This window comes from Myodes glareolus, chromosome 7, assembly GCF_982192425.1.
Source record: "Myodes glareolus chromosome 7, mMyoGla1.1, whole genome shotgun sequence".
Taxonomy (NCBI): domain Eukaryota; kingdom Metazoa; phylum Chordata; class Mammalia; order Rodentia; family Cricetidae; genus Myodes; species Myodes glareolus.
The window spans coordinates 32,484,221-32,758,994 of NC_142032.1; the positions used below are offsets into that span (position 1 = coordinate 32,484,221).

General features: G+C 40.8%; 3 protein-coding genes and 1 pseudogene across 8 annotated transcripts; 1 reads left to right on the top strand and 3 right to left on the bottom strand.

Moving 5' to 3' along the window:
* Positions 1-7,582: 7,582 nt before the first annotated feature.
* Ermp1 (endoplasmic reticulum metallopeptidase 1) lies at positions 7,583-44,494 on the top strand. Of its 2 annotated transcripts, none has more exons than XM_085693772.2 (15): positions 7,583-7,953; positions 9,652-9,953; positions 15,768-15,895; positions 16,708-16,813; positions 20,479-20,625; positions 21,218-21,310; positions 23,562-23,774; positions 25,234-25,454; positions 28,692-28,866; positions 29,561-29,751; positions 34,230-34,382; positions 36,475-36,677; positions 37,440-37,555; positions 41,737-41,900; positions 41,987-44,494. In XM_085693772.2, the coding sequence occupies exons 1-15, from the start codon at positions 7,631-7,633 to the stop codon at positions 42,152-42,154; spliced, it is 2,703 nt and encodes a 900-aa protein (XP_085549898.2). In that variant the 5' UTR covers positions 7,583-7,630; the 3' UTR covers positions 42,155-44,494. The 2 variants fall into 2 exon arrangements, with proteins under 2 accessions (XP_085549898.2, XP_085549899.2); XM_085693773.2 differs by having other exon boundaries at positions 7,584-7,953; positions 41,990-44,494.
* Positions 25,591-28,549, bottom strand: LOC146893626 (small ribosomal subunit protein eS24 pseudogene; annotated as a pseudogene).
* Positions 44,495-47,288: 2,794 nt separating the features above from the next.
* Ric1 (RIC1 partner of RAB6A GEF complex) lies at positions 47,289-152,048 on the bottom strand. 2 transcript variants are annotated; one of them, XM_085693771.2, is made up of 26 exons: positions 151,758-152,048; positions 135,366-135,473; positions 122,547-122,626; positions 90,424-90,531; positions 85,305-85,447; positions 85,049-85,182; positions 83,202-83,293; positions 81,892-81,980; positions 78,950-79,094; positions 77,304-77,352; positions 75,500-75,652; positions 73,352-73,555; positions 68,653-68,691; positions 68,248-68,358; positions 67,300-67,389; positions 66,433-66,593; positions 65,357-65,495; positions 59,860-59,976; positions 58,665-59,393; positions 56,732-56,890; positions 56,507-56,643; positions 54,583-54,869; positions 53,639-53,830; positions 52,092-52,269; positions 51,754-51,942; positions 47,289-50,572 (listed from the first exon to the last, which is right to left on the bottom strand). In XM_085693771.2, exons 1-26 carry the CDS (start codon positions 151,899-151,901, stop codon positions 50,284-50,286), a joined length of 4,266 nt encoding a protein of 1,421 aa, XP_085549897.2. In that variant the 5' UTR covers positions 151,902-152,048; the 3' UTR covers positions 47,289-50,283. The 2 variants fall into 2 exon arrangements, with proteins under 2 accessions (XP_085549897.2, XP_085549896.2); XM_085693770.2 differs by having other exon boundaries at positions 85,049-85,185; positions 151,758-152,047.
* A 64,957-nt stretch (positions 152,049-217,005) lies between these two features.
* Positions 217,006-265,787, bottom strand: Pdcd1lg2 (programmed cell death 1 ligand 2). Of its 4 annotated transcripts, none has more exons than XM_085693767.2 (7): positions 265,566-265,787; positions 259,287-259,354; positions 242,219-242,524; positions 237,351-237,620; positions 231,523-231,658; positions 222,972-223,066; positions 217,006-217,619 (listed from the first exon to the last, which is right to left on the bottom strand). In XM_085693767.2, exons 2-6 carry the CDS (start codon positions 259,339-259,341, stop codon positions 223,018-223,020), a joined length of 816 nt encoding a protein of 271 aa, XP_085549893.2. In that variant the 5' UTR covers positions 259,342-259,354; positions 265,566-265,787; the 3' UTR covers positions 217,006-217,619; positions 222,972-223,017. The 4 variants fall into 4 exon arrangements, with proteins under 4 accessions (XP_085549893.2, XP_085549891.2, XP_048294762.3 ...); XM_085693765.2 differs by lacking the exon at positions 265,566-265,787 and adding an exon at positions 257,200-257,376 and having other exon boundaries at positions 259,287-259,570; XM_048438805.3 differs by lacking the exons at positions 222,972-223,066; positions 265,566-265,787 and adding an exon at positions 257,200-257,376 and having other exon boundaries at positions 259,287-259,566.
* Between the last annotated feature and the right edge of the window lie 8,987 nt (positions 265,788-274,774).

Genomic DNA, 274,774 nt, shown 5'->3' on the forward strand with positions numbered 1-274,774 from the left:
CTCTCTCTCCAGACTCCTTCTGTTTCTTTCCATTCACCTAACCAACTGCAGAGGGACAACTAACTGGGGGGGTCTGAAAGACATCTTCTTTCCATTTCCATAATGCTGCTCACATGACGTCCAACCCCTGCCCCAGGAGAGGAGAAACAGACATAATGAACTTCCACTATGAATGTGGTCAAGGGTCTTAGAAAATCCTATTAGCCTTAATTCTTAGGTGGGGAAAAAACGGCAGCACGGGTAGGCGAGGTAATTAATTCTCAGAAATTCTGCAGCTTAGTGGGATAGCAAGGTGCGAAAGCTGTTTAAGTTGACTGTTTTGCACATGTGTGGCAAGGTGCTCCAAGGTCTACAGGCTTGGAGGGTGAGCAGGGAGGGAGTCAGCACAGTAGGCCTAATGTTCATGAAGCTCAAGGAGGGTCATGTGGCCTGGGTTCCAGCATCGTTGGCCTCTACACACTGCTGGACATGTAGTCCAGGCCTGGAAGACCCTTGGACACCATAGCTGACCATTTTGGTCTAAGTAGGCATCAGTCTGCAGGAGCCCCCTACCCCCTACCTCAGAGTCTGATGCACTAGGTGGGTAAGTCACAGGAAGTTACCAAGTGAGTCTCCTGCTATTGCTTCTGGTGTCTCACTCCGGGTGAGATTGCTGCTGTTTTCACGCGCCATCCACTGTGGTCTCCTTCCTTTGGGGAACATCGTGGAAATGCAGCAGCTGCAGAAGCTATTTTGGGCCAGCAAGGACCCAAAGAAGGTCACCGCTCACAGGCCAAGTGAGAGTATGGGGAGGGCTGGTATTTTGGGCGAGCATGGGTAGATGTGCTGAGCTCTGGCAAGCACACAGTTCATGAATATTTAAGTAGACATGAACACCCCGTTTTCAACATGGAGCAAATTCAGTTAAGTCAGTGTCCCCAGCCTCCGAACTGCTGAGTCACACACTCTTGGTACAAAGTCATCAGTCTCCCCTAAGCCCAGTGGAAAAATACAAACAAGCACTGCCGTGTGACCCAAAAGACATTTAGTCTGTTGGGTTCTTTTCTAATAGGCTACAAAGGATGGAAGAGAAAACCTAGAAGCCAGAGGCATTTAAAAGCACTAATTCTCTCATGCCAGAGGCAGAATTTAAAGAAGTAAAAATTCCCTCTATTATTTGATTGGTTCAGCAATTAAATATTGAAGTTTCAAACTTTTTAGTTTAGAAATGTGCCTGGGCCGCAAGATGTATCTTAGCTGTGGAGCACTTATTTGACATGCGGGATCTTGGGTTTGAATCCTAACACTGCCAGAGAAAACAAGAAAAGGGCAGAAAAAGAGAAAGAAGGTCAGGTGAGGTGTTGCCCATCTGTAATTCCAGCATCAAGAGCCAGCGGCAGGAAGATTGCGGTGAAGTCTGGATTACATGTGAAGACCCTATCTTACTTAAACAACCATAGAAGAAGAAAGCAAAATGAAAAATAAAAGAAAGGAAGGAAGGAAGGGAAGGAAGGGAAGGAGGGAAGGAAGGAAGGGAAGGAAGGGAGGGAGGGAGGGAGGGAGGGAGGAAGGAAGGGAGGGAGGGAAGAAGGAAGGACAGAAGTGTTTGAAGACTACCAGCCAAAGTCAGTTTTTTGATAATTTTCTTCTGGTTAGATCGCATCCATGCTATAATTAATTATAAACCGTCTTTCTTAGAATTGAGATGACCGTGCTCCACACACAAGCTTCTGAGCTCTGAACTGGAGACACAGAAGGTGGAAAGTAGAGAAGGAAAAATCACCAGAGATACGCTGTTTATTGAAGGGTGCGTTTCTGCGAGCCCACGTGGCTGCTCTGATGTCTACTCTTTCTGGGTGTTTGTAATGTAAGCGCTGTCACAACGTGAGATGACTCAGCAATGTTGTTCCAAATCTACGTGTTACAAACTCTGAATGTACTATGATTTATTTGACCTTTCTTCTCTCATATATATATATATATATATTTAGCATATATATACATATATATGTATTTAGCATATATATACATGCTAAAATCACCTATCAGCTGTAAATGTTTTGTGGTATTGGTCTCCCTCCTTCTGTCCCTCCCTCCCTCCCTCCCTTCCTCCCTTCTCCTGCTTCCTCCCTCTCTTTCTGCTTTGGAGACAGGGTTTCACACTGTAACCCAGGCTGGCCTGAAACTCACTATGTAGGATCATAGTAATCCTCTCATCCTGGGATGATAGACATAAACCACCTGCACAATTCATGTCTCTTTAAAGGCACATTTTGACAAATCTCTATGTATGAAATCACTGCATACAACTGTGAGTTCTTTTAAGGCTCCTGGCACACCTTAAATAATTGCTTTCCAGGAGAGTTATTCAAAATATATCCTACCAGCATCATGTGAGTTCTATTTATGAAACTTGTAAGAAATGTCTGCTATTTAAAAGAGAATCTTCTCAATGTAAGTTACTGCCTACATCCATTCCTTTAATACTAAGGGTGAACAGTGTGATACATATTTACGTTAAGGTCTTTCTTACTGATCTGCAAACACACAACGCATACAAATAAGACACATGATCCTTACTTTGGGCTTCATACTTGTAAATTCTGTCCCAGTGTTGGGTCATTTGCCTGTTATTTTCTCTTTTCTTCCTTGTTGGTGTGTGTGTGTGTGTTCATTTGTGTGTGTCCACGAGTATGTACTTCTCTTTTTCAGACAGGGTCACATAATGCACCAAGAGCTCACTGTAAGCTCAGCTAGTGCCAACAAGTCCCAGTGAGTCCCCTTTCTCTGTCTCCCCACCACAGGGGTCAGAGGCCACTCTGTGCCTGCCTTGGGGCGGGTTCTGTGGGGTTAAGCTCAGGTCCTGAGTCATCTGCCCAGACTATTGTTAATTTTGTGTGTGAGCGAGTGTGTGTGTGAGAGACTGTTTTTAATGAATACAAGTTTTTAATTTTGTGAAATCAATATGTAATGTTTCTGTTGTCTAACATTTCTAATTTGATTGGAAACTCTGCCCATTTTAAGCTTCAATTGTTGCACTTTACCTTCATTGATCTTTGTTATCATTTGACCTTTCTTCTTATATCTAAAGGCATTTCCACATACTTCTGTCTCATTTATAAAGCTGCTGGACTGGAGCTGTGACTCAGTTGGCAGAGTGCCTAGTTACAGGCACAAAGCCTTAGAGTTTAATCCCTCATGTTGCGTGAAACAGGCAGGATGGTACCTGCGCAATCCTTTTGGGAGGTAGAGATGGGGGGGGCATTCAGAGTTCAAGGTCATTGCTGGCTAGTTTGAGATCAGCCTGGGATGCGTGAGACAAAGCAGAGAAACAAATCCACGATACGGTAACAGTGTGGGCACCAGAACAGCTTCAGCCTTCCCTCTGCAGTAGACAGCCAGGCTCTTGCTTGCGTTTGAGATTCCTAGCTTGGCTTTTCGGGTCTCTTTCACTCACACCATTTCCTAGCTTTGATGTCAGTTTCTGTCTTTTGCAACTGGTTTGGACTGTTTTCGTGCCTCTTATCAGGCTTGATACCTCACTTGACCGTCATATGATGTAACGTTAAGGCAACAAGTGTTCCTTTGCCCCCTCTCAGCTCAGGGAACCATGGCGAATGAGCAGGTCTTCCTTATGGGAAGGAGGTCCATAGGCTTGTTAGCTGTGCATGTGTGGGAGGCCGTGTGCTGGCAGTGAACAGGTCAGCCCTCCTCCGTGTGGCCAAGTTACTGGGAAACAAGAGAGAGAACAAGAAAGGAGGGCTTTGGACCATAGCTCTGCTTGTTGCTCAGCTCTGCTTGTTGTCTCATAAGGACACAGAAAGAAAACTTATTTATTTGCCAAGAAAGATGAACTGACTCAGCCCCAGGGATCAGGAGCCTGTCAGACAGAGGCAGCAAAGCCTTCGCCTCCATCCTATCCTCTTCATCAATTTAGTGTGGGGGAACTAGAGTTCGCATTTTAAGTCACTGCCATCTTCTTTCCAAACAAATACATTTACAGGTCAAAGTAGCCTCTGGAACTCGGAAGGGCGGAGCTTACTAAAGCCCAAGCTGTTGACTGCAAGCTAACTCAGTGTGTTCAGCAAAGCTGTATAAGGTTGAATAAGGTTTATACTGTATCAGCTGTATAATGGTGTATAGGGTGCATACTGTATAAGGTGTATAATGGTGTATAAGGTGTATACTGTATAATTGTGTTTAAGGTTTATACTGTATCAGGTATATAATGGTGTATAATGTGCATACTGTATAAGCTGTATACGGTGTATAAGGTGCATACTGTATACGCTGTATAATGGTGTATAAGGTTATAGTATAAGCTGTATAAGACTTTGTATAAAGGATCAAGTCTGGGGAGTCCAAATCAAGGTTCAGAGTTCGTTTTCGGTTGAATCATCTTAAGGCTAAGGCGGGGGCCTTGGGGTATGAACGGACAGCTGTTCCAGGTGTGGTTTTCTGCTTCTCCTCTCAGAACACTCCTGAGCCCTTGCTAAAGCTGGGAGGCCCTCCGTGCACTGGCCCCTGACTGTGGTCTCCCCTAACCTCTTCAGAGGTCTGTCCCTGTCCTAATTCCTTTGGCTTCACCCACAGCCTTTATCAGTGTTGCATCTAAAGCTTGCTCACTTCCTGCTGCCTGGAACATTCTCTCCGTAGGTGTTTTAGTTAGGGTTTCTACTGCTGTGATTGAACACCATGACCAATGGCGGCTTGCGGAAGAAAGGGTTTATTTCAATTTATAGTTTCATGGTATACTCTGTCACTGAGAGAACTCAGAGCAGGAGCTCAGGGCAGGAACCTAAAAGGAGGAGCTGATGCAGAGGTCATGGAGGAGTGCTGCTTTCTGGCTTGTTCCTTATGGCTTGCTCAGCAGGACCACCTACCCAGGGGTGGCACCAAACACAACGGGCTGGGCCTTCCCACACCATTAATCAAGAAAAGGAACCGCAGGCTTTCCCAGAGATTGATCTTGTGGGGGCATTTTCTCAATTGGGGCTCCCTCTTCTAAGTGGACTCTGACTTGTTTCAAGTTGACATAAAACCAGCCAGCACACCAAGCTCTATGGCCCCTAGTCATAACAAGATAGCAAAAATTGAAATATATTGATATATCTTCATATATTGTAGCAGATACGGCTGTTGACTTAGAGAACTCTTCTTCTAAAGGTGATAGAGGGTCTAGACTTCGGGGGGAGTAAATAGCAAAAGAACAATCTGATTCATAGATATATTCATTCTCCCATTCAGTGAATACATAGCGATGACCAGAAACTGGGCAGACGCTAAGCACTATGGGTAAGGTGATGGATAAATAGCATAGACATTGTCTTTGGTCTCATAGCGCTTACAGACTAGACAGGCTCTTACAGAACTAAAGTTCTGTGCTTCTGCTGTCTTCCCATCCACTCAAGACGTGTAGCACATGCCACGCTGTGTCTGAGGAGGGTAATGTGCTCACTAAAGCTAGACAAGGCCCTTGCCTTTGTGAAGCCTGCAGTCTCGGGAGGGAAACACGGACTAACCACAGCACTAATGGTGCTCGAAGAGCACACACGACGGGAAGTGGGGTCTGCTTAGCTGGATTGAGTGAGTCTTGTTTGAGCAAGAGCCACATCAGTTGAGATTTGAAGGGCATCAGCTTGGTAATGAGGGGAAGGAACAAGCGTTTTGGATAATCCAAATAGTATAGGAGGAGATACTGTAAAGGAAAGGGGGCGACCTGGAAGTGTTTGAGAGGCCAGTGTGGCTGGAGGAGCATCCTGCCTCTGATGGTCTTAGAGGTAGGCAGGTGTTGGATGATACCTGACACAGAAGTTCAGTCAAGATCCTGCATTGTGCTTTCTCAGTGGGTCTCTAGGTTAGTGCCTTAGGGCACTTAAGCCATTCCCAATTCCGGTCACAGAACCTTGAATCCAAGAGGCTCATTGCACCAGCAAGCAGAAACAAGACTGATCAGTGGCTAGCATGGCCACTAAAACCAATGACCAGCTTCTTGCCCCTCGACGATGACATTGAAGGAAGACTAATTTTTCATTTATTACTTAGTCATTTTTAAGGCATTTAAACATTTTTATTTTGTTACTGTGTGTCTTAGTTAGGGTTACTATGGTTATGATGAGACAGCATGACCAAAGCAGCTTGGGGAAGAAAAGGTTTATTTTATTATTCCATATCACGGTTTTTCATCAAGGATGTCAGGACAGGAACTCATGCAGGGCGGGAACCTGGATGCAGGAGCTGATGCAGAGACCGTGGAGCCGTGCTGCTTAATGGCTTCCTTGCTCCTCATGGCTTGCTCAGCAAGTTTTCTTAGAACCCAGGACCACCAGCCCAGGGGTAGCACCCCCACAAAGGGCTATGCCCTCCCCCATCAATAGCTAATAAAGAAAATGCCCTAAGTCAGGTATTTTCTCAATTGTGGTTCCCTCCTTTTAGATAACTAGTTTGTATGTCAAGTTGATATAAGATTAGTCAGCATAATTGTGTTTATATGATGTGTTTGCATGTGTGTTTGTATGATATGTATGTTTGCAAGTACATATGTGTTTGTGTGTGTGTGTGTGTGTGTGTGTGTGTGTGTGCATGCGTGTTTAGGCCAGTAGACACCTAGTGGAAACTGGTTCTCTCCTACCACAGCATCCAGTTTGGAATTCTGGTCGTCAGGCTTTGGGGGGAGGTGGTGACAAAGACATTTACCTTCTGCTCCATCTTGATGACCCAAGAATATTTTTTCAGAACCTCTGTTTCCAGAGTGTCCTGTGTAGCAGAGGAACCTAAGGCTGTCTTGGGAGCCCATTCATCTTTCATTTGTCGCCTTTATGTTCTTCAGCTATTAAATAGGAATGGAAATATTTTCTTTTTAAAGTCTGTACTTAGCACACTGCTTGACTCAGCAGCTATTCATTAAACCATAGCCATCGTTTTCATCTGTTAAATAGAGATGACACTAGCTCCGGTTATCTGCTTCTGTGCCTCCTCTTCCCCCTCCCTCATCTCACCTTCTGTAGCCCTGGCTAGCCTGGAATTCACTGTGTAGACCAGGCAGGCTCCTAGTTTGAGTAACTCCTCCCTTTTGTGCCTCCTGAGCGCTGGGTTTAGACATGCAACCTTTTTTTCTTTCCTAATATCTCTTTTGTAAGGCAGAATCTTCGTTTTATATCCCACTCTGTAATCGAAATAGGGATCCTCCAATGGACATCCTCTCTAGTGTCCGGATTACAGGCCTGTTAGTCTACTGCCGGTTGTGGAGTCTTACTTTTTGTTTTTGTAGCCAGAATCTTACTTTTTCAAAGGTAAACCGAGTCATTGTCTTCATTTGCCCAGTGCAGGATTAATGCCTCGTGCAATCTGTTTAAAGCGGCCTTGCACTTTTCTCCTGCTTGGGACTGCTCATTTTCAGTTTCACGGGTGTTTTTCCGTTTGGCTATCAGCTTGCCCCAGGGTGGGGAGCAAGCACCGCCACCATGCCCCGCCCCGGCCACCAAAGATCACTCAGGCTCCAGCGCTCGGGCGCAGCAGAGCGGACCAGCCAATCAGAATAAGTTTGGCCCTCTGCAGTTTCCGTCCGCTCACTAGGAGGCGCTGCGGTGGCCGCGGCGGCCCGGGCTGTCGCGGGCCGGGGCGGTTGGGGCTGGTGGCTGCGGCTGCGGCCATGGAATGGAGTTCCGAGTCGGCGGCCGTGAGGCGGCACCGCGGCGCTGCGGAGCGTCGGGAGGGAGAGGCGGCCGAGCCGCACCGGGAGCGAGAGGCCTCGGCTCCGGAGGACGCGAGCGGCGGCGGGAGGACGCGGAAGAGGAGCACGGAGAGCGGAGGCGCGAGCCGGGGCGCGGGGACCGCGCTGTGCGAGGCGCGCACGGTGCTGGCGCTCGCGCTCTACCTGCTCGCACTGCGGGCGCTCGTGCAGCTCTCGCTGCAGCGGCTGGTGCTCAGCCGGCCCGCCGGGCTCCAGGGCGAGTTCGACGCGCGCCAAGCCAGGTACGGCCGACCGAGCCGGCTGCTCGTCCGCTGCTGCCCCAGGCGGGGGAGCCCGGCGTGGGGGACCCCCGAGTCGGCGTGTCTCGCGCCGGTGAGCCCCGGGTCAGTGAGCCCCAGGCGGGTGAGTCTGGCGCCGCGGCGCTGAGACCTAGGGCCCTGGGCGCACGTGGGTGGGAAGTGGGATGGTCCTGTGCTTCCCTCTCGAGTCTGAATTGCGGGTATCCGGGGCTTGCAGGCTCCCCCTTTTCGCTTTCTCGGGGTGTCCGAGTGGATCGGGTCTGCTTTACCATCCACTGCCCCGCCTGCAAATGATTGGTGGTTAGCACTCCCCTGTCATTCGTCCTCCCTTTCTGGAGCAACTTCCACTTTTTACTTTAGTTAGTTCTCTTGAATTTAAAATGAGACGGGAGTGGGGTGTTCGTGCCAAGACTGCATTCATTATAAAGCCTTTTTGGGGATGGTGTTGGGAAGGGGTAATGCAGTGTGCTGCCTTCCCAAGCACCACAACCCCCAATTCCGGAAGCTGTGGATACTCCTCAGAAGCCACCCGTTCAGAACTTTGCCCACAATTCCTGAAGTTCGCGGGCGGTCTGTGGCTCTTCTTTGTTACGTACTGTATAGGGTTCAACCTTTTTAAACGACCTCAGATGTACTTTGGAAGGTGAATTCTTTGATGTTGTAACTTGCGTCATAAACCACATGAATCCTGAGCTAGTAGAGAGTTTTTTTTAACTGCGATCGTGTTTTAAAAACTGCTTCTTTGGATGTAGCGTGTTGAAAACTTAATTTGTTAAGGGCTTTCTTTGGTTTTCCTCATCATCGGTTTCGGCCACTTCGACCCAGTAAGGAACAATCCATAACTAGCCTGTGATGTTGTGTTTTCCTGCCTAGCCTTCAGCAGTCTCACATATTGAATATAAATCCTAGACTTGGCACTGATTTGATGTGGGGGGCGGGTCAGTGGAAGAAAATTCGAAAGCATTAGCTGCTGGGATGCAGTATAAAGTGATGAAACTTCCAGGTAATTTTCTTGGGATGTCTGAATTAATTAATTAATTAATTAATTTTAAAGCGCCCTTAGCCCTAGCACTTGAGAGGTAGAGGCAGGCGGATCTCTGTGAGTTCGAGGCCAACCTGGTCTATATAGTGAGTTCCAGGATAGCCAGATACTGTGTCTTAGAAATGGGGAATGGCAGTGTATTTTTTTTTCCTTTATGTGAGAAGTCAAAAGAACTAAACTCTCTGAGATAGAAGGGAAGTGATATGGGATATCCCTCTGTATGCTGTGATTACCATTGGTTAAGAAAGGAATTGCTTTGGGCCTATAGCAGAACTATAGGGGAACAGAGCTAGGTGGGGAAACCTAAACTGAATACTGGGAAAAAGAAAGGCAGAGTCAGAGAGAAGCCATGTAGCCCACCAGAGACAGAGCTGACCGTTAAGCCGCTGCCTTGTGTCAGGTTAATTAATGGAGATGGGTTAAATTAATATGTAAGAGTTAGCCAATAAGAAGCTAGAGCTAATGGGCCAAGCAATGATTTAATTAATACAGTTTCTGTGTGATTATTTCGGGGCTGAGCAGTTGGGAACCAACAAGCAGCCCTCCTCCCACAGGGAAGCACAGTGGGACGTTGCTCCGAGATGTGTTCCTTTCCAGTTTGCAGGAGTTCCTCATCATTGTCCTTTTGATTCTCCCAGGGATTATCTGGAACACATAACAGCCATTGGCCCCAGAACTACGGGAAGTGTAGAAAATGAAATTCTGACAGTTCAGTACCTTTTGAAGCAGATCAGACTGATTGAAGCACAAAGCCAGAGCCTTCACAGAATCTCCGTGGACATACAGAGGCCTACAGGCTCCTTTAGCATTGACTTCTTGGGCGGCTTTACAAGCTACTACGACAACATCACTAATATTGTGGTGAAGCTGGAGCCCCGGGGCGGAGCCCAGCACGCTGTACTGGCTAACTGTCACTTTGACTCGGTGGCAAACTCACCAGGTATGTACTTGATTTTTAGTCATTTAAAGTCACTGCAGTCCAGAAAGTTTACTAACGTAGCCCCAACCTGATGAGCAGTTGTCGGGACCATTTTTCCTAGACAGCATTTTCTCATTGTGATGGAAGGCAAGCTAGTTAATACCAGTTTAGAGTCTAACAATTTAATATTCCCTTAAGTTCTTATTGTTATTACTACTGTTATTGTAATTACTAAACAGTGGCCCACAAACCCCAGGACAATACATGAGCTGTTTTTGGTAGACTGAAGTAGTCTTATAGGTTTACCAATGTGTCTGTCCACTTATGAGTGCTACACAGCCAGGGGTTGCAGTAAGGGTTGCTTTGTGTGTACGGGGTAAAGCATCCCTGCATTAAGGGATACGTGGTTTGGAGGACTTTACTTTTGCAGCTTCCGTTCACTTAGAAAGTTAGAGTTACTGCCCTCCTGTCCCTGAGGGCATGGCATATTGGTAGAATACTTAGCACTGTGCTCGTAAAAGACTTGATGTTTAAGACAATGACTGACATGATACATATTTGTCAAATCAGCGTAAATCCCCTACATTGCACCTTTTTTCAAATTTAACTTTTTCACATCATACATTCCAATCCCACTCATCCCATCCTGCCACTTCCACCCTCGGCCCTTGTAGCCCCCCCAAACAAAATTTATAATAAACCAAAAGTGAAAAATAAAAATAAAACAAAAAACACATTAAAAAAAAATCTCAGCGTGGAGGCTGTAGCGTGGCTTGGTGAGTCACACAGTATGTACACCCTTTAGTCCATACCGTTTACCTGTAAATGGTCATTGCAATGAGTCATGGGGAACTTGGGTGTTTTTTAATATAAGATTTCTCAGAAACATGTTTTCAATAGTTTGAATAGTATTTCATGTGTCCTGAGGCCAGACTCTGGGTGTCTTTCTCCTTGCAGTAGCACCAAAGAGTGCAATCTGCATTGGTAAGAGTAATGGTAAGAAAAGTATTTAAAACTTCCTTGAGCTGTTTGATAGTGTATTGGTTGAAGTGCATGTAGCAAAACTTAAAAGAGGCATTAGGCTTCCCCGAAAGTTTCACAGAAAAGTATTGCAATCAACAGTAGTAGCTTGGAGGTGGAGAGATTCAACTAGCTTGAAAGTTGGAGATAAAGTTTTCTTAGAATGTGGAGATAGTGATGTAGTTGTGGGCCACAAGGATTATTTCTTGCTTTTTAAAAAAATACGTATTTCTGAAATGTTTATTTTATTTATGTGTGTGTCTGTGTATTTGTATGCCCACATGTGTGTGGGTAGACTTGAGTCCAGAAGAGTCTGGCAGGCTCCTTGGAGCGGGAGTTTAGGCATCTATGAGCAGTTGTGGCTGGTGTGCCTTCTGGCATCTGAACTTGGCCTCATGGTGAAGTGGCATGCTCTCTTAACTGCTGAGCTCCAAAGATTTGGTTTTTGTCTTGTTTTGTTTTGTTTTTTGAGACAGGGGTTCTCTGTGTAGCCTTGGCTGTCCTAGAACTCAGAGATCCGCCTGCTTCTGCCTCCAGAGTGCTGGAATTAAAGGTGTGTACTGCCACCACCTGGCTTCAAGGGTTATTTTATTTTATTTTTTTTATTTAGAGATGGTGATGTTTTTGAAATATATAGAGTGGAACAGAAATCACTATTGAAATGCTATTGTATGAAGTTCGCTCATTGTTTTTAAGTCCTGAAATCTTTTATCATGTAAGTAATGGCTTCTTACAATGGCCTCGTGTCTAAACCAATGGCATGCATTATCTCTAAAATTTCTTCTCTATATACTCAAGTAAACATTCACAAATAAAACATGCAGAAAGAAAAAAAAAACAGCTAATGTAGGCAGGCAAGAATAGAAAGTAGCATTTACCATGGCATCCTGAGTCTTTTCTACATAAGAAGACCCCTTTTCTGACTTGTCACCTCTGATCACATGGAGCTGGGGGAGATGCTGGGCCTTCTGGCCAGGAGGGGAACATCTGAGGCTCATTAGGCTTTCTTGGGCTTATTGCCTAATTTATTCTTTAACTTCTTAGCTGTTGAATGGGAAAATAGTAGTTAATTTGCTAATAGTGTTGCTGAAAGGATTAAGTGTGAGCAAAATATTAGGATAACGTCTTTGAAGGAAAATCTTCCCTTGTTGGTACTATTGATAGCAATACTCCTGGATTGCTTGAATATACAGCAGGCCCAATATAACCATCTAGAATTACACAGGACATAAACTAGCTTTAACTTGCAACTGGACATTCCTTTGCATTTAGAATATACTTTGCTTATTCAGAACCAGTTTCCACACATTCATTTTTAAAAGGGCAGAAGTTCCTTAACTTATGCTAGGGACACTAGGCAAAGCCACCCACCCTGTGCTCATTATTAAGATGCTTAAATTGGAAAGGGACACATCATACTGTGGTTATTTAAGAGCATTATATTAGAAAGACTGGATGTATAGGTATCAAGCAAATGTAGAAACCCCTTGATTTTTTTCTTTTCTTTCTTTTTTTTTTTAAAGATTTATTTATTGTATACAGTGTCTGCGTGCATGCCTGCCTGCATGACAGAAGAGGGCACCAGATCTCATTACAGATGGTTGTCCACCACCATGTGGTTGCTGGGAATTTAACTCAGGGTCTCTGATTTTTTCTTTACATTTCATAGTTCTTATGTGGGATGGATCCTTGTAAGAAAAGATAAATAAGAGAAAAAGCAGACAAGGCTGTTTCCACATGCAGATGTATCTGGGCAATACCAAGGGAAAATGAACCATTTCTAAGAGGTGCTTCAGCTCTCTGGCTTAGATGGTGGTCATCAAAGAACAAAACTTTTTTGAAAAGTGACAAAGACAAGAACCAGATGGGGTGTAGCTTAGTGGAAGAGTGATCGCCAGTATGTGCAGCCCCAAATTCTAGCCACAATTCTATCCACAATGCTGCTGAAAAACCTAAGCCAAACTAAGGCAGGAAAGGAGAGAGGACCTGGTGTCTGTGGCAGCAAGAGGTGGAGGTGACAGGTATGGGAAGTAAAGTCCAGTGGTGAGGTGTGCTGTCCTAGGCTCTTCAGGGCCTAAGATTGTCTTTGAAGATTAACCTTTGTCCTTCCCGATGGAGGGGAGGCGGACACCTGCAGAGGTTTATGCTCTGCTTTTAGGCAAATGGGAGGACGGTAGAGAATTTTGTTTTTCTATCCCCTGGATTTCTTAGAGTACCAAAACGCCTGTGTTCAAGTACCATATTTTGAATGGCATTTTCTGCTCTCCTCACACAGTGCCATGTGGAGTCCACCAGTGAGAAGACTCTTTGGAGAGCTATTAGAACACACCCCCCTTTTACACGGGGTCTCATGTAGCCCAGGCTAGCCTTGAACTGGTCTCAAACTTGCTATGTAGCTGAGGATGGCCTTGCTGAGTGCCACCATGCAAGCTTTAAATGACTAAAGAGATTTTTGTTTTTTTCAGATTGAACCTATGGCTTCCTGCATGTTAAGTGATGTTCTATTTCTAGTTTAGAAATCATTTTTACCTGAGATTTTATGATACCCATACTGATAGTGTGAAGAAAATATCTGCCAATAATAAGCTTAAGGGTAGCTTTTTACACACTCATCAAATAGTTGTTACCTGTGTGTGTTTGTGCGTGCGTGCGTGCACTCACCTGCTGGGGATGGAACCCAACACCTGTGCTTGCTGGGCAAATGCTCTTTCACTAAGCTGTCCTCCAACTTCAGAAGCGGTATCGAGACATCCTGGGCAGTGTAGTCTAGGCTGGCCTGAGTCTTACCAGCAACTCTGCTTTAGCTGCCCAAGGGCTGGGACTGCGACTTGCACAACCGTGGTTGTTTTAAAGTTCTCAGCAGCATATCTGGATCCGGGAATTGATACCAATTAGAAGTAATGTTATCTAGAGAACCTCACTTAGCACCTCAGGTCTGCTGTGTGGTGCCAGGTCATCGGTAAAAGAGACACTTGAGTTATTTTGGGGTGGCTTCAATTTCAGGGTTTGTTCTAAATGGAAAGGGATGTCAGTTAATCACTCAGCCTTTTTACTGTCCTCGGACTTTAACTTTCTTAAAGGGATTTTGACCCTTTTCTGGGTCTCTTCTAAGACTACAACCATTAAAGTAGGGGAATATGAATGGGAAATTGGTCAGTCAGTCCTGTAAAGGTAAATGTTTTTGAATTTCACTTTTACTTTGAATAAAGAAAAGTCTTACTGCTTGCTTTTTTTTTAAAGGACAGTGTCAAATTGAAAAGAATGTTTATTTCATCTGTTTTCACAAAAGTGGTGCAATTAGCTCTACAGCGTATACCCCTGCTCTAACTGTGACCAGGTAGCGGTTATGTTGTTCTCTCTGACTACTGACTGAATACAGTCCAATCATCACCAAGAGAGCTGTCATTAATATTGTTTCTTTCTGAGCAGAAGTGGGGTTTGGAATTTAACAGAGCCCCAAAGCAAGCATTTTATTTTACCTTGTTACACAGCCTTTCCTAAGTTTTCAAAGAGAAAGGGGGAAACTAAGGTAGCTGTTTCCCAGGGCCAGACAGTGGGGTTGTCTTGTATAATCTGTGAGGTGGAGCCATTGTCTGCTTTCTGACCAGGAAACAGTGAATGACTTCCTGCTCTCAAGTCCCCACTGAATGCTGTAGCACCCTGCCTCGCCTCCCATGTGCACACCCAGAAGCGCTGCCTGCGCTAGGGTGATGTTTATTCACTCTGAATGCCCTTTAAACTGCTATTATGAGAAAAGTCAGATCTCTAGAAAACAGAATTGGTTACTGGACTCCAGTGGCCTCCCACTCTCGTTCAGTGCAGTCTTCTTTTCCACTGCAGCCCTCCTCCTTGGTTACTTTGAGGTGGCTCTTTGCTGCACTGGCTCCCCATATTTCATTCTGTGCTGGTGAAGGATGAGGACCCCTTTGAGCATGCTCACAATATCATGAGTACCTTCTGGCCGTACCTTCTCAGTGTCCTCAGATAGCCGGTGGCTACTTTAACTAGTTTTCACAGTGCTTTTGAAACGCAGCAAGATGGCTCAGTGCTTAAAGGTGCCTGCCGCCAAGCCCCGCTGCCTGAGTTTGGACCCACATCATGGAAGGAAAGGGTGACCTCCTTAAGATTGTCCTCTGACTTGTATCTGTGCGCTGTGGCAAGTGTGCCACCCCTCTCCCCACCACGCACACCAAGTAAGTACATACAAATGTTAAAATAATGGATTTTATTATTTTAAAAATCAGAGCACTAGAGTTCTTTTGATAATCTTTAATTAGTATGATGATTTTCTGACATAGAGGCTGCAGATTGGACTGAGTGTTGTACTTTTCAGTGCTGAATAAGGGCACGGTCTTAGTTCCCTTCTGTGTCTTACCGTTTGCTGCCTTTGTACCGTTCCCTTACTTTATCCCTTCAGAAAAGCCCTGAAGAGTGCTTCTCCATCCAGTGTAAACACCCATCACAGAGAGCTGCCCCCTCTGTAAATGTGAGGTGATAGCGGGGAGGAAGCCATGAGTACAGGAGTAAGATTATTCCAGAGGATGGCGGAAGAGGATAAACGCCAGCTGGCCTTTGGCCTTAGCTGGTTAATTCATTAACACAGATGCTGAGTGCGTACTGTAATCGTGGTCCTGGGTACCATTATGCCATTGAGTAGACCACTTCTTGTCTTTATTGGGCACAGTTGTCACCCTATGACAGTTATGCTTCTGGATGCAGCTGTCAGGATGCTTCTCTGAGGGGAGCGCTGCATTCCACACCAGCACTGAAAGCCACTGATACTCCCAGAAGTGACTGTGTTTCTCTGACTCCAAGGTGCCAGCGATGATGCAGTTAGCTGTGCAGTGATGCTCGAGGTTCTCCGAGGCATGTCCCTGTCGTCAGAACCCTTGCAGCATGCTGTGGTGTTTCTCTTCAATGGTGCTGAGGAAAATGTCTTGCAAGTAAGATTCATTGTTTTAAATATTTGATTTGAATAATGAGAGTAATAATGATTGGTAACACTGTGTTTTATTAGTAATATGAGTAATACTATAAAATAATTAGCAAAACAAATATTGTACTTTAAAAATTCCAATGATTGCAGACATGCTCAGTAGTTAGAAACACAACTGAGAACAGCTCATCTTGCTAGGATGCGATTCTTTTGTCTGTTTTCATTTGTTTTTCCCTGAGGACAGTGTTTCTTTGATAGCCTGGACTGTCCCAGAACTAACTCTGTAGACCAGGCTGGCCTCAAGTCACAGAGATCTGCCTGCCTCTGCCTCCTGACTGCTGGGTTTAAAGGTGTGTGCCACCACTGCCTGGCTGTTTTCACTTTTAGTTTTTGAACAGGGTCTTGCCGTGTCTCCCATGATGGCCTGGTACTTGCCATCTTCTTGCCTCAGCTTTCTGAGTGCTAGGATTACAGGCATGTGCCACTGTGCCCAGAAAAGTTATCATTACTCTCTTCTGAGAGTCTTTCACCTCCGAGTTTCAGAGAAATGATCCGAGGAAGGTACTGACAACAGGAATGGCCAACCATATGGATTTCACTCCTGTATTTTCTTTCTTTTAACACCGGTGTATTCTCACAGTGGCTTTCCGCTTGGCCAGCTGAACACCATTATATACAGAAAGATGCCTTTGGAGTCTGCCTTTGAGAAGTGTTTACTTTGCTCTCATAGTCCCCACCTCTTCAAGATAGCCATTCTGTCGTGCAAATAAACAATATAAAACCATATTTTAACCTACATTTGTTTCTCTCCTCATTAAGGCCAGTCATGGTTTTATTACTCAGCATCCCTGGGCCAGTTTGATCCGTGCATTTATTAACCTGGAGGCAGCAGGTGTAGGAGGGAAAGAACTTGTGTTCCAAACAGGTAAGTGAGGCTGTACACGGAGCGTTTTGGCTCAGTTCTAATCTTAGGACGGTGGAGCGTTTTTCAGTGTCAGCTCTTTTCAGAAGCAGTCTCTTGAGTGAGATTAATTTTTAAGGTGGAAGATAATTTTAACTTGTCTTTGTGAATTTTTTTTGGTGTGTACATGTGTGATATATGCACGTGTTCGTATGGGTGTGTGTGTGTATGTATGTGTGCACATGCTTGTGGTAGCTGGATGTGTTAACATCCAGTGTCTTCTTCAGTTGCATTCTACCTTATTGAGAAGCTGAGACAGGGTCTCTTGCTGAACCTGGAGCTCACCATTTCAGCAAGGCTGGCTGGTCATTGCTCCAGCAGTCTTCCTGCCTGTCCTTGTTAGTTTTTTCAAACAAAATTATGTGATCAACATGTGGCTCCTGTATAGTACTTATTATATGGAATATTGTTTAAAACATCTTATGTACATTAAGTTATTTAGTTCTCAAAGCAACTTGAGGGATACATGCTGCTATGCTTCTACTTTACAGATGAAGAATAGAGGCGGGAGGGTCTAATTTGTGAGGTTTTATAGTTGGTATAGCATGGTTTGAACCTGAGCGATTCAGGCTCAGACTTGGTTCAGAGCCAGTAACTGGATTGTAATATGTGCTGGTTGTTTCCTTTTTTTTGGCAACATGACACCGACTGAACTGGAAAGAGAGTCTCAGCTGAGGAACCATGTCCATCAGATTGGCCTGTGGGCATGTCTGTGTTTGTTTTCTCGTTAATGATTGCTATCGAAGGGCCCAGCTCACTCTAGGTGGTAGCACTCCTATGCAGGTAGTCCTGAGTTTTATAAGAAGCAAGCCGAGCAAACCGTGGAGAGCAAGCCAATAAGCAGCCATTCCTCCGTGGCCTCTGCTTTTGATTTTGCCTCTGGATTTCTGACTTGAGTTCCTGCCTTAGCTGCTGTTGGGATGGACTCTACCCTGTAAACTAAATGAACCTTCTCCCCGCAAATTCCTTTGTCAGTGTTGCATCCCAGCAGCAGAGAAGCGAGTGAGGACATTATATAAAATGTATTAAAGTGTGGTGCTTGCATTATGTTATTACAAAAAGTGTAATAAAAGTAATATTCAGCTGGGTAGTGGTGGCACACGCCTTTAATCCCAGCACTTTGGAGGGCAGGGGGATCTCTTGAGTTCGAGGTCAGCCTGGTCTACAGAGTGAGTTCCATGGCAGCTGGGGCAACACAGAGAAACCCTGTCTCAAAAAACTATTAAAAAAAATCACCATCATATAATGGTGAATATTATTTTTATTAATTATGGATGATTATAAGGATTTAAAATGACAATTATGAATTAAAATGAGAAAATTTACTCAAAGTTTAAGGGATCTAACTCTATCACTGAATTAATTTTAAAATATCAGAAAAGGAAAGCAACCATTTGTTTCTATTTAGAAGCTCTCTGGCTGTTAAATACAATTATATTATATTATATATAATTATATGTATTTTTTATAATTAATTAAATTAAACATTATGCTCAATAGGCAGAGAGAGTTTAAATCTTAGGCTAAAACTTTCCTGAAGATAACAGGGTATAATCGATAAGTACCCTGTCTTTGTCATTTTAGCAGAACCTACAGCTCGGTTTGCTCAGCCAAGGCTTGTGAAGACCTGACGCTGGAAAGTCCCTCCCTTGTCCTGCCTCTGCTAGAAATGTGGGCAAAGCATCAATGCGTTTTAGCCACACACAAAGCTTCTGCCAAAAGCTGCTCTTGTTGTTAAAGTCAAAGCGATCTTACTGGTATCCCTGGCTGCCCTTGAACTCCTGATCCTTCTGCCTCTACCTTCAGAGAGCTGGGATCCTAGGCACGTCTTACCATGCCTGACTGTCTTAATGGCGAGTAGTGTTCTGGGTCAGATGGACGGAGGAGATGACTAAGGTGGTAGAGGCTTTCTCTAGCATCTTCAAGAAACATGGTGTTGTTTAAGTTTTGAAATTATGCTAAGTGCTTTGTAACCTAAACAGTACCATAATTCACTACTCTCTCAAAGTTACTTTACACTCTTACCTCTCAAGATGGATCTGTATTGTTCTTCAGTTACACCTTTAGGAAATTCAGGGTTGCCAAGTTGGTCGTGTAGGCCTTTAACCCCAGCCTGTGGTGAGCGGAGTTGGGCGATCTGCAAGTTCCAGGTCTACATAGGGAGTTCAGGTCAGCCAAGGCTACGCAGCCTTGACTCAAACACACACACACACACACACACACACACACACACACAGAGTGAGAGAGAGAGAGAGAGAGAGATGAGAGAAATGAGAGAAATTCAAGGGCACGAGATGAGATACAGCAAGATTTTTTTTTAACTGTCAAATTTTACTATTTTCTCTTTAATCAGCAAGGAGCAGCTGAACTCTAATATCTGAGAGAGAGGTAGCTGCTTTGCACCCCCTCCACCCCATTTCTTGGATATCATCCAGGATAGGAGGAACACATTCAGCAGCTCCCAAGTGAAAAAGGAGCCGCAGAGCTCTAAGCAAGGAGCACAGTGAGTCCCACCTGCTGTGAAAACCCCAGGCTGTTCTAGACAGCCGTGTGTCTTCTGTATTTCCTCTGCCAGACGCGTACTGTAGACTAAGTGCCTTCCTCTTCATGTCTGTGCTATCCTGCCCAGAGAGAATGCCACTCACTGCCTGTAGACGGCCAGCTTTCCTGTGGTGCTCTCTCTAGAAAGCTCATTAGTGGTTGTGCTTGACCAAGAGGGCAGCGCCCTCAGGCCAGCAGTGGAGATTGTGTTTGAGAATGTGTGCCAGATGGCCATTCTCAGCCTTTTTGTGCGTGTGAAACTTGTCCTGTCCTGGCTTTTCAGACAAAGCAGTTGTACTCTCCAGCGCTCCACTGTCAGCTCAGAGGGAGATGGTCATTTGGGGAGCTTTCGGTGGCTGGAATAGTCATTCTTACTTCATGTCAGAAACAGTGGCCCACCAGACCAGCACTGTAGTGAGTCAGAATACAATCTTACAAAATTTAAACAGATTAAACCATTAATATATGTTCCATTTTGAAAAATTCAGGCTCCACCAACTGAGTATAAGAAATTGTGGCATTTGCAGCACTCTGAGAAAACCAGTGTTATAATTTGCTCTATATCCTTCTAGGATTTTTTTAATAGTGTGTATTTATGCACATGAACACATACACACATGATTTCCTTATGTGATATTTTACAACAGCAGCCTTCTTTAGAATTAATATATATATACATATATTTAAATCATGGCTTATATCAAGTTCACTTACTTAGTGGTAAAATTCAGTGGTTTTTTTTTTAAGGTATTTCCACATAGTAGTGTACACTATCATAATTCTAGAGTATTTAAGAAAATGTTTATTTATGTGTATATACTCATTTCTGTGTGAATGTGTGTGCGCATGTCTGTGCAGGTACCCAGAAAGGTTCGAAGAGGTCATACACCCTTGGAGCTGGAGTTAGAGGTGTCTTGTCCTTGTGACCACGGAGCAGCCCCCAGCTCCGAGGACATTTCCGTCACCCCTGAGAGCCCCCGTGCTCAGTGCTTGCTGCTGCTCACATTTCCTCGGTCAGCTGGCCGCCTGTGGCTGTGCTGAAGGAGCTTTCTGTTAACCTTGTGTTATGTTGTCTTGTTTCGTTTCAGGCCCTGAAAATCCTTGGTTGGTCCAGGCTTATGTTTCGGCAGCCAAACACCCCTTTGCTTCTGTGGTGGCTCAGGAGGTTTTTCAGAGTGGCATCATTCCTTCTGATACCGACTTCCGAATCTACAGGGATTTCGGAAACATTCCAGGTATTCTGTCAGTGGTCACAGGCTATTGTGTCCAAAGGAAACTTTACTTCTGGAAGATTCTAATAGCTTCTGAGAGGACACTGTATGTGAGGGCTTTATCTTCTGACTCACCATGTAGTGTTCTCGATGCTATTCTTTAAAAACCCTCTCATAATCTAAGTGCCGCCTCCTGTAGGGAACCGTGTACCACAGTGGGTGACGGAGAGAACTGGTTAGTACTCCATCCCCAAAGATGCCAAGGAGCCTCAGGGTCTTTGACTCCCATACTGTTATCTTACTTTTCCAACTCCTTTGGCGATTTGAACAGTTTACTCGAAATTTAAATTTTGCTCTTAACTGTCCAAATTCCATCCCCCAAACTTTCTTCCCTAATGTGTGGCTTATACTGCTTATTTAATTATTATGTTTTAAATTATGGACTGCAGTTATAGATTTTTGTAAGAACAGAAAAGGGTTTATGACATTCATGAATATGACAGGCTCAGTCTCATACTTTGCCGTTTTGTCTTTTAGAATTTAGTATGTTAAACAAACAGGCTTAACACAAGTCCAATCTTTAAAGTAAGATGACCTTTTCCATTGTCTGTCTTAGGAATAGACTTAGCTTTTATTGAAAATGGATACATATATCACACCAAGTATGACACAGCGGACAGAATTCTCATAGATTCCATTCAGAGAGCAGGTTGGTATTAACAGGTTTGGCTTTTGACATAAGATGATGAAATATCTAGAAAGTTCATTCTATTGCCTGTGTGGTTGAGTTAGGTTTGGCGTTGGAAAGATGAGGGCTTGAATGTTAGTCTTTACTGTCTGATTTAGCAATTAAAGTCACTGCGATTACTTAGAAAGGAGTGGCTCAGGGCTGTGGTGGTAATTTACTGTGAGATTTGGAAGGGCTGGTCCCGGGCTTGTAGGATTGTCAGAGGTAGCATCAGGGTTTGTGGCACAGCGGAGAGTAGAGAATGATACCATGGCCGATAGGGTGGTGAGGACGAATGAGGCCCTTACCCAGCACAGAGCATTGCAGTGCTTCCCGGAGAGCTAGAGGCAGTAGGGAGACAAACTTGAGCCTTAAAAAGTTGATAGGGTTTTGGGCTCTGGAGAGAAGATGACTTTTTGTTTTGTTTTGTTTTTCGAGACAAGGTTTCTCTGTAGCTTTGGAGTGTGTACTGGAACTTGCTCTGTATACCAGGCTGGCCTAGTCTGGTCTACAGACCAGAAATCCATCTGCCTCTGCCTCCCAAGTGCTGAGATTAAAGGTGTGTGCCACCACTGCCTGGCCCAAGAAGATGACATTTTAAGTAAGAGCACAGCATGGGGAAGGAGGAAACAGGGTGGGGCATGGGGGTGGTGGCTCTCAGATAGAATGAAAGTCTTTTCAGAAATAGAAGATAAGGTTGAAGCATATGTGGGATGGAAATTGTAGATGGCTTCAAAAACCATCAAGGATTTGGTGGTAGGGTGCTACCTAACATGTGTAAGGCCCTGGACTCCAATCCTAGCATTGAAAAACAGTGCTTGATGCGATGGCTCAGCAGATAAAGGCACCTGCTGCTAAACCTAACAGCCTGAGTTGGATCCCTGGGACTCACATGGTGGAAGGAGAGAGCCAACTCTGGGAAGTTGTCCTGTGACCTCTAGATTGGAGGTGTGCAGCACCTCCAATAAATAAAATGTGATTTAAATTTTTTTTTTAATTCAGAAATAAGCTAAAGGAATAAGGCATCATTGCAGGACTGAGTCTCTAAGTGAACTCATTAAGGAGATTTTAAGTGTTACATGTCTGACAGTGCAGTGTGGGGTGGAGGGTGTGGAGTTAGCATTCTGACAGCCATATTCATGGAGTAGGAAGAGCCTTGACTGATGCTGACAAAAGGAGGGTGCTGGGAAGGTTGGTATGCGCATTTTATTAGGACAGTGTGTGTGTGTATGTGCGCGCACACACACATAGAACCCTCCCCACTTCATGCACAGAGTTGTGTCAGTCTGGCAGGCTCTGTTTAGCTAGGTCCCACCATTCCTACTTGCTGTGTAGGCTCCAGTGCCTAGTGCGTGTCAGCACCTGCCCTCTGCTCCGAGACGCTAGGATTATAGGCTTACATTGCCACACCTGACTCACCTTGTAAGATTTTAAGTTTTTTAAAAATATTTTTTTGTTTTGTTTTTTGAGGTAGTATTTCTCGATGTAGCCAGCTTTTGAGGTAGTATTTCTCGATGTAGCCTACGCTGGCCTTGAATTTGTCACCCTTCTGCCCTCTAAGTGTGCTTTTTACTGTTATTTGTCTGGTTTGTCACCTTGAAGTACTGGGGAGCAGACCCAGGCCTTGTGTGTGCATTTTAGGAAAGCATTATATCACTGGTCCCTCAGCCACCTCTCCAGCCCATTTGAGAAATATTTTTGTCTTATTTTTGTTTAAGAGAAGGTCTTGCTGTATAGCTCAGGCTAGCTTTGAATGTGCTGTGTAACCTAGGCTGGCCTTGTATTCACAATCCTCCTGCCTTTGCCTCCACTTCCTGATATCTCTTAACATGATTTAACAACTTGTTCTGTGCTGACCGACTTCATGGGAGGCTTTTGTCTGTTTCTAAAAACACTGAATTTCTAGTCTTGAGAACAAGGTCTTGTGTGGCTATAATGTATTCCACAAGTAAGGCCTGAAGTGGAGCTTTGGGGTTGTATAGCTGATCTTAGGGAATAGCTGTAATAGAGGGCCAAGGTTGAGCTTCTCATTGGAGAGGAAGAGGAGCAGGAGCAGGGCCTCACCTAGGAAATTTGCTAAGAAGGGAGAGCAGTGGATGATAAGAAGGGTGCCTACTCACATTCTCTCAAGGCGCTTCTGTTTCGGCTAGTGCCTGACCTAATTCTGCTGTGCGTGTATGCGTAAGTCATGATCTAGTGGTTTACTAGCCCTTCTTATCTTTCTTACTAAAAGGTGACAACATTTTAGCAGTTCTTAAATACCTAGCTACATCTGACATGCTGGCTTCTTCGTCTGAGTATCGACATGGAAACATGGTCTTTTTTGACGTGTTTGGCCTCCTTGTCATTGCATATCCTTCTCGTGTTGGCTCAATAATAAACTACATGGTGGTCATGGCGGTCGTTGTGTACTTGGGGAAAAAACTGCTGCAGCCCAGACACAGGAGTAAGTATTCCCTCTAAGGTGTGGGTACTGGAACGGGGATGGGATTTGCTGGAGAGATTTGAGCTATTGCTTTTGCTTCTTCCCAGGAAGTACAGCATCTTAGGAGAATATTACTTGATTTATATTTTTTAGAAATTCCTAGATAAGTATTGAACTCGTATGCTCATTATACTTCCAGGGGTGGTGAAGTCAGCCGTTTTTATGCCCTCACCTTGACGCTGGGAAAATTAGCTGATTTGTCTGCCTTGGCAAATTAATAGAAGGCAGGGATCTGTGGGCAGCTGCTCCATGCGCTCCTTGAGCTGTCGGCCGTCCAGTAAAGTTACTGGTGTACCAAACACAACTTCAGAGAGTGCTGCTGCCATATGAAGAAACTGTTAGAATGTTTTCCCTACTTATTAATTACAAAGTTTAATATTTCTTGAAATACAGTAATATTTCATACTGTTTTCAATCTTTAGCTTGTGTTAAAAGTAAAATTTACATACAACCAAAAAGAAAAAAAAGGTTTGTAGAAGTTGACTTTTTATTTTTTGAAAAAAAAATATGTTTTTTTTATGTGTGGGTGTGGGCACATGCACAGGTGTGTAAGTCAGAGGGCAGCTTGTGGGATTTGGCTCTCTCCTCCCACCGTGTGGGTCATGGAGTCATACTGAGGTCATCAGCTTGACCTGCTGAGCTGTCCTGCTGGCCCTGTAGATTGACTGTTAGTGAAAGGTTCTGTTAAGTCTTCTACCCTACACACAGGCCATCAGTACAGTTCAGAAGATGGATACAGCGCTTCTGGTTAAACTGTTCCCTTTTACCTGAATGAACTGTTTCAGAGTCTAAATTGTTATATGTTATTCAATATAAGTATTTAGCGGCAATTTAAATAGTTTTTTATCACCAGGTATTTTCCCTGTCATTGTTTTCCAGTGTTAGCATGTTTTAAAACACTTTTACATTTATTTATTCATCTATTAGTGTGTGTGTGTGTGTGTGTGTGTGTGTGTGTGTGCATGTATGGGGGTGGTAGTGTGCCATGGTGTGTTTGTGTGAACTCAGTAGGCCAGTTGTGGGCTTCAGTGCGGTGGGGTCTGGGATTGACCTCAGGTTTTTGGGCTTGTATGGCAAGGGTACTTGCTGCTCAACCATCTTACCAGCCCTAGTCTACTGTCTTTTAGCAAGTGTTTATATGGAACTTTGCCTTTTGAATATCCTTGCTAATATTTTGATACAGCATCACAAAAATGATGATGATTCCCTTCTCTTTCCCCAGTCAGGAGTGATTGTCCCTGTGTGACCTCAAGAGTTTTAATGCCCTAGGATCTGGTGTGCTCCTTGAATACCACCCTTTATTTTACCTCCTTCTTGTGCTTTACAGTTGGTTTTAATATTTGTCCCTTTAGCACTGCTAACTGGTTTTGTAATGATTTGATCAAGATGGTGATATTACCTTTTGTTTTCTGTTCATCAGATGCTGACTACCCGAGAGACTTCTTCTGTGGACTTGCCATCACGTTCATTGGCTGGTTCACTAGCCTCGTCACCGTTCTCATTATAGCAGTGTTCATCTCTCTCATTGGACAGTCTCTCTCCTGGTACAACCACTTTTATATTGCTGTTTGCCTGTATGGAGCTGCGACAGTGGCCAAAATAATACTCATACATACCCTTGCAAAAAGATTTTATTATGTGGTAAGTGGTTGATGTGTGATGTGGTGTTTTGTGTTTTACTTTTTACTTCTTTTTTTCTTTTCCTTCCTTCCTTCCTTCCTTCCTTCCTTCCTTCCTTCCTTCCTTCCTTCTTTTTCTTTCTTTCTTTCTTTCTTTCTTTCTTTCTTTCTTTCTTTCTTTCTTTCTTTCTTTCTTTCTTTCTTTCTTTTCCTCCTTTCAAGAACTGAAGAGGAACAAGTGAAATTTATTGTGTTTGGTCTCTCAGAGCTATTAGAAATTGTTTAGCTTGGCTATAGCAAATGCTGTCATGGTGTTAATTTCCTGGAGTTTTCTTATTCTGAGAATTGGGATGCAGAATTCAAGGTGAATTACAAGCTGTGCTTTCCACAGCATTTAGAATGCTGTGGCTGCGATCATACTTTTCTCAGAGTGGCTTCAGTATCCCAAAGAATCACACTGAGGCTTAGGATCACACGCCTGTTCTCAGCATGGGTCTCTGTGTAAATCCGAGTGCGGTTGAATATTGTTGGTGGGAAGAGATGCTGAGTGGAACCCCACTCGCTCTCACTGATGGCAGCGGTCTGACCATAGCACGCAGTGCTGAAGGCACAGTGGAAGAGTAATATGCTCAGCTTTCACGTCACAGGGATGCATTTACTTTGACAGTGCTGGAGATCAAACCCAGGGCTCTGCACATGCTTGAGCAAGTGCTCTGCACTGATCTGTGTTCTTGGGCCTCTCGTTACTTTTTTTTTGGTGTATATTTATATTCATGTACATGGGTGTTCATGTATATGTGTGGTGTGCACACACACACGTGAAGGTCAGGACAACCTCAAGTGTTCCTCTTTAGCTATCTACTTTTTTACCCCTTCACAAAGAAGTTTTTAGTTCATTTGTCCTCTCCTCAGAAATGCAGAGAACTTCTTCTCCGTTTGCGTTCTGTCAGCACCAGCCGGGCCCTGCACTCCCCTCACTATTCTTGTGTTCATTTCGCTGTTCTCTAGAGGTCTTTTCTTCTCAAAGGGGCCATGTCCTGCAAGTCTGTGTTTACGCTCATTCTTCTTTGCATATTCCAAAGACTCATCAATCATAACAAAGCCAGTTAGTCTTGCACCACCAATATATATGTTCTGTATCCAAATCCAGAATGTCATCTGGTGTGGTTTTGTACATTTTGCCTCGAGTTCCCCAAATTTCTGCCTTTTGCTCCTGTCTTCCCAGGGCAAAGGGCATCAGTGACCATTTGTTTCCTCTGAGGCAGCTGAGTCACGAACTTCCCTGTCTGGATGGTTACCGTGTCATTCTTGGTGGCTGCAGGCCCGGAATAGTCGAGGAGGAAAGGAGCACCTTGCTGTTTAACACCAGGTCTCTCACTGGCCTGGCCTTGCTTATTAGGGCTAGGTTGGCTGGCAGATTCTCAGGGATCTTCCCCTGTTTCTCTGCCTACTCAAGCTGGGATTACCAGCAAGGGCTATTTTACCCAGCTCATTTACGTGGACTCTAGGGTTGAAATACAAGGTTCCCATCCTTGTGTATTAAGCACTGTACTCTCTCCTAAGCCCCACTTTTTTGCTTTTACTTTTGAGACAGGGTCTCACTAAATTTCCTCAGGCTGGCCCTGAGCTCACACTGTATCCCAGGTGGGTCTTGAATATGTGCTCCTTCTACCTCCGCTTCCTGGATTGCTGGGATTGCAGGCCTGTACCGCCAATATGCCGGTGGTTTCAGGCTCTTAGCTGAGTGCTCCATGAGAATGGGATACCTTCTTTGCGCTCAGCTTCATTTGGTGTTGTATTTTGTGCATGTGGACTAGAGTGCTTTCAGAATGCAGAGGCAAGAGACATGGGTTTTGAATTAAGAGATGTTATCACGTCATCACAAAGATGGTAACATTTGAATGGGGCTTTAGACGCATTAATGCCTGATAGAGATCAGGCTGCTGATCAGTCAAAACTGGGAACATGCAAGACATATTCTAGTGCGGTAAAGACGGGATACTAACCATAACACACAAAAAGTGGGCCAGGGTGAAACTGGAACTTGGCCTAAAAATCAGTTAGACCACCATTAACCTGTTCTTAGCAGGATAGAGTTGAGTGGTTTTGTGATTTAGTAGGAAAACTCTGACAACTATATTGGAAAAGGACGGGGGAGGGAGGGACCAACAGAGATGTGGATGAACGCAGTTTTGAAGACTAGTATTTTATTTGTTCTGCTTTGGCATGTACTGTAAAACATGCTCAGTAACTGCAGTGTTCCTTACTAAGCTCTCTGAGTGCATTACTACTGTTACTAATGTTCTGAATATTTTGAGGCAGAGTCTCATTGCATTCCCAGATTGGGTAATAATCTTGCTCTGTAGCCCAGTCTGGCTTCAGACTTGAGGAGTCTGACTCAGCCTCCCAAGTGCTGGGTCCATAGGTGTGCATTGCCCATCTAGCCTTCAGGTTGAGTTCTGGGAATTATTTCTTTTAAGATCACACCTGTTAACACAGGGTTGGGACCTAAGTATTCAACAACTCAAACCTGTTTGCCAGTGAACTTTAAAGTGGGGTCTCTAGAGTCAGAAATGATAATGGAGAGAAAAAAGCTTTGAGGCGAGCCGTTCCCTCTTTGGTGTCTGCACTGTAGTTATAATTCGAGGTTTGCATTTATGGGGTCACTTTGGCATATGCTAAAATGTTTGAAGTTCCATAGGTACCTTTCTTTCTCAAGTAGTATAAGGTGCCCCTGGACTCCATGTCTTTTAAAAGGAACTTCAAATGTGTAAGAAGGTATCAAGAGTAGAAAAAAGTGACAAAGAAGATGAAATAGCAATAGGAAAGAGGAAAATCGAGCCACACGCCCACCATGGCCCTTGCTGTGAAGGGTGGGCGGTTTGATGAGTGCCCTCCGATGCCGCAGCAGCTGGCAGTGGCCTTCATGGATTACTAGATTGCTTGAAACAGTGTTTGGAAGTTGCAGAAGCAGAAAAAGGATATGGAATGGATGCCTTTAGGAATCTTTTTACTGTGGGACATTTCCAAGCCTCAGATAGAAAGAGCAGTGTAGCTCCTGCCTTGTTTGTCTTGCTGGATTACCTTGTCCTGTGCAGCAGTCACAACCACGCCCATCTGGCGGGAGCAGCAGTGTGTTTCCTTCATCAGTTTGAAGGGCTGACTCTGATGAAAATAAGATGCATTTGGCCTTGAAGAAATTGTAATAAAAGATCTTTATGAATGACTGTGAACAAGATTGCATTTCTCTTTCTTTCAGAATGTCAGCAACCAGTATCTGGGAGAAGTGTTTTTTGACACCTCGTTGTTTGTGCATTGTGCTTTTCTTGTTGCTCTCACTTACCAAGGGTTTTGCTCTGCATTCATGAGTGCTATCTGGGTAGCATTTCCGTTGCTCACAAAGCTTTGTGTGTACAAGGACTTCAAGAAGCACGGTAGGATAATTTTGGTTTTTTATAAAAATGAGAACTGTGTTAAAAATGCAAGGCTCCTAGAGATTATTTGCTTATTTAATTAGTTGGCTTTTCAAAATATTTAATTTTTTTTTTTTGATTTTTCGAGACAGGGTTTCTCTGTAGTTTTTGGTGCCTGTCCTGGAACTAGCTCTTGTAGACCAGGCTGGCCTCGAACTCACAGGGATTCGCCTGCCTCTGCCTCCCGAGTGCTGGGATTAAAGGCGTGCGCCACCACCGCCCGGCTAAAATATTTAATTTTTTATGTCATGTAAATATTTATCTTGGCTAGGTGGTGGTGGTGCACGCCTTTAATCCCAGCACTCAGGAGGCAGAAACAGGCAGATTTATGTGAGTTGAGGCCAGTCTGGTCTACAGGAACTAGTTCCAGGACAGGCTCCAATGCTACAGAGAAACCCTGTGTCAAAAAGCCAAAACAAAACAACTTATGCTATATACCCCATTCCAAGCTCATGGTTTTGAACATATACTACTATATTACTTTAATCCTCCCTGATGAAAATGTCGGATTGCACTAGATCAGATCACATGTCAAAGGGACTAGAGTCACACCTGATTCAGTTTCTGTCAGGTGCCAGAGTGGGTGAACACTGTGGAAATGAGCCCTGCTTCTTATCATAGACTTTCATAGGTTTGTATTCTTTCTTTTTTCTAGGTGCCCAAGGAAGATTTATTCCTCTTTACCTTTTGGGGCTGTTTATCCCATATATTTATGGACTGTATCTCATCTGGGCTGTATTTGAGATGTTCACTCCTATCCTTGGAAGAAGCGGTTCGGAAATCCCTCCAGATATTGTGCTAGCCGCCATTTTGGCTGTCTGTGTGATGATTCTTTCCTCATATTTTGTAAGGAAAACTGGATTTTTTTCGTTTTTATTTTTTATATACGTTATGACTTTAGCTGTACTGGATTCTGTGAACTTTAGTTGCTTGTACTTTATTAAGAAAAAAATTAAAAGATAGGGTCAATGTCTGTGGGTTTAGTATACCAAGAAGATGAAAAGGACGTGGTGATGCCCTTCAACCCCAGCACTAGGGAGGTATAAACCAGGGTCTGTGAGTTCCAGACCAGCCGGGGCTGCATGATGAGGTCCTGTTTTACTGTCACTGTTTTCATGTTTAAAATATATATAAAATACACACACACACACACACACACACACACACACACACACATATTGCCTTCTAGCTACCCAGTTTCCCCTCTTTTGTGTTCTCTTCCCCCTGCTTCCTCCCCGTTTGGAGACAGGTTCTCACTCTTGTCTGGAACTATGTAACCCAAGCTGGCCTTGACTTTGGTATTCCTTCTGCTTCAGCCTCCCAAGTGCTGGAAGCCATCATACCTCGCTTCCAAATCCTCTTTTCAAGTGGTCTTCTATTCTAGCAGATATGGGTGTGTGGACTGTGAGGTGCTCTGTACCTGAACTTCTAGAATAGTCCCTGTGAACATGGTTTGAAGACAGTAGTTAAGAGGCCAGTGTTCATACAGAGTATGTTCAGAAATGTTGGTGTGTGTCATTGAGGGATTTTCATTCTCATTTTACTACTTCATTGCTGTTATGTTAAATCGTGCTTCTTGCGGGGCTACCCAAGCATGCTTTTGTCTGTCAGTCTCTCAGGTGTACTGCCAGGGATGGAGTCTTACCTTTGCTTGTCTGGGCTTCTTTCCTCATGGGACTCCTAAAGGAAAGAAAAGATAGTTGATTAGTGTGAACCAGAACCCTCAGGCAAAGGTTCTGAGCTGAGCCTCTCTAGAGAAAGCAGCTCTTTTGTGCTTTTTCTTACTGAGCACCTAGAGGGATGCCTTGAGGTCTGAGGCTGGGGAATAAGAGGAGGCAGGATGGAGTCCCTGCCCGCTTAGCTGCTCATGGACAGGATAGTGAGCTTTTTCATACCCTGCAGTAAAAGGAGTTTCTTGTGGAAATTAGGTTCTGAAGACCCAGGGAGGTAAAGGAGATGCCATAGTCAGAGTCTCCATCATCCACAGAAGCCTCTTCAGCTGCCAGGAGAGCTCTGCACAGCACACAGTGGTTCCTGTGCATACTGCTTGCTGCTGGCCACACTAGTGCTGAAAGAGACGCCTATCCCAACTGTCTGCTTTATGGTACAGATTAATGACCGGGCTGTAAGCTTATTAAGCACCTTACTGATAGGTGCTTGCCTCACATGCATGAGGCCCTAGGTGCTGTTCCCCAATACTGAAATGACCCCTCCTCCCGACAAACAGCAAAACCTACAAGGTAGTGATTACAGAGGTGGATGGAATCCTAATGTTTGTTGTTACTTCTAGGTTTTCCCCTATTTTTATTTTATTTAAAAAAACAAAACAAGCTATCTTTTTTTTTTCATCTTACATACCAATCCCAGTTCCCACTCCCTCCCCTCCTCCCTTTCCCTCCACCTTTCTCCCCAAACCCCCATCCACTCCTCAGAGAGGGTGAGGCACATTGCTTTGGGGAAGGTCCAAGGCCCTCCCCACTCTATCTAGGTGAGCACTAGTAGTACCGCTTCAACCCTGTATTCTGTATTTGCTAAATGTTCTTGCTTTTCTTATCACTGTGGCAAAATGTCTGGCAAAATAAGAAAGGAAAAAATTATTTTGATGGTTCCTGAGGGTGCTGTTCATCATGGTGGGAAAGGCATAGTGGTGCTTCTGGTGCTGGGAACCTGTGGCAGGTCTAGATGAGATCATGACAAGAAGCCAGGGATGACAGACTTAAGACCTACTTTCTCCACTTAGACCCTGTCTCCTTAATTGCTACAGTTTCCCCAAGTAGTACCTATCAGCAAGGGGCTAAGTGTTCAGACACATAAACTTGAAGGACACATTTCACATTCAAACCCTAATCATAGAGAGATAGGTTTGCTTCTGTGAGGATGACAGTAGGTAGAAGCCTGGACATGGAGACACATAACTGCAATCCCAGCACTTGGGAGACTAAGGCTGGAAGATCATGAGTTTGAAGCCAGGCTCTACTACATAGTTAGACCCTGTCCTAAAAAACAAACAATACAACCGTAAAGGGAGAGTAGAGTTCTGTCCTCTGTGAATGGGAGCCTGGTTTAAGGTAGTTATGAATTATGAGTCAGGTTTTCATTGGATTTATTCTTCTAGAGCAGCGGTTCCCAACCTTCCTAATGCTGTGACCCTTGTAATACAGTTGGTACTTCATAACTATAATTTTGCTACTGTTATGAATCATAATGTGAAACCCTGTGTTTTCTGATGGTCTCAGGTGACCCCTTTGAACTGGTAGTTTGACCCCCAGGGTGAGAACCACTGTCCTAGATGATTGGAACTTTTGGTGCCTACAAAGGTGATTCAGTTATAGGCTATTTGAATTCTAGTCCATGGTCATGTAGAAGCAAGAATAATGAACCTGTGAAACTGGAGATGAGGAAAGTCTCCAGAGCATGACTCTTAGAAGCCAGAAGGATGAGATTAAAATGTAGTATATAAAGTATATCTTATTAGGGATTTTTTTTTTGAGAGAATGACTCTTGGAATATTAAAAACAATTTACAACTGGACATGCTGGTATGTACCTGTAGTCCCAGCACTTGGGAGGCAGAGGCAGGAGGATTGGCCAGGCTGCTCTACACAGTGAGTTATAGGTTAGATTAGGACAAGGCTATGCAGTAAGAACCTGTGTCAAAACAACCATTCTTCCCCTAAAACAAGCAACTTTATTTCCTTTTTGTTACTGTGTGAAATGGTGCTCTTAGGGTTTTCTCTCTCTGTTTTCTTACTTATGTGTCCTAGTGTTGAAGACACTGGCTTCTAACTGTGAGGTTTCTCCTTGGGTAGACACTGAATCATAATGTTTACTGCAGAGAAGGTGCCTAGTCATTGAGGCTTTATTACATAGATAGTTTAGAAAACAATTACTTCTTGTTAAGTGCTAAGTCATTATGTTTCCTAGAGTTATGCTTTGTTGGGCAAATGGTTCTATCACTTGGCTGAGAGCTGGAATAGGCCTGATGGTAGGTCTAGGGTCAGGAGATACACAGGCAGCCCTGTCATAGTTCACACAGGCTACACCAGGCTCCTTTATCCGTGCCCCCCTTTCCCTTTTAATGTGTGTTTTACACGTGTTAGTGAATGGCATTCTGAGGGACAGGATGACACCAGGCCCAGCCTCATTTCCTTGAGAGAATAACTCACTGAACCAGAAACTTGCTTTTCAGATAGGCTGGCCAAGCTATGAGATCTTAGGATGGCCCTGTCTCTACCCCCCACCCCGTGCTGACTTTTAAATGCATGCAGGGGATTAAAATTCAAGTCCTCGTGTACCTAGTGAGTGCTCTTACCCGCTGAGCCATCTTCCCAGCTCTACTACCCATTTTTGTGTTTTGAGACAAGGTCTCACTTGGCCCAGGCTAGCCTAACTTTCTGGAGATGACCTCCTGCCTCCACTTACCAAGTGCTGGGATTACAGGGCTGTTCTACCACACTTAGCTTCTTCATTTGGTTCTTTAACTTTGCATAGCTTTGATACATTTTTTATGTTCCTCTCTATGAAAATATCTTTGTATTCATGTTCTTTATAAGCTTAGGTTGTAGGCAGGAAGATGAAACAAAAGCAGGAGCTAGTTTTAGATAGTTTTTCAGACCTGAGAAATGCATTTTGTGTTCACTTTTCTTTCAATTTGCTATTTTGATTACAAAAAAAAAAAAAGCTAAGTATATTTTTGGATGCCAACGTTGCAACTGAGAGAATCATGTTTACTGTCCAGGTTCAGATTCCTTGTTTAGTGTTCACAATGGTTAACTTAAAGGACACTACTGTTTCATAGTGTAGTTTTCCCTCAAATGCAACTTCTAAAAGCTAGGACATGACTCCAGCTGTCATTAGCATGTTGTAAGCACTGGAGGTGGGATCTGAATTTTGCTGAAGCACGTGCTCGGTCACAAAAGCTTACCTTTGACAGTTTGGCAGCTTTGATGCCATGCTTGGGTTCAGTTCAGTGGTGTCTGCTGTGCAGGGTGAGTCTTAGAAGGTGGTGTCTTGACTGCTAATGGATTCTGGTCCTTTTTCCTTTGATGTTCGAGCACAGCATCATAGTGTTTTGTTTCCATTCTCCCCGTTGCTTTCAGGTCCACTGTCACAAAGTACCGTCCTGGCCAGTTGAAGGCATCTGTCATTTCCTAGGCTCTAACTTAGTATGGAAATACCTGAGGGATTACTGCTTTTTTTTTTTTTCCTGCGTGTCATAGTACATTACCCAGGCTCCTTGCCATGGTACCCACTAAAAAAGGTGATTTAAACACTTCTCTACCAGTGGTGTGAATTTATAATTTCTGTCTCTGTGCTTGTGTTCAGATTAAATTCATCTACCTTGTGAACAGCACAAAGACAACCATGCTGACTCTGACTCTAGTGTGTGCCATCTCGTTCCTCCTCGTCTGCAGTGGAGCCTTTTTCCCATACAGCTCCAATCCTGCGAATCCAAAGCCAAAGAGAGTGTTCCTTCAGGTAAGGGCACTGAGAGTCAGGAGGTGAAACTTGCTGCATGTGTTTTGAGCTTCACTAGTGAATGGGAAAATTGGCTTTCCTGCTGCTGACATAATTTAGTTGGTTTAGATTTCTTTGTGTATAAGGCAACAAAGAACACTGACCATCAGTGGGCATTCTTATTAGCTAGACTCTCTTTCCATGTTGTATGTGTACACACACACATGCGTTTGTATGTATATATAACATGCATTATATAAGCTGCAAATCATGAGCATTTAAAAATACAAATTGCACAAATATCTTTTGGCTGACTAAAAGTCTTAAACTATTACTAACAAAAATAGACATTAAAAATTGCTAGTAAAATTGAGGCTTAGGAACATTTAAAGTAGTATGTGATGAAAACAACCTAAAAGGGGTTATTAAAATGAAGTTTAGGGCTTTCTTTGGATTTCAGGTCTTTTTCTAAAACCTCTTAAGTGCTACTATATAGCCAGAGCTTCATCCCCCTTTTGTTAGATAGAGGTTGTAGAGTGGTCACACTGAGTCATAATTTAGGTAATTAATTATTCAAGGCCTGAAAAATTAAAATATTGCAACTTGAGAGATTTTGAAAGGAATCCTAACAGCTCTTGGCTGTAGTCTTAAAGGACAGTGATGTTTTGTATAACAGCTTTTAAGGCGGTCCAGTGTGGTCTTCAGTGGTGTGCCAATTGTTCCAACTATGGCAGTAGTATTTAGGAAAAACTACATTTTTATTTTTTTAAATGACTGATTTGTTTTGGGTTCTTTTTCCCATGAAGGGCAAAATAATAGCTATTTTAGGCCCTACCAGCTATGCCAGTTTCTATCACTGATAACCTTTTATAGAGGAAAAGCAGTGATATTCTACCCAAAGCTGGTAGCCCTGAGTTCCAACATGTGCTTCAGTTTGCCAGCCCATGTCACGAAAGCCCTTCCTATGCTGTTCCCTGACTTCAGGCTGTTGTTTTCTTCTGCTGAGTAGCTATTTTAAATGAATTGTAAGCCTTTGGGACAGTAAGACTGACATGTGGTACGTGCTGTACCTGTCTTTCTCTGCATATGGATTAGTTTCATGTAATGCACTGAGAAGGAAATGTGTGGATATACACATGTGCTTCCCATGTCTGAGGAGGAAATGTGTGGATATACACATGTGCTTCTCATGTCTGAGGAGGAAATGTGTGGATATACACATGTGCTTCTCATGTCTGAGGAGGAAATGTGTGGATATAGACATGTGCTTCCCATGTCTGAGGAGGAAATGTGTGGATATAGACATGTGCTTCCCATGATTTGTTTTTAGTCTTTTTCTGAAAGGAATTATAACTTAAATTTGAATAGAATTTCAATTTTTTGTCATCGAGTTTTTGAGATATTTATTTTTAAGTAAGTGTATACACGTGTCTGTGTGGGTCTGTGTATCTGAATGAAGGTGTCAATTCCCTGGAGCTGGAGTTACAGGTTGTTTTGAGTCACCTGATGTGGATGGGTTCTTGGAATTGAACCAGGGTCCTCTGGAAGAGCAGTATATGCTCTAACCACTACTAAGCCATCTCACCAGACTACTTTGTCTTTTGAGACACTCTTGCAGAATTGTCTAGACTTCCTTCAACTCCTAGGCTAAAATGATTCTCCACTTCTGCCTTCTGATTAAGTGAGACCACAAGCACACACACTGTCCCTGATCAGTTTTATATGTAATCCCTCCTACCACTCCCAAAACAGGGTTTCTCTGTGTAACAGCTCTGGTATTCCTGGAACTTGCTCCGTAGACCAGGCTGGCCTTGAACTCAGAGATCTACCTGCTTCTGCCTCTCCTGGGATTAAAGGTTTGTGCAATCAGTGCCCAGCCAAGTTTTATATATAATTTAAATATACATTCAACTATATTTGTGATTTACAATAAAACATTCATTTACATATCTGTCATCTAGTTTAAAAGAAAAAAAGCTCACCAAGAGTGACTTAGTAATTACCGAGTTTCCTTTTTTTTTTTTTTTTTCCTGTTTCTAATCAATTCTGAACTGGGGTAGGAATGTGGTTGAAGTAGCTAAAACAGTTTCCTTACTAGTCTTGTTCTTTTCAGCACATGAGTAGAACTTTTCATAACTTGGAAGGAAACGTAGTAAAAAGAGACTCTGGAATATGGATCAATGGGTTTGACTATACTGGAATGTCTCACATAACACCTCACATTCCTGAGATCAATGATACAATCCGAGCTCACTGTGAGGAGGATGCCCCACTTTGTGGCTTCCCTTGGTATCTTCCAGTGCACTTTCTGGTCAGGTTGGTCATTACTTTTTGCTTAAGTTGGGGATTAGTTCCCAAATTTGATCAATGTTTCAGGGCCCTTATTAATTGAACCTTATCTTTAATTCAGTCAAGTGTTGTTTACAAAGAACCAAAAAAACGCATTTACAAAAAATGCTTGTTTGTAATAAAACTACAAAATTTTCATTTCTTTAGTCAGATAATGGACTCAGGAGAATAGTTTTAAGAAGTCTTTCTTCAGGAAACCTGAGTAGTAGTTAAAAGGGGTGACCCTCCCAATATGATACAAACAACGGTTACAGCTTCATCCTAACTTGAGATGCTCTTAGAGTTGGCCTCTCAAGATTGCATCAGAGGAAATAGGATGGGTAGGAGAAATGCATAGGAAATTTCTGTTCTTTGAAAAAGATACACTTTATGTGTATGTATGTTTCCTCTGCATTTATGCGCAGTGTGTATGCCTTGTGCCTTTGGAGGCCAGAAGAGAGCGCTGAATCTCTGGTTCTAGAGTTGCAGGTGGCTGTAAGGTGCCATGTTGATGCTGGGAACTGAACCTGGGTCCTCTGCAAGAGCAGCCTGGGCTTTTTAACTGTTTAGCCATCTCTTCAGCCCTTAACTTCCTTAGTCTTAAAATTCGGAAGACTTGATTACACAGCACAGGCATCAGTGGAGCTGGCCTTATTTACACATTCATTAGGTGTGTTCCCTTTGTGTATTCATTCTGAACTCCTGTCAGTTACGAAGGCCTCCTAAATATTAATGCTATCTTTCCAATAGGAAAAATTGGTATCTTCCGGCTCCAGAAATTTCTCCAAGAAATCCTGCTCATTTCAGACTTCTATCCAAAGAGAAGACACCATGGGATTCTATAAAGTTGACCTTTGAAGCCACAGGTGAGCCGGTTCTCTTCTCACTCACTTCCTAAGCTTTCTAGTTACTTTTTCTGTCCTGCTTGTTTTTATTTACTGTTCTTCTTCTTCTCTTGTAAAGTGGAAGCTTACCTTACCTCCCTTAAATTTTTATTCCTAATACATACATTCAGTGCTATAAATTTCCTTTTGAATACTATTTATGCTCTTGGTTAAGGTTTCTTAAATTTTTATACCTGTAACTTTTTACACCTGAGAAATTTTTATTTGGCTCTGGGGCTATAAAATAGGTATACAAATCAGCAAATTACTGATAATAAATCAGAGAACTTTATTTTAAAAGTTCTTTGCTGTGCATATAATTTTACCAGTTACTAACAACAAAAGCAAGTTTGCACACTGGGGAGATGGATATCCTCATTTATTTTTTACATGAAGAATTACGTCTTGAGTACTTGATGTTGTAGAATTTAGAGCATCTTCTGTAATTCGAAAAGTTGACTTTATAGTCATCAGTGCTGGGAGTGCCACTCCAAATAAATATGTAGTACAATGGCAGAAGTATGGTTAGGGCCATTGCAGAAATAGTAATATTTTGTCCTAATCCCAAGACAAAATTCATTTAACAAGTCTTTATGAAACTTGTCAGGAACTCAAATAGCAAGTTTAAAAATTAAAGTCTTAACAAATTCCAGTCTAAAGACAGTCAGATTTGATATTTATATGCTGATAAATGAAGGTAAAAATATGTGTATGACGATATGACTATGAATGCTTCTGCAAGAGAAGAAAATTTTGTACAGACAATATAAATACTAATTCACAACCTAATGAATATCAAATCTGAGCCAATATGTTTCAGCCAGCATTTGGTGGCACTGCATACACAGCACAAAGTATTCAACTGTGTATTTAAGTCATGGAGTGCCTCATAGCTGAAGGCTTCTATAAATACCTTGGGTTCATTACATGTTTGTCTAATTAATTTTCTGTTGCTCTGCTAAGACACTATGACCAAGACAACCTGTAAAATAAAGCATTTAGTTTGGGGCTCACAGTTCCAGAGGGTCAGAGTCCATGACCGCTATGATGTAGAACAAGGTGATGGGCATGGTGCTGGAGCAGTAGCTGAGAACTTATTCTTTGGTCTACGAGGATAAAGCAGAGATGCTAGGAAGTAGGAATGGTGGGCTTTTGAGACCTCAGTGCCTGCCTCCAGTGACACACTTCCTAGTCCTTGCCAAATAATTCTACCAACTGGGGACCAAGCATTCAACTATACAAGCCTATGGGGCCATTCTCATTCAGACTATCACAGTGTTTGGTTTTTTTTCTGGTTGTTGCATATTCAGAAACCTTTTGCTGTTGCTAATTTTCCCTTGATTCCCTCCCCCCACACACACATACATTGAGTCATACAACCTGTAAGGTGCTGTGGACCAGTTTATGAAGCTGGTGCTAGAGCCCACAGATTTTAAGTTGTGTTTTAGGGTTTAGTTCAAAATACTAAATCAAAACCCTTTCTTTTGACACTTGGTACCAGAACTTCACCCTGCAAAGCAAGGTTCTACCACTGAACTATATCCCAGCCCTTGAGATTTCTGTATTGACCTATTTGTTATCAGAAGTGTGTTAATTTCCAAATAAATCAGGATTTTCCAGTTTCTTTTATGACATCAGTTTCTTGTTTAATCTCATTTTGAGCCAAGAAATCATTGTTTGCATGGTTTCTATTCTAAGCACGCTAAGGTCTGCTGATGCTGAAGATGCGGTGCTTGGGTAACGCTCCCTGTGAGCCACTACTGGTGGATGGACATTCAGTTCAGGCTTTGCTGTTAGGTGCATATACTTTAAGAATTTCTGTATCTCCTTACTGACTACTTTATACAATTGCCTTTTCACCGGTGAAAAACTTCCTTGCTTGAGTCAACAGTAGGTCTCCAAAGCTTTCTTTTGATTAATGCTAATTAAAAGTCATGTATTTTTCTATCAGCATATTTTTTTGTCTACATATTAGGTAAATGCTCTATCACTGAGCTACATCTCCAGCACCTTCTATTTACTCTTAATCTATGTGTTTTCATATTTAAAGAGGATTTCTTACAGGTAGTACTTAGTTGGGTTTTATGACCCAGTTTAAATGGATTAATATTTTTGTCTTTGTTCATTTTGTCTTCCACTCTTTATGTCTTAGTGTAGTTTTCACTGAGCTATTAACTACTCCATTTTATAGGTTCCTTTAAAAAAAAAGATTTGTTCTGGGCAGTGGTGTTGCACGCCTTTAATCCCAGTACGTGGGAAGCAGGTAGATCTCTGTGAATTCAAGGCCAGCCTGGTCTACATAATGAGTTCCAGAACAGCGAGGGTTACACAGAGAAACCCTGTTTTCAAAAACCAAAACAAAATTTTGTATTTGCATATGTGTGTGTGAATGTATGTCATACGTTTGCAGGTATTCAAAGAGGCCCAAAGGAGAGTGTTGGATCCCCAGGAATTGATGTTAAAGGCTGTTGTGAACTAAAGTCTGTTCCTCAGAAAGGGGCAGCAAGTGTTCTTAACTGCTAAGACATTTCTCTTAGCCCTGCTGTCATTTTTAGTAATTGTCCTAGAGTTTGAAATGTGTATCTATGACTAATTCAGTTTCACCTTCAAGCAGTACTGTACTGCTTGGTGGGTATGTCTTTAGTTTGTTTGAGACAGGGTCTTATCTATAGCTCTGTCTTGCCTCAGCTTAGGATTCTCCTGCCTCTGATTTACTGCTGCTGGGGTTACAGGTGTGCCACCATACTTGGCCAACTCTTTTATAAAACGTTATAACCCTTTCTCTCCCATTGTCATTATTCCAGGCATAAGCAATTTAGTCAGATACAAAGGCTAATTAAAAACAGGCTGGGCATGGTTGTGCACACTTAATTCCAGTGGTTCAAGGCCAACCTGTCCTATATATGGAACTTTAGGCTAGCTAGGTAAAATAGTGAGCAGCAGATGCTCTTAACAGCTGAACATTTTCTCCAACCCCAAATTAAACTTATCTTAATGGTTGCTGTGAACTTGCAATAAATCTATGGTTAACCCCTTGGGAGTACATGAAGTTGGTCTCAAAAGCAACAGGCAAATCTTGTAACACTTCTTTGCTTCTTCACTTAAGATGATTAGAGCTTCTTTCCTTTAGGTTTATTTTGCATTTTATTTACTTTTTGGACAAGCTAGTTCATGGTCTTCCTGCCTCAGCCTCCTGAGGGATTACTAGAGTGTGCCACTTGGCGGTTGTGACTTTTTATTTGCCCCCGCCCCCCCTTTCTGAGACAGGGTTTCTGTGTGTAGTCTTGGCTGTTCTGCGCTCACTCTGTAGACCAGGCTGGCCCCAAACTCAAGAGATCTGCCTGTCTCTGCCTCCCTAGTGCTAGAGTAAAGGCATGTGCCACCACTGCCCATCCTGGTTATGACTTTTAAGAAGCCTTACTGAAAAATCTTTGTATTAGATATAGTTCATTGTCAGATACCCATTGACCTGAAGACTTGACTTTTCCCTTTCCCATGTTCAGTCTTCCAGGATTTCCCTCACAGTGATGCCAGCTGATCTACGACATTTGATTGCCAATTCTACTTGAAGAAAACTTAATGAAGTTCTGCTGCTTGCAGAATGACTTCAGACTTCTTGGCAGAGCATTTTGGGTCTTTGGAAGCCTCATAGGCATCTCAAGCTATTCTTCAATAAGCAGATCGGGCTTATTTCCCTTTCTGCTGAATTGTCCTTTGTGGAAATGTAATGACTAACTTTGTGTCAGTCTGGCAGTATTAAATAGTTCCTTGATATTTGGCCAAATTATCCTAGACTTTTCTGATAACATGTAAGTAGTGGATTTGAGTCAGATTGATTAGTTACCACAATCTAAACACTGAGAGCCTTAAGGAACTAGCCACAGGCCAATTAGCTTTCAGGTCTTCTTCAACTGCAGACTTTTCTGGGGGTGGACTGGGGATTAGGTACATTTCCTTAGCAGTTATTTTTCTCATTTAGATTCTTTTTTTCTGTTTTCTCATTACTTAACCTTGTTGCTAGATACCGGACGTCCAAGCTGGTAAACCTCCTGCCTTGTGGAGAGTCCACCTAAAGTCACAGCACAGAGTAACCATGACAGTATGGTTTGGGTGTTAACTATATTGCTTGTCACTGCTGACTGATGGGAATGTTCCTCTTGCAGGACCAAGCCATATGTCTTTCTATGTTCGAACCCACAAAGGAACAACACTCTCTCAGTGGTCTCTTGGCAATGGCACTCCAGTCACAAGCAGAGGAGGGGACTACTTTGTGTTTTACTCCCATGGACTCCAGGCCTCTGCCTGGCAGTTCTGGATAGAAGTACAGGTGAGAATTTCCCAGGCTGCCAGGTAGCACGTAGCCACCTTGGAGTTCAGTGTTTTGGCTTTATTGAACTAAGTGATTTTCTCTAGCAGGTGTCAGAAGAACAGCCTGAAGGAATGGTCACGGTGGCCATTGCAGCCCACTATCTATCAGGGGAAGACAAGAGATCATCTCAGCTTGATGCTCTGAAGGAGAAGTTCCCGGATTGGGCGTTTCCCTCTGCGTGGGTTTGCACCTACAGTCTCTTTGTGTTTTAATGGTGCGATGGGCTTTGAATACGTGCCCCTTGGACATTCCATGGGACACTCTCTCCCATGTCACATGGATGTTTGTCACTGAATTTTATGAGCGTATGTTCAAAGAGCTTTTGGGTTAACACTCTTCCTGGCCATGTACCATACGGGTTAAACTTTGGGATAGTGATGCCTGGCCTTTTGCCACTTGAAATTCCAGTTTTCTGGCATTTAAGCACACGTGGATACTGCCATTCATACATGCCATTTATATGACTGTAAGGACTCAACATACCACCTGAGTAGCTTTCCTCTGAGGAACAGGAAAGATGTACACTGGTAGACTACTGTTAATGAGATAGGTGAGTCCATTGTTATCAGGATGGTGGGCAAACTACCACTCACTGGGACAGTGGCTCTCCTTGCCTAAACTGCAGGTCACAGGAAATTGACTGTCACAAAGAAGGAAGCCCCACAAGCTACATTTCTTCAGGCAGCCATTAGGGTGATTTCATGTCTGAAGTTTGAGCCCTGAGCCTGACTCCCAGTCCTGGAAGCCACTTCTGGATCATTTTGCTGCAGTAGCATTCACTGTCTACTTTCTCCTCAGACATACTCCTTTCGTTTAGGAAAGGAACATTTCTCAGCTACATTTCCTTCTCACAGCTCCTCGGTTCATCTATTTGCAAGAAAGACCCAAACTTCCTCCCCAGAGCACTGAGTTGCTAGCATGGCTATTCTGAGATCAAAGAGGAAGAGGTGGGGTATTCTATGTAGTATTTATTCTCTTTGTTTTATAGGCATCCTGTTATACAAAGTTAATCTTTTAGAACATAATTTTATTGCTACATTGGGTTTTCTGTTTTCTAGCAAGTGACTAAGTTCTTTTAACTTGCTGTTAGTGAGACTGGCTGTCTGATGCTGAGGTTGTGGTTTACACAGGAATGAGACAACTATACCTGTATCTGTTAGTGTTGAGACCCCGCAGAAAAGCAGCAGTAAGGTTTAAGGTACTTTTTATTTTGAAGACAGGTATGTAGCTTGTAAGGCATGTCATAGCAGTGCCTCTTGTGGCTACTCTAGGTTTCAGCGGTGACAGAGATATGAGATGAACACTACAATTTGCTAGTTTCTTTTTTACATTAACAAGTGTAAAAAGACAAATTTGAATTAGTCAACAAACATGGCCCAAAATATGATTGAAAGAAAAGCCATAGTAAAGCAAAAACAAAACAAAATAAACTTGTTTAGGAACAGAAGGGTGTCCCTTAGAACCATCTGAATTCCAGCAAGAGCATAGTTAGGTGTGCACTGCAGGAGCGAACTTTCTTACATGTGTGACACGTCAGTTTCTAATCATGTTCCTTGTATGCCTGCTTAATCTCCAAGTCCTTAAAAACTATCTGGGCCCATGCAGTTATGAGGGCTGCAGCTAGAGCTGAATGGTAACGTGCTGACTGTCACATGTATTCACACTGGACTGTGGGAGCCATTGTTTTTGCTGAACTTACAGAAATCATATCTATCAGTGCTGCTTCAAGTGTCTTGCTCCTGCTATGTATGTATTATCTGTCAGGTAGTTCTTAAGATTTGCAGAACCACAGCTGATGGAAATAAGTAATACTAATAGCTTAATGGGTTTCAAAATAGCTTCTGTTCTGTTCCTGGTTTAACTGAAACTTATTACTAGAAATTACAGGGAGGGGCGGAAAACATGCTGAGGAAGCATATAAAAACAAGGTGTTCTCAGACTTCTTTCCTGTTGGCAGGGTGCCATTGTCCTTTTTGGCATAATCATGGTTTTCCTTTTGCCTTTGGGTTATATCTCTATGCAAACAGTTTTGATTTTCTTTAACATTATGAAACTTGGTATTATACCCAGTAACAAGATGCTCAGTTTCAGGGCATGCTTAAAGGCCAGAGATGGTCAAGTATTTACATACACTATCCATGGCTTTTAATAAGCACACTCTGTAGTTACCAGTAACTTCCCCTTTTAAAGATTATTTGATCATTTGAATAATTCACTTCTAAAAAGATATTTTCAAAGTCTAAGTAATGTGTTTTCCTCCTAATGAATGTAAATATAAGCCACACAAGAGGGAGGAGTATAAAGAATTGTGACTTCACAATTGTCAGTATTTAACAATGATTGTCCTAAGAAGTGTTTTCCAGTTTAGCAGCTGCATTAAATGTCTAAGGTTCCCCAAGGTTTTACCATGAAGGAGGCTGGACCACAAGAGTCTATGTAACTCAGGAAGCTACTGGAAGAATGCGTCTGGTCCATCTCTTTTCACTTCTTTGCTGAATTGTTGAGGGTTAATTGTTGCCTTACAATGTTATTGAAATAAACTTTTTAACATACTGGTTGGAAAAAATGTATCTTTTAAAACTGCTTTTACTCTATCTCCACATTTAAGGCTATTTTATTTTCCTAGTCTTTATATAAAAAATATTTAAAAAGATGTACATGGCTTGAGCATAACCGTTGTTTTAATAAGTGGTGTAAGGAAAGAATTCAAGATGGGAATGTTCACTTCACACGGAGTCCTTTTTACCCGGAATGAAACGATACACCTGAATTTCATAGAAATAAAAATAACCTCCTTAGCAAATGGTAGCATCCTGAGCATATTTAGGCTTACATCCTCTCCACTGGGATAGAAAATCACAAAAGGATTATCAAAAAAAATTTTGAACTGGGGGCTAGGGGTAAGAGCAGGGAAAGAAGTCCCCTTGCAGCTGTGGCCCGTTCTCCCTACCCAAGGGAAGGCTGGTGCCAGGACAGGCATTTCTCCAAGCTTAGTTTTCTGACAATACAAAGTGAAACTATGATTTTTATTCTTCTACCTTAAGGGCCAATAAAGATACAACACACGTATGTATGCTTCATTATGTTGAACTTTCAAAAACATACTTGATTGCAAAAATTGATAATTTAATCCAATTATCCTTACCAGGTAGGATTAGTGAAATGGACCACACTAACAGAATAAATGATGTTCTTCTCTGGCCATCCCAGAAGAGGATTTCTTTTCTTTTCTTATTTTTTTCTTTCTCTTTCTTTTTTTTTTTTCCGGTTTCTCTGTAGCTTTGGTGCCTGTCCTGGAACTAACTCTTGTAGACCAGGCTGGCCTCGAACTCAACAGAGATCCGCCTGCCTCTACCTCCCGAGTGCTGGGATTAAAGGTGTGTGCCACCACCACCTGGCTAAGATTTCTTCTACCTGGTAAAGGTTATCATGAGAACCCAGAGCATCACACTTAATGATAAAAGATTGAAGAAGACAAGATGTTCATTATTGCCCCTCCTACTTTAAACATCATTCTGGTGGTTCCGACCAGGACAATCTGGCAGGAAAGATAAAAACATTTAGATCCTAAATGGAGAGTTAAAATTATATCTGGTTGCAAATGACATGACTGTCTATATAGAAAATAACATCCAAAGATGAAATTAAGCATTCCATTTATGGGAGTACCAAAAATGAAACAAAACAGAAAACTGTAAGATACTTCTGAAAGAAATCAAAGGCCTAAAAAGAAAGATACATTCATGGATTGGGGAGCATTGTTCTAGAAAGGACTGCATTCTTGAGATTTGTTTTACACATTGCATACACTTCCTATGCAATTCCCACTTTGGGTGTACACACACTAAAAAGATGGTCTTAAATTCATACGGAACCACAAGATTCCTGGAATAGCTAAAATAGTATATTTAAATGTAGTGCCTGTTCTTCTTGTCCAGTGTCCTGCTACCATAAACACAGATCATTGTAACAGTTGCTGATCATCACAACCAAGTCCAGAAACAAGCCCATACATTTACCGTTCACTGGGGGAAACGTCTTTTCCATAAATTGTACTCAGAACAACTGAGTATCCATATGCAAATGGTAAAGTTAAGAGTTCTTCATATATACAAAAATTAACTCAAAATAGGTCTAAATGTTTGAGCCACAACTACAAAGCATAGGCATAACTATGTATAACCTCGGGTTAAATTGTAGTTTCCCAGCTTTGACACAAAAGCACACCCAACAAGAAAAGAAGAAATTGTGGACTCCTATCAATAAGAAAAGGTGTTTCAAAAGACAGTGACAAGAAAGGGAAATCATAGCTGGTGGTGGCGCACGCCTTTAATGCCAGCACCCAGGAGGCAGAGACAGGCGGATCTCTGAGGCATGCCTGGTCTACAGAGTGAGTTCCAGGATACCTAGGGCTGTTATGGCTGTTATACAGAGAAACCGTCTTGAAAAACAAAACAAAAGGGGGAGATCATAAAGAATGAGAAAATATTAATCATAAACTTGGGTAGTCTTGTATCTGAAAATATTTAAAATCACTGGCAAGCCAAAGATAAAAATGACCTTTCCATTTGGTTTCAAAGGTAGCCAAATATCTAATAACCATACACATAACCATTTTCATGCAGATCTTGAAAAACTTGACTAAGATGAGAAATTTAGTTAGCAGAAGCTGGAGCCTTTATTTGCTCAAGGACATAGTGACTACATTATCCAGAAATTCCACTTCTACAGACAACTCAGAACACATCCATACAGAAGAGCCTGGTTCCCCCAATCCTCTTCCTTATCTATGGGGATATGGTCCAAGAACCTTAGAGGGTTCCTGAAACCATAGACACATGAGACATCGTTCTTTTTTCCTATATATACATCCATGATTGTTGGAAGTTGAGGCCTACCGGCCAAGAGGAGCCAACCTGGAGTCTGCCTGGGACTTTCAGAGGTCCTGATTGTGCCTAGCCAATGAGGGACAACCAAACAGTGCCAACAGGTTGGAAGGTCTGGGTACTTGGAGGGCGTACAAGGTTTTCTCCATTGCTAAATAAACAAGTCTGCTGTATCCCTTTGACCAGACTCCCTGTGATGCTGTGCCTTCTAACCCCATCCTCCCTGAGGAAGATGTTAAGCCCCAGCTACACATGATAAAAGTTATGAGTTCGGTACAACAAGAAATAGGTATTAACAGTGTGATGTTAGAAACTGTTTAGGTCTGTATTTTAGGTTTAGTACTTTTTGGACCTCAGTTGAAGGCAAAGCAGGGTAAGGGAGAATTACTATCAACGTTTATAGTGTTACAATCTAAAGTTGAAAACCCAAACTGTAACCTTTGAATGGATAGTAAACATATCCACACAACAGCTTTATTCAGCTTTAAAAAAAGTAAACAGATACAAAGAATTTTGAAAACATAACGCCAAGGTGATAAATACCCACATACTAAATAATTCTGCTTATGAAATGTCTGAAATAAGGAAATTCACAAAGCATATTTAAGGGACATGGGAAACCATGATAATCATTTTCAATTTACCTATCAGAGATGATACCTAGTTTCCTGTACACTTCTGTTGGTTTAGTGATCACGCGGTGTTCACTCTATTTGAATGTGTACACCAATGTTATAAATAGTTCAATATTCTGTCATCAGGTATTTGGATATTCCCACTGTGTATCTACATATAAATATTTTAAATACATTTGTCTTTATTTCATTCAGGAGAGAGAAGTGGTGGCACTGTAAAGTGAAACTTATTTTTGTGGCATTTAATACCCTTTTTGCTGTTAACCTGAGAGAAGTAAACAAAAGCTCGTATAATAGCTTTATTACCCTTTACTAGGGGGACTGGGGGAATACACATTACAGAAGCAGCAGCAACTTTAATTACAAGCAAAGGTTGTTTTTATCCCCAAATGATTTGTTTTGGTATCAGCAAGAAATTTAACCATATATATTAACTTTCAAATACTTATGCTGAATATTTAAGTTCATTAAAGATATGGCTTATACAGTTGATATATTTTGAACCAAACAATACAGCAAAACAAAAATTTAAAAATATTTTTAAAGTATATAACGAAAGAATAATTTTCTCAAGCTAGTCAAATTTCTTGCCTCGGTGTTTCCTAGTTCTACGAGTTAGACACTCTATTTTCCTGTAGAGTCACCCCCGTTTGGGCCACAGGAGGAACATTAACTAACCCAGCCCTGCTTTTCAGACTGTGAGGTGGTTGAGATGAGTGGGCACAGCAGCACACAACTATAGAATCCCAGTAGCTGGCGCAGCTGAGACGTTTCAAATTGGTGTGCAGCTTGGGCAAGGCTCTGCCTCAAAAAGGGGGCGGGGGAGGGCTGGGATGTGACTTACTAGCGGAGCGTTTGGTTAGGAGCCTAGGCTCATCTTTAACACTGCTCCACCACCACCAAAAAAGGTGAGTTTAACTCAGCAGCAGCCATTTAAGACATATGAAGAGACCATGGCTACTTATGATAGTAAATTGTCTTTATTAACTAAATAAAATTTCTGGTCACACTAGAAATACAAAAGAAATGCTAGCTCTTCTCCCTGGTGGAGCAGGACAGAAGACATTTCAGCTGAGGGTTTTTTTTGTTTGTTTGTTTTGTTTTTTGTTGCACCGCATGTACGCACATAGGAAACTTTATCTGTATTTTAAAATTCAGAACAAGGTGGTGGTTTGAGACGACTTAAATAAAGTAGCACCAGAAGGACCAGGTAATAAGAGTCACATATTTCACCCATTCAGGAGTTTTATTATGTGAAATTATTGCACTTCTAAAGTAGAAAGGAAATAACAGTAAATCCCCAAATTCAATAATTTTAAATAGTTGGTGAAATTTGAAGTAATTTCAAAATAATTTTGAGATTCCCTCTAAAGGACGTTGCCTAAGAGAACTAAATCTGTCTCTTTAAAAAGTAGAACACAGGGCTGATTTTATTTCTAAGCTATATCTGCACTATAAGAGAGGCTGTTTTACATAGTGGTACGAATTTGGTCCACATCAAATACATTGTGTTATAAAAATAAACAATATTTCATAAAAAATAACATGGCATTCCTTGTTCAAATTGCACAGTACAAATAAGCTATCTAAATTAATACTGTTATTAATAATTAGAATTACATATGGTGGGTATGTATTTAGTCTGAAGCAACTGAATATGTAGTTCTGCTTCCATAATGTATGAAAACTAAAATTTAAGTCATGTCTAGAAATACATAAAATATTTTTCAACTTTTACAATGAAGAATTTACAAACCAATTTTTAGTAGCTGATAATACAGGATCCCACAGTCTATTTACATAAAAGCCCATTTTTATTCAATTTACAAAAGCAATAAATAAGAAACTACATTAATTTGCACAAAACCTCTTCCACTTCATGATCAGTGGGATTACCACTACTTTACAGCTGAGCCAAGAACCCTGTCTCTATGAAGACCTCTCATTTTGGAAAGAAGAACAAATCTTGTCTTTATTCCAAGAGTGAGAACAGTTATGCAGAATCCAGCATAAAACCTTACAGATTATAATACATGCCTTAAAAATATGAACAATGCCTTTGCATCTATTTACATGAGAATATTCACAAAAAGATACAGTTCTTTAATAAAAAAATTTAGTGGTGTCAGCATAATTGACAAGAACCCCTTACCCTCTGTTCACACTGATCTAGTAGGAATTAGGCTTGCTCAACCAGGCACATTAACTCACAGGTATAGCTTCCATCAGTTCGGGACTGCTACAGAACAGAGTACTAGATCCAAAGGATCCCTGTCCACTGAATCATACTGTGCAAGGGTAGTGTCTACTCAGAGGACCAGCTGGAGTCCATTACTCTATTCAAGGAAGCAAACAAGTAGCTCAGGTACCTGATGAGCTACAGCAAGCACCTTAGCATTTATTTAAAAGAAAGTTAAAAAACAACCCACCCCACAAAAACAAAATCAGCCTAGACATACACTGAACCAGAAAATATATAAGCTACAAGTAGTGAAAAAGCTCACCTGGGGCAAAATACTCCCTATTCATTAACAACTACCAATCTGTTCTGAATAAACCAAAATATTCTACGTGTACATCTATAGTATGCTCAATACTTTCTAGTGCAGCTTATATTTTTCTTATGAAAGATGTTTTGATGCCACATATTTTATGGAGTCCAAAAGATTTAGAGGAAGAGTTCATTAAGATATAATAATACTTTATGAAAGAGTTTTTGACCCTTGTTCTTTTACCTATGAAATAATTCAGCCAGGTCACTGTGTGCTCAGTTGCACTCTGCTTGATTAATACTGCCTCTTGTGATGTTACTTGCTGTTGTCAGGACACAGAACAGTCATAAGCTCCGTCCTGAAATGGCTCCTCCTCATCTGCTTGTGTTGTGTCCTCTTCTTTCCGGCTAACCACACTGTTACTCCCAGTCTCACTCTGAGAAATGCTTGCACGGCTGGAAGAGCCCCTGTTCTCCTCTGCTCTGGGACTGGTCTGTTCAGGAGTCTTACCCATTGTTACTGGCTGGAAGGTGTCAGGCTGGACTTGCTCTTCTGTTATTTCACTGAGCTTCTGCAGTTGTGGCTTAATGATGTTTAAAAATGGCTTATATCCAGGGCTGAGTAAAGGGAGGAAAATTAGTTGTCATCTGCTGTAATTCAAAAGACTTGCTAGAGGGGCTGGGGAGATAGTCAGACACTAAAGTGCTTGTGCAGGTGTGAGGTCTTGAGTTCAATCCCTAGGGACTTATATAAAAAGCTGGTGTGCTGGTGCTGTGCAGGCACAGAGAGGGGTTCTGGAGGCATGCTGGCCAAATCAGCAAGCCCCAGACCCCAGGGAAGAGACCCTATCTCAAAAAACAAGGTGAATAGCTCCTGTGGAATGGCACCTGCAGCTGACCTCTGTCTTCTACACGTGTAAACAAGTACAGTAGCATACACACATGCACAACTTGGTTAAATGCTTAGATAAACTCCTACTAGACATTAGTACAGTAAAACAAGTGATGGAGAGAAGACTCTTGAGCATCCTCTGAACAGAGGTACCTGGCTCAAGGGTGAGTCTTAAATTTCTTAGCAGTGAGGGCAAGGACCGTTATTTCAAAACAGTATTGCAATAAGAAACAAGGAATAATAGATTTTAGATTCAAAGGGATCATCTGGAAAGTATCTGACTTAAATACATTTGGTATGTAGGGAAAAAGTAAGTAAGGGAAGTAATAGCTTCGAATCTATACATGACTGCTGACAAGGACAGTCCTCTCAACTACCATCCACTACTGATTTGGAAATGCTAGTAGCTACCATGAAGTGGTGAAATTTATATAGACTACATAACCTGTCTTCGTGTATATGTTTCGTGTATATTCTAACCACAGAACTACAATCTAAGTTTGTCTCATTATTAGATTACGTGTATGACATCAATCTTAAGTCAGCATATGCTTCCACATTATGACTAACCAAAACTATAAACTATTCAGTAAACAGTACCCATTCAAGTGGCTGAGTACACAATGGTTAGAGAAAATTACTTTAAAATATAAAATGAAAGCATTTTTTTAGTTCTACACTTAAAAACCTCCAAAATGAATGAGTTATAAGTTTATTTTGGGGGAGGGGAGCAGAATACGGTATCATGTACCTGAAAGTTGCTATTTAGACCAGGTTTACCTCAAGCCTCTGCCTCCCAAATGCTGGGATTTACAGCATGTGCTACCAACACCTTACCACTGTAACAATCGTAGTGCGAAGTCACTATTCACCAAGCATTACCTAGTGTATGGAAGCCAGCACTTACCAGTCAGTAGCGGCCCATCGCTCCACAGCATGCAGCCCTGTTTTTATGTTCTGTAGCATCTCTCCATCCATCTCTGAAGATTGGGCAATACTCAGAATCTGACTGACGACTGAGGATTCTCTGAGAATCAGGCCAATGACAACACACCAATCCAGACATCCTGCCTCCATGAAAATGTGGAGCAAATAACTACATATAAAAGCAACAAGAGAATGGTCTGTATGAGAGACCTGCTGATACTCAAAGGGCGGTAAGTACTTAGAAAGTAGCTCCAGTCTCTACCTGCACACAGAAACCTGGCTAGGCTTTTTGTGTTTTCAACAATCTGAGAAACTCACCGAAGCTGAACTTGAGATTTATGAGGGCCTTTACTCGCTAACTCCATGGAGATGTGTTCCAACTCGGACTGAGTCAAACTGAGCGTGGAGAAATTTTCATCCACCACTGTCCAGTCTCCATCCACCATGGAGCTGCTTTCGGTCAAGTCTGTGGCTGAACCAATGCTGCATTCATCACCTGATGAGGAAATTTCAGAAGTTATAAATGACCTTTTTATTTCATAAATGAGTATTTTCCTTTCATTATATTAGTTATTTCCAAAAATACTGATCTCAAGATTTCAAAATGAAAACGTTCACTCTATTACTAAAACAGCCATTAGATGAACAACATATATATTTTAAGAACTAGCAAGGCAATAAAAAGAAATTACATGTCTTAAAATGGGAAAACATTCTAATTTTATAATTAAAAGTAATAGCAGTTAGAAGCCTTCATCTACAACATAGGCTTCACTAATAGTGATGACAAATGGTAGCCCAATACTAGGTAAATCCCTGCCATGAAGAAAACAGGAAAAAATTGATCTGGGCTTGGAGAGTAGATCTGTAGTTTCAACTACTCGGGTGACTGAAGTAGGAAAACTTAGTGAGACCCTGCCTCAAGTTTAAAAATATAATAAAAAACAAAAAACAAAAATAGAGGGGCAGGCTTGAGGTATAGTTCAGTGATACATGTTTGCTTAGCATTCAGGAGGTCCTAATTAGATGCCAAATACTGGCTATCCCCTCCTCTGCCAAAAAAAAAAAAAAAAAAAGTAAAAAAAAAAAAACCCAATTGCTATTGAAGCTTTTATATTTTATAACCCCATATCACAAATTGCTTCAAAATCTCTTCTGCTTGTATTTAACCATTACTATAGAGCAGAAATTGGTATAATGTTTAATATTTTTATAAAATGGTCACATAATATTTCAGACTTTGAAAGCCAAGAGGTAAAATGAAAATTATATATAAAAAATGAAAAAGAATTTTTCATAAATGTTATTAATGAAATAAAAACTAGTGATGGAAAGTACATTTTTAATAGAAAATTCCCTATATGATGATGATACTTTAATACCTGGAATTCAAAAAAATATTTTCTAATTTAATTAATTTAATTAATTCTCAAAATTAATAGCAAAGGGTCAGCAAGATGGCTCAGAGAGTAAAGTCACTTGCCACCAGATAACCAGAATTTGGCCTCAGAAACTCACAAAAAGATGGAAGGACAGAACTAATTACACAAAGTTGTCCTGACTTCTACATGTGCATTCTCCCACACACGTGACAGATACACATACACAATAAATATAAATTAAAAAACTTGATGGCAAAGATTTATTTAGTGCCGACCTACATTCCATGCATCTATAATAAATATGGTAAAGCACTGCTGAAGTCGATTTGTCATTATCCATCTACACAGGCAGATGTTTAATGGCTAGTTCTTCAGGACACTGACAGAAGTATGCTGCTCTATCTTTGAAATGCTATGGCACACGATCTTTTCCCAAACAAAACTCAAGAAGAGCTACAGCTTGTTCCTTTATTAGATAAATACCTTTATTAGATAATGGTGACAGGAAAGCATCTTGCATTTGTGGTCCAGGGGATGAGGCTATGTCTGTGTCCCGATGGGTGGGGCCGATGTTGCTGAGCCAGCTCTGACTTCGTTGGATGTTAGAGATGCCAGCATCCATCTCAGGGGTTATGAAAGGGTCAGCTGACTGAGACTTTAACAGCTGCTCTCCCACTGCATGGTAAGTCCAGAAGCAAAAAAAAAAAAAAAAAAAAGAAAAAGAAAAAAAGAAAGAAAGAAAAAAAAAGGTGTATTGCCATTGTCCAAACGATCAGTTCAAAGCCAATTACCGTCATATATGGTATCATTTATTCAAAACTAGGGATGTGAAATTATGGAAGAGACTATCTCTGAGCCATTGTATGTTTCTTATTGTACCTAGGCCGTTCTTTACTGTCTTGATCTAAGTGACTTGCCTTGGTTCTTAAGATAACTCAAAGTTTCCAAATACCATGATAAAAAGGTATTATTTAAATAACTGGAAAAATATCTGGATTTATAAACTTTTTTCTTTTACTCAAACAGGGATTTTCCTCTCTGAGTTCAGTGTCAAAGACAATTTACCATCACCTGGGATGAGCTCTGTTAGGTCATTAGAGCTGAGCTTATTTGACTGACTCATTCTAGATTCTTTGCTACAATAAGGTAAATACAAGAACTTCTACATTCAATTCTCAATCTGCTTATAATTTAGTAATGGTTAGATTTGAGTTAAACTTCAAGCCCAAAAGACTTAAGAGATAATAGTTTCTACCTGATATATATCTTTGGCCAGATGGTGGATGTTCCAATTAATGTACAAAAAAAAATTGGCTTTTATTTGATTTTAAATTTGGAATGAAAAGAGCTCCTTGAACACCTACCAATGGGTCTAAGTATCTAAAATAAAATACAGCTTTTGTAAAACTGTCAGCAGTCCACATTACCTGTTCGGCACCTTCCATTTTTGAAAGGGGAACTGAGAGAAGAGGCTGGGATAATGGGAAGTGGCCACAGGAAATCCTTGTGAAGTCTCTTCAGGGCTACTACAAAGTTGTCTACACGGGCAGCTCGAGTACGTTCTTTGCAAAGCCAACTGATTAGTTCAAAGCCTAGCTGGGCTGCAAAGCAGCCAAGGTCCTTTAAGCGCACATCTTCTAAGAGTCGCCGAGCATGTCTCCACAGCATCATGTCAATATACATGTTCTCAGCACAGTCACTGTCTCTGCTCCATCTGGAAGACACAGAAGGAAGCTGAAGAACAACTTACTGAAGAACTCCACACACTTTCATGTAGCATTAGATAAAGTTGAAAAGGAAGCAAGAGATTCAATATCTAATTGTGACTGAACAGGAAGAAAAAGCTTCAGGGCTTCTCCATATCACAACACACCACAACCTGTTAAACACACGGCACAAAGTCACCTTTTTTGTTTGTTTTTTAATTTTGAGTCAGGCTCTTTCTATATAGTCCCAGAATTCACTATACAGACCAGGCTAGCCTTGAACTCATGGATATCATCCTGTCTCTGCCTCCCAAGTATTGGGACTAAAGGTGTACACCACCATGCCAGGCACAAAGTTACTTCTTGAGACCAATCTGTGGAATTGAATATATGAAATAGAATAAATAGGAGACAAACAAAAGCCAAACCAGGAAGAGGTGGTGTATAATTGGAGGGGGGAGAAGAGCAAACAAGTAATGTATTTGTTTAAAAAAAAAAACGTAAAAGAAAACCTCTCTAGTTGAGTTGTATAGATAAGAAAACAAAACTTATAAAGTTACTGATGATATAGTTTCTCATCTCTCATAGCTATGAGTGAGTGTGTAGCTAGTTTGGTAACTGAGTAGTGAGCTAGAAGTGAAAAGCAGGGCATGGAGCAGTGCAGAGCCTGGCACTGGGAGCAGAACTCCTCACATTTAGAGTTCACGTGGCTCCTTCAGTCATGTAAACATTATCAAGTATTTTTTTGAGCCTCTATTTTTTCACCGGCACAATGAATACTAGAATAGTGCCTGGCATTTGAGCTCTTGGTAAGGTATTAACCAAAATTTTTTAAAAAATATTTATTTATTTATTATGTATACAATATTCTGTCTGCATGTATGCCTGAAGGCCAGAAGAGGGCACCAGACCTCATTACAGATGGTTGTGAGCCACCATGTGGTTGCTGGGAATTGAACTCAGGACCTTTGGAAGAGCAGGCAGGTGTTCTTAACCTCTGAGCGATCTCTCCAGCCCCTTAATCAAAATTTTGAAGTTGAATGTGTGTCTGGCAACTGTTGATACTCCTCTCCATGGCTGTGTTTTACAGTATGTTTGTATTGGGGGAGAAGTGTTAAAGACTAGTGACAGAATAAAAAGTAAAATACCATAAAATATGCAAACTCTTGATATGTGCCCAGAATTGCAGTTAAAATATAAATAACATGAAAGAAACAACTAGGGAAGAAAAGTCGTAGGGGCCAAGAACAGGGAACACAGAAGCAATGCAAGGACTTTCACGAGCCAGAGGAAATCCCAGTCACCTATCACCATCACTGTGAGTCCACAGCCCTAGAGACCTAATGCACCAAGGCCTTCAGTTCTCCCAATACCTAATGTTTTGTTCTAGTCATCTGTCATCAGAAGTAATTTATGTTAATAACATTTAGAACAAGTGCATCTAGATCTACCTTAGTACAATGGCATAAAATTTACACAGAACACAGGAATGAACTTAACAGGAAAGAGAAAGAAAAAAAGAAGCAGTCTCTAAGTCTTTTGCAAATGAAAAAGATTTGCAACTTTTAAGACTTAATTATACAAATGCCTTGAAATGCAATGTGACAGATGCTCTGGAAACAGCAATTGCTCTTTATTCCTTTACCTTTTCCCAGAAGGACCAGATGGCATACTTAGTGTTTTCTGTAAGCTGAATTTACCAGGAGGAACATTTTCAGCGGACTGGGATAAACTGATGCTTCGATTCCTGAAGAACTCAAATCCACCACTTGAACTGGGCTCCTGTAGTCACAAACAGCAGGCAGTGGTTTTAGCCAAAGATGCCATGCAGTTGGATGTCCTAGAGAAACTGTACAATTCTACAACTAACCTGAGCTGTAGGTGTGGATGGAGGTGTCTCAGATTCTCCAGAACCAATGGCTTTAAGAAATCGAATCATGTGTCGACACAAGTCCCATTTGCCTTGCTCCAGTGCTGTGTTGAACAGAAGGGTGGCATGCTGCCTACTTACTGCAGGGACTTCCATGTTCTATAAAAAACCACCAAGGAAGACAACAATCAATTTATATGATACAATTTGGAAGATAGAGCAATTCTTTTCTTGACACTTCCCTCAGCCCAAGGAATTAGCTGGCTGGAGGCAATTTAATTGTAAGATTAAGGGGAGCATTTAAAAGTATATGGGGAAAGTGAAGCAGGGGTTCTGCCAGAATAGTTCATACTAGGACTCACAGCACTGTTACATGTTAGAGAACAACACATACCTCACACCCATCATGCCTTTCTCTTTGTAAAAAGTTACATCCTTCTCATTTTACAGGATAAGGAGACAAAGTTATCCAAATTGTTTAAGGTCAATAGAAAAGCAAGATAAATTTAGTATTGTCTGACTCCAAAACACTTGGCCTTTCTCTTATAGTGTTTTGTCACCAAACCTGCTTGCCTCAAGCACGACCAGGCAGCACTACTACAAAGTGAACATTCCCAGCACTTCGGTCACAACCTAGCACCCTGCCTGCGCTCACTGAAAGCTGCCTGGCACACTGATCATAGTTAGAGCCTCTTTCCCAGCAACCCAGGCAGTCTGTGGGAGGGCTGGGAAGAACAAGGGTCAGCAAAAGGAAAACACAGCTACACTGACTTTCTTTACGATGCTACTGTTTTCTTCCATTAGGGCTAACTAGCCAAATGAATCCCAGAAGCTGGGGCCACTAGCCTCTCCTTGAGCATCTCCTCCGGTTTCAGTTAGTTGTCACGAAGGAATGATATGGTAAGAAATTTGCTTCAGTCTGAGATTCAAACTGCCTTTATGGTTAACTTTTTGTACAAATGAAAGAACTTTAATGTATCCTTTGAAAACCATCAGATTTACAGTAGTAACAAAGTTTCTAGGCTTTTTATCAAATATATAATAAAACATTTTCGGGGGTCTCATTACTTTGAGAAAAATGTGTTACAAAGGTTATTAGTGTGGCAATTCAGAGCCTTCTCAGCTGTCCACAGGCAGGCTAAGACCGGATGCTGTGTTAGTTATTCAGAATCCTTCCAGCAATTTCACATTGTTAGGAAAAAAAATCTATTATTGTGGGTAACGAATGCACTAATGTCCAAAGTACCATTTTTTTCCTACTGTTAATGTTTCTTACATTAAAGTAGTACTTCTAATGGAACATGCACATCATATATATTATATAGAAAAAAATTTCAGCTGAGAAGACGGTTCAGTGGGTAAATTTCTTACTATGCAAACCGACAACATGAATTCAGAATCCATGTTAAAAAAAAAAAGCCTGACACAGCAGTACATACCTCTGTAGTCTCATGGAGCCCCTACAAATATATGGGAGGAGGAGAGAGGAGAATCTGCAGAAGCATAGAACCCAGATCTCCTGGCTTATGTAGTAGTGAAAAGATGAACAGACACTGTCTCAAATAAGGCTGAAGGCAAGGGTCAATACTAGAGATTCCTTTGACTTTCACATGCACGCCAAGGCACGTATATACCTGGGTGTAAGTGTATACACATACACACACCCCTTTATACTTTTAGTCTTATTTAAAATTATATTTTGAAATCAATATGTTTTAGGCCTATTTAGGGAAAAACAGCTATAATACTTTTGTAATGCCACTTTTATAACATTCAAGGAAATGTGGTCATTTGGCAAGCTTCAGCTCTTCAAAATGAATATATACACAATAGAGAAAATATGACCATTAATTCATAAACACTATCATAAGACATACCTTTCTCTCTAAAATTAAGATCACTATTTTTTCTCCTTTATAAGGAGAACTATTACCTGTAAGATAATAAGGTAAGAAGCAGCTGTATCCAAATCCTGTGCCATCAAACATTCCTCGAATAAGTCCTTGGGATTTCCAACTGCTGCAAAAAGGTAATTCCACAGAGCATATTCAGTCTTCCTGGCACAGTGCACGACTGTCTGAAGGAAAAGGGGGAACTCGGTGATAAACTTCGCCACGGTGGGAAGCAGGGGGTCGGGAATGGGCTCCCGTGAGGTAGCTTCTTCTTCCAGCACTTCATGTAGCATGAGCTCCAGCACGTGCGGGAAGTAAGGTAATGCAGCACAGGACTGAGCCAGGAGCAGCGCTTGTTCTCCAAGGTTCCTGACCAGAAGCTGACGGAGGATATGATGGAGGTAGATCTGAGAGGTTCTCTCCACAACACAGAAAGGGAAGAGCACCTCCAGCTGCTCCCTAGCGCTGCTCCGTGTATACAAAGAATCATAGAGTAAAGTGTCATTGACAGCACCAAGGACCAATGCATCTTCAAACAGCACGGCCAGGGGGTAAATGTTGATATGGAAAGGCAGCATGATCCGCTGGGACAGGAAAGAGTGGGGCTTGCGGTGATCCCTTGGGAAGAGGGGGAGCCAAACTTTCATCCCTGCACCACCACAGCTCAGCCAGAGGGCCTCCAGAAGGTGACGTTTTTGCTTATTTGCTCGACAGGTAGTCCAGACATTTTCCACCGACTGGGCTAGTACAACCGGAGGACAAAACGGCAGCTGAAGGAGGAGACACAAGAATTGCTGGGTTTGGTTTTCCAATTAAACTTGTAGGTTCTAAGTTCATAGGTACTAGCTTTGTAGACATTAAGAATTAGGTTTTTTTTAATTTTTTTTAAGTAAGTACATTTATTTAGAATTAGAGATAATAACAGCAGTAATCTTTCAAAGGATATGCATTGAAATCTAAAAACAAAACCCTATGAATATCAATCTCTATCTTTATTTTCCAACACATAAATGAAATTTACAAATATGCCTAAGCAGTGAATCTGGAAAATGAGACACTTTCTTATTTTAGGACTTGCCCTTCACTGATCTCTTTTCTTAGCGCAGCTGTAAGGTGAATTTTACATATTTTCTTAGCTTCTAATCACAACACACTGCTCTGCCCTTACATTCCTCTACTCCTAAAGCGTAAGTTCCTAACTTCACAGGGCTTGAAATGCCTTACACTTTTACTTACGAATTTCCTTTGGTTAGGGTTACTGTCCTTTTCCCGGATTTGAGGGCCTGACCTATCCCTCTGCATCATGATGAGCTGTCCTGCAAGGTTCAGCATTATGCTCTCTGCATCACGAGCCTGAAATTTCAGAAGAGGAACTCATCAGTACTAATGTGTAGACATGCTCTTTGCATTTACTCGCCCTCTAGTAAAATGTAAAGGTTGAACAAGCAAACAGCAGTTACTGGGCTGCACTCTGTACAGCCGCTCTGCTAGACTCTGTAGGAATATGAGCTCTTGGCTAAAGATCAATGAGCACAGAACTGATTTATTCTGGAAAAACTAGGAGAACTTCAGAGTCTCACAAAAAAATTAGAGGTTATTTCAGTAATCTAGCAGGTATCACTAGGGAAGGTTTAAAAGGATATAGAAAGACTTGGAAGGTCAGGAGGACACATGACAGGAAAAGGGCTGGTATTCTAACTCAAGCATGAAATATAAATGAATATGGAGCTAAGGCAGACCCACTGAGAAAACTGAGAAGGGTCTCCTGGCTGAATGGCAACAGATCTTCAAGGAAAACTTGGAAAGTCAAGCAAAAGGGCAGCAGAGCATAAACCACCACACATGCCTCTAAAATGAAAGTAGCATTAAAAAAATTCTATTAGTCAGGATGAATTGGTATACTGACTTAAGGAATAAGGAACTAGTCTGCCATTTTTTATTGCCATCAAAAAAAATCAAAAAAATTTTCAATCAAATGCCAGAGTAAAGAGCCTACAATTATTACTGTAAACTGCACCACCTTGCTTAAACAAGGACACAGCAGAGTGCGAAGCACTGCTGTAAACCAACTATCAGATAAATCAAGAATTTTTACCTGTAAAGGAGAAGATTATTTTACCTGAAATAGTGATCAGAGTTTACTGTTGACTTAGGCATGAAGAAAACAATAGAAAAAGAATGTTTGAACCAAAGATGGCTTCAAGGCACAAAATCTAAGTGAATTATTGGAAAAACTGAGGTTGGTGCTGGAGTGACGGCTCCAGTGCCTAGGAGTATTTCCTGCTTACAGGGGACCTGAGTTCCATTCCCAGCACCACGTTGGCTGCTCGCAATGGCTTGTAAGTTCAGCTCCAGGAGAGTAGTTCCCTCTTCTGAATTCCTCCAGCACCTGCACTCACATGCACACACCCACAGGCAGACACACACATGAAACACATAATAACAAATAATAAATCTCTTTTGGAAAGTTGAGGACATTGACAAGGAAGAAAATCAGGGAAGGGCAAATGAGTTTCTTTTCCCCCACTCGCCCACACTAAGCTAGAAAGAACATAAGATTTCCAAATAGAAAAGCGTACAACAGCTGAGCAGAGATGAAGACGCTAAGGCTAGAAAGCTGAAGTAGATGAATTTTCATAGCACACAGAAGCAAGAGGCGGGGGCCATCACCTGAGCTTTTCCAGACCAGAAGTAGGGAAGCCTAAGAGGACTTGGGAAGGAAGAGAGGGGCTAATCTGCTGCTATGTACTGTCTCAGATGCTGATCCCTGCTGGCTTGATCAGTTACAATCATTTAGGACTCAAAGGAAAAAAGTCAGCTGCACTATATAATCTAGTTATAATACTTCGTTTTTATAATACTTAAAGTTCATGGTTGTATATAAACGGGCAAGCTGCAGATGTAGCCCAATAGTACAACATTTGCCTAGAATGTGCAAGAAGAGGAGGGGGCAACATTAAACTTTGGATGCCCATCATAAAAACTGAGACTCTTCTAATAACATGCAGGAATGAGACTGAAAACAGAATTCAAAAGTTATCTGGGAACCATAAAAGCCACACCCTCATAAAATAGATAAATATAGTTAAGTGACAGGGAAAAGAACAACAAATATGCACACATGAACTAAGACACTGTGGCTGACTGGGCATTCACATGTGGACAAGCTCCACAAACATTTCTGAAGATCTTGAAAGGGCTTACTAGAATTTACTATAATATGACTAATTTTCACAATGGGCTTTGTGCACACTAGGTAGATGCTCTACCACCGAGCCATATATCTAGCTCCTCATTTTTTTTCCCCCCAAGACAGGGTTTTTCTGTAGCTTTGGAGCCTGTCCTGAAACTCGCTCTGTAGACCAGGCTGACCAGGCTGGTTTCAAATTCAGAGAGCTCCATCTGTCTCTGCCTTCGAAGTGCTGGGATTAAAGGCATGTGCCCACCACTGCTTGGCACTCCTCATTTTATTTTAAGATAGTAGATTTCACCACTATCTTTTACATACTTCTTCATTTTTTTAAAAAGATTTATTTATTATGTATTGAGTGTTCTGCCTGCATGTATGTCTGCATGCCAGAAGAGGGCACCAGATCTCATTATAGATGGTTGTGAGCCACCACGTGGATGATGGGAATTGAACTCAGGACCTCTGGAATAACAACCAGTACTCTTAACCTCTGAGCCATCTCTCCAGCCCTACATACTTCTTTAGAAGAATATATGTGTCCTTTCTTCAAAAAGTGGCTATTACCACTAAACAGTTTTTAATATATTTATTGACATTATTATTACAAGTGATTATATTAATACTTTCAGGCAACTTCATGAGTTCTCAGAAAAACACAAGCTAACTGCTCAAAATTCTAAGTGTGGAAAGGTCAAAACACCTTCTTGCCCTAGAAGCTTCCTGGCAGACAATCCTGCATGGGAGTCTATGGAGTTTTTTGGTTGTGAGCCTAGCTGAGCCATCTCTCCAGCCTGGGAGTTTGTGGTGTTTTAACAGGGAGCTTACACTCTCCTGAGAGGCACCTGACTACTAATCAGTATGATCATTTGTTTTTAAAGATGGGGATTATTAAAGCAAGACTTGTTTTTAGTGCCGTGACCTCAGGCTAACTCTTATATTTCAACTTTTTAATTTGCTCTTCACGAAAATAAACATCTCTTTATGAAGTCCTCTTAAACTGTTGTACCCTTTACTAATGACACTATTGATCACCACTATATCTGGCTTATACAATGTCTTTCCTCTCTAAATTTTGTTAAGGTATTTTAAAGCAAAAAGTATGCTATCTATTCTGATAGCTAATATCCAATCTTAACATATATAGGATTTACCTTAAAACTACAATGGTGTGGGAGAATTGTCTTTAATCTGTCAATTATATTTTAAATAAATGCTGATTGGCAAGGCAGGAAGTATAGGCGGGAAAACCAGACAGGAAGTAGAGGTGATGCAATGAGAACAGGAGAATTCTGGGAAGCAGGAAGCTCCCTCCACCATTCCTGCCCAGACCAATGAAGAAGCAACATGTGAGCTGACAGCTGAAAAAGGCACCAAGCCATATGGCTAACATAGATCAGAATAATGGGTTAATATAAACTATAAGAGTTAACAAGAAGCCTGAGCTAATGGGACAATCAGTTTTATAATCTTATGGAGTCCTGTGTGTGATTTTCTTTGGGGTTTGCCAGCTGTGGGGTACTGGGCAGGACAGAAACCCCAACAAACAGGCCCCCTCATGTTACACTACAATGTTAATGAAACAACATTATTTTTCTCTTTCAATACATATTTATCCTTGATTATTACAATAATGCTTTTTAACAGCTGGTCTCAATGAGGGTATAAATAAGCTGAAAGGCTTGCTTCTGTAGCATAGCAATAGGGTAGTTTGCATGAGAATGGCCCCCATAAACTCCTATATTTGAATGCCCAATCACTTTGGTAACACTGTTTGGAAAGGATTAAGAGGTATGGCCTTATTGGATGAGTCGTGTCACTGGGATCAGGCTTTAAAGTTTCAAAAGGCCCAAACCATTTCCAGTATTCATTCTCATTCTCTCATTGTCATTCTCTCTCTCTCTCTCTCTCTCTTTCCCTCTCTCTATTGTTTGTAGATCAAGATGTGAGCTCTCAGCTGCTGTTCAGTGGCTTTTTGACTTCACTTCTCCACCACAGACTCAAATCTGCTAGACCTATAAGACCAATTAAACTCTTGTAAGTTGCTTTGGTATACTTTCTTCATAAATGCAGCTTACTGACACTGCATTGGGTGGCTCATTTACAGCTAATATGGACTGATAGTCTTCTTCCATGTGGTATAACTTCGCTAATTCTTTATCTCTATCATTTCTAAGAATGGAAAATAATTCTAGACAATTTAATTAGGTTCAATGTTTTTGGTGAAAAGTTTTCATATGAACTTCCTATAGTACTGCCTTAGGAAGCATACAACATGTTTCTTCCCTACTTTTAATGACACATTGGTATCCTAGGCTTGGGTACGAGGTAAAGTTTCATCTAATAATGATCACTGCTGAATCAGGTAGTTTCTGGAGACATAAAATGGTGTCTCTTTAATTCTCACATTTCCTGAAAATCTTAGTGGGAATTGTGTGAAACAGGACTAACTGGTTACTATGATAGAGCTTACAGAAGGAATGGCAGCTGTGTTGTAGGGAAGAAAGCAATTTATTAAGTTCAAGAGGGAGACCAAACAGTTAATAAAGAACAAGTATGCCATAGCTAGTGATGTGGATGTGGGACTAATTGGCATGCAGATGTAATGTTTCAAAGAAAAGTATAAGGAGAGAAGAGAATGACAATGATTTGCAAATATTTTAGAGGTTCTCATGTAGACAGTTGTTTTTATTATTTGTTATTCCACATAAAAGAGAAATAAGTAGGTTATTCCCAAGGAGACTTCTTATAATGGCTGATAACAATTTTAACTACAGTGGAAAGAGGCTCTCTAATAAAGCAGCTAAACTCTTCATAATTTTATGAGAATGCTGAAGTTTAATGTAAGTACCCAAATGAGAAGAAAAATATGGATTGAGTAGATAAGAGATGACAAATCTACATATTAAGAATTCCCCGGAGCTGGAGAGATGGTTCAGGGGTTAGGAGTACTGGCTGGTCATCCAGAGGACCTGGATTCAATTCGCAGCACCCATATGGCAGTTCACAACTGTCTATAACTCCAGGGGATCTGACACCTTCACACCAATGCACATAAAGTTAAATAAATCATTGAAAAAAATAAAAAGAATTTCCCGTTGGTAACAGGTGAAACTGCTGGGGTGGCAGAAGTGGTCCTGGAATAGGAAATGACTGCACCCCAGGTGTTGGCAGCACCACTGTGTACCTGGTTCCTACACCCAAAACTATGGATCTATTTTTCTCTCCCTCCTAAATGCAATGAGTCCTCCACATCCAAAATTCATTTTACTTCTTCCCATCTCCCTTTCCTTCCTGTGTCCAGGCCACTAACACTGTAAAACTCCTCCATTTGCTCATAACAGATTTCTAGTATATGCCCTCAGAGTAGTTCATATATGTGTAATTACTTGCTTAATGTTGACCAGAAACTGGCTTGTGTGGCTTGCCACTAAGACTGAGCATCTTCATGCAAGGTACATTGTAGACACCTACCATGAATTTGCTGAACAAATAAACAGACCCTAATACTGACCTAAGACACTAAAGACTGAAATGCACTGGTACCTGCTGTGGCATTTTCAAGGTGATTCCATTCTCTGTACTCACTGACGTCAGTGTGACAGACACTACCAGGAAAGGGTGAGGAATGTACCGTGACATTGAAACCTCCTGAAGAACCTGAACACTAGCCGAGGTATTTGAGCTGGAAAAAAAGAAAGTTCATAGTTCAACAATATTCATATATTTTTTCCTCCTTTCAGCTGCTACACACACACACACACACACACTTCATGTCTACAGCAGACCCAAATGTCTTCTTCCTATTGTCCTTTCCTCCCTAAATATTCTTCCATCAGGATTATTAAAGTTGAGAGAGCCAAGGAACATATACAGGAATAAGACAAAAAAAAGCAGTAAAGCACTGGAAAGCAGGAAAAACAACAACACAAACAGAGCCCTGAAAACGAACAGCAGGGAAGAGGTTATATGAATAGAAATACCTTGGGAGTTGCAGTTGGGGGGAACAGAAACAACTATTTGGTTGTGAAATGACAGAAGTTTAACTACTGAAAGAGTAATGTCTAAGTTTTTTATCTTTGCATTATTAATCCATCATAGTACTCAAGCAAATACATAACTCATATTCTTATTAAACAAGTATACTTCTAAGAACAAAAAACAACAAAACAAAAAAAAAAACCCAAAACCCCCAAGAGGTATGGCCTTCATGATGTATGCTGACTTAATATCAGACTACAGGTAATACAGCAGGATTTCAGCTTTGGTGCTGCAGACAACAATATCTACTATTTTCTAAGGATGTTTCCTAACTTTTTCCAATTGTCTGAAAAGAAGAATAGTTATTACTATACTAATTACTAATAAATTGTGAAAAAAGTATCTAAGATTTATCTAGGCTAAAAGTATATGCCCACCCCAACCCTGGCCACCAATAGCATAGGAAGTCAAGCTCAAGCATTTGGTACAGGCACTTTTCTCTTTTCTTCACACTCTCTACATAAATACCACCAAAACTCCTTATAATGAACAACATAGGAGGATGGAGAAAGGTTTTTAGAAAACATAATAGAGGAAACATAAACAGGAACAAAAGTGACTCATGCCATGATAAAACTTACCCATCGAATTTTCTTTCAATACTGTAAAGGCATATTGAACAGTCTGCTCTAAACACTACCACCATGTCTCGGAAGACACTAAGCAGTAATGTTTCCACTGGTGCTTTGGTGACATGAGCAAAGGCATTGTCCAGATTTGATGTTCGTAGGTAGATTCTGAGCTGAAGGGGGGGGGGGAGTTATATACAGACATATACATGTAACAATGGTTACCAAGAATGTGTGGAATCAGTCATATTTTCATCTACAGATCACCCCCCAACGCCAACTCACTTTAAAGTAATAGGAGTTAAAAGAATTACTAATGACTTGGCAAAAAATGAATAATGTTTTATTTTGGCTAGCTAATTCTTTATAAATAACCAAAGATAATGTGATCAAGAGTAAATGAAATATTATGAAATCATGTTTCAGATCTATGTACTCAAACCTGACTAATGAGACTACCATTTCCTCAAAATCATATAAATTAATAAATTAATAAAGTTCTTCTTAAGAACAGTCACCCATATATTTTTTTGCTTTTATAATGTTTTATTACCAATCTTTATAGATTACCTAATTGCTAAAAGGTTATCCTTTCTAGGTTTATTTATTTTTTGAGATAGGATCAATATTTATTTCAGAATAGACTTGAACTCATAATCCTTGGATGCTATGATATAAAAGGCTATCTTACAAATTCAAATTGTTACCTTAAAAAAAGAACATAAATAACTTAAAACAGTAATTCCACTATTAAAATATGATAAATTATTGGAATAAAATGATGTCCAGGTTTTAATAGATTATTGTCTACCTGAAATTAAATCCTGCTTAGCTCCAAAATTAAAAACCTATTAATTCTGAGGAAAAAAAATAAGTTACCTCTTCTTGACGGTCACTTAAGTTATAACATGCAAGGACCATAAAATCATTCCACCAGGCTAAGCCACCAGTCACAATCATATTTTGCTCCTTAAAAGAAAATTTTAAGATATATTTACTTTAATTATGTTACCCAAAATTTCAATAAAGTAACAAAATACTCTTAGAAAGCTCAGATTATTTTTGAATCATTCTCTCTTGCCTAAATTATTTCTCCATTATTAATAATGCACCATATTCTATCTTTAAAAAAACAAACAAACATTCCTATAAAGAAATACCTGTGTCATTCACAATACCTCAATACTAGATAGCATCACTAACCCTACATCTAAAACAACTTGATTTAACTTCTGACTTTATTCTTCATCAGATGAGTGCCTGAATCCTAATCTTTTAGCAAATGGTAATATTAGTGTCTTAACTGGATTGATAATATGGAACAGGGTTTGATGTCTGAAATACTCTTTGATGGCTCTTCTACCTTATTCTTTAAGGTAGCATCTCTCAACCAAAGCCAGAGCTGGCTGGTAGGGCTGGTTTTTCCAGGCTATTTGTTTCAGGGATCCCTTATGTCTCGCTCCCAAGGATGGCATTGCAGGTGACTTGCCATTTCTGCTCTGGATCTAAAAGACCTGTGGGGATTTGAACTGAGATTTCCTTGCTCATATAGAAATCACAAATGGCTAAGTCATCTCCCAGCATTTGTCAATAATCTTGACAAATAAAAAGCCATCAATCTCAACTCAACTCAATTTCAAATTATCATGTATTTTATCAAAACTGACTTATTGGCAATTATCGAACATCCTGTCTCTCTCCCCACTTCTCACTTTACACTTGAGCTGCATCTTCAGCCTCACTACCAGTTATTCTTTTTTATGCGTTGTATCTTGAAATGTATTTTTAGTTTTTGTTTTTGTTTTTTTTTTTTTAAAAAAGACTAACCTGAGTAATGTTTCCAAAAAGTTTCCATTTTTTGGTGAGTAAAGAGTAATGTGCAAACCCAAACTTGCCAGCCACAGCGATGTTCTGTCCAAGTTTATCAATAGCTGAAAACTTTTTAAAAAAAAAAAATTAAAACCTCTTTCCTACAAATATATATACTTTACTAGGTACAAAAAGTACTTAATAAAATGTAAGGCGACGAAACTACTAATAAATGTTTGCTAAGTGATTTAAATATAAAATGCTAAATTAAAAACTCAAGTATTGATACCTATATTTGACAAAGTGTAGAGGCAATCCACTAGCAATACACAGCAGATCAAGCACTAAAATTTTCCTCTTAGAAATCCACAAGGGCTCAACTCCCAGAATGGCTACTACAACACCAACAAAATAACAACTCACCCGTATAGGCCAATTGCTTTCTAGATAGGTGCTGGAAATCTAGAGAAAATAACAATCAGTCTGGTGAGACTTAGGAAACATACTTCAACTGACAGCATTAACTTAGCACAGCATGAGATTCAGCTTCTTGCATAATATTTAAGGTGCCAAGTAGTGGCTCTAGTAGCAGAGCCCTTGGAATTGAGCATTAGTTTATGAACCGATATTTCACATGTTCTATCTTAATCATTTCAAGGTTTTAGACACCACACTTCCTCCCTCCACCACAGCACTGGCTTGTTTCTGATACAAACTCAATACAAACTGACAACAAGTGTGTGATGGCAGTCAGACTGCAGTCAACAGTTTCTGTCTGCTCATGCAGAGCACCCGTAGACCAGCGACAGCTTGAGCCAAGAGTTCGGTTTTTACTGGAAATCTTTATTACTTTTATACGTGGTGATTAAAAAAGCAATGCATATAAAACCAATCAATGTAAGAACAAACAAAAATCTGCTGCTTGAGAATGGCAACTGGCTTATTTTTATCCTACTTTTTTTTTTTTAATCCTGCTTCTTAAGATGCATCTACAAACCTGGATATGGTTAAGTTACTATTTATTTTTCTCTTAGGCTGTTCAACTTTATTGATCCACAAGAACCCGTATATAATACAGATATTAAGTCTTCTTCTGAAGTGGTAAATACAATTTCCCATGATATCTAGCTTTACCTTCATTTATGGTATCATTTTATCAGTGCTATGAAACTTTCAAACTTAGAGAAAATTTTGTGGGTTATTAAGGTGGAGTAAGTTTTAACTCTACGGACTCTTATGTCTCTCCTAACAGACTAATTAGCTTTCATGAGCAGCTGGAGGAAGTGGAGTGTGAATTAATGAAAAACTGAACAACGGAAGAGTCTTCTGTTCCTGGAATAAGAAAAGCTTCAATTTATTGAAATTTATTTTAATGTGACTCAAGAAACTGGATACATATTGAAAAACAAATCCAAATCAGAAAATCACAAATAACCAAATCCTTAAGACTGAGTAAAGATGAAGAGAATCGAGTAACAGCCACCTCCCCAAAGCACTTGCATCACTCCAGATTGTTAACTCGTAAAGCGCTAGAATGCAGCGACCCAGTACATCAACTTAAAAATACAACTAAATTAATAGCTATCAAACTCACACAAGAAAGTAAAAGGTGTACCAGAGAAAGCAGCTCATTACCAATGACACTGGGAAAAATAACTAAAATTCAAAGAAACCTACACTCCCCAAACTTCAATTTTTCACTAATTCCTATGAAATGTGGTATGTCAGCTAGCACGCCAATGCAAAAGTGATTCCAGCATAAAGGCTCAGTAAAAACTTATCAGATTACCATGTTCTAATGCATATCCCTACAAAAAATCTATTCTTTTAAATTTTAAAAGTCTATGACATACTACAAATTACAAATGACGTACTTTCAAAACTCAAATATAAGTTGAAATTAATAGGCTTTTTAATTTTGTCTGAATATTTTATGACTAGAACAAAGTATACATTTTTTTCCTAGTGTCACCTTGTTTGATCTATGTGCCATGTGAACTTTGTCCTGTACACTTAGTGCTGTGTATAGAAACAGTGGACAGAAGAGGCAGCTAATAATATTAAAGACACTTGAATCATAAAGATAGGGCACAGGAGTCATGCCACATCACTGGGAGATGGTGCTAAGGTACAGATCGGAGTATCTCATTATTCTTACCAAAGGGTTTTCCAGTCTCTCTAAATGGAAACTAACTGCTTTCCTTTTTTCCTGCTGAACTGTGTCTTCAGCCTAGACTAGTTTTGTCTAATTAGTGAAACTAAAAGATTCAATTAGATCTTTGCCCAAACCCACATCTTCCACACCTGATAAAACTTATACATTAAATAGCCTTTATAATTCACTACCGACCTCTCCAATGAAGTGTCTGATATTTTCCACATTTTGTGACAGATAATCTTTCAGAATAGTTACAGTCAGGATAAGTATAAAATCAACATCCTTAGAACACTAATAAAGACCTTTTAGAAACCAAAGTTTACATTATACAAAACACTGAACATTAGAAGGAACACAGCCACAAACTAAAAGGCTTTTGTTTTTTAATTTCACATTGTGTTCCAGTACTTTATAAATTTGTAACTCAGAAAACTAAATTAAAAAAAAAATACATCGAAAAAGGCACTGTCTATTCTGCCAGCTACTAACTTTGCTTCTAACCTGTGGATGCATTTGGTTTGGTTAGAGACATATAACAAAACCTTCTCATCTGGAAGTTAAGTTGTACAAAACAGAAGGCTTGAACAAAACAAAAAAATAGTTTAATATTCCAGACAATAAACAGAAAGCACAGAATTAGCTGGAGCTTATTTGATGAACTCTAAATTATATAGTAAACACACAAAATAGAAATCATACAAACAAATCAACTTTAATGAAGTATGTGTTCTTATCCTACAAGAGAGGATAAGTGGGAAGGGGAAGGAAACCATGCCCCTAGTTTCTCCAAGGAGTCCACATTGGTGGCTAAGAAGCTTAGAAGGCAAAGCATTAGCACTATATAAACACTACCCAGAAAGATCACTGTCACTCTGCATTCAATTGCCAGGCTCCAGTGTTAGCAGGCAAACAGCAAGGCAACTCTAACTAAAAACAAAAAACAAAACAAAACAAAAAAAAGCCCAAATTATAAGTTTCAGTACAAGGTCAACAGTAATTACATGATTCAACATTCAGTACCTAGCTTTTAAAAGCACATTAGATTTCTTTTATATACTTTAATGTAGGCTGTTTCAAGGCTAGGTTGACCAGTACTCCTTTGTGTGATGCTGGGTGAGTCATGTTAACTTCCTGAGCTTTGGTTTCCTTATGTACAATCTAGTCGGGCTATATGACCTCTAAAATTCCTCCAGCTCTAAAAATTCTATGAAATTTAAAATTGAAATTCTATTACAATTAAAATGTCTTGGGAGCACAACTGTGACATTTTTATTTATATTAGTTTTTAAAAGGTTTTTGTTGTTGTTGTTTTCTCCTCATTTCCTCATCAGGGTTTATGAGGAATAAAGTTTTGGCATTTTTACCTTTTTCTTTTTGTGAACTACTTTTTTACCCTTATGGTAAATAAATTAATCATTTAACAAATATTTTACCAAAACTATTTTACCTTTATTCAAAACTAAAAGAACAGAGATGAATGAGGAAATGAAAAGGCCTATGTAAATTCCGACTTAGAAAGCTCCTCTGCAGACATGAGTACAGCTGGCAATCAGAGGACAAGGAGTCCTGCTGCTGCCTGCAGCTCTGGAGTCAGCGCTATGTGCTTATTCAGTGGAATGTTTCATGGATGCTAAGAATCACTGAATTTTTGAGCTGGAAGGAAATTCAATTTTGTTATTGCCTGATGGATTTTTTAGTTCCAGACCTACCTTCTTTGATCCTCTGCTCTACTTGGCTCTCTGGTAACACAGACCTGGCTAGGCAGAACTGGCATTGATGCTAGGTCAGTGTAGAATGAATAGTTCAAAGTATGGGGAAATGAAAATAGCAGAGAAATGGCTATAGGAGAGAAGGGAGCAGTGGAAAAATTTAGTCAAGGAAGTAGTTGATGCAGTTTTATATTTAAAAATTGTTACTAATTATAAAATGTATGTACATTGTTTGATTCCATGAGTTTATTGATGTATGTTAAATACATTTTCCTTTTAGTGCACACTATAAGTCAACTGTAGGAACTATTCCTCCTTTAACCCTTCATAGAGTGATCATTTTTCTGACTTTTAATTATCTTCATTCAAAATCAACTGAAAATAACATGAGAGCTGAACTAGTAAGATATAAGCAGAGAAAAGACAAGGAATTATGGGAATAGAAACTGATGAAAAGAAGCTAGAGTGATGGTGTACGTGGACAGTCCCAGCATTTGGGAGGATGAGAGAAGAGAATCGTGAATTCCAGACCAACTACACAGCAAGATCCTATTGCAAAAGGAAAGAAAAGGAAAAATAAAAAATAAACTGACTAAAAGAAACGAATCCAAGAATAGGCTCTGATATATTTTAGTATGAAAGAAAGAAAATGTTTAGAACTTTGAAAGTATGCATACAAATTTCTTTCAAGAAATTTCAATTTACTCACTGTACCAAATTAATCTTAATTGGTATCAAAATCAGAATTAATCCATAACAAATATCAACTTGTCAGAAGCTAAAAGAACCTGCTAGTTTAAATGTGGTGTCAGGATAAAGCCATAATTTGGAAAAACATCAAATAATAATAAAATTATGAACATTAAGTTTCTCAAATGTTCAAAAGTTTGCAATCTGGGTCTACTCTTAAGTGATTAACCACTTATAAACTATAAAGTCAGCTCTACTGGGTACTAGTCAAATCATTACTTTCTATGCAATGGATATTCTTTAGGCTATGCAAATTCGTAGAGCTAGATTAAGCAACACAGAGGCTCAAAGTAAAATAAAATTATCTTCACTGAGGGGAAAAGAAATAAACTTCTAGTTCTTGACACTCTTAATGATGAGGATATACTCTGTATCAAATGGAAGGGGAAAAAAGGCAAGGAAAAACATTAAACAAGCATTGAGAGAGATACAGTAATAAAAATAATTAAAAACTGGTCCCAAGTGATAATATTACCAATGAATGAGTCAATAAACAAACACTGACCTGGACAACATGCCAATGTCGATGTCCAAGTAAAGTGCTTAACCCCTGAGATTCCAGACCTCCATCTGCAAATGGGTTCTTTCCCCGACTGGGCATATGATCAGCACGTGCTGAAGAACTCTTGGAATTCTGGGTTTGTGAGGCTTCTCCACAGTTCAAGTACAAGCGATCTTCTCCCTGAAGCAACACCTGTTCTTGGTTACTCTAGACAGAGAAAGAAGGGCAAAAGGGAAAACAAATAAAAATACCAGCATTAGGTAGGGACAATTAAGTAAAATGCTGTTTTAATTTTATTGTTGAACATGTACCATATCACAATATTGATTTTCTTCAGATGACAGAATTTACATAATGATCTCATATATTACATTTAGAAAACAGTCAATATTTTAATGATTTTTAGTGTTAGTGAGATTTTCGTACAGTGTGTTTTGTTAATGCCCAGGCTTACAAATGTTTGAACAGTACCTTTTATCAGTAACCCTAAATGCTGATACTCTGAGAACTACACCTGAAAAACTACATGTAAGTACACATTGTTTACAATTGACTGTGTTAGTTTCTATGGATATTCAGACAAATGCAACAGCTCCTGGTTTTAAGTAATTATGCCCTGGTTTTCAACTAGAGGGCCAGAGTTCTTAAGGTGGGAAGATTTCTTATATTCATACCAGACAGTGGTATTCTAACCCTTCCCATTTAGTCCAAAATATAATCAAGGGTACTTTATTTGTTTTGTGTAAGAATGTGTATGGTGTATGTATGTATATGTGTTTCCATGTATGTACATGCATGTGGTGATCCAAGGTTGATTCAGGTCTTTTCCTCAAGAGCTTTTCTCCACCTTATAGGCTGAAGCAAGGTCTCTTGGTGAACCCAATTTTACTCTGACTAGGCAGACTAGCCTGCTTGCTCTGGAATCCCCATCCCTATCTCCTCCCTGAGGGGATTACAGACAGGCTGACATGCCCACCTGGCTTTTATGTGGGTTCTGGGGATTCAAAATCTACTCCTCATTTACCCACTCACTGAGCCATCTCCCCAGCCTGTGGAGGGGCAGGAAATAATACTTTATCCTTATTTTTTTTGGGGGGGGGGGATCCTTAATTTTCAACTACAGTATAGAGTTCTGAGATCTGGGTTATTTTCACATTAATTTTTAATGTGTTATAAATTTTAAGTAATTGGTTACACCAAACATTTTTAAAAAACTATTAATAATAGTTACTGAGATATGTACTCATAGCATATAACTATAGAATATTAAAATATATAATCACATAATATATATTAATTCAGAGAAATAAACATAGGAAGTTTATGTTGCATTTTGAAATATTTATTACAAGTATTGCAAGATATTTATATTGTTATTTGGGGCAATGTTTTCCAAAGCAGACTTTTAGACATATTCTTCAAAGAGTTTCTTAAAATTTACAGCTGAATAAGGAACATTGCTTTGTAAATTAAAACTGCATTTTTGTGCCAGATGTGATGACAACCTAAGTCCTGGCGTCCTAATCTACTCTTTGTTTTAAAGCTTTTATTTCATGCATGAAAACAGATTTTTTTTGTGGTGTGTGTGTGTGTGATTGCGTGCTCACAATTGTGTGCTTACGTTTTGACACAAGGTCCATCACTGAACCTTCCTAGAGCTGAAATTACAGGCGCACACTGCCATGCTCGGCTCAGGTCCTCGCGCATGTGAGTGAAGCAAACACTTTACCAACTAAGCCATCCCCCAGCCAACTAGAATGTTTTATGGGTTTTTTGTTTGCTTGTTTTTTATAAATCCTGTGGAGCCTCTAGTAACATTTCCAAGTAGTATCTAAATGGAACACACTTTGGATAATCTTACTCAGATAAAGACTAAATTATTCAAGTTATCTTACATATAAATACTGCTTCTTTTGGACTGCTTGTGGCATTATTTTTTTTTAAAAAAAAAATGAAAAAATTCAAAGCATGTTCAGAAAATGTTCAAATTATGGCATAAATTTTATAGAAATACATGAAACACAGAAAGTATACAAGGAAGGTACAATTAATTTAGGAATATATTCAAATCATTAAAAAGTGTCTAAAATTCTGTTAAAAGGCACTAAAAAAAGAAAACAAACAAACAACCCCCCAGTTTTAATTACTTACCATACAAGGGTTTACAGTGAGTACACTCTTGATGAACTGAAATAGCAAAATGCTGGGCTGTTTAACTATACTCCTTAGGTCTGATTCAATTTCAGTGTGCTGAGAACCAAATTCACTGATTACCCATAAGTGATAGCCTTCTGCACCCCAGCTCTTGAAGAAATAAGAGAAAAAAAGTCAAAGGAACAAAAAGTTATTTTTTATCTTATTTATAACTTCAGTTAAATAATGCAACCATGAAAAATACCCAGAGACAAGAATCACACCCAGGGCTAGAAAGATCAAAGCACTAGGTGTGGAATTATAAGAAGCTGCATTTGATCCCCAGAACCTGCATAATGGTGGAAAGAACTAACTATAAAATTGTCCTCTGGTATTCACATGGTAGCATGCCCACATATATATACATCCTGCACACAGACACACAAAATAAATTATAAAAAAAATCAAAACCAATGATTCTTAGCTGTCAAGTCACCTTATCTATGTCTAGAAGAAACCACCACCATTGCCCTCTACTTAGAATGGTAAGACACTACTAACTCATGTTCTCAGCTTCATTTTCAGGGTTCCAATTCTAAAAATCCTTCTATAACATTTCAACTTAATTTACCTGCTTCTTACGTACAAAGAAATTCTTACAGAAGACAGCTGTGTATGACCAGAAGCTCAGTGAAGAAGCATCTACCACAGATGCAGCTCTGGAAACAGCAGAGTGCACTGGATTAGAAGCTCTGACAGTAGTGTTGTCATTCCAGCTTGACCTTTTGTTACAACCTATCTGGTTCCTCTAGATAAAGGTTTCTTTGGTTGTGAAGTGTACAGTGAAAAGATTTAAATGTATTTCTCCAAGCCCAATAAGAATTAATATTCTATAACTAGATTCCATTATAGTATTTTTCAAGATAGTAATTTCTAATCTGTAATCCAAAAAATAGTGAGTGAGGTTCAGACTACTGCAAATTCTTAAAAGCTTAATAATTGTTTATTTCCTATGTATACCTGTATATGTAGAGTATATGCACAGGTACACATGGAGACAAGAGGTGATCTTTGATATCCTATTCTATTTCTTTCTCTTTATTCCTTTGAGTCAAGGTTTCTCTGAACCTGGAGCTAACTAAATGCTTGGACCTTCAGTTTGTGGATAAAATATCAACTTAGTGAACCTCTGATTATAATACTTGATGCATGATATTCAAAGGCGCTGGCTAGTAGGTTCAGAAATATTATACTGAAAACTTACAACTGTGTGCCTATATATTAGGTATGCGAAGGTGTGTACATGCGCACATGCATATGTGTGAGTCAGAGATGTCATTCATCAGAAGCCATCTACCTTATTTTTTGAGACAAAATCACTCCAGTGGCAAGGGGATTATAAGGTCAAGGTTAGTCCTGGCCTATATAGTTTGAGGCCAAATGTTGGTTATATAGCAAGAAGCCCCATCGTTTTTCTTTCTTTTTTCTTTTCTTTCTTTTTTTTTTCTTCCTGAGACAGGGTTTCTCTGTATAGCTTTGGAGCCTATGCTAGAACCAGCTCTTGTAGATCAGGCTGGCCTTGAACTCATAGAGATCTGCCTGCTTCTGCTTCCCAAGTGCTGGGATTAAAGATGTATAACACCAACACCTAGTAAACTCCATCTAAAAACACACAAATTAATAACTGTCACCAAAAATGAACTATAGGAAAAAAATCCGCAGAGATAAAAATGCTTTCTGATTTTATGAACTCACTGTGGGGAAAATGGAAAAAGCAATGAGTTTTATAGGCTACGCCTGATTGTAAGTAGAAAGTACTTACCATAGAATGGATCTTAAGGGGTTCTTTTTTGGTACCATCAGACCTGTAACTGAAAAAGAACAGAAACTTCTCTTGATCATCTTCCAATTACACACAACACAGATACCACTTAGCTTCAGCTTAAAAACAAACAAACTGAATTTGCTCCTTTAAAACAGAAATACATAATAGTGGATAAAAGTGAAACGCTCATGCATTATTACATATTTTTATTTTAAGGAGCTCCTGATTCTGCATCCTGAATGCTGGGATTAAAGATTCAGTTGTCATATACACAACTGAGCTCAAAAAAAGAAGTGTATTTCCCCTAGTGTTTGGTATCAGTAAGTAATTTTATTGAATCAACTGTCAGTTTTAGAAGAGTAAATGTTTGAAGAATTAACATATACTCAACAAATTAAATCTGAATTTCACAAAATGTTTTGGTACAAGAATAAAATAAGAATGGATGGACTAGAGATCATATTAAGTGAAATATAAACAGACTCAGAGAGATTATTCCATTTTCTCTCACATGCAGAATCTATATATAGGACATAACAGTAAGAGGAGACTATGCTGGTGTAATGGTGGTCCTGGAAGAAAGAAGAGAAGGGGAAATGAGAGAAGGCAATGGGTGTTAATGCATCTAAAACTTGTATCTTTCCGTAAACTCAAGAATTCTTTAAGTTCCATGAAGCTAAGATTCACCTCAAGCAGGTCAGATGCATCCCTACCTTTCTAAGCAGCCTAAGCCTCCCCTGTTTCCCTTATCTTGACACCCAATTTCCTTAATTACCAGGACCTAAAAAAATAAATTTTTTCCCCCTAAACTTAATCTTGTCCTCTGCTCTCTGCCAATATCTTGCCGGGTTCAAGAGGCGCCAGATGGTTCCACATAACCTGGACAGCAGTGAGACAATCAGCTACCCTAGGATGTGACTAAAACCCCAGCTTTCTCAGTCCCACCCCCCAAAGATGGTCAATGCCCATAATCAGCAGGAAGCAGTTTTGAGAACCTGGTGGCCCCATCCCTGTCCTACTTGCTATCCCCTTTAATTTCCTCACCTTTTTATAATAAAAATATGGGGAATGTTAGGATGCAGGCATTATGCGGGCCCCTGTCACCTGGCAGGATGCATTCAGGCAGAATGTTGGCCAGGCAAGGGTCCTTTCCAAGTCTGTATGCAAGTGCAAAAAGTCTCTTTAAGAGACAAGCCCCGCCCATTCTTGCTCCCTTCCCACTGTTCTTCTGAAGAGGCAAGCTGATCTCTGCTTCTCTCTTTCTCTCCTCTTTTTTTAAGTTCCCTTTCCCTTAATAATAATAATTAAAAAAAACCCTCCATGTGAATTCCATCACATGGCATCAAATACTGCATGTTTCTATCATGTGTTCAGTCTAGATTTAAATAAAAATACACATATAACATGGCGTGAAGGAAGAGGGAGTTATTTGGTGAAAAGAAGGGAAAATACAGGCAAAGTGCACTGACGCCTGCCCTGCATGTGAAAATGTACACACTGAGCTCTGCTGTTTTGTATGCTACTAAAAAAATGTCTTAAGGGTGAATTTTTTTTAAGGTAGCTCCATGCATTGCATTTCTGAATATATGAGCTACTTGGAAAACAATGGGTTATTTATCTAAAGTTTCTCTTTGTTCACTCACGCAAAGTCTCCTCCAAGTGTACAAATCAGCTGGGCTCCAAACACACTCCATAGAGAAAGACCTCCATATTCCCAGGTTACTATTACAGCACTATTGTCAGGAGACCATCTAATCAATTTAACAGCTCCTGTTTTGTTCCAAATGTCTGTGAAAAGATAGTAAAAAGGGTTAAAACAATTGCTCAGAAATACTTAGTACTTTTTACAAGCTGTATGTTCAAATCTGAACAAGCCTAACGGCATGGACTACATGGACTCTAAGATGAGTCCTGTTCATGGAGGGTACTGAAAATGAAGGCACCAGCCTTTGCCTGATCTAATGTGAACAACCTCAGAATGCAGGTGAACTGTAGGGAGTGAAGGCTGGTTTTGCCATGATTATCTTGAATAACTACCACTGTGTAATAATCTTCAAAGCTGTCAGACCAGCTTCTGTAAATGGGGATAAGGTTGCAGAAATATTCTCCTTAGAGAAAAATACACATAAGTCTTTTGCATAGTGTGTGTGATAAAAATGAATGCTGGAAGCGAATATCTGTTTTTACAGTACATCAAATAACATCCATTATGAATCTTCACACGGAAACAAGTATGATGTTGAACATCCCAAAATACTGGGACAAAGTAGTTTCCCTCTGAATTCATCTGTCAAACTCTGAGAATCTATCATTACTGGTGACTCACACAGCATGAGAGGGTCAGGAGATAAAGTGCAGAGCATGCCCACACGAGGAAAACTAGTAAAGACACAAGATAATGCTAAGACTATACAGGCTGTATCCATGGTACAAAGAAGAAAAAGAGATAAGATGTCATGTAGATGAGCCAGGAAAATTTCCCATGGTTTATCCATTACATAGAACAGTAAACCAAAGTCTCATGACAGTCCTTAGTCACATGTCAACTCAGTCCTCACTCTTATAATTTGTGTAATTAATGTGGTTGAAAGAAACAAAACCCTTATGTATACTATCATATCATCTGTAAATAGCGAAAGTTTGACTTCTTCCTTTTCAATTTGTATTCCCTTGATCTCCTTTTCTTGTCTTATTGCTCTGGCTAGACTTCAAAAACTATGTTGAATAGATAAGGAGAGAGTGGACAGTCTTGTCTTGTTCCTGATTTTAGTGGAATCGCTTTGAGTTTCTCTCCATTTAATTTGATGGTGGCTGTTGGCTTGCTGTATATTTTTTTATTATGTTTAGAAATGTTCCTCGTATCCCTAATCTTTCCAAGACCTTTATTACAAAAGGGTGTTGGATTTTATTGAATGCTTTTTTAGCATCTAATGAGATGATCATATGACTTCTTCCTTTCAGTTTATTTATATGGTAGATTACATTGGTAGATTTTTGTATGATAAACCACCTCTGCATCTCTGGGATGAAGCCAACTTCATCATGGTGGATGATTTCTGATGTATTCTTGGATTTGGTTAGCCAGCATTTTATTTGATTATTTTTGCATCAATGTTCATAAGGCAGATTAGCTTGTAATTCTCTTTCTTGAACCTGATGAAAAACAACTTGTCCTGGTTTTGCCGTCACACCTCAGATTGTAAGAATTTTACTCTAGTATGTAACAAATGCACTACTAACACAGAAGAGGCGTTAGCCTGTGCTTTAAGACACAAGCAGAGAACACATACTGACATGGCACAGCAGGAAACACCAGGCCCACATGCAGACCCTAAGCAAGGGCCCTAGAACAAATGAGTCATTTCTTAGATACTGCATGATGAATTGAATTGAAAATAGGTTTATACTAAAAAAACTAATGTGTGTGCGTGTGTGTGTATAAATGATAAAGAGAGTGAGTTGCTACATTTGCCAATGGAGAAGAGGCTGCCAAGATTTTTAGAGTTGAAGAACCTAAGCTAAGAGAAAGGAATATCAGCTAGTAAAAGTCTTCCATTTGAGTCTACCAGAATAAGATATGAAATAAAATTATAGATTAATTCATACTATGATACTTGGGGACTTACTGCTAAAATCAGGTGAAGACCTAGCCAAGAACCTACATATCCCAAAAATTAAGAAAAAAAGTTTGGAAAAAAAAAAACCTTTAGTTTTAGTTGTAACTAAAGTCATTTAGTTACAACTGTTCTATTTTATTATCACTTATTTTTAAGGTTTTGGTTATTTTAACTGTGTTATTTATAGAATACACTGTGACAATTCAATACATTCATACACTGTGTGACGATCAAACAAAAGGGGATTCATTTTCACTGTCAGTTTGACTACATCACTGTGGGAACACACCCTTGGGCATATGTGAGGGTGTTTCCAGAAAGGACTCCTTGAGGAGAATGGGTCGTAAGTACCATTCTATCAGCTGGAGGTCTGAATCGAAGAAAAATGAGACAGCAAGTTAAACATCAGAACTTATGTCTTTCTACTTCTTGACAACAGACACACTGTAGCCAGTGCTGCCTCTCATGTTCCTGCCACCATGCTCTTGTCATCATGATAGGCTGTACCCCTTAAACTGTAAGCCAAAATAAACACTTTTTTTTAATCAAAATTATTTTATGTATATGGGTGTTTTGCCTACACACAATAGACCACTTTCATTTCTGATGCCTGAAGAAACCAGCTGCTGAAATTACAGATTGAGCTGCTATTAGGGTGCTGAGAATCAAACCAAGTCCTTGCCAAGAGCAGTTGGTGTTCTTAACTGCTGAGGCATCTTTCCAGCCCCCAAATCGTACTTTCTTAAGTTGCTTTTGTAAGGCATTTTGTCACAGCAATGAGACAAGTAACTAACATACACGGTATCTCTTCTTAAGCCTAATTTATAAGCAAAACTTTACTGCATGTGTAAGGGAGAAACAGTATACAGAGTTCAGTATTCCCCATGGTGTTAGCCATCCACTGCTTGCAGGTGTGGCAGTGTTGGAACAGAACCTCGCAGATCAAGAGAGACATTATAGATACTCACCAGGATACTGTTTTGCTGTAAGCTCTAATTTATGAGACAGCAGCATGGCTCCAGTGGTGTTATCTATTGTATAAACTTGCACAGAACCACTGTAAAAACAATAATTTTAGTGAAAAATGACAAAAATAAACAGAAACGGCATTATCATGGGAATCTATGTTCTAGTGAAAGGTGTACAAAGTAGAAAACCATTTTGTAAATAATTAGTAGTCACCTCATGTAAATAAATGCTAAGGTTGCAGTCTAGTCATCCCTTTCTACATCCTCTTGAAATTCCTGACATTTTCCAGGAAGCACATAGACTGTTCACTATACTACTGTATATAACTGGAAATAGTAAAAACAACCTCAACACGTAGCAACATGACGAAGGAAAAATAAACTGGTATATTCATACAGTACCACATCTATAACATTGAAAGAATGAACTTTAACAATATGCATTAACATGGGCAGCAAATACATGTGTGTGTTCCACACAGACACCTTCCTCTTCAACTTGCTTTAGGAGACAACCATAATTTTGCATACCATGAACATAATTTTTTTCCCTTCTTTTTTCCCCCATGCACCCATTTTAAAGGAATTTACTAAGACTGGTCTATATGTATGTTTGTAGGCCAGGCTATAACCAATATCCTCAAATCCTTGATCCTCTCAGCCTCCTGAATGCTAGGATCATAAACATGTGTCAAGTGTTCAAGTTTCAATGTTGTTTTAAAACTCTCCATTATATGAATTACAACAAAAAACTGATTTTATATGTGATTTTAAAAATATTCTCTAAATAAAACTACATATTCATATAAGAGAATATAAACACTGATATCTTAAAGAATTAACAATTAAGGGCTGGAGAGATGGCTCAGAGGTTAAGAGCACTGATTGTTCTTCCAGAGGTCCTGAGTTCGGTTCCCAGCAACCACATGATGGCTCACAGCCATCTATAATGAGATCTGGTGCCCTCTTCTGGCCTGCAGGCACACATGCAGACAGAACACTGTAAACAAAATAAATAAATAAATAAATCTTAAAAAAATAAAAAAAAGAATTAACAATTAAAACTCTAAATTTAAACTTATTTATTCTTTTTTATTTGTATCTCAGTTTTCTACAGTTTGAAACACCTCACTTTTACAAACTAAAATGTTTAGCCTTTGAAATCTGTTCTTTACCTTTGTTTCAAAATAGTAAAACATCTTTATATTTTATACTAAGATGACTGATAATTATGGCAGGCATAACCAAGTCCCTAAGTATGTTAACATATCTTAAGTTTAACTTAGAGTCACAGTCTCTGTCTATCTTACCTTGCACAACCAAATGCCATAAGTCGGTACTTGTTATTTACTGCTACACATGTCCCATCAATAACATCTTGTGGCCAAACTCCATGAAGTTGCTACAACAAGAAAAACTTAAAAGTTTAAAAAGTGTTCCCCTAACCTCATTGTAGTTGAGATATTTCTCATTCAATAAAGATTCAGTTTAACAAAGTATCATTTGGTTTCACCTGCATAAGAAATCGCTCACAAAGACTATCATCTAAGTGTTTTCTCCCAAGAAGCACAAGGTAGTGAATACAAAGAAAACATGGAAGGCATTAGCAAATTTTAGAAGTTGAGAAGCACACAAATAGTAAAGAATGCTTAAAAATCGCTTACTTTACACTATTGGGTACACAAAAGTCCTGGGAATTTGGGTGTCTCTAAAAGAATGGCAGAGGTGGTTCAAAGTCTAGGTAAGAAGATTTGGGTCCTTTCTCAGCACATTCCCATTGTGAATAGCCAACAAAGACCCAACTTATTACCCAATACAAAGCTGAACATTTTTTCTTTGAGAAAAAACTGAACATCAAAGAAAAGTCCAAGTTTACACCTTGAACCTGATAGTTTTTAACACTTCCAAAACTCAAATATCAGAGTATCAGGGAAGTCAGGTATACATATCCACTGGAAGGGACTTTAGAACTCTTTTATAAGGAACCCTGGAGACACAAAGTGGAGAGAGAGAGAAAGGCGTAGAACAAAAGAGAAGGAAGGGGGGGGGGAACTTAAAGATGGGGAGGATCCCCATAAAAATATAACCTAGTTAACAAACCCCACAGTGAAGATCATATAACAAAATCTACCAAAACAGAATGATTCATTTTTATTTGGGGTCTTGAACAGCAACAAAATCTACACATTTACTATCTAAAAGTCAAAAAATCAATAGCTATTAAAGACTATATAATTAAGAAAGAGACTACTTGGGATGATGATGATGAAAAACCAGAAAATACATCTTTGCTAAAGGTGTATAGTAAGGAACCAGTCTGGAATAGAACTCTAGTCTGGAGTAGTCCAGAAAGCTCTAACAGAAATATCTTAATGAAGATTAAACAAACACTAATGATCTAAAGAATGGAGACGATACTATCACACTGACAGTCAGTTTGGGATTAAGCGGTAAGTGGACAAAGAATAAGTTAATGGGGGGTGAGGTGACAACTCAGTGAAGTGCCTGTTGTGCAAGCGTGAGAACCCCAGTTTGACCCCTAGGACCTGTGTAAAAAGCCAGGTTGGGTTGTTATGTACTGGTAACCCCAGTGCTGGAGGTGAAGACTGGTGGGTCTCGAAGACTTGTTGGCCAGGTCTAGACCAATGAGAGACTCTGTTTTAAAAAGCAAGATTGGAGTGACTAGAATGTCAGCCTAGGTTGTCCTCTGGTCTCTATAAGAACACACACCCTGCCTATATACAAACATGCATGTGTACGTAAATAAGCAAAGGCACACACATACACACAGAAGTAAACATAAAGAACAAAAGAATTATTAACTCCTAGTGGAACTAAAAATCTGCAGAAAAGGAAAACCTAATCATTAACATATTTTACAGTTTGGTATCAACACAACTTACATACTGTCTAACATATAAACAATGGCTAGTAACTTCATTAAAACAATTACTTTATTGGAAAGATGAAAAGATTATGACTGTGTTGGGATTGGAGAAGACTGAAGCAAATAGTGATTTTCTGCAGGATAAAGTCAATAGCCCCATAACTATCTTATAGCTTAAATAAACATTATACAAACTAAGAGAACATAGGATTTGCTAACAAAGCAAAATTAATAAGCAAAATAAAATAATACAAAACACACAATCCATACCTCTGCAGTAAATCTACTGGACACTGGTGTAATAAATCCAACTTTACCATCATTAAACACAACAGCAAATCCATCAAGTGTGGCACAATATTCCATATCTTTAATGTGCACGTCTGCAAAGCCGAGGAATGAGCCTACTGAAGAAAAATATGGAAATAGAGTAGGGTTATAATAAACTATTATTTTATATATTTGGGTAGTACTTCCATATGTTGTATATTAAGTTGGTTCTACCTCATATAGAAAGTATAACTACCTCTAGATGACTGAAGATCTACTGAAAATGGTACTGTAGAAAGATTGATGGCTTTTCTTCCATTTGTCATTCCTTCCCAATGAATAAGATGAAGAAGTCCATCAGAAGTTGCCACAAGGAGATCTTCCAGCACAGACTGCAAACTGGGGAGAAGCAAGCAACTTAAGTCAATTAACTTTTAAGACAGCATATTGGGAAAGCAATGAGTATAAATGTAACTGCTTTCAAATAATGCTTTCTGCAAGCCAGGTATGGTGGCACACACCTTTAATTCCAGCATTCAAGAGGCAGAGGGCAGGTGGATCTCTATGGGTTCAAGACCAGTCCAGCCAGAGTTACACAGTAAGACCCTGTTTCAGAAAGAAAGGAAGAAATAGAGAAAAAGGGGATGGGTAGGAGGGAGGGAGAGAAAGCAGGCAGGCAGGCAGGCAGGAAGGAGAAAGACAGAAACAGATAGATAAACAGACACACAGACAGAGTGAGCTTCTGCAAGCAAGGCTGAACTTCTGTAAGGTAATAAAACTCAAACTCTTAAGTTTGAAGCCTGCCTGGTCTACACTGTGTAAGTTCCAGGATAATCAGGAACTACACAGTGAGACTGCCACCTAAAACAAAGTAGAGAAACCAAACAAAAATGACAACATTTTTAACTTTAGCAAAGCAGATCATTTATAGCAGATCATTATAGACAGAGCACTACCTGTCTATAATTTTAATATAGATTAAAAACTTGAAATATAGAGGCAACAAATTAAAGAAGAATAACGAGTTGGTGTGGTGTGACTGAGGACACTGAAGAGGAAAAATAGATGTAACTAACCAAAGGATGACAAACTAAAACCACAAACAATTCTCTAGCACTGTCTAATAAAAATTTTCAAAAATAGGAATTTTTTATGTGTACAATCTGATAACAGTAGCCGCATGTAGTGACAATATACCTGAAAATTAATAGAGCACATAATCTGTACATTGTAATAAACAAAGCTGCAACAACTGACCAGATATACAGATAGGAAAATGGGAACCAGAGGAAGAAGAAAAGTTCATCAGTATACAATCCCAATGTTGGATTAACACACAGTGACTTAAAACAACTGTGATAAAAATGACAAACAATCTATATGAGGGCTGAGAAGATAGTCCAGTTGGTAATGCTTGCCTCCTAGATAAGGGAGAGCAACCTGGGTAAAGTAAGGGTCCTGCGGTTGTCTGCCTGCCCCTCACCCTCTGCAACGCTCTCCTGGGAAGGTCAGATTTTGTTCTGTGACAAAAGTGTAAGGATCCGAGCTGAGATTCCTAGTACCCATTATAACGTACAGGCGTGGCAGCATACATCTGCTATCCTAGTGTTGGGAGTGTAGAGATGTAGACATAGGTGGATTTCTGAAGTCTGCTGACCTGTTGAACTCCAGGCTCAGTGAGTGACCCCATCACAAAATAATATGATGGAGAACAACTGGGGAAGCACCAGATGCCAATCTCTCCTTCTCTTTCTCCATCCCGCCACACATCACAAATCTACATGAAAATGTAAACAGACTCTGTCCCTCCCGGTCCCATAGTCGTTCAGTCCCAACGAAACACATAAGGCTTATATTAATCATAAACTGTTTGGCCTATTAGCTCAGGCTTATTACTAACTAGCTCTTATAGCTTAAATTAATCCATAATTATTATCTATGGTTAGCCATGTGGCTTGGTAACTTTTTTCAGTGAGGCATTTTCATCTTGCTTTCTCTGCGTCTGACTGGTGACTCATACCAGAAAAGCAAAGCAGCCAAGCCACTGGAGAAGTTTTACCTGTACCAAGGCTGGGTGACCACAGACTAAGTAGACTAAGTATAGAGAGCCTCTCTCTTCTCCCATTTTATATTCCCTTTAGTGCTGGGATTAAAAGTGTATGACTCCCTAGTACTAGGATTAAAGGTGTGAGGCACCACCACCTGGATTTATTTCTTCATTGATCTTGGTTAACCCAGGGTGGACTTGAACTCATAGAGATCCATCTGCCTCTTAATCCTGGGATTAAAGGTGTGTACCACCACTGCTTGACCTCTAGTGGTTTAGCTTTGACCTTCTGACTTTTAGGCAAACTTTATTTATTAAAACATAAATAAAATGTCACTATATGAAAAGATAAGAAATACCATTCACCTCATTCAATTAAAAGCAAACAAACTTCTTAAACAATGGCTAATGTCAGTTGATAAAGTAATGAACACTTCTCCAAAAATTTGAAAACGGGTCTTGTCCCAAACCACCCAATTGCCACTATCAATTAATTTTTAGAACAAATGTCAAACCCAACAAATCTGGTCTTTTCATGCTGTACTGGTTCTTAAGATATTCTGTGTATTATTCTTTGTTGTAAGTGCATACTGAAGGCACATAAATACACTATGTTCTGAGTTAGACTACTGCACCATTGGCTCCACAGATTATTCAGATTTCAAGCATAGATATTTTTCAATTTAGGATACTGAGTTCCAAATGATTTTCTTAATATGATTAGTAAGGAATATGATGCATGTAATCACATGTTGTCACATGTAACAAAGTAAAATAGTGTTTCTGATTAACCAATTATTACAACTCATAATTACAACTTTTTTCTTTTAAACATTCTCTGTATTCAAGTAATAACAAAAGATGGCTATTTAGTATTAATCTTTATTTAATCAAAAATAAAAGGTAATAGTACTTTTACTTCTATAAGCATCATTATAACCACTATCTCCAGCTTTAATTGATTATACTGGTTGTGATAGTAGAAAATAACTGATTATATAGTCTTTCAGTGTCTTCTCTTTCATTTTACAAATGTACAGATAATTTCCAAGAAGTATATATTAAACCGGCCAATAGTTTTGCTTGAAATGTAATTCTTTCTTTGGAAGTTTGAGAGAAATCTGAGACAAACTCCCAACCACCCAAATTTGCAGAACCTACATTTACACACGTGAAAGTCATTGTCTTGGTTAGGGTTTCTATTGCTGTGAAAAAACATAACCAAAAGGCAAGTTGGGGGAGGACACGGTTTATTTGGCTTATACTTCTTTATTACAGTTCATCATCGAAGGAAGCCATGACAGAAACTCAAACAGGGTAGGAACCTGAAGGCAAGGAGTAGTGCAGAGGTCATGGAGGGGTGCTACTTACTGGCTTGCTCCCCATGGCTTGCTCATCCTGCTTTCTTATAGAACCCAGGACCACCAGCCCAGAAATGGCACCATCCACAATGGGCTATGTTCACTAATTAAGAAAATATCTTTTAAGCTTGCCTACAATTCAATCTTATGGAGCATTTTCTTAATTAAGGCTCTCTTCTCTCAGATGACTTTAATTTGTGTCAAGTTGACATAAAACTATTCAGTACAGTCACACAGTTGGAAGCAATTCCCCCCTCTTTCCTTTGGTGGTACTAGAAATTGAATACTGGGCCTTGAGCATGGTGAGAACAGGCTCTACTAACTGAGCTACACTTCCAGTCCCAGAAATTCTTTTTGCAAAGGCTCTTTTTCTAGCCTATTTCCAGATGTTACATGACTTTACCACAAGGTGGAGGCATAAAACCAAGTTGGATTGTTATACCTTTTTGGTATACATTCAAAATTTTTTCTGCATCAAGTAACAGTCTATTAAAATTTACCTTAATAGAGTGTGTGTGTGCTTGCACATCCACATATACACATGTGAGGACCAAGCTGTGCACTGCTCTATCACACTCCACCTTACTTCTTTGAGAAAGCATCTTTCACTGAACTGGAGTAAGGCTAGCAGCAGGCAATCCCTAGCAATTCTGTCTGCCCACCAGAGCACTAGAGTTATAGGCTTGTGTGTGACTACACCTAATTTTATGTGGGTGTTGAATATTTGAACTTAGGTCTCATGTTTATGCAGCAAACATTCTTACCCACTGAGCTATCTCAAATCATATTTTTGAAAGGGCTTTCATCCTGAGCAAATAAAATCTGAAGTGATCAGTAATCTTTGATTAACATAGTGAATATGCTAAATTTTTTCAGTTTAATCACATTTAGGCAAATAACAAAGACATTCTTTTCCATGAGGGGATTAAAAATAAGAAGACAGACTAAATAGGGCAATGACAACAGCCCGCTGCTTGCATGCCAATCTTGCACAATTTGTTCCAGTGCTATTTTAACAAAAAAAAAACAATGCACGAAGCCCTTTGTTAGAACTACAAATCAGAGAGGTCTTTTTAAGAAGAGAAATTACATATATATAGTCCAACAGATTCATTTTAGTTATCCAGTCTTTTTCTTTTTCAAATTGTTTCACATTTATTATTTATTTATCTGGGGGGATGGGGAAATGCTTGGGTATGCCACGGTACATGATTGGAGGCCAGAGGACAACCTTGGGAATCAATTCTCTACTTCCATCATGTTACTAGGGAGGTAACTCAGGTCGTTAAGTAGGGAAGCAAACAACTTTACCTATGGAACCATCTTGCTGGCCCCATGGTTCAGTATCTTTGAAAGCTATTTATTAAAAAAATCTCTTCCCCAAATCTGTTCATTAGCTTCTTATGTATTCTTCCAGAACAACAAATTTGTAATACCTTTTAAAACCAGGTATTCTTAGTACTAGACTCCTTGTTTATCACTCAGTGTATCTGGAGGAATGAGCCTCATTATTTTTATAGCTGTATACTGTTTGTATAAATCATATATATGCAGAAGAAACGATATGAAGTTGTCTTAAGTAACAACTAAAAGATCAATCATGAACAATTAAGAAAACAAAGTTAAACTGTAAAAATCACTTGAAAAAAAAACCACTGTGCACTAATAGATTTTCAGTATTTCTCCCCACTTGCCAACAACCTTTATTCACACTGGACCCAGAAGGCTGAACGTTTTTTCAAGTGTGCATGTACTTCCAAGACATGTGTGGAGGATGTAAAAGGAACAGCCGCTCTTTCCCTCAACATATATGATTCTATCACAGTCTTTTTTAGTATATTACATACCATACAACCAAACAAGATATAAATTTTGACACAAAACAATTTTCTTGGTGGTCATGTGATTAACCAACTACATGGTCTCTTGTGGCCAAAAAAATGTCAAATTTAGACGGCATACTATACCTCATGATGGGTGCTTGCAAATCCAATATTTTCTTCATTTCTAAATTTAGTGCTGGGGCACAATGTTCTTCCTTGAAATGAGGTATCCCCTTCATCTGTGGACTTCCTCTAAGAGAAAAAGCACAAGGTTAAGATAAAATATTAAATTTGCCCCCACTTTGCACCTAATATACACCGAATTAAACAAACATAACCAAACTTAGAAAGCAGGTGTTCATCCTATAGATTCACAAATGAAAATCAAACTTGAATTCTATCACAGTAGATACATTTATATATCAACTAGATGTAAGTAAGTTTGACTTGTGTTGAGGGACTGAGGGAGAAAAGCAGAGGAAGAGAGGGATGGATGGGTGGTGGGGTGAAGGAATGGAAGAACAGAGGGATAGAGAGAGAGATGGAGAGATGGAGGGAGGAGAGATAGAGGGATGGAGGAAAGAGGAAGGGAAAATTAAGATGAACTCTCAAGAGAATCAACAAACATTTTGTTTAAAATGACTACGAGAGTTTTCCTAGCTAGGAAACTAACAGATGCAGTATATAATTTCACATGTAATAGTGTATAGTCTAGACTGTGCATTCATTTCATCTTATTCCACACCCTGTCACTGATTCCTATTCTCTGGGTATTTATCAGAATTAATGTCAAATTCAGGGATGTAATTAGAACTTTTATAACTTGGCAATAAATAACAAAATGGTGTGTGTGTGTGTGTGTATGTGTGTGTGTATATACACATATATGTATATATACATATATATTTAAATCACGGTGATTAAGGGCTGCCTAAGAATATTGCTAGATCAATGCCAAGAAACTGAGCACATAACTCTTCAAGACTACAGAACCATCTTGAATTTATCTCCACATGGCATGGTTGTATGTTACCACCAGTCTATTCTTCCTCACTGCCTGTGTTGGATTTAATAGTTATGTATCTGTGTTTGGGTTTGTATCGCTGTGATAAACACTATGATCAAAGGCAACTTGAAGAAGAGGTTTATTTTGCTTGCATTTCTATATTACAGTCCATCACTGAAGAAAGTGAGGGAAAGAACTCAAGGGAGGAACTTGGAAGCCGGAACTGAAGCAGAGGCCATAGAGGAGCACTGCTTACTGGCTTGCTCTTGTCTTGCTCAGCCTATTTTCTTTTATATTGCCCACAATAGGCTATATATTAGAAACTCTTCCACATCAATCATTAAGCAAGAAATATGCTCCATTATAGGCTTGCCTATAGTTTAGTCTTCTAATGGTGGAGGCATTTTCTCAACTGAGTCTCTCTTGTGAAATGATTAGCTATGTCATTGACATAGGACTAATCAACACAGTATCTTTTGTGGCAGTTATAAATTTTTTCAGCAATTGGCCTGCTAACATCACTTAATTTTTCAATCATCTATAATCCTGCAACTCAATTTGTTAATACTAGTATAGTTATATGCAAAGAGTTTAACAAGACCAACAGGCTTTGAGGTTTCTGGTTTTTGTGAAAATTGCTTTGCTGCTCAGAAACCCATTTTGCCTCCTTTATGATTGTGGATATTTTCTTTTTTTCCACATATAAGCTTGATGAAGGCTTACTGTCATCTTGCTATTGCAAGGACCAGGAATATTTGATTCTATGTCTGACAGGCTAAGTCAGTTGATATTTAACAAGTTAACCATTCAGGTTTTTATACAGCTAATATGCTTGGTTAATATGACAGTCTCTAAAAAAAAAAATGAGTAATTAATTTACCAGACTCACATTTAAGGTGGTAATCATGCATTCTGTGGTCACTTTCCGAGGACATTCTCCACTTTTAAGTAGTTTTAAAACTAATTTTATTTTCTTAAAGTAATGCTTGAAATTCAGTAGTGTTGGAGACTTATGAAAAAGGAAAAAAGAAAAACGAAAGCAGTCTCTGAAGACTCTGCTAAGAGCAAGCCAACCTTGAAGAAAGCCCCAAGTTAAAATGAAGGCATCTGAAAGAATGATTGGCGTTTGTGAAAAGGGCGATGCTGATAATCTGAGTGCAGAGGCTGAGTAGACAGGTTTTTCAGTATATTTTTCTCTTGTATGCAAGAAAAATTCTGTTACACATGCTCAAAGCAAAAGATTTCCCTTTGTATCTTAAAGGCTTTGTGCTTCCCCCTACAGTGTGTATGTTGGGTGTCTCATTATGTAACCCAGGCCAGCTTCAAATCTGTGATTTTTCTGCCTCCAACCTCAAAATAGTATTACAATCATACGCTACTGTGTTGGGTAGTATTTGTTTTTGACAATGTGTGGAAATACTAAAATCTGATCATTTTCATTCATTACCCTTTTTATGTTCCTTCTTATAGAGCTGCAATATTGTGAAAATATCTCTTATATATTCTTAAGAGACTGGAATGGAACTTTTGTTGAACCTCACAGCCAAAGTTAATAACGTATCTTGAAGTCATGTAAGACTTAAGACTTCTAGAATATTGTGTAATCAGCCTGTTTGTTTAACCTACTTTTAAGAGAACAACCGAACAATCAACCTTACTTGTCTTAGATTTCCCATGTAGTCAACTCTTCTAACCTAAGCTATTGCACAACTACAGTCTTATGTATTTTCCCATGCCCTTGACCCAGATAATGCAGGTACATCTTTGCGGAAAGCTGCAGATACATACTGGGGAATATTATTTTAAGGTGTGTGTGACTTTTGTTTATGCTGCATTTATTTAACGCTGTGAAGCTATGATTCTTTGCCTCTCTAAAACACCTGATGGTCCTAATAAAGAGCTGAATGGCCAATAGTGAGGAAGGAGTAAGGATAAGCAGCGCTGGCAGGTAAAGAGTATAAATAGAAGGAGAAACAAGGAAGAGGGGGATCAATGAAAAAACAAAGAAATGAGGACATCAGGGGCCAGGCACCCAGTCAGCCACAGAGTAAGAGCAAAAATAAGTTATACAGAAGTAGGAAAAGGAAAATGTGCCGAGAAAAAAGGTGGCTGGGATAATTTAAGTTAGAAAAGCTGGAAAGAAACAAGCTAAGCTAAGGCTGGGCATTAAAAAAGTAAGAATAAGCCTCTGGGGTGGGGGGTCCCACAAAAAAGTCAAAAGAGTAATGATGTGAGATTCTCCTCTGTGTGCTGTGAATATCACTGGTTAATAAAGAAGCTGCTTTGGGCCTATTGCAGCACAGAATAGGGCAAGGCAGGAACTCCAAGCAGATAGAGGAGGAGAGAGTAGGCAGAGTCAGAGAGAAGCCATGTAGCCACCACAGGACACATATGCTGGCGGGAACCTTTCCAGTAACACAGATGAATATAAATGGGTTAATTTAAGATGTAAGAGCTAGCTAGATATATGCTTAAGCTATAGGTCAAACACTATGGTAATTAATATAGCTTTTGTGTGATTATTTCAGGTCTGGGAAGCTGGGAAATGAACGAGTGGCATTTGCCAACAGACTAAAGAGCCAAAATAAATATAAGGCTCCTTTAAGAGTTTCTGCCTGCTGTTGATCCCTTAAGCAACCAGTACTTAAAGTAGGAACAAAACACGAAGTAAAAACGCCTGCCACAGCACAAGCATCAGCATTCTAGAGCACTAGGAAAGCTGAATGCAGTTCCTGGTCAGCACCTCTGCCATGGCTGCAAGCTCTGGGCTTAGCTTTCGGACCTGACCCAAGAGTGGGCAGGGCCAGCCTACAGACCATGCAGAGGATCCAGGTGCAGCTTACAGTCTAAAGTTTGCTAGTGTGGTCAAAAAAGGCTAAAAGATATGCAGTAAAAAAGGTCCAGATGGAAAAACCTCTTAACAGGCTCCGGTGTGTTTTACAATGTGTGTAGGCTTTAATAAAGTGGGTATAGGCAGTTATAAAAAGAATGAAGAGCTTTAAAAAAAAGACTTTAAAGAGACAGTAAAAGTAAAAGAAAAACGCTACATAAAGATGGGAAATACACAGGGAGTCTGGGTCCTGTCTGCTATTGTGTTGATTTTGCATTTTTTGATTGCCAAAAAGCAAAGGACAGCTGCTAAGAGACCTGGAATTGAAAGAGGGACTGTTCAAATAAAACTAGCCTAGATATTTGAAGAATGCCGTAACTTTAAAAAAGTAAAAAAATGTATTTGTTAAATGGAAATCAAAATACTTTGGAGAAGCGGGTTTGCTTTTGTTTCCACAGGACACAGAGGCTGTGAATTTGTTCTAAGTTGATATGGCTCTGGTTTGATTAAGGGAGACCACCTGAATCTTAACAGGTGATAGCTCTCAACAAAGGTTACTGTTGGCCTTCCCAGGACTTAGTCATTATCTCAAAAATTTTCTTGGGGACCCCTGGAGATGTCTTTGCCCACAGCTAGCAGTAAGTGGTATGAAGAAGACTGTGCCCACATTCCTAAGAAAAAGGGGGTGTGCATGGTATTGGTTGTTTTGTGGGTCGTGGTTGCTTGTTATAATTTAGGGGCATATAGGAATACAAGATAAAAAGACAACCATTAATCTTAGATATTTTGCACTGGCATGGATTTTAGTATATAAATACAAATTCAAAGTCAATTTTGGTACACTGTATATATATGTTTTTGCTCTTGTTTAAAGGACTTTTGTATAATGATACAAATTTAAGGTAATTTTTGTCACAATACACTGTATATGTTTTCACTCTTAAAGAATTTTTGTTTATTTATTTATTTAGTTAGTTATTTATTCTGCTCTTGTTTAAAGATTTTTGTATGTTTGTTTATTTATTTATTTAGTCTGCTCTTGTTTAAGGTATTGTACCTAGGCAGTTCATTTAAAAATGTAAGGTAAAATTTTAGTTTTTGAGAGCTATTATTATGAACTATTTAGGATAATCAAGAAACACAGGCCAGTAATTATTTGTAATTATCAAATTTGTAGATATGTTAGGTATGTTTTCTAGATTAAATAGATATTTTTAGATATATGATCTTCAAATACTTCAAAGACCTATAGAATATGACATTTAAAATGTTTTCTTGATTTAAAGTTTTTTGTGACAATGAGACACATTGGTCCTGACAGCACCAATTTATTTCAGAGATGACAGGCACTGAAGAAACTCCTTATGGAGTTTGCTTTCACTGTGACAAGGTTGGCCACTGGGAAAGAAACTGTTCTTGCCTTTTGATTGCTTGACAATGTGTTGTGCAGACTGCACATGCAGGATACACAGAAAGAAAAAAAACAAACTGTTGAACTTTGCCAGAAGAAGGCAGGAAAGTTTTTCAAAATTCCTGCTTCACAAAAGTATCTATCAGAGATTCTTCAAGACACAGAAAAAAGCAACTGATGAACTTTGCCAAAACAAGGCAGTCCTTCAACTTTCCTGCTTCACGGAAGAGTCTGTAAGATATTCTTCAGGACACAAAGAAAAGCAATTGATAAACTTTGTCAAAACAAGGCAGGACAGTCTTTCAAATTCCTGCTTCACAGAAAAGTCTGTCAGATATTCTGTAGGACATGGAGAAAAATGAGTGATGAACTTTGCCAATACAAGGTAGAACAGTCCTTCAAATTTCATGCTTCTGAGAAGTTTGCCTGATATTCTAGGCCTGTAGGCTGAAGATGGATGCCCCAAGGATACAGATGGAACTTTGGGTGACTGTCCAGGCAGTCAGATGTCTCTGTAGTTCCTATAGTTTTTGAAAGTCATTTGCAGTATACTTTTTGTTTATTTAAATAATATTATTTAATATTATTAACTATTAATAATGTTATTATTTTGATGCCTTTGATAGAGTTGAAGACTAGACTGTCATAGCTGCAGTTTTCCTTAAATATTATAGAAAATAAGTTAGGTATAAAATTTTGGACTTACTAAGATAGGATAGATTATAGAGTATTTTCTTTAAATTTGCCAGACACAAATGAATTGGAATTCAGTACATTCTGAAAGTAATCTTTACTTGATAATTGTTCTTACTGATTACAGTATTATTATGTTAAAGTTAAAACTTTGCATTTTTGTTTATAAATAAAAAGGGAAATGTTGGGGATATTATTTAAAGGCGTGACTTTTGTTTATGCTGCATTTGTTTAACTCTGTGAAGCTGTGATTCTTTGCTTATCTAAAACACTTGTTAGTCTAATAAAGAGCTGAATGGCCAAAAGTGAGGCAGGAGCAATGATAGGTGGGGCTGGCAGGCAGAGAGGATAAATAGAAGGAAAGTGAGGAAGAAGGGGAGCAATGAGAAAATTAGAGGAGAGCATCAGGGGCCAGCAGGCCAGCCATCCAGCCACCAGCCAGCCATGGAGTAAGAGTGAAAGTAACGTGTACAGAAGTAAGAAAAGGAAACGGCCTGGAGGCAAAAGGTGGCTGGGATAACTTAAGTTAGGAAAGCTGGGGTGGGGGGGAGCCAAGCTAAGGCTGGACATTAATAAGTAAGAATAAGTCTCCGCAAGTGATTTATTTGGGAGGTGAGTGGCAGGACCCCCCAAAAGGCAAAAGACTGAAGAGCCAAAAGAGCAAAACATTACAAAACAAATACAGACATAGAAAGTAACTTCCTATAACTTACCAAAAAAGTTGAAAGCAACCATTTATGGTTACTGGTTGATAAACAATGATATTTGTTATCTGGTTTGTAGGAACCAGATGGAGTCAGTGACTTAATGCTTTGTAAAACTCTGCTAAAGATTTCTGTAAAGTATCCCATTCTTTCTCCATGTAATGTTTTCTATACTGTTCAATAAATACAGACCAAAGTCCCTTATGGACAGTCACACCACTCACAGACAGCCACCACACATTCATACAGCTCATACAACAGACAGACAGTGTGACAGATACACACAGACAGTGATAAAGAGGTTCAAAATTCATAAGACAGTCCTCAGGCAGGCACAGATTCAGAATCGAATAACAGACAGAGGGAATATGAAGAAGAGGATTCAAGTCTGGACTTGCTCTTAGTTAAAACTCCAAAGGGGAGTGCTTTTTATTTCTTTCTTTAATGCAACACTGATGTACTACTGGTAACTCGATTTTAATCACTAGTGCATTATAGTCGGCACACCTTCCCTTCTACTGAAAACCTTCACTCACTTAACAAGTCCCTTCCTACTCTGATCCATACTCTACTCTAAGTTTAGTCATGGTTTTCTTGAATGAGCATTAGTTGGGGTTATGTATTGGAACACATAAATTTATCACTGGCTACACCACTGAAGAAAATGACAACTCCTCTTCGAGGATGAAATGATTTTTAAACATGCATACTTAATTGTCTTTGTTCGTGTGTGTTTGAAATAGAATGTGGGGCCTTGTGCATGCCAAGTAAGTGTTCTAACACTAAGCAAAATACCTCTCACTCTCAGTAGCACTTTTATTTGCATAATTTTGCATATGTCCCTCCCTCATCAATATCAAAGTCCTTACTTTTCTTCTTCTTTTTCTTCATTTTTAGGTCCTAAGCTTTCAAAATAATAGACTTTCCATTAAGATGTAAACCTACATCACTGTACTGAGCAGTTGATTTGTTCAATCTTTGTGTAGGTCTGGGATGGTAACACTTTGTTTCCATAATATGTTAATGTGGTTTATAATATCCTGTATTCTTTTTCTTGAACTCCTGTAAAGTTAGATAATGAATCTCATACTAATCTATTTTCTTTTTTCCCTCTTATTCGTGCCTTTTGTTTTATAACCATACAGTCCCTCAACTATTTCAATTTAAAAGTTTTAGTGTAATTTCTTTCTTTCTCTTTCTTCTTCTCCTTTCTCCTCCTCCTCCTCCCTTACCCTTCTCCATCTTCTTCAAGACAGAATCTCTAAGTAGTCCTGGCTGTCCTAAAACCCACTCTGTAGACCAGGATGGCCTCAAACTCAAAGATCGACCTGCCTCTGCCTCCTGAGTCCTGGGATTAAAGGGCCACCATTGCCCAACTGGAATTTCTTTTTCTTCTGAACCTTTCTCCCTCAAACTTTCTCTAGGTAATTATCTATCTGAAGTGGTCAACTATCATTTATTTAAAATGCTTTTGTTTCCTGCATGTCTTCTTCTTTTAAGTCACAGACACTTTTCTATAGTCAAGTCTCCTTGACTGGAAACTTTCCTAAAATAACTAATAACAAGTTATTAGCTGTATTTAACAAGTTAGCACTAAAAAGTCAACAAGAAATCCCTGTGTGTTGTTGGGCTTGCCAACTGGTGCTTCAACATCATGGCCAGCTGCCATTTTATTTTATCTTATTTTATTTTATTGCTGTGGTTCCCAAATACAACTATCTCTTAAATAACTATCTAGCATGATGAAGCTGAAGAACAGAGTGAGCCTTGCTGAACTGTCTATCACTGTCTCTGCTTTAGCATTTCACCCCTATGTTCCTCTTTTCCTACAATGGCTGTGAAAACCCCTTCAGCCAATAGCCTTTAAGATATTGGCCCACTTTGGGCGTGGTCTCATGTACTATAAATAAAGAAGAAAAGTATGAGTGGCCTCTTGGCTGCTGGATTCGGTTCCAGTTCCCAGAGCTCACAGAGGACTGCAGATTGCTACCCTTACTGTGAGTTTATCCCCAGATAAATAAACCTCTGTTGTACTCCAGTCCAGACTATTGTGGAGCTCTTCTGTAAGCCAACATACAATCCCTCAGCTTCAATCACACAATGTAGTTCCTGCATCTGGTCAAATAAAAAGAAAGGGATCCTTACACTTTATTTAAATGTTTTTAAGGAATCAATGCCCTTATTTCACTGTGTGTAGATAGTATTCTGTGGTTAGTACTGTGTCTAATTTCTTGGCCTTTTGGGTTTGCTATAAAATGTCAGTGTATTCAGGCAGTCGTCAGGTTAGTCTTCCCAGGTCACTTACTTTTCTTTTCAAATTTTTAGCTCAAAGGTTGGTTAGAGACACCTCTTGCTTTCATTAAAGGTAGAAATATTTCAAATTGTTGTAGGTTTGATTGTCAAGGGACTTTCAAGAGTACCTACCTTAAAGTGGAAACTGTTTTTCTTTATATAAATTCTTTTTCCTTATTAGAGATGAAGTATTATAACATTTTAAAAAGCAAATTTACATTAACCTTAGTTTCTCAATGACTTCCAAATTACAAAAACTTCATAGAAACATTTCTACTCTACCTTTCAAGCACATGAAAATAAAGTAAAAAAAAAATTTTTAGATAACAGTGACAAAAATTAACTTTCTAATGAAAACTTTATTATTTATAGCTATAATAATTTGATAAATTATGATAACAGATAGTTGGAAGAGAGTCATGGAAGTTGAGGCTGGAAGAATAAACTGAAGCCAGCTTATGAAGGGCAACTCGACAGTATAAAAATAATAACACTAATCATTTATACGTATGAAAAACTGTTCAGAAATGTTCTATATGAAGTATCTCAACCACATGTAATCTTTTGAGGGCAAACTTTTTATCTCCACTTTTCTCAAGAAAAGATTAACTCAAGAAATACTGAGAACATTGTTAATGATCACAGAACCACTAAGAGCTGACATTTGAACTTGTGGTTTCAATCCTAGGCTCTAAGCAACTAAACAAACATTAAGATGAATACTGAAGAACTGATGGGAAACAGAGGTAGTAGAGACTAGAGGTTAATTATGAGATCATTTTTCACATCTGAGTATTCTGAAAATGTATTTTTTTCCTATTTAGAGGGCTAATATGATTTGCAAAATACAAAGGCAATGGATTTGTGCTACTTTTGGGTAAAGAATTTAACAGTCAGCAATAAACATACCATGTGGTTTTTATTTAAATTGTATCATGAGGACTTAAGTTGAATAGTATACTTTAATAAATAATTGACAATTGTTAAATCTTTATACAACAAAAACCAGCAAAGTTTGTAACTATTCTGAGTGGCTTTATAAACTATGCAATCTGAGAGAAGCAGAAAAAAATAAAAGAAAAATGAATATGCTTAAGAGACCTATAGATGTGTTCTTGTTAGTTAACTAGAACTATATTGTACTGAAGCGTGAATCCTAGTCTTATCAATAAAAACCAGGAGTCAGATCATCAGGTAAAAACCTGGAAGATGAACGAATGAACCAGGAGTGCTGCCGGTTGTTCCCTTCCTCTCTTGTTCCTCAGTCTGAAAGGGGCAAAGCCTGTCTACACCCCACCTTATCACTTTCTGACTCCACCCCCCAAGTGCTGGGATTAAAGGTGTCAGCCACCACTACCCAGCTTCTATGGCTAACTAGTGGCTTAGCTATGACCTCTGGTCTCCAGGCAAGCTTTACTGGTCAGAACACAAATAAAATATCATAAAAAAGACTGATGCAAAGTCATATAAAAATTTTTTGAAAAAGATCACTATAAAAGTAAATATTAAAGCTGGTAATATGCTCTTCCTTCAGAAAAACTATGATTTGAAAGACAGGTACATAAAATAATACTTACAAATCTATGTCAATAATAATACACTATGTAAAAATAAAATCTGCGACAACAGCACCATAAAAAGGAGAGGCACAGAGCCAATAATAGAGTCCAGTCTGAGAATATCACAGAAATTCAATTGTTATTAATTAAGACTCGACAGTTAAATGTGCAAGATATTAATTATCCAAGATAACCACCAAGAAAGTAACTACAATGTACAAAGAACACTAGAAGTGGACAGAGAGCTGCACTGATCAGTTCAAGAGAAGCTCCCTGAGACACAGACACCTACTGCAACTATTGGACCAAGAGGCATAGACATGCCTGTACCAACTGAAGAAAGAGATGGGTAGACACCAATGCAAGAATATAATCAACAACCTAAAGAGTAATATGGTATTACCAGAACCTAGTGGTTCTACAATAGCAAGACCTGAACATCCCAATGCAGGAGAAGCAGAAGAAAACGGTCTTAAAAATAACTTTATGAAGATGACTGTGAAGACTTTTAAAGAGGAAATATAATTTCACCTAAAGAAATTGAGGAAAAAACAAACAAAAATTTGAAATAAATCGATTAAAGAAAGCTAAGAAAACCAAGAAAAAGCAATCAAATTAGGTGAAGGGGACAGTTCAAGACTTGAAAATTGAAATAGAGGCAATAAACAAAACACAAACCAAGGGAATTCTGGAGATGGAAAATCTGGGTAAACAAACAGGAACAAGCATATCCAACAGAATGCAAGAGATGGGAGAGAGAATCGCAGGCATTAAAGACACAATAGAGGAAATAGATTCACTGGTTAAAGAGGACATTGAAATCAACAAAGTCATAACACAAAATGTCCAGGAAATATGGGACATCATGAAATAGATTTAATTTTAAGGATCGGTACTACATACCAAAATTAAATCAAGACGAGATGAACAATTTAGATAGACACACAACCTCCAAGGAAATAGAAGCAGTCATTCAAAGTCTCCCAACCAAAAATAGCCCAGGACCAGGTGGCTTTAGTGCAGAATTCTACCAGAATTTCAAAGATGAGCTAATACCAATACTTCTCAATTGTACCACAGAACATAAAGAAACATTGCCAAACTCCTTTTATGAGACCACAGTTATCCTGACACCCAAACCACACAAAGATGCAACAAAGAAAGAGAACTACAGATCAATCTCCCTCTTAAACACTGGTACAAAAATACTCAATAAAATACTGGAAAACTAAAGCTAAGAATACATTGGCACAGGACACCACTTCCCAAATATAACAACATTAGAAAAGACACTGAGAGCAATGATCAATGAATGGGACCTCCCGAAACTGAAAAGCTTGTGTAAGGCAAAGGGCACAGTAAATAAGACAAAATGACAGTCTACAGAATGGGAAAAGATCTTCACCAACCCCATATCTGACAGTGGGCTGATCTCCAAAATATATAAAGAACTCAAGAAAATAGACAACAAAATAAAAAATAATCCAATTTAAAAATGGGAGTACAGATCTAAACAGAGAATATTTAACAGAAGAATCTCAAATGGCCAAAAGACATTTACAGAATTGCTCAATAGTCTTAGGCATCTGGGACATGCAAATCAAAATGCCTCTGAGATAGCATCTTACACCTGTCAGAAGGGCTATGATAAAAAATACTGAGGACAGCTTATGTTGGAGAGGATGTACTAAGGGGAACACTTCTCCACTGCTGGTGGGAGTGCAAACTTGTACAGTCACTTTGGAAATCAGTGTGGTGGTTTCTCAGAAAACTGGGAAACAATATCTTCAGTCCCAGTGATACCACTCTTGAGCATATACCCAAAGGATCCTTAAACCATAACACAAAGACACCTGCTCAACTATGTTCATAGTAGTATTATTCACAATAGCCATAATCTGCAAGCAACCTAGATGCCCTTCAACTAAAGAATGGATAAAGAAAATGTGGTATATTTACACAATGAAGTATTACTCAACTATAAAAAACAATGGCATCATAAAATTTGCAGGCAAACGGAAGGAACAAGAAAAAAAAATCATCCTGAGTGAGGTAACCCAGACTCAGAAAGACAAACACGGTATGTAGATACTAGATACAAAGCAAAGGATAACCAGACTACAACCCACAGCTCCAGAGAAGTTAGGTAACAAGGAGAACCCTAAGCTGGATTCATAGATCACCTTGGGAAGGAGAATTAGATGAGATCTCTTGACTAAACTGAGGGGGGGTGTAAAGGGAAGGTGATGGGTGTGAGAACATGAGGGAAGAGGATGGTGGAGCTGGGGGAGGAATGGAAGGAGAGAGTAATGAAAGAGATGTCCTTGATAATGGAGGGGGCCATTATGGGGTTAGGGAGAAACCTTGTTAGGGAAATTCCCAGGAATCCAGAAGAATGATCCCAGCTAAAACTCCTAGCAATAGTGGAGAGGGTGCCTGAACTGACTGACCTTCCTCTGTAATCAGATTGGTGAATACCCTAACGACCATCATAGAGCTTTCATCCAGTAACAGATGGAACCAGATGCAGAGATCCACAACCAAACCCAAGGCCAAGCTCTGGGAATCCAGTCAAGGAGAGGGAGGAGGGAATATATGAGCAAGGGAGGTCAAGATCATGAAGGGGAAATCTACAGAGACAGCTGAACCAAGCTCATGGAAACTCATGAACTCTAGACCAACAGCTGTGGAGCCTCTATGGGACTGAACTAGATCCTCTGCATGTGGGAGACAATGGTGAAGCTTGGTCTATCTGAGAGGTCCCTGGCAGTGAGACCTGGAACTATCTCTGGTGCATGAACTAGCTTGTTAGAGGAGGAGCTTGGTCCTGCCTCCACTTAATGTGCCAGGTTTTGTTGGCAGCCCCATGGGAGGCCTTATCCTTTGGGCAAAGTGGACAAGGGTCGGGTCTGCCAGAGGGGAGGTGAAGAGGGGTGTGGGAGAAGGGATAGGAGGGAGAACCATGGTTGGAATGTAAAATAAAATTAAAATAATAATACAAAATAATAAAAAAAGGAAAACCAGAAGTGATTCAAAATGAATAATGAAAGGAAAAGTAAACAACAGCAGTAATTAAAAAGAAAATACAAGAAAAAACAATTTGAATCACCAAGTTCTACCCACAGAAATCACAGGAGTTACAGGTACAGGCTGCCATTCCCAGCATTTTGATGTGGTCTCTAAGGACGGAACTCAGGTATTAGGCTTACAAGAGCATGGGAGGCAGACAGGGAGATTTCTGACCAGCAAGTGGCACTGATCCTGTAGCAGAAGATACAACGGAGGGGTAAGTGTGCTCCTGACCCGCCACACAAGCCCGGTAAGGGAACACACAATTTTCCCGCCATCCTTACCTCCCTGGGTATTCCGAAGGGTCGGCTTCCCCCAGCTAAACCCTCTCTCCTCCTACCCCATCCCTGCTTTCAGCCAGGAACCCCTTCCCTTCCTCTCTCCCTTCTTCGGGGCATAAAATCCTCCAACCCAGCCTGTGTGGGCGCCGCTGGGACAGGGTGGTGAGTGCAAACGGGCAGGAGAAAGTTCCTTTGTTTTAATAGCCTGCCTGCAGCAAAATAGGACTGCAGGCAAGGAGATTCCTGGCCAGCAAGGGGCACCGATCCTGTAGCAGAAGACCCAGTGGAGGGAAGAGACATTGGAGAGCATCTGAAGGAAGAGATGGGCAAGTGCCAAGGCAAGAATTCCTCCAACAATCTGAAAAACAACATGAAAACACCAGATCCCAGTGATTTTACTACAGAAGGATTTGAACACCCTATTCCGGAAGAAGTGGAAAACAGTGTCATTATGAAAGCAATAGAGTCTCTTAAACAGGGTATGAATAACTCACTTAAAGAAATAGAAGAGAAATATAACAAAAAGATTGAAGAAATGAGTAAAGAAATTGAAGAGAAATATAACAAAAAAGTTTGAAGAAATGAGTAAATTCGTAAACGATACCATGGGAAACCAAGAAAAAACAATCAAACAGGTAATGGAATCAGTTCAAGAATTGAAAACTGAAATGGAGGCAGTGAAGAAAACACAAACCTAGGGCCGGCTGGATATGGAAAATCTAGGTAAACAAACAGAGACTTCAGGAACAAGCATAACCAATAGAATACAAGAGATGGAAGAACGAATCTCAGATTATGAAGACACCATAGAGAAAATAAACGCTCTGACCAAAGAAACCAGCAAATCCAACAAATTCTCATCACAAAACATTCAGGAAATCTGGGACATGATAAAAAAACCAAATCTAAGAATAATAGGGGTAGAAGAAGGAGAAGAATTGCAGATCAAAGGTCCAGAAAATATATTCAACAAAATTATAGAAGAAAACTTTCCCAACCTAAAGAACGATATTCCTATGAAGGTTCAAGAAGCATACAGAACACCGAATAGACTGGATCAGAAAAAAACATCCCCTCGCCATATAATAATCAAAACACAAAGCATTCAGATTAAAGAAAGGATATTAAGAGCTGCAAAGGAAAAAGGTCAAGTAACTTATAAAGGTAAACCTATCAGACTTACACCAGACTTCTCTATGGAAACCATGAAAGCCAGAAGGTCCTGGATAGAGGTACTACAGAAACTAAGAGACCATGGATGCAAGCCCAGACTACTATACCCAGCCAAGCTATGGTTCACTATCAATGGAGAAAACAAAATATTCCAGGATAAAAACAAATTTAAACAATACGTAACTACAAATCCAGCCTTACAGAGAATATTAGAAGGAAAATCACAACCCAAGGAATCCAACATTCCCAACACTCCCTACAATAACTTAGACATCTAGCGACCCTTCACAAGCACAACTCAAAGAAGGAAAGCACATACGCTCTACTACCCCCCCCCCAAAAAAAAGACCGAAGTCAACCACTGGTCATTAATATCACTTAATATCACTGGACTCAATTCACCTATAAAAAGGCACAGACTGAGAGATTGGATACGAAAACAGGATCCAACATTTGCTGTTTACAAGAAACACACCTCAACCACAAAGACAGACACCTACTCAGAGTAAAGGGTTGGGAAAAGGTTTTCCAAGCAAATGGACCTAAGAAACAAGCGGGTGTGGCCATTCTAATATCTAACAAAATCGACTTCAAACTAAAATCAATCAGAAGAGATGGAGATGGACATTTCATACACATAACAGGAACAATTCATCAGGAGGAAGTCTCAATCCTGAATATCTATGCCCCTAATATAAAGACACCCACATTATGTAAAAGAAACACTTCTAGAACTCAAGGCAGTCATCAAACCACACACACTAATAGTAGGAGACTTCAACACACCTCTCTCACCAATGGACAGGTCAATCAGACAGAAACCTAACAGAGAAATAAGAGAATTATTGGAGGTATTGAATCAAATGGACTTAAGAGACATCTATAGAACACTCCACCCAAATAGGAAAGAATATACCTTCTTCTCTGCACCTCATGGAACCTTCTCGAAAATTGACCACATACTCGGTAACAAAGCAAACTTCCACTGATACAAAAAAAAATATTAGTAAGCACCTGTGTCTTGTCAGATGACCATGGATTAAAGTTAGAATTCAACAACAATGCTACCCCCAGGAAGCCAATAAACTCATAGAAGTTGAACAGTCAACTACTAAATCACCCCTGGGTCAAGGAAGAAATAAAGAAAGAAATTAAAGTCTTCCTTGAATTTAATGAAAATAAAGACACAACATACTCAAACCTATGGGACACTATGAAAGCAGTGCTAAGAGGAAAGTTCATAGCACTAAGTGCCCAATTAAAGAAAACGGAGAAAACACACATTGGAAACTTAACAGCACACTTGAAAGTTCTAGAAAAAAGGAAGCTGATTCACCCAGGAGGAGTAGAAGACTGGAAATAATCAAACTGAGGGCTGAAATCAACAAAATAGAAACACAGAAAACAATCCAAAGAATCAATGAAACTAAAAGCTGGTTCTTGGAGAAAATCAACAAGATCGACAAACCCCTAGCCAAACTAATCAAATGGCAGAGAGAGAACATGCAAATTAATAAGATCAGAAATGAAAAGGGGGATATAACCACAGACACAGAGGAAATTCAGAGAGTCATTAGATCTTACTACAAAAGCCTATATGCCACAAAATTGGAAAATGTAAAAAAAACGGACATTTTTTAAGAAAAGTACCATATACCAAAGTTGAACCAAGAACAGGTGAACAATCTAAATAAACCTGTTAGTCGCAAAGAATTAGAAGCTGTTATCAAAAATCTCCCTACCAAAAAAAGCCCAGGACCAGATGATTTCAATGCAGAATTCTACCAGAACTTCCAAGAAGAGCTAATAGCTACACTCCTTAATGTATTCCACAATATAGAAACAGAAGAGTCATTGCCAAACTCCTTTTATGAAGCTTCAGTTACTCTGATACCAAAACCACACAAAGACACAACCAAGAAAGAGAATTATAGGCCAATCTTGTGAGATGCACCCCTTGACCAGCAAGCAGAAGCGACCACGAAATCGAGAATCCTTCCCAAATCACAACTTTATTGGAGCACTTGGTTGAAGGGGGAATGGGGGGGGGAGAGAGAGAGAGAGAGAGAGAGAGAGAGAGAGAGAGAGAGAGAGAGAGAAGTCGAGCGGCAGCTGCTTTTCTAGGGTGGAGAGGCTCGGATACTGATTGGTTAATACCATCTGCTGCAGCCCGGGGGTTTTGGGATAGGCTAGGGAACCAAGGCTCAGTTATGCAAAATACAATCCCAAGGCACTCTGGCCTGTGTGGCAACATCAAAAGGATCAGTTTACCTCCAAGCTGTAGGACCGCTGGCACCATTTCGCCATGGCGATGTGTAAGGGGCCGCCAGGACACAAAGGATAAAGAAGCAGAGAGGGAAATCAGAGAAACATCACCTTTCATGATAGCCACAAATAGCATAAAATATCTTGGGGTAACTCTAACCAAGGAAGTGAAAGACCTATTTGACAAGAACTTTAAGTCTTTGAAGAAAGAAATTGAGGAGGATACCAGAAAATGGAAAGACCTCCCCTGCTCTTGGATTGGGAGAATCAACATAGTAAAAATAGCAATTCTACCAAAAGCAATCTATAGATTCAATGCAATCCCCATCAAAATCCCATCAAACTTCTTCACAGACCTTGAGAGAACAATAATCAAGTTTATATGGCAAAACAAAACACCCAGGATAGCCAAAACAATCTTATACAATAAAGGAACTTCTGGAGGCATTACCATCCCTGACTTCAAACTCTATTACACAGCTACAATATTGAAAACAGCTTGGTATTGGCATAACAACAGAGAAGTCGACCTATGGAATCGAATAGAAGACCCGGATATTAACCCAAAAACCTATGAACACCTAATTTTCAACAAGGGAGCTAAAGGTATACAATGGAAGAAGGATAGCATCTTTAACAAATGGTGCTGGCATAACTGGATGTCAACCTGTAGAAGAATGAAAGTAGATCCATATCTATCACCATGCACAAAACTCAAGTTCAAATGGATTAAAGACATCAACATTAATCTGTCCACTTTGGACCTGATAGAAGAGAAAGTGGGAAGTAGTCTACAAGATATAGGCACAGGAGACCACTTCCTAAGTAGAACCCCACTAGCACAGACAATAAGAGAATCAATGAATAAATGGGACCTCCTGAAACTGAGAAGCTTCTGTAAAGCAAAGGACACCGTCAGTAAGACAAAAAGGCTACCTTCTGACTGGGAGAAGATCTTCACCAACCCCTCATCAGACAAAGGTCTGATCTCCAAAATATACAAAGAACTCAGGAAACTAGACACCAAAACTCTAATTAACCCAATTTAAAAATGGGGTACTGAGCTGAACAGAGAATTCACAACAGATGAACTTCGAATGGCCAAAAGACACTTAAAGTCATGCTCAACCTCCTTAGCGATCAGGGAAATGCAAAACAAAACAACTTTGAGATACCATCTTACACCTGTCAGAATAGCTAAACTCAAAAACACCAATGATAGCCTATGCTGGAGAGGATGTGGAGTGAGGGGAACACTCATCCATTGTTGGTGGGAATGCAAACTTGTGCAGCCACTGTGGAAATCAGTGTGGCGCTTTCTCAGGAAACTAGGAGTCAACCTCCCTCAGGACCCAGCAATTCCACTCTTGGGAATATATCCAAGAGATGCCCTATCATACTACAAAAGTATTTGTTCAACTATGTTCATAGCTGCACTATTTGTAATAGTCAGAACATGGAAACAACCTAGGTGCCCCTCAATAGAAGAATGGTTAAAAAAGGTGTGGACATATACACATTAGAGTTTTACTCAGCGGTAAAAAACAATGACATCTTGAATTTTGCATGCAAATGTATGGAAATAGAAAACGCTTTACTGAATGAGGTAGCCCAGACTCAAAAAGAGGAATATGGTATGTACTCATTCATAAGTGGATTCTAGCCATAGTTAAAGGTCTTTGAGTCAATAATTCGTGATCCTAGAGAAGCTAAATCAGAAGGTGAACCTGAAGAAAATCATGTAGTTATCCTCCTGGATATTAGAAGTAGACAAGATTGCCCGGCAATCTTGGGTGCACGGGGGGTGGGAAGGTGAAAGTAAGGGGAGATGGTTAGGGAGAGGATTGGGGATGGCTTGGGGGAATGGGGGGGGGGAGGGAGGAAGGATGGTTATGGGAGCAGGGAAGTTTATATCTCAACTAAGGGAGCCATTATAGGGTTTGCAAGAGACTTGATTCTGGAGGGGTTCCCAGGCTCAAGGAGAGGTCCCCAGATTGTTCCCTGGGCAGCACAGGAGAGGGTGCCTGAACTGGCCTTGGCCCACAACCATACTGATGAATATTTTGCATGTCACCACAGAACCTACATCTGGCGAAGGATGGAGATAGAGACAGAAACACATATTGGAACAGTGGACTTAACCCCCTAGGTCCAAATGAGAAGCAGAGGGAGGGAGAACGTGAGCAAGGAAGGCAGGATCAGAGGGAACCTTCATCCGACGATGGATGGAGATAGAGACGAAGACCCACACTGGAGTACTGGACTGAGCCCCCAAGGTCCAAATGAAGAGCAGAAGGAGGGAGAACATGAAAAAGGAAGTCAGGGCCGTGAAGGGTGCCGTTCACCCACTGATACAAGGGGACTGATTGAATGAGAGCTCACCAAGGCCAACTGGACTGGGCTGAATGAGCATGTGATCAAACCGGATTCTCTGAATGTGGCTGACATGGGGGCTGACTGAGAAGCCATTGACAATGGCACTGGGTCTTGTTTCATCTGCATGTACTGGCTTTTTGGGATCCTGGTCTGTTTGGATGCTCACCTTCCTGGACCTGGAGGGAGTGGGGAGGAACTTGGATTTCCCACAGGGCAGAAAACCCTGAATGCTCTTGGGGCTGGAGAGGGAGGAGGAGAGGGAGTGGGGGGAGCGGGAGGGTATTGAGAGGAGGGGAGGAAGTGGAAATTCTTATAAATAAATAAATAAGGAAAAAAAAAGAAAATACAAAAAGGGCTAGGATAGGATGACTCAGCAGTAAAGGCATGTTTCTCAAAGCTTAAGGACCTAAGTTCCTTTCATCCAGGATACACATGGAAGAATTCTCACAAGTTTTCCTCCAACCTCTACACACAAGACTCAATAGAAAAGAAAACCTATGCCAAGTGAGGAAATTGAAGAGTGCGAGAACCACCCATGAGCAAGCTATGGTGGCACACACCGGTAATCCTAGCAAGTGGAAGTAAAGGCCAGAAGACTCACACAACCCAGGAGAAAAAAAAAAATTCAATTAAAGTTAAGAAGAAAACTTGGGCAGAAATTTATCTAGAGAAGATATATAAATGCCCAGTTAAATGAAATGTGATCAGTGATGTCAATAGAAAAATATAAATCAAAGTCATATGATATAACTGGAATGGCCATAATAAAAACAAGCATACAAACAAACAAAATAGCTAGCTTTCTAAGGTCTGTTAAAAATCTGTCTTGAGGCCAGGTGGTGGTAGCGCACACCTTTAATCCCAGCATATGGGTGGCAGAGACAGGCTATGAGTTCAAAGCCAGCCTAGTCTACAAGAGCTAGTTCCAGAACAGCCAAGGCAGTTAGACAAAGTAACCCTGTCTGGCCAGGAGGGGGGGGGATATCTTTCTTGAGAGCTTCCCTCCTCACCAGTCTTGCTTCTCTCTCGGGACTCATTTCTGATGTTGCTTTTGACAAAATATTTCCTCAGTAACACTCTGATAATACTCTTCTAGACCCCACCCAAAGCACTTTATCAGCAGCTCATCTGTAGTAATCACCTGGCGAACAGTGCACTTGATATTATTTCAATTAAATTTTCCCCCCTTAAACTGTGAGCTTCATATTGATAAAATTTAAATTTATTTCTTACTATTTATCTTACATATACTTATCACTCAATAAATGTCTTAAATGAGCATATATAAAAAGTACCTAGTCAATAGTACTGTAAGATTCCTTTAGCTACTCAGCATCCCCTTTGCAGTCTTATTTCTCAAATCTTGCCTATTCCAGGTGATTAAGACAGGACATTGGATAAACATGTGATCTTTCTACAAGTAAGATAGATATGTATATTGACAGTTTTAGTTTATTAATGTTAATATGAGTTTTGTATTTTATTAGTCATATACTTTAGAAATAAAACATCTTTGGTTAAGGAACCTTAGCTTTGCCACTCAAAGTACATTGTACATGTGATAGCTACCACATCCATAAATAACATTAGTGCAAATTCTACAGAACCAAGATTTAGTGAAACTCTAGAAGAGAATGGCTGATACTAAGTAAAAACTAACCTTTCAAATGGAAGCTATTGCCAAGCTACATGCAAAGTGTAGCTTGGCAATACAAAAGGATTAAATGTAGATATGCATGCAAAAGATAATATTCTGCCAGGAGTGCTGTGTACACATCTGAAAACAGAGGGAAATTGTTCAAAATCTTCCTACAGGTCTCCAAAAAAGAAAAGAGAAGAAAGCAAAACAAAACCACACACACACACAAACAGAATAAATCACTGCACTCAGGAGACAAAAGTAAAAGAATCACCATGAGTTCAAAGCTGTTACCATTTGAATGTGGATGTTTCCCTATGAAATATCTTAGAAAATGTTACATTTAATAGTTATATTTTCTATATAAACAAACTTTAATGCTATGATATTAACCGTATTAAAATCATCAATATAATAAATAAGCTATGATAATATAAACACATAGCTGACTTTAGAAATATTTTGCATTTTTGGGTATCATATATATTAAATAGTTTCATTAAAGTTCTCAAAAACAAGATTGCCACTACTTATATTTGATAAGTGACTCAATTTGAGACATGTTTTAGAAGGACATCTGTATTTTTAGATAACTTTATTAAGATTTATTATTCTTTAAAATGAAGTTCACTATAATTCTCATGTTTAATTAACAAGAATTCCCTTCTATTCTGACCACATATGAATAATCTTAAGTAGCCAGTGGAGACAATTTAACAATTTTAAAGGCAACCTAAAGACAATAATGTCAGATGCAATTTAGTAAGAGTTTAATTGCTTTTTTCCCTCGTCTTATACACATAAAATAACTGAAGGAAGACAAAAAGCAACTTTGAAAAGTGCCTTTTCCATGTCAGAGAAGAACTGAAATCCAGTTGATTTGAAACCCAATAGCCTCCCCCTTCCACATTTTCAAAAGGTTGTTTGAGTCAAGCTCAAGACACACTTAAGGAAGGCAAAGAATGGAAGTAACTCAATTTGAGAATTCTTTTCTAAATACGTACTTAATATAAATGAAAATATCTATGTTTCTATTATAATGAGCTACTACATACTACTGTCAATAAAGAGCAATGAAAAAATTAAATGTTTCAGTGGGGGAGGGTAGCTCAATTACTGCTCAAATTTGTAGTGGCCTTCAAGAGTGACTAAGCTCCCAATGAACATATAGAAACCAAGACTCAAAATTACAGTATTCTCAAATGTACCACAAAATTATGCAGAAATTTTAAATGAAAAAATTAAGATCACTTTAAAGTCAATCAAATATACTCTGGAGGGCTACGCCAATGATACAGTTAACTGCTAGGACACAAATCCAACACCTTTTGTTTGCACAAATTCTCAGGTGCAGAGATCTCAAATACTACTAAGTGCACTTAAAGAAAACATTAATAGGGCAGATAACATAACGGATATGGGGTAGGGGACAGAAACTTAAAGTGTTCAGTTAATTAGAGTCAGATGTGGTGGTTCAGGTCTATGACTACAGCACTAAGGTGACCATAGACGGAGTGCAGAGACAGCCTAGGCACAGTGAGATTCTGTCACAAAGCAAAGCAAACTAAAACAAAGCAGCCCAGTGTAGTGCAGCTACTTACACAGTGTTTCCTTTCTACAGAGCTTACTTCAGGCCTGTCTCTTTCCAAGCAGACTACTCAAATACTTGTATCTAAAAAACTCTCCTCTTTCTCATAAATGTTTTCCCTGAAATACTAGTATGATTTTTCAGAACATTTGTTCACTTTTATTCATTCATTTATTTTTAACTTTCTTTTCTGTGGTGCTGAGGAATCCCAAGGCTTTGTGCATGTGTGCAGGTGTTCTGCCACTGCACTACCACTGATCTTCAGCCCCCGACAATAACGTGACTTATTTATTACTATCTTAGATCTCTAATATACCAGTTTATAAAAAATGTCTTACAAATTTAGTGGACATATGAAAAATAGTCAATTATGGTAATAAACATGAATTTCCAAATACAAGATGAGCCTGAAATGTGCTGGTCTTGATCTACAGAGTTATGGCTGTCCTAGCCAAGCTTGAGTCTAAGAGCTAGTCTCAAGTTTCAGGGACCTTGGCTTTGGTTCTCCAGGCCCAGTTCTGAAGTTCAGAATGGTGCTTTCTCTATATCACACATTTCATTGGTTGTAGATAATCTGATCTGGTGTCCTTTCTATGGGGAATGACTTGTTGGGCGTTGAATGCAGGGCCTCACACATGCTAAATCATTCTTCATCACTGAGTTATACTTACTATAATTATTTACCAGTATACCCATAATTAATGAAAAGTATTTCTAGATGAAATCATCTTAAATGTGCTTAAATATTCTCCAGTAGAAAATAACTGAAAACAGTTCAAACTGACAGATGAGTCTGTAGGTAGTCATTTTTAATTATTATAACGGAGTAAATGATCTCAAACTATCCAGCCAGAAAGCAAACAAACAAACAAAAAACTGAATAAAATACACACACAAAAAAACTACAGTCATCCGAAGAGCAGGCAGAAGGATGATGATTGCAAGGCCTGCTAGGGCTACAAAGTGAGAACATGTCACAAACAGAAAAAATCAGTTCTCTAGAAAAAGTCAATTTCCAAACTACCATATACAGTGGGAAGACCCAAGTCTAAGTTAAAGAAAGAAGAAAGATTAACATTCAGGGAAACAAATTTGTGAAGCAGAACAACAGAAAGGTTACTGTTACACTGAAAAAGAGCTCTAGAAATCTCTGTTCCCCTTACAATATCGGATATTGAGCTATTCTCAAGAAACACCACACCGAATCAAACAAAGGATAAACTAGTAAGGTTTGGGGTTCCCTAGAGGAGACTTCTAGTTCTGATGAGCTAGAGTAGAGAGATCGTGGAAGACAGTCTAAAGTACAGGCACAATCCATCCTCGTGAAGCATGCCAATAGACTCAAACTAGTCAGCATGTTTTCCAAGTAACCTGTCACCCACGACAAACCTCACCATTCTTTAAAAGAAAACCACAAAACTCTTCAAATGGAAAACACAAAGATCAGATAATCAACAATGTAGTTATCCAAACTAAAATCACTAGATATGTGATATGACCCAGTAACTCTATACATGGGCATTTATATACCCAAGAAATAAAGGACAAATGGAGAGTAGGATGGGATTATAATCTAAAAAAGCAAAATTTACATTTTAAAATCTTTATATGCTTTTTTTAAAAACAAAAAAACTGCTAGTATAAAATTTTAAAGAGTGCTATGGGAATGTATATAGAGGACCAGTGACTTCATGAGTACAAAACAGGACAAGAAAGTTGGGAAGAAACTTTGAAGAATAAAGCAGATGGTTGCTCTTAGTTCAAAAGGAAGGCCAGATAGCTTGCTCACATAAAATGATAGTGGGGGAGCAGGCTACCCGGCGCAAATAACAAACACAGACATTGTGACTTCTACCACAGTCTACATATGAAAAATGAAGGCTTCAAATTCCAGGGAGCTTAAACTTTATTTTGTGGCAACTAGAGAGCAAAAAAAGCTTTTAAGAATCACATTTTTGGGTTTTTGTTTTTGATAAACAATTTAAAGGGTAGATCTCACTATACAGGGAAGACTAGAAGACAAACTAGTTAACAAATGATTCTAGAAGCACTAGAGAAGTATAATTAGTCAAAGAAATTTGATTACTGAACGAATACAGGAGGTGAAGAGAAACAAAGAATCTGTGATTTTCCACTTCATAGGTCTACGTATAGGATTACAGTAACTGCAGTCAAGTTTGGTATAGCATACGAGTTTGGTTCGTCAGGAGACAACAGGTACAGCTTAAACATCATGGATTTGAGGCTGCTACTTAAACACTTAAATTGATTTAATCATAGATGTAAACTTGGCACTCAAGAAATGATCAGATATAGACCTCACCTACTTACAGTGCAGTTAAAGGCAAAGAAAACACAGGGGAAAAAAAAACACCTCTTGAAAACACTAAAGCACTGCGCAACTATTATAATTGACAGTGCTGATTTAAATCCACTGACAAATTTATGGACTAGATGGTAGTAGTCCCACTTATCAGATAAGTAAAATGGAGCTGAAAAAATGTACACACACAGACACACACACAAAACTCACAGCAACACAACTAATCCTAAAACCTAAGGAAAATCATGAGAAAATATATAGGGAGAGGACAAGCAAATTGTATGTTTAAATCATTTAAAGGTAAATTATAAAAGATAATAACAATCTAGGAAAAAGTTAAAAGTACCAAACTAAAGAAGTCTTAGGAGGCAAATTAGGAGGCAATGAAAGATATAAAGGAAATACACACTGGAGACTAAAATGGACTTTTAGACTGTCAGCGGTATGAATGATAAGAGAGTGAGCTGATTCAAGTACATGGTGGTTCTCTAAATAGAAGAGAACTGGATCTATACTTTTTAAATTTAAATTTCTTTTAAAAAGTCATAATGTAGTATTTCATTTTTATAGTTAGCTACACAAAAACATCCCCTCTTACTAATGATAATTTTTTTGTTAGAACCTAAAACTTACATTATTTTCTTACCCCAAAATACCATTCCCCTAAGTGTATGTTGTGTTCCCCTCAAACTCTTTAAGTTCCTTTTACGTGATGCCTTCTCAATGAAGATCCTAAGGATTCAGTTTCAAGCTGTAGTTTCAGTTCTCATTCCCTAACCCTGCTTTATTTGTGTGCATAACATACAATGTATTATAATTATGCAAGCTATAAGTAAAACTGTTTTGCTAACCCCTTCCCTGCCTCTCTCTGTGTGTCTGTCTCTGTCTCTGTCTCTGTCTCTCTCTCTCTCACACACACACACACACACACCCCACTGCTACATCTCTAGCAGCTAGCAGCTTTCAAAGTTCCTGGAGACTTTAAAAAAAAAAACTACAAGTGACCTTTAATTTGGTAATAATAACAATAATTAATAATAACAACAATGTGCAAGGACCTATAAGCTAGGTAGGCATTTAATAATTCTATCAATATTTCGATTTAGATGGCACCTTTGGGATGTGGCTGTGACAAGAGGAGTTTCAGAACTCAGGATTATGTAATAATATTCTATCTCATCCTATTAATAAATGCTAGTACAATCACAATGTACACATTAATGAATGCATGAGATATGCAAAGTTCAAAAGCTAAAAATTATATATGTAAATCTACAGAACAGACATATGCTAAAATCAAACTAAATAGAGATGTTTTGAGACTCTCAAAGATAAACATTTTTAAGACCACTACCACCTAGTCTCTCAAAAACAAGATATCTACTAGAAGGCAGGAAGAAAAATTAGTTGAAATTTTCTCTCTAAAAGCCTAACACCACTGGGCAGTGCTGACACACACTGGGGAGGTAGAGGCGGGCAGATATCTGATTTTGATGCCAGCATGGTCTAGAATGAGTTCTAGGACAGCCAGAGCTACATAGAGAAACCCTGTCTCAAAAAAACAAAAACAAAAACAAAAAAAAAAAAACAAAACCAACCCCAACCAAATAAACAAACAAAAAACAACAACAACAAAAACTAACAGCAATGACTCATTAGCAATAATAAAAAGGTATATTCACATGTCATCAAACTGTTTCAATCAAACGTGGATTTATATGTAATGGTAGTCCTATAAAATTAAATTAGAGTGGAAAAATTCTCATTGCTCAGTGATGCTGTAGCCATTGTCAACAGGAAGCACAACACATTCACTGCACGTTTGTTTGTGACGGTGCTGAAGTTAATATAGACAAGCCTGCCGAGGTGCCAGTTGTATGGAAGTGTAGTCAGAGTTCCTGGTGTTGGCTATCTAAAGATGTCAAAACTGTGCTTATAAAAAATGTAAAGCCGAAGGGTATCTTTTCTATTTTTAGGTATATTCAGATACACAAACATCACTGTACAACGGCACAAATATCACTGCTCAGTTTCGCACAGTAATGTGCTGTACAAATTGGTAACTGAGACTGTGGCAGTTGTAGACCCGCATGCTGTAACACCTACATTCCTGGAGTGTACTCTGTAACACTGAGACAAATGAAGTGCCTTAAGGGTGCACTTCTCAGACACATCCTTGTCTCATGGTGATACAGGACTGTAAATGTATCTTGAGCAAACTTTAGTGTGAATATAACTAATTCTGACCTCTCTTGTCTTCTACATGAGGAATGAGTTAGTGGACATTTCTAGCCCACAACATAGGCGTCTTCTGCCAAAAACAGTGAATTTTTGGAGATAAACTGTTGAAATTAACAATAACAGCTAACCTCAATTTCTTTTCTTTCCAACTAGGACTGCTCACTGACAGCAAACGGGTAAGAAGTTTCACATATCTGATAAAATGTGTTAGAAAGAAAGAGGTAAAGGAGGATAAGTGATTGTTTTAAAAAACATTTTTTTTTACAGAACTATACCTATTTCTGTAATATCAGTTAATTAAACATTCCAAATTTTAGTAATTATTAAATTTTTGCAGAGCTGGTTATCAATTCCAAGGCCTTGTACATGGTAAGCAAGCAGGTTAAAGCACTAAACCCTATCTCTAACTCCAGTGAAGGCTGGACTCAATAAAACGTTTATTAAAAAAAAAGGCTAAATCAGGCATAGTGGGAGGATCATCTGAGTCCACAAGCTCAAGGGCAAGCCTGGGCAATACAACGAAGCCCTACCTCAAAACAAACAACAAACAAACAGAAGTTAACAGTGGTAGAAAGATGATCACAGGAGAATGCTGCTCTCAAGAGTACACTTAAGAGTACATGAGAGTGGTGGCACTGCCTTTAATCCCAGCACTCACTCGGGAGGCAGAGATACAGTGGCATTATATTTCTGTTTTAATAAATAAAGCTTGCCTGAAGATCAGAGGGCAAAGTAGTCATGCTAGTAAGGCATAGGTGGGCATACAAGGAGTGGTGCTACACACCATCAATCCCAAGACTTGGGAAACTGAGGCACCTGGATCTCTGTGAGTTCAAGGCCACCCTGGGCTACCCAAGACAGAATCTGTCTAAAAGAGAATCAGAGCTCACATGAAGGTGATTCCAGCACTTGGGGTCACACGCCTTTAATCCTAAACACTAGGGAGGTGGAGGCATGAGCGGTATGGCTAGGTAGAGAGAGGAATATAAAGGGAAAAAGACAGGAACTCAGTGGAGGGTAGAGATAGAGGTTGATGGATGACCCGTTTGTCTGAGCCTTGGTAAAGGTAGGATCTCTCTAGTGGCTTGTCTGTTTTGCTTTTCTGATTGTCAGGTTTTATTATTTGTGCTACACAGAAGACAGGTGGATCTCTGAGTTCAAGGCCAGCCTGGTCTACAGAGTGAGTTCCAGGACAGCCTGGGCTCTGTTACACAGAGAAACCCTGTCTTGAAAAACCAATAAATGAATGAATGAATGAATGAATGAATAAATAAATAAATAAATAAATATCGATAGCTAGTTCCATACAGTGGGTTCGAGACAGACAGGACTACATAGAGATCCTGGCTCAAACAAAAGAAGCCAAAAACCAAAGAAATTTATAACTACAAAAGAACCCAAAAAAGAGTACATGAGAGCTAATTTGTTGAAATTATTTTCATTATGAAGAAATAAGGAAACCTATTTTAAAATTTCCTAAACTCATATTAAATACAGTTAAGTAAACAAAATTCAAAGTTAGACATTATTTCTAATTTATCCTCAGCAATGTTTCCATCACAGATTTCACTATGAATCTTAAAATGAAAAAGAAAATTAAAGCTTTCACCCTGTCTACATATTGACATATTGGCAAAGATAAAGAGATATTTTAATACAGGGTGGAATTCACAAAGATACAAAAGATAAACAGAATTTTACAGAATAATTGACATTTGAAATGAAAGGAGTTATTTTAAAAAACTGACTTCCTTCATCTACCAGAATGCTAGAAATTTTAGGTGGAAACTACAAAAGATCATGGAGGCATCTGGCCTGTGGGCTCAGGTGGAGTGTAATGGAAAATGACGTGTAGTCTGGGGTTAAGATGCTGTCATGTAATACAGGAAAGCTGAGATGCTCTAGAAATAAGGCTTATTTGATGAACTCCGAAGATGTAGAGAGAAGAAACAAGAGACAGTGCTGCTTCTGTAATTGCAGAAGAGACAATTAACTGCTGGCCTTTATCATGCTGCCTATCTTTGGGACTATTACAAACCTTTCTCATTCGTCCTTGTTTTCTATTCCTTATTCCCCAAGTCTTAAGCAGTAGGAGAATGTAGGATGAGGCACACACAGGGCTGAAGAATGTAGCATCAGAGGCTAAGGAACATGGACTTTGGAACTGTAACACTATGCCTGAACCCTGGCTCTTGTCTGTGACTGCATCGGTGTGTGATAATGGGTGGCTTTTCTGTGCAGCAGTTTGCACAAGTATCTCAAATACATAAGTGTTTCCAATGATACATGTGGTAACACGGCCAAAACCACTTTCCTCACTCTCTTTGAACCATTATATGATCACACCTTCTCAGGTCTTAAAATCATAAACTCCTAACCAAAAGAAAGGGTACTTTAGCTACTATTTGTTTTTTGTTTTACAAATGGTTTCTTCAGAAAACTTACTGAAGTAAGTAATTCTAGAAAGACTGAAGTACACAAATACATAGCAGGCTTACTATAGTCAACAGAACTGTAGTCCAACAATTCATAGACTAGTTAGTTACTACAGGTAACAGTCTAGAAAAGTAAAAAGGTTTTCTGTGTATTTTATTTTAATTTTTTTTTTTTACTTTTAAAACACTTTTGGAGATACTCATACATGAGAACTATGTCAGCATCACTCCTGCTACTCCCTTCCCCCTACCAACTCCTCCCATGGCCCACCCCTTACCAAATTTACAGCCTCTTAACTATTATTGTTACTTATATAAACACACACATGGTATATATACAATGTCCAAAACTGACCACTTAGGGATGGACATTTTCCCCTTTCCAGCAGTCACTGACCACTTGTAGTTACTCATGTAGGGGTAGATCTTATGGAAATTTCCCCATCTACTTTGGCATATCAACTGGTATTGTCATTACTGTTGAGAATTCATGGATGTATTTTCCCTGTCATGTCTAGGGACACTAGCAGCAGACATCCTGGCTGTCCATGATGGTTGTTTGCATTTTCATGTTGATGACTGATGTGGGACGATGCAACCTGTAGGAAGGTGGTCCTGAATGATATAAAAAAACCAACCAACCAACCAACCAACCAACCAACCAACCAACCAGGTTGGCAGGCCATGAGAAGCAAGCCAGTAGAGCAAGCAGCATTCTGAAGCTCTGCCTCAGCTCCTGCCCTGACTCACCTTCATGACGGACTGTAACTGGAACATAAAATGGAAATAAACCTTTTTCTCCCCAAGTTGCTTTTGAGTATGGTGTTTTATCATAACAATAGAAACTCTAAAGATCATATTTCCCTAATTCTATTATATAAAACTTTTCTTAAGCTATTTTAGTTAGAATGAGAACTTTGAAAAGTTCAGTGAAGCTAAATGGGAAATAAGCTAGGCAGAAATTGCTTTATAGAAATGATGAAAAGCCCAAAATGTTACCACCTTCTGTGTGTCAAAGTGTGTAGGTCAGAGGAGCCAATAGCTTAGGCTGGCTAGCCAGCAAGCGCTAGCAAGCTCTGCTTGTTTCAGCTTTCCCAGTCCTGGGATGACAAACACATGCTACCATGCCTAGCACTCTTATGTGGATTCTGGGGGCTGATATTGGGTCTTCACCAACTGAGTCATCTTTCCAGCCTAAAAATGCAGTATCTGATCACACCAGAAGAAACTTATCTATAGGGGTGAAATAATGTGCAAACTAAATGTGAAATCGGGACAACATTATGCTAATACAACTGGTTTACTGTGGCATTTGTCTAATACAAACAATTATAAACAGATCAGTGCAACTAGTAATTGGGACAATCCTGATAGCATTACACTACTTTTCTTTGCATAATTGGGTTTAGTCTTCTTCAGTAAGGTCTTTCAAGTATGAGTATGTGTGGGTATGTGTATGTATGTATGTATGTATGTATGTATGTATATAATTTTAATATATGTTCTATCCATGATTAATATATCTAAGATATAGAATATTTTATACAAACTATATATTTATCATTACCATTTTTACTAATTCTATTATTTTTATTATATTATAAAATATCATTATCAAATATTAAAATTATGCTTATAATTTTAAATTACAAATGCTATGTCCATATTTTAAAGATATATCTTCTAATATACTGGTTTAATATATTATATCATTTATATAATTATGATATATAATTAATGTGTTATTTACATTTAATAATAATGTACAAATAATGTATTTTTATGGCTTTAAAAAATCCTCTTAATTGGCAAGTCTTTCATGTAACATCAAGCAAACTTTTGACACAGGAGTGGTTTGCCCCGAGAAAAAAAGATGTACTTTAAAAGTATATCTATTTATTAAAAAAATAAAGCATGCCATAGAGGAAATGTGCAAAACATAATGGCACAACTTAATGATTTAAAGAGCAAAAGTCCATGTCCCCCAAAGTTTAACCAGGAGGTAATTGTTATCTGTGTGGATTTTTCTCATGTGCATATATACAAACACAGGCAAAAGAACCTCTAAGTGACTAAGAGTTCACCTCTTATCTCTCAGCTCTCTAGTTTTAACAAAATCTAGAGAATATCTGACTTAGAGTATATTAGTAGTAATTCTGAGTGTCTGAGAAAGGATATAACACAACCCTCAGTATTGACTTATTTATTTCCATAGTTTTTAAATTTAAAAAAAAAAGACAGTTTAAAGACTGGTAATTTCTGGAGCATCACTTTAGAAATGCAACTTCTTACTGACTTTAGACAACTCCAAATGACATTCTTTAAAAATAAATATTAAGTTCAGAAAACATGCCTTGGAAGAATGGAAGCCAAGAAACTTACTTGGGATACACTGGTTCATAAAGGTATTTGTCCCCTCTTGAAGATGTAATATGAAAAAACAAGATGTAGCCATTTGCTGTCTGAAAGAGAAATTGTATTAACCATGCATTAGAATGTTATAACTGTCACTCTAGGCTATTATTGTACATACCACAACTATAAAAAGAAATCTTTATCTTTGCAGAATTATAGTCGCTTTATATATGCAAAATGACTTTTAATATAATCTACAATAAAATATGTTTAGTAAATTTTAAGAATATTTTATGAACTATGCAACTGAAATCAATAGTTTGTGGAATATTAAGGACATGGACATTCTAATACAATTTATTACTCAGCAGATGAGTACTGTGAAAAATGCACAGCACTTTCTGAACTCTACAAAAGTGGGGCAAATAATTCAAAGTTTAAAAAGCAAGACTACCAAATAATAAAAGTATAAAATTCCTGATTGTATCCAAGTAAACTTTATCATTTACTTCAAAACAGCATAATTTATATAATTAAATTTCTTCCTATAAAATATATTGTGAGACACCAGGAAAAAGAGCAAATCTTAAAATTTCAAAATCTAAACATCAGCTAAGTAAAGTCAATCCCTAATTATCAAAATATAAACATATGAAGTTCAAATCTGAACATCTAAATATCCAAAGTAACTAAATATTATGTAACCCTACCAGAAACAGATGCTGGGCAAAACTTTACCTGATAAGCCACAGTCATGTGGCGATAAAGGATTAATATAGATGGATTAACCTAAGATACAAGAGTTACCCAGAAATATGCTTAAGCTATTGGCCAAACAGTATTGCAAATAATATGATTTCTGGGTGATTATTTTGGGGCTGAGTTGTCAGGAATTGTGGGAGTTCCCTCTGTGTATTGTGATTAATATTAATGATTAAAGAAACTGCAGTGGCCTGTTGATAGGGCAGAACATAGGTAGGCAGAGAAAACTGGACTGAATGCTGGGAGAAGAAAGGCAGAGAGAGGGACACCATGGAGCCACCAGAGACAGACACTGTAAATTTTGCCCAGTAAGCCACAGCCTCGTGGCAATACATAGATTAATAGAGATGGGTTAAATTAATATGTAAGAATTAGCCAATAAGAAGCTAGAGCTAATGGGCCAAGCAGTGATTTAATTAATAGAGTTTCTGTTTGATTATTTTGAGTGTAAGCTAGCTGAGTGGCTGGGAAGAACAAGTAGCCCCTCCCTCCAACAGATTGGCGCCACATGGTGAACTAAATCCACTTAAAAACCTGAGAGAGCTTAATTCTAGACACAAAAATACAGTTTAACACAGCTTCTTGCTGTTTGCTGGCAGTGTGCACAGTTCCTTTAAGACAGGTTTTCCTGACTCAGCCATGGGTTGGGGGGGGGGGGAGAAAAGAAAGAAAAGAAAAGAAAAAAAAGCCATACCATTTTAAAATGTCTGCTTGCTGGGCTGTCCTGCCAGTGCAAACTCTAGTTCTTTCAGGCAGGAGTTCTAGCTACAGAGCATTTGAGTGGGGTTTGTGAGCAGACTGCTGCAGCTTGCTTAATGACAACATGGACCGACTGTGTGCCTAGAGATGGGGCACTGTGCACGTTCTCAGAGGCAGTGAGCAGTTCCACCATGTAGGACTGTACTGAGCAACTGTGCTGAGTGAGCAGGCAGTACCATATATATCATAGTAATAGCACCATTTAGTTTTAGACTGGGCAGACAAGTAGAAAGCACCATATATATTATTATAAAAGCACAGCTTAAGTTTTAAGAAGTGCTAAGCATTTTAAAAGGCACTCTTAGTACAGATGTGCAATAAGGACAAATCCAGATGTGTCATAGTGTTGGATAAATGTACATAGGCTTAAAAGAAAAAAGAAAAAAGAGTAGAGAGAGTTGAAAAATATGTAAATGGTTTAAAAAGAAAGGAGTAAAGTCTTTAAAGAGACAGTACAGTCATAAATTAAAAAGAGTAAAAACACGAGCCACATAAACATGAAAAATTCACAGAGAATCTGGATTATGTATATTATTATGTTATCTTTAAATTTTTTGACTGTAAATGAGCTAACTACAGAGAGACATTTTATTGTATGGGCTGCTAAACTAAACCAGCATGTATATTATAAAGGTATCACCTACGACAGTGGACTACTTAGGAAGGTCATCCTCAGATCTTTGTACAAGAATCCTAGAAAGGATTCATGCCTTGATAAATTAAGAATCCTCAAAAGTAAGCACAAAGCAAGGCAATCCAAATAACTGCATCCCAGAAAGACTTCCAGGACTGCAAAAGTTCCACACTTAACAAAGTTAAATCACACCACCTAGCATCATCTACACCCAATAAAATGATTACTACATAAAGAGAGAAGTAGGACACTAGCAAACAGAACTCAGAAGAAAACTAACCTAACAAAACAATCCAGAACACAAGTAGCTGAAATGAACACAAAAAGGCATTCATAGTTACAGTATTCTTTTAATTTTTTTTTTAGAATTTTATTTTATGAGCGTTTTGCCTATCTGTACATGTGTGTATTACATGTGTGCCTGGTGCTCACAGAGGTCAGAAGACATAAGATCCCCTGGAACTAGAGCTATTTACAGAAGGCTGTAAGCCACCAAGCAGGTGCTGGGAACCGAACCCAGGTCCTCTATAAGAACAACAGATGCTATTAACCACCAAGCCATCTCCCCAGGCCCCAATTACTTTGTTTATCTTCTAAAGGTTAGAAAAATAAAAAAATATATATATCAAAATATAACTCTGGGGATAAAAACCAAAACATGTGATATTACAAGTACACAACACAGAATCAACAGGCTAGACAGTGAAGAAATAAAATTTGATCATAAAAATCATGGCAAACAATTCACAATGAAATAGGAGTAAAAGGACAGAACAGGAATAATTCAATTTTGAAATTTTATTTGGCCTAATACAAATATACCAAGTCCTCAAATGATGCTAACATTTCTATTAAATTTAATTGAATCTTTATTTCCTTTACTTGATTAAAAAATTACTTTATTTTGCTCAGGTGTTTTTGTTTGGATTGGTGTATATGTGTGCATATACAAGTACCACAACCTATATGTAGAGACCAGAAGACAACCTACGGAAGCTGGTCCTCTCCGTCCACCTAATCCCATGTGGGTACTACGGGTAAAACTCAGGTCATCTTGTTTGGCAGTGATTCTAAGATGTGGTTCTTCACTGACTGTGATTCTAACGGAGTTCTCAAAACCACTCGATGAATCAGAAAGATTGATGAAGTGGATAAAGAAGCTTGCTGTCAACTTTCACAACCACAGTCCACCCCCAAGGCCTACAAATTGTCCTCAGACCTTGGTGTGATAGCAAGTATGAACCCACATTTAAAAACAAAAACAGGCTCTATTTTTCTTAAAGTAGCAAACAAAGTAATGGGCCTCCTAAAACCCCTTCATGTATATATGCATGGTTCTTACTTGTCCCACTTTCCCCATGTCCCTTTCGACTTTCACTGGCCCCTCCTGCAGGATCCCTTCCGACCCAACTGCTCCTCTTCTACTCTGAAGTCACACTTGTCCCATTATTCCTTCTTCTGTCCTTCCCTACTTCCTTAAGATCTTTCCTTCATAGTTCCTTTCACACAGAGACATGTTTAAATCGAGGTTCCACAAATGAGAAGAAACATTTGATTTTATCTTTCTGAGTCTGTATCACGATAACTACTGTAACTTTCTATAGTTCATTTGCAGTGTTCGCAATAAAATACAAACTCTTAGACATTAAAATGCAAGATCACAGACTTACAAATAAAAGCAAAGGGAAAGCAAAGGATCAGGATACTAGAATTAGACAAGAACTTCAAGGTAACATGCTCAAGAAAGGAAAAAAAAAAGACAAGAGAAAAAAATTTTCACTGGAAATTTAAATGTTATATAAAATAGTGTAAATAGATAAAAATTTTAAAGTTAAGTTGAGCAGTGGTGGTGTATGCCTTTAATCTCAGCACTAAGGAGGCAGAGGCAGGTGGATCTATGTTGAGTTTGAGGTCAGCCTGGTCTACAAAGTGATTTTCAGGACAGCCACAGTCAGAGTTATTACAGAGAAACTGTCTCGAAATCCATCTTCCCACCACTGCCAAAATATGAAGTTAAAATAAACACAACTACAACTTAATATCCCAATGGAGATCATATTGAATTTTGCAGACAGGGCAGGTTTGGTAATTTGAGCAATCAATCTGATGAAAATAGCCACTTTAAAGCATAGAAAAAATGAGGGGGAAAGTAGATCAACAGAAAACATGATATGTACGTACACACACACACAGACACACACACACACACACACACACACATACACACACGGTGAACTGCTATCATAAAATTTATTTCTATATTTATAGAGATACACATAAACAATAATAATTAAAGGTAAAAAAAAAGCCAAGAATTTTTGTGTGTGTAATGGAAGGGTTAGAGGGAGAAAAGGGGGAAAATTATGTAATTAAATACTAATTAAAACAAACAAACTAATCAAAAAGCAGAGAAAGAACAAACAAATTAACAAACTCAGAAATGAAAAGGGGGACATAACAATAGGCACTGAGAAAATTCAGAGAATCACTAGGTCTTACTACAAAAACCAGAACTCCACAAAATTGGAAAATGTAAAAGAAATGAACAATTTTTTTTAGATAGATACCATATACCAAAATTAAATCAAGATCAGGTGAGTAATTTAAATAGACATATAAACTGAAAGGAAATAGAAGCTGCCATCAAAAACCTCCCAACCAAAAAAAGCCCAGGGCCAGATGGTTTTAGTGCAGAATTTAACAGAACATCCAAGAAGAGCTAATACCTATATTCCTCAGTTTTCCACATAATAGAAACAGAAGGAACATTGCTAAACTCTTTTTATGAGGCTACAGTTACCCTGATACCAAAACCACACAAAGACTCAACCAAGAAAGAGAATTATAGACCAATCTCACTCATGAACATGCATGCAAAAATTCTCAACAAAATACTGGCAAGCCTAATCGAAGAACACATTTAAAAAAAAAAAATCACCCATCATGATCAAGTAGGCTTTATCCCAGAGATGTAGGGCTGGTTCAACATACGAAAACCTATAGGGTTTTTATAGAAAATTTACCCAGTGTTTAGTTGGATTTCATTTATTTTTCCTTTTTTACTTTTTTGAATAACCAGTAGACTTATTTTGATATAAAAATTCAAATTCCTAAGTTCAGTCGCAGGGCTGGTTCAACATATGAAAATCTATCAGTGTAATCCATCATATAAATAAACAGAAATTTAAAAACCATATGATCATTTCATTAGATGCTGAAAAAGCATTTGACAAAATCCAACAGACCTTCATGAGAAAGGCCTTGAAGAGATCAGGGATACAAGGATTATATCTAAATATAATAAAAGCAATATACAGTAAGCAGACAGTTAACATCAAATTAAATAGAGAAACCCAAAGAGATTCCACTAAAATCAGGAACAAGACAAGGCTGTCTACTCTCTCCACATCTCTTCAACCTAGTTCTTGAAGTTTTAGCAATAGCAATAAGACAACAAAAGGAGATCAAGGGATAAATACTTTCAGCGATGTGACAGAATTAAAAAAAAAACAAAAAACAAAAAAAAACTTAAAAAAAATCAGTAGCCCTCCTTTACAGAAATGATAAAGAAGCTGAGAGGAAAATCAGAGAAACATCACCTTTCACAATAGCCACAAATAACATAAAACATCTTGGGGTAACACTAACAAAGGAAGTTAAAGACCTCTTTGACAAGAACTTTAAATCTTTGAAGAAAGAAACTGAAGAAGATACCAGAAAATGGAAAGATCTCCTATGCTCTTGGATAGGAAGGATCAACATAGTAAAAATGGCAATCCTACCAAAAGCAATCTATAGATTCAATACAATCCCCATCAAAATCCCAACACAATTCTTCACAGACCTTGAAAGAACAATAATCAACTTCAAATGGGAAAAAAAAAACCAGAACAGCCAAAACAATCTTGTACAATAAAGGAACTTCCAGAGGCATTACCATCCCTGACACCAAGCTCTATTACAGAGTTACAGTAATAAAATCATCTTGGTATTGGCATAAAAACAGAGACGTTGACCAATGGAATCAAACTGAAGACCCGGATATTAATCCCCACACCTATGAACACCTAATTTTTGACAAAGAAATTAAAATCATTCAATGGAAAAAAAGAAAGCATCTTCAACAAATGGTGCTGGCATAACTGGAAGTCAACATGTAGAAGAATGAAAATAGATCCATATCTTTCACCATGCATGAAACTCAAGTCCAAATGGATTGAAGGCCTCAATATAAATCTGACCACAGTGAACCTGATAGAAGAGAAAGTGGGAAGTAGCCTTCAACGAACAGGCACAGTAGACCACTTCCTAAATAGCACAGATACTGAGATCAACAATAAATAAATGGGACCTCCTGAAACTGAAAAGCTTCTGTAAAGCAAAGGACAGTCAATAAAACAAAAAGGCAGCCTGCTGAATGGAAAAAGATCTTCACAACCACACATCAGACAAAGGACTGATCTCCAAAATATATAAAGAACTCAAGAAATTAGACAGTAAAATTCTAAATAACCCAATTAAAAAAAATGGGGTACTGAACTAAACAGAGAATTCTCAACAGAAGAATTTCAAATAGCCAAAAGGTACTTAAGGAAATGTTCAACTTCCTTGTTATCAGGGAAATGCAAAACAAAATAACTCTGAGACACCATTTATACCTGTCAGAATGGCTAAGATCAAAAACACTAAAGATAGCTTATGCTGGAGAGGATGTGAAGTAAGGGGAACACTCATCCATTGCTAGTGGGAATGTAAACTTGTACAACCACTTTGGAAATCAGTATGGCATTTTCTCAGAAAATTGGGAATCAACCTACCTCAGGATCCAGTAGTATCACTCTTGGGAATACACCAAAAAGATGCTCAGTCATACTACAAAAACATTTGCTCAACTATGTTCATAGCAGCATTATTTGTAGTAGCCAGAACCTGGAAACAACCTAGATGACCCTCAATCAAAGAATGAATAAAGAAAGTGTGGCACATTTACACATTAGAGTACAACTCAGCAGAAAAAAAATGCAAATGGACAGAATTAGAAAACACTATCCTGAGTGAGGTAACCCAAGTCCAAATATGGTATGTACTCACTCATAAGTGGATACTAGCTATAAACAAAGGACACTGAGCCTATAGTTCAGGCTCCTAGAGAAGTTAAGTAAAAAGGTGAACCCAAAGAAAAACATAATGGACTCACCTGGAGGTTGGAGATAGACAGGGTTGCCTGACAGGATTGGGAGCATGGGAGTGAGGGGGCAGAGAGGCAGAAGATGAGGGGAGAAAGGAAAGGTTGAGGAGAACTCGAGGGAATGGGACGGTCGAGATGGAGGGGGTACAGATATGAGAGTAAAGAGAAAGATATCTTGATTGGGGGAGCAATTATGGGGTTGTCAAGAAGCGTGGCTCTAGAGAAATTCCCAGGAATCCACAAGGATGACCCCAGCTAAGACCCTAGGCAATAGTAGGGAGAGTGCCCAAACTGACATTGCCCTGTCTTAATGGTTATCTTAAATATCACCACAGAACCTTTGTCCAGCAACAAATGGGAACAGAGGCAGAGTCCCACATTGGAGCACTGGACTGAGCTCCCAAGGTCCAGTTGAAGAGTAGAAGGAATGAGAATATGAGCAAAGAGATCAATATCATGAGGGGTTTATCCACTGAAGCAGTCTACTTGAGCTAATGGGAGCTCACCAACTCCAGCTGGGCTGGAAAGAAACAAGCATAGGACCAAGCTAGTCCCTCTGAATGTGGTTGACAGTTGGGGCAAACTGAGGGGTCACTGGTCAAGGCACTGGGATTTGTCTCTACTGCATGTACTGGCTTTTTGAGATCCTATCCTCTTTGGATGTATACCTTGCTCAGCCTAGATGTAGTGCGGAGGGCCTTCGACCTTCCATAGGGCAAGGTGCCTTGACCCCTCTTAGGATAGGGAAAACATTTTCATGTATTTATAAAACTGACTCTACCATTTCTTTGGCAGAAACTGTACATAATTTACCTTTTATATACTCTAAAGAGCATTCTACTCCTGGAACTTCCTCATAAATTTCAACTATGATTAGTAGCAGAAATATCAAAACTTCATTAGACTAGTGGAGAGCCACTGTTCCAGTGTTGCCACCCCTCTGGGGGTCGCATATCAGATATTTACATTGTGATTTATAATAGTAGCAAAATTACAGTTATGAAGTAGCAATGAAATAATTTTATGATTGAAAGTCACCACAATATGAGGAACTGTATCAAAGAGTCACAGTATTAGGAAGGTTGAGAACCACTGCACTCAAGGGTTACATCATGAGAATGCACAGGAAATTCTAAAAATCCATTCACCTTAATAGGTGAACTTGGCAATGCTATGGGGTCTGCTGGGAGCCAACACAACTCACACGGTAAATTAATGCTGTTGGCGGAGACTGCTTGTTCATTTCCCAGGCATCTAGACCTGAAATAATCACACAGAAACTGTATTATTACAACAGTGCTTGGCCTATTAGCTCATGTTTCTTATTGGTTAGCTCTTATATCTTAAATTAACCCATTTTTATTAATCTGTGTATCACCATGTGGTTGTGGCCTACTAGTAAGGTTCCATTCCGGCATCTGTCTCCTGTGGAGGCTACATGGCTTATTCTTGGACGCCACCTGTTCTTTCCTCCTCTATCTGCTTGGAATTCCCACCTTGCCCTATTCTGTACTTCAATAGGCCCAAAGCAGCTTCTTTATTAACCAGTGGTATTCACAGCATACAGAGGGGAATCCCACATCACAATGCAGATGACAAAAATCTATTGTAATCAAGCTGCTGCTGATCAATCAGGGCCAAAGAAGACTCAGGAGCTGAACTGTGACTCAAGAAGAATGTTATATTGTTTTTAGGCTAAAAACTACAAACATCTATGCCAAGTTAGCTACACTTTTCAACAATCAGGATTCAGGGATTGAGGACTTTCCTAGAAATATTTTTCTATGTATTACTCTTACCATGTTTTTATTGGCTAATTGACTCAAGTTTGACGGGAAGCTTACCTGCCATTCATATTTCATCTTGTTGACGGATTGTCAGTATTGTCAGTTACCAGGCAGGTCTGCAGAGGTCTTGGGCACTTAAACTTTATTTGACCCTTATTCAAAATGGAACTTTTATTCAAAATGGCTTGTTTGGTTTCTTCTTACAAATCTGAGCTCAAACAATGATATCAAATTCTCAATCTAAGTGGAACACTTGCAACACTCAGGAAAGAACTTGATGGAACTGGTCAATTTTATCAATTTACCTATCAATATTTGGCCACCTCTATCAAGTGTGTCTGACTGGAGTAAGGTATCAATATTTGTACCCCACCACTGGATTGCAGGTGTTGACTGTTGCTTCTGCTCACCACGGAGAAGAAGGGGTGTATTCTCAGGTACTGAGGTGGTTTCTCAGCCAAGAGGGCTATTTTTTAGAGACTAAACCTATTCCCTCATACCTCTCCTTGTAAGACTTAAAGAAAGTTTAGGTAGCAGGCTGCCAAGAGAAGAGAAACTACAGTAAATGCAGACACATAAATACTTCACATACATATATGAGGAAAAATTTAGCAAATAAGAAGCAAAACCCAACCTCTGAAAACGGGAAGAAATTGTGTTTTAGAGTTACCACAATATACCAGGCAGTAGTGGCACATGCCCTTAATCCCAGCAGTTGGAAGGCAGAGGCAGGCAGATCTCTCTGTGAGTTCAAGGCTACCCTGGCCTACAGAGCAAGTTCCAGGACAGCCAGAGCTAAACAGTGAAACCCTTCTCAAAACAAACAAACAAATAAACAAAAAACAAAATGAAAAAACCAGAGTTACCACAATACAATAGCCACTAAAATTTAAAACTCTGATGCACAACTACAAGAAATAAAGGATATGTCAAAAATTATCACTGAGCAAGTTCAAATATTGACATTCTTAACCAAAACCATTAAATTAACAGGCTTAAATATGCAAAGTAATCAAAAAGAAACCATGGGCCTGCTGCTGTTGTTATTCTGGTGTGGTAAGGTAAATAGGTCAGGAGACAACTGCCATAGTACAGAGAATTTGCCATTTACAGTTTGGAGAGAAAGGTATAAGCATGCCACACCAAAGTCTGTCAGAAGGCTCAGAAGCAAGGGGAAACAGGTAAAAGCCATTACCTTGGTTTACATGGTATCTTGGCTAGTTTTACATCAACTTGACACAAGCTTAGTCATCTGGGAAGGAGGACTGTCAACTAAAAAATGTCTCCCTGAAACTAGACTACAAGCAAAGTCCGCAGCACATTGTCTTAATTAGCGATTGACTGGGAAGGCCGACTACAGGCCAGGACAACCCTGGGCTGGTGATCCTGGGCGCTATAAAAAAGTAGACTGAGCAAGACATAAGGAGCAAGCAGTAAGCAGCACTCTGCCCTGACTTCTGGTTCAGTTTCTGCCTCAGGTTCCTGCCCTCACTTCCCTCAGTGATGAAGTGTGACCTGAGAGTATTTAGCTGAAACAAACCCTTTCCTCTCCAATATACCTTTGGTCCTAGTGTTTTATCAAAGCAACAGAAACCCTCTGTCACATGGGACGAAATGCATGAAGCTTGTGTGTTTCCCTGGGTTTGATCCCAGCACACACAAACATAGCCGTTCATCGCCTAGTAAAAAGCAGAAAGTAATTCTTTAAATTCAGAAAATGTTCATTTCAACCTAAAGTTAAAAAAGTTACCAGCAAATCCACCACACTAAGCCACAAACACTTTTCGGGCAACGAAGTCAAGACATTCTGCTTTAATCTCGAATAAAAACTTAAAACAATCATAGACTTTAAAAGTCTGATATTTTCGAAAGCTTTGGAATTTGTCCAACTACATCTTTTTCTGTTTTGTATGTTATTTCTGCTTTCGATTTATACTCATCTTAGTGGAATCTACTTCAGTTTGTACAGAATTAGTTTTCTAATTTCTTTGAGTATTTTATGAATCTAGAGTTACTCTCCACGGGCTATGCATACAGAGTATCAGCTTTCTCATACTCAGCACTGGCCCTGCAAATAAACTACAACAGAGCAGTACAGAACCACGTGATAACTCATCAATAACTGAGCAATTAGGGCTGGAGAGATGGCTCAGTGATTAAGGGCACTTGCTGCTCTTGTAGGGCCCCAAGTTCCATTCCCAGTACTATATCATGGATTACAACCATTTATAACTCCAGTTTCAGAGGATCCAGTGTCTACTTCTGACCTCCAATAGGCACCAGGAATACACATGGCATACAGACAAAATACCATATAGATAGATAGATAGACAGACAGACAGACAGATAGGTAAAACTAAAAAAAATGGTTAAAGAATTGATCAATTTTCTTCAAATATACTTTCAAATTCTAATATAATAAATAGTATTTTAAACTTTCTATTTTTCTATTCCTACCAATGAATTAGAACTAAAATAATGAGTATTTAGCTTTGTAGTGACACTTATACTCTTTTGGAGTTTACTATATAATACACATTTGCCACCTAATTCAACAATAAAAAAAATCTAGACTTGAATGCTTTAAAAGCATGACAATTTTCTCTTCTGTTTGTTTTTCGAGACAAGGTTTCTGTGTGTAACAGCTTTGGCTGTCCTGGAACTCACTCTGTAGACCATGTTGGCTTTGAACTTACAGAGATCTGCCTGCTTCTGCCTCACAAGTAGTGGGATAAAAGGCATGGGTCACCACCACATGGCACTTCTGTTCTTTTGATGAAAGTATGTACTAGTAATAAACATAATATAAAATGTCACAGTATGTGCAGCACTTGCTATGCAATGTAGTTATAACTGTGTTACAATAGTTGATAGTGTTCTGAACCAAAGAGGAAAGCACCGAGAACATCATATATGGTTGCTGTCAGAACTACTCAACTCAAATCTGCTGTTGATGCTTCAAGAAGCCCAGACAATACATAAATATATGAGCATTTTTTATTTGCATTGATCATTTAAATCAGTAAAACCTAAATGTAGTTTATGAACTATATATAACAGGCAGGATTTTTTTATGTGGTTGTGAAGCCTACCAGCTCTGCTACAAGAAATACAAAACTACTTGGTACTACAATTTTGGTCACCTGGAGTATTTTCAGATGAGCAGCCCAGTCAAAAAAATACCAGACTAGAAAGAGAGTGGAAACAGGCAGGCAGGTGAGCTAATGTAATAGTTAGAGAACAGTAAGAGGATAGTGGTGTAATTCAGTGGGTGAACACTTGCCTAGCACACACAAGGCTCTAGTTTGATCTCTATGATGGAGAAGAGGGTACAGTAAATAAAACCCAAGTTCCTTAAATTTATTTTCTTATTTCTCTAACGTAAGTACATTATCTATAGGCTGGGGGAGGGGTGGTTCAGAAGATTACAAAGAAAGGGACAAAGTACTGTTCAGGGAAGGCAGAATGTAGTGAAGTTAACAATGACGACACAGCCAATGTAAGAAGAGAGAGTAGGCTAGCACAGGCCCAAATAGAAATCAGTACAGCTTTTTTCTCTCTCTCCCTCCCTCCCTCACACACACACAAACACACACACACACACACACAGTGTTAAAGACTAAATGAAATACTAGAAAATCTCATTTAAATGCAACTTTGCATTCATTTAAATGACTTCTTAAGCAAATAATATTAAGTCTGAAAGATGTACTTACTGACACTGCCATCATGGTGCTATCTGGCCTCCATTCAGCTTGTTTGTAAGATCCAAACTGAGCAGATGACTTAGCTGGTTCCTTGTATGTTACGATTAACACACTAGGCTGGAAGAGAACAGTTGTATTTTATTTTACATGCATATCATAGAAAGAGATACAAACAAAATTTAAACATTACTTATAGAATACACTGGAAATATTTTTACAGTGTTTTACACAAATTATGAAAAAATGTTAGTCACACATACATTTATTGAATAAGCTAAACAGAATCAATAATTAGTAACTTTCCAAAATTGAAACATGCCCACATATATTCACAGATGAATTAAGTCAAATATTTAAATAAATTGTATCAGGTCTCTACATCCTTCCCTAACACAGAAGTGACACAGTAGATAAGAGGTCTTTTAAATTCATTTTGTGAGACCAACATTATCCTACTAAAAGCAAACAAAACTACCATATGAAAACCAAAACCAACAAACCAAAATTGCTCATGAACTTGGATGCAAAAATTCAACAAAATATCAGCAAATTAAATACAACAAAGAATTATACACCAGGACCAAATGGACTATATCTAGGCATGTAAGGCTGGTTCAACATTCAAAAGTCAACTAAATAGATTAAGAAGGAAAAAAATATGATATCAATAAAGGCTAAAATAAAGCATTTTAACACATATAACATCTCTTCATTGAACTCCAACTTGCTAATGAACAGCAACAAAAATTCTACACCTATTATTACACTTAGTAACGAGAAACTCCAAGCTTTCTCACCTGAGGAACATGGCAATGAGGCACTATTACTATCCAACAAAGTAGCACAATTCCTAACAAATGTTGTTTTGGTCTAATCTTTCTGTACACTGTGAAGATGAGTCTCTGCCAAGGCACCTTCTGATTGGTTTAATAAAGAGCTGAATATCCAATAACTAGCTAGGAGAGGTTAAGCAGGACGTCTGGGTAGAGAGATAGGAACTTTGGGAAGAACAGAGGTGGGATTTACCAGTGATTCAAACATACAATATGGAGGAGAGGTAGCAACCACATGACAAAACATAGATTAATATAAACAGGCCAATTTAAGTTTTAAGAGCTAGTTGGGAACAAGCCTAAGCTAAGACTAAAATGTCCTGTGGAGATGAGGAGAGAGCACGAGAGACAAACAAACCCACGTGTATAAGTTTATTAAGAAGATCTGTGCAGACCAAGCTCGGGAGCCGTGAACAGAAGGGGGTAGAAGAAGAGGAGTGGGAATGGCGCCTTAAGCTTTTAAAGGTTTCCCAGCACAAGCGCACGAGGCGGGGAGAGGGGGACTTCTATGTCAGACGCTGGTGATGCATTTGGCGAGCGACCCATGCATGTGCACCTGGGATACATGGGCTGGACTGAGAACCCGGAAGTGCAGCCTTCCGGATGGCTAAGGAATTGCAAAGACAAAGCCTTCAAACTTAATCATCATGACATTATTTGAGAACTGGCAGTACAAAGAAAGTTTGACTACAGAACGTCACAAAATAAAGAAAGAAAATAAAAGGCATACATATTGGGAAAGAAGATATTAAAACTGTATTCACAGACAAGAGTGACATATTCAAAACTGAATCAACAGGATATTCTTACATAAATAAACAAGACCATAAGATACAAAATACATAAGAGTTGATCATTTTCAGATTCCAGTACTGAAAAGAATGATGTATAATAAAAAAGCAGGTTTCCATTTTTATATTGCATTACCCAAAATGAAACATTTAATGTCATAAATCTAAAAGAATTATGTATATAAGGAATACTATACAAAATACTAATGAAAGAGGTCAAAGAATAGACAAAAACATTCTATACTAATTAATAGGAAGGATCAATACTGTCGAGATAGCAATTCTCCCAGGTTTGATCTAGAGATTCAAAGCAATCCTACCAAAATCTCAGTAGTTATTTGGGGATGTTGTCTTAGTTACAGTTTTTATAGCTGTGAAGAGATACTATGACCATGGCAACTCATAAAGAAAATATTTCATTGGGGTGGCTCGCTTACAATTTCAGAGGTTCAGCTTATCATCATCATGACAGGGAGCATAGCATCAGGCAGATGTGGTAGTGACTGAGATTCCTACATCTTGCAGGTAACATGAAGTCGACCGAGACACTTGGCAGTATTCTGAGCATAAAAAAATCTCAAAACCCGACCCCTCAGTGACACACTTCCTCCAACAAGGCCATACCCATCCCAACAAAGTCACATCTCCTAACAGTGCCGCTCTCTATGAGATTATGGGGGCCAATTACATTCAAACTACAACAGATGTCAATAAATCAATTCAACTTCAGATGAGTTTCAAGACGAAGGGTGATGAAGGGTGCTAGAGTGCTAACACAAATTGTAGCATGAATAATAAACGTCCAGAGATGGGTACTAGGGTTCAAGCTGAAGATCAGAAAAGTAAAACAACCAACCACTAGAGAGGCCTTTTACCTCTACCAAATATTCAGACCAAAAGGGTGAGATGTTGTCTCAACAAATCCTCAGACTTCACTCTCCAGGGAGCTCTTGTCTCTTCCCCTTTATATTTCTTTCTCTGCCCAGCCATATCGCCCCTGTCTCTACCTCCCTAGTGCTGGGATTAAAAGTGTGTGTCTCCCAAACACTGGTATTAAAGGTGTGAACCACCACCTGGATCTGTTTCTGGATTGATTTTGTGTAGCCCAGTATAGCCTTAAATTCACAAAGATCTATCAGCCTCTGTCTCCTGAGTCCTGGGATTAAAAAAAGGTGTGTGCCACCACTCCCTGGCCTGCATGGCTGACTAGTGTGGCTGCTTTGCCCTCTGATCTTCAGGCAAGCTTTATTTATTAAAACACAAATAATACATCAGTTTAACAAATTTCAAGACTTATCATTATAAAGCTACAGTAAATATGAAAAAATTAACAAAACTGATCAAAGAAACAGAGGAGAACTTAGAAAGACTCACACAGTCAACTGATATTTGACAAAGGAGTAAAGAGAATGAATGGAAATTGAGTCACAAAATTTCTTCATGATGCACATCTTATATAACTCTCAAGAATTCAAAATAAATAAAAATCCTATGTATAAAGTGTAAAAGTTCTAGATATAACAGTGAAAAACCTAAATGACCTCCTCCAAAGGTGCAATATCTAAAACAAACAATTCATAAGATGATCTTCATTAAAATTAGAAACTGATCTATGAGAAACATTACCAAGAGAATGAGGATTATTGAGGGTAGAGACTGAGGAAAGTGTTTGCAAATACCTGATAAAGAACTGATATTAAAAATATACACAAACTTAGAATTCAGTAAGAGACAAAATAATACAATGGGCAAAAGACCTTGAAAGCACAAAACAAATACATGTGGAAAACAATCTTTCTACAAGATATTCAACATCCTCTTTCTTTAGAGAAAAAATATAAACAATAAGATACCATTAAATACCTAACAGAACAGTCAAAATTTAGAAGACTGATACCAAATGCTAGCAAAGATATAAAACAACGGGAATTCACATTCTTTGTTGTTAAAATACAAAATGATACATCTACTTTACACAACCGGCTCTTTCTTACAAAACCAAACACACTACCTGTAGGTAGTATTTACTCATTACTTATCCAAGTGAGCTGAAAACATGCCCACACAAAAAAGTTTAAAAAGCTGAGTGTGGTGGTTCCCAGCACTTAGGAGGCTAAGGCGGGAGGATCATGAATTTAAGGTCAGTCTGGGTTAGTGAGTTTGACACTCCACAGTAGACAGACCCTGTTTAAAATGACAACAAACGTAGAACACAAACATTTAGTAGTTTCATAAAAATTGCCAAACTTGGAAGTAACCATGATATCCCTTGGATAGCTGACATCCCCTGGATAACTGACGAACTATAGCAGATCCAGACACCAAGACATGAAAGACACAGAAAAGCCTTCCATGAATTATTACTGAAAAAGATACAGAACATATAGGTCCAATTACAAGATACTTGGAAAAGGACAAGCAGGGTTTTTTATGTTTCTGTTTGTGTTTTTTTTTTCCCCTTCTTACATAGGGGCTGTCAGGGCTGGAAAGAAGGAAATGAGTAGGTAGACCACTGCGAATTACTGCAGCAAATATTCTGTATGCTATAGTATGAGTCATCAACATCCCCCAAGGTCCTGTGTATTTTAGGATAGTTCCCAGAGTTTGGTGCTATTAGTAGCTGGGGAACCTTTAGAAAGTAGGGCCCCACAAAATGAAATTAGGCACTGGGGGAAGACCCCTGAAAAAGATACTGAGACACTGGTTTCTTCTCTCTGCCCCTTCCTTTGCTTGCAGGCAGCCATCAGGTGAGGGGCTTCCTCTGCCATATATTCTCAAGATCATACAGCATTTCTCTATAGACCCAAAAGTAACAAGCCTTTGAATCATGGCCTGAAACCTCTAAAACCATGACTCAAAACAAGCCTTTCCCTCTTTTAAGCTCATTATCTCAGATATTTTAGAATGGTAACAAAAGTTGGCCAACACATACTGTAATAGTATACATTTCTCAAAACCCATAAAATGTAGGATTGCCAAGAGAGAACACTAGGTAAACATGAACATTTCGTAATAGTCACTGGTCAGTGTGGGGCCACTGACTGTAACAAATGTACGACCCAAGTAAGAGATGCTGATATGAGGGGTAGTTATTGAGGGAGGAGCAGACAATATGTGGGGATTCTCTGTTCTTGCTGCTCAGTTCTGTTGAGAACACAAATCTCCTTTTAAAAAGTAAGTTTATTTAAAAAATAAGGATCACAAAGATTTCAGTCAATGCCTATTAAAGGTTAAATAAGATACAATATTAGATCAAAATTCTAATTTTATAAAGTTTATAGCGTACTCTGGAAAAGCAATGTATGTAAGTAGAAACCCAAGGAGACAGAGCAGCACATAACCAAATTCCAAGCAATGTGATAATGTATCTGGGCAGCTCTTCAGTTTCTCTAACATTTTCATATTCATGACATTGTTTGGTAGTATGAAGGCTTTAAGTAATAAAATAATGGAAGACACAGTCAAGACATCAACAGAACATTTTAATCAATTTGGGTAAGTAGTACAGTTCAAGCCAAAGAAGCAACATCAACAAACGCTCAAGTGGCGCCCAAGACTATACAGAAATGGCCTGACAGATGCATTGGCTGTAGGGAACTTTTTTAAAGGTAATGTTTAAGCAAAAGAGATATATGACAAAGGATTAAAAATCTCAAATGTGACAATTTTTCAGTCTTAACACTTTAAGTATCAAAGTGTAGTTTCCATGTACTTTCCAGTCATATAAGATTCATAGAACTTTTACCAAATAATAAGTTTTAATGATAGCCTAAAAATAGAGTATTGGTTAAATAAAAGTGGGGTTTAGGTAACAACCTACACTATTAAAAACTAAGACTATACAAAAATTCTTTTCGATGAAATGACTTCAAGTAATGGCAAAGTAACACAATTAGCCTAACTCTCCTGTACACAACAAGAAAAATCTAAGAAATAATATTTCAAAGCACTAAAAAGGAACTTAATGTCTCAAAAATGAGAAAGGGTCTGGAGAGATGGCTCAGCAGTTAAGAGCACTGGCTGCTTGAGTTCAACTCCCAGGAGCCAAATGGTAGCTTACAACATCTCATTCTCTCCCATGGCATGCAGTGTACATGCAGATACAGCACACATACATAAAATAAATAAATCTAAAGTCATTTTTTTTAAAGTGAGAAAGTAGCTTTCCTTGAAAAGTAGGGCCTTGAACTTCTGACTGTCCATCCTCAACCTCTTAAGCAGCCAGTATTACAGGTCTGTGATGTAGGATTCCACCCTGTATGCTGTGAATATGTTTTATTGTCATTGGTTAATAAAGAAGCAGCTTTGGGCCTATGGCAGCACAGACTAGAGCAAGGTAGGAATTCCAAGCAGAGATAGAGGAAAAAGAAGGTGAAACCAGGGAGATGCCATGTAGCTGCCAAAGGAGTAACATGTTGGCACTAGTAAGCCAGTGCCTAGTAGTGATACATAGACTGATAGAAATCAGTTCATTTAAGATGTAAGAGTTAGTTAATAAGAAGCCTAAACTATTGGATGAGCACTGTTTAAGAGGAAAAAGGAGTATAGACAGTTATATTATAAAAGAATATAGCCAGTCATAGATTAAAGGAGTAAAGATAAAAAACAAATATTAAACTTGTAGAAAAAGTAATAGATTAAGAAAAAATCCACGTGAAAACAAAATATACACAGGGAATCTGAATTATGTATGTTATTGTGTTTTCTTTAAATTTTTTGATTGTAAATGAGTTAAGTACTGAGAGACATTCGATTCTGGGGTCTACTAAGCTAAACTGACATATATACTTTAAAAGTATCTTGACTTAGAAATTTGGGTCTAAGGATATGTTGCTTTAGAAAAAAGGTTCTGTTTCCACAAAGAATGAAAACCCATGGATTCCTTTCAGACTTACGTGGTTTGATGGACCAAAACCCCCTGAAAGGTCTCTATGAACCCCAAAATTACTTTGCCCAACAAAAAGCAGGAAGCAGTTTGGAGAGAACTACGTACAAATTTCCAAATATTGTTTATAAATGTTTGTTTACATTTAAAGGGGGATATGCTATAGAGGTGAATACTTTGCATTGATATGGATCTTGGTCTACTGATACAAATTTAAGGTCAATTTTGTTATATGTATGTTTCTGCTCTTAATTAAGGTATTGTGTTTGTGTAGCTCATTTAAAATGTAATGTACAATTTAAAAAAGTTAATAGATTATCATCTATAATAGTAAAGTTTGTAGTCATGTTAGTTAGGTTTTCTAGCTATATAGAGAAATATTTCAGATGGATAGGTCTTCTTCAAATCTTTCAAAGATATACAGAATATGGCATTTAAAATGTTTTTAAAACTTAGGATTTTTCATGACAGTGAGACATGTCTGCTTCTGGCAGCACCAATTACTTCAGAGATGTTAATGGGCATGAAGAAACTCATTATGGAATTTGCCTTCAATGTGACAAGGTTAGCCATTTGGGCAAGAAACTGCTCTTGCCTGGACTGTTTGGTGGTATGCTGTATAAACTAGACATGCAGGACCCGCAAAAAAAAAAAATGTTGCCTAAAGGTGAGACAGTCCTTCAGGATTCCTGCTACATGAAAGAGTTTGCCAGACATTCTGCAGGAAACAGAAAAATGTGACTGACAAACTGCCAATATTGGTGGAACTGTCTTTAAAATTTTCTGCTTCGTGGAAAAGTCTGCTAGATACTATGGGCCTGTAGGCTAATATGGATGCCCCAATGTTACAGAAGAACTTTGGATGACTGTCCAGACAATGAGAAGTCTCTGCCAATTCTAGAGAGCTTTGGAAGTTGCTTACAATGTACTTCCTGTTTACTTAGGTAATATTATATCCTTCTGGAGTCTTTGATGGAGTTAAAGAAAGATAGTTATAAGAGACAGATTAAATATTTAGACTCACAAAGATAGGATAGATGATAAAGTATTTTCCTTAATTTGCCAAATATAAATAGACTAACTATTGTAATTATAATTTTTGCTTGATAACTGTCTTTTTGTAAGTAATTTTACTATGTTAAATTTAAAACCTTCCTTTTCATTTAGACAGAAAAGGGGAGGTGATGTGAAATTTCCTTCTGTGAAATTCATTACTGTGAATGTGTTTTGTTACCATTAGGTAATAAAGAAGCTACTTTGGGACTATGGCAAGGCAGAATAGAGTAAGGTGGGAATTCCAAGAAGAGACAGAAGAGAAAACTACAAGGAGTCAGGGAGACACCATGTAGCTGCCTAAGGAAAAAGACAACTACCCTCCAGAACCTTACCAGTAAACCACAAGCCTTATAGTAAAATACAAAATAATAGGAATGGGTTAATTTAAGATGTAAGAGTTAGTTAATTAGTTAACATGAAGCCTAAGCTAATAGGCCAAGCAGTGTTTTAAATAATATAGTTTCTGTGTGATTATTTCAGGTCTGGGTGGCCAGGAACGAATGAGGAGTCTCCACCAACAGGCCTATACTGTGTGCAATGCACCAAGGCTAATAAAAAATTAGCTTTGCTGCCTAAAATGCTGCAAATTTAGTTTTAAAAATAAAGCATAAGTACAAAACTTACAATACAAAGCAGAAGGTCAAGGAAGACGTGCAACTTTCTCCACAATACAGAAAACTCTAGAGATCCCACAAGTACAAAGAAAGGTTAAAAAAAGTAAACAAATTCAGTAATGTTATAAGATACAAAACCTATGCATAAAGCCAATTATGTTTCTATACACTAAAACCAAATTGAAAAAGAACTTAAGAAAGCAATCCTATGCATAAACAGTATTTATAAATAAAATAGTACATAAATTTAACCATATGACCCTGAGAACTATAAGATACTGACTGAACATGACACAAATGGAAAGATATCCCATGTTCAAGAGCTTAAATATATATACTAACAATACAATCCCTATCAAAATTCCAATAGCATTTTCTATAGAAATTTATAAAACAATCTTAAAATTCATATACAACTCCAAAGACCAAATAGTCATAGCAATCAAAAGAAAACAAAACTTCATTCATACTACCTGGTTTCAAAGTATAGAAGCTAGCTACAGTAATCAAGATAGCAAGGTACTTGGATAAAAACAAAGCGTAGAGACCAATGGAACAGAAGAGAAGCCCTAGAGAAAAACCATGCACCTCACCCCACTCCACCTCCACACATGGTCACCTAATCTTTTGACAAAGACTCTACTCAATATTGCTAATTAACAGGGAAATGCATAACAAAGTCATGAGATAGTGCTCTGTACCTATTAGGATGGTTTTCATCAAGAAATCAAGTGACAGAACATGGGTCCTCCTCCCCCAAAATGGTATTACTCCAAATATGTACAAAAAAGGATTTGAAATCAATATTTTAAAAGTTATCTGCATGTCCATATTCACTATAGCATTACTCAAAATCACCATAATGTGGAAACAACCTAAACGATTGTGAACAGATGAACTGATAAAGGGATGTGGTATATATACAGAGTATTATTCAGTCTTTTTTTTTAAGAAAAAAAAAAGAAAGGAAATCCTGACATTCAGTACAACATGGATGAACTTTTAATGAAATCATGTTAAATAAGCCAGATACAGAATCCCATATACTGCAAAAAGCTACAATGTATATACGTAGAATCTCAGGAAGAAAAAACTCATGGAAACCAAGAGTAGAACTGTAGTGATACTTTGTTATTTAACATATAAGGCTTGCCTGAAGATCTGGTGTGGGAGAATTGTCTGTATTCTGTCAATCATGTATTTTAATAAAACGCTGATTGGCCAGGCAGGAAGTATAGGCGGGAATACCAGACAGGAAGTAGAGGTGATACAATGAGAACAGGAGAATTCTGGGAAGCAGGAAGCTTCCTCTGCCATTCCTGCCCAGACCACCAGAGAGGCAACATGTGAGCTGCCACGCTGAGAAAGGTACTGAGCCGTGTGGCTAACATAGATAATGATAATGGATTAATATAAGTTACAAGGACTAATAAGAAGCCTGACCTAATGGGCCAATCAGTTTATAATCTTATGGAGTCCTGTGTGTAATTTTCTTTGGGGCTTGCGGGCTGTGGGGTACTGGGTGGGATAGAAACTCCAACAAGCCGGCCCTCATGTTACAAAGATCAGAGTGCAGAGATAAGCCAACAGCCATAGAGGCCAGGCAGTGGAGGCACACACCTTTAATCCCAGCACTCAGAGATAAAGGTAGATGATCTCTGTGAGTTCAAAGCCACCCTGGGTTACATGAGATTGAATCTGTCTAAAAGAGAAACAGAACTCACACAAAGGTGATCCCAGCCCTTAGGATCACAGGTCTTTAATTCCAGCACTAGGGAGGTAGAAACAGGAGTGGTATGGATGGGTGGAAAGAGGAATATAAAGCAGGAGGAAACAGGAGCTCATGGCAGTCTGATGATTCGTGGAGATGGATGCAGTCTGAGGATTCGTGGAGATGGGTACAGTTTGAGGATTCAGTCTGAAATTCAGCCTGAGGATCTGTAGGGACAGGATCGTCCCTTTGGTCTGAGCATTTGCAGAACTCTAGTGGCTGGTCACACTGCTTCTCTGATCCTTCAGCTTTCACCGATAGTTGGCTCTGAGTTTCTATTATTAAAAGCAATTAGAATTCGTGCTACGTAGAACAGACATTGCCAGAAGCTGGGAGTGGAGGAGATGCAGTAATTTCGGTCAAATACAAATACACAGTTTTAAGACTAGTCAATTTTTGTGATTTCGGATAATATTGTATACTTGAAATTTGCTCAGAACAGATTTTTAAATTTACACAATCGCAATGTGTATGTGTTGTGGTGCTGGGGCATGTATGTGCCACAATATTTGTGTAGAGTGAAGCGCATATCTAATTATTCTTTATCAATAGTTAGATATTGGGATAAGAACCTGAATGATCATAGAAGCAACAATAGAAAAGCCATCAGTGACATCCTCTCTCTTCCTCAATCCAAAAGGGCTGAGAGCATCTGGCCTTACTACTTCCTGTCTCCTATCTGTTCTCAGTCCTTCAAGATCTCTATGGTTAATTTTGGTCAGTTAGTGGCTAGCTGTGTCCTCTGACTCAAAGCAAATTTTACTGTAAGTACGTGATCAAAAATCACACAATAGTAGAGGTCAGAGGACAACTGACCAAGAGATATTTTTTTTTATATGTATGAGGGTTTGTCTGCATGGATGTAATACACCAAATGGGTACCCTATGCCCATGGAGATCAGAAGAGGGCATCAGATTCTCCAAAATCAAAGTTACACCAAGTTGTCAGCCAGCATGTGAACTAAACCTGGGATCCTCTCCACTGAGCTATCTCTACAGCCTGAAAGAAGATCTTTAGTGCTTTCATCACTCATAAGGGAACTATGTGAGGTGGTAAGCATTCTTATTAGTTGAATTATAAATATCATTATACATGTATATAAAAACATTTTACCATATCATAAGTATTACATATATAGTTTTTGTCATATATAGTTCAATAAAGCTAGAAGGTAACAAATCCAAAACAGTAGTTCATCAACAAATAAACGCTTCCAGTTATGGTAGGTAAATAATGACTCATGAAGAAAGGATTGCAACAGAAGCTAAGGGATAGGTAATATTCTAATAAGCAGAGATGAGGCAAGAGAGCATTCTAGGACAGGAGAATCTCTGATACCAAACTAAGGACACCAAACTTTACTCCTTAACAAAAAGAGAACCCTAGAAGACTTTCAGACATGTGAATTTAAAAGGAAGGTGTCTGGAGGCAGTAATAGAGCTGTAACAGTGAAATGGGAATGTTAGGAAAGGAGCTAGAAATTAAACAGCTTTCCTGAGGATGAGTAGCTAATCATATCCTTACATCTTGGTTCCTGAGACATCTACCTCACTGTGTTTTGCATGTGCACATTAACAGGAACTTTTCACTATTAGCAGACATCAACAGGAACAAGTTTCTGCTCGGAGTTCCTCAACTACATTATTTATATGACAGTGGTGATTTGCCAATTTCAGCTTTTTATTTGCAACCCAGAGTGATAACTCAAAAGACTTCATTCTCTGGGTGTGATAGTGAGTTCCAGGTCAGCCAGGAATACCTAGTGAGACCCTGTGTCAAACAAACAAACAAAACAAAACAATCATCGCATCATTCGGCAGAATGTTTTCTATATAATAAGCCTCTTCGTCACTTCCATGGTCTGCCTATGCTATCCTTTACACTTAGTATTCAAAAACACGTTTGAAAGCAATTTAAATATTTGAAATTAGTAATCTGAAAATTGAGATGAGTATGTCTTTAATTCAGAATGGAAGCATCCTAACAACTTCAAGGTTAACATCTGTAGCCTGTCACAGTTACAGCTAAGGAGTTTATTACAGGAATATTCATGGTCCCTGTTATATTACAAAAGCAGTTCATCTCACACAATACTCCTCAACCATGAATCATCTCCTTCTACAGAGCAGCTCCATCCTCCAAGCAGAATTCTTTCACAATACTGAATATATCATCTCATTGATACTACCTCTACCACCTCATCCTAACACACATACTAAATCTTTCTTTTCTTCTTCTCTTTCTCCTTCCTTCCAGCCCTTCCCTCCCTCCTTTTCCTTGACAAGGTATTACTCTAGCCCAGGTTGATCTAGAACTCATTAGGTAACACAGGTTGGCCTCAAATTCATAGCAATATTCCTGCCTTGTCCTCTCAAATCTGAAGTGCTGGGATTACTGGGGTGAGCCACAAAGCCATGTTCTACATTTTTTTAAAACTTCCATTCACTCCCAGCACTCAGGAGGCAGAGGCAGGCAGATCTCTGTAAGCTCAAGGCCAGCCTGGTCTACAGAGCTAGTTCCAGGACAGCTAAGACTGTTACACAGAGAAACCCTGTCTCAAAAACAAAGAGAAAAAAAAAATTAATGCTTAAAAGAACATGGATAATACTATTACAGACTTCAGTAGGTATTTATTTTTTAGTGGCTGTATGTATAGATGCGGAAAGGCATGTGCACGCAAGAACAAATGCAAGAACGACCTGCAGGAGCCAGTTCTCTCCTTTTGCTGTATTGGTCATCAGGGCTGGCAGCACTTCCCCCTCTGAGCCATGTATTTAAACTTTATTGGCCTCCAGTCTAGTTTTTAGAATTCTGAACTGGAATCACAATATCAAAAAAGCAAACCTCTACTAACATGTCACAATGAAAACCAAACAATAAGCCCAATTTATTGATGAAATGTGCTATTTTAAAATCTTTATCAAAAAGTAAAATGAGTGCCTACAGAAATGTTTGCTCATAAACAACACTAACATGTATCTTTCAAAACTAGCTAGAAAATTAGTCTGGACAGATATGACTCTAAAACACTGGAATTCCAAATAGTAACTTAGTACATAATAATGGGAAATATAAGAGGTCTATAAAAGTTTACTAGAAGACCCATAAAATATACTTAGGTTTAAAGATTTTAGTTTAATGTTCCTATAATTTACGGGTAAATAACAGTTCACATACATTAACTTTTGTGGACATTCAAACAACCAGTTGAGACTAAACACACATTTCTTCTACAAAGCTAGTTTTCTCTTTTAAAACTACATTTTTCTTATGCGCGCTTACTTTATTGAGTCCTGACAAAATTTCAAAAAGCAAAATCTATATAGTCACTCTTCTGAGTCCCTCTCACTGCCTTCAAACATACTTCAAATCTGCAGAACCCTTTGGACCTTCAAAATGTACTACAACCTTTCAAAAATAAATAAATAAATAAATAAATAAAATCAATACCCTCATTCATGGGCTCAGTGAAGACATTTTAAACCAATTCATTCCAAATTATGAATGTAACTGATAGTCTCTTATTAACTTAGAGATATTTTTGCTTTTAACATTTTGTAACCTAAGCTTATTTTAACACACACTGCTTTTTTGTTTTGTTTTGTTTTTCGAGATAGGGTTTTTCTGTTGGACCCTGTCCTGGAACTAGCTCTTGTAGACCAGGCTGGTCTCGAACTCACAGAGATCCTCCGCCTGCCTCTGCCTCCCGAGTGCTGGGATTAAAGGCGAGCGCCATCACCGCCCGGCCACACACTGCTTTGTAAAGTTTAGGAATGAGAAAATTAAAACAAACATTTCCTAGGATAAGAAGAGCTACACACATATATTCCAAAAGGAGAAGACTTGGCAGGTGGAGCCTGGCTCTTGTTTCCACTCACATGGCCATAAAAATCACAAATTTCAGAATCATCACATTTTAACCTGATTTTCTAAGTAACAAAGCTTACACTCACAATACCATATACACCTAAGGTGCTAGGTAGACACCCTAAGGTATTTCAGAAATTTATTTCACTCCATGCCTCTGAACGCAAATATTGCCCCAAATCTAACTTTTGAATTTTTTTTTATTTCTTTGTGTGTGATGTACTGTTTTCTATGTATGTAAAATTCTAAGTTTTACACCCAAGATATCATTAGTAACCAATGTGCTACTGTGAAACACAGCTGTGTGTAGAACAGGGGGTTGGATGAAAGGAGTAGGAGACGTTTCAATTCCATAATACTGCATCTAAACCTAATTCCAAACAACAGACTTTATTAATATTCATAATGTCCCTAAGACAACTAGGATACAGTGTAATGTTCTTTTTGTGTTGGGGAATAAGGTGATTTACAGGTTTCTGGTCTATCATGATAAACTTACATAAATCAGATTTTTATCTTTAGAGGTTAAAAAAAATAAATGTTAGGTTTTACAATGTGTTACATTCAAATAAAACTACTAAATTTACAAAACAATGTACAATTCAAGTTCTAATTATACTTTTCCACACAAACTATTAACTTTAGTTACATCTAAATAAAAGTTGTTGAAGAGTCATATATATTGAAAACGAATCTCATTTAGATACCAACCACAACGCATATGTTTAAAAAATTAATTAAACACAGAACGGAGTATCATATTGCTGATATGTTTAGTAGTCCTCTGTGTTTTGATACCTTTCTGAAAAGTAGGTCAGCCAAAACAGTGACAAATAGTCTAATTTACAGCCTAACTATGCAATAGTAATATAGAAGAGGAACCAAAATTACCTAAATTCTAGCACCGGTTTTACTACAGCTGCTAGTAAAGACAATCAAGGGCATTATCAGCATTCCAATGGTAACAAGCAGAAAGCCAAGGATTTAACCAAACCAAAACCGGTGTTTCATGTATTAAAGCAAGAGCAAGGTCAATCAGCCTTCAATTTCTTTCAACGAGAACACCACTCTGAAATCGATTAGTACTGTCTCTTTGAATGGGGAGGGGCAATTTTAAACTTAGAATTCTGTAATTTTTACAGACAGACCTCCAGCAAGCGGCAACGTCCGAACATGGGCTAATCCCACTCACCACTTAACTTTCTCTTACCAACTCGGAACTCAAGACACAAGAAGGAAAAAGCTAGGACTCAAAGAATTCTGCCCCACGCTCTCTCTAAGCCTTATTAATTCCAGGTGCCGTGCAGAGAGATACGAATTCCTGGTCTTTTTACCCCACTTCCCTCCCCCAAACAGTTCTCCGGAGTCCAAGAGCAGCAGAGAGAGGGAGATACGGGGGGGGGGGGGGGGGGGGGGGGGGGAGAGACAGTGGGAGAGAGAGGGGGGGGGGAGAGAGACAGAGAGAGAGAGAGAGAGAGAGAGAGACAGAGAGAGAGAGAGAGAGAGAGAGAGAGAGAGAGAGAATGAATAAACTGAGCCGCGATGTTTGGAGGAGACCGGGAGCCAAGTTAAGTTACCAGGCCTCTACAAACGAACAACTCTTAAGTTTTAGAAATCAGTGACAACGGTCCGACACTGGGTAGAGACCAACAGGCTTTCTGGAACTCCAAAACAACGACCTTTAAAGAAGGGGGAGCTGGGATGCCACAGCTGCCAGAGCGCTAAGGGACGTTCCAACAGATTGGCTCCCGGCAATGGGGGCAGAGAGGCAGGCAAGTCCGGACTCAGCCAGGGAGCTCCCGGGACGCCGCGCGGCGGGGCCTGGGGGCCGTGGAGACTGCCCGCGCGTGGCGCCAACCCGAGGGCAAGAGGGACTGAGGGCGCGCGGGGAGTCGCTCAGGGATAGTAGGGACGGGGCCTGGGTCGTTCGGGGGTAGTCGGGACTGAGCCGGGGTCGCTCGGGGGTAGTCGGGACTGAGCCAGGGTCGCTCGGGGGTAATCGGGACGGGGCCGGGGTCGCTCGGGGGTAGTCGGGACGGAGCCGGGGTCGCTCGGGGGTAATCGGGACGGAGCCGGGGTCGCTCGGGGGTAGTCGGGACTGAGCCAGGGTCGCTCGGGGGTAATCGGGACGGGGCCGGGGTCGCTCGGGGGTAGTCGGGACGGAGCCGGGGTCGCTCGGGGGTAATCGGTCCGGGGCCGGGGTCGCTCGGAAGGGGTCGGGACAGGGCCGGGGTCGCTCGGGGGTAGTCGGGACGGGGCCGGGGTCGCTCGAGGGTAGTCGGGACGGGGCCGGGGTCGCTCGAGGGTAGTCGGGACGAGGACGAGAAGTAGTTCGGGGGGAGTCGGGACGGAACTGGGGTCGTCGTTCGAGAGTCAGGACCGGGCCAGGATGGTTCGGAGGAGGTCCGGTCGGAACCAGTGTCGTTCGCGGAGAGGTCGGGACGGGGCCGGGGTCGTTCGGAGGAGGTCCGATCGGGACCAGGGTCGTTCGGGGAGAGTCGGGATTAGATCCAGGCCTCTCGGGGGAAGTGGGGACGGGACAGGGGCCGCTCGGGGGAAGTCAGGACGGCGGCGCCTACTTACTCGGCTGTACCAGATGCTGAGGCGGGCCGGGGCCAGCACGGCAAAGAACGCTCTCCGAGGATCGGACTGGACGTGGAGCGGCGCCTCGGCCGGGCTCCGCGGCGCGCAGAGCAGCCTCTTGGGCCAGCCGCTCAGGAAATACATGGTCCGCGCGCGGCCCCGACAGCCCCCGGCGGCCCCGGCCGCGTCTGTCACGCTCGGCGACCCCGGGCCAGGTGCCCACCTTCCACACCGCCACCGGCCGAGTCGGCGGCGGCGACAGCGGCAACTCGGGGCATCTGCCCGGGGGCCGGGCCGGGCCGGGCCGACGCGGTGCTGCGCGACGCAGTCCCGGGCGCTGACGGGCTGAGGGTGGGGGAGGCGGGAGGCCAGTGGGCCCGCGGCGGGAGGAGCCGAGGCCGGCCCGCCCCGCTCGCCGCTCGCGTCAGCACGCCGCACGGCGCGGGGAGGCTCCTCAGGCTCCGCCCGGTCCTCTCAGGCCGCCGAGCGTCAGCACGCAGGTCCCTGGGCAGGACGCCGCTTGTTCGAGGCGTCTTGCTGACGACCGGGAGCGTGGGCCTGGGGACCGGGGAGAGGCGACCGAGTCCAGTCAGTGACAGTCCGGGCGGCGCGGCCCACTAGGACTTCTCGATTAGCGCGCGCTCCGGGGCTAGGGGGTGGGCGGGGCGAGCGTCACGTGACCCTCAGACTGAGCTTGGCCCTAGGTCTCTGCGACTCCAAGACTGGGGCGGTATGTACCGAGAGATCTTTTGTGTGCTGCGGTTTCAAGTGAGAGCTGATGATGTCCCTGCCCTTACGGAGTTCGTATTCAGTCACTAAATTGTGTAGCCGAAGAGTGCTTCAGTCCTGTTTTCGGGTCTTGAAGCGTTCTAAATCTAATACAGTATATATTTCTAATTCAGTTTGCATCCTCCTGCCCCTCTACCAGCTAGAGTGCTAGACGAAGCCCAGATGGTGTCTTTTGCACCCCCAGTAAAAGATGTTCTGGAAAAGAAATGGGCTTCTTTTTCTGAGTAGGACCAGACTAAACATAACTGTATCCGGGTAGTGAACTTTTGGGGATGTTTAATTTGGGAACCTGGAGTCTTAAAAATAACTACAGCTCTTAGCAGACCGACCTGATAGCCACTTGATCGCATGAAGGAAGTGGAGCTGGGAAAGAATCTGAATGCTTCACTTTTCGTGCTCGCCTTTCATCTTTCCGAGTTACTTTTCTCAAAGGTGTTAACCAGGTTTAAAAGTAGCAGCAAAGAGGAAAACAAAGTAACAATCCGGATTTTATAACAATGTAACTTTCCCTAATTGTTCTAACACTTGCTGCTTTTCAAACAAGTTGACCAAAGGAATGCCTCGCTGCTTACCAGCATTTTGGGCATTTGGAGTATCCTAAAGTTCCTTCCTGCTGAGTTCCACCCCCAACACAGCATGCCTGGAATTTCTTAAGCATAGCAAACCGGGAAAATATTTTTCAGATGAAAGTGTAGGTAAAATCTTGATCTTCTGAAGTTACGCCGTTGAACAAATAGGTCCTCGTCAATATAAAATTGTAGAACTTTGTTCTCTAGTACTTTTTCGACAGTTGAACACGTGGCAGACAGAGAGGAAATCAAAATGTGCGGCAATTCCACTGAGAATATTTGCTCCACCTCAACTTCAGTGTGCTCGTGTGTCTCACCAGTGTCCCTGTCTTCCTGCTATAACGGGTAAATCTAGACACTTCGAAGTAATATTTAATTGCTTAGTTTTGACCTTACTTGCCAGCTTCAGAAGTGGAGTCCCGTGCTGTGATCTTTTGCAGCGACTAAGGTTTACAGATCATTTTAAGGAAATGGTCTGATTAAATCCCACAGAACAACTTCAAAGTAGATCATGTTGCTGCAACATTGATGTTCTTTTTGGAAGGGGACACAGCACCAACGTGGTGGATGTGCCGGAAGTCACATGGATTGGGAGCTGCTCTTCCTTCAAGGACTCAGTGGTCTTTAGAACAGATTGAGGTGAATTGTGATAGTGACCTGAACGTGGACGAAAGGAGACTCTCAGGGCCTCTCTCCCTTGAGAGTGATAGAGTGAAATATTTCACCCTGAAACTCCTTAAGTGTTACTCATTGTGATAGAAACCTTATCGGCTGAACTAACTTTCAAATTTCCTATTTTAACAATGTAAAATATACTAGCAATTACAATGCTCAAGTCTTCTGTTCCTGTTTCTTTCTCCTACCATCTCCACTCTAGTTAACTATTTGGACTTTCTTAAACCGTGAATAAACTGATAAAAGTTAATGGATACATATCTGATTCTATAAAATTTAACAAATTTTGTATCACAAGGAATACTTATGATAAGGGTGCATGGAAACAAGTTCCTTTATAAACCATTGGAGGATAATCTGAACAGTGTCTATAAAGACCAGTAGCATTGTATGGTGTGTGTATGGAGAAAGAGACAGACCCTATTGTTTCTTCCCTATAGTTATTTTCTAGGGAAACATACAGAGATTTAGCCTTAAAATATACCCTGTAAAGCTGGCATGATGGGTGCCTGTAGTGTTGCTGTTCTTGTTGTGAGCTTAACTACATCTGGAATTAACTTCAAAAACCTTAGTGACTGAGTACACATGTGAAGGATTTTTTTTATTATTATTAAATCATTTGAAGTGGAAAGATCTACTTCTAATCTGTGTCTTCTGAGATAGGGAGAGCTGCCTTTAACGTAGGCCACACCTGCTGGCAGCCTAGGTAAAGGACATGGAAGAAGGAAGCTCTTGTGCTTTGCCTGCTTGTTACTGCTCTATCTGGCAAGTCTATTCCTTCACTGGCATTAGAGCCGTCTTCTTCGGGACTCTGGTACATACTGAAGACCAACTGGGACATCTAGCCTTGTGTACTGAACAACTACTGGATTTCTACACCTTCCATTGGTAGACAGCCATTGTTGGACTAGCCGAATCACAGCCTGTAAGCCATTCTAATAAATCCCCTATAGATAGATAGGTAGATAAAGCTTCATTCTATAAATTCTGTTCCTCTATAGAACCCTGACTAATACGACTGTAATCCCAGCACTTGAGTCATAGAGACAAGAACTGTGAGTTCCAAGCCAGCCTGACCTACATAAAGCCCTACCTGAAATAAATCACACACATACACACATACATGCACACGCATACTTACACACATTTGAATAGAATTGTCTATCCTTATGATGGAATATTTTGTAAAAATAAATATGTTGGAAAATATCTGTTATAGAAGTATATTAACCATATATTATGAAGTAATGAAAATTGTTTTCACACATTTTAAAAAACAATTCATGTTTATGAAGAAACACATGTTTAACAAAAAGAAAAGAAAAAAGGTCCCAAAGTTGATATTTAAAAAGCCCTTTAAGTGTGGGTAATTAATGTATTTTCTTTGGACCTTTTTTGTACTTTCTAAATTATGTTTAAGGAATTCATCTTTTGTAACAAGACAATAAAGCAGTAACCTTGTTAATGGTTAAAACGTTCCAGTTGTCTGCTTCAAGCAGGGCTTTGATTTGTACCACTTGCAAATCAAAGACAGTAATATGGCAATGTAGAGTTTTAGGCGTGGTCCAAAGAATAGTGAGAGAAAGATTAGGAAAAAATAGTCACCAGGCTAAAAGTAGGCTCTGTGTATTTGCATACAGTCACCAGCTGCTGAGACAAAGCCACAGCTGGCTTTTGGTTCTGAGCATACCTCCTCTAACATCTGGGGACCCCGATACGAGCTGTGGTGATAACCACTGATGAGGGTGTTTCAGTTTGTGACTCCTCATTACGCTCTCAGCATCTGCTTTATCACACTTGTCTTGTGTGCGTTTGCTTCTGGGGTGGACTCCCGACTATTTGTACTTTCTGCAAACTGATTAAAAAAAATAACTGAGCTGTGTTTTACTTTAAAATAACACAGAAACAATCAGGGTACATGAAAAGATGTATAACATATACACATGAAATAGGATTGACCCTAGGTTGATAAACTTTCAAGCTGGATGATGAATTCTTGGGAATCCATTATGTTATTCCCTCCACTTTAGCTTTCAAAATTTGCCAGAGATTTAATTGAAAATATTACATCATAGCAGAAAGATTCAGACTTAGCCTGGAGCTTTGAAATCAATTCCAGTTGCAGGCTGAGTGACTTGCGGTCTGGACAGATGCCAAAGGCCCAAAGCTTCCCTGTTTACTGCTCTAGTTGGCAGTGTGGACCTGGAAGAGCAAGGCCTAAAAATGAGGCAAACTGAAGTGTCATGCAATAGCCAACTTCATTCAGAGTATCAGGGTTAGGAAGACTCGCATGAGTAAAGCACTCAGTCTCACAAACCACACATGGCAAAAACAAGTTTTTCCAGAGAGACACATGAATAACAGCTGAAGTAAAATCACTCTTATCTGCTGCACCGGGGAGAGCACCAAAACTTTTTAAGATCAATTCTGTATTGAAGAAACTGAGGTCACAAGACTCTTGTTTTCTTGGAGTTTTCTCACAAGCCCTCAGGATTCTCATACGACTCAATTTTTTTAAGTTTTAGTTATTTTTATTGAGCTCTACCTTTTTCTCTGCTACCCTCCCTGCCTCTCCCCTCCCCTTCAACCCTCTTCCAAGGTCCCCATGCTCCCAATTTACTTAGGAGATCTTGTCTTTTTCTACTTCCCATGTAGATTAGATCTATGTATGTCTCTCTTAGAGTCCTCATTGTTGTCTAGGTTCTCTGGGATTGTGATTTGTAGGCTGGTTTTCTTTGCTTTATGTTTAAAAACCACTTATACATGAGTACATGTGATAATTGTCTTTCTAGGTCTGGGTTACCTCCCTCAAAATGATGTTTCCTAGCTCCATCTGTTTGCCTACAAAATTCAAAATGACACGACTCAATTCCTGAACTGTGTTCCAACATCTCCACCTTTTTTATTTTTTAATAGCATCTTGAGAGTTGTTTTGATTTGAGATGTAGATTAATCTACTTATCACTTGATGTATAGGTATCCTGTAAGCAAGCAAATTATAATATTAGAACAGTGAAAGCATTGTGTGTAAACTCTGCCACCAAGAACTGAGATACAAACTTTGTCCAGTACTGTTAATTACTATTATTATAGTGATCAGAAAAATCTAGAGAATAACTTGAAAATGAGACCCCTATGATTAGTACTTCTAGTATCTTGTAGAACATAAGCCTACACTTGCCTTTAATAGGAACACAAATGTTATGATGTCCTATGCAAATGAAAAGTTATTTAAATCCCAAGAAAAATTAAATGCAATCCCTTCATCAGAATGAGTCTATTGTTGTCTCAAGGTCCATTCATAAACACCGAGTTAATTAAATTTTCCCTTGGTGCACAGAGCCTTAACTTGGCCCCAGGCATGCGACTTGACTTCTGTTGATATGATCGATGTCTCCTTTTACCCTTTGGATGGTGGTTTGCTCTCTTTCTGGTGACTCCCATTGTTTCTTCACCATCTGCTATTGTCCCTGATGGCCTGGGCCCAGAAGAATCAAAGAGGAATCTGTATTATTTCAGTAGAATCCGTCTGCAATGATAGACACATACTTCTTCCCAATTTTCTTTTGGAAAAGTAAAAATGGGACAGGTAAATGCATTAGCTTGCTTATTTTCTCCTGCAGTAAAACCAGGACGGTTAGGGTGTGCACAAGTCTGAGTATAATTCTATTTCTGGAAATAGTTTTACAACATAAGCAGAACCTGAAATAATATTTAAGGGTTCATGAATGAACCATAAGAGATGAACCAAACAACCATTCCACCTGTTTAACTGAGGAAAAAGAAGTATTAATAGATTCATGAATATCTGGACCTTGAATCCTTCCTATACCATTAGATGAGCAATAAATGAAATAAATATCTGCCTGTGGAGTGGGAGACGGTCGGACAACTTGTGATCACAAATCTGCTAAGAGGAAATCCCATAGTTTGCCAGATGGATAATGATTATGTATCCTTCATAGTAATTTGCAAATGAAATTTGAAAGTCCATGGAGTTCTTTAATGCTCTTAAAAATTTACTATTAAGGATAATATAACACAACAAGGATCAAACCCCTGATTTACTAATTGAGCAAGAAGAGTAAGGTAAGCCTTAGTATATTGTAGCCCTTGCAGTGTAAATAGATCATTCTAAAGGTTTATTCTCTTGTACTATAATACCTGTGGGAGACAATTTAGTGGGGAAAATAAGAAGGTTTAAAGGCAGTGAAGGAGACACTCGATACACAAATGCTTCTTTTAGTCTGAATTCAAATAGCTGTAGTTCTTTCCTCTCAAGATAAATATACAAGGACTAATATCGTCTTTCCTTCTGGAGTTTTAAGGCTAGTGCATATAAACATTTCAAACTTTGCTGAAATTGCACTGGAAATACCAATCGTACCTCATGAGGCCAGGGAGGATTTGCTGAAACAAATTTCATTTCCCTGTTGTGCTCTAACCTGCCTAGGTTGTAAGGTTGGCTTTTCCATAGGCTCTCCTAAGTCCTCATAAAAAGTGAATGGAATTCAGTATGAGATTGATCATCAAATTCCTCATCCCATGCTTCAGGGTCATTTTCAGGCAATAGAGGATACATATTTAAAGGAGACTCCAGTAAGGGAGCTGAAGAATCATCCCTTGCATAGTTGTCACCATTATTACCTTTGATTTTTGCCTGCATAGGGAAAACCTCCTTTGCGTCTTTTTATTTTTAATCAGTTTTAAGGTTTGATCATCCAGTTTATATGCATTCAAAGAATTAGCCATCTTTCCTCATGATTACTATCCTCCTTAGGTATCTTATAACAATTCGAATCAATGCCCAGGTGATACAAAATTAAACAGCCATCATTCCCCTTGTTACAGCTGCCTCTTCAATAGCCTTTCAGATCCTGTCCATGCTTGTTCATCTAAAGTTCCTTCTGGAAAGCAGGGCTTCTGCTTGTACTCCTCCTTTCTCTAAAAACAATGCACAAGGTTGACATAAGGTGAAGCCTTCCCTGGGTTCTGCCCCATTGTCCTCACCTCCTTCGGTGAAGATCCCTACTCTCTTACCTCAGCTGACTTCAGGTCCTTGACTCACGGAGTCATTGGTTTACCTCTAGAGAAGGCGGGGCGTGGGAGGCACCAGGAGCATAGCTGCCTTCCTCCTCCTCGAGTTCAGCAGGACTAGTGACAGCCCTCACCTGGTCTACCTCAATCTGCTCCATTAGGTGCAGAGTACAATCTTGCCGACTCATAAAGCTTTTTGCTGGGCGCAATGGTGATCTCCTCATATGCACGCTGTTCAGGAGGAAGTCATGCCCAGGGGCATGTCATATTGCCCAGTGATCACCTGGGCTCCTTCTCCAGGATGCAAGTGTAGGTAGCATTGGCAGATTTCTGGTGAAAGTGAAAATATCGGCATGAAACATCTATGGAACTGGTGTGCTACTAATGTATCTTATCCACATTCCTCACAAATCAGAGATAAATATTACTTGGAACCACTTGTATACCATAAAGGCAGGAAAGCTTATTATTAATAAGCTTTAATGGGTGCAAATGAGATTTCTGGGATGGGATATCAGAACAAAGTTAGAAAATAAAGTGAAGAAGCTATTGTTTACTCTAGCCAAATGAAAGGGAGAGTTACCCCCCACACCAACACACACACTTTTGGCCATTTGTTTATTTGTGACAGGTCTTGCTATGTAGCCTAGGCTATCCTCAGACTCACTGTATTCCTATCCCCAGCTCCTAAGGACTACAGGATTCAGCCACCACACCCTGCTTGTTTTTTTTTTAGAAAAGAAAACCTAGCTGGTAACATTTTTAAGTTACTCAACAACAGTTATTCTGTTTGCCCATGTCTCAACCAGTTGTCCATTCTAGCGAAATGCTGGACTTGAATATTATATGTATTCTTTATAAAAAGAGGAAGGGTACATTGTTAACCCTTCTCCTAGTCACTGTACTATAGCTGTGCAGAGACACCATGACTAAGGCATTTAATTGGGGGCTTGCTTACAGTTTCAGAGGATGAGTCCATAACCATCCTTGTGGGGAGCACGGCAGTAGGCAAACATGGCACTGGTTGATGAGTACTTACATGTTGAGACCACAACCACAATCATAAGACAGAGAGAGAGCAAGCTGAAGTCATGGGAGCTTTTGAAACTTCAAAGCCTACCCACAGTGGCACACCTCCTCCAACAAAGCCACACCTCCTAATCCTTCCCAAATCACCTGACCAACTGGGGACCAAGCATTCAAACATATGAGCTTGTGGGGTCCATTCTTATTCAAACCACCACATCCCTGTAACAATCAAGGTCACCATAATTCTGTCAGACACCCCTCTTAGTCTTCGTGTTTCCTCTTTACTCAGCCAAAATTTTGTGTCCATTGTGTTATCCCTTAGGATAAATATAGTATCTCCTTGTATATGTTATGGGTCTGGCACTTAGCAGTTATTTTTATATTCTCTAGGAATGAAAGGGGAGGAAACGGGTCTTTGAGAATTACAGAGTCATTCTTGTCTCAGGTGTGCTTAATTCGGGGACTAGGGTACTAAGCCTCCATGAGTCGGTGGCTTGCCATTTCATCTTGAGACCTCAAAGATTGAATTTCACAGAGTAAATTTTGAAAGTGGGAAGTTACTGTAGAGAGATAGCCTAAAGAAGAGGGTTATTGCAGAGAGGAAGTGAGCAGAGCTCCTGGGCAGTGGAAGGGGTCCCAAGAGAAGGTTGGCTGCTGAGAGGCTTTGCCTAGAGGTTAATATGACTGCTCAGGGAGGAAGTAAATTGGCTTTCAAAATGACTGGGCTGAGATAGGGGGCAGTGAGTTCGTTAGCTCAGATTATCTAATCGTAGATCCCCACGAGGTGTCTATGTGCCTCTCTATCCCAGTAACTGGACTGGATTCTTGTGAGCACCTCCAAGGACCAATGAAGTATCTGATTGTACAGAGCTTCCAGGCAACTCATTAGGCTGTTGTTCTAAAGAAAGACAAACAAAAATCCAAGGACACAAACCAGGGTATATGGCCAGCATACACCTGACTTTGGGCCAGGACAGAACTGTCAACAGAATGAAGGATGCTTCTGACTGCAGCAGAACAGCTTGTTTGCAAGATCTCTTTCCCTTAACTACCTAGCAAGTTTCTTTCTCTTATTCTCATCACTAGGTTTAATATGATTAGTCAGGAATTATAAATCTCAAGAAGAAATTCTAGAAATATATAGTTCTCATGAAAAATCATAATATTAATTGTATGCCATGTTTTATAACATCCAATATAAGTGGCCCCAATGTTCTTCTTATCATTACCACTTTTAGTTACAGTTTTATTGTAAATAAGCTAAAAAGTACTTAAGAGGGTAGACATAGTGCTACATACCTGCAATTCAGCACTTTAGAGGCTGAGGCAAGAGGATCAGAAACGCCAGGCCAGGCTCTGGTATGTGGCAAGATCCTGTTTCCAAAATAGTAATGATAGTAATCAATAACTTACAACCTTACATTTTAAGTGTACAACTCAGTAGTGCAAATATGTTTATACTATGAAACATCTCCAGAACCTTTTGATCTTACAAAAACAAAACCTGTACTCACTAAACAAAAATCTCATTTTCTCCTTCCCAAGACCTTGACAAGCACTATTCTGTTTTCTTTGTACATGAATTTGTCTACTTAGATATTTTATATAAATAAAATCCTACAATGTTTGCTCTTTTGTAACGAGCTTATTTCACTTAACATAATGTCCCAGCCATGTAGCCTGTGACAAGTTGTCATGTGCTTTTGAAGACTTCATAATGTTCCATTCTGTGTTCAAGCCACATTTTATTAACATATCCATCCATCCCTCAATGTTTACATTCCTTCCACCTCTGTTTACTGTGAGGAATGCCTTAAACAAGTATGCAAATATCTCTGAGATTCTGATGCTGTGTCCTTTGGACAGATACCCAGACCATGTAGCTAACTCTACCTTTATTTTCCAAGGAACCACCATTCTGTTTTTCATAACATCGCATTGTTTTACAATCCCATCCACAGTGCTGGGGGGAGGGTGTTGAGACTTCCACATTCTCATCAGCAGGTTTCGCTTTTAGCTTTTGCTCTCTCTCTCTCTCTCTCTCTCTCTCTCTCTCTCTCTCTCTCTCTCTCGTCCCCTCCCTCTCTCCCACTCTGTGTGTGTGTGTGTGTGTGTGTGTGTTCTGGGTGCTTATGTGTGCACATGCAGAAAGGACAGAGTCAGAGTCATGCTCTATAGCTCCTATTTTCTGAGACAGGCTCTCTCACTGAACTTGGGGCTCACCAAACACAGCCTTTACATTGGTGGTGGGGATCAGAGGCAGGTCCTCACGCTGCTCAGCAGACACTTTGCCATCTTCCTAGCTCCCAGATCTATTTTTAATAGCAGCTATCCTACTAGTATAAAATAATATCCTTGTGGGTTTTATTTGTGACTCTCTGATGGTTACTGACGTTGGACATCAATTCGTGCATTTATTGGACACTTTGGAGAAATGTTATTAGAATTACAGCATAAAGAATGGTTTATTAAGAAATGAGCCATAACAACAATAGCCCTACAGGACTTTGGTAGAGCTAAGGAGGTCCTATCACACAGTGCCTTGGTAATCATTGTGTACATGGTGTTTATTCATGTGTTTGTGATGTTTGTGTTCACAGTTGCTTATGAAAGCATAGCACATATACTATGTAACAAGTATGATCTTGGTAATTATAGCAACAATGGTTCTTGTTTATTTATTACTTACTGTCTTAGTTAGGTTTTCTGTTGCTGTGAAGAGACACCATGACCACTGCATACTTTCCTTATAAAGGAAAATATATAATTGAGGTGGCGACTTACAGCTCAGAGGTTCAGTCCATTACCATCATGGCAGAGAGCATGGTGTTGTGCAGGTAGACGTGGCACTGGCTACATCTTGCTCAGAAGGCAATAAAAAGTGGACTGAGTGGCACACTCCCTCCAACAAGGCCACGCCTACTTCAACAAGGTCACACCTCCTAATAGTGCTACTTCCTTTGGGAGCCATTTCCTTTCAAACCACCACACTTACTACACTTTCCTCTTATTTGACTAGAGTATATGTATTAAAAGGAGTCTGTAAAACATTCTGCTCCATCTGCCAGCCGCAGTCTCTTATGTCTTCTGTTTACCATGTATTTTGATTTTATCAAAGGCCACATGAACAGAATGACCTGTACCACCTAGATTTATGTAAGTACACTCCACAGTGTTCCCACAACAATGTGAGCCATGATTATTGTCTCTGATAACCTGTGACATCAGAAAACCTGCACAAAATGTCACAGGCCATGAGATAACCTCTGAGTTTACATTCTAGAGGATATAATTTTATATTCTTCATCAAGTTTGAAGGTATTATAAGTTATTTGATATCTTTTAATAATATTAATCTTACAGTTACCACCCTCTTTCCACCTTATTTTCTGAGACAGGATCTCACTATGTAGCTCTGGCTAGTTCAGAACTTGCTATGTAGACTAGGCTGGCTCCAACTCTCAGAGATCTACGTGTTTGCCTGTAGAGCACTAGGATTAAAAGTATATGCCAAATATAGTTAGTCTTTGTAATTGAAAAGTTGAACAACCATTATAAATGTGACTTCTTAGTCATTTATAAAAACCCAAAGAATAGACACAAGTGGAATATATCTCTAAAACTGAATTCTTAGTATATTTAATTGTAAGTACTTAAAAGTAAATGTGACCAAATAGTTGACAGTGTACCCCAAAGATATAGTTATTGTCTTCATTGGCATTTATTTTAAAAGATTAAAGATACAACTCTCAAAATATTTACAATCATATTTCTAGAAGATATTAACTATGATTTTTAGTTTTATATTTGAAGTATCTCCGGTGAGTTTTTAAGTCAGAAGGGTAATAAATATTTTTCAAAGATGCCTTCTGTTTCCTGTCAAGAATATGACTTTCAAGGGGCGGTCATACAGTCATCTGCATCTGCCTTGCCTGCAGATGCCTTAAGTGTTCAGGTTCCCTGGCTAAAGCCCAGGCTTCTCAAATTAGAATGCCTTGGTAGTCTAACCAGAGAATTGGGATTTTAAACAAATGCCTTAGATGATTCTAAGGCAAAGAAAAAAATTAGGAAGGATGGCAAGACTCCTTTCACGGTTTTATCTTGATCAGGGAGGGGGAAACGCTGGGTTTAGACCAGCCATGTGTGAACTAGAAAAGGAAATGGGCTGTTGCTGATATAAACTTTAAGTCTATGTCCCCTAGTGATCAAGCAGATAAACCAGTTCACCTTTGAATGATTGTTTAACAACAGTAGGTGGTGATCCAGTTTTCTCTCAAGTGAAACCATTGATTGCATAAAATGCAGCAAGCATACCAGGACTTTCTAGACTCCAGGAATGGGGTTAGGTGATGAGATACTCAGAGGACTAGCTCAGAGTAGCCTATTACTGCTCACACAGTTCCCTCTTGTGGCTAATAGCTGTAGTAAAAAAAAAAAAATGATACTACTGTGGCTAACTGAGGCTGTCACTCTGGGTACCAGTGTAGAACTCATTCTTACTAGAATATCGATGCACCAACAGATGGGAGTTGGTTAGAGGGTGCTTGGGGAGGCTTTCCATCTCCACACACACCTGTTTACAGCTGGAGCTCCAGTTAACACCTAAAGCCAATAGGAAAGTGATGCAGCCACTGGCAGCTGGGAAGGCCCAAGGAGGCCTGGGAAGGCACCGGCGATGTCTAGTTCACTGCTATCTGACATCAAGTATGCTAAGACCCGTTATCAAAAGTCAGGGTTCATGAACTCGGGAATATCAAAGGCTTTCGGGACAGATCAATTTGTTCTATAGCCTAGCTTCTTGGACCTATTGCTCAGTGGTAGAGCAGTTGCCTGGCCTGTGGAAGGCCCTGAGTTTGATCCCAGCCTAATAAACAAAAACAAAAGCAACAACAGCAACAAAAATCTAGATTCTTGCTCTAAGATTCAAAGTTTCATAAAGAATTTTTATAGGGAGTAAATGGTGTAATTCATGTAAAAGTACTTGGAATTGTGAATGGCACCACTACAGATCCGTCCAAATGCTAGTATTTGTATTATTTTAACATGTTACTTCACAAAATATAAAGCTGAAGAGGACCTACCATGTTTGTGCTTGGCCACACTGCCCCCCAGGGGATCAGAAGATGGAATCCTGCTGCTGGCACAGTACTTACAGTGGCATCAGTGAGCAGAGCTTATGGACTCCCTGGGTCTTGGTATAAGGAAGTCATCTTGAGTAAGGGGCTAGAAGCCCTTGAATTACCTTTAGCAGAGCAGACAGTGGCCCCAAGCTTCATGAGGTCCTACAGATGCCCAAGGGTGGCTCCAATTGCTGAGCCTCCAATCGCTGAGCCAGCTCACCTCTCCACTCAGAGTTTTTAATTTTGTTTTATGTTTCTGAGAGAAAGAAAAGGGAAGAAAGAGATTGTACTTCATCTTCTGTAATACAGTCTACCACAAACATGACCACCCTTTCAGTAAGTAAGAATTTAGAATTCCTTAGTTGAAATGAAATTACACAGTTCACATATTCAAGGCATTTTTTTCTAACCGTTCAGTCAGCAAAGATCAGACTTTTGGGGAAACCCAAGCCACAGTATGAAGGCGGGTAGGTTTGTTAGGTTTTGGTCTGCTGTTAAACATCTCCACTTATCTGACCTTTAGAGTAGATTTGGAAGGAGATCAGAAAATGCATGAAAAGCCCTCATGATGCCACGTAAAAACTACAGCAAAACTTGGTGAGGGAAAGTCATTTTCCAAACAAAGAAAAGACTAACTTTTCAATTTTCTAAGACTGAATGGACCCAAGTACTTCTGGGTACTCTACTCTGGACCCCGATTAGGCATGAATCACACCCAAACACCAGTTTCCCAGCACAAACCTAACACAAAGAGATCCTTTATTAAGCAAGACAAAGAGACAAAGTGACTGGATCTGAATCGAGCAGAAACAGCAGCAAATAGCTTTGCAAGTGTTGATTTTAAGAGAGAAAAAGGAGAGGTCTGTGTTAGGATGGGCAAGGACATGTTGGTAAGCTCTGATTGGGTATTTTAATTAGGTTAGTCAAAATAAGGAATTTTGAATGCTGGATCTTGATGGTTTGATAGTTGAACCTTGGTGATCAGTCTCAAGATTGAGTCAGTGGCCACATAGGGAACAGACCTTGGAGTTTAGGAATGTAATCTGACAGTTTAGCAAGGGGAGAAGGGGAAAAGGCAAAACCCTTTGGGGCCATGTTTGCCATGCTCCGGCCTTCTAGAGCCCTTCAAAGGCAATGTCTGAAGTAAACATTTACATAATACATGGAGTGTTATATGTCAGTGCAGTGTGGTGTTTTATATCCCCAGTCACTATCATGAGGATTCTAATTGCAGTTTTTCTTTGTTTTGTTGTGGGTCTCTTGTAGCCGAGGTAACCTTGAACATGGTCCTCTTCCTTCTGCCTCTTAAGTTTTGGGATTACAAATTTACAGGACCACCCCTGGAAAAATGCTGCCTTTCTTAATAAAAATAAACTCTTCCAAAGTAGGCACTAGGAAGAAATTGCTATGTAGGAAGGAACTGGATCTTGCATGTCCCTGAATTTGTCTTCCCCTAGCGTAGAATGAAGGGCATGGCTTCCGAAGCGCAGGCAATAGACTGATCTGATCCCTGAGCGCTCCCCCGCCTTAAACGGCAGTTTCTGAGAGCCAGTCTGTGGGTGCTGGTGCTCAGAGCCAAAGTACACAGATCTCGAGGAAGTCCACAGGTCTCGACTCCAAAGGCTAACCGCAAGAAGTGAAAGCAGTCCTGCGGCACGCTGCCGATGGCGGCACTGATGTCCCTTTGCAGGGGAGGTTTGGGTCTCTGTTGAGGTCTGTGCTAAATGGTATGAGAGCAAACCCACTTAGTACAGTATTCATACCGTAGGACTGTGCAGTCATTTTATTGTAAGTCATCTTTAAAAGGGAGTCAAAAATCAATAAAATAGTGACAAAATTCTTAGAAATGAAAAAATAATGAATCATTTCTGTAAACACACACACAGAGAGAGAGAGAGAGAGAGAGAGAGAGAGAGGGGGGGTGGGGACGCAAGCAACCACAGGCCTTCGCAACTGGGCTGCTTTACAGAGGTCCGGGCTTGGGTCCCCGAAGCCTTGTGGAGCAGCTCTCAAGGGCCTAGAGCTCCAGCTTCACACTCTGTAGCTTCTGCAGGCTGCTGCCCTCGGGACACACATCCCCTGCAGAGTCACAGAAGTAAAGTGCATCTTAAAAAGAAACCATGTTCTTAAAAAACCGACCATGACTGACCATGGAACTATTAAAGCTGTGGCAGGCAGAGTTAATCATTTAATGATTTTTGTGGCAAATCATTTTTGCTGTCTAACAATTGCAAATCTAAACAATAGCTTTCTATTTTATTAAACTAGATTTTTTCACTGACATGATTTAACATAAGGCATTTATTACCAAATATTTTAGCACCACAGAAATTTCATTCGATTCTTATACTTTTAGTTAGTGAAGTCACCTCAAGCTACATATTATAATATTCTTTTTAAAACACTATTGTTTATTCTTTGAAATTTCATGGATATATATACAATGTATTTTGATTCTCCTTCCCTCCAGTTCTTTCCATGAACCCCTACCATAATCATCTCCCAACTTCATGTCTTTCTTTCCTATGTAATTTAATGACCCATTGAGTACAGTTAGGGCTGCCCATATGCTCATGGGTGTTGGGTCATCTACTGGGGCGTGGGAAACCTACCAGTGAGCACATTCCTGTAGGAAAGTAACTCCCTTCCTCATCATCCATCAACTGCCAACTATGCTTCCAACTGGGTTGTGGTCTCAGGGTTCTCCTCATGCTGGAATTTTGACTGGCTTGATCTCACGTGGGTCTTGTGCATGTCATCACTTCCTAGTTCTCCTCCTCATCCTTCAGCGCTCACAATCTTTCTGCTTCCCCTTCCTCAGTGTCCCCTAAGCCTTGGAGGCAGGAGGCTGATGTCAATGTCCTATCTGTGGCTGGCCACTCAGAGTCACTTATTCTCAACTCCTTGGCCAGTCTTGGTTCTCTTCATTGACCACTACTGCAAAAGGAAGCTTCTCTGGCCAAGGTTGAGAGCTGCACAGATCTATGAGTATAAACGTAAATATTTAGAAGGCAGTTTGACAACATGATCATTTAGAAGACACGTAGGTTCGCTTCTAGGGCCTGTGACCTCCCCAGGTCAACTTTTGGTCAGGCTCACGGAACCAGGCATGAAATCCCTCTTGCAAAACAGGCCTCCAATCCATTTAGAAGGTCGTTGGTTATCCCCATCTTAGTTACTGTTCTTTGCTATGATGGAACACAGGACCAAGGCAACTTATAGAAGAGTTATTGGGCTTCCAGTTCCAGAGGCATAAGAGTCCATCATAGAGGGGAGGTGCGGCAGCAGTCAGGCATGGCAGCCTAAGCGGGAAGCTGAGAGGTGGAGGTAGAAGGCGGGGCTGGAAGTGGGCTGAAGTTATAAACTCTCCAAGTCTGCCCCTATTGACATACCTCCCCCAGCAAGGCCAAACCTCCTAAACCTCCCAACTGCACCACCAGACTGGGGGCCAAGTATTCAAATGCCAAGCCTATATAGGGTATTTCTCAATCAAACCACCACACTCCCATAAAAATCAGGTCACGGTTGCACCAGTGGGCTTGTCTTATCTGGAAGGTTGATATTGCAGCATGCAGGATCCAGTGTTGGGTAAGACTGCTGCTATCTTTTCTCCTCCAGCAGCCTACATAGCCTGTTCCAGCACTGTGAAAGCTAGCCAGTGGGGAGCGAGTCTCCTAGTCAATGCAAGATTCATTTCTCTGTGTCCTGCAAACAACACGTGGGTGTCTTTAGCAATATGGTCTTCCCATCTGATTCTGGAGGGTAACCAAGAGCAATGGCAATAGCTTGTGTCGCTTTGGGGCCTCCCTCACCATTAGCTTATAGGGTAATAATCTATGCTCAGCACTGAAGTTTTTATTTAATAACCCGTGATTTTGGGGTCCAGCTTCATCACTGATCCAGACTGTTTCTTTAAAAAAGGAGAAGTTTAAATTAGCATGCACATTTGCAGTGATTCACATATCTTTATCAAATATGTCCTCAGTTTTGGTTAACTCATATCTTATCCATCCCCTCTTTCCCACCCTCTCCACCTACACGTAATACCCCCAGTATTCCCTCCTTTTTTATTATGCCACGTGTGTTCTACTAGCCCCTTTGATTATATATATATATATATATATATATATATATATATATATATATATATATACACATACTGGCACTTCAAGATCATAGGTTTCCATACAGCCTTGCTTAACCATAAGCCTTGGTTAACCCTTCCCTGGCATCCTCATTTCCCCATAGCCCCACCCCTTCATGCTTAACCTTTCACCTTTCACTATTCTCCCTCTCTACTTTTATTTTATCCATGTTTTATTACCTCCTCCCTTGAGGTCCGCCCTCAGGGGCCCATCTCTAGTTCCTAGAGCTGCTCGTTCTCCAAGTGAGACACAGACAAAGATTTGAAGCTGGGATTCTCATGTGAGAAGGAACAGGCAATATTTGTCTCTCTGGGTCTAGTATAATTTTTTTTCTGCTTCCATCTTTTTAGCTGAAAAATTTATGATTCCATTTTTTCTTTACAGCTGAATATTTCCTAGTATAAATGTGTCATAACTCTCTCTATCCATTCACCCGCTGGTGGACATCCTGGTTGGTCCCATTCCTTTACTATCGTGGACGGTGCACCAGTGAGCACAGATGCCAAGAAGGGGTACAACGGGGCGTTAGGTTCCACTTGTAGCCTTTAGAGTGACCCCCGCACTGAAGTGGCTGCACCAGTTTACACTTCCACCACCAGCACGCAAGGCTCCCCTTTCTCCACACCCACGCCAGCACTGCTGCCATTAGTTCTCCTGACCTCAGTCACAACTGGGGTAAGATGGAATTTGAAAGTGGTTTAAATCTGCATTTTCCTGACAGCCAAAGATGTCAAATACGTTTTCTAATGGTTAATAGCCACTTGTATTTCTTTTGAGAGCTTTTTGTTCAGCTCCATAGCCCATTTTAAAATTAAGTTATTTTTTGAGGTTGAGTTTTTTGAGTTCTTTATATATTCTGGACACTTACCTTCTTTCGGATGTACAGCTGGCAACACTTGTTTCCCCTTCCATGGGCGTTATTTTTTCTTGGTTGAGTATTTCCTTTGAACTACTTTTAAGTCTTTTCGTTTTTTGAGGTGCTGTTTGTCAATCACTGGCCTTAAATTCTGAGCAAAGAGTTGAATTCAGAAAGCTATCTCCCCATCTATAGCCTGCAGCACACTATCTGTGTGCTCTTTGAGCCATTTTGGCATTTCAGATTTCACGTTATGATCTTCGATCCATTTAGTTGATTTCTGTGCAGGTTTGTAAATATGGGTCTAACTTCATTCTTCTGCATGTGGACATCCAGTGTTCCTGCACCGTTTGTTGACGGTGCTGTCTTTTCTCGAGTGTGCATTTTTGGCACCACTGTCAAATGTGAGATGGCTGTAACTATGTGCACTTGTATTTGGATCTTCTGTTGTTTCCCATTGGTCTACAGGTCTGTTTTTGTGCCAGTACCATATTGCTTTTATTTCTATATCCCTTATATAGCTTGATATAATAAAATACGAAATATTTTATATTATATTCAAAACATTTATTGGCATTTTTCTCTTTTTTCCATAAACTGCCTGTTCAGTTCATTGGCCCATTTATTGATCGGCAGTTAGTTTTATGGGGTGTTTCATTTTTGCTGTTCTTTGTGTAATCTGGATAATAACCCTCTATCACATGCATAGCTGGTAATGATTTTCCCCCATTTTGCGGGATGTCTCCTCACTTTGACCACACTCCCAGTTATGAAGTGGTTTAATTTATCCATCACAGAACTATCATACTTTTTGACGGCTAAAAACTGGTAAGTTAAAAGGAATAGCCTATGCTGAGCGTGATGGTCTGTAATCCCAGAACTTGAGGCAAGAAGATGGAGAGAAACGGGTAGACTTGTGTCAGCAGAAGGGGAGGCAGAGCCAAGGGTGCCGCAGGAACGAGAGCATGGGGGCTAGAATACCATTTTACAGGGGCCTCGGGGGGGGGGCGGGAGGGGGGGAGCAGGCTCCGCCTAGCCTAGCTGCAGGGTGCAGACCTAACTGGATGCACCTTAGCACAAGCAAGGCTCCAGGCCCCTTAAAGCTACTGTGGCGTTTTAGCTTTAAACAGCACCTCTGCAAACCAGTGGAAATGAAATCCCCGGCAGGAGCTCATCCACGTGAGTATTTTGCAGCCAGGATTGGGGATCGCTGTATTAAGAACAAGCAAATGGGGGAGGGGCAAACTGAGTCGCGGCTCACGGAATGGCTAGTGGTGGGTCACAGGTGCTGAAGAAGCAGTTTGAAACATGTCCTCCCAGAGAAACCATAATGAAGCAGTCCAAAACTGAATGTAGGTAATTTTCCACTATTGTTTTAAAGAAAAAAAAAAGACTCCAAGTATTTTAAGTTTCAAAATATTTCCCCGTTTAGGGGAGATTATTCCCAACTGGGTCAAACTGGCAGTGAAAACTGCTTGCCTGCCAAGAGACTTGGAGGCAGGCAGAATGGAACGGAGCATGTGAAGCCTCTCCTGGACACTAGGTGGCGCCGTGGACTGAGACTTGGTGAAAGGTGCTTCAAAGAAATATTAGACTGGGGGAAAGGTCTTGGAAACTCCAATTCTTCTCTTGCGGGTTTTAAAATATATCTTTGTTAGGTATTAATTTTTATTATTATTAATTATTTTAACTATTTTGTGTGTGGATAAAAGTTGACTACTTTTCATGTCTCGTATTCGTGAGCTGTTCCCAGTGTGCGCTCTGTACTGCAGCTGCCAGATTCAGCTTCAGGAGCTCAGGAGGAAGGAGGCTGAGATCACCGGGCCCGCCCCGCGACATCAGTGGTTTCTTGCTAGGAGGCACTAGTAAGAGATCCCTGAGCAAATGTTTTGTTTGGACTTGGCTTCAGTAATTCCCCTTGTCTCTTGAGCTGTCGGGCAGCAGTTATGATTTTCTGAAATTTGCCCACCATGTTCCTATCTTTACTCGTTAGCTCTGACCACACCTTTGAAAAGGTTGTGCCTCTGTGGCTCCTGAAGGATGCTCTGGTTCCGTCTCCTTCCTCACTTCCCTGTTCCACACCCCCCAGGTCTCTTTAAGAAAAAAACAAAAAAACGTTCTCTTTGTTTCCTGTACTTATCACCATCCAACAATATAAATATACATGCATTCCTTTTAGCTATTTACTCAAATTATAGCATCCTTGAGGGCCGCATCATGATTTTATTTCCACTTAAGATATCCTGAAGATCTCTCTTCAACAGCCCGCAGAGAGCTTTCCTGTACCAATTTATGGCTGAATTATATTCGATTTTGTAAGAATACAAATTTTTTTTATCCAGCAGTAGAGATTTAGGCAGTTGTTACCATAAGGAGTAACACTGATGAGAGGCCCCTGTCCTCTGACATTGCTATGTCTGAGGAAATATATGAGATTGAGAAAATCGCCTCAGGTTAATTCTTGGCCAAGACGGTGTCACAATGATCAGAGCAGGAGGTTAACGTCTGCGATCTAAATGTTGCAGGCTATCCCCCCACAGCGTGTGCTGTCCATCTGTGCCTCCCCCTCTCTCATTATCCCTCTCTCCTTTTAAAAATAGGATTTGGCTGTGTTGTCCAGGTTGAACTTGTACCCGTGATCCTCCCTCCTCAGCCTTTTGGGCAGCTGTGTTGGGAATTAGCTCGATACGGGAAATGCAGGTGTGTGCCGCTGTCTCCAGCTCCAAATTCCATTCTTATGAAATATCAACCCTTTCTCATTTATTCCCATCTTAGTGGCTGTGAACAGAGCCATAGATACTTTCTGTTCCATTGCTCATTATCTGTGTGACCCTGGGCAAGTCATAGCTTCTTGGTTCCTCTCCACATAGAAGGTGAATCCTCTCTCGTAGTTTGCTGAGAATGCTTGGAATGGTGTCTGGTGGCAGTAAGAGTCATAGGCACTGCCACATTCCTGCAGCCTGAGCCAGCGATGCCCCATGTGGGCATTCACCCAGAGAACCAGAGGTGTTCACTGCTATCTCATTAGTAGCTTGCCTTTTACAGAAATGATAGTATTACATCAATTCTCGAAAGCAAAGTATGGCCAAATATTAGGGAACTGGGTACTTGAAATGGGTCCTGAGATGTGGGGGAAGAGACTCTTCAGAGATAACTTTTTTGTGTTATAATTTGTTTTGTTTTCCTGTTCACGTACACTTTAAACAATGGGACCCATACATTCAGCCACCTGCTTAGCTAACTGGGCCTCCTTTCAAGATGTATCCTTCTTACCATTTTCAAGCTTGACTTGTGGTCCATAAGACTCCAGCACCCCATAGCATCAGGAAACCAGGAGCATCTTGCTTCAGAAGTCCACACACACCCAGCTGAGTTGCTCAAACCATCTCAGCACGTTCTTTTACTGATTTCTTTCACGGACTTCATTTTGTGCTTGTTCTTAAATCCTAGGGATTATTGCTTTTTAGTAGCCGTCAGCCTCAACCTTACCCTTTCGGCCTCGTCTAAGATTACTATTGCGGAGTCACCTGGGGAGTAGGAACCAAAGTTGAAGAATGTCTCCTTCAGAAAGTCTGTGGTAGCTGTCTTGATTGATGGTTGATGTAGGAGGGCCCAGCCCACTGTTGGGCAGGTGGGACTGGGCTGGATAAGCGATCGTGAGGATCGAGTAAGCCAGTAAGCAGTGTTCCTTCATGCTCTCTCTTTCAGTTCCTGCCTCGATTTTCTGCCCCAACTTCGCTCAGTGATGGACTGTGAGCTTGAGGTAGAAGTCAAACAAGCCCTTTCCTCCCCCAATTGCTTTGGTTAGATTGTTTTTCCACAGCAACAGAGAATCAGACTTGGACATAAGCGTTGAGAGCTGGATTTTTGGAGAAGAGAGAAGGAACAATGTAGCCTGACCCTACTGGGGACTGGGGAGAATGGGTGATAGTTGTGTGGATAGTGAGTCAGGGTAGGGAAGGCAGCTTTGAAATGGATTCTGTGAATGTTGGGAACTGGACTCACTTTTCACAGTTCCACAAACAGGTTGAGACTGCAAGCAGGAAGAGCCCAGATGGGATCCGCAAGGTTACACAGTAGATCAGCTGACATTAAATGGCCAATGTAGCACGGATAATAAAAACCCAGAGATAGATATTGGGGTTCAATTTGAAGATCAGAAAAGTAAAGCAGCCAAGCCATTAGAGAGTGCTTACCTCTATGAAATCTTAGGACTGAAAGAGAATACCTGTCTCATTCTGCCTTATATTCCTCTCTAGTGCTGGAATTAAAGATGTGCACCACCACCCCCCAGCTTCCATGACTAACTAGCGTGGCTGCTGGAATTAAAGGTGTGTACTACTACTGCCCGGCCTGTATAGCTGGCTAGTGTTGCTGTCTTGTGTCCTGATCTCCAGGTAAGCTTTATTTATTAAAATGCAAATGAAATATCACTATATTTCCCCTTTTTGTCTAAAATAAAAAAGAAGGCTATAACTAATATGAGAAGAACTATATACAATAAGTACAATAACTGTATATAATATATAGGCAATAAAAACATCAATAATGTCTAGTCCATTTGCAATTAAAAAATTCCGAGAAAATACTCCTTATCTATCCTGTCTTGGTGAGTCCAAAGTCTTATACCTAATATATTTTCTATCATAACTTGCTTTCTGCATCTGGTAAACAAAGAGAACTATAACTATGTAGTCTTCAACTCCCTCAGAGACCCAAGAAGGAAATAATATTAACTGAGTAAGAAAGAAGTGCAAGCAAGCGATTTTCAAAAAAATATGAGTAGTGACAGAAACTGTTGGCTGACTGGATAACCACCCAAAGTTCCTCTGCAACATTTGAGCATCCATCTTCGGCTTACAGGCATATCCAACAGACTTTTCTGTGAAGCTGGATATTCCAAAGAGCTGTCCGTCCTTGTCTTGACAATGTTTGGCAGTCACTTTCTTTTGTGTCCTGCTTGTCCAATTAGGACAGCACACTGTCAGCAGTCAGGGTATTTTCTTGCCTAGTAACTCACTTTTGCCACAAAGAAAGTAAATTCCATGTGGAGTTCCCTCGATACTCATTATCTTCTCTGCAGTAGATTGGTGCTGCCAGGAACAAACATATCTCGTTGTCATATTAAAACATCTTAAATGCCATATTCTGTAGATCTCTGAAGTGTTTGAAGATGACCTATCTATCTAAAAAATATCTTTGTTTGTCCTTGAAAACATACCTAATGTGACCACAAGTTCTATTTTAATGAGTGATTAATTACTCACATGCATTTCCTTATTATCCTGAACAGTTCATAATAATTTACAAGCACTAGAAATTTGCATAACATTGTTAAATGAGTTGTATAAGTACAATGCCTTGAACAAGAGTAGAAATGTATGTACAGTATGTTCAACAAAATTAATTTCAAATTTGAATAAATATACAAAATTTACATAAAATATACAAAAATTCAATCCCATGTAAAACATTTAAAACTAGTGTTGTTTTTTAAAAGTAGATTTAATATTCTACTCTTTTATTTTATCATATCTATATCCTCCCTTTTTACTTTTCAGAGCAGATTCAATAATTTACCCTTTTATCCTATCATACCTATATCCCCTTTTTCTTTTCAAAATAAGAACTGTGAATCTAATCTTCTTTCTTCAACTTTCCTCCTGATTGTAACCAATAGCAACTGGTAGCCAACCCCCCTACACAATGACAAATATCCACCCCCCTCCTATGATGAATTAGGGAAGTATTCCAGGTGTCTGTCCTTGTTATATTTCAGACCTTCAAGAGGTCAATAATACCTAACTGATTAGCCATGTCCAGATATTATTAATCATGCTTCAGAAATATAAAATAGTACATATATTCTTTGCCTTTTCTTTAGATCTCTCATTGGTTTAGTTTCTTCCCTTTGGAACCCTTGCAGCTGCCCCTTTAAGAGATGGAGGTCCTCCTCACAGCTGCAGCTGTGATTGACTATAAACTAGTTGATAAGTTTTGCTAGGTATCTTCGAAGAATGCCTGTGTTCCTGAGAATTTTCCTTGTGCTGTTGTTGTTGTTTTTACTAACAAGTTGTTAATGGATGAATTTATATATGCTTGGGAATCTGTAACAATGGAAGAGAAAAGATTGGAAGAGTAAAGAATGTAGAAGGATAAAGAACATACAAAAATGAAGAAGAAGAAGAAGAAGAAGAAGAAGAAGGAGGAGGAGGAGGAGGAGGAGGAGGAGGAGGAGGAGGAGGAGGAGGAGGAGGAGGAGGAAGAGGAGGAGGAGGACGAGGACGAGGAGGACGAGGAGGACGAGGAGGATGAGGAGGAGGGGAGGGGGAGGGGGAGGAGGAGAATAAGGGAGAGGAGGAGAAGGAGAAAAAAAATGTAGAGTGATTAGAAGAAGAATGAATTGGAACAGAGATTTGTTACAGAGAATTGGAATTGGAATTGAGACTGAGAATTAAAGATAAGAAATTTAGACAAATAGGACAAGAAAATTGGAATTAATGCAGAACAATAAAGAGACATGACTGGAACTGCAAGCATGTGAGCTCATTCTGTAACCTCTCAGACTAGAAATTTTCTAAGTCCCTTTCGCTACTATGAGGCAACTTAACTAAACCCTGGGAGGAAATCAGCAGAACTGGACTCTGCTGGCTTTCAACACTATGGGGCCATGGCCTGAGTTCTGTGGAGCCAAACACAGTGGCAAGGTTCCTTATGGTGGACCTGTGAGCAAATTCAGAAATTTTATGAGTATCTCAGAAACCTGCCAAGATGAAAGGCCCCATCAGACACTGAAGGACAAGTAATAGCAGCTAAGAGACCAAAGACCAGATCCACCTCCATCTTCAAGGCCCTGTGTGAGTCTAATGCCCTAGAATTCTGGGGTGGGTGAGTAATTAAAGCTTTTTCTGTCTAAGGTAATGAAAATGTTCACAGCCACGAGTCTTATTCTGGGAGCCATTTCTATCAGACAGGCTGCTTAGTTTCTAGTCTTTTTTTTCACACTTCCATCTCCCTCCTCCTCCTCTATTGTATGATGTGTTCCCTTCCTCCTCTATTGTATGGTATCTCTTATTGCCTTTTGAGGGGTTCACACCCAGATCTCAAATAAATTATGCATAAAAGCTTATTTTAGTAATTAATGCCTGGTCTTAGCTTGGCTTGTTTCTTTCCAGATTTTAACTTAAATTATCCTGCACATTTTGCCTCTGCTTTTTCCTTTTCTTACTTCTGTGTATCTTACTTTCACTCTTTCTCTGTGACTGGCTGGGCGGCTGGCCCCTGATGTCCTCCTCTTCTTGTTCTCTTGTTCCTCTTTTCTCTCTCCTCCCAGATTTCTCCTTCTGTTTATACTCTCTGCCTGATAGCCCTGCCTATCCTTGATCCTGCCTCGCTATTGGCCATTCGTTTATTCATTAGGACCATCAGGTGTTTTAGACAGGCACAGTAACACAGCTTCACAGAGTTAAATAAATGCAGTGTAAACAAAAGTCACACACCTGAAAATAATATTCCCCAATATCTCCCTTCTTTCTAAACAAAAATGAAAACTTTTAATGTTAACATAGTAAGACTGTATACAATAAGAACAATTATCCAGTAATGATTATATTCACAATGTACTAAATTCCAATTCATTTGTGTCTGGGAAATTAGAAGAAAATATCACATTATCTATCCTATCTTACTGAATCTAAAGTTTTATACCTATTTACTCTCTATTGTAACTAAGGGAAACTGCAACTATAACTATCTAGTTTTCAATTCTATCAATGACCCCAGAAGGGTAATATTATTTGAGTAAACAAAAAATGCATTACAAACAACTTCCAAAAACTCTAAAAATGACAGAGACATCTGACTGCTTGGATAGTCACCCAAAGTTCCTTTGCAACATTGGGGCATCCATCTTCAGCCTACAGGCAGACTTTTTAATGAAGCAGGAAATTTCAAAGACTGTTCCATCTATTTTGGCAACTTGTGTCAGTCACTTTCCTCTGAGTCCTGCAGAATGACTGGCAGTTTCTTCTGGATAGCAGGAATTTGGAAGGATTATCCTACTTTCTTTAGGCAAACTTCATCATTTACTTTTCTTTGTGTCCGGCAGATCATTTGGCAGACTCTTCTGTGAAGCAGGAATTTTGAAAGGCCATTCTGCCTTGTTTTGACAAAATTCAGCAGTCGTTTTTCTCTGTGTTCTGTAGAATATCTGGCAGATTCTTGTAGTCAGAGGCTGCTCCTTCGTTTCCTGGCTGCCCAGACCCAAAATAATCACACAGACACTATATTAACTATAACACTGTTTGCTCTATTTTATCTCGGGCTTCTTATAACTAACTCTTACATCTTAAACTAACCAATTTCTATTATTTTGTGTTTTACCACAAGGTTTGTGGTTTATTGGTAAGGTTCCCCAAAGTCTGTCTCCTCCAGCGGCAGTGTGGTGTCTCATTGACTCTGCCTACTCTCTCTCATCTATCTGCTTGAAATTCGCACCTTGCTCTATTCTGTGCTGCAATAGGCCCAAAATAGCTTGTTCATTACCCCGGGGTAACAAAACACATTCACAGCATACAGAGGAGAATCCCACATCTCCCTTCCCCTTTCTGTCAAATAAAAAGGAAGATTTTAACTTTAACCTAGCAAGATTACATACAACAAAACAATTATCAAGAAAAGAATTATAGTTACAATATTTAGTCCATTTACATTAGGCAAATTAAGGAAAATATTCTATCATTTATCCTATCTTTGTGAGTCTAAAGTTTTATAACTAATCTATCTTTTATCACAACTAACGAAAAGTATAACTACAACTATCTGTCTTCAACTCCATCAAAGACTCCAGAAGGATATAATGTTACCTAAGTAAACAGGAAGTGCATTGTAAGCAACTTCCAAAACTCTAGAATTGAAAGAGACATCTCACTGCCTGGACAGTCACCCAAAGTTCTTCTGTAACATTGGGGTATCCAATTTTCAACCTACAGGCCCATAGTTTCTGGCAGACTTTTTCATGAAGCAAAAAATTTCAAAGATAGTTCTACCTATATTGGCAGTTTATCAGTCACTTTCTTCTGTATTCTGCAGAATTTCTGGCAGACTCTTTCACGAAACAGGAATCCTGAAAGACCGCCTCACCTTTAGGAAAGTTCAGCAGTCATTTTACTATGGGTCCTCCATGTCCAGTTCATACAGCATAACATCAAGCAGTCTAGGCAGGAGCAGTTTCTTGCCCAAATGGCTAACCAATGCCACAAGGAGCCTCTTCAATGCCCATCATCCTCTAGAAGTAATTGGTGCTGCCAGAAGCAGATATGTCTCATCGTCATGAAAAGTCTTACGTTTTAAAAACATTTTAAAAAAAATTTAAATATAATAATATTCTATTAGTCTTTGAAAGGTGTGAAGAATAACTATAAATCTAAAATATATCTCTGTACATCAAGAAAACCTAACTAACATGACTACAAGCTTGACTATTATAGATGACTTCTATTAACCTGTGATGGAGAACCTTGTTAGCCAATCATCTTTGAGAGGTGGGTCTTAGTTAAGACGTGGCTTCGCTGGGACCCAGGGTAAAATGTGTGCCCACCCAGGAGCTCTCTCTCTGTGCCTTTTCCTGTGGGACATTGCTGTGCTTGAATTTCACATTTCCTGTTTCATGAGTTTTTCAATTATAATAAATAAAATATAATTATTTTATCCTTAGCTAGCCTGGTTATTTCAATACTTGGCACCCAATGATTGAATATAGAATTCCTGGCTCTGAGTGCCCACGTGTCTTCTGCTGGGTGCAGCACACATTTGGCCCACACTGCCTCTCTAAGTCCATCTTAGCCACGGCTTGTGTGCACAGCCAGTAGTTCATTTGGGCATAGAATTCTCGTGCAGAGGCTCTGAGGAATGGTGGTTCTTTATATTTCCTCATTAAATGCCTCAGAGTCATATAGTCATCAGGGGCATGAGGACTTGGAGCCCCTCTGGGTTCAGTTTTTCTGTGCTGCAGAAACTCAGGCAAGAAGAGTGCTTTCCCAGTCTGAGCCAGCTGTTCTGTAGCTTCTAACAATTTGTTTGCATTTGCTATTCTACTGCTTGGGCGACTGCTGAACAATCAGGCACCACCGTGGAGCACGCAGTCTGTGGTTTATACTAAATAACTTTTTAATCTGAGCATATTTTTCAGCATTTAACTCTAAAATCAAATTCAGTCCAGTCACAGGGTTTTAACTGCACTGTGACACCTACTGGCAGGTAACAGTTATTGTACCTACCCCAGCTAACTAAATCAAAGGTAAGAAAAATATTAATTACAAATTTATAATTTAAAAGGGCAATATGGTGGCCCACCTAACCATCCAGGGTTTCAATAGCCTTTTCTCTTATACCATGTATGAGGTTATGCAAGACTTATATAAATTCCCTCCATCAATATATTTGATTTCAGGGATTAGTTTTATCCTCCATATTTTCTCCTTAAAAACATGGTTTGATAATAGGGCCAAGAATGAGGCACTTTTAGAAATAATTTAGTCTTTGCAGACTGACACTGCTCAATTAAAAGGAAAATTCAACACTCTGGAGAAGGATACAAAGGATTTGACTTACAAGGCCCAGTCAAATGAGGTACTTTTAGAAATGGTACAATCTGATAGTAATTTATTAAAAGAAAATTTTGATGCTCTGGAGAAGGATACAGCCAATTTGTCAAACAAAACTCAGTCTATGACAGAGAGTGCTGAGACATTGTCTGAGAGAATTCATACTGTTGAATGTATTAATCGGACTCTGTCAAAAGAGGACATCACCCCCATGACAGTAAGCAATTCTAGAGGACGATGCTCTCTCTCCCAAAAAAGTTTGTCCTCAGGGTTAGGAATACCATTTAGGAGTTGTTGACTGTTACTTGTATCAGGTAGAGAGTTGGGATGAAAACTATGTTTATTCAATAAAAAAGGGGATAATAATAGTGGGTAATAGAGTGAATACTTGTGAGCTATTATTTATAGATAATTTATATTGGTATAGTTTTTGTATATTGATTCAAGTTCAAATTATGTTTGTTATTTCTGTTTACAATATTTGTAAACCTATACAAAGTTATTCTGTCAGATTGTATATATGCATGTTTCTACCTCTGTTTAGGACATTTTGTATATTGATACAACTTTTAGGACATATTTTTGTATTGCATAATATATTATTCTTACCTCTGAACAAGATACTTATGCATTATTTACATTTTGAGGTTATTGCCCTCATTTGCTACACATTTATTTATACATTATTTAATATTCTGACATAAAGCCTTAGTCTTTAAGTTATACAGGTACTAAATATTATAGGTCAATAGTTGTTTATGTTTATTATACATACAGTCAGGTTAATTAGGTTCTTTAGATACATAGAGATTGTATTCTGTCTAGACAGGTAATCTTTAGCCACTTCAAGGATCTGTAGAATATGGCATTTAAATAACTTTGGGTTCTGTTAACATGAGACATGATTGCTCCTGACTTCACCGATCTATTCCTGAGAGAATGTTAAGTACCAAAGACATTCCACTTCCTGTCCACTCCAGTAATATTATTTCCCTTCTCAGGCCTTTGATGAAGATTAGATAGTAGTAGTTACCTTCCTCTAATGATTTAGCCAAACTTATTTCCGATGCAAGATTTAGACTCCTTGAAATAAAATGTTTATTAAAACATTTGTCATGTGTTCCTTGATTAATATTGCTTATATTGTTTGTAATTTTATACTTGATATCTGTTTCTATTATATAAAGTTTTGTATTGGGATTGGATCATTCTTGTTTAGACAAAAGGGGGAGATGATGGGGAACCTTGTTAGCCAATCATCTTTAAGAGGTGGGTCTTAGTTAAGGCATGGCTTTGCTGTGACCCAGGGTAAAAAATGTATGCACATCCAGGTGCATTCTCTCTCTGCACCTTTTCTTACAGGACATTGCTGTGCATGGATTTCTCATTTCCTGTTTCATGAGTTTTCACCTTATAAAAGTAAAATATAATTGTTTTATCCTTAGCTAGCCTGGTTGTTTCAACAAACTTGTGTTTTTTAAATTATGCACTACATTTTAAATGAGCTGCACAAACACAATACCTTATTCAAGAGCAGAAATATACATATAACAAAATTGACCTTAAATTTGTATCAATAGACCAAGATCCATACCAATGCAAAGTATTCATCTCTATAACATATCCCCCTTTAAATGTAAAGAAACATTTATAAATAATATTTGGGAATTTGGGTGTAATTCTTTCTAAACTGCTTCCTGCCTTTTGTTGGATGAAGTATTTTTGGGTATTCACGGAGACCTTTCAGGGGGTCTTGGTTCATAAAAGCACATTAGTCTGGAAGTTCTCATACTCCGTTGAAACAAAAGCAGAGCCTCTTTTCCAAGCAACATATCCTTAGACTCAAATTTTGAAGTCAAGATACCTTTAAAGCATATGTGTTGGTTTAGCTTAGCAACCTGTACAATGGAATGTCTCTCTGCACTTAGTTCATTCACAGTCAAAATAGTCAAAGAAAACACAGTAATATACATAATCTAGACTCTCTGTGTATATTCCATCTTTACGTGGCTTATTTTTCTTTACTCCTTTAATCTATGTATATCTATCTGTGTCTCTTTAAAGATTTTATCTCATTTTTTAAAAACCATTTACTTCCTTTTATAACTGTATATATTCTTTTTTTCTTTCTCCTAAGCCTATGTACATTTATCCAACACCGTGACCCATTCATTTAGAGGTATTTTTTACCTGAATCTGTCTATAATGCTTATCTGCAATCCTTTTCTGACCAGGACTGCATCTTAAAATGTTAAGCAATGTGGCTATGACAAAGGCTGCTTTGCTTTTTGACTCTGCCCTTTCCAACATGGTGGAGGTCTGTTCATTGCTTCTGAGACTGCCAGGTGGAAACCATCCTCACCACCTCAACTCTGGTAAACAGTTGGCCCATGTTGCCACCAAGTAACTTGCAACATGCACCCACAAATCCCATTCAAGTACTTGACCTCTTGAAAGAGCCAGAGTTGTTTGTGAAGCAGGAATTTTGAAGGTCTTGTTTTGTCAAAATTCAATAGTTTTATTGTGTGTGTGTGTGTGTGTGTGTGTGTGTGTGTGTAGCCTGCCTGTCCAATCTACACAGCATATTGTAATCAGTCTGTTGTCTGAAGGGCCTGCTTGTAGGGGTTTCTATCCTGCCCAGTTCCCACAGCTGTTCAGGCACAAAGAAATCACACAGAGAGTCTGCATTACTTATAAACTGATTGGCTCATTAGCTCAGGCTTCATATTAGCTCTTATAATGTATATTAACCCATTATTCTTATCTATGTTAGCCACATGGCTTGGTACCTTTCTCAGTGGGACAGCTCACATCTTGCTTCTTCCATGATCTGGGCAGGACTCTGAGGAATGCGCTTCTCCTTCCCAGAATTCTCCTGTTCTCATCGCCCTGCCTCTACTTCCTATCTAGTTGACCTGCCTATATTTCCTGCTTGGCCAATCAGCGTTTATTTAAAATATGATGGACAGAATACAGACAATTCTCTCATACCATCAGTCAAAGGCAAAAACAATTAATTTCCCCAGTGTCTAACCTTGCCACAATGAACACAAACTCCTTAAAGAGTTTCTTCAATGCCTGTCATCTTCTCTGAAGTAAAACAGTGATGCCAGGAGCAGATGTGTCATAAAAATCTTTAAATTAAAAAAAACATTTAAATGGCATATTCTATAGGTCTTTAAAATATCTGAAGACATCTAACCAAAATAAATCTATTTAACCTAGAAAACGTACCTTACATATCTACAAATTTGATTGTTATAAATGACTAATTATTGACCTATGTTTCTTGATTGTCTTATATAGTTTATAATAATGTTTTTCAAAAACTAGAATTTTACTTTACAGTTTTTAAACAGACTGCATAGGTACAATACCTTAAACAAGAGTGTAAGTACACACACACACACACACACACATATGTATATACATATTATGTTGTATCAAAAATCATCTTTAATTTGTATCAATATATAAAAATTCTTTAAACAAGAGTAAAAGCATATATACAGTATCACAAAATTGACTTTGAATTTATATCCATTTACCAAAATTCTTGCCAAGGTTAAATATCTGAGATTAATAATTGTTTTTTTATCCTTTATTCCTATAAATTATAACAAACATTCATGACCAACAAAATAACCAAAGACCAACTACACCGCACTATTGGGAATGCGGATGTTGTTTTGTTTTCTCTCCACTGCTTACTGATGAATGTGGTCGAAGTAGTCTTAGAGTCCCAGAGAGAAAATTTTGAGATAATGGCCAAGTCCTGGGAAGACCAGTTATAACCTTTGTTGATAGATATCACCTGTCAAGTTTCAGGAGGTCTCCCCTGATCAAACCAGATACAAATCAGCCTGGAATGAATCCACAATGACTTGTTTCCTGTGGAAACAAAAGCAAATCTGCCTTTCCAAAGCATTTTTGATTTCTCATTGTCAGATACATTTGTTGACTTTTTTTGAAGTTAAACCATTCTTAAAATATCTTGATTGGTTTATTTCCACAGTCCCTCTTTCAATTCCAGGTCTCTTAGCAGCTCCCTTTGCTTTTCAGCAATCAAAAAAATTCAAAATCAGTACAATAGTGTACAGGATCAAGACTCTCTTGTGTATTTCACATCTTTACATGGATTTTTTTCTTTTATATTACTTTTACTGTCTCTTTAAAGACTTTACTTTATTATTTATAATCTTATTTCTTTCTTTCTGTGACTGCCTATCCTATACCCATATTCTTTCTTTCTTAAGCCTAACACAAATTGTAAAACACACTGGGACCTATTTAGAGTTTTCTGGACATCTTTTACTGCATATCTTTTAACTTTTTTTTTTTTTGACTGCACAAGCAACTTTAGACTGTTAAGCTACATCTGGATCCTCCATGTGCTCTAGCAACTAGCTCTGCCCACTCTCTGGTCAGGTTGTGAAAGTCAAGCCCAAAGCTTGCAGTCTGTTGGAGGTTCATGACTGAGCCCTGCATTAAACATTTCTAGCTGTGGAAGCTGGGACTTACATTGCCTCAAGGAGTTTTTACTTAGTTTGCTATTTTTAGTTCCTTTTTAGTGCTGCCAGCTGAACATCAGTGTCACTTAAAGGAGCCATACACTCCCCGCCCGCCCCCCCCCCCCAGTTCCACATTGGGTACCACAATATTGTGTGAGGCTTTTTACTCTTCTTGCCTTTTAAGGGGCCCACCACCCAGCTCCCAAATAAATCACACACAGAAGCTTATTCTTAGTTAAGAATGCCTAGCCTTAGCTTGGCTTGTTTCTTTCCAGATTTTCTTAGCTTAAATTATCCCCACTACTTTTTGCCTCTGTGATTTTTCCTTTTTTAACTTCTGTATATCTTACTTTGACTCTTTCTCCGTGATTGGCTGGGTGTCTGGGTGACTGGCCCCTGCTGTCCTCCTCACCTTGTTCTCTTGTTCCTCTTTCCTCTCTTCCCCAGAGTTCTCCTTCTATATATACTCTCTGCCTGTTAACCCCACCTATCTTTGCTTCTGCATTGCTATTGGTCATTCATTTCTTCATTAGGCCCATCAGGTGTTTTAGACAGGCACAGTAACACAGCTTCACAGAGTTAAACAAATGCAGTGTAAGAAAAAGTCACACACCTGAAAATAATATTTCTCTACACTCCTCTTCCTTCTGGTTCTTCCAAGAATATGGCGCGCGCGCGCGCACACACACACACACACACACACACACACTTCTTCAAGTCCCAAATTAGTTGTGTCATCAGGCCCATGCAGTAAAAATGTGGTTTTCTTGCCTGTCTGGCACAGGAGGTAGGCTTGAATTTCTGCCCAAGTTTTATTACCCTTGGGTTTGAGATCATCTCACCCAAGAACAGGACTGTCAATACAATTCTGAAGGATTTTTTCTTTTTTTTTTCCCCTTTTAATAATATTGGTCACTCTCCCAGCAGAAGAAACAAAAACTGATAAGGTTTATCTGTGTAAGCAAGTGCACAATTTCTTATAATTTATGGCCAGTTGTTTCCTTAAACGCCTAACAGTGAAAATGCAATTAGCAGCAAGGTTGGGGCCAGGTCTTCCTGCCTCAGGAACACATGACTTATCTTTGAGGCAGATCGTGAGAAATTAATGTTTAGCTCTCCTCGCTTGTGGCTGGCTGCAATGGAGGTTGGGGGAAGGGAAAGCCACAACCTAAAGATACTTCATGCTAAGTGAACAGGAAGATTCCTCCTTGCTAACACACAAGGGATAGTCTCCACCAGGCCCCTTCGGGTCAGGAGTGCACATGGTTATCATGGACTTTCGGAAAGGGAGCTGTGTGAGAACACACTATTGAATTTAACATTCTGTTACTCAAGCAGATGCACAGAAGGAGGATACTGAGAGGGAGGAAACAGTATAGTTTTCTAAGTGGGGCGATCAATGACTAGACAAGATAATCAAATATGTGTGAACTCTGGAGATGGCGTGCCAAGCCTACTAATTAACCATGACTTTGAGCACATTATTCTCTGTGCCTCGTATACAAAATAGAAATAGTGGGTTGGCAGTTAGGAATACATACTGGTCTTGCAGTGGTTCAGATTGGTTCCCTATACCTATGCCAGTCAGCTCATAAGAGTGTCTAACTCTGGTTCAGAGAATCCAACAACCTCTTCTGGCCTCTGGGGCACCTATGCTCACATGCATATATATGAACACCCCCATTGCACAAGATTAAAAGTAAAAATAACAAATTTTAAAAAGAGAACAACAGCCAGGTGGTGGTGGCACTCACCTTTAATCCCAGCACTTGGGAGGTAGAAGCAGGCGGATCTCTGTGAGTTTGAGACCAGCCTGGCCTACAAGAGCTTGTTCCAGGACATGCTCCAAAGCTACAGAGAAACCCTGTATCAAAAAGCCAAACAAAAAAGAGAACAACAATAGTATATGACACATAGGAGGAGGATGTTATGGAGAAAAAAATTCATACGTAGACTCATGCTAATACATGGTGAGAACTTAAATCTTTTGTGACTGCTGCTGCTGTGGTAGAAAGCTCTTGTACCCATCAAAGATTTGTCACTTGTGTAGGTTTAATAAAATGTTGATTGGCCAGTAGTCAGACAGGAAGTACAGACAGGGTGACCAGTCTAGGAGAATTCTGGGAAGAGGAAAGGTTCAGTCTGTAGTCACCACCCAAATGCAGAGGATGCAAGATGAAAACGCTGTACTGAGAAAAGGTACCAAGCCACGTGGCTAAACATAGACAAAAATTGTGGGTTAGTTTAAGTTGTAAGAGCTAGTTAATAATAAGCCTGAGCTAATAGGCAAATAGTTTATAATTAATATACGTCTCTGTGTGTTTCTTTGGGACTGAATGGCTGTGGGACCAGGTGGGACAGAAACTTCCGTCTACATGCTGCTGTTTTTACATGCAAGCCATGTGTATCCATGGAAACATGGCTGATGTTTAAATAAATCTCTAAAACTCAGTTCTGAGGCAATTTCATGATGTATGGTAAGAAATTTGCCCATTCGTTCTTATGTTGCCATCCAAAAGCGATCACTTTCTTTGAGGTCTAGGTAAATCAGTCAACAGAGGAGTGACATCACAGCTCATGTCAACCATGCAGTTGCTGGGAATGTACGGTCAGGAGGTCTAGAGAACAAGGTCTTACTTTGTTTGAGAAATAATAGATTTCCATCCAAGTCTTTAAAAATGAATTATGATATCTTGTTAAATAACATCCTGGAATGGTTAATACCGAGAAAGCAAATGACAACAAATGCCATTGAGGGTGTAGGGAAAGAGGAGCCTTACTCACTGCTGATGGGAAGTTGTTAGCACAGAGGGTTCTCTGGAGCAAGAAACAGGGCTGCAATTGCCCAGGGGTACTATTTCTTGATATACACTCTAAGGACTCCACGCCAGCACAGCAGAGAGACTTGCATGGCTATGCTCCTTACTGCACCACTTACAGTCACGAAGAAACAGGACCAGTGAGATGAATGGGTAAGGAAAATGTGGCACATGTATACATTGGGGTCTTATATCCATGAAAAATAAAATAATAATATTTACAGGGAAAATGGATGCAACTGTAAATTATATTTTTATAATTTTTATTGTTATTTTACGTACATTGGTATTTTGTCTGCATGTATTCCAGATCTTGGAATTACAGACAGTTGTGAGCTGCCATGCGGTTGCTGGGAATTGAACCTGGTCCTCTAGAAGAGCAGTCAATGCTCTTAACCACTGAACCATCTCTCCAGCCACACAACTGTAAAATTTTATGTTAAACAAAGTACCACAGATTCAGAAAGACAACTAGCAAAATTTTCTCTCAAATGTGGATCCCAGATTAATTTAAATTTTTTAAAATTTTATTTTAAGTGTATGAGTGTTTTGTGTGCATGTATGTTTATGTATCATGTGCATGCCAGGTGCCCAAGGAGGCCAGAAGAAAGAGTCAGATCTCCTGGGTCTGGAATTACAGATGATTGTAAGCCACCATTATGGAAGCTGGAGATAGAGCAGTCACTGCTCTTGACCACTGAGTCACTTCTCCAGCCACTAGATTTTAATTTTTGTGTATTTGTATGCGTGTGTGTAGAAAGCCCATGAAACTAGGAAGGACCCATAAGAAAGAGAAAGCAGTTTCAGAGAGAGTTGTTGAGGGGGAACAGAACACATGTGATGTGAAAGCAGAGCTGGAGGGAAACTGGGAGATGGGAAGGGACCAGTGGGAGGGGAGGTGCTAAGGGAGTAGGGTCAGAAGAGTGAGGATGAAAACGATACGAAGAAGCCCACTGTTCCGTTTTTTAAAAAGATTTTTATTTACTTATTTATGTATGTAGTGTTCTGCCTGCATGTATGCTGACAGACCAGGAGAGGGCACCAGATCTCATTATAGATGGTTGTGTGAGCCACCACCGTGCGGTTGCTGGGAATTGAACTCAAGACTTACGGAAGAGCAGCCAGTGCTCTCAACCTCCAAGCCATCTTTCCACTTCCCCGAAGCCCACTGTTTTATATGCTGCTTTTAAAGCTGATAAAGGCATCTAGAATTTAATTTTCCAGAATGGGTATTGGTGTGTGTGTGCGCGCGCGCACACACACACACACACACACACACACACACACACGCTAGTATTAAAGGGAAGTACTTTTAGTTTCTTCCAAGGTATAGAACGATACATAAATATATGAACATTTATAACTTGCTTGGAAATATAGGTGAAGTGATACATCATAACATTTGAACTTCCATTGAGGGTAATTGTGAACAGTCATGTTTTCTTTTTTGTTTTTCAAGACAGGGTTTCTTTGTAGCTTTGGAACTATCTCTGTAGACCAGGCTGACCTCAAACTCACAGAGATCCACCTGTCTTTGCTTCCCAAGTGCTGGGATTAAAGGCATGTGCCACCACTGCCTAGCTCAGTCATATTTTCTTAAATTCCATTTTGACATGAAGGTTCTGCCTCAGTTTCCATATAGTACCCACTGATCCTTAGTGTGATGAGAATAGTGGTCCCTTAGAGAACCCTGAACACAGTATTGATTTTCTCAATAACTCCAAAAGCCACAGTAAGACACTGGTAAGTTTGGCCCGGTTGGTGACATTTGCAGTGATTTTTTTTTTAATGCTCTTATGCTTCTTAAAATGAGCAAAGGAATTTTTAAGAATTGAAACCCCAGCACTGGAAAGATGGCTTTGAGGTTAAGAGCACACACGACTTTAGTTTTCAACACCCATGTCAGCCAGCTCACAACTGCCTGTAACTCCACTTCCAGGGATTTGATGCCTCTGACCTCAGTGGACACTTGCACTCACAAACACACACCCACCACACACTAACTTTAAAAATAATCCAAAGTTAAAGATATTTCAAAATTAATATTTGCTATTCAACTTATTTTCTTTTAATAAAAATGGCATTTTTCATCTATGTACTCTTTCATCTATGTTGGATTGTATACACATGTAAGTGTTGGTGCCCACTGGGTCCAGAAGAAGGTATTATACTCTGGGGCTGGATTTACAGGCAGTTGTATGCTGCCTGACGTGGGTCCTGGGAACTGGACTCCAGTTCTCTGCAAGTGTGCCAAGAATTCTTAAGTGCTAAGGCATCTCTCCAGGCCCTTCACTTATTTTCATAACGCAAAAAAAAAAGAAATTGACTAGTTCATTGTCTTCTTGAAATAGCCCGGAGAACAAGACACGCAAAGTCATCCTGTTTTATTGTCTTTAAAAGAGGAAACTGCAACTTCCCAGGCTTTGACCTTGGCACAGATGGGCTCTGGAGTCATGGTATTGAGACAAGTGACACCTTGGAGACCTCATATCTCTTCTTCTCAGTAATGTCACTCTGATCACACAGCGAGTCCTAGAAAAGTAGGCTAGAAAGTTGCTGAGATGCAAATCTCAAAGAGATGTACAGGGATCTAAGATCCACTAGGAACAAAAGTCTGCCACATAGCTTCTCCACGGTTTGCTCCACTGGTTTTAAAATTATGGAAACCTGGGATTAAACTTTGAAGAGGTAGGGAAGGTAATTCTTACACTTTACCCCAATTTCTTCTCTCTATATCTGAGTGTGTTTAATTAAGTTTCTGATTTGAATGACATTTTATCCTGAAGTCACATGATAAGATACAGATTTCAACATTCTTGGTTCCTCTTACTGCCAACCACAATCATTATCTTTAGAAACAGGCCTGAGGAGAATGAGATGCCGGAAAAAAGCAAAGGCCAGGTTGAGGTTTTGCAAGATGTCAGTTCATTTATCAGAGGACTCTCTTTCACGGTCCCAGAGTAAAATTCTGGATATTTTTGACTGAGTGGCATTAGCCCTTTGTGCTTCCTTATTTTTTTTTAATCAATGTCATTGACAGCTGTAAACTCCCTGTGAATCCAGTACCTTCTGCAAGTGCCAGGTACAAACATGGAGCAGAAATCTTAGTCCAAGCTTGTAAGAGCTTGTAATCTTGTTAGAGAGACCTGCTTGAACAAGGAAGAGGAGATCATCAAAGGAGATCTTATAAATCTTTTGAAGACTAATAAACCAGGCATGGTGGAGTAGACATGTAATACTAGAAGGCTGAGGCAGTGGGATTATGAACTACAAGGCAATCTGGGCTACACTGAGAGATCCTCCTTCTTTCAAAAAAAATAGGATTATATTAAAGTTCTGTCTCATTTGGTTTATGCATCTCTTGAAACCCAAGGACCTCAGCAGTTAGGTCAACCTCACCAATTATAGTTAAATACATTCTTTGTGTCGCTTTCAAATCTAACCTAAAATAAAAGCAGTTTTGCTCCTCTGACATGTCCGACACCAAGTATGTGGCTTTCTTTCATCAGCCCCCACCTGACTACTCTGCAGATACCAACCGGGTGTCTTAAAGTGCAGTTCAGGCCTGGCATTTCCTGGGAACTGGCACCCACACAGGGCTCACTTCACTTCTGATGCCAATGCTACATTCAGACCTCCGGCATCCTGCGTCAACTCCAGGCAACAAACAGGGTCTCCCACAACCCTACCTGTAAGTTCAGTAACTTGCTCACAGAACTGAGGGAAGCAGCTCAGCACTTCCGTAGGCTTCTTTTGTGAGGTTTGATAAAGGCTATAGATAAAACAAAAGAACAAACTCTCCAAGGATACCGAGTATAGAACCTTCTGTTCTGTGGAACTGATCTGCACCATTCTTTCGGCTTGTGGGTGTTTTTATCACCCAGAGATATCCAAACTCCACAGTCTAGGGTATGATTGATTTATAACCATACCTCCTGCCCATCTTCCCTTTTCAGAGATGGGGGATTCTACTGGAAGTTCCAAGCTCCTAGTCATGGCTGGGCCAGCTAGCATTGTGAAGTATCCAGGTGATAATCAGGAGGCGCCTCATTAGAATAAAATATGCGGGACTGGAGAAATGGCTTCATAATTAAGAGCACTGTCTGCACTTCCAGAGGACCCAGGTTTGATCTCTAGCATCCACATGGCAACCCACAACCAGGGAGTTAGAACCTCTGAATCAGGAACTGACAGCAGAAACCAGCCGTCCGCTACTGCTTCGGCTACACCGCCTTCTAAGTGAAGGAAAACTGCATATTCATTTTAATGAAGAAGTTAAGAGTTCTGCTCTGAGCACGCTTTACATCCACAACACATGTTCTACTGTAGAAATCCCTTCCAGTGGACATTAACAACCAAACTAAATCCCAAGTCTCCCTCATCTTCCCTCAGATCCTAAGAGATGCAAAAAGTTGTGGTTGGTTCCGGGTAGCTGATTTCTTCGTTAGTTTTGAGTCCACCTAAGATTCTAACTAGTCCTTTTTCCTGCTTTTCATTGACCTGCAGTATAGTCCTTTTAGCAAAATAGGGCTTTGGTGATCTTGCCTTCTGTGCAGTATGCTGATAAACCCCTAAGTCTTGCTTACCACTCAGCTGGTTTACCTTTAGGATGAAAGGCAACTGTTTCCTCTGCATCCTCTGTACCTTTCCATTCATTCATTCAGTGAACATTTCATTTCAATGAAACATCACTGTGGTGGTCACTGTCCTAAAAGACGGAAAGGTGAGTCTTGATCTTCCCTCAAAGACTTCGCATCTGCTAGGAAAACACAGACAACAAGGGCACATGCAGGTCTGTGTGTATTAGAAAGTGTCCTCCATCCCAATGGACAGATCTCAGTAGGACTCAAGCTTGACAAGTAAGAGAAGAGAAAAATCCAGTCCCTTCTTGCCTCTTTGTCTGGGAGACTTTACCTAGGGCACAAAGTGAACAACTCTATGTCATGACCCCAGACACACAAACAGCATAGAATCACAGTGTGGTGAACACCAAGCAAAGTGTCCACCTGGGAAGACGGAGAACCTGAAGAGGTTTAATGGCAGAGGTTACACATGAGTTGAGACATAAAGGGGCTTGCCAACTAAAGAGAGATGAGAGTGAAGGGCAGAGAGAAGATATACAAAGCTGTAAAGCAGTCTGGTGTTTTACATGGTTTATTATGGGTTCTCTGAGTCATTGACAAGGGCCAGAATGCCATGAACAGAGTGAAGGATGGAGGTGGGAGAAACGTGGGGAGAAGTGAAGCCGGAAGGCATTATAGCCATGACCAAGGACCCAGACTGTAGGTTGTTTCTGACTCAAGTGTGATCTTCCATATGCAGCTTATTTTACCAAGAAACTTTTAGAATTGCAGAATTCTGAGCTCACCCAAGACTTCCTGAATTATCCTATGCATTTTCAGATACTCAGCAGTTTACTGGCTTAGGGGAGAGCCAATGAGAACTCAAGGTTTGCTTCTTGGCTTGTTCTTTAGATACTGACAACTCTGTATTTTCCTTAGGTTTGCTTCTACAGACCTCCTGTGAGTGGTTTTATCTTCAGGACACCTCAGTGACATCAATCAAAGTTTCCAGTTGAGGAAAACAGACACATAAAGAGTTTAACTTGCCTGTAGCAACCAACAAATTAAACACAAGAGAGAAAACAAAAACTGTTTCTTCTCTGTCTTTGTTCTTAGTACTCAGGCTTCTATAGCCTGGATATCTCTTGGGAGGTGCTGTACTCTTAGTCTACCAACAGCTAAAGTTGGAAAGAGGGATGATTGATATCTGTCTAGCCTGAGGTGGTGTCTGAGCATCAGGCTGGGGTGGGGGGAATGGGCAAGACCTAAAAAACAAAGAAAAGGTAGAAACAACTCCAAAGGACATGCTAGGAAGAAAGGTGAATGTCTGCTCCCCTAGTCCAGTTTCACTGGCATCTACCTACTCCACTATTCACACTCAGTCTGTGTGTGTGTGTGTGTGTGTGTGTGTGTGTGCGCGCGCGTGCGCGCGCACTCATTTCATTTGTCAGACTCAGACCTGCTTTTCTGAGGAACTGCAGGATGGTCTTTTTCAGAGACCCTAGCCTGTCCTTAGGGCCCCTATTCCCCAACCCCCACTATTGAAGCTCGGCCTTCCTTCCTGGCCCCAGGTAGCTCAGAAAACTCAAGTCATTTGAAGCTAGTAGACTTTACCTTCTATATGTACATGCCTCTCATTATTTTTCTCCATGGGAGATACTTACAGACAAAATATCTAGGATCCAGTGAGGGCTTTGGCACCTGTGTAATACTACTGTTGGAGTTGACTGAGGGGTTAGGTTTGATTTGATGGGTCACTGAAGTCAAAGCTCAATGCACCCCTATAAAACCAACATTTTCTCTCAGAAGCTGATAAACAGGGCATGGTGGTACAGTGAGAGGAAAGAGAGTCTTAGGCTGCTTAGTTTGTGGCCACCCAACCTTGGTAAGACTTCTCTAGTGGCTTGGCTGCTTTGTTTTTCTGGTTTTCGGGTTGAGCCCCAATTTCTTTCTCCGGGTTTTTATTTTTCATACTACATTTGTCACCCAACGTGAGGCTTGAACCCATGACCATGGGTCATGGAATATTATACCACATGGTATATAGTGGTATATTGTTTGTATTTTGATAAATAAATCTTGCCTGAAGACCAGAGGCAAAGCTAAAGCCACTAGAGGTCAGGCAATGGTGACACACAACTTTAATCCCTAGATTTAGGAGACAGAGACAGAGTCAGATGCATCTCTGTGAGTTCAATGCCACCCTAGGTTACACAAGATCGATGTAGAAACAAATCCAGGTTATGGTGGCTCACACCTTTAATCCCAGTCCTAGGGAGTCATGCTTTTAATCCCAACACCAGAGGAAATATAAAATGAGAGGAGAGAGATGCATAGGCTACTTAGTTTGTGGTCACCCAGTCTTGGTAGAGGTAGGACGTCTCTAGTGGCTTGGCTGCTTTGCTTTTCTGGTTTTTGGGTTGAACCCCAATTTCTGTCTCGGAGTTTTTATTATTTGAGCTACATTGCAGACATGCATTATTTCCAGTACTAGGAGGATCACAACAGTTCAAGGTCATACTTGACTCCACAGCTAGTTTTATGCTAACAACATAAAATAAAGAAATTCATACTTAAGGGTAAGTTTGAGGTGCTCGAAGGAGGACCTCTGGGGAAGGAGGCTCAAATGAAAAATAACTCTTCTATCTCAAACAGTTTCTGGGAAATCAGCAAAGAAAACCCACAAGGTTACAAATGCATCATCAACTGATGACAGAATCACAGAAATATTTAGGGGCATGTGGAGGTGTCTTGTTTAGGTTTTAAAGTCAAATTCTACAAGAGAACTATGCAAAGCACAATTTGAATACTCAATACAAGTTTATAGCTCTGCATGGACTGTTATTCCATTGGGACACTTTAAGAACTAACCACGCCCATCCCAGCCATTTTTGACCCTCCTCCCGCCGCCATCTTCTCTCTCTCTCTCTCTCTCTCTCTCTCTCTCTCTCTCTCTCGCGCGCGCGCGTGCGTGTGCGCGCGCATGTGCATGTGTGTGTGGGTGTGTGTGCGTGTGTGTGTTTGTCTCGTCTCGTGTGTACGTGTGTCTTTGTTTTCTCTCTGTTTTTTCTCCTTTAAGCAATAAATGTCTCCCTCTTCTTTAAATAATACTATGTCCTATGAGCCTTTTATCCGCCATAACCGCCCGCCTGACTCCCCCGGTCGCATGGCGCTGCAGGGACTCACGGCCATCCTTGTCAGACTCTGCGAGCCACGGGGCCATCCCATCATCATTATTTTTAAAAAGAACAATACGGACATTCTATCATTTCTCCTTATCTAGCTTGTTCATCTGAAAGTGTGGCTGCACGTCCAGGAAGAGAGGAAATTAGAGAAAAAACATAAAAAGATCTATTCTGACCCTGACTTGTCCTCAGGCTGTTGGGGAATATTCAGTCACACCACGAACCCTGAGTTTGTATTTGCATTAATTAAATAAAATTAACCTTGGGTCAAGAGCCTGCATTAGCAACAAGTAGAGAGGAAATAATCACGGTGCATCAGAGGGCATCCAGGAGAGATAGAGAGACACAGGGAGTAACAGGGAGGGATTTGGAGTGGTGCAACCTTTCCTGGTTTTGTGAAGCAGAAGCACGGGTCTTTTGGAGACTATAGCAAGGAGAGAGGGTTAGCTGGTTGCTACTCAGCCTCTCTGAGCTAGCAGGTTTTCACCCCAGCCTTTGGATCTCAAATCTTATTTATAAATAGCACAATAGAGATTTAGTTAAAGGTACCTTCAGCAGCAGCAGCAACAGCCGCAGCAGCAGCAACAGAGCTGGTGCCTGTGGGAACAGAATCCCTGCCAGGCTACAACCAGAGAAGCAGGCCGGTATCTGCAGAGTTGCAATTGCTGGCTGAAATCACAGTAGATTTTTTTGTGCAGTCACTGTGCTGAAGTTAAAACAACACCAGACAAATTTATTTCTCTTTATGAAGATAAAACTGATGGCTTTAGTTAGATAGCAATGATCAGAAATATAATGTAGACACCCCAAATCTCTCTTATTTACTTTAGAAGGCCTTCAGTGAGTAAAGACTGATTGGAACAGGCCTGTACACTGTTTGAATTATATTTATGAAGTAAAAACTGGAGGGGGGGAGATGGCTCAGAGGTTGAGAGCCCTGACTGTTCTTCCAGAGGTTCTGAGTTCAATTCCCAGCAACCACATGATGGCTCACAACCATCTGTAATGAGATCTGGTGCCCTCTTCTGGCCTGCAGGGCCACATGCAAGTAGAGTGCTGTATACATAATTAATAAATAAATCTTTAAAAAAAAAAGAAGTAAAAACTAAAAACGAAAGAAGGAGAAGGAATATTATGTAATTAGTCGGTAGATGGAGACCACACAGGGTCCAGTGGTTGTTTCTTAGGGGAAGCAGTGCTGAGGATGAAAGTGAAAGACGCCTGACGTTTGTGAGTGTGATCAGGCATCACTTACTGCTCTCCAGCGGTCTGAGGTCAGAGACAGACAGCTCAGAGACGGAGAGAAAAGCGATAGAGTAATTTTAGGTCTGTCGAATTTACTAGTTAAAAAAAACTGCTTCAAGCCGCTGTTGGAAACCTCTTTGCTTATTTCATTTCTTTCCTAATGTTGATAGTGGTTTATAAAACTCGTGGTGTGTAGCTGGGCCTTCATGGTACAGGCCTAACCTCTTATCCCCGAGGACACAAAGCAAGAGGATTCTTGCTCCATGGAGCTTAAACCAGGTAGTGAGACCCTGCCTCAAAATAGAACACCGTTCCCTACTATATCCTGTTAGTGGCATTAGCAGTTGCTTTCTGAACTTATCAAAGCACACCCTCTTGTGTCCAGTGGCCCTGACTCCATATGATGTCCATTGTGTCCTGTCTATGGATCACACATGCTTCATTATCTGTAAATAGAATTTTGAATGGGCAAGGGATATTTACAAGCATAAACTCTTGGACCTCAGATATATAAAACAACGTGTGTGCACTTCATCCATGAAAGCGCATTTGGCTTTGTCATGACATGGCTGAAACAGCCTCACCTCACTTCTTGTACCTTTTGGTTTCTGAAATGGAGAGGGAACATCTCGACCTGGGTGTCTTTAACACAGATGGAGGTCAGTGTCCGTGGACAGGCAGCACATCTGCTTAGAAACAGTAAACATTTCTCCAAATACACTTTTCTTCTTAATTATGTTTTGCTTAGGTGAATCCTAAAACCCTTTATGCGACTGTGTGGAGAGCTCTGGAGTTTGATATACCTGTGTTTATCTGGACTGTTAGCCACCTATTGGTTGGGCTACACAGCCCCCTCAGCACCCATTTCTCACTGGTAAGATAAGGATAATTCCACCTGTTTTGCCTTGTTGGTGAGAAAGATAAGATAAAATAGCTCATGAAGAACATCTAATCAGTGTTCAGCAGACCATGTTTTCATACTTGATAACTTCCTCACTTACGGGTGACAGGACATGAAGAGAGTGTAGGAGAGATCTGAATGGTGGAGGGAGGCAGAGTGGCTGGAGAGATGGCTCAGGGTACAAGTTTGGTTCCCAGTACCCACATCAGGCAGCTTACAACTGCCTGCACCTCCAACACCAGGGCATCTGATACGCTCTTCTGGATTCTGCAAGTACCTTCACACACATCTACCAACATATACCAACATGCAGACATACACATGCATGCACATGCAATTTTTGATTATTTTTTTAAGAAAGCAATGAGGAACAAAAGACTGTCACCTTGGACTTTCAAGTCCGCGTGTTCAGGATGTTGTCCCCTGGCAAATGAAGCCATTTGGATTGGTAGCACCAGTGACCCGAGGTCATGGGGGTGTGCCCTGCTGCTTTGTGAGGATCGCTCAAGTCGTCTGCGGAGACCTGTGTGACACCTGTCGGAGTTCACCAGCTTTCAAGTGGCCACAGTTCTAATCAATGTCCAAATAACCTTGAGCCCCATCTCCATGTATAACTGTGGTAAGGTCCCTCTGACTTTCCTCCGAGGATTTCAGGGAATCCTCAAGGAATGCTTGCCTGGTGCCAGTCACCAATAACCACTAGAATAACGTGTTGTCATTTCCTCGGACAGAAAACAGACTGTAATACTTAACAAAATTTTATTGAAGGGGATGTGGGCATAATGAAAAAAAGATAGCAGTTGAGAGAAAAAAAATCCACCTGAGCCACCCTTTGGATTGCTGGTCAGCCCCATCCCTCGACTGTGTGGTAGAGACCTATCCTCCTACAAACATCCAGGTTATGGGCTGTGCCTCTTGATCTCAGATGTCGGAGAAGAGTTTCAAGGTCCTCAACTGTACTTCCAGTGGAGACCTCCTTTCCACATAAGCACCGCCTTTGATGGATACCGCAGGCGCTCAAAAATGCTTGTTGAATGAATGCATGACATCTTAGACTTCTTATTCTAGATTAGAATCTTAGCTTTACATTTATGTAATTAAAATGCTTATTTAAAATTGTCCCCGTAATAAATCTCCAATGTAAATTAAAAAATTCCCCTTCTGTTGCAGATAAAAATGTTGAGACTTGAAAAAAAGTTTCCGTTTTAGATAATTTCAATAATCTAACAACTTGGAAATATTAACCTTTCTCCCACCCTCGTACTCAACTTTCTGAATTTTAGACGTAAATTTCATAAACTGCTTGGCCTCAGGCTAACCTGGTACACCTCATTGTGCGGGGCATTTACTATTGAGAGCATGTTCCTAAAAATCCCAGGTTTTCACTTCTGCATCAAGGCTGACTGACTAACCCCAGTCTCCAAGTAAGGGGTCATATAGCCTCAATCAGCAAGATCCGTGAAGTGGATCTCCATGCCTCACCTTCATGCCCTTCTGGATAGACAGCCGTGGAGGCAAGTCTTTGTGAGAATCAGCTGTTGCTACCCATGGAAGAACTCTTCCACAGCGCACTGAGGTACTAAGTGTCTGAGGACTGCGACAAAATACCTCCTCTCTTACCTCTCTTCCTCTAGCCTCCAAAACAAACAAAATCTGAGAAAATACAGTTCATTGCCAGTATTGCTCCGGTGACTCCTACTCAATTCTGGTAAATGACCTCCAGAAAATATAGAGTTCTAGAAAGAGTGTTCAACCTGGTGTCCTTCCAGCCCCTGCTGAGGTCCTGCTGCAGCCTGGGCTCAGGCCCTGAGACCGGGAAGGGGCCTGGGCAGAAGAAGAATTGTCTGACCCCAAGATGAGTTTCACACAAGCGACTGGTCCCAAAAAAGCTCTGACCTTCTTCTCTACTTATACTTCAAAAACAAGCATGTTTTTCCATACTTATGAACCTGTTTGTCCTACCCTCAAAGATCTTTTCTTTTTTTTGTTTTTGACAAAACATCTTTTAAACCAAAAACAATCTTATCATTTTCCTAGCTTGGCTGAATGTTGAGGCAGGCACATCCTGTCTACACAAAGTTAAAAGGTGAACAGGATACCCAAGAGGAGCTGCAGGCAGAGCACATTATCCGGGGCCTAGCAGAAGCCAGAGGTCTGGAGCCAGACTATTGTTGCGTGACAATGAACACTGGCAAGTGAGGATGCATGCGTGGACTACAGGGTAAACTGCGTGACTCGATGGGCACACTACAGCCTCCGGGAGAAGACTCTTCTCTCTCTCTTTCTCATTTTGTTTTGATTTTGTTTCTGTTTTATTTGTTTTTCAGTTTTTCTTTGAAATTTGGGCTGGTTTTCGGGGGGAGATTGCAAGGGCAGAGGGTAGATGTAAGGGGACAGGGAGAGGAATGGGATCAGAATGCGTAAGGTGAAATCCATAAATAATCAATAAAAGTTGAAAATAGAGCGATAGACATAGGCACACATTCTCAAAACAGCAATATCACTCATTTCTTCACAAAGCATATTTACAGAAATAGGGGCTATTTGCCAGACACTGCTTGCATGCAGTTAGCTTGTATTTTCTCTAACTATTCCTTTGTCCTACAAAGGAGTCCTGCTTGCCTAAGCTTCTTTATAAAGGGTGAACTTTGATACAGGACTCTTCCCATTTTTCCACACCGTTCTTAATGTTCTTTCCCAGAAATGGGAGACGTAGCTAATTCCCCTGCGTTGCTTCCTTAGGTGTGCCCATTGACTTTATCTGTCCCTTAGGTGTGCCCATTGACTTTATCTGTCCCTTAGGTGTGCCCATTGACTTTATCTGTCCCTTAGGTGTGCCCATTGACTTTATCTGTCCCTTAGGTGTGCCCATTGACTTTATCTGTCCCATGTGTCACTGACAAAGTGAAATGAAAAGCTGCTGAGAGAATCATCATGAGGGAAGCGAGTGTGCAGGCCACATAGTCTCTGCAACATTCTATGCTGTCCCAAGGTCTTCCGGTCCTTGCCAAGTGAGAGGCCCTCTCCTACAGGCTTTGCCTCACGGAGACCGCTTGGACAAGCACTCACATGCTGATCCGAAACTAGGCCACACAGCTCCCAACAAACCCCTATAGTATCACTTTCACCGATGGGGTTTTGGTGCCCCAGTAGCTGTTTCTGGCCACCCTTCTTGGTGACTAAAGCATTTATCACATGGGGAATAGGTTCATCTTTTTTTTTTTTTTTTTTTTGATGATACAACTAGAATCTGTGTATTGAAATGAACCTCTCTTGCCTCTGTTTCTGCATTTTCCAGCCTGAAGCTCAATTTGGGGCATGTGAGAACACTTGTCAGCGCACCTAAGCCCCTCAGGACAGAGATGCCGTGTTCTCTCTGCAGACACCGTGTTCTCTCTCTGGAGACGCTGTGTGCTCTCTCTGCAGATGCCGAAGAACCTTCTCTGGATCCATGCTATCTCCTTCTTTGTTTACCATCCGACAAATGGTTCAATAAATGACCAAGGACAACAAGCTGGTTTTCCCATGCTTACTATTTCCCAGAATAGTCCCGGTGTCTACCTCAGTGAAAAAATTTAACACTGCCTTGGTGGAGTTAAGGAATGACGCTAAAGAACTTCTCAAAAACTGAAACAGACTTGGAAGCTTAAAAGAAACGCCCCCACCCCCAACAGTGAACAATGAGGCAGAAAGACAGAGGAATAGGTAAGTGTGCAGAGGGAAGGCCGGCACACATGAGTACACTTCCTGACATGCTCACACTTTCTTTCCTATGCTGATTGAGTCTACTCAGATGTGCTTCTTTGAAGCAGTTACTCACCTCTCTATCCCAGGCCCTGGTCAGTGCCTCAAAGCCAAGCTCAGAATTTCACCATGGCGCTTCACTAACCCTGACACGATCAGATAAAAGTCAGGGCACCTGGTTTCCTAGAGGGCCAGGGACTAAATGAAAGAAGGAAGTAAATGTCAGCCCCCCAACACCCACACACCAAACTCTCGCTTCTGCACCTTTATCTGTTTTTGTCCTGCTATGGACAAACAGATGGGGCAGGTTTGGAAAGAGAAGAAGGCCAAATGACATACAATGTGCAAAAACAAGTTTGAAATGTTCTTGCTTCAGTGTTCGGAGCTGAATTCCAGCAGGTACTGGAACTTGCTGCGAAATGGCTGTGGTTACACCACTGTAACAGACAGAACTGGATGAAAAAATGCTCACTTTCCCGAGCACCCTGAGTGGAACTTGTCTCTCCTCTGGGTCCCTCAGAAACCCTCACAATCAACAACCAGAAGAGTAACTCTTGCCTCAGCAAGGTATTGCTGAGATGCTTCCCTGGCATTTCCGCCTGTGACCATCCCGAATGGCTAGGAATGTGGCTGGGCAGCTGGATGAATTTTCCGAGTACCAGTCCTGCTCTCAGTGCTTGCTCTCCACACATCCCTGGAGGGCATCCACGCTCATGGAATTTCTCTATTCCTCCCTGTTTCTTGTGTTACTGATTCCCATGAGGACCTCCCATCTGTTTTGAATTCCTTGGAGCCTATTTCCGTTCATCAGGCAAGCAACTGTATGCAATCTTGGTTTTTATATAACGTTCTCAGTGTGTGGTGTATTTCTCCAGTTTGTTGCAAAGGCCTCAGTGTGGGACGTAATTAATGCCATTGTATTCCTCATGACACTTAGCTGACGGAAGAGTCAAATCACAAAAACGTAATAGGCCCTGGGGACTAGGTGACCCCACAGACCCTTGAAAAGGAAGAGCGCTGCTGAGATCGCCCAACGGCTTGCCCTGTGACACCAATGCTCCCTCGGAAAAAGAAAAGCTTTGTTGACCTGACTTTGAACTGTCCCTTGGGGCCTGCATGTCCCCGCCTCAACGCCCTCAGACATCACTTCCACTATGTATGTAGCCATCACCTGCGGAAGTCATCCTTCCCTTCTCTTCATTCTGAGAACACTCATGAAAAGCAAAAAAAAAGTTCTTGTGTTTTTGGAAAGGCCCCTTGTACTCCCCGCCCGTGGATTTTCTACCCTGGGGTGGTTCTTGAAGACAACTTCCCCAAGTGTTACTTGGAAGGGGTGCATGCGACCCCTCCTGTCACATGCGCCTCACACGCTCAGCCACAGCTCAATCATGCGTGTGTGTCCTGACCCTTGTGACACCTTCTGAGGCTGGCAGGAGGCTGGCAAGCCCGGTGCCTGCTTAAACTTTCACTTGGTCAACTTATCTTTCAGTTTCTATTTAGATTCTCATAAAAACACAGATGAAAATTTTCGCCTGGCACAAGGGAAGCCCAAGCTGCACGTATAAAAATTTTGCTAAAACTCCAGTGTATCTATGACCTTCTGAGTTTTAATAGACACTGACATTCTGAATTTTAACATATTTTTTAAAAAAATATTAAATGTTAAAATTTTTAAAATATATATTTGAATTATCCAAAGTGTGTTTTTACCTTTCAAATACAGAAAGACCCATACATAGTCTTCCGGCATGGGTGAAGCCATCCGCTGCTACTGGTCTTGTGACACAGCTAAGGAAGCAAAGAGAAGGGAGAAAGGAACCGTGAAAGGAGTGTGAGGTTTTAGCGCCCCCATCAATTATGGAGAAATTTCCTTCCATTTCTGTAAAGACATGGCAGAGAAACATCTCACTAATAACAACATTGTGAGAGGAATTTGGTTGTCTTTAGTACCACAGCATTTCGGTGGCCAGTCCACATTAGAGAACATATTCTAGAGAAAATGAGAGGCTGACAGCTGTATGATAAAGAGTTCTGGGCATCTGCTTCTCTAGGAGGACCATACAACCTTCCGTTTGAACAAAGCCCTCTTGACGATTTAGGGTACCCCTTTCCAGCCATTTGCTTAGGTTTGTTATTGGACTTGGCACTGCACCCAAAATAGTGCGAAGGTAAAGCTTCGTCATTGCTCCACTCGTCCTCCGGTCCTGCCTCTCCGGCACACCCCTTCTGCACACACAGCACCGTTGTCTCTTATCTGGGCTTTTGGTATCGGAGAGCTTACATTGGAGTTCTGGCTCTACTAAGTGTGTAAACTTGGGAAGGTTACTTGGCAATCGAGTATCCCTTTTTTCATCTGTGTAAGGCTTGAACTCTCTCATCCCAGAGGGTCCTCTAAGGATGGAGAGATAGAGACAAATGGTGTACTGACTTCATAGTAAGTGCTCAACACAGAGACTTAAAATGATATCCAACAATTGCTTCATATTTCTATGTAGCTTTAGTGCCTGCCATTTTGATATTTCCATGGTTAGAAGGTAACTTGTAACACAAACACAACTTACTATGACTAATCTATTTCCACTGTGCTTGGCAGGTAATTTCCAGTTTGGGGTCACAAATACTGTAATGAAAGCGTGTTATAACTAAAGCTGGTCTACTTCTTTTCTTTAGAAGAATTATTGGAATAGTATTTCTAAGTAGAGTCGTGGACCTTGAGAAATCTGAGTAAAAGTTTTATATTTGCATATTTCATTCAATGTTGTAACAAAGTACACACACACGAGAAAGAGAGAGAGAGAGAGAGAGAGAGAGAGAGAGAGAGAGAGAGAGAGAGAGGACCTTTCTGTGCCTATAGCTTCTTCTATCCTTTGTCCTATTTCCTTGGAGAGATTTTGAGCAGTAGGACTACACTATACATACTATAAACACTTCATTGTGACAATTTAGTTCACTATTAACAATTTAAGAGACTTTCAGTTTTAAGTGGTCTAGTGTATTAACATGTTTAGTGTATATATCTAGTGTTACAATTTAGAAAGGTCTTGGCCAGTGCAACAAGGGAAAAACCCTGTTCAAATCTTGGTTAAAAGTCAAGTCTTGATTAAAAATTTTGTATTATTTCTTTTGGTTTAAATTTTAAATTACTTGTTAATTTAATCATTTCAGTTTGGGATTTTGGAGCAAATGGAACTGAACACTGGAAAGTTTCTAGATTTGACAAATCGTGTTATTGTTTTCCCTTTCTGTCTCAACAGATGAACATTCTGGACACGGTTACTTCCTCTCTACTGCTGAAGCTGTTATAACATGGAAGTCAGTTTTTACAAGACAAACAGACCCGAGCAGGAAGCATGCTATTGCCTTGTTCCAAAGGTCAACAGAAGCTATATTAATTAGCTTGTTAACTGTTAGTCTATTAATTAGCTTTCTCTGTGACAGGATATCTGAGAAAACACCGTAAGGAAGGAGAATTATTCTGGCTCATTGGTTGAGAGTGCCAGTAATCCTGGCAGAAAGGGTGTGGGGATGGCAGAGTGAGCCCACACCTCCAGCACGGAGGGAAGGAGACAGAATGGGGGTGGTCACGTCTTTGAAATAAGTCTGTTCTTCAGGGCACTTCTCATCCTCACAGACCAAGACAATCAGACAGAGCTATATTTACAAAATGCCATATTATGAGGGCTCTTTGTAACAAATGTAGGATGTCTTCGCCTCTTCTTATCATGGCTGGCTGAAGAATCTTAAGATATAAATAAACAACTATGCTGGGTAATAGAAACAGTCTAACTTCATTGGGCTCAGTCTGCTCATGCACAAAATAAGGACTTTAAGAGGCCCTGTTTCACGCACTGTGAAGTCCGTCATCAGCACCTGTGAGACTATTAGAACAGCGGCTAGGTGTGGGGTATGTATCTACCACATTAGCACTGGGAGGTAGAAGAAGGAGGATCGGGAGGAGTTCAAGGCCAGCCTGGGCTACATGAGACCTACTTTCATAAAACCAGGTAGTCGTACCCCCACACTGGAATGGAACACTGGTTGTAATGATAAATGTGGTCAACTTTGGTACTAGATGCTGGGTGTCTGGCATGGGCAATCTGATGTTTCAAGCCCAGCCATGAAGTCCAAACCCTTCCGGCACATTCACACATACACACTATCTGGAAAGGCTCACCGACTTCTGAACCTATAATGATTTGTCTGAAGCAGAAATATTTTGACCCAGGGGTTAGGATGATCATGATTCTTTTTCCTTTAGACAAACCTCTGGACACATGAGTGAGGGAGTGTCTAGACTAAGTTAACAGACGTGGGAAGACTCATGCTAAGTGTGGTCAGAACTATTCCATGGGCTGCACACATAAAAATGAGAACGCTAGCCTCTCCCTTCAGGGCTCGGAGAGCTTTGCTGAAGAGGAGGGCAGACAGCCTGTAAGAGTCAGTGGGGACAGAGGAGACCACGGGAACTGTCTTCCAGACACAACAGGATGAATGTACGTGTGAACTCGTGGACATTGTGGCAGCACGCACAGGCCCACGCCAGGTGTGATCTCCTCGCTGAGAAGAGGTGGATATGATCTCCCACCCTAACAGAGAAGCTATCTCCAACTGACAGCCGCTAGCAAAGGGAAACTTAGTTTTCTCCAATGGAGTCTCACTGGTCTACAACCACACTTAAGGGCAGGCCCCAGGCACAGCCGTAGATGGCCAACAGAAGACAGGCGTGGTGGTATTTTTAGGGATGCTTTGTCTCTTTAATGCTTTCTTTGGGCTTTTGTTTTTTTTTTTTTAACCTTACTAGTGTTTTGCTTTTCTGGTTTCCAATTTTGTGTTTTTATATGTTTATGTGCATGAGTGTGTATGTACGTATATATGTATCTCCCTGTGTATATTTCTCATGCTCTTTAAAGCAATAATTTTAAATAGTAATTTAAAACAATAATTTTCAAGAGAAAACGAGAAAGCTAGCTGAGCCTGAGCTTTGATCTCTCTTTGCTCCCTGACTGCAGATGCAATGTAACCAGTTACTGCAGACTCCTGTCACCCTGTCATGGTGACCTTTGAACTATGAGCCAGAACAGACGATTCCTTCTTTAAGTGGCTTTTGCCACAGCAGTGAGGAAACTAACAGAGCTCCCGATATCTTTTCTTACACATTTTGATAAAAGCCCACAGGTGCGCTTGTAGCATCCAGCATATCAGCTCCAAGGCTTCTTAGACTCTTGAGCATCTCTGCCCTCATCCAGCGGACCCCAGTGCCACACTGATCTGTGACCCCACAGATGTGTTAGTTACTTTTCTATTGCTGTGATAAAAATAAACCGACAAGACAACAACTCAGGGAAGAAGGAGTTTACTTTGGCCTCTGGTTCCAGAGGGAGTGTGCCCAGTGGGTTTGAATGGAGAAGGTCTATTAACTACAGGCAACCATTTTATGACCAGAAGAGGACACACTGAGCATGACGGTGGTGGCGCACGCCATTAATCCCAGCACTCGGGAGGCAGAGGCAGGCAGATCTCTGTGAGTTTGAGGCCAGCCTGGTCTACAGAGTGAGTTCCAGGACAGCCAGGACTGTTGCACAGAGAAACCGTGTCTCAAAAAATAAAACAAAAAACTAACAAATAAAAAAGGACACACTGAATCCAGGGTCAGCAGAAGGAAGCAGAATGAACAGACCGTAAAGAGAGCTTGACTCTTGTCCAGGGTCAGTAGGACGGAAGCAGGGTGGACAGACAGTAGTAAAAAGAGCTTGACTCCTGAGGGTTTTTGTCAGGACCCATGGCACCTCTAGGTTATTCATTTGCATAAATGAACAGTTCTTCTTTTGTGTATAAGCCAGTTTGCATATGAATTTACTTTTTTGTTTTGAGACTAACTCTCAATCTGTAGCCCAGGATAGCTTCCAACCCAAGAGGTTCTTGTGCCTTGGCTTCCTAAGTGCAGACATGTGCCACCATGACAGCTCCAGCTTCACCTTTTTTTAATTATTGAAAATAATTTTTTTATACAGTGCATTCTGATCACAGTTCCCCCTCTCCCATCTCCTCCCAGATCTTCTCCCTCTCCCTACCCATCCAACTCCACACCTTTTCTCTCTCTCTTTAAAAAACAAACAGATCAATAAACAAGCAAACAATCCAGAATAAAACAAGGAAAGAGAAAAAAAGAGAGAAAACATGAGAAACACATACACATGCTTGCATGAGTACACATTTAAGTACATGCACACACGTGCGCACACACACATGCACGGATACACACACACTACAAAACCCATAAAAACACAAAATTGGAAACATAATAGAAAAACAATAGAAGAAAAAGTCCCCAAAAGTATTATCAGTCAAAGCATCTCCAAAAATACCAGGGACTTTATTCTGTGCTGGCCTGAGGTCTTCGTTAAATATGGTGTGCATACCCAGTGAGAAGCCACTGGAGAAAACTATTGTTTCTTTGGTCAACTGCTGTCAGTTGAAGAAAGTTTCTGCGTTAAGGATGGGGCCTTGTGTCCAGTTCCCCTCTCAGCACTGGGACCTCATCTGGCTTAGACCTGTGCGGGCCCTATGCATGCTGCCACAGTCTCCGTGAATTTGTCTGGGTGTCAGCCTGTTGTGTCTAGATGGTCTTGTTTCCTTGCTGTTCTCCATCCCTCACTGACTTACAATCTTTCTGTCTCCTTTTCTGCATAGTTCCCCAGGACCTGAGGGGAAGGATTGGATGGAGGGGTAGGATTTTGGAGACTGAGTAGCTGTTATATATGAACATTATTTGTTTGTTATAAATATTTATTTATTATGTATATAGTGTTCTGATTTCATGCAGGAACTCAGGACCTCTGGAAGAGCAGCCAGTGTTCTTGACCACTGAGCCATCTCTCCAACCCTCGAGCATTATTCTAGTAAAGATAGTTTTTTTTTTGTTTTTTTTTGTTTTGTTTTGTTTTGTTTCAAGACAGGGTTTCTCTGTAGCTTTGGAGCCTGTCCTGGAACTAGCTCTTGTAGACCAGTCTGGCCTCAAACTCACAGAAATCCACCTGCTTCTGCCTCCTGAGTGCTGGAATTAAAGGTGTGTGCCAACACCACCGGGCTAGTAAAGATGGTTTTAAGGGATACGGGGTGAGGTGACTACTTCTGACTGCTTTACTGTGTGGGCAGGAAGAAAGCAACAAGTTTAAAACTATAGGCAGAGCACCAGTAGGGATTCTAAGTTGGCTCTAAAAGTATCTCCCAGTCCTTCTGCTGCAGGAATAACTAAATATGACTGAAAACTCAGAAGAAAAGCAAGGAATTGACAAGTCTATGGAGAACAGTGGAAGGAGTTTGACTCAGGCTAGGAATGGGGACATTTGAGCAGGCTTGTGCGGAACACGTGTCCCTGATCTCCCCTCCATAATAAAAGAAGTCCCTCTTCCCTGTCTGGTGACACTAACTTTCCCTTGCTTAAAACTTTGTATAACCGGAGGAAGGCTCTATGATGACAGGGTAGTCACCACCCTGATTACTCTCCACTACTGCTAGGAGTCCCAGCTGGGGTCATCCTTGTGGGTTCCTGGGAATTTCCCCAGCACCGGGTTTCTCCCTAGCCCCATGGTGTTCTCTCTATCAAGGTGTCTCTTTCATTGTTCTCCCACTGTCCCTCCCCCAGTTCCACCAGCCGGTTCCCTCATGGTCTCATCCCCCACCCCTCCCCTCCACCACCCCTACTGGACAGTTTACCCAGGAGATCTCATCTATTTCCCCTTCCCAGGGCGATCTATGTGTCTCTTCTAGGGTCCCCTTCCCAGGGCGATCCATATGTCTCTCTTAGCATCCCCTTCCCAGGGCAATCCACGTGTCTCTCTTAGGGTCCCCGTCCCAGGGCGATCTATGTGTCTCTCCTAGGGTCCTCCTTTTTACCTAGCTTCTCTGGAGCTGTGGACTGTAGTCTGGTTATCCTTTGTTTTACATCTTGTGAGTGAGTACATAGTGTGTTTTTCTTTCTGAGTCTGGGCTACTTCACTCAGGATGGTTTTCTTCTAGTTCTATCCATTTGCCTGCAAATTTCATGATGCCATTGCTTTTCACAGCTGAGTAATATTCCATTATGTAAATGTACCACATTTTATTTATCCATTCTTCGGTTGAGGGGCATCAAGGTTGTTTCCAGGTTCTGGCTATTATGAATAATGCTGTTGTGAACATAGTTGAGCAAGTGTCCTTGTGGTATGATTAAACATCCTTTGGGTATATGCCTAAGAGTGGTATTACTAGGTCTTGAAGTAGATTGATTCTCAGTTTTTTGAGAAGTCTCCATGCTTATTTCCAAAGTGGCTGGACCAGTTTGCACTCCCACCAGCAATGGAAGAGTGCTCCCCTCACTCCACATCCTCTCCAGCATAAGCTGTCCTCAGTGTTTTTTTTCTTATCTTAGCCCTTCTGACAGGTATAAAATAGTATTTCAGAGACATTTTAATTTGCATTTCCCTGATGCCTAAGGATGTTGAACATTTCCTTAAATGTCTTTTGGCCAATTGAGATTCTTCTGTTGAGAATTCTCTGATTATATTTGTACCCCATTTTTAATTGGATTATTTGGTGTTTTGATGTCTAGTTTCTTGAGTTCTTCATACATTTTGGAGATCAGCCCTCTGTCAGATGTGAGGTTGATGAAGATCTTTACCCATTGGGTAGGCCGCCTTCATTTAGTAGCTGATGGAAACAGATGCAGAGATCCACAGCCAAGCACCAGGCTGAGCTCTAGGTGTCCAGGCAAAGAGAGGGAGGAGGGATGATATGAGGGGGGATCAAGATCATAATGGGGAAATCTACAGAGACAACTGGACAAAGCTTGTGGAAACTCATGAACTCTAGATTGACAGCTATGGAGCCTGTATGGGACCGAGCTAGGCCCTTTGCATGCAGGAAACAGCTGTGTAGCTTGGTCTGTTTGAGGACCCCCTGACAGTGGGACCAGGATCTATTCTGGTGCCTGAGTTGGCTTTTTGGAGCCCATTCCCGATGGTGGGATGCCTTGCTCAGCCTTGATGGAGTGGGGAGGGGCTTGATCCTGCCTCAACTTAATATGTCAGGCTTTGTTTGAATATGCCGGGCATATTCAAAATTAATAAAATTAAAAATAGTAAAAAAAGAAAATATGATACAATCCTAGACTTGAAAAGTCCTTGCATATATCAATTTTCCCTCTTTTTGCCACTGTTTTCAGACTCTTTTTCAGATAGGACAGGAGTGAGTTACCTCCACTTAGATCAGTTCAAATTATTAACCTATAAAATCATAAAATGTCACTAATTGTCTAGATGACTAAGCTTGGGGAGGCTTGTAATACAACAACAGCCGTGAAACAAAGATATGAGCTCGTGCATCTGGGAAAGGTTTTGCTTTCTTGATTGGTTGGTTGGTTGAAAGAGGGACATAATAGTAGGTTCCATTCAGTGACGCTAACTCACCACATGGTCTATGGAAGGATATTTAAAGGCTCAGGGAGCCGAGACTAATGGAGAATTGTTCATGTATAATTATATATTTTGCCTCACCCCTTGCGTGCCATGGGGACTAGAGGGTAAGGATTTCACTGAAGCCCTAAGAACTGCATTTGTGGGGTGAGTTTCAGCAAACCTCAACAGTTCCAAGGACGGTGTGGTGAGAAACACCCCCACTGATCTCAGTAGAGATGATGGAATACCGGACAAGCACTCAGAATTTTCTTTACCCACGGGAATCTCTAGTGGGGAGCGCCTTTGAGAATCCAGGGCTGTGTCATTTATAAAGTCTACCTTGAAGGGCAGACTAGAAACCAGACATGTCTCACCACAACTGAGAACCTCGCTTCTTCCTCTGTCCCAACATTGGTATGAGTCAGGGTATATTTTACTGAGATATATCACAACCAATAGAAATTACTCTAAAATATAATTTCTCAAAGACTTTGGTCTAAAACAGTTAGGAATCTAAAGTCATATAATACAAAAGCAAATCAGATACAGCTGAGCTGTCTAGATCCTCAAACTACTGCTTTATGAGGTTTTAACATAAACATCAAAGAAAATTGATACAAGTGTTTGCTCAAAATTTACATAATTTATTCATTCTCAATTCATATCTGTTAAGAAAAAGAATACATATTTCTTGGATTTTTTAAAAAATCAAGTAAACATAATTTCATATGACAGTCTAGTGAGGGGGTGTTTTTCTTAGGATGTCCACATATAGGTGAAGACATTGTAGCTTAAAAGCTAAATAATAGATCGAAACAATTAAATTATTGAGGAAATAAAGCCCTGAGCAAGGTATTGAACAGGGAAGGGAAGAACCCATGAGATACAGAGTCTAATAGAGGCCACAGGAAGAACGGTGGTTTAGGAGCAAAGCCAAGGGTGATCAAAACAGGAAAACCTGAACGCATCATTGCTTCAGCTGTTAACTGACCACGTGTAGCTTTACGCACGCCCCACCATGGAAGGGTATTTCCAGGACAACCTCGGAAAGCAGGTGGTGCATCCTAAAAGCTTGAGACGGCCACTTTCTCTACAAATCCCTGTTCAGGTGACACCCCAAGGAAAGCAATAGGCAAAACCACCCACAAAACCAGGACAAAACAACAACAACAACAACTAAACCAACAGCCAGTCAGAAACGGAATGTCTAAGAACAGAACTTAGGGAATGCTCTAGAATTTCCAGGGAAAGAACACTGTTAACATTAACAGTAAGAAAAGACATGGGACATAAAATAAAAATAAAATAATAATAATGTCATAATAAAAGTAGGACAGTGACTTTCATGTGGAATTTGCTTGAGGCTGTGTCATGTAGATGTTCGGGCATCAGGCTCCCTCCTTTTGTACACACACACACACATACATGCACATGCCACGCACAGATGTGGAGATCACATATACACAAGCATACCCATATCCATATGAAAATTTAAACCTAAAGAAATATTTAAATTGCCTTTTTTATGTGCAGAGATATACTGATCATGGGTGCCCAGATCTAATGGGTACGTATACAATAGAACTCTCACACCTAAGCTCAAGGAACATTGTGGAAGAGGCGGTAGCAGGAAGGCAAGAACCAGAGGACCAGGAAGTCTGCTGTGAGAGTGTGTCTCCTAGAAATGACAGGGAAACTACATCTGTGATACTTTCACATGTGGCTGTCTTAACAAGACCTGAACAAGGCCAACACCAAGTAGACTTGCCAACATGGAAGGGGAAAGTCTCATGGTCAGCAGTCCTCAATCTGCAGGTAATTAATGACTTCTGAGAGGAGAGTTAGCCTCTCCCATTGGTGAGTCCCCTAATTGATTATCCAATACAAAGCGGTCAACTTTGAAATCATACAAACACAAGCAACACTTGAGAGACTCAGGAAGTCATACTTATATATTTATGCTTATACATAACTAACAATAATATTTAAAGAAAAAAAGCCATTGATTTGAGAGAGAGAGTGAGGGCCATGGGAGGGGTTGGAGGGAAGAAAAGGAAGAATAGAAGTGATATAATTATTGTATTTTAATTAATTTTTAAAAATTATCATTATTTACATTTTAGCTAATCACATTAAAGTCGTAAAATGTTAGACTAATGAATATAATTTTATTCTCAATATATAAAGATGTTCAGAGACAATCACGTACAAAACGCCTGTCTCATACAAGATACTGTGGGAGTGGGAAAATTCTACACTTCCTCTACCTTCTAGGAGTCCAAGGTGGGAGCTAAAATGTAAGCTCTAGTTCACACAGTTCAAAAATGAACACAAGTACATGCTTCTTGAGTGGGACAGAGAGAAACAGAGAGAAAAACATTTTGTGCCCTAAGGAAAGGCAGATCACAATCAATTGGAGGAAAATTAAAAAGAAAGTATCTCCTAGGACAGGTAAGGATTGAATCATAGAGAGACTTTGAATTGAGGTTCCAGGAAGATTTGAGGTTCCAGAAATGAGGCATTGTGGGTGGAGGGAACCGTATAAAACACATGAGGATCAGTGAGAACTTTGACCCTGCTGAATTTGAGCCCTGCATAGGAGCTTCTGGGACTGAAAGCCCATGCAGCACACTTAGGTTGGAAGGTTCTTTAGGAATGGGACTAGGACTGCTGCTGATACATCGGCTAATGATGCCTAGATGCTGTGCTGCTGATTCATCAGCTGATAATGCCTGGATGCTGTGCTGCTGGTACATCAGCTGACAATGCCTAGATGCTGCTGATAAATCAGCTGATAGTGCCTGGATGCTGTGCTTCTGATAAATTGACTGATAATGCCTGGATGCTGTGCTGCTGCTGACACATCAGTTGATAATACCTAGATAGATACTGAGCTGCTGAAAAATCAGCTGATAATGCCTGGATGCTGTGCTGCTGATAAATCAACTGATAATGCCTGGATGCTGTGCTGCTGCTGATGCATCAGCTGATAATGCCTGGATGCTGTGCTGCTGCTGATACATCAGCTGATAATGCCCGGGTGCTGTGCTGCCTTCACTGCAGGGCCAGCAGGTGGTATGTTGGGGGATTCGCACTAACGCATATTTATCAAGTATTCATTGCACACCACACATAGCAGTGCCTGATGAGGGTGACAAGCACCTTCCTTTACTACTCATTTTTTAGCGAGGTAAATTAATGCTTAAGGAGGTCAGTCGGTGGAGCTAAAGACTTACATAGTTAAACTAGAGTTTGAATCTTGGGTCCCCAAACCTGGACTTCCCCTAAACATATCTCTTACATCTCCCCAGGAAGAGCGAGCATGAAGCTAATCCTTGACCGGTCAAGATACCACTGGGCATATGCAAGTGGCAAAAGTCCACCTTGTAGTCCCATTCAGGGAACCAGGGCACATTAAAAGCTGTAATAAATATGGGTTTGTTGTCCTTGCTCGCTTCCTTCTGAACAAAGCAGGCAGCCCTGTCCAGACCATTTAATCTCTCTGGGCTCCTTGCCTATGGAATGATGTCATCAATAGAGCCCTTTACAGATGATTTTGAAAGGAGTCACTCCAATAGTATGAGGCATCTAGTAAGCATTTGGTAAATGCCAGGGGTTAATGGGAAAGGTCGCAATGTAAAGCGGTTAGCATACTGTACACACTGTCTTATAGTCTCCTCTTAGGATTTTAGACAGTCCTTTTCTATTTGATCTCCTAGAAAACAGCCCCAGTAAGATCCAGAAACGGCAGTATTTTGTCAGAATCCATGACACCACTGATTCCTAATAAAGCAAACAAACCACTCAACACTGACTGGCAGTCAGGATTCGGCCTGCCAATCATGCCCCTGAGAGGTGGAGTACAATATAAGTAGTTCTGCATAACCAGAAAGACTTTTCCATCTGCCCTGATCTCTGGTACTGGGAGGGTCTGTTTCCCCAAGAGGAATCTTAGGCCATGGTATAGAAGCGGTGAGAGACCTACCTGGCTGCAAAGGCATCTAAATATACCTCAGAGGTTTCCAATAAAGAGTTACATGTTTGTGCTGCAAAAGCATTCTGTTTCGTGCAGGCAGATGATAACAAAATAAGATGCTCATTGTGGAATATTACTTTAACGATGTAAAGATGTGTTACACTTACGTTGTGGAATATTTAACTATGTAAAGACGAGTGACATTTCTTTATGTTGCATTTGTTTAATTATGTAAAGATGTGTTGCTGTTTTATCTTGCCTGCCTAAGGCATCTGCCTAAGGTCTAATAAAAAGTTGAACAGCAAATAGCTAGGCAGTAGAGAGATAGGCGGGGCTGGCAAACAGAGAGTAAGTAGGAGGAGGAATCTAGGCTTGAGAGAGAAGGAGAAAATGGAGGAGGGAGGAGAGTGAGACTCCAGGGGCCGGGCAGTCATCAGCTAGTCAGCCAGACATGGAGGAAGCAGGAAAGTAGGACTTGCAGAATGAAAGAAAGGTGAAAAGTCCCGAGGCAGAACATAGATGAAGAGAGACTAGTTACTTTAAGTTTAAAAAGTTAGCCAGAAACAAGACTAAACTAAAGCTGAGCGTGGATAACTAGTAATAAGTCTCCGTGTCATGATTTGGGGGCTGGTGGTCCGAGAAAGCCTGCTGCACATGCATAATTTAAATATCACCTTTACACTCTTCCATCCCATTAACTCCAAATTCTGCTCAGTCTAAACACCAGGTAAAGAGCTTGCTTCGGGCCCTCCAACCTACAGCTGTCACAGGAGCTGATGTGCACATCTGGGTAGTTCTCAGGTCACAGGAGCTAATGATGTGCACATCTGGGCAGTCTCAGGTCACAGGAGCTGATGATGTGCACATCTGGGCAGTCTCAGGTCACAGGAGCTGATGATGTGCACATCTGGGTAGTTCTCAGGTCACAGGAGCTAATGATGTGCACATCTGGGTAGTTCTCAGGTCACAGGAGCTAATGATGTGCACATCTGGGTAGTTCTCAGGTCACAGGAGCTAATGATGTGCACATCTGGGCAGTCTCAGGTCACAGGAGCTGATGATGTGCACATCTGGGTAGTTCTCAGGTCACAGGAGCTAATGATGTGCACATTTGGGTAGTTCTCAGGTCACAGGAGCTAATGATGTGCACATCTCGGTAGTCTCAGGTCAGAGGAGCTAATGATGTGCACATCTGGGTAGTCTCAGGTCACAGGAGCTGATGATGTGCACATCTGGGTAGTTCTCAGGTCACAGGAGCTAATGATGTGCACATCTGGGCAGTCTCAGGTCACAGGAGCTGATGATGTGCACATCTGGGTAGTTCTCAGGTCACAGGAGCTAATGATGTGCACATCTGGGTAGTTCTCAGGTCACAGGAGCTAATGATGTGCACATCTCGGTAGTCTCAGGTCAGAGGAGCTAATGATGTGCACATCTGGGTAGTCTCAGGTCAGAGGAGCTAATGATGTGCACATCTGGGCAGTCTCAGGTCGCAGGAGCTGATGTGCACATCTGGGTAGTTCTCAGGTCACAGGAGCTAATGTGCACATCTGGGTAGTCTCAGGTCAGAGGAACTAATGATGTGCACATCTGGGTAGTCTCAGGTCACAGGAGCTAATGATGTGCACATTTGGGTAGTCTCAGGTACAGGAGCTAATGATGTGCACATTTTGGTAGTCTCAGGTCACAGGAGCTAATGCACATCTGGGCAGTTCGCAGGTCAGTAAATCCACTGAACTTCATGGTGCCAGCATACAGACCAGACTTAGCACCTTTAGGTAATCTGAGCACAAGGAGACCTGAAAGGTCTTCCAGAATGCCCATCATCAAATGCCCTCACCGATGGCATCACCATATTCCGGGTATAGAAATGGAGCTACTAGAAGGTTCACTGTAAAGCCACTCAGAAGGCTAGAGAAGTTGGCTAAGTTTGGGAGACAGGGAACTGTTGCTACTCATCTGAAGTCCCTGAAGGCACAACACACCTGCCTGTCATCTTCCGTTAAGGTGATACCACTGAAAACAACAACAACAACACCAACAACAATGACAAAACCCTGCAATGTTTTGTTTTAAGAGATGTAGTTGAAAGAGAAAACACTAGTAAATAGTGACATTACAGGTCAAAACAAATGCCTTGTGACTCAGACCTTAAAAAGGAAAGCCTTGAAACTGCCCTATCCTGCAATTCTGCACTTAATGTCTGCTTAACTGCTTCCTGTTGATTAGAGCTTCAGAGGCTGCCAGGATTCTAGGAAACTGTGAGACACATCAGTCATGACTTTATTTACACAAAACCGTCTGGAGCTTCCAGCCCCCAGAGGAAATGATGGCTAGAAATAACTCTGTGACAATCTGTTTCAGTAACTGGAAATTTCCACGTCTCCCCGGGGGAAAGCCAGGGGAAAATAAGTGGGGCCTCAGGCCAGGATCCCAGGACTGGCTATCTAAAGTGCGGCTGTGCTTGTCCGGATAGAGTCTTGAGAGCAAGGAGGCTATCAGTCTTGCACACTCCTGATGGCAGTGCCGGGTCATCGTCCACAGCATTTGAAAAGTGCAAAGGGCAGGTTCTTCAGGCCAAGGCACCTTCACTCAGAGTCCAGAGCCTCTAAAAGGTGTCCCAATCAGATGATCCCAACCTTCAAGGCCACAGGTTCAGATCTGGGGAAAAAGAGAAGGCAAGCAGAAAAATAAAGAAATCACTGTTCTGATTAGAGCATATGTAAACTCTCAAAATCGACTGGAAGAAGAAAGAACTCAAAAAAAAAAAAAGTCATTCATGCCCTTCTCTCTATCATGGATTGCCCCAGTCTAGCTTTCTTCCCAGCACTTACAAGAGGTCCCCCTCCCCCGCCAGTTCTATGGCCACAGACAGTTGCGCTATGACAAAACATTTCATAGCGTGTCAGATGCCCTGGAGCTGGAGTTCCAGGCGGTTGTGAGTTGCTCAACATAGATGCTGGGAACTGAACTTAGGTCCTCTGCAAGAGTCACAAGCTCTCTTAACCACTGAACCATTCCCAGGTCCTTTTCTTCTGTTTTTAAAGCCTCTGGCAGTTACAACAAGTTGACTTAACCCCACACACGAGGCCAAAGTACGTGGCCAAGACTGCTCCCTCATCTCTTGGTTAATTTGCTCAATCTACTTGGATAGTCTGCAGCACCCACTGTCATACTGAGTGACAGTCTAGATATTGCCGTGAGCTTTATAGATGTCATTAACTTGTGGTACCGAGTCACCTTTAATCAGATTATATCCCAAAGTGTAGATCCCTCCCAATCAAGGGAGGACTTCAGAATAAGCCCAGTTCCCAGAGACGAAAAAACTCTGCCTGAACATTGTAATGTGGAAAGTCTGCCTCAGCTTCCAGCCTGCTGCCCTACTCCACAAAGCACAGCCTCACTGTTCCCACCATCAGGGGTGCCAATCCTTTAAAATGAATCTACCTGTCTTTCCCTCTGCCACTCCCCTGCCCCCACCCCAGGCTCTGTTTCTCTGGAGAGACCCTGGCCCCCAACAACAGGGACCAGATTTCCTGGTTATCTTCTCCCTTCCGCCCTAGTCACCCATTTTTCAAGTCAGATAAGAAGGACTGGGGCTTTTCGGGTTATAGGGATACATGCTTGTTACAAGATACTCTTGGTACTGTTGACTCAGCTAGGATGTTTTAATACTGCACTACATGTGGGCATGCAAGAGGTGAGGCATTCAGGAGACTGAACAAGTCTTTATGTGTCCTTTGGGTTCTTAAATCCTTGTTTCTGCCCAATGACCCATGCCTCAAGGCTGGCTGTTGGTATGTCACCCCTAGCCCGGACACTAACTGCAGATGGATCCCCGGTGGGTGTATTTGATTTGGCTAATTTGGCATAAAAATCTTTTCCTCTCGTATTTAATAACCAGCAGACATTACCTAAACATCTACCTTTCCTTCTTCTTGGCAGTGACAAGTCAGAGCGGAGCTAGCAGCTGTGCTCCCCACTTGACTGCCATCCCCACTCCCTCTCTAGTCACCTCCGCCCGCCTTTTGTTTTACCACCTGCCGGCTGGAAATCAGAGCTTCCCACCTTTGCTCTCAGCCTATCCCATTTCGTCCATCCTGAGCAGTTGAAGGAGTCACTTATAGAAAGACACTGAGCCTATAGGACCGACACAAGCAGGTGCCTCTGGGTCAAGGATATCCTTTTTCCTTGGGATTTTCATTTCTGGGGAAACAGACATTTCCATAAGGCTTGCCAGGGCTGATGGGAAACTGTTGAGTCAGGCATATCGAGTTGCTGACTCAGAGCTGAGTGTAATCAAACTTCAGGATGGACCTGACCTACGCTGCGTTTCTTCTCCTTGGCTCTGTGCCCAGGCTGTGGGCCCACAGACATGACTTTCAGACCAGTTGTTGGGAGACATGGGCAAAGGGCTGAAGGCCTATGGTAACTATCTCTCTTTCATCCTATTTGTATTGATGACTGCCATCTCTTACGGTTGAGCCAAAGGCTTTCTAGGGTTGTTTCCACAACTGGTAGCTTTGGAATTGGGCCGTTATCCACAGCAAATTCTAAAATTGAAAATTTCACTTGAATATTCTGAGTTTCTGACACAAAAGTAAATCTAAGTCTGATTCTCCTGTATCACTTTGGGCAACACAAGTGCCACACCACATCATTGCTAGACCACAGAAGAAGTGGCTTTTCACCACGCTAGACTTCCCATTGCCCCACAGGACCCAAGCCTATCTGATCCCAGAAGCACTGCTTCCCAAGCCCTATGCCTTCCATTCAACCAACTGACAGTAGCATAACACTCTGCCTTCTGACACCCCCAGGCCATCCCTTCTCTGTCACCAATACCAGCTGGGAGCCTGTCACCCTCATCAAGAGGCTTCATTACCCCTGCGCTGCTCCCAGCTCAGCCCCACAACATAGTTCTTAATCCCTGTTGGTTGCAAACACCCTCAGCCAATTGCACCTCAGCTGAGTTATTGTTTCCCTAGTGAAGTCTGACTGTGTTTCTAACTTCACCGGTACAGACTTGTCATGCAGTACCAGCTAGGAGAATTTAGGGATGCAGACCAAGAATGGCGTGACTGTTCCTGGACTGAAATGGATGCCACCTTTGCTCTCCAACGAAGACACGGAGTGAAGCACAACTGTCAGAACAAGCTTGGTAGAAATGCTACCAACTAAAGAATCCTCTGTGCACACCGATCCTGTTCAACTTCCTTGAACTAATTAGCACAACCATGGATACAACTGTCCCATCTGTATCTCCATATTCCACACCCACTGGGTCCACCAACTATAGGTTGAAAATATTTGAAATAACAAAACAAAACAAACTATCTACACTGAATGTTTGTGGATAATTTTTTCCCCTAGTTTTTAAGGATTAAAATGGCATTTTACTATTTCACAAGTAAAGCATACAGTTTTATAAGGATTATTCTCTGAGAAAATGGTATTCTTAAGATCCAGGTGTGTGCTGGCCGGTCTTATGTCAACGAGACACACAAACTACAGTTACTTAGAAGGAGGGAATCTTGATTGAGAAAATAGTCCATAAGATCCAGCTGAAGGACATTTTCTTAGTTAGTTATTGATGAGGATGGGCCTAGACCATTGTTTGAGTCCAGTCCACCCCAAGCTGGTGGTCCTGGATTCTATAAAAGAGCAGGCTGAGCAAGCCATGAGGAGCAGGCCAGTATGCAGCACCCCTCTGTGGTCTCAACATCAGCTTCTGCCTCCAGGTTCCTGTCCTGATGTCCTTCTACAGTGAATACAGTAGCATAAGCAGAATAGCTTGCTGTTTGGTCGTGATGTTTTGTCACGGCCATGGTAACCCTGACTAAGACAAGGAGTAAAATCAAGAGTGTATTGCTAAAGCCACCATTTAAGCCACCAACCACGTCGTTCCATCTCACATCTACCCACAGAGGAGACAGAGGATGGCACATCCTTGAATCTGGCAACACTGAGATCACATTGACAGGGCGCCTGGGGATGTCTGGGAGAACAGACGGTAGGCACCACTGAGTGCCCTGGCAGCTGTTTTCACACTGCAATCTATCCAAAGATTCCGGCAGATCCAGAGACAGGGCTGCCGAGCGGTGGAATGGGAGAGCATGTGTGTACCCACCCTGGCACGGCCACATAGTGTGCCTCTCAAAATGCATTTCACGGAAAGCATCTATGGAGAGTACGGGATCTGGATTAGGCTATCTTGGAGGTATGAGATTGTTAAAATGATGTAGGACGGAACACTTAAACTGAGGGCTTTGAAATATGAAAGAACAAAAATACATATTTTATAACACAGGAAATAAGAATATCTGTTAGAAAACGAAGACTGAGTTTTCCGGAGCCTTCCATGTTTGGAGGCTCAAAATTAGATGCTTTAAACTCCCCTACCATTTTCAGGTCAGGGAAACAATTGTATCCATCCAGGCCCGCTGGAGGGGACCCTGGAAGTTGCTGGAGGCCCTAGGACCTGCCCCACTTTCTGCATAGAACCTACGATTCCTCCACCTGTGGTCCATCTGAGAGCTGGGAGGACAGTCACAGCACCCTACTTCTGCACGAGAGAGGCCTCCAGAGGGCAGAGAAGCAAAACAAAACAGAAACAGTGGCAACCTGGGAACTATGAAGCTGGAGCACCCAACCATGCCTCTAGTGTCGCCTTCCTCGTGGCTCCTTTCCTATCACTTTCTCGATGAGTGGAAAAATAGGCTTCTGGTAGGCTAGAGCAGACATTAACAGACGTTTTGTTACCATTTGAAGGAGAAATGTCCTTCACAGGCTCCTGGGTTTGAATCTGTCGTCCCCAGCTTTTAATGCCGTCCGGGAGGGCACGGACCCTCCATGAGGTGGAAGTTAGCCGAAGGAAGTAGGTTACTGGGGTTTGACCTTGAGGTTAATAGCTTGTTCCTACTTCCTGTCACTCAGGTACTTCCTGTGGAACTGAGAAGTGAGCAAGCGGTTGTCACACATGCTCCCACTGCCATGGAGGTACCCGCTGCCACGCCTTCCACTCCATGACGGACTTCAGCCCCTCAGCCCACGGTCCCAAATACACCTCTCTCTTAAGCTGCTTCTTCTCTGGCATTTGGTTGCTGCACTGAGAAAAGTAACTAATACATGCCTGTTGTCATTGTAAACAACACAGTGTCACTACTATTTGCAAAGCATTTGCACGGCAACAGAGAGTTTAAGTAGTCAAAATGATTTCAAGCCTGTGCGCAGGTGTTATGTCTGCAAATACTGGGCCATTTTACCGAAAAGTTAGAGGATTCACTAATGTAAGTCAGCCTAGACCCAGTTCCCATGAATACTGGGGGACAATTGAATTTACCAATTCAAGCTGAGATAGAGAAGAAGAGGAGAAAGAAAGCAAAACCATGTTTGCTCATAGTTCTGTTCACTTCTGTATTGTGGTAGTGGAATTCACTGTCTGCAAAGCAAAGATCCCAGAGATGTCTAGCTTCAGTATTACTCCTCCCTTTCCACCTTCAAATATATGTCTTATTAATTCTTTGAGAGTTTCATAAATGCATAGAATGGATTTTGATTATATTCATCCCCCCATACTGCTCCAATATGCACCCCTATTCCCCCAAGCCCTCCTAACTCTTCGTTTTCCTGTGTGCCGCCCATTTACTCAGGATAAGGAACCATCCATACCAGGGGCCACACCCTTAAAGAAAACAGATTTTTCCCTCCCCCAGAAGACGTCGACTGTCAGTAACTTCTCAGATAGGAGTGGGGGCCCATGAGCCCCTCCTTGCTCCATGCTGGGATATTGTGAATGCTTTCTCTGGTGTCGACCATGTGCAGGTAGCCATGGCTGCTGTGGATTCATGAGTGCGACAGTCCCATCAACATCCAGAAGACACGGTTTTGGGTCTGCCCTTCCCAACTCTGACTCTTACAATCTGTTTCCTCCTCCTTCATGATCTCTCTACTGGCTGGTTTTATGTCAACCTGATGATCAAATTAGGGTTATCTTGAAGGAAGGAATCTTACCTGGGAAAATGCATCCATAAGATCCAGCTGTAAGGCATTTTCTTAATTAGTAATCAACAGAGGAGATGCCAACCCTGGAATGGTGGTCCTGAGTTCTACAAGAAAACAGGTCGAGAAAGCCATAGGGAACAGGTCATGGAGCAGCACCCTCCATGGCCTCTGCATCAACTCCTGCCTCCAGGTTCCTGCGCTGTTTGAGTTCCTACCTGTCTTAATTAGATTTTCTATTGTTGTGATGAAACATCATGACCAAAAAGCCACTTGGGGAGGAAAGGGTTTATTTGGCTTACACTTCAGCGTTGCTGGTCATCACTGAAGGAAGTCAGGACAGGAACTCAAACAGGGGAACTGCTTACTTCTTCCCATGGCTTACTCAGTCTACCTTCATATAAAGCTCAAGACCACCAACCCAGGGATGGCAACACCCACCATGGGCTGGACCTTCCCCATTGATCACTAAATGAGAAAATGTCTTACAGCTTGACCTCATGGAAGCATTTCCCAGCAGAGGCTCCCCCCTCTGATGACTCCAGATTTGTCAGTGTGACACACAAAACCACCCAGTCCACTGTCCTGACTTCCTTTGATGCTGAACAGGAATATGGAAGTGTAAGCAGAATAAACCCTTTCCTCCCCAACTTGCTTTTTGGTCGTGATGTTTCACTGCAGCAGTAGAAACCCTGACTATGACAGCCCATAAGTTTAAAGGGGTGTGGGTGTGATCTAGATGTCTTGTTGTAGCTGAGCTCTCCACGGACAATTATTCTCTAAACTTTGAGCAATTGTGAGTGTCTGTGCCAACCATGGTCCACTGTATAAAGAAACTGTGTGACGAGCTCTGGGAGATGCACTGATCTATGAATTTAAAGATACAGATTTAGAGAGCAGGATGAAACTATTGTCCTCTTAGCAAAATCATTGTGGTAGGCTCACACTCAGAGCCTACAAACTCTCCGATCACAGGTTCCTGGCCTCAGATACAGTACCAGCCATGCAATTCCTCCTGTGGAGTGGGCCTTAGATTCAATCAGAACATGATGACGTTATCGCCTCACCTGCAGCTTGCGTTGTATCTGTGGTACTATGAACGCTGGCCAGCCGGGGAGAAGCTTCAGGTTGGTACCGACTTAATATTCCTGAGTCCTGTGTCTTCCGTAAGCTTCTCTTGTTTAGGGAATCTCCAGGATGTCCCTGAGCAGCACCTGGAGGGGAGCTGTCTTACATCTTCCCCTGGACTTTTTGTTTGGCCACCTATGGCTTCTGGGAGGACCATTATCATTTACCCCTATGTAGAGTAACCCTAAGTTAATTCCATAATAAGAATATATAGATCATATGAATACATAGCTTAGGTAAAAGTTAAATATGACCTGTATAATAGTAGGCTCCCGGTGGCTTTTCTGAACATCCTTTTTGACTGACACTTCGTACCTGCCTGTCCTGGAGTAGAACATAGGCTTGGTGGTTTAATTTACAGTCCGGGGTCATGAAGGGAACACAAGCACATGTGTGCATGCTGAGTTGCTGTTACCACCACGGTTTTCTAGTTTCATTCTTCCTTAGCCTTTGTTGCATTGCTTCTTTCCCCATCAGATTTTCTTCCAGGTCTTGACACTCAGCTGGCTGGACTGTCCTGCGCGGCTCCTCTTGCTTCTTTGCCGGTCGGGTTTTTACTGACTTCATCCTGACCGTCCTGATCGTGGCGTGGGCTTCAAGGGTCAATCCCATAACACACCCATAGCCAAAATCTTCTTCAAAAAGATCTTTGTTTAAAAGGAGCCCAGTGGTGAACTCAGAGGAACTGTTCTGGAGTTCTGCCATTTTCAGCGGCAGCCTCCCTGCTGCCAGAGGTCAATGTTGTCGCTCTCCAGGGGCCTTGGGCAACCAGAAACCAAAATTTTTGGCTTTTGGTTTAGATTCTTACAAAGTTGTGACTCGGTACTCTGGGACACCTGCAATTTAGTCCTCAGGCTGGTGTTGGTGACAGCTGCTAGTTACCAGTTCCCAATCCCCTGAGGATTAATATTTGAAACTAAAACTCAGAAACTTCTATAAAAATTTGTTATTCTGTTATTGAAATGTGTTATATTTGTTGTCTGTAATGAACACTGGGGGGTAGGGGTGGGAGGATAGCTTAGTGAGACAGTATCTGCACAAGTGTGAGGACCTGAGCTTGCTCCCCGGCATCCGTGTAAAAACTGAGTGTACTAGCACATGCTTGGGTGATAAATGCATCCTTGAGCCTCGGTGGCCAGCCTCAGATCCCAGTGGGATACTCTGTGTGGTATACGGCTCCCAAGGAGCGGTACCCAAAGTTGATATCTGTATTCTACCCACAGACAAACACATGTGGCCCAGTCATGCATGAACATGTATAGACACACACACACCTGCACACATACACAGATAAAATACAAATAAAAGCTGGGACTACTATGTCCTTGTGTTTTTTCGTTACATACAGACCTCAGACTTACTATGTAGCCCCAACTGATCTCAAACTATAAATTCTCCTGCCTCAGCCTCCAGAGCCTGGGGATTAAAGAAATGCATCACTATACTTGGCTTTTCATTGCAGTTTTTAAGAATTCATTTACATGCTGGGCAGTGGTGGCGCACACCTTTAATTGCAGCACTCGGGAGGCAGAGGCAGGTGGATCTCTGTGAGTCTGAGGTCAGCCTGATCTGCAGAGCTGGTTCCAGGACAGGCTCCAAAGCTACAGAGAAAGCCTGTCTTGAAAAACAAACAAACAAAAATATTTACAGTGTATATTATGAAAGTATCAACAAATGACACTTTGAAAATTGAACACACAAAAGTGACACACACAAAACCTGGTTCTTGCCCGGAGTTTGGGAAACATGGTTCTCAAGATCTGAAGACTTGTTCCAAACTTTTTCCACTTTCAACCCCCTTTTTCACCAAGAAATTTTTATGCAATTCTGAGTGTGTGTGTGTGTGTGTGTGTGTGTGTGTGTGTGTGTGTGTCTGTCTGTCTGTGTGGTGGGGGTTGATAACTACAGAAATCAAGCATTTACTTGTAATAAATAACAAACTTATTTAAAAGCAATTCTTTGTGTATGTGTGATTTTACCATTCATTAAAGATGAAAGAGAGTTTGTATACTAGTGACTTGGTTGTATTTATAATTAACAATATGGAGAACATCAACACATAAATATATAGTACAAATTAGCAGAAGTATATTTAGGGGCATTTCAGAAATTGTTGGAAATTCTATCCTAATAGCAAACCAAAATTTATTTAATAATGTTTTAATGATATGTGAGCCAAGAATGAAAAGATTTTAAAAAAATAAAATATCTAATGCAACTAAATACAAAGTTATATGCGTTTGATACATGCTGAGGAATGATGGTAGAAAAATATTAGAAGTGTTTTGTGTGGTGTACTGGTACACACCTCTAAATCCAGCACTTGGGAAGCAGAGACAGGTATATCTCAGGGAGAGCCTAGCTAGCCAGGACTACATAGTGAGTTCCAGGACAACTATCACTAAATAGTGAGACCCTGACTTGAAAAAAAAAAAAACAAAGTAAGAGCCCCGGGAGTCCAGTAAAAGAGAGGGAGGAGGGATTACATGAGCAAGAGTGAGACCAAGATCATGGCAGGGAAATCTACAGAGACAGTTGAACCAAGCTCATGGGAAACCACAAACCCTCAACCGACAGCTGTGGAGCCTGCATGTGACGGAACCAGGCCCTCTGTATGTGGGAGACAGCTGTGTAGCTCGGTCTGTTTGGGGAGCCCCTGGCAGTGGGACCAGATCTATCTATCCCAGGTGCATGAGCTAGCTCAGTGGAGCCCATTCCCTATGGTTGGATGCCATGCTCAGCCTTAATGCAGTGGGGAGAGGGGCTTGGTCCTACCTCAACTTAATGTGCCAGACTTTGTTGATTCTTCATGGGAGGCCTTACCCTTTCCGAGGAGTGGATGGGGGGTGGGCTGGGGGAAGACAGGGCGGGTGGCGGGGGAGGGGGAGAGGAGGAGAAGGGAGAAGTGAGAGGAAGAGTAGGAGGGGAACTGTGATTGGTATGTAAAATGGATAAAAAATTCTAAAAAGAAAGTTAATTTTTTGTAATTAAAGCATTATATTTTAGTAAGATAATAAAGCTTTGTATGTACAAGAAAAACCCTGCAAATCATAGCACACAGTAGTCTCAGATCAGACCGAAGGTGTTTCCGCAGCATCCCTTGATGTTGCATTGATTGACAGCATGCACAGTGCCAAGTGTGCTGCATGTTCAGAACCATGGGTAAGCACTGACAAGCACCCCAGATTCACTATAAATTTATTTTGAATTGATTATTGGTCACTGCATGTTCAGACACCATTTGCCAAGCTTTTTGGAATCCCCATTCATTTAAGCTACCCACTATGGGCAGAAGTTCAGCCAGCAACTCCCAAATAAAGACACTGAGACTTAATATTACTTATAAATGCTCGGCCAATAGCTCTTACATTTTAAGTTAACCCGTATTCCTTACATATGCTCTGCCACGTGGCGGTAACTTCTCTCAGTACAGAGTGCCCATCTGGCTCTCTCTGCATCAGGCTGGCCACTCCTCTGACTCCACCGTTCTCCTTCCCATCATGCTGAGTCTGGTCGCCCCATCTGTACTTCCTGTCTGACTACTGGACAAATCTTTACAGTGTACAAGAGGATTATTCCACAGAAACTCATAGTTTAATACATTCTATAAATCTAGTCTCTGTGACAGGTAACTGCTATGGGACTATGATCTGACTTTGTGGCTGGTCTAATACATGAATGACAACCCCACTCAATTCTTTAGATGAAGAGTTGTTCTTCCCTCCTACGGCTGATACTATCCAGGTGGCTAGTTTTTATTGTCACAAAAGGGTCACAAGTTTTAGAGTCCAACAGACCTATGGATCTGCAGTGGAGTCTATGTTGTGTGACTTCAGGAGATCACATGGCTTTTTTGAACCTCAGTCCCTTCATGGGCTAAATAAAGGTGCCATTCCCTGCCTTAGGCAAAGCTCATAATTAAGAGAAAAGGTATTTAGAAGGGATTTATCACAGTACCATGCAATAGGATCTCCTGCAGTGATGGGAATGTTGATATCTGCAGTGTCCGATATTGTGGCCTCTAGCTACCACGTGTGAAAGCTTTAAATATGACTACTAAGCCATAAGTTCCAATGGCCACAGGTGGCTATTATATCAATAAGAACAGGTCTGGCAGGCTTACCTACAGATAGTGGACTCAATGTCTACAATTTTAGTGAATATTGCAGAAACCCATAACTGGCCAAAGTCCAGAAAGCAATAATGGAGGGTCCTGCCTTTAATGGGATATCTGTATCGCTCCTCCAAGGCTCAGGGAACATTATGGAAGAGGGGGAAGAAAGAATGGAAGAGTTAGAGGGTCAGGAGATGGGCAACAAAAAGATTGACACAGCCATGGTACCCACAAACCCAGTATAGCAAGGTTATCCACTCAAGACCTGCACGGATTGGTCCTGTCAACATTTCTCCATGGACAAGAGAGAGGAATCCATGATTCCCAACCCCTTCTAAGGGGTTATTGGCAGTTAATGGTTGCTGTAAGACAGGGTGTCATTTTCTTCAGTGTTACAGCCACTGATATACTGAGTTTTCTTTAAATGACTTCCACCCATGCTCCCGTCAATAACTCCAATCAGACTCAGTGAGTCACCCACAGAAAGAAGAAATGAGAGTGGAGGAGGGGGCTTGGTGGGAAGAATGTCAATAGGAAAGGGAGTAAGAGTAGGGAATGGGGGACGAAATGTCTACAGTTCATTACACATACATGCGCGAATGCATGTATGCGTATGCATGTATGAGTAGAAATAGAATAAGAATATTTAAACACTTACAATCTTATTAGGTATCATTATACACATCCCAGATAATGTTTTAGATATTGCAAATATATCTATTGATGAGAGAAACACAGTTTTCATACTCATGAAACTCAGACCTTACTGATGAAGAACTTGATAGTTTTGCAGGAGAATTTGCCAGAGCAGCATGTCACTCTGGATCCTTGAACTATTGAATGGCTCTTTGCAAGGAATGGTTAGTAAGGCATTATTTTGGACCAGCAATGGCTGTCCTACACTAGACACCATGAGTTGTGATATTCAGGTGGGTAAATCTGTATGGGGACCAAGGAGACTTCTGGAAAGAAAGGATCAGAGACATCTCTAGCTTTACTTCAGTCTCAGGACAACAATGGCCCATCAGAGAACTGAAGAAGACAAGTTAAGGCTCCTGACTCAGGTTCTTCGTGAGGGTCTAGTGTGGAAGGGGCTCACGGAGTAGCTGTTGAGAAGTCAGGAAGTCCCTACCTCTTTAGCCATGACAATTTAATGTGAACTTCATGGGGATCTGGTCCAGCAAGGAGACCTTTCCACAGCGGCTGCAGACACCTGGAGGAAATGAAGCTTCTACAGGGCAGGACCGAAGGACTATACACTACAGTGGTAGCGAATTACAGCCAAGGCCTCCTCATATGTCACTTGCCACGAGTACCAATGCAAGACACACATGGCTGCAGAGGCAGGCGGGACTTCCTGTCTTGGCCACAGCTGTGCACAGCCAATCCCTTCCACACGAGGCCCTCAGCAACAGCTCCAATCAGGTCCTTTGGTAAACTGACTTAGCTCCCGGGGAGGCTGGAAGAAGGTGTTACAGGTGACCGTGTGTCCAGATGCGAATGTGGGGATGGAACTCAGGTCCTCTGTAAGGCAGCTCTCGTATCCACAGAGTCATCACTCCAGCCTAATCATAATGGCTTTTCACACACGTAGACAACATACATCAATCACACCCATTTCCTTTCACCGTTCTATACCTCCTTTCCCCTGGTACAGGTGCCCTGTCCATGTATTATTATTATTTTAAAATCTAGAATATGTGTATGAAAGTAAATATAATATCTGTCCGCACTGTCTGAGTTAGGCTTAAAACGATGGCCTCTAGTTTCACTCATCCCCCTGAAAATGACATTTCATCTTCCTTGATGGTTAAATATTGCTCTATTTTGAACACACATCAGTTTTTTGTTTTTGTTTTTTTACCTGTTCATCTATTGATGGACACCTGGGCTGACTCCATAACTTGACTATCATGGACAGTTAAGCTGTCCTCTCTGAAGGGACTATGGGGTTCTCAGGCCCCAGGCCAGAAACTCTGTTTGTAAGATCTGTGTGAAAGGCAGGACATGGGACTTCAGTGAGCTTCACCTGCACAGCGGTCTGAGGTCACAGGTTTACAGAAGTTCTGTTGAGCAAACTCAGTATTGCCTTGCTTGACTCTTCTGCTCCCTTCCTGTCTACTTAAAAAAAAAAAAATCTCTTGCCTGCCTCTCTGCTTCTTTCTCTCATTTCTCTCTTCTGTCTCCGTTATTCTCTCTCTGTCTTCCCTCTTTCTTCCCTTCCCCTGCCCCGCCACCTTTACCTCCCCTCCCCTTTCCTCCCTTTCTCCCTCCTCCTCCTCCTCCTCCTCACACTTCTCTTTTTTCCTTCTGAGGCTGAGTTTCACTGCCTTTGACAGCACGATGCTCCAGTCCCCACCTCCCCCTGACTGCTGAGATGTTATTTTCTTTTCACAGCACTTCCTTCAACTCTACAGTTAGAGGTTTTGTGATCAGCTCTGAGAAAGCCCACAAAGGACAGGGGACAAAACACAGGGTACTTCAGCAGATGAGGACACGGATGACATCACTATCAGTGCAGGAGGACAACCCCTCCTCCCCCTGGCTGGTGCTCCCCACTCCAAATAAAATAGTCAAAGAGGCCATTTCCTTTTTGACAGACAAATCTAGTGTAGACGTGGAAAGAAGTTCACTGGGTGTCCCCTCGGCGCCACTGAGGAAAGCAACAGACAGGTTGGGGTTTTTGGCGACAGGCTCCTTCCAGTAAGTGAGGAGCAGACAGACGACAGACAGACACAAGAGCAGCTCTATTTAGGCCTAGAGGCTGCAGGCAGCCCCAGCCCTGTCTGATTCAAAAGAACAGGAGTAGATAGAAGGTCCACGCTAAGCTGATGCTCACAAGGACCTCCCCAAACTGAGAAGGTTCCCAAGACTCTCTCTACCCCTCACCCAGACAGAAGGGGTGAATTCCTAGGAGACCAGGAAAGTTTAACCCAGCTCATGCCCAGAACGAGAAAAAGGAAGATGGGGACTAGCGGAATCCTCAGAGAGGCTCCTGGCAACCTCTCACCAGCAAATGCTGCCAGTCTGACCCAAAAGACAGCACTCTGCAGGCTCAGAGTGCAAGGCAAACTCTTGAAGCCCAGGAACGAACATCCCCTTAAAAAAAAAAAAAAAAAAAAAAAAAAAAAAAAAAAAAAAAAGCTGTGTGTGGGTTCAGCTCACTAAAGACTGAACCTTTTTTTCCTCGGGGCAAAAAGTCCCCAGGGTAGTCTCAAAGCCCTCCTAGGCCTGAAGTGTTTCAGGGAAGACTGGCAGGTCACAGGCGGCTGGGCATCAGCAGGGGTTCACGCCTCCACTGGCAGCTTCTAAGTCACTCACCGATGTCTAGAACGCAGCTTTCCGCAGAGCTTCAGGCTCAGGGCTAAGGCCGCGGCTATGAAGATTAGAGCGACCATGAAGGACGGAATGAAAACACGCAGTGCCGTTGTGCTGGGGGCCTCGGGCTCAGTCCAACCTGGGTGAAGGAAAGAATCAAAATCCCATCACAGGGCCGCTCCCAGACAGACTGGGGTGGCTTTCGGAGGGGTCCCCACCACACGGACGCGGGGTTAAGCCTTCGTTCTGCATTTCTCACGTAGAAGCTCATTTCCTTCCACAACCACCCAGTGAAGAAACCGCTACTTGGATCTCCATTTTCACTGGTGGAAAAAACGTGAGGCTGAGAAATTTCCCCGAAGTTAGACAGCGAGGGACTTAGCTGAGACACACTTCAGACTGTCTGGGCCAGCTCCTGTGCCTTTTGGCACTTTGCCATTCCAATCCCCAACCATCTGCCCACCCACCCATCACCGCTACCCCCATCTCTGCCTCTATTCCCACTTCCTTTCTCTTCATCACCCTGCATTTCTCATCCACGCAGGAAAAACCCTCAGCTCCAAATTTTATTTTCTCCATCACTGATCAGAACTCAGGGGCTTAGAAATCTGTACCACTACTCATTGGATTTTAAAGACTAGCAAGATCCTTTGGAAAAAGCAGAACATCCCAGGCAGTGGTGACATTAAATCAAGCCTTTCAGGTCTCGGTGGGAACGACTACAACTGGTCTTGAGCGTGTCTGGACTAACGAAGGTATTGGTCCTGAGGACAGCATCCATCTGGTGAAGAGAAGGGTAATTTAGAGGTTGGGGGACACCCTTGCAGAATTCTGGGTACCTTCAGGTTGGCCAGATGGAGAGAAGCGATGCCTACGGGGGTGTTCACAATTTGCCAATGAATGGGCACACAAGTTAGGCCGTGCCTGTTTCTGAGACCGGAACTTTGCCTCATGGAGTGACAGGCACACACTAAACAACTGCTGTATCAGAAAAGCTGTGCCAGTCTGTCCAGGGAGGAGGGCTCGAACTGCTGTAACGCTCTCTCTGTAACGCTGAGAACCGTGGAATAGTCTAGCTGGGAAACCACTAGACACCACTCAGTCCTGAGTCATTGTAGAGCAGCAGGGATGCTAAACAATCTTTCTATGGTCACTGTTTCCAAGGAAACGGCAGAAGTTGCAGCCCCAGATCTACCTGTCCCAAAGCTCAGGCTCCAGAGGAGTCATCCTCATCCAAGAGCATGTGATCACTAAGAATGAAAATGACAAGAGCCTGCTTGCTTAAGCCGCGTTGCAAAACCGCAAAGTGTCTCGCTGCTTCTTCACTACTAAGTGCGGGCGCCTTTGTTCTGTTCAGATTTCCTCACGGATCCGTCCATGTGTGGAGTTTCTGCTCATCCTCCTTAGACTCCATCCTCCTTAGAGTGTATTTGGAGGACAAGGGTGGTACCTAAGTCATCCCTCAGTCCTTATGAAGCCTAGCATTGCTGCATGAGAGGTGTCAGTCAAAGCTCCTAGGATGAACAGGCTATCTAGTACACCAAGCTGATCAACCTTGTGGAAACCTGCTAGCCATTCCTCTCAGCCTCTCCCTCCCTCCCAGGGCTAGGTTACTACTAGATATGGTCCCCAAAGATGCTTTCCTAGACCCAGAGGCCAGCACTTAGGTGGAGCCAGGAACATAAATGAAGCTCAGATCAAGAATGGGTCTTCTGGATCTCGACTGTAAAACGCCACTTCTTCCTCCCTGAAAGCAGAAAATGGATTTGGCAAGGGCCCTGCTTTGATGATTCAGCAGGGACACTATCCAGGAGAACGGCCAAGTGGCAAGATGGAAATAGCCTGGGTCACTGAATGTCTCATAGAATGTAGTCATTTAGCTGCTTGGATCAATTTTTATCTCTGAGTATTAGGTGGTGGAAAACCACATGGCTGCTTTGAGTCACTGCATGTTTACCTCTTTATGATGTCAGCTTAGCCTACACAGTCTTCTACATTATTTTATGAGAACTGCCTTCTCTTCAACAATGATGAGATAAGCAATGGGAAAAAGATCTGTCCTATTCTTACCACCGTCCTGGGTGCTCAGAGAGAAGCCAGGGATCTTGCTGGAGGTGACATAGTTTTCCTGCATTGCACCCTTTAGTATCACAGCAACGCTTTAACACGCATGCCATTGTTTACTCTCGCTGTGTCCCTGAGAGACTGAGTGCTAGAACAGCCCTGCAGCATGCTCACGTTCTGAAGCCAAGAGGCAGCAGAAACAGCATTTGAAATTTGTCTGCTTTCAGAGTCCACATTCTTTTCTGCTGTCTCAATTCTCTTCCAGATGTGCCAGGAGGACTTTTCTGCCAGCCCCACCCGGTAGTTAACAGTCCCTCATAATCTAGCCCAGTTACATTTCCCAATGGAAATGCAGCAATTGGCTGAGGACAGCCATGTGTCTGAAGGAAGATCATCTGAGAACTCCGTAACTTCTGACCAAGATTCAGTATGTTCAACCTTCTGTCCCGAGTGGCAGGCAGCCATCCTCCCACTCCCGAACTCTCATTTCTGCATCGTTGTATTAGTTGACTTCTGAAGAAGTCTGACGTGGTTCACAGCGGTCAGCAGTGGGGGAACCACTTGGTTTATGAGAATGAGCAGAAACAGGAGAGTTCTAAGTCAGCAGACACTGCCTTTAAGAAGTAGAAGCCAGAATCCCTGGGGGTGGGGGATGTGTGACTGTGGTTGTCCTGCTGCTGCTGTTGTGTGTCATGTCAGGGCATTGTCTCTGACCTAACTATCCACACAGACTAGGGACCGAGGGGAGGGAGCTGGGGTCTTCAAGACGGTGTCTGCCACCCAACACTGCAGCATTCACCGAGCGCTCCTCATGGGCAAAACAATCTGCTTTCACTGTGATCTGGACGCAAAGGAGACCCGTGTGAACGATGAAGACACACGGACAATACACAGAAAAAATGAGAAAAGATAACAGTCAGAGGAAAACAAGCCAGTGATGTGGATCAAAGATCTTAAGAAAGTGACGTGGGTAAAAAGATCTTCATGAGCAGCCGAGGGCCTGACTCTGAAGCTCTATGAGCTGTCTTAGAGGCAGGGTAGGCTGGGGCCTGCCAAATAATGTTGTTTTATGGGAAAGGAACTTACAGCATAGAGAAGGTATGGAAGTGAGACAGATATTGTAACAGACCCCAGACCTTAGCACAACTGACTCCATAATGGAAGTACCAGTCAGGTCATAAAACTCAGCACATAGACAATACCACCTGCCAAAAGGAAAACAAAAACCTGATCTATCCAAGTCCGCAGTTTTGGGAAAGTTTCTAAATGTATTAACCTTGTTTTTTGGCTTCTGTAGTTCTGTTTCTGGCTAACTGCTCTTGTTAGCTGAAGTATGTCAACCCAGAGTATAGTTTTTGTTTTTAAAGACTCACCCTGCAAAAGGCTCAAGGCTACACTGGGATCTTAAACACCCAGTTTAGTGACCAACTGGCTAATAAAGAATTTCTATTGGCTTAAGCCCATGTCTGATCAGTCTTCTCTGGTGAATACCCCACAACACTTCTGGAGGTCCCAGAGACCAGACCTCAAGATACCTGGGGTCTCTGAGCTCCTTGGAATGAGGAAGAGTGTTGTCCTCAGGGGACTCCTCTGGGTGCAAAACCTGAGTCTGGGGTCCCAAGGGCTCCCTTCGATCAATTGATGCCTAATGCGTTGGAGGAATATGACATCTCCACCTCAAAGGGAAACAAGTTAGAAAGTCACCTGGCCTGTGACTTTAAGAGGTGAGACTGGTAAAGGCACCTTATGCTTTTACACGTAAGAGGGGGTGAACGGATGCTGCGAATGATTCAGTGTCTCATGTGAGGTGTTCCCTAAGTTCCCATCCCGTCAGGTCCATGAATGTGCAGTGGTTACTCCTGGTTGTCTTTGCTGTGTGTGTGTCTCTCTGTGTGTGTGTCTCTCTCTGTGTCTTTCTACAAGTTTTCTGTCAGTTCTGTTTCCTGTATTGACCGGTTGCTTTCTCTTGGGTCAGAACTCCCCGGCTTAAGACCAGTGTCCCCTCCTGCTGAATACCTGACTCCTTTTGGGTCTGCCAGGCTGCCCCCAGAGATCTGCCAACCCAAAGAAGTCCTTCACCTGTCCCGCTCCAGAAGGAGGAACACTAGCTCAATTCCTGCCCACACTGTCAAGACTGGTCATTGTGCTGAGGTGGAAAAAGGCTGGGCTGCTCCCTGGGAGGGGAGAACCCTCCATCTAAGCGGAAGAAACACAGGAACGGGAGCTAGTTCTCTGTGGTGAGCATTCTCTCTGCTCCCCCTCCCCTGCCTGCTCTAAGTAACTCCAGAGAAGAAGAAAGAGAAAGTTTACTCCTTTCGTAATTATGTTTCCTTCCAACCAATGATTCATATAACTGAAAAACTGAAAACTAGGATTCTCTGAAAAAAGTAGAAAACCACCTGAGGCCCAGGCGAGAGGATCACTGCTGATCAAAGATCCTCTTGACAATGCTGCCAGGACAGAACGAAGCTTCCCTTCTGTCCAACACTGACCAAGCAGGCATTTTTCACCGGACGCATTTTTCCGCGCTGTAAGTGAGTAGGATCTCTGTCGTTTTGCTGGCTGTGGTTCCAGTTAACTGGCTTGGCTGACATTTCCAGGAAAGTCAGTCTCTTATTAAATGATTCAGAACTTGACTGGCCATGCTAGCTAGTTCTGAAAGTGAATCTCATCCTTTAGATTTCTGTAGCAACAAAATCTCAACCTCTTTGGACACATAGCTAGAAGCATCTAATAAAGCCCAAGGCTCAAGAGAAAGAGGGGGTCATAGAAGAGTCTGATAAAAGGGGCAGAGGGCTGGGTGATGTGACTCTTATCTTTGCAGATGCAGGAACCAGTCACAAGCCAAGTAATATAGACGATGGAGTTGGAAAGGGCAAGAAAATGCACTATCTCCTAGAACATTTATAATCCTCAACTAGAACTCAGTGAAACCCGTGTTAGACTTCAAACCCCTAGAAGTTATAAGATAATAAAGTTTTATTGTTTTGAACCTTTACATTTGTGGCAGTTTGATATGGGAGCAATAAGAATTATATATGTGGTGGAAAAAATTCTGTCTCTTATGAAATGATTGTTTTCCTAGTGGACAGCTTTTAGTTATCAAATGAATGTTCGTACCTGGCACAAAAAGTTACTGGTTTGTCCAAATAGGTTCAAATTTTGCTGGTACAGAAATTCAAAAGGATGAAATCCCCTTCTAAAACTAGCCAGTCAGAACGAATGATTTTTGTAAGAGATCAGTTTCTCAGCGATGCCACACACCCAGTTAGCCAGCAGTACAGCCAGCCGAACAACACCCACGCTATTCATTGGTTGTTCTGGACATGAATCACGTGGGATATTTCTACTGCATCTCCAGATTGTTTTCTACACTGTAACACTATGCTCTGAGATCCAGATGCTGACCTATCTGGAAGAGACCTGTAGAGAGCTATCTTTGTTCTCCAACCTCCTGCTGGGTTCAGTCAATGGGAGACACCAGTAGGATTATGGAGGACCTGAGGTATGGTTGGGGAACCTGCCATTCACAGACTTCCCTTGAAGCTGCTCAGATTCGGCACTGCAACAAGTTTGTCCCCGCAGCTACCTTCTCCCGGTAGCCTCTCCAGCAGTGAAAACTCTTGCTCAATAGAGATCTTTGTCCTGTTCTATCCTTGCAATTCTTCTAGATTCTACCTTGACCTCTTGAAGGATCTATAACACCTTCTTATCTGTTTCTCACCTGAACTCTGGTTGCAGGACTAGGAAGTGGGTACTGCACTTACCCAGAGGACCAATGATGGCTGAAGTAAGCTCTTGCATGGGAGCATTCCAGAACATGCAGCTGAAGTTTCTGCCAGGCTGTGGCTTTAAGTGCAGAACACTGGTGACCTGGTACAGGTCTTCAGGGGTCCTGATGTGGCTGGTGTTGGCAGGAACACTGACGTTTTGCCAGGACACTTCTGCCAAGGGGTAACCCCTAGCCTGGCAGGTGAGTTGTACCTCGTCTGTCCCTGGGACCTCTAGGATCCGAGTGTCTATCTTCTTGTAAGAAGCTGGACAATAGGGAAAAAAAAAAGACGTTTTATTCTATAGAATGCAATCTACTCAATGCAAGAGTAAATAAAATGATAACCTTAGGATATATATACGTATCTTTAAAAATACTTTCTGTGTCCCAGGTACATTATTTTGCATAAACTGAATAGTTTAGTTTATATAATACAACAAAGATGCTTTGTTGATATCTCCAATATTTGTTGGGGTTAATTGACGACAGGTATGTTGAGAATGGTGTCCAAACTCAGAAGAACAAAGTCTGGTAGACCCAATGTTTGAAAATAGGAAGGCTGCAAACTTACATCTTACAAACTATGCTAAGATGCCATACCCTGTAGCTTCTTGTATTCTAAACTGTCCCATAATCAGGGGCTGGAGAGAGGCTGGAGGACAGAGACATGATTACCACTAAATAACTCAATAGATCACTTTTTCAGACACCATCAGTAGACAGTTTACTCAAAATTCCCCTTTCCCTCGGTTATTTTTGAGATTAGGAGGAGGAAAATCAGGATCTATGTATGAGCTGTAATAATTAAGAGTTGGGCATATTTGTTATTACTTCTCAATAGAGACATGTTCTGAGCAGTATATGCTGAGTGAATTATTCACATGAGATTCCCTACTTTCTAGAACGTGGATATCTGAAACCAAAAGGAGATATTTGGAGGGCCAGGAAGGCACAAAGACTATCCAGCAATCTTCGGTCATATCTGGAAAGTAACAAATAGTAACACCACATGTAAATAGCTGGAAGTGTTGACAATAAACTGTGCACTTTTTGGTGATGAGGGGGAAGCAAGCACTGGCTTTTATTAAATGGGAACTAGTTCCTGACATAGACGTTCAGTAAATCATTGAAGCAAAAGCAATCTTGAAGTGAAAACATTTGTTGAGGTGGTTAATCTTGTCAACTTGACTGAATGAGAAGTTCCTAGGATATTGGTAACAATGCTCCTGGGTGTGTCTGTGAAGACTTCTCCAGAGAGAATTAACTAGCGGGTGGGAAGATCTACCCTGAACACGGGAAGTACCATCCCATGGGCTGGGGACCCAAATGAACTAAAGAGAAAGCAAGCCATGACGGGAATTCTGGTGTGCTGTACCCTCCAGCACGTGATGGACTGGAACCGCTGAAAGCAGGATCTCAAATAAACCGCCCCTCCCTAATTTGTTCATGTCAGACGCTGGGTCCAATGATGAGCAGTGACAGCTAACAGTTATGATAAGACAGTTCCTTAAACCGTCAAAAATGCTGCCACAGCCTCGTTTTCATGTGGGAAGTGGCTACAGAGGCATCATCCCCAGCAATGCATAATAGGGAAGCTAGACTTTTCTTGAGAAAGGATGAACAAATTTTAGAGTTTCAGTGGTGAAAGCAGTTTTAAAAGTCTAAGAGTTCCAACTTCCTGCTCAATGAAGCGTCTGTTCTAGCAACTTTGCTAGATAACTACCGTGGTGAGTGTTAGGCACGAACCTAGAAACAACAGGTAGTCTGAGATTGGTGTTCTAGATGTTATCAGTTAGGTCAGGACAGTTTAGTGTGTTATTCGCGTCTTCCGCTGCATAGTTTATCCTATCCGTTATAGCAGAGATGAATCAAAAGTTCACACGTACACGCATTTGTCATGATCGCTGTCATCTTCTTCATTTTGTCTTCCAGTTGTTTTTGAACAAAGAGAACTAAGATTTATTAAGACAAAGGCTAGGAGGCCACAACCTTACACAAAGAGCTACAGGCAACTAAGGAACGCCAGAGTGGAAGACAGTTGTCCCCAGGGCAGAGCACTCTAACTGGCTATCCAATACCAAACAGCAATCCCTGAAAACACACATGTAAGTGACATTGTACAGACTAAGCAGGTTGTATTCGGGTATGCAGAGATATATATGTATATACACACACAACACACATATGTAGCAACAATGAAAAAAGAGGCCATGACTTTGAAAAAGATGGGTATATGGGAAGATTTGGAGAGATGAAAAGGAAGGTTGAAATGATATAATTATATTATAATCTCAAAATATAAAAATAATTTTTAAGAAAGTAATAAAAGATAACCGAGAGTGGGGGCCCCAAGGGAGGACTATCCAACTTTCCAATTGACGTTTACTATGGTGGCGTTATATTGTCAGATTCACACACATTTAGAATCATTTCTCTCTATGGAGCTAATGCTTATCATTGTGAAATGTGACTTTTTAAAGATCCTGTCATCCTTTTTATGGCATACATAATCTGTATAAAATATAGATCATATTGAGATTTTCATAAATGCATTAAATGTTCTTGGATGACAGTCACCCCTCCATTACCCTCAGTTATATTCCCCCGCCTCCACCCTTTTCTCTCCTCTGGCAATCCCCTTTTCCCTTAGATTCCCGAGATGAGACCAAACATGTGATACATTTCTTCCCAAGTCTCTGTTATGTCTCTTTACACAATGATTTCCAGTTCCAGTCATTTTTCTTTAAACAACAGGGTTTTGTTCTTCATTATAGCTGAATACTCTATTAAACAGGTATGCTACATTTTCTTTACGCATGCATCTGTTGGGAGCAACCTGACTGTGACTTGGCTATTGTGAGTAGTGCTACAATAATCCTGGCACTTTGATGGTGTGCTGACTTCGAGTTCTTTGAATATATACTCAGGAGTACCATAGCTGGATCAAACGATAGTACTATTCTTAGTTTTCTGGGGAACCTTTATTCTGACTTCCATTGTGACTAGACCAACAGAAAACACCACCTTTTATCTTTAGCAACGTCTATTTTTCTCATACTAGCAATCAGTTAGCTCCTAACTCATAGTTAACTACATCTATAAGTGGAAGCTCCTACGTCCCCCAGAGGATGTCTTTGTCATGAGCACAATAAGTAATCGAACATCCACCGGGAAGCTCATTCTCATGTCTTCAGTTTCATCCCATGGACATAATACATACATATTTGTATTTTCAACAAATAATTGCTTCATTCTTACAAATACACATATATGTCTGGTAGTTCTCTGATCTATCATTCTTAACTGTCTTACACTTAACAACAAAATATGTACAGCTATTGAAATTAAATTTTTCCTTACTACTATGGGATTCCAGGTGTCCAAAGTTTTTTTTTTTAATGTGATTTCATTACCATTATCAACACATATTATCAAAATGTAAACTATCCTGGATACTGGCAATTATTAAGTGTGAAAAATAAAAGTGTATTGGAAATGTATCATTCAAATTATTCGTCAATCTTAAAATGCATATAGATTATATTTAAAACTATTCTACCATGAGGTAGAAGTCAACAATAATTTTATTTGTATTTTTAATTTTTGTAGCTAAAAGGACTAATGAATCTTGTTCACATGAATTGGCTGGGCTAGGAATTGGAAGCAATTTGAAAGACATGGTTCATCAGGCAAAGAACGCTAATTTTTGGTTATCGGCGGTTATCTCTAGGTGAGGGTCCTCATCATCCTTCAGTTTTGCTGGAAGTGAAGCGTTTGTTAGCTGCCCTGTAGCAGGCAGCAGCCACGTGGTTCTGTGGGCCCTGGAAATTTCTTTTAACTCTTGTCTGATTCTGTGGAGCTTTTAAGCCTCAAGACAATAAAAAGGGAGTCAGAACATTCAAGAAGAAGAAGAAAGAGGGGGTGTTTTGGGGGAACCCTAAAAGCTTGTCTGGCTGGTACGTGCTCAGGTTCATCAATTTGGGAAAGAGATGGGACCGTGAAGACCTAGACACACATACGTGTGCTTCTCTTAGAGAATCAACAGGTTCTCTGGGAATCAACAGGTTCCTCCATTGCTTCCCACACAAGAGGGTTCCGAGTCCAGCCAAGGATGAGGCAGGCTGTCTTCTCATTTGCCTGACTTCCTCTAGCTCCACTGTGTCTGCTACTTTAACCCTTTTACCTCTACTTATAGCAGATATCAAAAAATATTTCTATTCAGGTACCTTTTCTGCCCACTTTGAAGTAGCTGCCTCTGTTGTGGAACATTAGTTGAAGTTGAGTTACGTTTGTTTATGCTGTGGAGCATGTGTGTAATCATGCAAGGATGTGTTGCATTCTTTTATGCTACATTTGTTTAACTCTGTGAAGCTTTGTTACTCAGCCTGTCTAAAACACTTGATTGCTCTAATAACGAGCTGAACAGCCAATAGCAAGGCAGGAGAAAGCATAGGTGGGGCTGGCAAGCAGAGAGAATAGGGGAATTCTGGGAAGAAGAGAGGGAGGAGTGAGAGAAGACAGAGGAGGAGGACATCATGGGGCAGCCACCCAGCTACCTACCAGCAAACCACAGAGTAAATAAAGAAATGTATATAAAATAGAGAAAGAGGCAAAAGGTAGACGGATTAGTTTAAGAAAAACTGGCTAGAAATAAGGCGAGCTAAGGTCAGGCTTCTTAAGTAAGAATAAGCCTCGACGTGTGTGATGTATTTGAGAGCTGAGTGGTGGGCTCCTCCAAAAAGCAAAGGGCCGAAAGGGTAAAAAACAACCACTGCATCCTCTCTCAATTGAGCTACTGAGAGCAGCATGCTATGGCGTGCAGCCGGCACAACCCTCCGCCAGCGATGACCTGCCAACACTCACCTTTGACTTTCACTGTCAGGTACTTGTAGTCCCAGGCGGCCCCGCAGATGACCAGACAGCGGTACTGTCCTGCGTCCCTCACTTGGACATGGGGGATGTGGAACAAGGCCTTCCCCAGGGGCAGCACCTCCTCCAGGAGGGTGGCTCTCTCACTCGGAAAAGCGGTATCGTTTTCTATCTTCTGCAAATTGACTTCTATTTCTTCGAGTTCTGTGCATTCCCTGTGGTCGAAATCACACTCCAGGCTCACGTTGCTGCCAAACTCTACCGTGTACACTTCCTTAGGGACCGTCACCGTGAATAAAGCTGAAAAGGAAAGACAGCTCGCTGGAATCCTGTCACTTGTCAGTTCTTCTAGAACGGGAGTTCTGCTCCACCCCTCCATCATTCTCCCGGAGACCCCTGTCATTCTCTGGGCTTTCTGCATGGCTCCGTGCTTCCCTTCCCGCATCCAGTAATGAGACAGTGGAGTTCTTCTCTGAACATTCCCAGCCACACAGCTGTTCCCCCCACCCCGCCCCTGCATCCCAGCAGGAGCTTCTGATATCAGGACAGGCCTGCTCGCCCCAACATCTCCCACCTCAGAGCCTGCCGTCAGTCCAGGGTATTCCTCTTGTGAAACCATAGGCTGTCCTACCATTGAGGGCCACCTCCATTTTATTTATTGTTATTATGTTTCATCATCTGGGCTGATTGTCTTTACTTCATATGAGATCAGTTTTTACCTATCTTTGCCAAATATCATCACCTCCAACCAGTGAGAGTAACAACATCCACCTCTTAGAGAGCTCTTAGATACAACAGCACCTCATTTAGTCCCCCTGGAAGCCAGTGAGATGGGCAGCATTGCTGTTGCCCTTTTGAAAATGCAATGAGGCACAGAGAGGTTAATCTACTTGCCTAAGAGCGCACAGCCAAGACCAGTGCAGTATGTCTCCATCTTTGACTGGTAATCACCAAGTCATACGAATCCACTATAGATGGTCACTATTTTGGATCAATAAAGTCAAAGGGGAAAAAAATGGAAGTATGTTTAGCTACAACAGGCCAAGTTTCACAGATGGTACTTTATAACCGTATTTATACTGTAATCTTGACCTGGATGTATTGTCATTAAGATTTTATAATTTGTCCAGGGAATACCGGAGTAGAGCTAATATGGTTGCAGATCAGGGCCCATTGCTGCTGGACTGGAAAAGCTGTAGCTTCTTTTCTCAGCATTTCCCAGAGCGGGAGACACATCTCACCAGAGATATGCAAGGCTATTTCATGGGGGGAAGAACCAAAGGCTAAAGGGAGCTGAATTTAGAGAAATTTGATTTCAGTCCTTCAGCTATGTTTTCTAACTGGACGCTTACTCTTTAGAATGGACAGTTCTTCTTTTCCTAAGGCAGGGAGCCCCCAGGAAGAAGAATGGCACCTGCAGAGAACTTAAATTAAAAATCAAAGTATTTGGTTTTGTACCTAACCTCTGTTTTACTAGCGTTTTACTGGATTTCTGCCTATATAGGCAACCTTGTATTTTAAAAGCCGAGTTAACTTAAATAGCCCCATAACACAAGCAGGAAAGGCAGTATCTGCATCCATCAGTATCGAATGGCTACCCTCATGATGGAGGTATGGAAAGATCTTGAAATCACTTCTGAATCACTGCACAAGACTGGATCGAATTATACTCAATAGATCTCTCATTCTTCCATATAATCAAATAATCTGATCATCAAATAGTTGTGACAGGTGAGCTTGGGCCCAAATCCCAACAGTGTCTGGATCAGTTAGGAGCCATTGAGTGGGGCCTGTCACTGAACTTCCGAGAGTCTGTCCATTTTCTTTTAATGAGGTTAGTATCTATCTCTTGGTTCTGTGGGAAAACTTGGACAAGGAGAAACACATGTATCACCCCTGTCTGTCAGCTAGTAGGCACTCAGAAAATGTCCTTCCAGGTGATGGTTTAATGTTTAGGAAAGTAGTGATCCACCACCTATAGGGTGGGCAGTCTTTATTAGCCAGGATATTCTGTCCCTCCTTCCCTCTCTCCCTTCTTTCCTCCTCCTCCTCCTCCTCCTCCTCCTCCTCCTCCTCTTCCTTCTTCTCTCTCTCTCTCTCTCTCTCTCTCTCTCTTCCTCCCTCCTTTCCCTCTTTGCTTCCTTTCACTGACAGGGTCTCACTATGTAGTCCAGACCGCCTGTTACCTTGGACTCCTGCCTCAGCCTCCTAGGCCCTCAGGTGGTGAACTAGGATATTAGTTAACCAGGATGGTTGTCCATTCCCTGACCTGACTCTATAGGATGAGGAATTTGTGTTTCCTGCTGTCTGGTGATTCACACTGCCATTCTCCTTTACATTGTCTTTGTTTGTGAGACAGGGCCTTGCTGCCTAGTCCCGTGTGGTCTTGGACTCAAGTCCTTCCTGCCTCAGCCTCCGGGGGTCTGGGGTGGCCAGGTATGGTACCATACTCAGCTTTCAGGTATCTTCTGATTCAAGTTTTTCCTCCTGATATTCTTCAAACCTTAGAAGTTAATGATAAGATTAAGTTTGCTTGGTATTTTTTCTAGTATCTAGCACCTTGGTCTCAGCTATGGAAAATCAGGGGAGGCAAAGGGGGGAGCAATTCTTGGCTAGCATCCAGCATATTGGATAGTGATATGCACAAATGCTCCTTACCAGAAATGGGGGGCAAGTTTGTCTCCTCCGTTCTCTGCCTTCACTACAGCGATCACATGAATGTGCTTTCTACAGAGATCCATGACACAGGGGCAATGCACACATGACCAGCATCTGTTTGCATGGCACGAGGCCAGGAGAAGGACTCTAAGGTGTGTGTTCCTTTGTCAAGCATTGCTAACCACGCATGCCCTTGCCGGATCAGGCCGAGAAGACCCCAGGAGCGTACTGTGTAAAAGGATGCTGCCGTTCAGGAATTCCTGTGTGATTCCATTTTGGAGACTCCACTGCATGCTGAAACCACAAGTTTTAGGGACTTGACAGCTACGGAACTGCAACACCCCAGGCCGCTCTGCACTGTCTTCTCAGGAGAGACAGACGGTCTGTACTTCCTCTGGAACTCCCCATCACATCAGAACTTCCCCATCACTGCCTGCCCTGCGTTTATCAGACATGTGGCTTCTCTTTTCTTTTCAATTTTCCCGTCCTCCATTGTAGAGTAAATACCTTCAGCTTTAGAAGGAAAATGTTTTACTTTCAGACAGGTGGCATTTGGAGACCAGCATTCATAAGAGGCAAGGGCAATTAGCCAACATAAATCGTGTCTCAGAATACCTCAGAAATACTGAGGGTTGTTATTTTGACTAATTTTGACTCAATTATACTTTCCAAGATGTGCAAAGTCTTGGGTTTGAGTACTCATTAGAAAATGGCCTTAGAATTATCTGGGTCTCTACTCTTTACATTCTTCTTTGCGAATCAAGGTGGCCTGGGATATTACAATTCCACGAAATGTGCCGACTCATATAACCAGAAAGCATTTTATAACCATGGTCAGGCCTCCCCTGGACTCTGAGAACATGGAGCCCTCATGAGAATGAGCTCTGAACTGGGATGGCCAGTCTTCTATGCATGCCATCAGAAAAAATCTGTTAAGATGATTTTTTTTATATAAACTGAAGCCACTTCCACGTGTAGCTCCCACTAGTACAGTGCAGGTGTACTATTTCCTTCCCACTCCTGTGTTCCCGACATTGGAACAAGTTTCAGACTGCACCGAGAGAGGACGTTTTCTTCCGAAATGTGTCACGCCTCCGTGAACGCCATAGACAAACAGCCACAGTACAGTGGACACAGTTTAGCAGAAGTCATATGAATTTCCACACAGTTGTTTTCATCAACAAACAAACAATGAAAACAAGGCCACCAAGGAAAGCAGCACTTCAGAGCCAAATGCCAAGACTTTGCTACTTTGGCCATCACATCGGGCTTTATTGCTGTAACTCAACTTTGGTTAGGCCATGCATGAATTGGCTCTGCACAACACATGTTGTTTTAGGAAACTGACTTGTCTGAGCCTCACTTTTGCCATGATGGAAAATGCTGAAGACCTTTTGTGCGAACTAAAAAGATCACAGATTTTAAAGTGCTTTCCTCGGTCTTGGCACATATGTGAATAACAATTTTTATAATCTCTTCTACCTCCTCCTTTGTTTTTTCTGTTCTTGGTATTAATAAATTCACATTTTTCTTTAAAAAAAAAAGAAAGAAAATGGGTACATTAGGAAGTGCAGTTACCTTTGAAGGACTCTCGCCGTGGGCTTTTTGTGCCATTTCATTTCACAGAGGAAATGAAAACACTCATCGTTAAGTCTGTGAAGAGTTCTTCCTCAAGGCTGTCTGCACGTCAGAGTAATCAAGCAGAAGGCCTCAGCCTGCCTGACACGGAAACTTTACAATGAGGCTCAACATTCTGGTGGTGGAGGGTCCAAGAACCTTGGTGCCACCATCTGGTTCTACCTGTGTCCCAACAGGGTGAAGAAAGCCATAGACTTGAGGTGGCATCCCATTATAATCACCCACTCTTCAAAGACAGACGTCATCCACTCACTAGTGTGGAATCTCCAGTTTTAATAACCTTCCTCTGGGCCCCACCTTCTAAAGCTCCCACCGAGGTGACGCCACTGCCCTGGAGGCTAAGCGTCAGCACAGGAACCTTTGAGGAACACATAACCAAGCCGTAGCAAAGGCTTTTTAAAACACAAATGCTCAAATCCCAATTTGGCTTCTTCAGAAACAGTACTCACAGGGGTAGAGCAGACACCCTTTAGCAACTCTCCTGGGAGTTTCTACCGTGCCGACTGTATTGAACAACTCTAGTTAGGCAAATTGAACATCTGCAGTTGCAAACACCTTTTTACCATCTTGCCATCCAAAACACGACCTTCGGCTTCACCTGAGCACTAATTCCAACTTGCCTAGGCTTGCCCCAAACCCAGAGACTCGGGATCTGTGAGGCAGACTTACGGCTTTGGTGTATTTGGACTGTAGCTGGGATAAAGAGTGGTAACCGGCCTTTCTTAAGGATCCCGACACCAAAGAAACTTTATATTCCCATCTTATTGGTTCTTCCATCAACCCTCCAAACTGGGAGGCACAATGTGTCTCCGTGTGTAACAGGTCAGGAAACTGGGACTTTACAAAGGGCACAGTTTGTGTAAGGCCGACGAGGGGTGGCTACGGAACCGGAATTCAAGTTCGTCTCTATGCCCAACGCATTTTGCACTGCCTGCTCGCGATACCTCTCGGCTGTGACTCTAGCAGCTACTACCAGCATGAGTGGACAGCATCTGTGAAGGAGGGGGGTGAACTTTGGGCTTTGCCTTAAGGTAAACGTGTTTTGTTTATATTTCATGCGCCATGCAGTAACTAAATTAGGCTCCGATCCAGAACTGAACTCTTGAGGTTATCAGACAGAGGACACCCAGTTGGATTCTTCTGGAGCCTTTTTGAAGACTCTGCGGTCAGCTTGGCATTTTATTTGCAAGCAGGACTTGATGATAGCTCACACCTGTCACCTCTCCAGGAAATACAAAACAAAGCATTTGCATGAGCTCCCAAGATAGGTTCTTCTTTAGACTAATTTTGAACTTTTTTTCCATTGAACAACAAAAGTTTACTTTTTTTGGCTTCCTATATAGTGTACTTGAAATGTGAGATGGGGTCAGAAGGTTTTCACACAGCCGCTGCAGGAAAGGCTCATGTTCTGCCCTGTATGTGAGCATTGTGTGGGACGCCATTTTAGAAACACTGTCCTGGCCAGATCCCATTCTTTTGTTAGACTATTTCATTTACTTTCCACATTGCTGAGACAGAAGTGCTGACAAGAAGCCATGTAAGAAAGAAAGGGCCAGGTTGGAGAGATGGCTCAGTGATTAAGAGCATTGCCTGCTCTTCCAAAGGTCCTGAGTTCAATTCCCAGCAACCACATGGTGGCTCACAACCATCTGTAATGAAGTCTGGTGTCCTCTTCTGGCCAACAGACACACACACAGACAGAATATTGTATACATAATAAATAAATAAATAAATATTTTTTAAAAAGGGGCCTCTGTTGGCTCACAGTTTGAGAGGGTACAGTTCGTCATGGCAGCGAAGGCGCGGTAGCAAGAGTGGTCACATTGCATCTGCAGTCAGGAAGCAGAGAGGAAAGGGTACTGGTGTCAGTCACCTTTTCCTCTTTGATGGGTGCTGGTGCTCAGTCACCTTCTTCTCTTTGATGGGTGCTGGTGCTCAGTCACCTTTTCCTCTTTGATGGGTGCTGGTGCCTAGTCACTTTCTCCTCTTTGATGGGTGCTTGTGCTCAGTCACCTTCTCCTCTTTGATGGTCCAAGACTCCAGCCCATAGCATAGTGCTGCCCACATTCAGGGTGAGTCTCTCCTGTTCAGTTAAACCTTTCTGTAAATGCCCTCACAGACACATGCAACGGTGTGTGCTCATGGTGTTCTAAAGCTCCTCAGGTTGATAAGATTAGCCATCACACTGCATGTATCAAGACTCATTGGAAGTTGAAAATTGGAACGACTGGGGTGTGTTCCTCACCAGGGCACCCCAGGCACCATCATCGTCTCGTCCTCCCTCCTTACCCCGCCCTGTCTTCATCCACATCTGGAGGATGAAGGATGATGAAAGAGGGAAGCATCTGTGATAGAAAAATGGTTGTTTTGAGCTGGGTTGTGGTGGTGCACACCTTTAACCCCAGCACTTGGGAAACAGAGGCAGGCCGATCTCTGTGAGTTCAAGGCCAGCTTGGTCTACAAAATCTAGTTTCAGGGTAGGCTCCAAAGCTACAGAGAAACCCTGTCTCAAAAAACCAAAAAAATTGTTTTATTTCTGTCTAAGACGAAAGTATAAAAATAAACACTGTTTCTAAAGTGTCTCTCGATTAAAAGATAGTTTTAGATTTTGCAATAAAAGATGAAAACACTTAAATCACCTATACAAATTTACAATATTGACAATTTTGTCAGGAGATACTGACAAAAGGCTAGACACAATGACCAATGGACCCACACAAATATGAACTGTTGGTTTATGGCAAAGAGTCAAAGGTGCTTTCATATAAAGAAAAGAAAGACCTAAAAGAATGAGGCTGGAGTGAGTGGGCACTGGCATGCAAAAGCTAATTGAGTCTCAACTTGTACTCCAAATTCTTTACAAACACCAACTCAAAATGGATAATAATTATAAATGTAAAATGTACAGCTACAAAGTACAGAAAATCATTTCTATTTAAGCTGCCAAGAGCCTCAATGTGAAGTCAGAAGTGTGAGACAAGAAAGATGACACCCTTAAGTTAGACCACAGGAAGCATCGTTGCACAGACATCATTTTAAAAATGGAAAAGTGACCTAGGACAGAGAGGGCCTAAGGAAACAGAAGCCAGGAGCAAATCCAGTCCTGGGAGCCAACCTAGTCCCGGGACACTGGTGTATCAGGACTGAGTCACCAATCAGACCCAGAGTTAGCAGTCTCCACCAGAACAGGTTTAACTCCAAGCCAGGGACTTCTGCAGGAGGAGATCCAGACCAGGATTTATAGAAACAGATCAAAGCCAGAAGCCTAGGCCAAACTAGGCCCGAGAAAGCAAACTCCAAGGGAGCAGAGCAAAGCACAGGAGCATGGAGCTATCTTCAGGAACAGGAATAACCAACGGGGTAACTAGAACTGTGACACTGACTGTATCATGAGAAACAACCATCTGAGCTTTGTATTCACTAGCACCTAGAAGATTATTCAACAGAATCTCAGCCAGCCCCAACCACACCTATTAGAGGAAAGATGAATAGAAAAGGTAAGATCACATGCTACACCACAAAGAGCAACACAATACCAGTAAAACCTAAAGCCCCTACAACAGCAAGACCTGAACAATCAAATATGGATGAACCAGAAGAAAATTATCTAAAAAATAACCTCAAGAGAATGTTTGAAATTCTTAAAGATGAAATGAGAAATTCCCTTAAAGAGATGGAGGGGAAAAAAAACAAACAAAAAATTGGAAGATGTTAGCAAATCACTTAAAGAAAACCAAGAAAAAGAAATAAACATATAAAAGAAACTTTCCAGGACATGAAAACTGAAATAGTAACAATAAGGAAAACACAAGCTGAAGGAATTATAGAAACAGAAGTCATGAGAAAAAGATCAGGAACCACAAACGCAAGCATGGACAGCAGAATACAAGAAATGGAAGAGAAAATCTCAAGCACTCAAAATACGATAAAGGAAATAGACTCATTAGTTAAAGAAAACATTAAATCTAACAAAAACTTTACCAAAAATATCTATGAAATATGGGACACCATGAAAAGGCCAAATCTTAGAATAATAGGTATAGAAGAAGGAGAAGAAGTTCAACTCAAAGACACAGTAAATTTATTTAACAAAATCATAAAAGAAAACTTTCCCTACCTATAGAAAGACACGCCTATGAAGATACAAAAACTTACAGAACACCAAATAGACTGGATAAAAAAAAATCCTCTCGCTACATAATTATCAAAACACTAAACATACCAAGTAAAGAAAGAATATTAAGAGCTGCAAAGAAAAAGGACCAAGAAACATATAAAGGTTGACCTATCACCTGACTTCTCATTGGAGATAATGAAAGCCAGAAGGTCATGGTCAAACATTATGCAGATATTAAGATACCATGGATGCCAGCCCAGACTACTATACCCAGCAAAACTGTCAACCACCGTAGAAGGACAAAACAAGATATTCCATGACAAATCTAGATTTCATCAATACCTAGCCACAAACCCAGCCCTATACAAAATACTAGAAGGAAAACTCCAACCCAAGGAAGATGGTTATACCAACAAAAGCACAGACAATTGACGATCTCATTACAGCAAATCCCAAAGAAGAAAAAAAATGCACAAATTAACATCACCAACGATGAAAACTAAATAGGAGATAGCAACCACTGGTCATTAATATCCCTTAATGTAAATGGACTCAACTCACCTATAAAAAAGGCACAGGCTAACAGATTTGATACGAAAACAGAATCCATCCCTCTTCTGCATACAAGAAATGCATCTCAACCTCAAAGACAAACATCATTTCAAAGTAAAAAATTGGGAAAAAATATACCAATCAAATTGACCTAAGAAACAAGTGGGTGTAGCTATCCTAATATCTAACAAAATAGACTTCAAGCTAAAATCAATCAAAAGAGGCAAAGAAGATCGTTTCATATTAGTCACAGGAAAAATCCATCAGGAGGAAATTTCAATATTGAACATCTATGCCCCAAATACAAGGGCACCCTCATATGTCAAAGAAACACTTCTAAAGCTTAAATCATATATTAAACCCCACACACTAATAGTGAGAGACTTCAACACTACCCTCTCACCACTGGACAGGTCAATCAGACAAAAAATGAATAGAGAAATAAGAGAACTAACAGATGTTATGACTCAAATGGATTTAACAGACATATATAGAATATTTCATCCAAACAGAAAAGAATATACCTTCTTCTCAGCACCTCATGGAACCTTCTCAAAAATTGACCACATAATTGGTAACAAAACAAACTTCAACAAATACAAAAAAAATTGAAATAACCCAATGTACCTTATCAGATCACCATGGTTTAAAACTAGAAGTCAACAGCAATACTAATTCCAGAAAACCCACAAACACATGGAAATTAAACAATGCTCACCTGAATCATCAATGGGTCAAGGAAGAAATAAAGGGAGAAATTAAAGACTTTCTAAAATTCAATGAAAATGACCACACAACATACCAAAATTTATGGGACACAATGAAAGCAGTGTTAAAAGGCAAGTTCATAGCACTAAACACCTACATAAAGAAGCTGGAAAAATCCCACACTAGTGAATTAACAGAACATTTGAAAACTTTAGAACAAAAAGAAGCAAACTCACCTAAGAGAATTAGACAGCAGGAAATAATCAAATTGAGAACTGAAATCAACAAAATATAAACAAAGAAAACAATACAAAGAATCAACAAGACAAAGAGTTGGTTCTTCAAGAAAATCAACAAAATAGACAAACCTTTATCTAAACTAACCAAAAGGCAGAGAGAAACATCTAACTTAACAAAATCAGAAATGAAAAGAGGGACATAACAACAGACATGAAGGAAATACAGAGAATCATCAGGTCATATTTTGAAAACCTGTATTCCACAAAATTGGAAAACTTAAGGGAAATGGACAACTTTCTGGTTAAATATCACTTACCAAAATTAAATCAAGACCATATAAGCAAATTAAACAGACCTATAACTGCTGAAGAAATAGAAACAGTCACCAAAGGTCTCCCAACCAAATAAAGCGCAGGACCAGATGGTTTCAGCTCAGAATTCTACAAGACTTTCAAAGAAGAACTAATACCAATACTCCTAAAATTATTCCACACAATAGAAACAGGAAGAACATTGCCAAACTTTTTATGAGGCTACAATTACCCTGATACCCAAACCACAGAAAGACATTACTAAGAAAGAGAATTACAGACCAGTCTCATTTATGAACATTGATGCAAAAATACTAAATAAAATACTAGCAAATCGAATACAAGAACACATCAGAACCATCATCCACCATGATCAAGTTGGCTGTATCCCACAGATGAAGGGATGGTTCAACATATGAAAATCTGTCAACGTAATCCACCATATAAACAAGCTGAAAAATAAAAACCACATGATTATCTCATTAGACGTCAGAAAAGCTTTTGACAAAATACAACATCCCTTCATGATAAAGGTCTTGGAGAGAACAAGGATACAAAGAACATACCTAAACATAATAAAGGCAATATACAGCAAGCCAAGAGCCAACATCAAACTAAATGGAGAGAAACTCCCAGTGATTCCACTGAAATCAGGAACAAGACAAGATTGTCCACTCTCTCCATACCTATTTAATATAGTTCTTGAGGTCCTAGCTAGAGCAATAAGACACCAAAGGGAGATCAAGGGGATACAAATTGGAAAAGAAGTCAAATTCTCACTGTTTGCTGATGATATGATAGTTTACATAAGTGATCCCAAAAATTCTACCAAGGAATTTCGACAACTCATAAACACTTTCAGCAATGTAGCAGGATACAAGATTAACTCAAAAAAATCAGTAGCCCTCCTGTACACAGATAATAAAAGGTCTGGGGAAGAAATCAGAGAATCAATACCCTTCACAATAGCTACAAATAGCATAAAATATCTCGGAGTAAATCTAACTAAACAAGTGGAAAACTTGTATGACAAGAACTTTAAATCTTTGAAGAAAGAAATTGAAAAAGACACCAGAAAGTAGAAAGATCTCCCATGCTCTTGGGTAGGTAGAATTAACATAGTAAAAAATTAACATAGTTAAAAAAAACAATCTTACCAAAAACAATCTATAGATTCAATGCAATGCCCATCAAAATCCCAGCAAAATTCTTCAAAGACCTCAAAAGAACAGTACTTAACTTCATATGGAAAAGCAAAAAAACCGATGATAGCCAAAACAATCCTGTACAATAAAAGAACTTCTGGAGGCATCATAATCCCTGACTTCAAACTCTACTACAGCGCTACAGTACTGAAAACAGTCAGGTTACCGGAAAACTGTAAACCAAAACCACAACAAGGTGTTTCTATGCATCTGTTGGGATGACATGGAATAACAGAATAATGTCAATACCAGGAGTAACCGAATCTCAGACACTGCTGGTGGCAATGTAAAGTTGGCACAACTGCCGGAGAAAGCTCTGGAAGTTTACTATACATTCATTTACAGTGGCCACAGGGTCTAGAAATTCAATATAGTTAACCAGTAAAATTAAAACGTATGTCCACACAGAAACTTACTTGCAGGTATTTATAGCAACTTATCTCTAAAATTGTCACAAATGGGAAACAGCCCAGATGCCCTTCAATTGAGAAATGGATCAGCAAAATGCAGCACACACATACAACAGGACACCATCCAATAGCAAAAGGGAACAAACTGCCGATACAGACAGCAACATGGATGAACCTCTAATGCATTACACTAAGAGAAGGAAGCCAGATGGCAAAGAGTATCCACAGTATATGTTATACACGCATGAGGGCATATCACAGTGAATTCCATAAGCAATATAATTAATATATTTATTAATAACAAAGGCATAATCACATAAGGAGCATCTGATCCCATTTAGATTGTGGAGGCCATTCTATGACTATATATTTGTCAAAATACACAGACTTTTAGTGACAGGGTGAATTTTACTCTATGTAAACTTAAATACTTTTAGCATGAAAATGTATCCCTAAGCATTCCATTCAACTTTTATAGATGGTATCTCTATGGAATATATATAAGGAAAGAGCTACTAAATAATGGCTCATGGAATCAAAATGAGTCAGGTTTCTCTACAGTCTTGAAGAAATACACTTGACCCAGAAATTGAAATAACTGCAATGCCCATGAATGGGGGGACTCGGGAAATAAAGTACAGCATGCCCAGTAAAATATATAGTCACTTAAAAATTAGGGATACTTCCATTTGCTGTCTTGGAATCTACAAAGTTTGCATACCATCTGAATCCTTAAAAAGATTTCTCTTATTAATCTGTAGCCATTTATTTTTATGAAGCTCGGGCCGGAACGAATGCCATGAGCAATGTTCCAAGGAGGAGCTTACTTGGGCGACAGCAGGTAAATTTCTGGGGAGCTCCTAACCAATCTGGGGGTGTGTCCAAAGTGTTCAGTTGTGTCGAGTTTGAATTAGCTTCATGTGATTTTCAGTGTCTTTAGTATATTTTACAATAGAACGATGTAAAGAAAAGTTATTAAGGGCTGGAGAGATGCTTCAGTGGTTAAGAACACTGGCTACTCTTCCAGAGAACCCGGTTCAATTCCCAGTACCCACATGGCAGCTCACAACTGTCTGTAACTCCGGTTCCAGGGGATCTGACACACTCACATCAATGCACATGAAATAAAGTTGAAAAAAAAGAAGAGTTATTAAAGCAATTCATGTCCGAAAGTGAGCATCTGCCAGGCAGTGGTGGTACGTGCCTTTAATCCCAGCACTCAGGAGGCAGAGGTAGGCAAAAGTTCTGCGACTGTGAGGCCAGCCTGCTCCACAGAGCGAGTTCCAGGATAGCCAGGGCGACACAGAGAAACCCTGTCTCAAAACAACAACAAAAGCGAGCATCTGGGAAGCCACCCCTTATCCAAGAACTTGAACACAACACGTGACTACTGACACGTGTACTACCTCCCAGGAGCAACTGATATTGAATTGTGTGTGTCTCAATCTCTTGCTTATCTCAGCTTGACCTTATATATTTAAGGCTATGAGTAAGAGACAATGAAAAAGACATTGGGCTGCATATCGTCTTTCAGGGCTTGACTTTTTACCCAACATGACACTGCTCCGTTCACAGATGCAGCAGCCTGTTTGTGACTAATTTACTTTCACACTTATAATACTCTATCCTGGACCACGGTTTCTCTTAACTGTATCAGAGCATTAAGGATGGCTCTATTCATCCATCATGACTGAAGGTCGCAATAAGCATTAGTTTTATAATTAAAATTTAGGAGTGTGTGCATAGAGGGTAATGAGAACTCACGTTGATGTAACTAGTGTATAGGAACTCCTTTTTCTGTGATGAATGCAGGCTCAGTACCGCACAGGGCCCTTAAGGCAGTGGGATCTTCAATCTGAATACTGTGACAACCAGGGTATTCTCTCCAACAATGAAGGTTGCAACCCAGCTGCCTTCAGGTTCTTCTTAAAGCTTTTATATATTCTTAAAATTATATTTTATTAAAAAATGCTTAAATGCACAATTCTTAGAAAGAACCATCTAAACAAATAAATAAGTGTGGATACTGAAGTTTTTCTTTTTCTCCCTATCCCAGGCCTTTTTCCTTTGTTCAAATAATCACAATTTCTCGTTTTTGTTTTCTAGGGGCTTCCACCGAGAGCTTTGTTTGAACTCAAAATACTTGAATTGAAAAGACACGTAATGATTAAAAAATACAGGAAGAAGGAGGCATCCTAATTCGACACTCATCTGAATTAAAATTGCCTGCAAAGAAAGAGCAGAAAAAGAATTCCAAGTTTATGGATAGAGCAAAATGTGATGGTTTGGTTTTCTTTTTATTAATTCATCAAAAAATTCATTACATATATATTTTTTGATTTGTGAAATGCTCAAATAAGCATTAAACATGTATCCATTTTCAAGCTTATGTAAAAATCCCATCCCCAGTTAGATGATTTAGAGATTGTCTACCATTACATCTTACTGTTAGCACCACATCTGGGTAGGGCAGAAAGGACATCAGTGTAGGCAATTCTTTCGTATGTCACCTAGTAACTACCTTATCTAGGGCACAGTAATAACGCTCCTGAGTCTCAGTTTTCTACCTGTGAAATGAATGTTGTAAAGATTGAATGAGATACATAAATTGCCTTGTACAACATTCAGCATAAGAGCCCTCTTGTGAATGTAAACATACCTGCCTCCTTACGCCCTTCCAGCTCTCTCAATACCTAACTCAGAACTCATACTGACTGTGATTGCCTTGTCCTGCTTTTCTTAAAGGGAACAGTCCTTCCTCTATGGAGAGATCCAGTGAAGGTTGAAAAGTGAATTTGAAAGCAAATGAATGAAACTAGAAAAAAAAATCCTGAGTGAGGTAACCCAGACCCAGAAAGACAAACATGGTATGTACTAACTCATAAGTGGATATCAGATATAAAGCAAAGGATAACCATGCTGCCATTCACAGAGCCAGAGAGGCTAGGAGACAAGGAGGACCAAGCAGAGGATGCATGGATCTCCCTGGGAATGGGAAATAGAAGAGATCTCATGGGTGAACCGGGGGCAGGTAGGGGGCTGGATGGAGGGGGAGAATACTGAAAGAGATGACTGGAAAGGGAGGGGGTGTTTGGGGATCACACTGAAACCTGATGCAAGGGAAAGTCCCACAAACCTACGAGGATGACCCATCCAAGACTGCTAACAATAGCGGATATGTAGCCTGAACTGGCCATTGCCTGTGATCAGATTGGTGACTATCCCAGTTGTCATCACAGAGCCTCCATCCACAAACTGATGGGAACGGATGCAGACCCACAGCCAAACATTAAGCCGAGCTCTTGAAATCCTGCTGAAGAGAGGAGGGAAGGACTGTAAGAGCCAGAGACGTCAAGGACCTTCCAAGAGAAACCACGGAAACAACTAACTTGGGCTCATAGGAACTCATAGAGTCTGAACCAACAGCCAGGGAGCCTGCATGGGACCGACCTTAGCCCTCTACAAGTATGTGATAGTTGTGTAGCTTGGTCTACTTGTGGGACTCCTAACATGGGAGCAGGGACTGTTCCCTAAGACTTTTTACTGGCTTTAGAGATCCTATTCTGGATTGCCTTGCCCCACCTGAACACAAGGGGAGGAGCTTAATCTTATTTCAACTTGATAGCCATACTTTGCTGACACCCATGGGAGCCTTGCCCCTTCCTGAACAGAAACAGAAGAGTAGGTGGGGGGGTGGGGCAGAGGGAAGTTGGGTGAGGGAATGGGAGAAGAGGAGGGAGGGGAAATTGCAGTTGGGATATTAAATAAATAAAATTTAATTAAAAAAACAGACAAATGAAATAAAAAAAAGGAAGATAAAAAAATCAGACAAACAAACAAAACAAAAACCCCATGCCCAGTTTTCCTAGCTCCTTCCTTTCCTAAGAGAAAATACATAAGAAAACCAGCAAAGTCTCAGCCCTGGTGGTTTTGTAGTTCCTCATCAATAGAAGCTGCACACTCTCTAAGTTTATCCTGAAATCTTCAATCCTGTCAGGGCACCGGGAACTCCAACTTCAGACCCTGCTTTTGCCTGTACAGCTTTATGGGAACAAAAGCTCTTGGCCAATAAGGATAGAAATCATTATGTACTCCTTTAGCCATCGCTGGGGTGGAGAGAAACAGCAAGGAGGCAAAATACGAGGGTCTTTTTAAAGAAGAATGTGCCAAATATGTACCCCAAATGCCAGGTCAGTCTAAGCAGCCCACAGCGAAGGAAGGAGCACGGCTGGAAGAGAAGTGGAGGACCAACCCCTGGACAGGGTGAGATGGGGAGACCACTCATCCAGAGGTTATCCAGTGGCAAAGGACCGCTGTCCTCATGGTTCCGCGCAAAGAAAGCCCCGGGCTTCTAGTGTGGAGCATGTGGACTCCCAACCTCCACGCCTGTCTCTTTTCTTAGCTAGTGTTCTCTTGAAAGTTACCGCCACCCTGATCGCACACACCAGTGATCTGAAATACCTTCCCCAGGGAAACAACCAATTCTGAAACTGCTTTCTCCCGGCTCAACCACATCCTCCACTAGGTGTCCCATCGTCAAGTTCAAAGGCATCGGCTTCAGACTCGGTTTCCACTGCGGCTTTATGGGGACCCCGAGTTTTCAGTTTACTCTACAACAAGGCATTAAATGACCAATAGCTGCCGCCATTGCTTGTTAAAAGAACTCATATGAAGCCGGGCGGCGGTGGCGCACGCCTTTAATCCCAGCACTCGGGCGGCAGAGGTAGGCGGACCTCTATGAGTTTGAGGTCAGCTTGGTCTACAAGAGCTAGTTCCAGGACAGGCCCCGACACTACAGAGAAACCTTGTCTCAAACAAGCAAACAAACAAAACAAAGAACTCATAGGACTAACAAAATCCTTTCTGTTTGCGCTGGTCACTGTTCCTTTTGGAGGGGAAGCAGCTGTTTGCAGCTTAACCGTAAATGGAACTAAACCACTTCTCTTTTACATCCATTCAGACACGTGTGTCTGAATCCTGTCTCATTGCAAGCATCGGATGATGGGGACAGACGGGTTAATATTCCCATCTCTGTCTCTGTAAAATGGCACCAGCCACCCTGGGAACCATTTTTCTTTGCTACTTGAAATATCCACTATTTCAAGATCCACACTCCCTCTCAAAGCAAGTCCACAGACGGAGGAACACACTCATTTCCAGCTTTGGCTAGGGCCCACCTCCTTCCCACTGTTTCCAGACCCCCGCCCCATTATCCTTTCTTACCTGCTATCTGATGAAGCTGCCAGCCCAGGCTCAGCATCAGCGGCAGGAGGAACATGGTCTGTATCGGTCTGAAATAGACAGTTGAGAGTCTCAGAGCTTAGTGAGTTTTCTCAGTCTCTGCTGGCTTAACTACTCCCAAGAGAATAGTAATGGCCCAGATACAAATCTTGTGGGAGACACAGCTGACAGCCAAGGCAAGAGTAGAAGCGGTAGATGTCTGTTCTGCAGAAGAGGGCAGACACAAGGAGGAAGAAGGCACTCTTTCTGAATTCAAATGAGGCGCTCTTCTTCCTTCTTTCACGGCCTTTTCGGGAGGAGAGGATGGACCTCATACAGTGGTGATCATCTGGATCCTTTGGTGCCTCCCGTCACTTTCTAAAGTTCAGTCAATATCAAAATCTTGAACACCAACCTTACTTACCAAATAAATAAGGTACGCCATCTTCTCTAGCTGGACCAGAACTTAGAGAGGACCCTGAAGAACAGGAGATCAACTCGGGAGACCAGAGCTGGTATCTCATTACTTCCTAGTTGGTCGAGTAGGAAAACATCAAGCTCTTGAGTGCTGTGACCCATGGCTCCTGTTGTGTGGCTTGCCTCTTAACGAGCTTTCTAATTATTATTTTTAATTATTTTTTGAAACAGGGTCTCATGCTATCCAGGCTGACTCTATCCACGTAGCAGAGACTGGCTTTAAACCCCTGGTTCTCCTGCTCCTGCTTCCTGAGTACACAAGTGCCACTCTACTTGCCCTACTTTTTATTTCTTTGAACACATTAAATGGAGATAATTTATTAGTTATTCTAAATCATACCTCAAAGAAGCTGATTGAGATCTATATGCTGAAAACATTTACATTCATGTTGTAAAAACTTTATTGACTATTAGTTGTATAAAACAATAGACTTCATCATGCCTCTTCATACATGTCCTTTGATCATATTTACTCCCATTACCCTATATGTTCCTCCCATCTCCTTACGGCTCCCTTCCTCACTAACAGTTCTCCTATTTTCACATATCTTTTTTTAAAAAAATGACATTGATTTCATTTCTTCTTTATGGCTGATAGTGTTCTATTGTATACATATGCAATGTATTTTTTATCCACTCATCCATCAGCGAGCACCTGGGCCACTGTCATAACTTGGTTACTATGAATGGTACAGCAATGGATACACAAGTATTTTGGTGGACGACTTAGATTCCATTGGGTTCTTAGGAGGGGACCAGCTGGGTCATATGGTGGTATCAATTTTCGCTTTTTGAGGAATATCCATGTTAATCTCCATGTGACTATACTAATTCTCGTTCCCATTGGCAGGGTGCAAGTGTTCATTTTCCCTGCATCTCCAGCAACTGATGTGTTTTGCTGTTTCTTTGAAGATAGCCGTTCTGACTAGGGGGTGGGGAAGGAACCCCAGTGTTTTCTGAGAGCTCTAAACAGAGCGGGTCTAGCAGGGGTGGGAGGTGTCCTGGTCCTGCTCCAGCTCAGTCTGGTTCCACCTTCTGTTTCGCTTCTCATTCCAGGTTCTCTGCATCCACAGAACAGCCGGGAAGGCACACTGTTGTCAGTTCTTCTCTCTTGAGGGGACCTTGAGACTTTATTAGCTATGTGAATCCATTTCTCCAAGGAAAGCTGTACATCTGAATCCTGGAAGAGCAGAGATGTTCAGAGAACACAGCATGTTGGTGAAGGGATACTCTCTGGAGCCTGGGGAATTTCACTTTTATTTTTAGAAGAGGATGTTGCTTTGGTCAGAGAATTGCCTACTATTGGGAGGATGAGCTGCTTGGCAATGCAGACTTAGAGGACAGTGTGATAACTTGCATTAGGATGCTGGGGCTCGTAGAAGGAAGTGATCTGTTGAGGGTTTTATTACCTATGTGTTCTTTAAATTTATTTATTTAATAATAGTCTTATTAAAATACAGTCAATACACAAAAGAAAGCTGTATAAACCTAATGCAGAGTCTCACAAGCACAATATTAATTCAATGGGGGTGTTTAGTGTGTACACACAGTTGTGTGACCAATACCACTACTTAATTCTGATATTTCTGACATTTTTTAATTATCACAAGAAAGGAACTATACCCAGTTAGAGAAATTCCTATTTCCCCTTCCTTTTCCTGGAACCCCTGGCAGTTACAAATCTGCTTTCTCTTTTGGTCAGCTATGTGTGCTACACACTTCACGTCAATGACATCATGCAGTTCTTGACCTTTTGTGACTGGCCTCTTGCGGTGAACAGAAAGTCAAGATTCATCTGCTGTGCATCACAGATCAATACTTTATTCCTTTCATAAAGTTACTCCGCTGTAAAATAAGCCAAGCTTGTTTCTCACTTCCTAACATTTTCTTGTAAGAACAAAATATGTTCTGTCCATATCTGGGTCTCTAACCTGTGTTGAGTTACGTTTGGGGGGATAAATAAGGTTCTTTTGCAAATGTTCCACTAAAGTTGATTTTCAAAAATATTCTTTCTCTGTAGAATTATCTCAGCCTCCTTGACGACAGATGTAGGGGATGCACTGCTGGACTTTTCATCCATTTTGCTCGGCTCTATGTCTGTTCTATGTCCCTATCACCCAGTGCTAATTACTGTAGCCTTGGGGCGAGTTTGAAATCAGGAAGTGAGACCTTCAACTTTGTTCCTTCTCAAGTCCTCTCTCTCCCTCGCTCCACCCTTCCTGCTTCTTTGCTTCTCTCCCTTGAATTTCTGTATGAATTTTAGGGTAGACTTGTCTGTTCTGCACAAGAGAAACTGACTGTTTGCTTTGGTAAGAATTTCATTGACTCTGCAACTCTGTCCAAGGGGAATATGATCATCTCATCATTAAAGTCTTCCAACCCTTGAAAAAAGCCTGTCTTTCTGATTTCTTTTCTTTTTTTCCCCAGCTTTTGAAACTTTAAATATGCTATTTATAATTATTATTGGTGATATGGGCAAGTGTGGGTGTGTGTGCTTTGATGTGCATGTGGAAGTCAACTTTATAAAGTTGGTTCTCTCCTTGCACCTTTCTGTGAGCTTTGGGAATGGCACATGGGTCTCCAAGCTTGCCTAGCAAGCACCTATACCCACTGAGTGACCTCAACATCCCAAGCTTTGAAAACTTCCTATTTGCATATGTAGAAGTTATGCATTCTGATAATTTAAACCATTTGAACAAAAAAAAATGGCACTCTTATAAAACCGCATGTTGCAGCCTGCAGGACGCCAGGGACCACTGTGGATTTTACTCAAGATTGCACCTCCTCCCACCCCATTTCTTCCCTCACCGGCAGTAAGTTCTTTCCCCTTTCCTGCCAGTCACACCTGAAGACGGAAGAGGCAAGCAGAGGACTTTGTTACCAATTGTTATGGCTTCTGTGATGTGAAAAGGAGAGCCCAATCTTTTAAATTTGGTCCAACCTCGTCACATTACAAAGTTAAACAGTGTAAAGAAGTAAAATCAGAAGCCATTATTCGTGGGGTGCTCAGTGCATGTTGCTGGTGCTTGCTCCACCCCCCCCCCTCCCATCTGCCCTCTCGTGTCGATCTGCTTCTTTCTTTCAAAAGAAGAGATTCTCGCTTACATTTCTGGGTTCTTTGGCCTCCACTTATTGAGTTTCAGAATGTCACCCACATCAAGTATTCAGACAAGGTTGAGGAGGGAGTGGAGGGGAGCATGTGAGCACCGGGAATCTGATCTGCATGGTCACTGACTAAGTCATTTTCTTATATCTATATTTTGAAAGAAAACCTATAGGGAATTGCTGACAATACGGATAAGTAGTTTAAAATATACAGTAAAACTCCCGGGCTTGGGGAATCAAGTCATTGGGGTAGTAGAGGACCAGGAATAGTCCTCAGATCCGAGGTGCCTGCTGGACTTCCAAGTGAAGCTGCTCGGGAGAAAGAAGGCAGAAAGTTCCAAGTTGGAGGTTATGGTTAAGACCTTGTATAGCAGTAACATAGGCCACCGTGCGCATGACATCAGCCACAAGAGATGAGAAAGACAAAGTGTGAAGCAACAGACCTGGAATTTTCCAACATGTCTGGGCCGCTGTGAGGAGAGGCACCAGCAAAAAAGAGGCAGACCAAGCGTGAAGGTCCAGCTGACAGCACTTGTTAACTATCGATTTTGCACTGGGTATCCTGATCTTTTGTACGCTGAAAGCTATGCAATGCCGAACAGACTGCCCTCCCCAAATTCACCAGTTCTAAGAGGTGGCCCCGATGGGCCAAGAACACGTTGTTTTAACATAAACCAGGCAATTCAGAATCTTTGTGTTCTATGGCCTGCTTTGTAGGGAACTTGAAACTCTTGTTCACTGTTTTACTCCTCATAATCAAACCCTGTTGAAACTAGTGACTGACCCTTGCTGAAAGCCAGCAGAAATTGTGTTAATTAATCCCGACATCTGCCTACACGTCTCCCTTCTGACTCCTAGACAACCCTGATGTTTCGCCATGTGGGATCCTGTGACTCAAGGCTTTTTTCCCTTGAGGTTTGCTAGTATATCAGATGTTTCTCCAGGGCAGACTAAACTAAGGCTCGACGCACCAGGTATTCATTCTTTCAATAACAAAGTTCTTAGGTTGTTTGCAGGAGGTGTCTTCAGACTCCACTTAAGGTGGCTTTGAAACTTGTGTTTCTAGAGTGGACAGTCATGGAAGAAGCCAGACCATCTGGTGAAGACACTGGGTCAACAAAAGCTCAAAAACGCCTGTTGTACCCTGTTGATGGGAGTGGAGGTGAGGTGGGGGCAAGCTGGTTGGAGAATGTGAGCACGGGAGAGCTGCTCCCCCACCCCCATCACCTGTGCCAGGTAGGAGAGCTGGGCATGCCCCTCACCAGCTGTGGCACTCCGGAGATCTGGCCCTGTGCTTCCCCTGGGCAGTATACTACAGCTGACCCTGTTAGCAGAGATGCGGGTGTGTCAGCCCAAGGTTATGAGTGTGAGAGAGATGGTTCCATTACTGGCCTGCCCTGAAACAGCATGGGTGAGAAAGAAGCCTCCCCCTTGCCCTTCGCACCTCGCCACCTGCAGCAGGTGGGAGAACTGGCCCCTGGGGTCATGAGAGTAGAAGAGCAGGCCCTGTGCCTTGCCTGGGCAGCACAGTAGAGCTGGTCTCGTGGACACAATAACAAGACAACTGACTCTACCCTGCACTAGCTGCAGCACTCTGGAGAATGGGCCCCACACCAGGCCTGGGCAACACAGTAGAGCTGACCCCTAGTGTTGGGAATGGGGGTGAGCTGCCCCCTCCTCAGAGTATGAGAGCCGGGGAACTGACCTCACCCCTTGCGGTTAGCTGCATTGGGTGAACTAGCTGGGCCAATGCTGGAGAGTTTGCCCTGGTGATGAGGTTGAAGGAAAACCAGCCGGCTAACCAAAGCAGCTACAACCCAGGCCCAGAACCAGGGCTATAAATTGGCCCATTCAATATCCACTCCATCTATGAGCATGTAAAAAGGTTGGTCCTGTAGATCCAAAGCTACAGGTTCTTTATGACACAGGGCAACAATAGGACAGCCAAGAGGAGTCCCAAAGAGAACCCATTATTTTGGTATAACAGAAACTAGAGGCCTCAAGCCAGACCAATGACTCATTGTAGCATACACTTGCAAGTAAAGATGTATGAGTCTGCAATCTTGGGTCCTTGCCTTTGTTTTAGGAAAGGCCACACAACACAGGCAATACTCAGGGCATACTACTTGCAGTGTACCTTAGCCGAACCCGACAATGGCCTTCCTCTGATCAAAATGCAAGTGTCACTTGAAAAGCTGCAGTCTTCAAGCATGACAGCAGGCCTGGCACTTGCCAGCCACCTTATTTTTAGACCGTGAAAGGATGACACGCAGCAGGGTAACAGAGAGAGCTCTTGGTTCAGCTTCTCTTTCTTCTTCAGCCATTCATGGGGCTTTCCTGGTACATTGCCCCATTGGAAAGCTTAGGGACAGGGTGTTCTAAGGTGCTTTCCAGCGTGCAGACTCCTGTCCTAGTAATTTTGCTTCTTGGAAAAATGAGACCTGTGCAAGGCATAAGAACATAGACTCTAAAACCAGACACATAAGCAATCCAATTAAGAGGTTACAAATTATTAGTGTTATTATCTAACACTTCAGATAATTTATAAAAGCTTTGTACTTTCTTTCCTATAATATAATAATAATAATAATAATAACAACAACAACAACAACAACCTCATGCCAGAACCTCAGGAGTCATCTCACGTTTTCCTCTAACCCTCCCTTCTGCATCTGCCACACATCTTAGACGATCCTTTACCTTTCTGATGTCCATTGGCATTATTACTTGAGACTCCCATCTCTTGCTGCACCAGCACAGCTGCCTCACTGCCGGTTCCTCCTCTGCATCCTGGTTCCTCTCTACCAGCCTTATTGAGGCAGGGGACATCAATCCCAAAATCATTCTTCAGTCTTCTTCTCCCTTTCCACGTCTGACCACCAGCTCATCCTGTAAACTCTCCCTTCACATGTATTCAGAGCTGAACCCCTTGTCACCACCCCCAGAGATTCCATAACAGTTGGAGCCGGCACAATCTCTTGCGACAATTTCTGTGACTTTCTAAAAATAGGACTCTAAGATCCTAACCCCAACACCTGGCATTTGATGCTCAATTCAGCAGCCAGAGTGATTCTTTCAAAACCAAAGTGGTATCATTTACAGAGACAAATTTACCTTGGGACAGTCCGTAATGCCTCTCCTGCCCTGGCCCTCTTACCTCCTCAGTCACCTAATAACCCGTGCCTTTTCCATGAATAGAACCTCAACGTGGTTGTGAAAATTCCAATCTCATTTTACTTTGTAAATTATTTTGTTTTACTCTATCTCAGTTTATAAGTTTTTAAAGATTAGTATGGCATCAAACATGCCTTGTTAAAAGGCCTTACATTCTACTACATTCAACACAAACCTTTCCTAACTCAAGATACACATAGTTCCCTGTATATTTAATGTATCCTCTATCCTTTTCCAGAGAAATCAAGAACACTTCTGTAAGTTGAGGAAACACTTTTCTAAGAAAAAGTGGTAAGAGGCTCAAAACTCACAATGGGGCTGGTAGTTTCATTTCTTGGTTGGGTAGGGTTAGTTTCTTGCCATTTCTGCCACCTGACCAAATTAGAAAGAACTTACTTTGTGGTGTTATGAAAACATAGAAAAGCTTTCATTTTTTTATTCAAAATATTTACTGGATGTCAAGCTATTGTTGCAGACATAAAACACAGCCAAGTTTGAGAACTTATCCTCAATCTTTGAACAACCCAAGCAAGGCACTCTGGAAATATTCCAAGACTCCTAAGTTGTGATTTGGTGTAATGATGACCAGCAAAACAGATCCTGGATGTCTTGAACTTAGCCGAAAGGCCAAGAGAAGGGCAGATCATGTTTGTGTACCACTTCATTTTTTTTTTATTAAACATTGCCAGTTTTATCTGGTTCCTTCCATCTTCTAAGTGTCTGGCACAGCCTAGCATACCCAGGAAAACTTAGCGACTAGATTAATGTGTCTGGAATAGCTAACAATTCTGAGATTGAGTATCTAAGACTGAAACTGGAGTTAGCAGTGTTAGAAAGTAACTTGAATTTGGTGCCTTTCAGCAAAAGAATGCAGACTTACTCCCGGGATTCTGTCGCTCATTGGTGTGCCATTTCTACCTGGACTCAAGTGTTCTGTTTATAGCCAGTTTGCATAGATAACAGGGGATCTCAGCCAGTGCTCTGTTCTCATGGGTCTAACTGTGTCGTATTTAAATAATCTGTGGCATCATAGACAACTTATAGTCTTACATTGTGAATCATCTCAATGGGATGTTTGGTTCAAACTGCAGCTCAGTTTGTCATTCGATAAACACTGAGCTCCCCCAATATACATGCTGGCTTTTGTGAGCCTTTATATCAGACCGTGGAGAATTCGTAGTAGGATTCATTTAAGGAAAGACCCTTGCAAGCTAAAGACATTATTGCATAGTGTAGAAGGTCCAAAGTCACACTCAAGTGGAGGCTGGTGTAAAAGGAGTGGACACAGAGCGAGCTCCATGTAAACTGACTGCAGATGTGAAGACTTTCTAGGGATGGGGACCTTGAGTGGCCTTTAAAGCGCTGGGAAACTTGGTCTGGAAGTTCTTTGGGTAGGCTCCTGGGAAGTGCAGATACAAAGCCTCAGAGATGCACACTCATGGCAAAGTCGAGGGGACACAACAGACGAAAGCAGTTTCTGAAATTTAAACTGAAACCATAATACACTTAGTGCCAGACAGAGGTGATAATGAGGTTGTAGTGCCCGTCATCCAAAAACAGTGAAGATGCCAAAGGAGCGTGAAGAGATTAAATCGGGGTGTGGGTGTGTTGTGCGCATGTGCATGCTCATGCTTTCTCTCTCTCTCTCTCTCTCTCTCTCTCTCTCTCTCTCTCTCTCTCTCTCTCACACACACACACACACACACACATGCAGGCAGAACTAAGGGAGGGTTGGCCAGTCAGAGGTTTATTGCCTTCTTCTAGACGTTTGATCATAAAGTCTTTATTTAGAGTCAGAAAAGGGAAGCAAAACAAAGGAAAAACTGTAAGAGCTTTGACAGAACAATTGACAAAACGATTGGTAACTGATCAACCATACAGGTGAGAAAAAGGGAAACAACAAAGACGACTGGGGTCTTAAGGCCAGAACATTTTAAAGCTGGACAGAGAAGCTATTTCCAACACGGAAACGTCAGCTAATACTGGGGACTGAAAAACTGCCCTAGTTTTTCATTATGCACTTTACAAACTGCCTTCGAAGGCTAATCAACTCCGAAGCATGGCACCTCAGTGCACGCTACCTCAGCACTATCTGGGGATTCTCCCAGTATCTTCTTTTCAAATCGCCATCGAACTTCTCCTTGCAAATTCCATTTTATTTCTGGTGGTCCGCCTACCATCCTACTGAATAAACAGCTGTCCAATAGCATTCAGGGAGCCCCCCCACAGCCAGTGTATGAGTCAAGGTTCTCTAGAGTAGCAAAGCTTATAGAATTGAATGTGTGTGTATTATATATATTATATATATAATATATATAATGTGTGTTATATATATTATATATAATAAATCCATATATATGAATTTATTAGAATGACTTCAAGGCTGTAGTTCAGCTAATCAAGCAAGAGCTGACAGTTAATGGAAAGCCCAAGAATCCAGTATTTTCTCAGTCCATGAGGCTGAATGTCTCAGCTGGTCTTCAGTATACACTGGAATCCTGAAGAAGTCAGCTCTAATGAAAGTGAAGGAATGGACTTGCAGGAGAGGGGAGAACAAGCAGGCAAAGCTCAAAGGCTTTCTTCTTTGGTTAGAGTTACCCCCAAGATATTTTATGCTATTTGTGGCTTTGGTGCTTCTCTGATTTCTTTCTCAGCCCATTTATCATCTGTATATAGAAGAGATACTGGTTATTTTTAATCTTGTATCCTGCTATGTTACTGAAAGTGTTTATCAGTTGTAGGAGTTCTCTGGTAGAATTTCTAGGATCACTTATGTATACTATTATATCATCAGCAAATTGTTGTTGGGGTTTCTGTCCTGCTCACAGAGGTCTGTCTGCCTCTGCCTCCAAAGTGATGGGATTAAAGGTGTGTGCCACCATACCCAACTACTCTCTTTTTTTCTTTTTTCTCCCAAGACTACATATATTTTTAAATACAGTAAACCATTTAGAGGTTTTATTTTTCATCTTTGAATCTAACTTTACTGTATACCTCTCTTTTTCTGACCACATAAGTCTTTAATTTGCTAAGCAATATGGGTAGGATAAAGCCATGGCTTTGATGGCTGGATCCAGCCCATTCCTTAGCTTTCTGAGATTCCAGCCTCATGGTGGAGGTACAGGCTATAGCCATATTTATTGTCATAACTCTATGGCGTTTCAAGGTCCCTGCCAGCAAAGCTGCAGCAGTCTGCTCACAAGCCACACTCAAATGCTCTGTCGCTGGACCTTCTGCCTGAAAGAGTCAGAGTTTGTGCTGGCAGGATGGCCCAGAAAGCCAGCATTTTAAAACGGCATGGCTTTTTTTCTGCTATGGCTGAAAACCAAAAAGCATGTGGTCAGCTTTTCATCAACACCTCTTAAGTGTTTTGTGGCAGGACCTCCTTAAAAAGTTGCGGTGTTTTGCAGATAAGCTGAATCAGGAAGCCTCTCTTAAATGAGAGTGCTTGCCTCTAGCAAGCATAGCCCACCTGAGAAAATGCTGCTATCAAGAAGCCGTGCTTAACTCTATTCTTTTCTGTCTAGAATAACTTCCCAAGCTCTCTCAGGCTTTTAAGTAGATTTGGTCAGCCCCACATTGGCATGCCATTCTGGTTTTGGTGGCTAGATCAGGACTGCAGAGGAACAGACTTCCTTCTTCCCAGAATTCTCCTGTTCTCCTTGACCCACCTCTACTTCCTGTCTGGTTGTCCCAGCTGTAGTGAGGAGCTGTGGGCAGGCCTGCTTTCATCCCGCCTGGCTCCCACACAGCTAGCTTAGCCCCAGAAATAATAACACACAAATTGTACTCATTTAAACATTGCCTGGCCCATTATCTCTAGAGAGTTAGTTACTGGCTAACTCTCACATCTTGATTAACCCATTTCTAATAATCTGTGTAGCACCATGAGGTGGTGGCTTACCAGAAGAGATTCAGCATGTCTGACCTGGTGGCTGGCTCCATGGCATCTGCCTCACTTCCCTCTTCCCAGCATTCTGTCCTGTTTACTCTGCCTATCTAATTTTCTGTCCTATCAGAGGGCCAAGGCAGTCTCTTTATTAACCAATGAAAATAACACATAACAGAAGGCCCATCTACACCACCCTCCTATACTTCCTGCCTGGCTACTGGCCAATCAGCATTTATTTAAAATATAATTGGCAGAATACAGACCATTGTCTTGCACCAGCAAATAGTGAAAGTTTGGCTTCTTCTTTTCCAATCCATATCCCCTTAATCTCCTTTTGTTGTCTTATTGCTCTAGCTAGAACTTCAAATTCTATACTGAATAGATGTGGAGAGATTGGACAGCTTTGTCTTGTTCCTGGTCTCAGTGGGATCACATTTAGTCAACTGGCTGTTGACTTGCTGTATATTGCCTTTATTATGTTTAGGTATGTTCCTTGTATCCCTGATCTCTCCAAGACCTTTATCATGAAGGGGTGTTGGATTTTGTCAAAGGCTTTTTTAGCATCTAATGAAATGATCATGTGGGTTTTTCTTTCAGTTTGTTTATATGATGGATTACATTGACAGATTTTTTTTTATGTTGAACCAGCCCTGCACCTCTGGGATGAAGCCTACTTGGTCATGGTAGATGCCTTTTCTAATGTGTTCTTGGGTTTGGTTTGCCAGTATTTTATTGAGTATTTTTGCAACAATGTTCATGAGGTAAATTGTTTGTAATTTTCTTTCTCAGTTGTGTCTTTGTGTGCTCTGAGTATTGAGATAACCTTAGTGTTGTTTAAAAAAAAAAGACAAAATGGCAGCCTACAGAATGGGAAAAGATTTTCATCAACCTCACATCTGACAGAGAACTGATCTCCAAAATATACAAAGAACTAAATAAACTGGACACCAAAATACCAAATATCCAATTAAAAATGGGGTACAGATCTAAACAGAGAAGTCTCAACAGACAAATCTAAAATGCTGAAAGATAGTTAAGGAAATGTTCAACTTCCTTAGCCATCAGAGAAATGCAAATCAAAACAATTATGAGATTCCATCTTATACCTGTAAAAATGACCAAGATCAAAAACACTAATTTAAACTTATGCAGGAGAAGATGTGCTGGTAGGAGTGTAAACTTGTGCAGCCATCTTGGAAATCAATATGTCAGTTTCTCAGAAAATTAGGAATCAATCTACCTCAAGATCCAGCAATACCACTTTTGGGCATATACCCAAAGGGTGTTCAATCATATCACAAAAAAATTTGCTTAACTATGTTCATAGCAGCATTATTTGTAATAACCAGAACCCGGAAACAACCTAAATGCCCCTCAACTGAACAATGGGTAAGGAAAATATGATACATTTATGCAATGGAGTACTACTTAGTGGTTAAAAAAAATGACATCTTGAAATTTGCAAGCAAATTTCAGAACTAAAGAAAAAAAACATACTGAGTGAGGTAACCCAGACCCAAAAGGAAAAATATAGTATGCACTCACTCGTAAATGGATATTAGATAGAAATCAAAGGATAGCCAGCCTATAGTCAATAACCCCAAAGAACCTAGACAACAAAGAGGACCCTAAGAGAGACATACATGGATGCACTTAGGAAGGAGAAAAAGACAAGATCTCCTGAGTAAACTGGGAGTATGTGGGGCATAGAGGGGAGGGTAGAAGGGGTGAGGAGAGAAGAGAGGAAGAAAAGAGAGTGGTAAAAATGTATAGCTCAATAAAACAATTCTAAATTTTTTTTATAAAAAAGCTTCCTTCTTCCATGTCATAATATAATATAGTATAATATAATATAATATAATAATATAGTGGGAGGCCGCTTGTTCTTCCCACCACCCAGCTAGCTTAAAACTGAAATAATCACACAGAAATTGTATTAATTAAATCACTGCTTGGCCCATTAGCCCTAGCTCCGTATTGGATAACACTTACATCTAAATTTAACCCATTTCTATTAATCTGTGCATTGTCATGAGACTGTGGCTTACTGGCTAAAGTTCCCAGCATCTATCTCCAGTGACTCCAAGTCAAGGAAAGATAAACAAGACATCCCGATACCACCAGGAAATGCCATGGGGGGTCTCTTGTAGGCCCCCATGACGAACATGAGCCAGTCATTCCCAGTTACTGTGGAGAACATGTCTCGCCAGGAAAATTAAAAATCCAATGCCTACTGTTAAAAAACAATACTGGTCTGAATGGTGGTTAAATGTGGAGGATGAGTCAAAAATCAAAAACTCCACTAGGACATAGGAAATGTATATTCTGGCACACTTCTATAAATGATCAAAGACCAAAGCTAAGAGTGTGTATAAATGGCATTTTTATTGAAAGCTTACTAGACACAGGTACGGATGTATCATTACTCTAGAATCTTGGTATCCGAATTGGCCTCTTCGAGAGGTAGATGTTCAGTTCCTGGGAACTGAAACCCTGCCTCAGGCAAAACAAAGCGCGAGATGGGTTGAATGCATAGGGCCAGATGGGCAAATAGGAAGACTGAGGCCATATATAGCCAATATTGCAGTGAATTTGTGGGATCGTGACCTGCAGCAATGGAATACCCAGATTAACATTCCTACAGCCCCAAAAACTTATGTTTCTGGGGAAAGTATTCAAAGATATTATAGATGACGGTCACCAACAAGCAGGCCTTCTCCAACCAATGGTGATGTGTATTGTGATTATCATTAATGAATAAAGAAACTGCTTTGGACCTATAGCAAGGCAGAACTTAGATAGGCAGGGTCAGAGAGATGCCATGGAGCTGCTGGAACTTTAGACAGTTAAGTCACAGCCTCGTGGCAATACACAGATTAATAGAAATGAGTTAAATTCAGATGTAAGAGTTAGCCAATAAGAAGCTAGAGCTAATGGGCCAAGCAGTGATTTAATTAATACAGTTTCTGTGTGATTATTTCAGGTCTAAGCTAGATAGGCGGCTGGGAAGAACAAGTGGCCTCCCACTACAATATAAGCTTCCAGCAGAAGACATGGCCCAGGTTAGATCTGGATTAAAGGTGTGTCTTCCTCCCTTAAAGATCCAGATTAGAAGTAGATCTTTTTTCACTTCAAATTTAAGCAGAAACCCCTCCATATTGGGGTCTTAGTTAATTCCATCTCTAGCCAAGTTGACTAACAGGAATATCCATCACAGCGAGGCACTGTGGGAGAAACTCGGGACTCAGAGAACCTCAAGATGTTCCAAGTCGCTAAAAAGGTTCACAGATGGAATCTGAAGACACCCAGAAGCATCAGATAAGGGCAAGCAAGTTGATGGCAAAAGCTCAAGCAATGAAGGTAAACAGACAGTTTCCCATTGCAAGAGCATGGTGTCTGTTGCAATTTGTTTAAAAACAGCGTAAAGAGAAGTCACGCCATGCAAAAAGGCTCACATAGAAGGTTTATTGCAAGAGGGGAGAGAAGAGGCAGAGAAGAGGGCAGAAAGGGGAGCAGAGATTGGTCCCTGGGTAAGAGAGTGGTTGGAGAGCGAGAGAGGGGGGGGAAGAGAGATGGAGAGAAAGAGAGAGAGAGAGGAGAGAGGAGAGGGGGAGAAAAATAGGAGGTGAGAAGGCCCACCTTTTAAAAAGGGAACATAGCAAATGTGCACAGGGCTGTTAATGGTGCTCTTAGTGACTGTAGCTAAGGGCGTATCCTGTCTGGACCCCAAGGGCAGCCCAGTACAGATGCCTGAACACTTACATTGGCCACTGCTCATGGAACCTCGGCTTGGAAGGCGGCTTGAAGAACACACCCGTCAGCTCCTATTTGACTGCCAATACAGCTGATTCCTGCTCCCACCGAATATTTTTACTCAGCATTTTGGCAGTTTTTATCTATCATTTCAAGGCTGGAAGTCTTGAGTAGCAGAGAATCTCTCTCCAGCTTCGCTACTCTCTCACTATGCATGAATCCACTGCCACAGCTCTCCTCTCGGGTATATCCATAAAGAACACTTACTACAGTTTTAATCTCTATCTCTCCTCTGATTATCTTATATGAAAAAATAAGCTACTTAGTAGGCTGCAATCATATTTTTTAAATTAAATAGTGGTTAATGCAGAGTTGTGGAGACCAGTTCCAAAGGATACATCTACAAAACAATCTGCATCTAAGACTCAAGGAGCACTGCAGAAGAGGGGGCAGGAAGATGGTAAGAGCCAGGGGGTCAGGGAGTTTGCTGTGAGATTGTATCCGCTGGAAATGTCAGAATCTATACCCACAAAGGCTCAGCAATACGACTGCCTAAGCAGGAGCCGAATAAGAACAATAGACATGACAAAGGAGAAAGGAGAAAACCCACAAAGCCTCCGCCCTCTCCAATGAACGGGAAGCAAGGAAGGAATGTTGAGAGAAATAGCCTTCCTCAGGGAAAGGCACATCAATCGGATACCCAATACCGATGTCAGCTCTGAAAACATACACATGAATCACGTTACACAGACCAAGCAGGCTGTATTTAGGAACACACACACACACACTCGCGCACACGCATTTATACACATATGAATGTAACAATAACTAATGAAAGAAGAGGCCTTGAATTTGAAAGAGAACAAGGAAAGACATATGAAGGATTTTGAAACAGGAGAAAGGAGAGGGAGTGATGCAATTATATTCTAATTTCACATTTAAAAATTAAAGAAAAAATGTTTTGATTCATGGAATATAATTATTTTTTTTTAAGCTTCTCTCCCTAATAGTGTACTCTTAGCTCCTGCTTTGTAAACACAGGCCAGCTGGGAATATTGACTGCTGTCCAAAGGGTAATCACCCACAGACG

Excerpts from the sequence above, each read along its gene's own strand:
- Ermp1 (XM_085693772.2), top strand. The coding sequence starts at position 7,631 with ATGGAATGGAGTTCCGAGTCGGCGGCCGTGAGGCGGCACCGCGGCGCT. Across the intron at positions 7,954-9,651 it reads TTCGACGCGCGCCAAGCCAG|GGATTATCTGGAACACATAA; the intron begins GTACGGCCGACC and ends TGATTCTCCCAG. Across the intron at positions 21,311-23,561 it reads AGATTCCATTCAGAGAGCAG|GTGACAACATTTTAGCAGTT; the intron begins GTTGGTATTAAC and ends TCTTACTAAAAG.
- Ric1 (XM_085693770.2), bottom strand. The coding sequence starts at position 151,901 with ATGTATTTCCTGAGCGGCTGGCCCAAGAGGCTGCTCTGCGCGCCGCGG. Across the intron at positions 85,448-90,423 it reads TTGCAAGCACCCATCATGAG|TTTGCAGTCTGTGCTGGAAG; the intron begins GTATAGTATGCC and ends GCTTCTCCCCAG. Across the intron at positions 68,359-68,652 it reads AAAGCAATTGGCCTATACGG|TTTTCAGCTATTGATAAACT; the intron begins GTGAGTTGTTAT and ends TTTTTTAAAAAG.
- Pdcd1lg2 (XM_085693765.2), bottom strand. The coding sequence starts at position 257,260 with ATGGCCAGTTCAGGCTACATATCCGCTATTGTTAGCAGTCTTGGATGG. Across the intron at positions 237,621-242,218 it reads CCTGACAGTGAAAGTCAAAG|CTTCTTACAAGAAGATAGAC; the intron begins GTGAGTGTTGGC and ends CCTATTGTCCAG. Across the intron at positions 231,659-237,350 it reads AGCCATCATTGGTCCTCTGG|GTTGGACTGAGCCCGAGGCC; the intron begins GTAAGTGCAGTA and ends TCCTTCACCCAG.